The following is a 288,358-nucleotide window of genomic DNA, read 5'->3' as shown; positions in this document are numbered from 1 at the left end:
ATGAGCATAAACTTTAAATTGTTGGACCGATACTTTACGAGATATCGAACACTACAGCCATCTAACGAGAAAATAATGGATTTCTTTTTCCTCAAAATAATATATAAACGAATTTTGCTATTGATCCTCTTTGATTTGTGCTGCTTTTTCGCATTGATTCCGCACTTCATCTACAATATTTTTTGAAGCTGTTATTTTGGCGTCCAGGTAATTACATTCCGTGACCTGCTCGATGCTTGTGCCATATACGGCTTGCTTGCATCTTAACGGGCCTTTTGATACTTTGCATAGTTTTGCGTTAATTTCTCGAATGATTACAGTAAACCTTGAAGATCGTCTTCTGAATTCGCCATGCGCACTGTGCATCGTCCGCATTACACCATATTTTTAGCTCAGTGTTAGGGAATTGGTATTTAACAGGATTGGCCTTAAGCAGTCGCTGCCTCTTAGTAGCCATTATTGCCATTTAGTTTTTGAATATGATATCCGTCATACCCGCCGCGGCTACGAGTTATATGGCTCTTTCGATCAGTCCAACTTTTCACTACCTTTTTTAAATCGAAATGTGTTCCATTACCAAAAAATGCGACGCAAACATGGTCATTTGGCTTCAATTCTTGCACGAGTTGAATTTAAATAGGCGCGTAGGCCGAGATCGTTATGAAAAATTTTCCACGTAGGTGAATGACAAGGTAGGCAGGTCCTACCTACCTGGATGGCTGTCGCAACGACACACTTAGAGCTTTCGCATGTCCATTGTAATGCCACTGGAGCTTATCATCTCCCAGCCTCCTCATGGCTAAGCTTTCACACTCACATAAAATGTGTCTGACTGTTTCCTCTTCTTCTGTATTGAGACAGCTTCTACAGAAGTCGAAGTACAGGAGTCCTTCTAGCGTGGCTGCCTATTTAACAATGACCAGTTAATACCCCTATCATATTTCTTATAGCTCCTCTGTTAAATCTTAACAAGCTTTTTGATCGACCGCTGTTCCATTTTGGCCATGTCTGTCTGCTTTGTTCGTATGTTGTGAGGTTTTGCCAACCTTTTTGATGGTTTCCCTGTCTATAAGTAATTTACAAGTGGCTATAGGCATGGGTATCAGCGCCTTATCCGATTGGAGATCGAGCGTTGTACCGATTCGAACAAGTTCATCCTTAGTGCACCTTATCTGGGTGCCAGGCCACAGGAATATAGCAGGAAACTGCAAGGCCAATGACAAAGGCCAACAGGTTGAGGATGACGATCAATTCACATGAAGCCAAATATAAATTAGAGCAAAAGCCAAATTCGTCTAAAATATATCAGGCTATCGTTGATGACCCAGCTGGGCATTGTGCGCGTTAGCTTTGGTGATGCGTGCTCCAGCGGCGCCACGCTCGCGCTCATTTGGCCATGAAGATGTGCGAGTGGGAAGCAGCGTAAAGTTGGTATCAGCTCGCAGCGCGCAATGACGCTTCCCACTCACAAGCCAGCAGTGCAACCATATCCTTGAATTTGTTTTAAATTCACTTCAAAATGCACCCAGAAATTCTCTTCGCTGCCGCTACAGCGGATTTTTGCTCAATTTCACTTACGTTTGGCCTTCTTGTTTTCTTGCGCTTATTTGGTGTTTGCGTTTATGACTTGATTGAAGCATCCTTTTAGCGTCCAAAATGCTTTGAGTGTTTTTGAGTGTTTGCAAAAACGTTCGAAAATAAGTGAATACATATTTGAAGTTCCAGGGAAGATAATTTACTGGCTAAAAATAGTTAATACTCGTAGAGTATTGGTAGCACAACATAGCTAAAACTAAGATGGCAGCCCCACCGTGCGCAGAGGTAATAAAGAGTATGTAATGAACTAACTTACATACTCCCCCCAGCTGTTTACGTTAGGGCGTTAGAATGTGCACGTGGTAATGGGTAAGAGGTTTAGTCACCTCCACATATCTGCCTATTAGCTACGAGCATTAACTCAGCGCTAATGGACTGAGCAAAACAGGCACCGAAACGGTGACAATGGGAACACCTTCGTGATTCTCCTAAAATTTATTGAAAAGTTGGGATCAGATAAATATTCTGAAGCCTTGAAGGGCGCACAAAAGAGATTACAGGTTGCAGTGCTAAGCCCCTTCATAATGAGAAATAACCTATATACTCATATAGACATGAAACATGGATTGGGCGGTTATAAACTCGAATGGCGAACTACGTACAGAACTATGGGTTATTTAATAAGAGATGTTATTTTGATATTCAAAGAAAAATGCTATTTTTTAATATAAATGAACGGATGTTTCTTTCATTATAAAGAGGAAGGTATGCCGTTATGTAGTGGAAAATAACATCAGGCAAATGACCACCACGGCCACGCTTAAGGGGTTATACGCAGTTATGACTTTCAAAAAAATCGATTTTTTTATTGCATTTTTGTAATGTACATATATTCGAAAGTATACGCACGAAATTTGAAGTAGATCTAAGCAATACTTTCGGAGTTATACCTAAATATGTAGAGATGCCTCGGCACGTTTCAAGGTAGGTATTGAAACTTTAAACGTGTTTTTTTCAAAACGGCATTTTTCAAGTCGGTGTACACGATATCTCGAAAACGGCTTGTTTGATCGGTCAACCGTTTTAACTCAATCATTAAAGATACATTTTCTAGTAATTAAACGTTCCTTTTGTAAATCTGATACTTATTTTCCATTTTATAATCAATTTACGGCCAAATTTTAACGAAAAAATCGAAATCATTTCTTTTAAAAGCTGTCATTTTGTGAAAATTCACTATTTTGATTAGCCGAACGATTAATTACTAGATAATCTAATATATTAACAAAATTTGTTTGGTTTTTTGATTTCAGATAATCCAATCCTGAGTTACGATGTACACCGTAAATCGTCTTTTTTTAAAGGAGGTTCCAGAAATCGCCTGCAGCGCGCTCTATAATCAACATTTTCATAAATAAAAAATTTTGTTACGTTCTTGTAGGATGCTTTTATAACCGCCAAAAATTTTCAAATTAAATATTCTGAAGTTTCTTCAGGATAAATCCTTGACAACCCGTCTTTTATTTGCTTCATAACTGCGTATAACCCCTTAAAGGACAATATCCTTTTCATGAAAATTTCCATAGCCGAATTGCAAAGTCGATGCCCCATGTCCTGGATAGCCTCACGAATTCCATCTTTGAGGTCTTCAATCGACCCTGGGATGTTGGCGTAGACCTTCTCTTTCACGTGACCCCAAAGAAAAAAGTGAGAAGGTGTTAAATCACAAGACCTCGGCGGCCAACTGTGATCACCTCTTCGAGAGATAACACGGTCCGGAAACTTTTCCCGTAAAAGATCAATGGTTTCGTTGCTTGTGTAGCACGTGGCGCCGTCCTCTTGAAAACAAACGTTGTCCAGATCAATACCATCCAATTCCGGCCATAAAAAATTGTTAGTCATCTTAAATCTAATCTAAATAACACTTGTTATTGGAAAACCCATTATTTAGCAATTTTGATTTCGTTAAACGTAGAAATTTATTTCCTTGTAGAATTTCTTACGAAGTGATTCGGATATCCCCGGATGGTAGAACCAAAAACCGAATTGATCACATCTGCATTAGTCTTATGTGGCGCGGTAGTATTTTAGATGCGGGTAATAAATAAACAGGTGATTTAGTTAGAGATTTTCCGATACCAAAAAAGTGAAAAAAAAGTTTCGCTACCGATTTACGTATCAAAACACATATCAGAAGCTGAGTGTCGATATTAAATTTTGTTGGTATATAAAGTACAGTATCGATGTTTTACCCTTTTTAGTACCCACATTTGAACGATGCACGCAACTGAATATAAAACTAATAAAACAATTATAAAAATAAATAAAGAACAGAAAAATGCCACGAAAATTTCCAAATGATTTCTCCCAGAAATTTGGGAAAATTTACTGATGTAAATAACTCCTTAGCTAAGATGGGCTCTGAGGCCAACTTCTTTGGCCCAGAGCCCGTTTTGCCATTCCCTTCTGCGGCCATCACAGCCAGATTGTGAAGAGGAGGATGAGACGGCGGACCACTTCCTGTGCATCTGCTCCGCCTTCGCTCGAATCAGGCTTGAGGTCTTTGGCGCTGATTTGTTAAGAAGCGACCATCTTGGCTCCTTTGCTCCTTGGCACAAGATCTACTCAGATTTCTTCGGAGATCGGGTAGATTTAAAGAAAATTAAAAGGGAATCCAAGTGTAGTACAATGGACTTAATTAATGTCTCAGTGCTGCACTTGATTAAGGGGTTAAGGGTAGTCAGAGGCCCAAAACAATGATGATTTTGAATAATTTTTTTTGCTAGTCAATCGCTCTATTTTACAAAAATAAAAACATAACATACATACATCATGTTTCGACTTGACTTTAGCAAGCCTGTTTCTCCAGAAGTCCCTTGCGGTGATCATCACAAGTCCTTGGAAATTCATCTAAAATCAATCGGACAAGAGAAATTAGTTTTATTAATAGATAATCTTGTATCTGATCGAAGCTTTTTTTCAAAATTAACAATATGGTGGCCTCAGGAAATATTTTTCAGATTTTCGGGGAAAAAACCGACAATCAATTGTTACAAAAAAATCGAGATTACTTAAAAAAAATCCTTCAATCAGGCACGAGTTGTTTATGTTTTTCAAAAGCAGTATGAATTTTATTGAAATTTACCAAGCGGTTTCTAAGTTACAGTGATCACCAGTTCAAAAAACATAGTTTTGAGAAAAACGCATTTAAAGTTTTACTATCGATTGCCGGAGAGCCCGAGCGCCCTTTGTTAATTGGTGAATAACTCGAAAAGTAGGTATTCGTCGGATTCACTTCAAGTTTTCATACAATATTTTCAAGATATTATACTTTAAGAAAATGCAAAAAAACATTAAATTTTTATAATATTCTGATTATTCTTAACCCCTTAAAGTTTATATATTAAAATTAATATAATAATTTTATTTTTAATATTTTTTTATTTCTAATAAAATTACATAAATGCCAATGCTTTCTTTTGAAATTGTAGAAAAAGCCACCCTGGTGTAAATTTTTTATTGAAAGCAAATTTGTTCCGAATACTCAAACTATTTTCACAAAAGTCATTATTGGCTTAACAAATATTAAGAGAAAAGAAACCCTTCGCAACTCAATTACCCTGGTAATAAATAACACTGTGCGACAGTGAAATTATACTTTTATGGAGACCTAGCACAACTTGTAGGTATAGTAAAACTAAGAAAAATGGTATAGGAGAAGTTTCCAATACACCCCCAAAATCTCATTTTATGGCCATAAAACCGTTTTTCAGTAGGTTGATGTGAAGAATAACTCCTAACTTCGCCAATTTCCATCCGATTTCGAATTTGCTTTTTTAGTTCGAAAGAACAAAAACTAGCCTTTTTGACAGTGTGTTGACAATTTTTCTGAAATGACAACTGACGAGACTGTAGACGGAAGTATTTGGAATTTTTTCATTTTTTCTCTATTTTTTCAACTTTGACATAATTTTTACGATATTATCCGATATTGAGGATTTTTTTTTGGTACCCTACTGTTATAGTAAATTTAATTTTGCGTCAAATGAGCTATATTTTACTGTAATTGAATTAAAATTAATAGAGTTGTGTGAGTTTTAAGATTTTTTTTTTTTTTTACTTATTTGGTGTGTAGGTATAGCTTACGCTAAATGGGAATAAGGACGTGTTTTGATGCGTTATTATAGATACGTAATATTTTTTGGAGTGTATATGTATACATAAGAGTACACTGCACTGCATACAACAGAATTGGTTAGAACTTACCAAAATATCTGACATATTATAGCACTTTTTTTTCCAGTAGAAATATGGAAAAGCTCCCAAGTGTACCAAAGTTAACACTGTACATTGATTAACAAAAGAAGTTTGTTATTATAATTTAACCTTATTGAAACGTCAAAGTTTTATTCTTTGTTTTATTGAAATTCAAGAGATATAAATCAAAACGTTGCCAGGAAAGTCGAATTTCTCAATATTCTCCGATGATGTGGCATCATCAGCCTTATCATAAACCAGATGATTGTTATTTTTATAAAACTGACGTAAACGGTCATCATTATAAAACTCATAAAGTATGCTGATGTTGCAACTGTTAAGAACCCGGTAGTCTTGGACGATATGATTGACTCAACTGCAGGTCATGAACTGAAGGAAGTTCAACTCATTGCTGATGATGATCAAACTGATAACAATAAACCTGATGATGAAGAGTACTTTCTGTCTGGTTCTAAGTCTTCAGAACGACACATTGTAGCAAATTCAGACTTTCAGGATCTTTCTCGTGATTTACTTCTATCGGGAAGACAATCTGAAACGCTCGCTTCTCGATTTAAACAATGGAATTTAGTTGATGACGACTTCAGATGAATGATGATGATCGAATTTCATACAGAGAAGTATGCAAAACTGATGAAGAGAATGACAAGTGTACCGTACCATACTAAACTCCAAAGGGCCGTTTCCACTGCATTTTTAAGTTTGGAACCAGTTCCGTTGTGTACTGCACCGTACCGCACCGTACCATACCGTACAGTGCTGCACTGCACAATACTCCAATAAATATTATGTGTTTATAATGACACTTGTTATCATTTTCATGCTTCGAAACGCATACCAAATCTCGTAGTAAAACAAAAAAGAAAAAATCTTAAAACTCACACAACTCTATTAATTTTAATTCAATTACAGTAAAATATAGCTCATTTGACGCAAAATTAAATTTACTATAACAGTAGGGTACTAAAAAAAAACCTCAATATCGGATAATATCGTAAAAATTATGTCAAAGTTGAAAAAATAGAGAAAAAATGAAAAAAATCCAAATACTTCCGTCTACAGTCTCGTCAGTTGTCATTTCAGAAAAATTGTCAACACACTGTCAAAAAGGCTAGTTTTTGTTCTTTCGAACTAAAAAAGCAAATTCGAAATCGGATGGAAATTGGCGAAGTTAGGAGTTATTCTTCACATCACTACTGAAAAACGGTTTTATGGCCATAAAATGAGATTTTGGGGGTGTATTGGAAATTTCTCCTATACCATTTTTTTTAGTTTTTCTATAGCCACAAGTTGTGCTAGGTCTCCATAAAAGTATATTTAATTTTTTTTTTTTTGTCACACAGTGTAATCAACTTAATGATATAAAACCCGTGTACCAAAATCCATTTTCATTTTGGAATAAAATGGCATCAACCCTAACTGCAATAGCACAAAATACTCTGCTCAAAAAAAACTAACCTTTGAACCTAAACGCAAAATGGATGTCCAAAGAAATGTTACTCTTAATTCATAAAGGTGCTCTCTTCTTTAAAAGCAAAAATATTGAATTGTTCCAAGAGCTCAATGCACAAATACGACATAAAGTGCACGCAGCCAGAGCCTAATGGATGAAGGTCCAGTGTAAAGAAATTGAAAACCTACAAAAACTGCACGATGACTTTAACATTCACAACAAACTAATGGAATCACCTGGCGTTTACCAAAGGACCAGACCTCATACTTGCAGACATTTTAAAAGTAATAAATGATGGCAATCTTGGCCTACTTGTACAAATTTTTAATTATACATAATTAGACACGCGACAACACTGGCTAAAATTTATCACTGTCACATTGCTGCAGAAGCATCAGACCAAAAAATTTAGAGTATCGCTTAATCAGTTTAATGAATCATTCACTTCACACAACATTCTTAACGGCATTTTCATAAAAAGCATACATAGACGCGTATAGAACCTTGAGCAGAAAGTTCCCGGCATATATCCAGAAAATTCGAAATACAAGTTTATTCCTCAAAAGTGAGGAAGCGCCTTGGAGCTCCACTTAGCGGTTGTTTCGGGAACTTTTTGATCAATGTGGTTTATATAAAGTATTGGATATTTGGCCGAGCTCCTCCTCCTAAATGTGGTGTGGGTTTTGATGTTGTTCCACAAATACATACGAGGTGTGTTTAAAAAGTTTCGCGAATTTTGAATTTTCGCAGGTTACGTGTATTCGAATTTCGATTTTTTTGTGGCGATATGCTGGTACTCATGTCACTTACTCTTGCCGATGAGTTCGGCCATTTTGAATGTTCAGTTAATTGTTGACAGCTGCTTTGCTTGCACGTGTTTCGGCTCGTCTTCGATTTTTACCTATTCAAAAAGATGGATCAAAGAACCTGTATCAAATTTTCTGGGGGAAACGTAATTGAGTGCGCGGGTGCATTCCGAATGTTGACTGTGTCACACGAAGAAGCTACCAAAGCAATGTTTATCGGTGGTACAAAATGTTCTCAGAAGGCCGAGAAGATGTGAACGACGAAAAGCGTGCCGAGGCCCGAGCACTTCAACAACAGACGAAAAAATTGATGAAGTGAAGAAAATGGTATTGGCCAATCGTCGATTCACCGTTAGAGAAGCTGCTGAGGACCTAGACACATTGATTGGCGCGTACAATTCGAGTTTTTTCAATGGTTTGGGCATGAGACGGGTCGCCGCAAAACTCGTACCAAAACTGCTCAATTTCGACCAAAAGCAGCATCGCATGAACATTGCTTATGAGATGTTGTACTCTGCCCGCGACGATCCAAATTTGCTCCAGAGGATCATAACTGGTGACGAATCGTGGGTTTATTGTTATGACGTGGAAACCAAAGCTCAATCATCTCAATGGAAGCTGCCGCACGAACCAAGATCGAAAAAAGCGCGCCAAGTTCGGTCGAATGTGAAAGTTTTGCTTACCGTTTTCTTCGATTGCAGGGGCGCTGTGCATCATGAGTTCTTGCCACAGGGTAAAACGGTAAATTGGGAATATTACCTGCAAGCTATGCGAGAAGCAATCCGTCAGCAACGACCGGATTTGTGGAAGAACATCACGATAACGCCCCTGCTCACACATCGTTGCTTGTGCGTGAGTTTTTGGCCAAAACAACACACTGATGATGCCACAGCCATCGTATTCTCCAGATCTGACCACCTGTGACTTTTTATTGTTCCCGAAACTGAAGAGGTCCATGAAAGACTGACGCTACGCTACGATTGACGAGATGAAGTCGGCATCGAAGGTGGAGCTGAACAAGATAAAAAAATGATTTTTTGAAGTGCTTCGAAGATTGGGAAAAACGTCTGCACAAGTGCATAATATCTCATGGGTTCTTCGGTTTTCTGAGCGTCCTTAATTTTGCTGGTGGTCCGAAAGACTTTCCAGAATCCAGAAACACTTTTCGTAAATGAGGCTTATTTTGCTCATATGTCGATATTTTTATGTAGGAGTATAAAAAACTAAAATATATGTATGTATATGGAGCTGTCATATCACGTTTACGATGGGACGTTATTGGAATTTATAGTCAAATGGGGGTACACCCAGTGGGCTATATATGGGCATGCAAAAGGAGTGTTCAAAATAAAATGGATGACTTTAGGCGGACTTTATCTTCACAATTGTGCAAAATCTCCGTCTTTTCATAGACACTTACGGTTTTTTTCATTAATTTCTATTTATTTAATTGGCTATTACAGCCCTTATTAGGTTTTTGACAGCGTTTATACTCCCATTTGTATTGCGCGATCCAAATTAGCGCCGCAAATGTAATCTATGAGAATCTGTTACACGGCAAAAAACACTCAGAGGTTTGTCTTTGCTTGCAGAAGTTTGCTTTCAGTAAAAGGAATCTTATCATTCAGTGCTGCACGATGTTTACAGTTGGGTTCAAACCAGACCCACAGAATGGTAGTCACGTAAAAACTCTTACGTTGTGACGTCCATACTCAGTACGTCCACCAACTAGTAATATGGCCGTAAAGTTTTACTTAGGGATTACCAGACTGGCACTTCAACCATTTCATTTCACCTATAGCCATTCCGCGATTAGGTATTTGTAAATCAAAGATCATAATGTACTATAAGTGTTATCAATTCATCCTTCCCAATATTAGAAAGTGAAAAAAAGAAACAAAAACAAAAACAAAAAGTAATTGAGCGAAACCTGAGTAGAACATTCATAACAACCAACATTTAACATTAAAACAAAAAACTGGATGAAATGGGATTCAAAATTGCCCTTTGTGACCTGCTTTTAGCTTCAGTATATAAACCAGAAAGCTCGCCACTAGCCAGCTAAGCCAGCGCAAGTGCAACGTCAGCGCGCAGATGGCGAAATAAAAAGTGCAACAGCGAAAGCGAAGAGCTAATGAAAATGAGCTGATCACAAAGTAAAGGGCAAAAGTGCAAAAATAGCAAATTTACTAGCGTTGCATGCCACACTGCATGCGGCATGCGGCAAATTGTCAGCAACAAATTGTGCATTGTTTAAAGCTAAATAAGCTTATGGAAGTTCGTATTTCTTGTTGTTTTGTCGGTGTTGTGCCTGATGCTGGTAGTGCAGCAGCTCAACCCCAATGGGAAAAGGGATAGCGGGGCATAAGCATCCGCAAGAAACTTTGTTGAAATCGACACTGCAAATCACTGGCATGCTTGCCGCACAAAGCAAAAAAAAAACAGAAAAAAAACGACGGCCAAGGCGGTGGTGAAAGTAAAAATAAATTTCCAAGACAACTGCGCCTCATAAATGACGTCAACACTAAATTTGTGCACCGCCACTTGACTGCAGCAGAAACTCGCCTTCACCTTATACATGCCAGCCGTTCACTTTTTCAACTTTAAACTACTCCTTTCACCCGCCACCTGCCTTCGCGCATACGGCTACTTTCGTGCTTCCTTCATTGCCATTGCTTTGTAGCTAGGTTTGTTTTTGTTGTGTGTGTGTTTTTGTTCTTCTCGCTTCAGCAATTCGACACAGCACACAACATCGAAGGCTGCCTGTTCGATGATCTTGTGTTCTCGAAAGTGTGTGTATTGCATGCATTTAGGCGCTGAAGCTGGGCGATTGTTGGCAATTTACACCACCATTCATACTTCACACATAGCGCAAATCGTGAGATTGTGCTGCAAAATTTCAATTCCCTGTAAGTGCAAAAGCAAAAACAGAAGAAAACAAGACAACATCAGCAACACAAACTCAGATTCGAAATCAAAATGCAAATGAAAAATGAAAATGGGAAATGGAAATGTGAATGTGAATACAGCCAGAGTAAATGAAAAAACCGTATGAATAACTGAAGGCACAAAAAGAAAAAACAAAAAACAACAAAAACATTCTTATAACTGAAAGTTGATGGAGTGTTAAATGAAATTCTCTGGCTTTGTAGCTGCCAAGTTAGCGAGCAAGCCAGCGAGCGGATAAACAAATGACCGAAATACGACAGGCCAGAATTACCTGAAGGCGCTCAAGTGTAAGCAACACAAACGACACATACATATGTACGTAGGGGCATAAGAAAGGGTGGGAAACGGTGAGAATGACGCTATCGAACTGCCCTTCAATATCTAAGGTAGTGCGCCTTCCTGAAATGTTGACGTCGAAGTCAAAAGTGGCAGGCTGAGATTGAGAAAATTGTAGCTCGTGCTATTTTGCTGTAACCGGAGGGGTTTAGTGGTTACACAAATACTCACCTGTGCATGGATGTAAATTATTAATAATAAAAATAGGCAAATAAGACAAAAAGAAATAAAAACGGGAAAATTAAAAAAATATATATAAAAATGAAAATTGGAAAATAAAATAAATAGAAATAAACTTAGAAAATGATAAAAATAAAATAAGAACAGAAGAACAAACAAAATAAAAATGAAAATAGGAAAATAAGAAAAAAAATAAAAATAAATATAGAAAAAAAGATAAGAAAAGGAAAACGAACAAAATAAAAATGAAAATAGGAAAACAAACTAAATAAAAAGAAAATTAGGAAAATAAGATAAAAATAAAAGTAAATATAAAAGTAAATATTAGAAAGTGAAAAAAAGAAACAAAAACAAAAACAAAAATACAAAAATAAAACCCAATATAAATAGAAATGAGGAAATGAAAAACATGGAAATAAAAATAGGAAAATAAAACCAAATTGAAAAAAATACGAAAAAATAGAAATAAAAATGGGAAAGTTAAAAAAAATAAAATACGAAAATAAAACCAAATAGAAAAAACATGGAGAAATATAGAAATAAAAATATAAAAATAATCATAGGAATATGAAACAAAAAAGTAAGAATGCGAAAATCAAACCAAATAAAAATAAAACACGAAAAATAGAAATAAACATAGGAACAAAATAAGAATGGGAAAACGAACAAAATAAAAATGAAAATAGGAAAATAAAAATATATAAAAATAAAAAATAAAAATATGAAATATGAATAAAACCAAATGGAAATAAAAATAGGAAAATACTATAAAAAACTAAATGAAGATAAAAATAGGAAAATAAAACAATAAGAAATAAACATGGAAAAAAATAAAGGTGGGAAAATAAAAATAAGACAATAAAAAAAATTACTAAAAAATGAAAATGAGAAAACAAAAAAATAAAGCTACGAGGGCGGGTCAATAAATCCGTGACTTTTTGTATTTCTGACCTCTTTACTGAAAAAGAAATACTGCTCCTCTCAACAGACATCTGTCAGTTGACTCCTGTCAAAATTGGAACGTGCTAGGTCAGTTAGTTTGTGTTTTACAGCTACCTTTATCAGACTACCCAGTAATTCACAGTCGACCACAAACGCAATGGTGTAACAACTTCACAGGAAGGTTTGGCGTTGTTTAATCGCAATATGGAGGAGTTTTTGCGCCGTTTTGTAACCGTGGACGAAACATGAATTCATCACCACACACCAGAGACCAAACAACAGTCGAAACAGTGGGTTTCTAAGGGTGAATAGGCTTAATAAGCACACGAAATTCAGTTTTTTCCATTTTTTCCTCAACGTGCACTAAAGTACTCTAAGCTTCCTCTATTCTACATACTCGTATCTAATAGAGAAAAGTACTTTCATTATGGTTTTACCCTGGTCCTGTTTGGAAAGTGAGCAGGCATACCACCTTGATCAAAAAGCTCCAGGAATAACGGGCAGGATATCCTCTAAATCAAAAGATACGAGTTCTGGTTTTATTTTGTTCCGTTGCCACGTCTGTGATTAACATTCCTACCATTTAACCTTTATCGCCATGGCATGATATTTGCAAACTGAATTTCTCATGGGCTTGTGAGTGCGATGTGCAATTCAGACTTCAGGCAAGTGAGTGGAGAGCTCCGAATGAACACGTCGTTTTCAGCCAAAAAAGAAAGTGTTGCTCAAGGTTTTTATAGATTACAACATTATTGTGTTCCATGAATTTTTGCCAGAAGTTCAGTCAATAGGACCATTATTTGGGCGTGATGAGACGTTTATGGGCAGTCGATTTTGCACCACGTTAATGCACCGTCGCACAGTGAATCCATTATTTGTGAATTCGAGGCCAGAAGAAGTCTCCGATGGCCACACCGAAAATAGAGTTCCAGAAATGTTTCCAGAGCTGGATCAGTTGATGGGGAGTACTTTGAAGGCGATAATATCACGCAAAAATTGTTCAAGAGTGAATAAAAAATCAGGACTTCCAGCTTTTAGAATGGTCTGCACAGAGTCCTGATTTAAACCCGATTGGAAATTTGTGGGCTACTTTAAAAAATTGTCTAGCGTCTTACGAAATGACCCCGAAGAAGATCGATGAACTGTGGTGATGAGTCCAGAAGGAGTGGCCCAAACTGGTCGAAAGAATCAGTCAGTATAGCGAAAGATCAGTGGATAAAATAATAATATTAAGCTTTATGTATTGTAACAAGTTATCGCCGAACAAAAGTGAATAAACAAAATTTTTTTTAGTTTTTTATGTCTTTTGTTTCATACTATTGTGGGCAAAAAGTAAGGTGAATTTGGTTGTAAAATAAAAAATCTTTATTTATTCTTGTAAATCAATTTCATCCCCTTCAAAATAGTCCCCTCTCGATGAAATACACTTATGCTAACGATTTTTCCAATCCCTGAAACATGCCAAATAGTCCATTTCCGGTATAGCCATCAGCACCTTCTTCGATTCAGCTTTTATCTCCTCAATAGACTCGAAACGCGTTCCCCGGAGTGATCTCTAGAGTTTTGGGAATAGCCAGAAGTCACACGGAGCCAAATCAGGCGAATATCATCATGAACGACTTTGACGTGCTCTTTTCGGTCTGGCCTCGCCTTTAGTACGATATTCGCTTGATTGGTCGGTTGTTTCAGGGTCGTAAGCATAAATCCAAGTCTCATCTCCCGTAATGATGCATTTGAGCTTGTCCTGATAGTCTGAAAGCATTGTTTCACACACATCAACGCGACGACTTTTTTCCAAGAAATTGAGAGTTTTCGGTACCAAACGAGATTTGACTTTTCGTAGGCCCAAATGGTCTTTCAAAATGGTTTTCACAGATCCTTCTGATATTCCGATCATATCAGTAAGGTGTTTAACAGTCAACCGACGATTTTTGAGCACTAACTCCTTCACTTTATTGACTTGTTGGTCATCTGTTGTCGTCGATGGTCGTCCGGAGCGCTCCAAGTCATCAACACGTTCCCGACCCTCTTTGAAGTCTTTGTACCACCTATAAACATTTTTCTGGCACTTCTCTGCTCAATCAAATCAGACATTGTAAAAATCGAAAAATGCACTCTTGGTCGTTTGGTAAACACAAGCGTAAATATATTACTGATAATGACATTCACATGAAAGTTGGCCCAGATGTTATTAACAGTGCTGCCAACCCATGAAAAAAATAACTAGAGCGAAATTTTAATCCCGCGAAGTTTGACAAATAAATTCACCTTACTTTTTGCCCACAGTAATACATTTAAATATTTTGTAAACTTGAATTAATACGTTTTATTTCTTAAAAAATTAAGCATTAACCTGAAAAATGCGTGGATATGGCAAACATTTAATCAGTTCTGCTTGCCGCTGTATATGTTTCTGAAAAAAGTCATACGCTTAATGGACATTTGTATCTTAACATCGATATATTACTGTTGAATTGCCGATTGCTTTGAGTTTTTTTTACTTAAAAAAAATTATAATTTTTTGATTGAAATACAACATAAACTTTCATACAGAATTCTAATACCCAGAATATTAATTTTACATTATTTTATCTTCACAGAATTTTGAAAACACAAAATTATAACTCAAAGGAACTGAGAATTAGACTTCACTTGACATGTTTCCAGAACTTCGTACCCTAAAGCATATTGCAATGCAGACTTTAGAACCTCTTCCATATAATACCTTACTATTTAGCTATAATTCCGCCTTGTTTAACCGGAGTGTAGGCATTCGACCTTAACCCAAAACTTGCTTTGCGAATTTCGCTGCATTTTGTGAAACTCCTGATGCGCCACCTACAAAAGCTTTGTCATCGCTGCGAGTTGCCAGCGCGCATATTCTTTTATTTATTTATGAACTCGAATAATTCAACGAAAATTTCCAAACAGATTTTTAGCTCGAAACTCCCACAATACAGACGTGATGTAAGTACTACATGCAAAAACATGATTTTCGGAGCTTCATCAGTGTCTGCTTGCACATTTGTGTACATGAAAGTTTGTTGTTGTTGTTTTTTTTTTTTCTGTTTTTTGTTTTTAAGCAACATGTCAGCAGATTTGATGGAAGACATGCCAGTTTTGGTTGAGGGCGAAAATTTGTTGGATGCGATTTTTTTCGCTAACGTCTATTTCTCTTTCTCTCACTTAGAACAACAATGACAAAAAAGTTTGAAACTGAAAGTAGAACAGAATTCATGACTGGCTGATCGGCGATGGCCTTCTATGTCAAGCAGTTCGCAAATTGTGAGCTGAGCCAAGTCCTGGCTAAAAATGGCGGGCATGGGTGACTCTTTATGAACGTGCAAGGAATTCTAAAACGATTTAAAATGTCTACAGCTTGCAAAAACAAAAAAGGAGGAAATGAAAAAATAAATAAAAAGGATATTAATAAAAAAATAAATATTACAAAAATAAACGTAGAAAAAGTGGATGTAAAGGGAAGCAAAGATATGCGGATTGCAGATTGGATTGATTGCAGAGATTTTTCGCACATTTGTCTTATTCCACGGACTTATATGAGTTTTTGTTGTTTTCTGCTTGCAGTTTACTGTTGCTGCTGATGTTGTTGCTGTGAATTGCAGTGTTGACACAAGAGTGTGAGTCGCCGTAAATGGCACGCAGTCATTGGTGAGTACCAGGTTGTTAAAAGAAACAAAATATTTTATTCTATACCTTCAAAAGAAATCAATTTTAACTATTTTTAAAATACAAATTAAAATTAAAAAAAGATTAAAAATTAATAAGAAAAAATAAGAATCTCAGTTTTTTATTCCCGCGCACTTGTGCCCAAGGGTGTTATAATTTCGTTTACAAATGATTTTATGTAACCGCTGAAATGAATAGATAGATAGATATAAACATTTAGGCACCAAAATGCTGATGCAAAATGGTGAAATGAGTCATTTTATCCGGCCGCACACACTTACGCTTGATAACTGGAGCAGAAATTAATATATCTCAATGAAATTCGGTTCACATTACTTCTTGCCCACGAAGTTGGTATTGAAATTGGGTTAGATCAGTAAATAACCCCACCCATGTGGTCATATTTCTGTTAGTTTTTTATTCCTTGATAATGTACACTTTTCGGTGACGTTTTTAAGAATAACTAAAGAATTACTATCGACCTTAACAACCGCGCTGTTAGTTCTGCCTTCTCCAAACTGGATAAAGAGGCAAAGCGAATGGGACTGGTGGTGAACGACGTTACTGTTGACAGTTATAATTTTGAAGTTGTAAAGGACTTCGTATACTTAGGAACCAGCTTTAACACCGATAACAGTGCCAGCCTTGAAATCCAACGGAGAATCTTTCGTGGCAACAACTGCTTCTTTGGACTAAGTAGGCAAATGAGTAGTAAAGTCCTTTCTCGACTAACAAAACTAACACTCTACAAGACTCTCATCATACCCGTCGTAACGTATGGCGCAGAAGCGTAGACGATGACAACATCCGATGAAGCGACGCTTGGAGTGTTCGAGAGAAAGATTCTGCGTAAGATTTTTGGACCTTTGCACGTTGGCAACGGCGAATATCGCAGGCGATGGAACGATGAGCTGTATGAGCTTTACGGCGACATAGACATAGCGCAGCGAATAAAGATCCAGCGGCTATGTTGGCTGGGTCATGTCGTCCGAATGGATACAAACGCTCCGGCTCTGAAAGTATTTGATGCGGTACCAGCTGGTGGTAGTAGAGGAAGAGGAAGGCCTCCTTTGGGTTGGAAAGATCAGGTGGGGAAGGACTTGGCTTCACTTGTTGTGTCTAACTGGCACCGGTTAGCACGGGAAAGAAACGACTGGCGCGCTTTGTTGAACTCGGCCAAAATCGCGTAAGCGGTTATCGCGCTAATTAAGAAGAAGAAAGAATTACTATACAAAACTATTGCATTTATCTGCACGTATTATCGCTTCTAGTCGGAGCGTAGAGCGGAAATAAAGGCTCTTCGACGATTTCTATCTGTCGCTTTATGTCTAATTTCCTTCCAGGTCGCAGTGGAGGAACGCTCATTCGAGATTGCGCGCGTCTAAGATTATAGTGCGCGTCTTCTGCGCCGGCTTCCTTGTGGGCTCTATTGTCTTATTCCCTGCAGAGGGTATGTCTAATCCAGTTCCATTTTCATCTTTTAATTCACCCACCAGAAGGCTCTGGAGTCAAGTTATTACTAAAAATTAAGCGTGTCCAGGTTTCAGTTCTCCTATCAATCGCAATGGCAGTTAATGAATCGGAGAGCCAAACCATGTTTGTGTCCAATTGGGAGTAGAATACCTCACTAGGGTCTTCAATATGTCTATGGCCATTCTCATTATTTCTGGCAAGTGGAAATCAGGGAGGGTGGCCTCCATAGTGAAACCTGGGAAACCCACCATTCAAGGGGACTCTTATCGTCCGATAACTCTCCTTTCCCCCATAGTAAAGACTCTTGAAGCCCTTCTACTCACACTCTTTATGAAACTCTCGGCAGGCAATGGCAAACCTCCGAGTGTATTTCTGCCATGAAAAAGCTCCTCATAAAAATATCTGCCGTTCGGAGTCGGCTTGAAACTGGAGGTCCCTCCATTTGTGGGACAACATCAAATACGCACACCACAAATAGAAGGAGGAGCTCGGCCAAACACCCAAAAAGGGTGTACACGTCAATTATTTATATATACAATACATATATTATATAAACCGCGGTCTCAACCAAAACCGAGAGTGCGAGAGTGGCGTTGGACCTAAAACAGGCTTTAGACACAGTCAGCCATGCCACGCTGCTAGACGACATTCTTTTGGACCGCGAACTACATGAGTAGTCGTCATTCGTCGGTGTTAGTTCGAGACCAAATCTCAAAACAGAGGAAAATAAAGCAAGGTGTTCCACTGGGTGGTGTCCTTTCCCACTTGCTTTTTAACTTCTACCTCTGGAAACTCTCCCAGCCACCAGAAGAAGTCTCCCTGGTCTCCTACGCCGACGATTGCACGATAATGGCATTGGGCAATGGCATTGATGGCCTGTGCGCCAAGGTCAATGACTACCTCGCCTACCTTTCTTCCTTCTTCATTGCGAGGAATCTACAACTTTCCCCCATTAACTCCACGGCGACCCTCTTATCACCTGGACAAATGAGGTCAAACTGCCTCTCAAGTCGATGACTCACCAATTCTAACTGTAAACAACCCCAGACTATTGGGAGTTACCTTCTGTAGCTTGCTCTCCTTCTAAGCACACACAATTGCTATTGCCACCAAAGTTCAGAATCGCAACAAAGTCCTCAAATCGGTTGCCGGCAGCACTTGAGGCAAAGACAAAGAAATGTTACTATTGACTTTCAAGACGATAGGCCGACCGGTTCTAAGCTATACTGCGCCTGTCTGGTCGCTTGCAACCAGTTATTCGCAGTGGACGAAGCTACAGACCTGCCAAAACACTGCCATGAGGACTGCGACAAGATGTCTACTGATGTCCCCAATACAACATCTTCATGACGAGGCCCACATGCTACCTGTGAAGGAGCATAATAAAGTACTCAGCAAGCAGTTCCTGCTAGGGTGTTATCTCACCCATGTAATCACCTGCTTGAGCCTGAGCCACCTCCCAGGTATGTCAGGAGGTACTTCTTTCTGTACCTTCTGTTTAATGACAGGAGTATTTGCGGCAGTCGGTCGGACATGAGTGGGAACATCAATTTTGTCCAAAATTACAATTAATTCCAAATAGCACTGAAACTATTTTATTTCAATGCCTGCAAGACTCGTTTGGATAAAGCCTTCAAGCCTTCGAGGAAGCGACTTAAATGCAATCATGAGTATACTCCTATATGTACATGGAGGCGTATGATGAAATACAGTTTCAGAGTTAGTTTTTGACTAAAAGGGTTTTAATGTTACTTTATTAGGGATTATGACTTAAGTAACCCATCTCAACTCCGTACGATTGCGAGAAGCCTCATGACTAGTATGAAGGCGTCTAGTTGAAAACTTTTATAAGCAAAAGTGGAAAAAAAATAAGAATGAATGAGAGCGTGGAAAATGCAGTTAAATTACATAAAATAATGTACCCGTTTCTTCCTAGTACCCTGAATGGCATACCCTATGATCAAAAAGTACCGGGTATTAAGTATGTTTAATTTAAATGAACCGCGCACGTGGGAACAGGTCCTTATATTTGTCTTATGTTGGTAGGAATGTAAGTCAATAGAGCATATTATTTATCCATTTTGAAGCGCTTGAGCGGTACTGTACGTCGCAAACGGCCGGGATTGTGCTGGATTATTTGACCAAACACCAAGAAAATACCATCGTGCAAGCATCGTATTCACCTGATATGGCAACGAGCGACTTCTTTTTGTTTCCCAAGTTGAAGTTACCACTTCGTAGAAGGAGATTTCAGTCGATAGAGGAGATCAAAGAAAATGCGACGAAGGAGCTGAAGGCCATCCCTTCGTCGGCCTACCAGAGGTGCATGGAGGACTGGGTTAAACATTGGCACATGTGTGTTGCTTGAAGGAGATAAAATAAATTTGCCTGGAATTTAACGTGGTTTTGTTTTATTTAAACATTCCCGATACTTTCAGATCATAGGGTACTATACATATATATATATAATTGGCGCTTGCACCCTGTTTTGATGTTTGGCCGAGCCCCTCCTCTTAATTATGGCGTGCGTCTTGATGTTATTCCACAAATGGAGGGACCTACAGTTCTAAGCTAACTCCAGACGGCGTATATTTTTTATGAGGATATTTTTCATGGAAAAAATACACTCGGAGGTTTGCCATTGCCTGCCGAGGGGCGATAGCTATTAGAAAAAACGTTTTCTTCATTTTGGTGTTTCACGGAGATTCAAACTTACGCCTTCCGAATGGTAGTCACTAGGGCGGGTCGATTTAAAAATCGCTCATTGCTCTGTGAAAATCGTATTCTAGGGATCAAAATAAGAAACTTTCCCGAAGTAACCATACCTCTAAAACGAATTCTGATGTCCCCGAATTTGGGTCGAACGAAAAATCCCACTTTGACCCATTTAGAATGCTCCAATCGAGTCCAAATGTATGACCGACCCCCCCTAACTTTGGACGGCCGATTCACCCATGCCAGTGGCACCCCCCCTGGAACTCCCCTGGGGGGTTCCCCATACAATCATTTCAAAATATCACCATTTTTGGCATTTACATGAGAAAAGAAACTAAAAAGTTCGACCCAAATTGGGGGACATCAGAATTCGTTTTAGAGGTATGGTTCCAAAGTTTCTTATTTTGATCCCTAGAATATGATTTTCACAGAGCAATGGGCGATTTTTTTGCCTCCCCACAAATCGACACGGCCTAGTAGTCACGCACCAGCCTCATTAAATAGGTACGTAAAGATATAAGAAGGTAGGAAAAACACCCTTCGCAACAGTTTATCGAAATGAATGACCTCTGAGCGAAATTGCACTACATTTTGAATAATTCGCAGGCCCAAGTATTCCTTTGCTTACAAACCGGATCTCTATTGCTATTCTGCATATCTTCCACTTATGGGGCAATGTGGATTTCGTGAACTTTTGTGAGCTTTCATTTTAATATTCCTCCAGAATACGAGTAAGTAGTTTATTGCGCCGAGTGAAAGGTTTTTGTGTTTGAAACATCTACAAATTAAAAAGGAACTAATTAAAATTTTTCATTAAAATCACATGAATACAAACTACTCTGCAAATTCACCACTTTCGAGTCGGTCCGTAATTTATTTAAACTGCCAGCATAAAGCGTAATTTTGAAAAATTTCCATACTTAAGAATACATAATTGTGTGTATGTGTGTGTGCGTTCTTCTATTTGTTTGTTTGTTCTTACCAGTGGCATGCAGAGTGTTGATGACTTTAGACTGTTCATATAACTGGAATTCTATGCTTACGCTTATGCGCATGCAAACACGTTCAAACTTATGTGCTTATGCGCATGAAAGCATGCACACTCACACATACACATATGTTTACAAATAAAGATGAAACAAGATAAAATAAAAACAAAGGCAATGCGCATACAAACATACACAAAAACACTATAAGTGGCCTCTTGTTGAGCACTTCGTGAGTGAATGACGAACGCTGCCTACTCTGCTCGGCACAGCAGTAAATGTGAATGCGCAAGTGAATCAAAGTATATGTACGAGTATGTGTGCGTCCGCTTGTGTTTGCAGGCTTTGCAATAAGGCTTCCAGTGAAGAAGTTAGCAAATGGCAGTGAAGAGAATATGCAGTCCACTGTGCTTGTACTTATCAAAGTGTTTGCAAAAAGTGATAAATTGTCTACGCCCTCAAAGTGCAAAATACGTACTCGTTCATAAATATATAGCCATGCATGTGAGCACATGAAACTTATGAATACTGCGCACTAAGCAGATTACAATTGCCCGACACTTTATGATTATATTACCCACTCAATGCCTTCTGTTCGCAGAACACATAGAGTTAAAGTTATCGTTTTCGAAACCTCCGCAATATCAGTAAAGACTCGCATTGTGTACTCCTCTGCTTCTAGCCACACTTCGCTCTTTGCCACTAGCTTATGTAGAGCAGATTCCCAAGATTGTTCACCAAAGCTTTTGATTTAATGTAGTTGTCGACCATGCGCTCCAGACTTTTCAGCATGAGGGGTGCAAGTCTGACTGGCCTAAAGCTGTTTGCCAGCGCAACACCATATTTCCTGGTTTGGGAATGGAGTCCACTCTGACTTTCTTCAAAAGAATGGGGACGTAGCCAAATGCCAGAAAAGCCGGAAAAATTGCTATGAGAGCGCCTACTAGCTTGCCTTTCCAACACTTCAACATCTTCGGATACGCTTTATTCTGTCACTTCTTCTTAATTGGCGCGATAACCGCTTTCGCGATTTTGGTCATTTAAAGTCGTCAAAAGTGATGATGTGTGTATCAGCTTATTCTGATGGCTCTTCATATCGCTCTGTCCGCTTCCATATATTTGCCTCCATCAGGGAACTAACCTGCTTCTCGGAAAATAAATTTTCAAGAGTGATGTGACCAACAGCGTCGTAGTATAAAATGTCTATTTGTGCACTGCGAGCCTTTTATAGGATGTCGACGTAGTATTAACCTAACCATTAAGTCCTGTGGAAGTACATTGCATAGCTTAGCATACTCTTTTACTATATTGTCAATATCTCTGCAGAAGTCTCAAAAGAGCGATTTGATACTCGGACCAGTCCTCCAATTTTCGAGTTTTGAATGCCGTCGTCAGAAATTTCGTGACCCTTTTGCGAAATTTGGTAACTTCATCATTTCAACATGGGACCACCATTCCTTGCGTGCTTCTTCTTATTAAACATGCTTCTTCTAAGCAACCAATCAAAGTATATGTTACTTTGCCGGTCGCTTCTTAACTAATTTGAGATTTTTGATACGGACATTTGGTAATCTCGCTTAAGGAAGCATATCAAACTATTCCCAGTCCGCCTTTCTGTGATTCCGACATTTGGAACTTGACAAGAGCCAGTTCTTAGCCAAATTTCAATGAATCGGTGATCGGATAAAGTTTCTTCTTCGAATACCAGCCATCGGAATATAGTTCAAAAGCTGTTACTGTGGGAGTTCCAGATCATGACAACTCATATAAGTGTTTTGGCAGTTTGCGTCAAAACTCACTACTAGACCCAAATCATTAGGGTCGGCTTACCAGACGATGCTCATAATATTTCTTGAGGGAAAGGGGATATGTGGCAGATAAGCCGAGACTACAATGGGCCAGGCGCATTTGCCCATTAGTAAAGTACACATTTTTTTATCGAATCAACGCCTTGGCACCAGAACCCTCTAAGCAAAGTGCACTCAACCGAACACGGCACTTCAATGCATGGGCCAGGTCTTTCTGCGCCTTTAAATTGAAAAATGTTCCCTCTAGGAAATCCCTCCAATCCATTGAAGCACCCTCGGCATACCCATGGTTCCTTAACTGGGATTATTTGGGGGTTTGCACATACCTAGTGCATAGCAGTGCAGTATACGATTCGCTAATTTATTTGTGGAATAATAATTTCAGTCACACCTAGAAGAGATAAAACAATCGATTACGCATTTCTCCTTCTTGATTCTGACCCCGGAAATGATCCCATATCAGGTGTAGGTGAGGGCGGTATACGAATCTAGTTCTAAGGACTTCCAACTAGCCCATGTCAATGCCCACTAGCAAAAGTTTGTCTATGTTTGGTGTATGAATGCATACGACACGGCAACACCTTCTGACTTCTGGTACGTTTCAGAACCTGACTTAGTTCCTGAGAAGGTTCCGGTGATCCAGCAGTGGTTCTCACCCTCCTATAACTGCTCGCTGCCTCTTTTAGGACGAACGCGCCGTTTTCACTCTTTCTATAATTTTGACCAGTTACTCCTAGGGGACTTCCAGGTGCAGAGGTACGAGAATCAGGTTCCACCAGTAGAAAGGGGACTGCCTTTTATACCTAGAGTATTTAGAGGGTATTATTCTCCAAAATAGCAAATCTTGGTCGGTCCAAAAGCAAACCAAATAAAGCGTTAAAGGTGAAATTGGTTGGTGTTGGGTTTAGTCACCGATCGCCATCTTCTGTCTCATCTAACGATAGTCCTAGGAAATATACTATTTCGAAGGATAGGGTCTAACCGAGGTGGTGTTAGGTGAGTGAGTAGGAGTTTAAGTTAAGTAGAGTTTAAGTTTTAAGTTAAGCTGGTCTCACGAGGCGACTGAAGCTCTTCTTCTGCAATGAGTTGTAGTCAGACTCCGACGATGACCTTCGGGGGTCGTACATTTAGGAAGGTGGTAAGAGACTCCTGATCGATGTCGTTTAATATCTGTCTGTATGCTGTGCGATCCAGTAGTTGCAGTCGTTTTTGGTCCTGGATTTCGTCATTGCAGTCGAAAAAATGTCTTCCGACTCGCCTGGGAGATGGCAAAGTCTCTAGTAAGTGGCTGCAGGGGTTGTTTCCGTAGTATGCAGTTGGTCACGACTTGTACTTGCTCAATTGTGCCATCATTCGCCGACAGAGATTAGTTTATTAGCAATTCAACTAAGTTCTCACACCGCATAAGAGTGCTTGCCTTCGCAGGGGTTGTGTTATCTTAATATGCTACTGATATTTTGTCTTTATTTACCAACTCATCACTTCACTGTACTAAAATATAATGCATATGTGAGATCACTTTGCGCCTTTTTTCCATTTTCCCCTCGTCTATTCGCCGTTTGCAATTTTGTGCTTCGTGCCTGGGCCATTCAATTCAATGAGGCTAATGTCCGTTGCCTCCATGTTGAGTGTCATTAAGTTTAGTTGTCACTTAGCCTTTTTGTCATTGCTGGCTGTCATTGTGTAGTCACTTCTGCCGCTGTTGTTGTGATTGTTGTTTTTTCTATTCGTTTTTCCATCACACTTTATGTTGTTGCATCCTTTCGCAGTCGCACTTTAATGCTGCCATTATTCGTACTAGTCAGTGTGTCTTAAGCGACTGAAACTATACTAAGCAACAATGACAATCAATGGCAACAAAAACAAAAAACAAACTCCAGTAAAAACATTTTGACCAGCTAAAATAAACAGAGCATAAGAAAAACTGTGTGAAGGAAATACGTTGCAAAACATTGGCAAGTAAGTTTCGGTTTGTGCACGGTGTACACTTCACGCATACATATGCAGCTGTGTGTGTGAATTTCTGGTGCCTACAGCCAAGCAGGAGTAAAGGCAGAAATGGGCAACTTGAAAAAGAGGCACGGTAAGTGTGGCAGTCAGCATGGAAAACGACAACTAGACAAATACGTGCGAGGGTACGTACATAAACACACACACACACATGCACAGACGTGTATAAATAAGTACAGTTAGAACAGTGATGGCGGTATCAGCAATAAATGTAGACGACAAAACAATAATTGCAACACAGTAGGTAATGGCTTTGGTGATGGTGTTGGCGATGTCGCAAAAGCAACAGGAACCAACTTCACTCTGCGGAAACTCTTATCTTTACTTTATCGATCGTGTCAAGTCTAACTATACATTTCCGTCACTTTTTATGGGCGATAGCTGTGCCATGGCAGCTTTATTGGTCGACTGTTGGGATTTAGATTGATTGAAGAAATTAACAGTACTTGAGTGCTGCTGAAGTGAATAGCCGAAGGTGACGGTGTTGACGCAGGAAAATATAACTGGAAGAATATAAAAATAAACTGAATTAAGTTGAATTTAATTGTATCAATTTTTATTGTTATGGAATGAACTGAGTTAAATTCCAAAGATTTGATATGAAATGAAACGAAAATCTGGTATTAAATGATATGAAATGAAATGGAAGGAAACTATTGAAACGAAATGAATTCGTATAAGATGTGACGTGTAGATCGTATAAAGGGGGAAAAAACTCTAATTCCCGGCCCGTTCCACTTCCTAAGTCTCATAGCTTATTTCACCATACGAAAAGTAATTGGCTCTAATTTCATTCCGATGTTTTAGGTAGCGGCCCGTACTAGAGCTGGAACTCTTTGTAAGTCCTCTATGTTAAGTAACACCAAATGATATACTCAAAATGTGCCCAAGAGGGTTGAAGATCCCTACAAATTCTTTGTGAGCACAGCGTCACTCTGTACTGACTCCTAGAACAAAGTGTAACGCCAATTGCAGCAGGAGGCAAGTGTGAGGAAAAAATATGAAAATGACTTGCCACTCGATTGGAAGCATACAAGCCACGTGAGGGGCTTCCTGTTTTTTTTAAGTTGAGCAAAGTGAAAGGAAGGTGTACTCATACGGAGTTCTTAGCATACATTTTTCATTAAATGTAAAACTGATTGAAGGTCTCAAAACCAAATATATTTTAATTAATGGGCCATATGACAACCACTTTTTTAATGAGTTAGTGCGGTGGAAGTTACATCCCTAGCTGACTTCCGACGAAAGCGTGGTAACATTCGGTCCAGTTGAAGCGAAATTATTGCGTCTAAAGTGTCAGTATGTTTGTGTCATCGGTACAAAAATGAGTTTCGAACACAGAACTAATATAAATTTTGTTTTAAAATCGGTAAAACGATTAACGAAACATTTGAATTGATGAAAAAAGCTTATGACGATGATTGCCTATCTCCTGCCAGAGTTCATAGGTGGTTTACGCGCTTCAGAAATAGTTGTGAAGACATAAATGACAATGAACATACTGACTGCCCAAAATCAGTAATCACCGAAAACTCCATCGAAATTGTTCGTAAATTTATCAAAAATTAACCGAAATCTTCATTGAAATTCATGGAATCGGAGTTGATTACATCCAAAACATCGATTTATCACATTTTAACTGATCATTTGGGCTAACAAAAGATCTGTGCACGTTTCATTCTCCACAAGTTATCTGAGGGTCAAAAGTTGCTCAAAATTCAACATTCGAAAGACCTCATAAAGAGCCGAGAAAAGACGAGAACTTTCTTTACAACATTGTAACTGGTGATGAAACGTGGTGTTCCCAACACGAATCTGAAATTAAGTGTCAAAGTGCCGAGTGGAAGGCCCCAGACGAGCCACCACCCAAAAAATCGCGTTTGGAGAAGTCAAAAATCAAGTCGATGCTCAATTGCTTTTACGATTCCAAGGGAATTGTCCACAAGTACAATAGTTCATGCCAATGGGCCAATACGTCAAGTTTTAAAGCGTTTGTTGTATCGCATTCATCGAATTCGCACTGAATACCGCGAAGGAGGAAACTGGCGCTTATTGCACTCTTGTGACTGATTTTTTGACTAGAAATCGCGTTCTAACCATCAATCACTCACCGTATTCGCCTGATATGGCTCCCTGTGACTTTTGTTTATTCGGAAAATTACATTTGGCCATGAAAGGAAAACGTTTTGAATTTGTAGAGACCATCTAAAGGGCTGGTACCGACATTGTGAAGGATATTCCGGATTCCAGTCAGTATTTAAGATACTCTTTCGAAAAGCTTTGCAGAATATAATTATTTCAATGAGATTAAAAAATCAAACCTATATGGAATTTACAAGAATGATAAATTACAAGGGTGGAAGGAAAAGGAAAGAAAGAAAGAGGTCGCTCTAAGGCTATTCTATTCCTTTAATACTTTAATATTAATCCCGAAATATTGTACCTCAAGTAAGTATATTGCATCCCTTGATTTTCGTTTTAGTTATCAGTGACACATGAAACAGAAACAGTAATTATATCAATAAGGTAATCAATTATATATTCGCCGTTGCTGCTTACAACCTCTTTCAACCTCTCCACCAATCTGTTGATGCCGTTCCGACAAAAATCACCTGGTCTGGTGTCAAAGAAGTAACTGAGCCTCTTTGTTATCGTAGGTAATGCCTTTCATATGGTTTAACAGGGAGCGGAAAAGACGGTAATCGGTCGGTGCAAGGTCCGGAGAATACGGCGGAGGCTGAAAGACCTCCCACTCCAGCTCCTGGAGTGCGTCTTTGACGACTTGTGCAAAATGGGACCTGGCGTTGTCGAGAAGGAGTATGGTTTGGATATGTCGATCAAGTATTTTCAGTCGAATAGCCTCATTCACACGGCGTAGCTGGGCAATGTGCAGCCCCTTGTTGACCGCGGCATTCTTTTTCAGCATTTCCCAGTTCACCATGCCCTCCCAGTCCTACCAAATACATATCTTCTTTTGATGAAGATCCAGCTAGACTTGGCGTATCTCCTGGAGTCACGCACTCCTGTCTTTGCTTCATATTGATGTCTACGCACCATTTCTCATCTGCCGTGACGATTCGGTACAAGAGGCGCTGTTTATGACCGCGTGTTGCTCGATGGCGGAAGAGATGCTGACACGCAATTTGAAGTTAACTTTTTTGTTTTTTGTTGAGCTCGTGAGGCACCCAGGCTTCCAATTTTACAGTAAATCGCATTGAGTGAAGGTGATTGAGAATCGTTTTATGATCACAGTTCATTTTTTCCGCCAATTCCCTACTGGGTTGGCGACCGTTCTCCTTTAAAAGTGATTTGAGACGTTCTTCATCGAGTTAAGAAAACCTTCCGCTGCGGGACGTTTCATTGACTTTAAAGTCGATATTTTCGTGCTGTAGACTTGTCTATGACACCTTCTCCATACGCGTCACAAATATACCGGGCTGCTTTGGCAACTTTTTGACCTCGATGAGAAGCAAAGAAGCGCAGCTGACGAAAATGTAGATGTTTGCCTGCTGGGTATTCCATTCTAAGCTTGAAAAGTAATAAAAAATTATACAACTGAAAATAACAATTAACATAGTTTTGTAGAGCAGAAAAAGTTCTATCGAATGAACACTTACCCTTTGCCAAAGAGCAAACAAATCGTTCTAAAATAGAAGAAAATATAGAAACGCTATGAACTTTTCCCAAAACCAATACATTTCTCCCATCTTCTTCCAAGCATACGTTCGCAGGGATACAGAGCAATTTCTGCTCCTGTTAGCAGTGCTGACACCATTGCCCCCACATCATCACCTTACGCCATCACTTTTACCTCACCTGTATTAAGTTTAATCAGGACTTTGCATATCACACATAACCAGAGGAGTGGCGATGGTACACCTCCTTGTGGAGTTCGCCTATTGACATTCTTGGTTGTGCTAGTATTTCCCATATTAGCTTTGATCATCCGGGTTTCTAGCATAGAGATTACCCTTGAGTCTAGCAACGCCGGTTGGATAGTATCTGTGTTAATGTAATTAAATTACCTCCTGTTTTCAGGAATGCCGCCATGGTATATAGTCTGTTTCCTAGAGAACCCTTTATTGTTCGAGTTACCTCATGAAGAGCTGTATCGTGTGCATCTGGTGAAGTTTATATACCAGATTAGATTATATTAGATTTGTGGGGGGTTGGACAAGGCCAAGCACTCAGTCAGGAGACCATTGTACTACACCCGGATAGATTTCAGTAGAAAGAATAGAGATATAGGAAAGATAAAATGTGGGTGGTAAGATGGAAAAATTAGTTTAAAGTCACTCTTCTACCAATCTCTTGGGTTCATTGATGAATATCCTAACATCCTAATTCTGACTCTGGAATACGCCGGACAGCTACAGAGAAAATGGGCTGCAGTGTCGACATCCTCAAGACAGGATAGCCATATCGGGTTGTCGACGACCCCCATGGCAGCCATATGCTGACCACAGGCGTTGTGTCCTGTGATTACACCCACCACCACTCTCAGGTCCTTTTTGTTGAGTTTTGGGAGAATGGTCGCTATTTGCCTGTTTGGTTTTTTCACAAAGCACTTGGCTACTCTGCAAGAGTTCAACTCAGACCAACGACCTCTGTGGGTAGACCTCATAAAGTCCTCAATCCATAGTTGAATCGATGCGGAATTGGCACCTAGAAAGGGTTCAGGGCCCAGTGGCATACTTGCAGAGCCTTCATTAGCCAATTTATCAGCTAACTCATTACCTGTAATACCACAATTTTCAGGCACCCAAATAAGAGTAGCTTTGTTGTGTTTTGCAACACTGTTCAGTTTTGTCTAAATTAATTTGTAATTTTCTTAAAAAAAAAATGATTTTTCAAAGACGTGTTTTATTACTAACAACTTTTACTGAAATTCTTGTTATAAATACTTAAATATTTTCACTTGGAGAGAGTCTCGTAAAATTGGCTCACATTCCAATTGGCGGAACAACAGCATGTAATACCAGGTATACTCAAGTTATTTATATGCATTTATATGTTATTAAATACAATTATATGCAGAAACAGCTATGCTACGTCCTTCGTACAAAGCATAAAGTTTCACTCGCAAAAAGCAAATAATTGATGTACTAGCGCAAAATCCAAGTACAAGTTAATAGGAGTAAATAAATAATATGCAGTTGCGGATGTTCCTTGCAATTTATGTTGTCTCACACACATACACATGTATGTATGTACCTGCACGAATCAGAGCACGAAAACAAGCTCATAATTTTGTTCGCCCCAAGGTGTGCACACTGTTGGCTTGGCCAACCTACAGCCTCGCGAAGTTGACGCAAAGTGCCACAGCTCGACAATAAAACTGCCAAAATATTTGTATCCCAGTCCAACCCGGTCAACCGACTTGCTTACGAGGGTCATACATATACATATGCATGCACATTCGAGGGCGCTGGGTGGATGTTGGAGTCAACTGGTGTCTGGCGCAGTCGCTGGTTATTGTCGTGTTGCGCGAATTTGCATAACGTCAAGCGAAACGGAAGTAGGTGTTAAGTACGCTAAACGCTTCGCTGCAAAGCAACAGAAAGTAATGCCAATACATACACACATTTGTTGGCATGAACAATAACGAAATACATAACTACTATAGAAATCAGAGAATGAGAACGCTTGAGGAGCAGATAAATATTTTAACGCAATATTTTTTCAACAAAAAATGTGGGCTTTGGTAGTAGCAATCAAAAATGATACAATTTATTGGCGACAGGTATTCATTAAGTAAGGAATGATAAAATATAAAATACCCAGAGCTCAACTCTTCTGAATAGGGGGCCTTCCGCTTGTGCTTTCTAACAAGGGGAAATACCTAGGCCTAATCCACGAGAGTAAGCTAACGTGGAAGCCTTAGTCTCTCCTCTATGTTAGCAACAATAGTCATGCTTGGATGCAAAGACGCCATTGGTAAAAGATGGGGCCTCTCGACCAGAGCTGTATTTTTGATGTACTGTAGTACCATAATCACTGGAGAGGATGACATCGATTAGAGAGAGTGAGAGGTTAGAGAGTTCAAAGGTCTGCACTCATTGGATTCAGTAGGGCACTTCGAACTACTTTTACTGCAGCGCTAATGAAATGTTAAATGGGGTACCTGTGAACATCGCGAGCAAAACTGCCACTGCACGTACGGCAATCAGACTGAGGGGCTTGGGCTATTAGCTCAATCTTATATTATATATGGGCACTCAAGCATCCTCAGAAACTTTGAGTTCATCCCCTCGTCGACGGATCAGTGTGTGCCCTCGCTTAGTCCAAGCGGAAATTTCTTCACCCATATTACACCAAGGGAGGAGTGGTCCGGGGGCAACACTTGGGGACAGAGTCTAGTTAACCTGTTCCCAGATGGCTCGAGGCGGGACGGTAGGGTTGTAGGAGGAGTATTCTGCAAAGAGCTCCCCATCAGACTCAAATTGAGGTTACCGGATCACTGCAGTGTGTTCCAAGCAGAAGTGGCAGCAGTCAAGGAAGCATCTGAGTGGCTACTTACTTGTGTAATAACTGTTAAGAGGGTAAATATTTACTCCGATAGACAAGCGGTAATTAGGGCCCAGGGCTCTATTATGGAGCACTCGAAACTGGTCAGGGAATGGTTGATTTCACTTTCGATTGCATCCGAATTCTTTGACATGAGGCTAATCTGGGTATCTGGTCATAGTGACATTGTGGGAAATTGCGAAGCGGACGAGCTGGTCAGACAAGTGACCTGTAAGGTAGTGACCCCGCGTAAGGAGAGAATCGGGATCCTCTTGGCAACCTGCGCTCTACTCCGGGAAAGATGGACTGCGCATCAACTCAGCGAGCGCTGAGCAAATACACAAACTTGTAGGGCCGCGAAATCCTTCTGGCCACATGTGGATCGGATGCGTCCAAGGGATATTCTGAGGATGACAAAATCTCTGCTGTCAAATTTCGTGGGCGTGCTCACGGGGCACTATCCGCGGCTGTATATTTGCCGTGAAACTCTGAATTACTTCGAGTCCCCTTTGCGTGAGCTGCATGGAGGATGAGGTGGAATCATTTCAACATATGCTCCTTACCTGTCTTGCTCTAGCGGGACTAAGATGTAAGCATTTAGGTTCTCGCTTCTTCTAACGCCTGCTGATATAACAGGCCTTGATATAAAAAATCCGCTGAACTTCATCAGCAGCATAAAACGGATAACACAGCCGCAAGTTAGTCACCGTTCATAATCCACAAATAGTTACTATAACTTTTATTGTTTTTTATTATTTTTTTTTTTATTTTTACTAATAAATGTTAAAAAAATCTTCAGTCAAAGTCCGTGAACTTCTGTGGCCGAACATGGCCAAGTCTGGAGCTGAATCTGGCGTTCGAGTTTTCTCCACGCATGACTCTTTGTCCAAGGTAGGTTGGTATTGAAAATGACACACCCAAAAAAAAAATATCATAAATTTGATAACTAGGCGTGTATTTTGATACGGACTTCACTTAAATCCGGCAAAAATATTATTGACATCGGATAAAAATCGCGTCTCATTTTTTTAATTACGATGTAATTTCCGTCATTTGTCTCTTGTCGCAAGCTATAGTTTCTCATTATTTATGAGTTTGTTGATACCAAAAATTAAAAATCAGCCCAAATTTGAATTTTGCCAAAATGTGCACGGGCTTGTAAAATTTGGTCCGGGCCGAATTCAGCCTACCTTACTTGTTTGTGGGTGGTTTAGTTTTCAGGTGTATCGCAGGTTATTATTTAAAAATACGAGTGTCGTTTGAAAAATCCGTGTAAAGTCAGAGAGATAGTACTACTGGCGCGTATCGAGGTTATGTTTAGTTAGTAACATCTTTTGAAAGAACACACACCAAGTTTCAGATAGATCGGTGTATTTCTTTGTGTTTAGCAGGCGTTTGAGTCAAGGAAGTCGAGTGAATTTCAAAAAAGTCCTTTTCCATCACGACATATCTCAGCAGTTGTAGAATAAAAAAAAAAAAATGATAAGATGGTTCCAACTGTTTTCAGATCTAGAGACCTTTTCTTCAGACTTGGCTCCCTCGGTTCGCTCGAACGACGACCACGAACGAGGAGGTGATTGTAGATTCAAACTTTCACAAATCCTATTATTCGGAGGTGATCAACAAACTCGAATAGCGTTGGACGAAGTGCATTAGCCGAAAAGTAGACTGCGTCGAAAAATAAAAAAGGTTTACCCGCATTTTATTTTATTTTTGCACTGACTTTTCAAACGACCCTCCTACTATGCACATGCAGAGCCTCTGCGCTATGGCCATTTCACCCATAAAATTTACCGCGGCATCTGATTTCGGTTGGTGTCATATTCGCCAAATGGCAGGCGAGCAGGAAGTTGAGTGTGTCGCTGGGCGGGCAGCCAGTCAACCTGAAATAGGGTCTCGAATTCGGAAATGGGAGCAGCGACGAGATTACTGTGATTTTATTGTCAATGCACTGCAGTCGCAGGTAGCACACACAACTGCTCAGCCAACCAATCAGACAGCGAGTCGCAAAGTAGCCCATAATATTTGCATGCCACCAAATTCACTTTAACATTACACAAGAAAAATCGGGCACCAGGCTAACAAGGGAAAAATGCAAAAAAGAATATATTTATATATAGATAATTTTTTATTTTCTTTATAAAAATGAGGAATGAGCGGTACCAGCATTCATATTTTGCTAGCATTTAATTCGTTCGTTGCAAGCGCGGCCTGTGCAAAGTTTCGCTGCATAACTCAGTTGTCTCAAGCAATTCAACATTTTGGGCAACTGTTACAATTGAAAACAACAACAACAAACAATCAAGTGAACATTGCGCGCCGGTCACGTCAGTCAGACTTCAATTCAATGCATCTCAGCCAACTTAATGTTGCAGGCACATCCAACAGCAAACCCTAAAAAGCGCGCCAAACTCTCGAATCCGCCATGCAACCAAGTTTCGAGCTGCTCACTCCTTCCGCTATTTGTTCGTTGTCAGCATTTCCTATGCATATTTAAACGATTTTTCTGCACAACAAATATTGAGCCAGCAACTGCAATAAGCCAAACCGAGCGTAGCAACCAGATACCAGATACGGCATAGCACATTTATGTACCCGTACACCCGTATATAGTGGGGTGTAGGGAAGGGATCGGTAGATGGCGCGCTTCATGTTGTAATGAAAAGTCACTGTCAATTGTAAAGTTTTCACATTAATGAAATGCATTTGGCAAGTTTTTTTTTGATTTTTTTGTTGACTTTCAGTCAAGTAAAAATAGCGAAATAATGGAAAAAGTAAAACTGTAAAACAAAAGCAAAAACAAAATCTCAATTGCTTAACATTCAGCCAACTGTTGTAGGCAAACGTATCGAGAAGAGTTGGGGGCTGGAATTGTTTGAATGTCAGTTCGTCAGTGTTCGCTTGTTTTGCTGTTTCCGCTTCGGAATATGCAAAACACTGTAACTAACTATGTGAAAATTTGGTGATTTGTGAGTGACTTTTGCTTTGCTGTTTCATCATTTGGCAGTTTTCGCTTGGCATTGTTTGTCATGTTGTGGCAAATGGCAAAGTTTTTGTAGCCTGAAGTGTGCCAATTTGTTGGTGTTATGCAAAATGCTCACATGCTCACATTTCGTATGTGGCGCCACTATTAAGAGGTCTGCTTATGGGTTAATGCCCTTATGGCCCAACGGGGGTGTTTGTAAGCACACCGGATGGAGAAGTCTTTCTATGAATGGGGTGTCATAAATGTACTTGATATGCAGACTACTGTGGTGAGGAAATATTATATATAAATATATATAGTTTGTATGTACATATCCATATAAGGTTAAGTTAGAAAGGGAGTTTCAATAAGTCCACAGATTTTCTTTTGTAAATGAAACATAGCAAAATTTTGTCGAAATGTGAAAATGAAATATTTATTTAATCACTTTTTCATTGGCATAGTTATATGTATTTATGTATGCAACACAATATCCATCGTAACCGAATGCGGTTGTGCATGACTACCATTCGATAGTGCCCGAGACCGAGTTTCCATTGATGAAACACCAAAATAAAGAAAAAGTTGTTCCTAATAGCTGTCGTTCCTCGGCAGGTAATGGCAAACCTTCGAGTGTAGTTCTGCCATGAAAAAGCCCTTCATATAATACCACCTGCCATGCGGAGTCGGCATAAAACTGGCCTCTCCATTTGCGGTAGGTATCAGGGCGCACACCAGAAATAGGAGGAAGAGCTCGGCCAAACACCACACAAAGGTTTAACGGCCATTATATGCACATATATCTGTATACAGTGTAACCTCTGCTAACGGGCATCTCTATTAGCAGCACACTTCCATTGAGAGCACATTTTTTTCTATACCAAATCTTATGCATCGGAAGAAGTTACCCTCTTTTGAGTGGATCCCTCTCTTGAGAGAAGCTATAAGAAAAATGATAGGGGTATTAACTGGCCCCTGTTTAATAGGCAGCCACGCTTGAAGGTTAGGACTCCCGTACTTCGATTTCTGTAGAAGCTGTCTTAATACCGAAGAAGAGGAAACAGTCAGACACCTTTTATGTGGGTGTGAAGGCTTAGCTATGAGGAGGCTGCGCACTCTTGATACGGCATTTTTAACGAACATAACGCATCTAAAACTAACGAAGCTTTGCTCGTTTATTAACGCTACCGGAGGGTTTGAAAATACCCATAGGGAGAGGATAAGCTCCAGTGGCATCATAATGGACCTGCGAAAGCTCTAAGTGTGTCGTTGCGGCAGCCACCCTACCTACCTACCTACCTACCTAAGTAAATACAATTTTCACGCAATATCCAATAGCAAATAACTACAAAATATTGAATTTTTTTGCCTTTTTTACTTATCTTTCATAATCTTTGTATATTTTTCTTTTACTGGAAAATTTTCTGTTTTTGTGCGTGATACTCAAACACTGCCGGCATTTGGGGGCTTTTCATACCACCACCGTTGCGTTATTTGTTTGTTGCACTTATTTCGCTTTATTTCAATGCGGCTGTGGTGATGGCACTACGTACGTACTCTCAAATGCATACGCGTACAACAACGCGGGTACATCTGTAAGCACATATGAAGTGCGTGCGGTGTGATTCGTAAAGGCAGTAGCGCCGAAAGGTATGCAATAATTAATTTTTACGGTATGCGAAAATGTCCATATACACATATAAGTAGCTATCATCAAACAACAGAGCAGTTTTTAAATTTATATAAAGCCCATCGCATACATACGCATACAAACATATATACATTCACATAATAATTTATACGCAACTCTATTCCCAATAAACAAAAGTTATTAATAGCACAAAATTGGAAATTATTGTAGGTAGTAAAATAATGATTTGTTTCTGTTTAGTTCATCAGTAGAGTCAATGAAAACTTGTCTGAGTTCACTTCAGTTATGATTTGGGTTCACCCTGGGCGTTCCTGTTGTTATTTTACAGCCATGTTTGTGTGCTGTCAGATGTGATTATTGGGTTTTAATTATGAAGAATTGGATGAAGGATTAATACATAGATTGTGAAGATTTACTAACTGCCAAAATTGGGAGAGTTATGTGCTGTTTTGCATTTAGAATTTGTTGGTCATCCACAACTCCACTCATTGCTTAGTGTCAAACGCATCCAAGTGGCTTTCCACTGTGAGGTGAGTATTTCAGACTCATAGAGTAATTGGAATGCTTAACTGCCAAATGGCGACTGAAGCAAAGAACTGATTCTATGATTATTTGTTATAATTATTCTTTCCGAATTATGTCTAGATTAAGTGAAGCAAGATAAAATTAAAAAAACATTAACCGAAGGTGTGAAATTCGCCCATAAAATTAAAGCAAATTACGATCAAAATTTTATTTCTACGTTACCGAAACGGATTTATATCCGGATTTATAACGGATTTATATACGGCCAAGGACTGTCACTCCAGCAGCATTCCCCGTATGTAAGTATGGGGAATGTTTATGCTGCTACAACAACAACAACAACGATCAAAATTCACTTATTAACATTCACAATAAAGCGATTCCACGTCCATGTCAATTTTTCAAGCATTTCGGATATTATCGTCAATACTTCTAAAAATTGGTTCATTTGTAGGCCTGAATGTAATAAGAAGTAAACTAAAAAAAATTTGAAAAAAATGTATAATTTACAGATTTATTTCATGTTGAATATTTTTATATAAAGTTGCTTAAAGTGAAATATCGCGGCTTTTTTTTAATTTTTATATTTTTTTTGTGTGAAAATTTTTGATATTTTGAAGCGAAACTTCTGCGGTTCCTTTTAATAATTTTATGAGCGCTTCGATTTTTTAAATTTTTTAACTTTAAATATACTGTTATTTACACTATACATTTTCGTCAGCTAAAGTCCCAAAGTGTCCTGAGGCGCTTATTCACTTTTGTTCACGTAAAGGATAACAAATAAAGTGCAATGAAATATGAATGCCACATTTGAGTTTATCAAATCGAAATTAGTCCTAAAAAGGATGGGATAAATTTGCTCAAAGTGAGTCTATGAGATACTAGGGTGCCCACGCTAATAGTATCACTAAATTAATATATGGAAAATAAGCTTTTTCGCCATTTAAGGGGACAGATACCAGTAGAATTTCGAAAAAAAAAATTTTTTTTTATAAAATATTAATATAATCCTTTAAGGATATATATAAGTACTTTTTATATTATATATCGTCAACCGTGACGACTATTAGTCCGGGAGCCAGGGGTCGATTTTGGACTGCGTTTTTATACCGTTAAATCCTTGATTATACTTGTGATTTAGCTTTCATGAATAACGAATGTGAATGTCAGCTGGCGCACCCGCGGTAGGTGTGATTGTGGGAGGGTACGAAACGTGTCGAAAAAAAAATTTCTACCAACTCATTTTATACCGGCTGAAATTTTTTTCATGTATTGTTGGCATTTAATAAATAATTGGCGCGTACACTTCTGTTAGGTGTTTGGCCGAGCTCCTCCTCCTATTTGTGGTGTGCGTCTTGATGTTGTTCCACAAATGGAGGGTCCTACAGTTTCAAGCCGACTCCGAACGGCAGATATTTTTATGAGGAGCTTTTTCATGGCAGAAATACACTCGGAGGTTTGCCATTGCCTGCCGAGGGGCGACCGCTATTAGAAAAATGTTTTTATTAATTTTGCTTTCACCGAGATTCGAACCAACGACCTCTATGTGAATTCCGAATGGTAATCACGCACCAACCCATTCGGCTACGGCGGCCACCTACATTTATTGTTGACATTTAGTAGAATAAAAAAAATAGTCAGCTGCGCCGTAGAGGGGGGAAAATACGTCAGCTGAACGCAATGATACATTCTTGCTTCGGCTGACGGTCTTCCCACCGCTACCAACGCAGCTGACCATCATTATTATACTTTCATATGTGTCCAAAATTATGTAAAAAAATTTCCATCGGCATAAAATAGTTTCACTTTTTAATTTATTTTACAAGTTCGCCCATTCAGCTGACGTATTTCCCCCCCTCTACCGCGCAGCCGATATTGAATGAGTTGGAAGAAATTTTTTTTTTACACATTTCGCACCATCCCACGCACGTTCCCACCGCTACTGGACCAGCTGACGCTGGGGAGGTATAGTTACGTTGCCGACTTTAGACGCGTTTTTCTCAAAACTATATTTTTCGAATTCGGCGTACACGATAACTCGAAAAGTTATTGACCGATCTCTCTGAAATTTTGCACACATTTTTTTATGATATTACTTTCTATGTGAATTTACAAGTTTTTGAAAAATTTTCGAAAAAATAATTTTTTCGAAGCAAAAATAGTAGGAAAATTCGGCCTAAAACTTATTTTCTTAAGCAATTTATTCCGCGAATTTTTTTCCTTTTTTTTTATTCATATATTAGAAATTATGACATTAATAAACCAAAAAAAAATGTTTGGTTTTTTGTATTCAGGTCACTGACGCCGATGCTACAATGCCCGCCGATTGAGAAGCCCCGCTGCGACCTTCCTGGAAGAATTGAGTGCACATACGCCATTTTCAATGATTCAAAAAAAAAATTATATTATTTTATATAAATAAACTGTATGCCAATTTGGAAAAAAATATATTTATTTCTTCATTTTAAATAAATTTAATGAAAATCAGGGAAAATATGGCCGTTCACAGGTATCTGTCCCCATGAAAAAGATGGTGCGCATTCGTTATACCTGTACGAAGAAAATGCGTTCCAGCGACAGGGAAAAAATTATTAAAAATCAATGAGAATTTTGAGTCACAGCAAACGTACACTTTATTAGACTAAAATTTAATGAGCTATAAAACTTCGTATCCACATTTAGTTTTAATATTCTGATTGAAAATTTTTAAATTTAGATGAAAAGTTTGGTTGAAAAATTTGGGATTTTGATGAAAATATTTTAAATGTTTATAAATGTTGTACCAAGTTTTAGTCCCTAATGTGCATGATATTTGTTGTAGAGTGTTGTAGTGACCTGCATTTTTATAAAATATTTATGAAAATTAAAAGAAAATCAGTCAAAAGTGAGCCAAATACTGTGGTATGACTGATTTTTCGCGGAATTCTTCTTCTTGCTTGCCGCGATAACCGCTTAAGCGAATTTGGCCAGGTTCAATAAAGCATCATCAGTCAATTTAGTGCCGAGTCTCGCTAGTTAATCGGCTCTAGAGTTACCCTCAATGTCGCGATGGCCAGGAAACCATGTTACCTTTAGGTGAAATGACTCAGCCATCTCGTTTAGAGATTTGCGGCATTTCATGGCTACCTTGGAGGTTGTCGACTGTTTTGTGAGGGATTTTATCGCCGCTTGGCTATAAGTGAAAATGTAGATATAATTTCCGGATATCGCATCACACTGTATCAGTGTCGCGGCTTTTTTTATTGCCATCAGTTCAGCCTGAAAGACACTACAGTAGTCGGGGAGCCGAAAACTGAAGGAGATCCCTTGATTTTCGAAATATACACCACTGCCCACCCTGCCCTCGAGCTTTGAGCCATCTGTGTATACATGGATGGACTCGCCCTGTCTCACATCGTACCGTTCCCACTCTTCCCTTGAGGGTAGGAGGGTCGTAAACGATCAAGTATAGGCGGGAGTGCATAAAGCTTCAGTCCGGGAACCCCAAAGTGCCAGCCAGGATTTTACCGTGACCATAATCCGTGTTTGACCACCTATTTAGAGTGTTCAGCCGGAAGGAAGTTTAATGTCGCATATAGGTTCTTTCGATGGTGTGTTTGACATGGCACCGGTTACCAGAACCGATGCTAGTCTTTGAACCTTGTCAAGTTTAGTGAACATCCTGGGTGTGAACATCCTTCTGAAGGGCATCCCAACATATTTCAATTCCATAGTAGAGAATCGGCCTAACCATTGCTGTGTAGAGCCAATGTATCATTCTGGGTTCCATTCCCCATTTCTTCCCAATAAGCCTTCCGCAGGAGTACATTGCGGTCATAGCTTTGCGTGCTCGGTCTGCGACTGTGAGCCCCCAATTTAGCTTCCTATATGTTACTCTAAGTGGTTTCCCTCCCCAACTGCCAACAGTGACGTGGATGCTGGTACGCGAGTGCGCCGACTGTTTGTTTGATGATAGGAAGGACTTCGTTTTGTCTGTCCTCGTTCACCAACAGACCCATTCGCTTTGCTTTTTTATTCAGTTTGGAAACCGCAGAACTGACAGCGCGGTAGTTAAGGCATATAGCAACAATTTTGTTAGAGCGTTAACTAGAAGCGTCAACTAGGAAATTCACTTCCCTTCTCTGCCCCAACATTCGGAACTTTCGTGTAGAATTCACAAAAAAATCGTTGAGTTTCTGCGCCAAATGAATTTTCGCCAAACTCCTAGCACTTTGGCTTACTGGGTGTATCTGCGCGTAAATGTGTTAATGATTGTTGATGCGCTTTCCACCTGACCCTGCATCTTGCATCCTACATTAAAGGTTTTTTAGCTGCATATTTATACCAGAGCGTCGATAATTTAATAAGTGGGCGCACACACACACACATACATACGTAATATTTAGCACAAATGTGTAAATGTGTACAGTATGTGCGCATTTTAGTGGCATAAAATCGTGTGCATAAATAACAGGCAAGTTTGTGTGTGCTCTTATGCGCCTATCAGCGGCGGTGGCTGCGGCGATGGCGGCTCGTGCGCTCGCATGTTGTGTTATTTAATTGAAAACGTGACGCATGGCTGAAAAGCATTCTTTTGTTGTTGCTATTATTGCTATTACTTTTTTCTTCGCATTTTGTGTGTGTGTGTGCTTGCGTGTGCTCTTTTATCAGCCACCTTCAGTCCGCCGGTTTCGGCGCGCGCTATTGGGACCGCTTCGGGTGTTAACCAAAGCTTTTCCACTGCGCTTTTTTGTTTGTTTTTTTTGTGTTGTGCGCGCTTCACGGGAATTTGGCGAATTTATACAACAGCGAGGAGCAGCTGCAACTAAAAAAAGTTAATTAACAATTTTAATTAATTTTTTTTAATTATTCTTTTTTTTTTTGTTTATTTTTTCGTTTTTTGGAAATGTAAACAGGCGGCATACCTTCGCGCGCGTGGTCATGCATATTCATAAGTTGGTGAGTATGTTTGTTTTTTTTTTTTTTTTTTTTTTTTTTTTTTTTTTTTTTTTTTATGGAGGTGGCAAAAAGCATTGAAAGCCGAAAAGTGTGAGACTTGTCTTTCGACTCACCCACTAAAAACCCCACCCCAGCTCCGTTCCCCTCCCGCGGGACGACCGTTAGGTAATACTTCACGGGAGGGGGAGCGGCCTATTGCCTCTTCATGAAAATCTGTGCTGATGTTAAGCACTTCGCAGTTTGGTATTTACTTATCCTTAAGTAATAATTCTGGGAGGGAAGCGGCCTATTGCCTCTACTTGAAAATCTGCGCTGCTGTTCAGCGTGACGCAGTTGGTGATTCCTAATACTAATATTATTAGGTACTACTTCACGGGAGGGGGTGTGGCCTATTGCCTCTACGTAAGAATCTGCGCTGTTGTTCATTGTGACGCAGCTTGGTAATTACTATCCTTGCCATGTTACTGACAGCGAACCAATGTTCTTCTGAGTGAGTATGTATAGATGTGTGTGTGTGTGTGTGTGTGTGTATGTGACGCCCTGAATATAAGCAACTCTAATTTGTTTTAAATGCATTTTTGTGCTGATTTCGTTAGTTTTTTTGGCTTTTTTCTCCGTGCGATACGTTCCCAAACATTCTATAATCTATTTAATTGATATTTACTTTTGATAGAGGCATTCATACATACATGATTTTCGTGCATTGCACTCCTAACCGCTTCAACATTTTATTGGAACTAACAATTCGACAATTGGGGGGGATTAAACTAGTTTGGAGGTTTTGCTCCTTCGGTTGATTTGATTGTTTTTGTTTTTAGTTTTTCCATTTCATTATCGGTCGCCATTTCTATTGCAAGGCTCGCACATTTTGAATTTCGCCAAACTTTTTCAATTTCGTTCGACCATTTTAGTAAATTATCACTGTAATTTCCACTTGCCTAGTTTGTGGCGCTGCAACATGCTGAGCATACGTGCTTGCCGCGCCACCCTTTTTAGCTAATATGACCACTTCAAGCCGCGGAGCGGAGTTGGCAATTTAAGTGCGTGGAAAACGTAAAAGTAACGATTATAAGTTTCTGTGGCAAATTTCTAGGCCATTATTTGCAAAACTTTTGACGGCGTTGCGCCATTGCCTGCTGTGCCACTGCAACGTACATATCTGCAAACTACTGAAAAGGCATAATCACAGTTGGACACACATATACGCACACCAGCGCACACACACATTCATTTGCCATTTACCAGTCACTTGCACGCCTTCATAGCCGTTTGACCGCTCCGCTGCATGCGTCACACATATTTCTCATGTCTTGCGTCCGCCTTGCAGTAATATTTCGCATGCCATGGCGCGCTGCAATTATTCGCTATTTGTGCTTTATTATATTCCATATTCTTTTGCGTATTCTTTAGGTAATCATACTGCTGGCTGCCGTACCGGCTGCCAAGAAATGGGTCGGTCAGCCGCTGCCAGCTGGCGCTGAGTCTTCAGTTGAAGAAAAAATAAAAAAAAAACAGGCGAGAGTTTTACATAGGCAAGTGAATTTATATCCTCCGGGGTGTAGCGCGTGAACTCAAAACTGTGCCGCGAGGCCAACGCCGATGCCAACGCAAGCGCAGACGCAGACGACGTCCTTTCTATTCTACTTTAAATTATTTATTTGAATAAGTTTCTCGTTTATTGTTAAGCCTGCGTGTGCGCAAATGTCTTGGAATGCTAGTGCATGTGTGTGTATATTTGAGGCGCTGTGGGTGTATGCGTGCACGTGTATGTTGGCTGGTATTTGCACATGTTGTTCTTACAAATTATACGCCTGAAAGTATGTTACGCATACATGCAGCAGACAAGCAGCTTGAAGCTCGAGGAAAGCAAAGCAAGACGGAAGTAGGCGAGCACAAGCGTAGGCGTCGCCTTGGGAGACGGAGTGCTTTTTTATAGTTTTTTTTTTTTTTTTCTGCAATGGCTTACTGAGACAAATGCTACGTCGAGCTCTTGTACACATACACACGCACCCACCTACTTTGAGCGTCAAGGCGCTTGTGTACATGCATGCATGGGATCATTTGCAACTGCAACTACTTACATGCAAACTCGTGTGAATGTCTGTGTGTGTGTGTGTAAATAGCATTAAGCAATATGCATGCGAGCGCTGTTATTTATATTTGTATAATATTTAAACAAACACCGAAGATTATGAACCTAAAGCGGAGCATAAGCAGAGAAAGCAGGACAACCCTCTCACCCCGCTCTCAGCGCGCCAATATCACAAATGAGTCAGTGTTGTGCTTGGCATGCAAATGACAGGTTTCATAAATTTTCTCTCTCATATTTTTTTACAGTTATCGCCCGCCACTTATTTATTATTGTTTTCCCATATTTTTTCTTAACAAAAAAAAAAAAAGATTTAAATAATAACAAATGAAAATTGTGAAATCCATAAGGATATTCAGCCAACAAAGTGAAAACAATGTAGAAGCAGAAGTGTAGTGAATTATGAAGACATAGCACATAAATAAAGGGTGTCACCTTAAGTCCGCCTATTTGAATTTATTGCGATTTATTTATTTGTCTATTTTTTTTTGCTGTTTTGTGTGTACACAGAGGCGCAGCCATATAGACCTAGAGGCCATTCTGTGAATTCTGAGAAATTATGAAAATGCAACCATGTTGTTCTGTACTGAAGAAGGGTGACCCGGCGATCTGCACCAACTATCGGGGCATCAGTCTTCTAACCATCGCTTACAAGGTCCTGTCTAGCGTCCTATGTGGAAGACTTAAGCCGTTTGCCAACACACTGGTCGCGCCTTATCGGTGCGGCTTCAGACGTGGCAAGTCCACCATCGACCAGATTTTCATATTACGCTAAATCCTGGAAAAGACCCATGAAAAGCAAGTCGACACCCATCATCTCTTTGCCGACTATAAAGCTGCCTTCGATAGCCCGATAAGGGATTGCCTGTACGCCACCATGTCTGAGTTCGGTATACCAGCGAAGCTCATACGGCTTTGCAGAATGACGTTGAGCAACACAACCAGCTCCGTCAAGGTAGGAAATAACCTCTCCGAGCCATGCAATAGCGTTCGAGGTTTCAGACAAGGCGATCTACTGTCATGCAACCTCTTCAACTTCGTGATGGAAAGGGGTGCTCCGAAAAGCAGGTGTTCATCGTAATGGCACTATTTTCTACGCCTTGCATACGCCGATGACATTGACATTATCGGCCGCTGTAAGCCTGGAGATCAAACGGAGAATCACTCTTGCTAATAGGTGTTACTATGGGCTAAGTAAGCAATTGAGCAGTCGAGCCCTCTCTCGCATGACCAAACTGACACTTTACAAGACGCTCATCGTACCCGTGTTGCTTCATGGCGCAGGGGCATGGGTAGTGTCACAAAGTGATGCAGCCGCTCTTGGGGTGTTCGAGAGAAAAGTTCTTCATAAGATCTTCGGTCCTGTGCGCGTTGGCGAAGACTACCGTTCAAGAATGAACCACGAGCTGTATGAGTTCTACGCCGACATTGACGTAGTTCAACGCATCGCCATCCACCGCCTGCGTTGGCTAGGGCATGTCGTGCGTATGGATGAAGAAGCTCCAGCAAAGAAGGTGTTCGAGGGCGAAGTCCAAGGGAGCCGACGCAGAGGAAGTCCATTGCTCCGGTGGAAAGACCAGGTGAAGGAATCCCTATACTCGCTTGGTGTACAGAATTTGAGAAGGCGCGCGTGGAGCAGAGGCGCCTGGAGAGAGTTAGTAAGGTCGGCCGTAACTCGGTAATGGGTTGTTATGGCCACCAAAGTAAGTAAGTAACCATGTTGACTGCTGTGTAGTGCATTGACCACGAAGATCATTCGATTTGATGCCATTGGTCTCCTTTCTTTTGCAGTTTGTTCACCTAAGAAATAGTTTTCTTGATAAAAATTAAAAAAAAATAAATTTATTGATCTACTGTGCGTTCCAATTGCCTCCGAAATCGAAGCTCAAAATATCGCTTTCGAAAGTACTACGTGATTGACTGAAGCTCGCCATTGGGTTGGGTTTCAAGAAAGCCTATGGCCTCTGTAGTTAGTGCTTGGTGTTCCTCTACGTTGTCGAAAAACACACAAATGGAGAGGCCTACGGTTTTAAGCCCACTCTGAACGGCAAGTGGTTTTTATGAGTAAATTTTTCATGACAGAAATACAGTTGGAGGTGCACTTCCGAATGATAGTCACTCAGCTACCCATTCGGTTACCGCGATCGATACAATAAATAATAAATACAGTCCGGTTCATTTGATTGGAGGCACTACTTCTTATGAAAGAAAATGGTTACTGAAGGTGCTTCATTTATTGATTCACTTGAATTGAGGCGCTCAGTTAGCCGAAATTATTTGCGATTTCGTTTTCTAAGCATTCATTGTGTTTGCGCGGTGACTTCTTTATTCTAATAAAAAGTGAAAGCAGAAGGGTTAAACAGATCACAGATGGTCTTAAAATAGCCAAAATTGCCAAACCGTCTTAGGATTGCATAAAATTCCTGTCCTCCAACAGCAAAAATTAAAGAAATGGCAAATGTTGCAGTCAGAAAATTTAACGTTCGAAGGACAATTCTATAAACATCATATCTGAAGCGTTAACAATTATGAAAAAATCAGTTTTGTATAAATTTCGCTAAGAACTCCGCTTCGATTTTGCAAGAGACAACATGGCTTGGAGTTCTGTTACAAATAACGATTCCGGTGCATGGAAAAAGGTGGTATTTGGAGACAAAAAGAAGTTCTATTTGGAGCAAAATCCGCAGAGCTTTTTTAGAATAAGTAGATATTACGCGAATTGGTCTGTAGTTGCCTACAAGTTCTGGCTAACTGGGAATAGACACTTAACATAACTTTTTTTTAATTTTGTTTTTTTTCGTTTATTTCTATCTGCGAAAAACGGAATCTAAATATGACTAACGGAAGTCATAATTTAATATCTCGTCTCACTATTTTTAAACTCAAGGCATATGAATGGCCTCTGATTACTTATTTGCAGCAGTTCTTGAAAACAAATATTTTGATAAGGATACCTGTATATGAATGTTCCAAACACCAATTACAATACTGCCAGCAATTAATTAATTTTCAAATTGGTAGTAATGTGATGAAGCACGTAATTCTTATCTTATAGTAAGTCTGTGAATATCACGTACATACACACCAACAAACATATGCAGGTAGTCGCGTGCGTCAATAAATAGGCAGCGGTTTACTTCAGCTCTGATTACAAAAACTAAAAATTAAGAGTGAATCGCAATAAGTGTCGAAAAGACAAAAGAGAGAGAGTGTCAAAAGAGAGGAAATTTAAGTAAATATCAAGAATGATAGAAAGAAGATTGCGCCCATCAGAGCGTACGTAACGTCACGTTTGCAGAGTTGTGCAGTATTGCCAACCATTTGCTCTTCGCAATAAATTTAGTGCTTTTTTATACCGAAAATGCGACAATTTTTAAGTTTGGTGTTTGTTTCTTTTTGTTTTTAATTTAAGGCTACCGAGACTTAAGTTGAAAAAAAACTGTATTATTATACAAAAGAAGTTTAAAAAAGGCCACTCTGAGAAGATTTTGGTGCTAATGAAAATTAGTTGGTTTTTATAAAATTTGATATTTTGAAAGTGTGAATTTAATTTTTTGCTCCTTTTAAGGTTATGGAAGAATATTAAATGTTCTCTTCTTAAGATGGAACACTTTTTACACATTTTAAAAAGCCTTTGAATTTATTGAATGCGAATTGAAACCATAGAGGTGTAATCGTTTCTTCCGGTCATCAATCCTTAGTGAGACATAGAGCATCAAGAGGTGTATTCATAGTAAAAATAACCAACAAAATACCAGAAAATACTAAAGAAACCATACTGACATTTTTACAAACAGAGTACCTTATCTAGTTACATAACTTCAAATATAGCAAAAAAGTCGTTTCCTTAACAAAAGAATTTCGCTTAACAAAAAAAACTCATAAATTAAATTGTACATAAGCATAACACATTTATTTAAAACAAACGCATATTCTACAGACAATTTGTCACGCATACAAAGTTCTTACTTAACACAATAAAAATTTCGTGTTTTATTTTTTTTAAATGGGCATTTAGTGCGTTTTTATATCCAAAGCTAGGCAACTCTGCAGTAGCGAGAGAGAGATTTGACTGCCGAAAGCAGAAGAACACCAACAACACCGGCAATCGCGGGCAATGCCACCAGATGTTAAAAAAAAGTAAAGCTAAATAAAACTGAGTGAATTATTTAAATAATTATTAAAAAATGTATATTTTACAAAATTATAAACATGACATTTTAATTAGAACAACTAGAAAAATGTCATGAAGAAAGAACTAAAACTCCGAGACACAAAATAATAAAAATAACAAAAAAAAAATCATAAATCAAGTTACGAAAATGGTAATCTGGCCATACTGGAGCTAAAATCACGTAACTAGTTGTCAAATTCGCTGAGCGCAAAGTAACGGGACCACGATGGGCGCCATCTCATTATTCTTTGCATCATGAGTAAATATCATAGTTGTTGTTCATGTTGTTGTTGTAGCAGCATAAACATTATCCGCTCGGTAACGTAGGACTGTCGGTCGTGGGAACGCACTTACTGTTAGAAGTAAATGGGCCTCTTCGGAAATGCATCACGATCTGCGGTATGCGCACAATGGGCAACGATGCAGATTTGACATACATTTGTAGGTACTTAATCTTGCCATAAATGCTGTGACAAATTTTACAGTGCACACGGCGAGCACAAATTCGCAGAAAAGAGTTCCATTATTTTTGCTTTTGTTCGTATGTATTGTTAACTCATAAATTATACTCAGTTTCGTGGCAAATTACGCTTGTTAACAATGGAGTGGGGAGCTCAGGAAAATCTCATTGCAGTAATTGCATTACGAAAGTGTGGTAAAAGTGCAAGTGAGATTTACGAATTGCTAAAAAAACTTAATATTTTGAGAATGTTTGTTTACCGCACGATCACCATGTTTTTACCAAACGTCTGAAGTGACAGAGAGAAAGAGAAGTGGTCGTCTTCGCGTGGTTCGAACCAGTGCTCCCATAAAAGCCGTTCGCGGAAGAATTCGTAGAAATACCCTTAGAAAGCAGAAAATCATATCCACGGAAATGAATATACTGACCTTATCCATGTCAAGACTAATTAGAGATGATCTCCACAAACGTCTTCCATCGCTCAACTGGTCATCTTTTGACAACGCGCTTCAAGAGAATTAGTCTCCACAGATGCAAACAGCTTCTTCGGGGGCATGCGGTTAACGGCCATGAAACTATTCTTTTCACTGGAGGAGTGTCTTGTATAGGCGGTACTTCACTTCATTTCTGCGAAAAAGGGATTCAGATCGGGGCAAAAGTGTACCAGGGGGTCATCTTAGAAGGCGTTGAGAAGCAGTTGAGCAGCACTCTCTTCAATCGAGAACGTTGGATCTTTCAGCAATATTCCACTCCAGCCCATAAGGCAAAAACCACCCAGTAGTGAGTAAAAAACAATATTCATGGGTTCATAGCAGCAGAAGATTGGTCATCTGAAAGTCCAGATCTGAATCCAATTGACTACAGTTTGTGGTCATGTCCTGTAGAAGATCTCATAGAAATTTGGAGAGTCTCAAACAATCTTTGGTTCAAGGAGCAACGTCAATATCCGTGGAAACCGTGCGTGCTTCAAGAGCTGAATGGCCTAATCGTTTGAAAGCTTGTATAAAAGCAAATGGTGACCATTTCGAATGAAAATTTTAATTTTTTCTTTTTTTTGATATATTATATATTCATGAATACATAAAACTAACTCCATTAAAAAGTATTATAATTGAATAACTATAACGGACTTAACTTGTAACAGAACTTATGGCAAGACTAAGTATATTTACGGCAAAAAAAAAACACACCGCTGACAATTTTTTGCTGTTAAAGTGCATTTCCTGGCACTTGCAATGCGTAACGCAACTTTTTCAATGCCTTTAATAGTGTTGCTTTAATTGAATTTGCTTGTGATAGCTTGTGGCGGCGAATCCGTTAAGTGTGTGGGAGTTAGGCGAGCAGCAAACAATTTATAAAACTGCCTGTAGGCGGCCAAGGCCTGTCAGACTCCCTAATTGCCGCACTATATTTCAAACTGAAATCTATGCCGCAATAAAAGTAGCTAAATTGGCTCTTGAATTAACCCGTCTCAATACTCGGACAATCATTTTCATCGCTAGTCAAGCGGCCATATTTGCTTTGCCTTCACCTAATTCGGAATGTGTTCAACAGTGCAGATCCAAATTGGATAGATTCTGTGGAAATGGGCAGGTCACTAATGGAAGGAAGGTGCCAGGACACACAGGAATAGAATGAAATGAGAGAGTCGATGAGAGTCGAGATTGAGCTCGTCAGAAATTTTCCCATCACTCTCCTTTCTGGGAACGGAACTAAATGAGCAACAAGTTCTGGAAACGCAGTCGATATGGGAACATAAGTGAATGCTAGTGATACTTTGGAACGGCGACTCTCTGCTCGTTGTATATGTATAACTATTTTCCATAGTTCGTCGATGAAACATACGGTCTCGTTGTAGAACTCGACAAAAGGCTGGCCGGCTTGATAAAACGCGCGAAGATGTGCATTATGAATTATATAAAATTATATCTTTGACTCCAAATTCATGCCACTGGTAGCACAATGAACCCTAGAGGTCTAAGTGAGATATTTTTGGAGATAAGCCAGTACGACCTAACCTAACCGATAGGCGGTACAACTTATCAAATGTTGAATTTTCGCCTATAGTGCGCAGCAATGAATCTTATGGGTGAAATATTCTGAAACTGAGAGTTTATCATTTGGCATATAAAATTTTTTAGCAAAATACTTATCGTTGCTTTTTTTATTTTCGAGAAAAGGAATATTGTATCAGAGCTATTTGTTAACGTAATTTTTTGTGAGTTTGTTTGCTTCCAAAAATTAGTAGCCATCACAAATAAAATTTGATTGCAATATGGGCGGGCATAAAAAGTTCTTTCCGTACCGAATTTTGCACATACTTTCTTCTCTTCACTTTTTTATTATTTCTTGATTTTGCTATAAAATTTGGAGTAGTGATAGGTCTGCGCAATAGGAATATGACTATGACGAAGACTTCCAAAAGTACCACCTAAAAGTAAAGCACTTGCAGCAGTAATAGAATATATTTACTACAACAACTGAGAATGAAGTCTTTCCTCGAACTAGCAGTACATTGAGCTTCTTCAGAGGTGATCAAGCAATTATTTTATGCATTTTGCTGAATTTTAGCAAATACTAACATATTTATACACTACTACTACAGCTACTGATTGACGAATATACATATGTATGTGTGCATATTTATTGCAACGTTTTTTATCAACCTAAAATATTCAGTAAAAGCCAAAAGCTTCTGTAGTTAAATTATCGGCCGGAAATTCTCACAACTTTTTTCTATCGTGAAGTATTTGAGATATGGCCAAATAACTGCTTTGGATTAAAGAAAAAATGACGGCAAAAAGGTAGATCATAAAATCAGGAGAGTCCGATAACCGATGAAAAGAAGCAATATTTGAAATTAAAGATAATTCAAATTCCTAAAATCTGCTTATGCGTAATTTCTCATATTTTGTTTGCGGACAAGGGAGTTTAAAATGCCTAATCAAAGCTGGCGTCGCAGCAATGGTATGTCCAGCGACTAAAACCTCCCCCTCGTTTGGAACCGTCGCTCACCCTGCAACCGTTTTCGCACTACTTGAGAGTGGCCTTCCATCTTCCTCAATACAAAAGTCTATGCCTAAGTGTCTGCGTCCAAGTCTTTTTTCATCCCGATATTTTTTTTCGCGAAACCATTTATGATCTCCCACGTTTCTCCCCCGCTGCTTAGCATCTTGGCGATTACATTTTCAGTGGTTATGTGACCGACTGTATTCTACAGCGTTTGGCTTTCTTGTTCCCAGCGCAAGCATTGGAAAAATGTGTATTCAACGTCATCTACGGCGGCATGCCCGTACATGCAGGTGGGATGTTCGCTTTTCCTTACTTTGAACAGGTATTTCTGGAAATAGAAGAATTTGGGTTGTACAAAAATTGACTTCGCCGAAGGTTTGTAGCGACGTCTTTTATTAGCCCAGCCGTCCATCTGCCACATCGATTTGTGTGGTATCATTGGTAGGTTTTCCAAGTAACCAATTACTTAGGGCAATGCATTTAAATTACAGAACTACAAATAACGTTTTTACAAATTTTTCTCAAGCGCAGCAAGAACGCAGAGATGCCGAATTCATACGAGGTGCCTTCGTTAGAGCAGCAACAACCATTACGTGCGTATTGTTTTTGCAATTTGGTAGTTTGATTGTCACATCTTCAATAAGAATGTAAACAAACAAATAGCGCAACAACAAAAAAAAAGGTCACTTTGCTATGCGCACCAGCAAATTGGAAGAAACAAAAATCAAATCTGCTGCGAATTACAATAAGCTACCTGCTGTTAATCCTCTTAGACAAATACTGAGACAAAATTTTGCGCTCAGAGTGGCGGCTCTGCGAACGCTATGCACTACTGCAGACCGCGGTTAGGCTGAAATATTGTTTGGCGCACAACATGCAATTGCTGCTCCACCGAACTCGAGCGAATAAGTTCGCCGGCTCTCACAGCGAACAAAATTTGTTCGGCCAAACATGCACGTAAAATGTGGTGTTGCCATACACAACAATTATTGAAGATCCCATCTTAAGCCAAGCAGTGTAAATACCGTGAACTAGTGCGTCTGCAGTTTGAAGCCCAATAATGTTTCCATGAATGTGGAATTGCTTATGAAATTTCAACGATAATCTGTACAGTATGACACTTTTTGCATATTCGTTTATAAATATATCTCGTTATCCACTCTAACACTTTTTGTGACTATGTTAGTATAAATGCATATGACATACATTTAAACTCGAAAGCATCTTAGAGCAAAGCAAAGCCACTAAAGCAATAAACATTAATTACAGCAGTAAAAACAAAAACAGAGCATTACGAAAAAGAGCCGTGATCACATGTAATTAAGCGAGCACAAGAATGCTATTTATAACAAGCAAAAGAGTATAGAGAGCAGTTGATAAGCTCAGAGAAATTCATTGAAAAGAGCACAAACAATTTGAGAAAAGCAGCGATTGCGCTCAACAACAGGTGCTTGAGTCGTGCCGGCTGCATGTTAGAAGGATCTAAGTAAATTTGAATTGAAGAACATGTTTAGCCGGTTTCTAATCTCGTTCTATAATCTTATTTATTATTTTTTTACTATTTTTGTTTTTGTTTTTCTTTGTAATGTGTTGTCGGCATATTCTCTGCATTTGCTTTCAAGCCGTCTCTCTGCATGTTGTTCGTAAATAATTGACTGCGCTGGAACTGTTTCACAAATATTTGCCGGCAGCTAAACGAATCAGTCAGTCAGTCGTGTGCATAGTGTTGAAGTGAGTAGAGTTTATTATTTGTTTTTATCCGTATGTATGTATGTTTGTTTGTTTGATTGTGATTCGGCGAAAATAAAAAAAAATACAAAAATTAATATAGTGAAAGTCAAACGTCGCATCAAAGTAATGCTGCGAGCGTTTACATCCATAATTAATTAAACAAATCACTTCGGTTCGTGCATTGGCCTCTGGTTACCTGCATAATATCTAATAATTTCTCCACCAATTTTGGCTGCAATTTAATTTGTTGTTTAAAAACTGGTGAGCGCCGCAATCAACGGGTAATCGCTTTTTACCTGACACGTTCAATAAACTGAAATTTAGTAGTTAACGAAACAAGTCGTGAAACAGTCAAGAAAAGTATTTACAACTCATTTGCTTGTTAAGTGCAGCAATTTATAAACACACACACATATATATGCATATATAAATCGAAGTGAAGGTGTACAAATTTGTTGGAAAACCCAAAACAATTTAAACATTCCGCGAGAAATCTACATACAAGTGTAATGCACCTTAAAGTAAGTGAGCGTGTAAATTAGTTTTGCGTCAATGAGCAAAATTTTCATTGGAAAAATCAACTTCCATTCAGGTAATTATCTAGTTAAGAATTTATAAATTAAAAAAAAATATATATACTGTGTTGTTCATTGTGTTTGTTGGCGTACGTATAAGTTGCGTTGTGGCTTTACTTTCACGTGAATAAACAATAAATATTTCAACTGAAAATTAATATCTACTTATGTATACATATGTATCTGCCATATGTGTATGTAAATATGTATGTATGAGGTGTGGCGTATGCAAAAACTCATTGAGAGGGGTTTGTTGGCACTTTTTATAAGTTGAAATATTGAAAAAAAAAAAAATGTAGAAATAAATAGCACCAAACATTACAGGTTTCTCGCAACGGGAGTGCTCGAAAATGATAAGTGATAATGGATATGAATTTTGATAAAAATCAGTAAAGGCTAAATCGCTTTTCTCTATAGAGTAAAAACAAGTTAAATTTGGCAAAGAGCAAAGTATTGAAATATTGAATAGAGCGTTGAAAAAATGCAAAGGTGAAAAACATCAGATAATTGAGGTAGTCCATCTTCCTTGACCTAGAGCATGGTCTTGCTATGCCGGATGATAGACTATCTGGTTTGGCCTTCAGCTATGGTAAAAAACGAAATTGAACGAGTAGCCTTGTCAGCCACGCACACTGTGGCCTCGGCTGCGATTTCTGCCCGCTCATTTCACACACTCGTCCAAGCAGAGGTTGTTCAGACGGCGACGAATTAATGGCTGAGTTGTTTTTTTTTGGTACATATGTATGTATATCATCAACACAATCTCAGTTTTTTCGTAAGCAAACCGCTCTCATGGCTTCGGTTACTTCAGCCAGTCAGTTGATTCTTTCTAATTCGTTGAGTGCCGGTTAACGGCGAGGATGATAGATTACGAGACATGGTGCAAAGAAAAATTGTGAGAGGAACTTTGGCGCCATGTCACTTGGAAGATTCTGCAACCGAATTATGCACGATCATTTCACACATATTCACACACTCGTCCAAACAGTCGTTCAGATAGCAACGAAGTGTTGCCATTGGTTGATTTTTTTCGTATACCATTAACACAATCTCAGTTTTATCGTACACAAACCGCTTCTTGACCCAAGTGAGTCAGCCAATCAGCTGATTCTGTCAAATTTACTCATAGCCGAATAACGGTCTGCTACGTAGTACACCTTTAAAAATATTTTAACCATGGGTTAACTGTCTGATTTTGTCATACCTTCTGAATTCTTTTCACTATGGATGCTAATGTTGGCAGCGAAGATGGGCAACCTAATAGAATACAAGAGAAAGTAAAATCGAAAAGATACCAAATGAAGAAGTGGGGTTGGATTGAAGTGTTAAAGTCCCATACAGTGGCTTACAGCCGAAATGATGCAGCATTCACTGAAGTGTACAAGAGACCATATAACTACTACATAAATATGAGGGTTTCTGGAACAAAATAGTATTAAGTGACAAAATCAAGTTTAAACTTTCAAATCAGTTGGCAACATTTTTGTTTGAGGAAACGAAATGCAAGGCTACAACCACGCAATCTGAGCAGCACAGTCAAACACCGTGGAGGACACATAATGGTTTAGAGATGCTGGTCATCTGAAGGCACCGAAAATTAAGCCGATGGTTAAAACACTCAAAACCTGAAGATTTAGTGATAATGAGACACCTATTTTCACTACCACCAAAAAATTAAAGGTAGTGCCAAATGCCCAACCCTGGAATTGGGTAATTTGGAATTATATTGTTCCCGCATATTGTTCAAACCCCACCGTAATTGGCGGTTTTAGATAAAGAAACTCGGAAACATGATATTCAAAAGCAATCTGATCTCAAAAAGGCGCTGAAAGAGAAATGAAAAAAAAAACTATTCCGAGTATACGAAGAAGTTGGTGGGATCGGCTTCAAAGAGGCTCCAAGCCTTTATTGACAGCAGATGGTACCCTACAAAACATTAATTTACTACTTTAAAGTTCTTATTACTAAAATAAAAGTAGTTATCAGAAATATATTATTGAGCCACGGTGTACTTTCTTCTTCTTATTACTACTTTGAGGAGCATAGGGCCTCTAAAAGGCTTCTCCAACGTACGTGTTAGATCCCATCGTTTTTGCAGTCATACGTCCGAGGCTACTTGTATAGGTTACTATAATAAAGAGTTTTCCAAACAGAGGTGTTATTTTGATATTCAAAGAATTTTTTAATCTAAATGATCGGATGTTTATTTCATTATAAAGAGGAAAGTATGCCGTTAATAGTGGAAAATAACATCAGGGCAAATGACTACCATGACCACGCTTACAGGACAATATCCTTTTCATGAAATTTTCAATAACCGAATTGCAAAGTGGCTGCCCTATGCCCTCGATAGCCTCCCGAATTTCAACTTTGAGGTCTTGAATCGACCCTGGGCTGTTGGCGTAGACCTTCTCTTTCTCGTGGTCTCAAAGAAAAAAGTCACAAGGTGTTAAACACAAGATCTCGGTGGCCAATTGCGATCACCTCTTCGAGAGATAACTCGGTCCGGAAACTTTTCCCGTAAAAGATCAATGGTTTCGTTGCTTGTGTGGCACGTAGCGCCGTCTTGTTGAAAATAAACGTTGTCCAGATCAATACCATACAATTTCGGCCATAAAAATCGTTAATAATCTCTCGATAGCGCAATCCATTCACCTGTAACACCTGTTATTGGAAAACCCTTTAGTAATCGAAGTAAGTATTATAATTAGGTACGAGATTAATCTGCCGCTGATCACGGTGATAGGGGTTTCTAATAGGAACGTGACATACAGGCACAGGTATTTTGAAGTGGCTTTTTATTATTCAATCAGCAAACCATCACGGCAACTAATACGATTGAGTTGCATGAGCAAACGATAACATATTTCACGCGTTTTTTTATCAGCGCATGACTATCTCTGGCGACGGTTGCGCGAATAGATTTTTTGGCGGGTTTTTTGGAAAGCGTTAATATTTTACCAATGACGTACAGTCGGCTGATGCCTCCAATATTAACATAGCCCTGGTCATACCTAAAATTAGCGCGAGCTGTGCCATCACTATCACCGAGCAAAGCCAACGCGATTTCCATACTCTATGACATAGATGGAGCATTTTAATTAAAAGAAATTTCTTTAATATCTCGCAACACATAGCTCGTGGGTTTGTTTTTTTTTATTCCGACATGGAAACCTACTACATTTTTAATGAAATCACAATTTTATAGCCTCCACAAATGGAGGGACCAACAATTTAAATTTTTTTTTTTTATGAGTAGCTTTTTCAAGACAGAAACACACTCGCAGGTTTGCCATTGCCGGCCGAGGGGCGACCGCTGTTAGAAAAAACTTTTTTTCATATTGGTGCTTCACCGAGATTGGAACCCACGTTCTCTCTTGATTCCGAACGATAGTCTCGCGCCAACCCATTCGGCTACGGCGGCCACGGCCGGAAGAATATATGTAATATATTTATGTTATTTTTGGTGACCAGGGCAGGTGAATAATATGTATAAAGAAATAAATCGATACCTCCATAACATTTTTGGTCTTTCTCTAATGCGTGAGATAGCCGAAACGTATTGCGTATCATCAAAGATGTTGAATAGAGCATCGTATAGTGAGAATTTTTTAAAAATCCTATCAATTGAAATTTTATCCAAGGGACATGCAGGATTTTTAGTCCTCTTGACGAAGAGTTTTTCGTTGGCTTGGTGAAAATAAAATACGTCTGCGGCATTCGTTATACCGAAAATGGTGATTTTTCGTCTGCACTGTTCTTTTATCGCGGTAAAATTTGTAAATTATTACTCTGCCCGCAAGATTTTTAGGTCGGCTTATGCGATCAAAATTAGTCTCAAAGGAACACAGAATAAATTCCTTATAACAACGGAAACAACAAAATCTAACGGTTTGCTGTGGTGCTTTCAGTCATGAAAGGGTTGCCATTGTGTTCATGTTGGTTGATTGCTCTAACTAGCTTCTGTTGTTTAGTTTTTTTTTTTTTTGTTTTTTTTTTGTTTTTTTTTTTGTTTTGTTTTCTTACGCCATTTTCATATTTTCGAGAATTATGTAAGCATTTTAGTAAACGTAGCTAGATTTAGGTATTTGGTTATCAAATGACGAGTAACAAAATTATTTTTTACTCAGTGCCGTTAATCACTTTAAAAGTTATGGGCAAATATAAAGTGAGCCATTGCGAATTCGACATTAAATTTCTCATCTTGCCCTCGTCGGACCTGTAAGTAGGCTTATTAGATACTAGTCGCAAAGGCGGTCCTACGGCATCAAACTATTATGAGCAAAAAATTTGACTAAAAATTATTAAATAGTGACAGTCATTTTTAGTAAAATTCAATATGAAACTCCTAATAGGGAAGTGCGTCCATACCTGTCGCTTGCAATGCACCAGCCTCCTAGTAGAGATCAAAACAAACAAATTCCGTTGTATCCAACGTAGCATTTTGTTTTGGTAAAATGTTATGCAATTCCATTGCTTTTCTAAACATTACGCCTAAAAGTATGTAAAATTAAAAATATACCACTACTTGTACTTGGAAGCACTGGCCTAAGCATGTCGCTTGTGAGCTAAGCAGCTAAAAGCAAAGTTGCTAGAATATCGCTAAACTGTTATTGCTTTCGTATACAAAGTTTTTTCATCATGAGCAGCGGAATTCTTTAACGAGCAGAGAAATGGTGAGTGAAAAGCAATTAGTACAGGGTAAAATAAAAGGGGTATACTTTCAGACGGAATAGTTAAAAAAGTAATGGTTAACAGTTTGAGCGACATATATTGAAGAGCAGGACGCACGGCTTTTTTATCAGATTACTTAAATTTTTGTAATTAAAATATTTTGAATTAAATAAGCACTTTTGATATCTTTACGATGTCAGCTAACTCACGCAACTTCACTTTCGGTCATTCAAAACGATTTTGTGGAGTTTTTGACGTTTTCTGGTATTATCGCCTCATTTTGAGTCCATTGTGTTGTGCATCATCGGTGTCTCTACGACCAGGTTTAAAGTCAGCGAACCATTACACTTTTCATAACACTTTTCAAGCCATTGCCTCGCTTTAACCGTATTTTTCCCATCAAGAAGCAGTGTAAAATTAAAACATGAAATTCTTTTTGATCCATTGCTTGCATTTCCTAAATAATAAAAGTAGCGTAACTCTTAGCACATTACTCGATATAAATGGCACAATGAATAGAATATCATGCGATTTTTACAGCTGTCTTTTTAAGATTATTGCTACCTGAAAAAGGGGTGAATGCAATAAAACGAATGGTGACATCTATGTGTCCGGGACTTTTCAACCCATGTGTTACATTGCGCAGCTGGATAATGTTCTCACTTTAGCGCCTAATAATGGCAAACTTCTGTGTTCAAGGTGACTTCAATCATTGAATAAGTAATACTTACTTACTATTATTGCTTACTCAATATTTCAATCTTAGTATTATTGAGTTGTACAGTATAAACGATAGAGCTGGGTTATGTCCAACCCTAACTCATAGTGGTGCAAAGGGCATCAAAGTGGGCGTCCAACTAATGAAACCTATTTGATTGATAACTTTTTAAGTTTTGGAATGGATTTCTCAAATAGTCTTTCTCGAATTCTACACCTTAATTTCATTAATGTTAATATACATTTTTCTTTATTAGGATGCCTACATCCTCTACCCATCCACTCCTTGTCTACACCATGCACCGCTTATCCTTTATATAGAATTCTATGAACTTAAGGTCTTTTAATCGGCTTCCCAGCACAAACTTTTCATTAAACTTAATTAAACATCTGTAGAGTTTAGCAGATGAAAACACGACTCTTCCGTAGAACCTTTGCCATGCAATTTTTCTGGAAATATTTTTTGCACTGCCAGGGTCGACATTACCGAAGTATACTAGAGGGTGGTTAAGTTTCAAAGGCCGGTGTTGATTTTGATTAAAATACAACCTTTTTTTTAAATTTTGTCATTTCTCATCATTATGATGATATTGGTATGGCTCAATTACGTGTGGAATAAAATATTGGCCAAATGGCCGCCACAGCCTCGGCGGCAAACCTCCATCCGATGGCCAAAATTGTCGATCACGCTGAGGCATAATAGAGGTTCTATGCCGTTAATGTGCCGAATTATCTCTTCCTTTAGCTCTTGAATTGTTGCTGACTTATCGACGTACACATTTTCTTTCAAATAACCCCAAATGAAGAAGTCCAACGGTGTCAAATCACATGATCTTGGCGGCCAATTGACATCGCCGCGACGTGAGATTATTCGGTCATCAAATTTTTCGCGCAAAAGAGCCATTGTTTCGTTAGCGGTGTGACGAGTGGCACCGTCCTGTTTAAACCACATATCGTCCACATCCATATCTTCCAATTCGGGCCATAAACAGTTCGTTATCATCTCACGATAGTGAACACTATTCACAGTAACTGTCTGACCGGCCTCATTTTGGAAAAACTACTGCCCAATGATGCCGAACCAAACAGTCACTATTTGTGGGTGCATTGGTTTTTCGGCAATCACTCTTGGATTATCATTCGCCCAAATGCGGCAATTCTGCTTATTGACGAATCCACTGAGGTGAAAATGTGACTCATCACTGAAGATGATTTCCTTCGAAAATTGCCATTTCCTGCCACCATTATGAGATCAGGTCAAGAGGCTTTAGTTCTTGAGTCAGTTGCACCTTGTAAGCGTGTAAATGCAAGTCTTTATGCATAATGTTCATCAACGACAAGCGTGGACGAGTGTGAGAGGTGCAATTGTTGGGCACGACGACGAGTTGAGGTGGACGGCTCTTCAACACCGCTATCGCGAACAGCAGCAATATTTTCTGCAGTACGAGTTGTACGAGCATGCACTGGTGTTTCCACATCTCCTACAATTTTTCCGATTGTACGCACATTTGGACGATTAAATTGACCGAAAAAATCACGAAGTGCGCAATATGCATTATTATTTGAAGCCCGTTTTCATAATAAGCGTGAATAACTTTAACGAGTTGCTCGATTATGTACCTTTCCATGGTTAAAATTAAGTTAGTCTGAAATTGAAAAATGTCAAATGAAATGCCGAAAACAACTTGACGTTTAGGTGTGGTTTACATTTAACATCGGCCCTTAAAATTTAACCACCCTTTATAATATTACAATATTTTAAATTCATTCCTCTAATCTTATTGTCTGATGTGTACTAAAGTGGATAAATTGCATGCAAATCTTAATTAATTGTTGTCTTTATATAACAGACTTGTACATAGGGGTTTTCAAATAAATCCTCCAATCAAATACTCTACTCATCGATGCATTTTTGCGGTCATAGACGAGTCTTAAGTTGTCTTAAAAAAATCGGTAAATTTACAGATAGATTGATCATTTTACTGCTGGTACTATTCTAGTCAATGGCGCACTGATTAGATTTCTTCTATTCAATACCAGCATCTGAACTTGAAAGTTTTCATACTATGGTACATAGTTTGGCTTTCCCTACAGGGTATGTACACACATACAAATTCTTGAAAATGTACGAATGTAGGAATGCAGATAATGTAACTGATTTAAAATGATGTAATGGAATTTATTGAATATTTCATATTTTGATATCTGATATTAGCTATTAAACATTCTAATGCAAACCAAATATCTCAATGTATGTAATTACGGAAATATTTGCAATTGCTAGGCTTGGCATGGATAGTTATTTGGATTCTCTAGCATTAGAAAAAACTAAATATTACAAAAGTAAACATATTTCGATATTTAGTTCCAACCTTGAAATGCCACATGACTTTTCACATGCCACCTTCATACAATTATACCCATCATCCTGTTCAAAGGCGAATCCACCTATACCCAGTGCAATTTATGTAAATACGGCCACGGCCATTACATAGTATTTTGTCAACCCACTGGCCGTGTGGCGCAGTACCTCAGGTTGTTGATGAAAACATGAAAACCGGTTTGTTTTCATTTTTCGCTTCAGTGCAGAGAGCCAGCCAGTTTGGTATGATTGATTTCTCTGCTCTTACAGGTACTCGCAGCGAAGTTCAGCGGCTTTTGTTTCAGGTATGCATTAGTTTCTAATTTATGGTGATTTGATTTTTAAGCGCGACAAATTTATGTATAATGAGAAATCTGTTATAGCTAAGTGTATAATAAGAATAAATATATTTAAAGCAAATCAGCGCAATAATCATCTCACTTTCTAAAAAACTTGCAAACAGCTATAGAATATTATTTGTGTTATTTTTTTCTTGTAATAGTTAAGTACAGAGCCCTTCTTTCTAGTTAAAGCAATAGCTCTGATTCGGGTCTGCTGTGTATCAATCCAAGCACCAACTGCAGTTTGCAAAACAGAACAGCGCTTTTGTGGAATTTCATTGAATGAAAACAATTATTCTTTGCTTAAACTGCAGTATTTGTTCCACGAGTGTTTCCGTATCACGCACAGACTTATTTATATACACACGCACCTACATGTGCTTGTCCATCATTCAGTAGCTTTTGTTGCGGAACTCCCGCTTATTCATAAGATGATTTCATGGTGTTTTCCTGTTCTTCTTTTCCCTTATCTCTTAAATATTTTTCAGCACTTGGCAATTGCAAGCGCGCGTTTTTATGTATGTAATGAATGTATGTGGCGTAAGCTATCAAAATGAAGATTAAACTCGGTGCACAGCCTGTCACTGACTATTTTTACATTTCTATGAACTCTTTCATGCAACAATTTGCATATTTTGCACCTAAAGTCTGATAGGCTTTTAAATTTCATGTGCGCTCTCCATTGCTTTTCAAATGGCCCGCACGTGTAGACTGCACGTCTATATCAATTTTTAAATATACTGCCGGGTAATTGAATTCACAAAAAAAAATATTTATTGTTATTGCATTCCAAATGTGTACGTAAGAACAGAAAGGCGTTTAAAGTGAAGTATTCAAATCTTGACCTGAACCTGTTACACACAAAACCTGCTGATGAAACGCATATTTCGACCTCAATGCTGTTGAGCTGAACTGTTAAGCGGCTGGCGAAAGCAATTTGAAGATAATGACCTCGAAGCAATGGACGTAATTTCAATCAAGAACAACACAATCATTACAGCGCTGCTCTAATAAAGGGTTTTCCAATAAGAGGTGTTAGTCCCGTAAAAGATCAAACGTTTCGTTGCTTGTGTGGCACGTAGTGACGTATTGTTGAAAATAAACGTTGTCCAGATCAATACCATCCAATTCAGCCCATAAAAAAAAATGGTTGATCATCTCTCGATAGCGCAATCCATTCACCGTAACTGCTGCTCCAGCTTCATTTTCAAAAAAGTAAGGTCCAATGACTTCGCCGGACCATAAACCGCATCAAACAGTCACACGTTGAGGATGTATAGGCTTTTCATTAATAACTCTTGGATTTTCTGAGCCCCAGATCCGACAATTTTGCTTGTTGACGAAGCTACCGAGGTGGAAATGGGCCTCATCACTCAAGATGATTTTTCGTTGGAATTCCGGATCATTTTAATGCATTTCAACGACCCAATCAGCAAAGACACGAAGTTGTTGATGATCGGCCGGCTTGAGTTCTTGTGTGAACTGGACTTTATAAGCCTTAAAACCCAAATCTTTATGCAAAATACGGTGTAATGACGTTTTGGAAAACCCTTTATTTCAGCGCCCTTTTGTAGAGCGCCGTATTTTTTGCCACAAAATAGCCTTCACTTTCAGCGATGACCTCGTCATTCGAGCACAATTTCTTAACGGCGAGCTTCTTCTTAGGTCTGCGAAAAGTCAGTAGTCACTGGGAGCCAAATCTGGCGACTACGGTGGATGTGGGAGCAGTTCGAAGTTCAATTTATGTAGTTTTGCCATCGTTTTGATTGATTTGTGGTACGGTTCATCGAAAGGCAGCAATTTGCGGTCCAATTCACACCTAGATTCAGATAACCCTCCATCAATTCCATCGGAGTATCTAAAACTTGCCTCTGACAATAAGTGCCACGTCATCCGCGTAGGCAATCACCTTGCAGCCGCTCTTCTCCAGCTCCTCCAGCAGGTCGTTAAGTGATCAAAGTACACCACCTCCATATATATCTTATGTGAATTAAAAGTTTTTGATGTTTTTCGCATTATTTCGACTATTAAACTGTCATACGTAGCTATGAAAACAGTCTCATATGAGTTCATTAAAGTAGATGGCTATATGATCCTTATGAAACACATTTTCTTGGCCGAAAACATTCAAAACTTTTTACTTCAACTAATATTATCTACTCACTTTAAAGTATATTTTCACTTTTCTGAGTTTGCAAAAATGTTGCCTTTCATTTTTCGCGCCACAAAATGAAATTCTCTGATGAAGACAGCCACTATAACCTAGCCTAACTTCATTAGTAATTTTACTCTGAGTGGGTTTTCCACCTTAAGGTAATTGTCTCATTTGCATAGAATAAGGCGTCTATAGGTGATCCACCTCATTTCAGAAGCGGAACTAGTCGATACAAATTTTTCGACCAGTTGCATATTTACAGTTTCTATTGGAATGCATCGCCGGCTGAGTTAATTAATTCCTTATTGTGTAGCTGTCTCGGCTGGCGTAGCAGTAAAAATTAATATAAAAGATGAAAAAAAATAAAAATTGATGTACTGAGAAAACAGACTCAGCTGTATAAAAAATACAATAAAGATACCGCAACGAATTGATGGTTTAAGTGTAAAAAATAATAATAAAGTAAATGAAATGTGTACTGAAGATATTAACTACAATTCACTGACTATCCACTGATGTCGTAAAGTTAATAACCGGTGGGAAATAAAAATAAACAGTATTTATATGTAGACTTAACAGTATTTATACGAACATACGTTGTGCATATAAAGGGTGTTCCAGGTTAAGGTGTCTCTTTCAGCAATGTTTAATTTGGTTGTTGCAATAGCTTAAATATGGCTCCTAAATGTTTGGGGATAGTGGCTGGATTTACAGTCCCTTTTCGCCGGGTCGTTGCGGTAACGCAGAATCGACTGTTGGGGGAATAGTAGCTGCCACAGTTCGATGCGTCTCTTTTGTCAGCTGTTTACTAGAAGATTTGTAAATTGATAAAATGAGTTAAATTTCGCTCGATAATTTTACGAAAATAATTCAGATCCATTACAAAACTGGTGGATATACAGTCTGTGTCAGAAAAAGGGAAGCGCGATTATTAATGAAGTATAAAAATATATACTTAAAAGTTTCTTTCATGAAAGTATGTACAAAACTACGAGTCGCAATTACTCAATAAGCCGTGTAGTTTTCATCGTTGTCGAGTATAGCCTGGCATCTTCTTCATGAAGCCAGCTTTGAACCAGCTTTTCTGCGTAGCTCGTCGACAAACAGGATTAGATTTTGCGAACTCGACGCACGAGTTACTTTATATCATTGACTGGCCTTCCGGCACGATGTGTTTTCATAGTTCCCCACACATTTTCAATGCGGTTGGCGTGTGGGGACTGGGAAGGCCAGTCCAATACTGTGGCACCATTTTATTGTTTTGCTGTTTCTCACCGAGTTTTTCTGAGAGCAGCGGTTTTGATGACGTGGGACGGTAGGATATGTTCGCTTTCTTCAGTCGTCGTTCAATGGTTGAGCAAAAACTGATTGTACTTGGCGTAGTCACAAAGAAGGGTCCCGCTTAGAAACTTGAACGATCACTTTATCCTGCTCCTTTTGCCGTCATTCGCTTCAAGCCGCGCTCGGAAAAGTCATAAACATTTTTGTACACCTCATACCGCTGATTCTACATCACAACTAACTGTTTCGATTTTTTAATCACTTTTTCAGCCGCGGCGTAATTTCGGCCCTCTAGAATGCGTGCATAAAAATAGCGGCTTCTCACTAATTTTTGTTTGGTTGCGTTTACGGGAAAGTTTCGAACGACACTAATCTGAGCTCGCACTGGCATCGTAGATCTTGAGTGGGACTAATATGCAGCAAAAAAATATAAATACGTCAGAAAAGGCGTGATAAGACATTAAAAAAAAAAAATTCTCAAAAATTAATAGTATTTTATAGTCATTAGAAACTTACATTTTATATTCAATTCAATGGACCGTAAAACTGCATACTCAGAATAATTCTAAAATTATGATTAAACAGTTGAAAGTTTCCATGAAATTTTGAAAGGCTTTGTGCAACGTTTGAAACCTTATATTATATGGTTTTTGTTATAGTATGAACTGTATTTTCATTTATCATTTTATTAGTAGTGGTGTCTTTATAATTTTGCAACGGGGTGTATATGAAAAAAATAAATCGTGGAGGTGCGAATTATTTGTGGTTAGAGCACCTATTTGAGGTCGCAGACAAGCAAAGCGACGGCGAAGTGAGCCTGACGATGTCCGCCGGCGGCAAAAGCAGCTCTCAGTGAAAAATGTAAACAAATCTACTTTGCATACGTTGCTTCACTTGCAGAAATGCCTTGCATATTATATATTAATTAAAATGTAAATAATGAGAATAAATAATGAAAATAATAAATGATATTAAAAATAATATTTAAAGCTTTCATAATTTGAATTAATTGATAAATATGCGAATTTATCTTCTCGCTTTTGGGGCGAATTTCGTTGTCTCGGCGTTCTGTTTGACAGGGCGAAATGTTGCGGCGAATATCAACCGAGGCCATTGCTCCGCACGACGAAGTTCGCTCAGCGATTTTATTCTTGCTCAACTGTAAAAAGAAAAAAAACAGAAACAATTGAAGCTGTAAAAGATAAAATTCGGTGCGAAATTACTGCGACAGAGCTCCTATTGTATATACAGGGTGTGTATGGTATTTGAGAAAAACTTGAGAGTAAAAGGATTTGGGTTTTATTTTGAACAAAATTTAATGAAACTTCAGGAATTTTTTACTCAACTTTAACTTATTAAAGATCAATAGAAATATTCAATAAAATTACCTTTAGCTACAATAACATGTTCGATACGAGACCGGAAAGACTGCATCCTAAAATCAAATGCTCCTGATCATATTGACCGTAACGGTATTGATGGAAGCCTTCAGGGAAGAAATGGTGTTATGAGGATGCTCATTGGTTTCACACTTAACTGCGCCCCATACGTAGTCATTTAGGAGATTAAGGCTTGGGAAGTTAGGCGGCGGGAGTTAAGTTCGGTGTTATGTGGTCATGGAGCAGCGTCTTGCTGAAAGATGTATGAGCTATCATAGCGTACATCATCAATTCAGGGTTTCATTACTAACTCTACAACCTCGATATATGCAGCAGAATTCACTCGAAGTCTTTGAGCAAAAAAGTGTGAAGGCATGACATGTCCTTTGTTGCTCACAACACCTCAAATGCGCACAAACCCTAAACAGTGGATGGAAACTTCGTGTGCTTGACAACAGAAACATCTGCAGGGTTGAAACATAGCCTTTTGTCATGCTGCTCATTTCTGCGTTCGTCTTTTGGTCTTGGTCAACATCTTTACCGTCAACAATTTTTGTTGAGCAGCCGTTTTGATCGCATAAATCACAGTTCTCGAGTTTGCTCCAAAAAAAACTTTCTTCTGCGCAAACGTTGGATTTATGCTGGAGATATTTATGGACAGCTCGACGATTAAGACCCTTACAAATATTAGACTCCTTCGCAAGGGCTCTCATTGATTTTGAAGAGCCCTCGTCAATGATCGCTTGCAATATTTATATATAAAAATGAATTTTTGTCTGTATGCCATCGATGAACTCAAAAACTACTCGACCGATTATTATAAAAATTGGTATATATATGTATTTTTCCACGGATAAGGTTTATAGAATACGCTCATTGATGCCACTCGCCACCAGGTGGCGCTACAGAGTAGGAACTTCTGCCCCGTTCAACCGATTGTCATAGAAATTAGTATGACCATGTATTTTTACACAGAGGACACGAATATGACATGTTCTTAAATTTATTTTAGTTGTTGGCGTAGCAACGCGCGCCGGGTACAGCTTGTTGTTTAATAAATTCTGCAGATCGGACAGTGCCAGAACGTTGCCATTGTTTTTGCGTTTTATAACAGTTTCTGCATCGTTGAGTGACGATACCAATTAATGGCGTAGCTTATGAACGAAGGAACGGGCGCACTTAAGAAAATTTAGGATCTCTAAATCGGAGCGATTCGCACATATAACGACGATTACTGCATGTCTCTTCATTTCTTGAGTTAAGTTGTAGTCCGCCATGTCTTATCTGAAAAATGAGCAAAGCGAAAAATAATGGATTGGCTGAGATATATCCACATTTGTATATTCATGTCCGCAATTGCCTTATGCACCCTGTATATATGGCTAATTATTTATATAAGTGGTGAGATAGAACGGCAATTATTTTTTTGAAGTTTCGAAAATATCATAAATCATTCATAAAATTTATTCATTTTCTATTAAAATATGTTAAAAGCTTGAATTGAAGAAAAAACTTGATCTTGAAAGACCCTTAATACACATAAGTGGATAGGGTGCGCCATATTTCATGTCGGAATGAAATCATTGAATAACTTTAAAAAAAAAAACATCTGATTTGTATAAGTAAAGTATTTTTATTTGGTTTGGTTATTTACAATTTATTAAAACAATTTTTTTAATACAATATCAATAAGTGGCCATCTTTATCAGCAATCACAAACTGCGATCTTTTTTCTGAGTTTGTCACCCATCATCTTGTCAAGCATTTCGGGTTTTATAGCGTCCATTTTGGCACGAATGATTGCCTTAAGCGGGTCAATAGTCTGCGGCTTGTTGGCGTAAACCTTACTTTTCAGATAATCCCACAAAAAGAAGTCCGGGGGGCTTAAGTCAGGTGATTTGAAGGGGCAGTCGATGTCGCCTCTTTTTGACGTTAGATGTCCCGGAAATTTTCGTTGCAGAAATTCAATTGTTGCATTCGGAGTGTGGCATGGCGCGCCGTCTTGTTGAAACCAGTAACCGCCTAAGTCTTTCTCACGCATTTGCGGGCAGACATAATAAGCAAACATCCATCGATATCGGTTTCCATCGAGCGTTTCGTTTTCACGGTAAAATTATGGCCCGATGACGGTTTTGGCGCAAATGCCAGCCCAACCAGTTACTTTCCGGTCATGCAATAGCTTTTCAAGGATCTCGTGTGGATTCTCAGTTCCCCAAATGCGGCAATTTTGTGTATTTGCGTTGCCAGAGAAGTTAAAATGCAACCCGTCATTAAAATTTGCTTCCAAAAATTGGGTTCGGTGGCAACTATTCGAGCGACTGTTTGGCCGTATTCCAAGCGACGTGAATGGTCTGTCGGCAATATTCTTTGTGTCAATTGCACTTTATGTGGAAACAAATTTAAATCATCCTTTAAAATGCGCCGCATTGTGGTTTCACTGACGCTAAAATTCTGAGTGCGACGACGATACGACACTGTTGGCTCCTGGGCAACGCTCTCCTTCCCTGCTTTAACAAGTTCATTGGAACGTCTTGTTCGTTGATGAACGGCATGTTGACGATCTCCTACTGTCCCGTGCTCAAAAAAATTCGACCCCAAACGACGAATAGTAAGATATGAAGTTTCAAGGGAGATCGACCTTCTAAAATCATGTTTTTATATCACTACATATTATAAAACAAAGTCGCTTTTTCTGTCCCTATGTCCCCTTATACGCTTAAATCTTTAAACCTACGCAACGGATTTTGATGCGGTTTTTTTTTAAAGATAGATTGATTGAAGAGGAAGGTTTATATCTATATAATGTGAAGAAATATATAAAGGGGGCGTGGCAATCGGTCAAAATGTGGCAAAAAAACATAATTTTTTTGTTTTCACGGCCATAAATCATAAACGAATCAACCAATTAAAATGAAACTTTCTTGTAGTTTAACTTTGAAATATTTACTTTCGTCCTGCATCAAAAAAAATAATTGATTTATTTGTTATTTAACCAAAATTGTTTAAACAAAAGCAGCTCTTTTTCCAAAAAAAGCTGTTTGTGTGTGTGTTCGCTGTCAACCGAATGAAGCAACAGGCGTTAAGCGATAATCTCACCACACCTCATTAATGTTGAATTACATCGTATGGTGACGTATGTATGTATGTATTTACGAATCGCTCGCATTATTTCATTTCGGACATATGTACATATGTATCTATGCATGTACTGAATTCCATGTAATTATATGTACATACAATTTTACAGCGAAATAAAACGCTATTTTCAGGTTCTATATTAGTAAATCCCACATAATTAAAATACAGTTTTTGAATAGTTTTTATTGATTCGGAGCGCGTTTAGTTTGCTATCAATTCCATACAATAACATTTTTTGTCATTTACTTTTTACGACAACTAATAGCTTATTTTCGAAGCGATTTCAACAAATGGGTACAACATTAATCCTTATCCAATTAAATACCTTAAATACATTGTTGTTTTCATATAGATCTATGTATATGGCTCTTTACAGCATATAATTAAAAACAATATTTTTCAAGATATTACAACAGTAATTAGTAATTGAGATCTACCGGAAAAATTGCGTTAGCTGTTGCGTCATCCGGCATTGCCGCTACTCTTTTGGAAAGAGGCCGAACCACACACTCTACAATGAAGCACCCGCTGAAAATCGCCACCGATGATGAAAACAGCGTCTGTAGTGTTTCTAGACAGAGCAATACAGGAAAATTGATGCGTGACTGCTCATTAATAGTCTGGGACGAAGCTACCATGTCAAACAAGACGTCTGTGGAAGCACTGGATAGGACAATGCGCGATTTGCGCAACAAAAATGCACCTATGGGTGGATGTACAATTCTGTTCTCAGGAGATTTCCGTCAAATCCTACCAGTTGTGACTCGAGGAACACGTGCTGACGAAATAAATGCTTCGCTAAAAAGATCCCACCTTTAGTCGTATGTCAATAAATTAGAGCTTAAAACTAATATGAGGATTTCGTCATCTTCACGTGAGAACAGGCTATTTCCAGAGATGCTGCTAAAAGTTGGCAATGGAGAATTAACACAAAGTGAGGGAAGGATTAACCTAGAAAACCTTTGTGTTTTGATAGACAACATCTAAGAGTTAGTCAACAATGTCTATCCTGACATTGATAACATAAGTTATAAGACAATATCTTGGTTTAAAGAAAGAGCTATTCTGTCACCAACTAACGAACAAGTAGATAAAGTAAATAACTTGATTATTTCAAAGATTGATGCGCCGACGAAAATATACTACTCGGTCGATACTGTTCTCGATTTGGAAGAAACTGTTCAATTTCCTACAGAATTTCTAAATTCTTTGAAACCGTCTGGACTCCCTCCTCACAAAATGGAGCTGAAAATAGGTTGTCCTGTTATTTTATTAAGAAACCTAAGTCCACCTAAACTTTGCAATGGCACGCGTTTGATGGTAAAATCACTGAAAACTTTCATAATAGAGTGCACAATACTCACAGGATGTGGTACCGGAGAAGATGTATTGATTCCCCGAATCCCTCTGATACCATCGGATCTACCATTCCAATTTAAACGCTTACAATTTCCGGTAAAGACATCTTTTGCAATGACCATTAATAAATCTCAGGGTCAAACCTTCAACGTTGCAGGCTTAGATTTGAGTGTTGACTGTTTTTCACATGGCCAACTGTATGTCGCTCTTTCAAGAGTAACCTCTAGAGAAAACATGTTTGTATTGTCTAATGACAAGAAGGCTATGAACGTTGTATATAAAGACATTCTGTAATATAGTAATTGTTGTAAAAATAAAATAAATACATATGTAAAAATGCAAAAAGTTAATATGCAAAAATGTAGGGTATGAATTTAGATATCCCAAAGATAGCAGGAAATCTTCATGCTATAAAGAAAGGGGAATTGTTTTACTCCAAATTTAACGCGTGCGGGCCACGGGCAATAATGAATAAGCCAAAACTACTGGATCGATTTTAATCATTTTTTCAGTGAGTGACATAGGGTATATATTTTATACCCGTGCGAAGCTGGGCGGGTTGCTAGTTGTATATAAAATCAAGTTTTAAAAATACATTTTCCGAAAAATTACATCCGAAGATAGAAGAGCGTAAGTTTAAATGATCTGCATAAAAAGGTTTAAAAATGTATTAACGGAATCAAAATAATGAGAGCTTCGTAGGTATTTCCAAATCGGTCCAGCTCACAAAAATCGTACTATTTTTTCGAAGTATTTTGGCGTAAATCTTAGAATATTATAAGTTTTGTAGCTCAGGTGGGAAACAGCAACTCGTTTCATGAAGAATTCTCTTATCCATTTATTCCTATATAAATGTATGTATGCATAAAACTCCCTACCCATATCCGATTATACTTTTAGTGCAACTTGTATGTGTCGTGCTGGTGATTTAATTGCTAACTTAATACAAGCATAGCGGATATATTAAAAAAAACAGCTACGTAGTACAAATATGAGCTTAAAAAATGCAGTGTTATCAAACAACAGCAGAGACTAACGCCCACGCAGACGCGTAATCATACATCTCCACATCTCCATCTACACTTAATATAGCATAATTTTGTGCGCATATATGCCCTCGCATCTGTGGCTTAAGTAGCAGAGCCAAGCAGAGTAATAATATCCTTGTGAGCCATCCTACAAATACATATATCAAATTGCACGTCTCAGTTGAGCGTGTGCGTAGGTGTGTGTATGCTGAATGCACACCATGCAGTTGCTGCTGGTTAATGATGAAGTAGACATGACGGTGATGATGATGATCAAGACCAAAAAGAATGATGTTAATAAAGATGATTGTGATGTCAATGTTGTTTTTCTTTTTGCTATTGTTGTTGCAATGATAATGTTGACTGCTGGCTTTGGAAAAAACACACACACACACGCATATACTCAAAATGCACTCAAAAGCGCTAACGTCAAAACAAAAACATAGAAAAAGCAAGAGCCACAGGGGTAAGGGGCCACAGAATAGGGGCAACGGCGACGTGCGCAAAGTTGTAAGAAAAGCAAACATAACATGAATGCGCACTTAAGCTCGATTTACTCGCACACAAGCAAGACAAAAAAAAAATATATATATTATATATAAAACTGTATATATTTGGCATGCATGTGTGCGTTTATGCGCTTTAGGAAAATATCAAGATATTAAGTTGCAATGCGCTGCTCAAAGCAAGCCGCGGCAACCGCAGCAGGAGCAGCAGCAGCAAGAGCAACTGTCAGCTGCTTACACAGGCAGGCGGAGAGAGCTGAAAAAATTAATATTAATCGCTCAGATATCAGTATTCTTTAATCTGCTGCATTCTTGTTGTTGTTGCTGTTGCTGCTTTTGCAGTTTCGCCTCAACTGTTGCTGTTTGCGTTGTATGTTTTGATTTTAAATTAGTATTTATGAGCCATAGCAAACGGGGTTAAGCTTAAAAGTTCCACACAAAGCATAAATAAAAGCTTTTCATGCAATAACAGTTTGCGGCTAATCTTAAGCGATAGCTATCAGAGTTGATGGCTAGATGGATACCCAAACAATTCCATGCATACTTAGTAGGAAATGATCACAAATAGTTCGGTAAATAAAATATACATCCACGTTAAGCTCTTTGCTTAAATTTATGAGGGATTTGCCTTTTTGATTGTTTGTATATTTCCCCATAGCATACCTAACTATTTGTCTATTAGGTAGGTTGTGACGAAGATAATTAAATAAATTACCTGTATCTTTTTTTATTTGCATAAATTTAAAAATTTCTATTTGTTTTTGCCTTAAAAGTTTCATGAAACAGTTCTCTATAGAAGTTGTTGATCTTCCCGGGATCATGGGCGTGTCGTACAACTGATATTTGAAGAACATTAAGATGAGCAGAGAAACTCTGATTTTCCTCAGTTTTTAAAATAGAAAACAGGATCCGTGCCTCTCTTCAATGGGTCCACAAGCTACTCCGAGTGACTTGGAGTTTGCACGTGCAGTGAATTTTATAGCAAATTGCTAAAACAAAATTACTCCTAATCATGAGGGAATAATTTTTTTTTAATATTTTATTATTCATTTTACTATTATTGATTGGTTGTTTATGCACTGCGACCTGAAGAAGATCAATTGTGCAGCCATGTAGCCTACTCAAACAGTATTAGGCTGTTAATAAATCCTAAAACTGCTGGCCTAATTTCTACCAGGAGGTTTTGATTTATAGCCCCATTTCCCAGGAAATTTAGTCTGCATCGTGCGCCACTGCTTGGTAGTTGCATAGACGTGTTCTGCTGTTTCTTGTGCCTCTTTGCAGAGTCTACAGCAGTCGTTTTCTATCGCACCTATATTTTTCATGTGCTAATTAAGTTTACAGTGTCCTCTTAGTAGTTCAGTGTGAAGTTGTATGTTATTTCTGCTTAGGGTAAGGATTGCTTCTGCCTTTATCCGTTCTGGATCTATGTGTCTTTCCGATTGCCGCATGACCGAATGGGCTCTCCAGTAATCGATTAGGCTTCGTTATTCCTGCTCACGCAGAAAGGCATTTTTAAAGCTGTTATTTACCCCACAGAAAGATTCAGGACCTATGAAGGGAGTGTTTGCCCTCTTTTCGCTAAAGTGCCCGCAATTTCATTCTCTTCGTGCCCCTCATGTCACGGAACCCACATCAAGGTTGCAAAGTTTCTTGATGCTACGGTGTTGAGGACTTTAAAACATTCCCAGATCAACCTTGATGGGAATGAAAAGAATTTTAAGCGATTTTAGAGCTGCTTGGCTGTCAGAGAGAATGTTAATATTGGCACGGCGCGTGCTCTCCGTAGGCATTCTCTGGCACACAGCTCTAAGGCGTGGACCTACGCCTGGAAAATGGACATCGCCGTTTTTGAAATGTGGTCCGACAATTCCAGCCTCGGCACTATCGTCTTCCATTTTGAACCCATCAGTAAACCACACCTGTGCGCCCTGTTTTAAGGATATTTCATTGTTTCTCCACGCTGAGCGGTCACTAATGACCACTTTGAATTCCTTGGAGAATTCTTGTTTCCTTTCCATCTTGTCGTGGACTGTCAGGCCCAGAGAGTTCAGAATTGAGCCCAGAATTCTTACATGTCCTGTAAGATTGCCTTCTTTGAGATCGAGGGGAGGCATTTTAAAAGGTGAAGTAATGAGGCTATTTGCTCTATGCCATGACAAAGGGAAGTATAATTGTGTCAAATATAATGGACTTCGTCGTTTCGTTTTGCTTTGCTAATATATAATGCAAAAAAAAAAAAAAACAACAGCTGTTATACTTATTATGAAGCAATAACGAAAGGTGTTGTAAGATGTCTAATTTGCACCTTGCGTCGGCAATCTTGAGCTAATTAATAAATCCGCGATGCCTTCGTGGAAAAGCTACTTTTTATTTCAGAGCAAATTCTAAAAAAATTCTGAAATTTTTAACTGCAAAGTTAGCAGGCAATAATGTTTTTGTTGTACCACGCCCTCTAAGTTTACTCATGTCACGGAACTTCAATGGAACCAGGGCCAGATCGGAAGAAGTCGAAGTTACCTAGATATGCTTTTCCGATGTCTATCGAAAATTTGCATTGCTGAAATGAGCCCAAGATGGAACATTCTTCAGTTGGCAAACATATATCCATAATTACAAATCAATTTTATAACTCTGGTTCCCTTCAAATTTTATTTAATTAATTAAAAATAATTTTTTTTAATTTTAAAAACGCTAACTATATATAATAATTTTTCTGAGCAAATCGCCCAAGTACCGGGCAAATCATTTCCAAATCACGTTTTAGCGCGTGGTTCAACTAAAATCCAATTTCACTCTGTCATTTATTTCGCATTCATAAAATTGCGCATTTTAAATATAACAACTTCCTTTCGACAGACGCTTGGAGAGAAATCTTTTCATTGCAGTGGCATCAAGAACAACAAGACGAAAATCAAAAGAGCAAACGGGAAAAAGTGGGTGTCAAAAGTTTTCAATATTCAAACTGATGTACATATAAATAAAAAATAAAAAATAGAAACTAAACCAGTTACAATATTTATGAGTGCGACTGGGTCATAAGAATTTTGAGCTGAGCGCGTAAAAGCAATGCAATCAAGTGAGCGAGCAAGGAACGAGCAATGACTGGCAGTAACTACTACTAGTTGGGGCGCCCAGGGAGCAATTGATTAAATATTCATTACAAAGAGTCGCAAAATAAAATGCAGCACAGAAAATACAAAAAGCAAAAAATGAGTTTGAATGCAAAACACGAAGCAGGCACAAAGGAGAGCGGCAAAAGTGGATACAATGAAAATATAATCATTTGGTAGGGAAAATTTAAATTCGGCAACCAAAGGATAAGCAGCTGATATTCCTACAACTAAATACATGAACATATATGCATTTATGTTTAATAAGATCCAACAAAATTTAAGCGTAGCGAAATGAAACTTTCATTAAATAGCATTCATACAGGGCGCCCATAGACTCCGCAGCGCGTGCAACATGCCTGTGGCGCATATGAGTCGTTTAACCAACGAATAGTCAGCGTGCTCACTCACATTACGTGTGTATATGTGTATGTATGTGTGCATGCGAGAGTGTCTTTCCCATCCGCTGGGATGCATATGTGAACTTTACTTTTCATTCATATGAAATTACCTGCGCGAAGCTACCCAAACCACGCCTACCGCAGCCAACTCATCGAGGACACCAGCCCAGCCCTTGCGGAACGACTGTGGGAGCGCCTGTGGGCGCCAAAGTAAAGGTCATGCTGGATGCCATAGTTAAATTCCCACAATTTGCTCAGTGGCCGGGCAGTGGGGCATCGCATTTTGTGGCGCAGCTGCGAGTATTGCATCAACATTTGCCACACACATACATACACACGCTGGCCGCGTAGCGTTGGCTAACCTCGGTTGCAATGCGCTCGCTGGGCAACGAAAGTGGTTTGCAATTGTTCATTAAAAGTGTCCATGATTGCACCACCAGCTCACTGCACTCTGCGCACCCACCTGCACGATGGCTAAAGAGGAGCCACCACACACATGGAAAAGGGCAAAAAAACGGTATGGGCGCGGTATTGAAACATGGAAATGCGACAAAATTCGCAAAACGTTTGCCATTGCGCCCGGTCAAGTACTAATCAGCGCAACTTGCAGATGGATACTGAGGGATGTAGTATTAAAATTGGCACAACAACAAAAATATACGCAGAAACTAAAACAATGCATGGAATAACAATGCCGTGAGTGAAACTATGCTGGACGTACGCTATGCTCTACGCTCTTCAGAGGATGTGCGGAAGACGCACCACATACAAATTTCGGAATTGTTAATCGGCATTTCCATGCAAAATTTAAAGCGCACAGGCAACTTGTGGGTGGTGTGTGGGTCGTGGGGGCCTGCACGCACATATTACGACTTAAATTCTAACTTTCCGCCATGAATAAATCAACTCGACCACAACATTCTAATGGCAAAACAATCCATCGAGCTTAGACTTTGAACACTTGAGAGCAGTTGAGTAGATGTGCGAATTACGCAAATGAGTGAGTGAGTGAGTGAGTGAGTGAGTGAACGAGTGAGTGGAGTAAAGTGAAGCGCATGAATGAATTAACTAATGCATAATGCAGCAAGTGAATGAGTGAGCGGGTGAATTTTGTGGCAAACAGTAAGCAAATTCTTAACTGGCTGTCTAGCATTCAGCTGGAGCCGTGTAGTGGAATGAAATTGTGTAGTGTTGCACACAAATATCAGCCGCACGCTTGACTTCATTTGAATATACAAGTGGTGAGCTGCGTCAATAAGGAACAGAGTCAAAAGAAAGAGCCATGGCAACTTTGGTAGACATTTGTGTGCAGAGAACTCAAGGATGCGTGCAAAGTACAATAGAAAAAAATAATAATAGTATATAATCGCTCTAAGCATAACATCTGGGCTGAAAAGTCCCGGGCCTGACAAAGAAAACACGTTTTTTTTTATTGTTCAAAATTAGCTTTATTCATCAACGTAATTTCTCTCAAGAAGAACGCAATCATTCCAGCGCCGTTCTAACATTTCACTGATTTATCTTTTGCCTCAAAATAGGCCTCAGTTTCAACGATTACCTCTTCATTCGAGCGAGGTTTCTTAACGGCGAGAATTTTTTTAAGTCTGCGAGCAGTCAGTAGTCGCTGGGAGCCAAATATGGCGACTACGGTGGATGTGGGAGCGATTCGAAGTTCAATTCATGTAGTTTTGCCATCACTCAGAATCATCAACACGTTCTTGTTGTTTGTCAACAGTGAGCAAACGCGGCAACCCACTTTGAACAGAGCTTTCTCATGGAATATAAAGCCAACGTTCTTTTGATATCTTTATGATGTGCGCTAACTCAAGCAACTTCACTTTTCCGTCAGAACGATTTTGTGGTTTTTTTTATATTTTTTCTAGTGTTGCCACCTCATTTGGATATGGGGACGCGGGACAGTAGACCAACGAATGCGACACCGAAATAATTTATTTTCCTAATATTGCATCTCCATTCCGATAATGGTAAGTCATCGTCTGATGAAGTTTGTTGATCTTCTGGTAAAACCGGACACTGAGGCAGCATATTCATCATCATTCATAGCATCACAGCTCGTTATGAGCCTTAGCTTCCTTCACAATTATTCTCCATGCATCTCGTCCCATAGCCAAACAATAGTTGGTCACTCTATGCTTCTGAGATCGTCCTCAATGTCATCTAACCACCGTTCCCGTGGCCGTCTTCTTCGCTTTTCACAAAGCGTGCGCGCATATAGAACTTTGCGAGGTATTCTTTCATCTTGCATTCTGCAAACGTGCCCTAGCCATCGGATGCGCTGCGATTTGACAAACCGCACAACGTTATCGCCTTGCAGGAATTCCTTTATCTCGCTATCGTATCTGATGCGATATACCCCATGTTCTTCTCGTACTGGACCCAGTATTCTCCTCAGTATTCTTCCTTCTAAATTGTTTAATTGTATTCGCTTTCAATGTCCACGTTTCGCATCCGTACGTTGCTACTGCTTGAATCAGTGTTTTATATATGTATTTTGATTTTCATTTTCCTACTCAAGTGCTTGCTTTTTGCTTTTGCAAAATATGTTCTGTTTGCAGCCTGTACACGGTCTCGGAGCGCAATCGTTGTATCATCTGTTCTAATTAAAAAAGCAGTCTGAGGTACTTAATTTCATCCACGCTTTCAAATTGGTGATCGCCAACTCTAAGACATGACGCTTTTCTCAACGTGTTAAGCCTTGCGAGATACGTCGTTTTGTTTTCGTTGATCTCTAAACCGAAAAATTTTGCTTTTGATCGGAGTGCTTGAAATACTTCTCTGAGAACATTTATTTATATTTCTCGCGAAGATGACCAGGTCATCAGCAAAGCCACATATTTGCGAAACTTTGTTAAATATAGTGCCTGATTGATCAATCTCTTTAATTATGTGGACCAGATTGAAGACAAGCGCAGACAGCGCATCTCCTTGCTTTACTCCTGGTTCAACTCTGAATAAATCAGATGTTTTGCCTTGTAAAAGCACTTTCGAATAGGTCTCAGCGAGGGTTACACTTACCAGCCAAGCTAATTTTTTCGGTATGTCGGATATTTAGACTTTATAAAAAATGTATTTTCATTTTTCTTTACAAAAATTAGTATATAAAAAATCACGTGACCCAAAGTACGATGAAAAAAGTTGGTTCACGGTCTGTATCATTTCTCCTTGAAATGTTGAGGGATCTTTAAAAAGTAAAAAGTGCTTGTAAAACAAAGTTGTAGTTATAGTCTGACGAGCCGGATTTTTGAGTTACGAAAAGTTTTGCAATTTACGGCATTTAAAAAAAGAGTAGGCGTTTTACGTTATAAATGTCACACTTTAATTATGTTTATAAACTTTTTAATTGAAATAACCAATATCCGGCGCGACAAACTATAGAGAAACTCTTTTAAAAAAAACCGCATCAGAAAATATTAAAAACTGTGCGATAACTCGCATGCAGACCGTGCCGGAAAAAGTAGTTTAGAGAAAAACGAGTTTAACGGCCAGCTGCTTCAAGCGAAGGACAGCTACCTGTGCTCATCAAACTCTCGTCGGGGAATTTTTACAATCGACTTCCACAGAAGTACGCTGTAGTATGACTATAAGTCGGATATTCCTTAACATTAATATTCATACACATTTATTGTTTTGTTTTGGTTTTAAAATAATTTATTGTCCACTTATGCATTCACTTTGCTGTGCCGTTTAAATAATATCATATTTCTTTAAAAGGTTCATTACACTTGAAACTAAATGCAAACATAGCTAACGTAATTCTTTTATGTGCGGCGCGTGAATGCTAGAATCATATTACATAAGTAAACACCGAAAAATTATTATTGGTTTGCATTGACTAAAATTCTTATAAAAACGCTTGTACGTAGTATGTAAGAAATCAGAAATAAAACAATTGCTTTACAAGCTGGATGCCCAGCTTGAAGTAATAATAATAGAAATGAAAAAGAATTATTTATAAATTATTTCATTTACAACGCCTAAAACGATAAAGAATAATAATCTGCAAAAAAATCGATTTTTTGAAAATTCATCAAATATAGATTTAGCAATAATGAAACGCAAAAAGTTGTCTATGATTTTATGACATTTCCAAATAACCTCACTTTTGTGCAAGTGGATGAAAAAGCAGAATTGAAGTGCGCGTGATTCATTTTCAAAAAACCATAACAGAGTAAATCGTAAGCACTCTTTGACAAAAAAAAAAAGAAACAAAAATTTGTCTCGTCGGATAATAATTTTGTCCGCTTTTTAACTGTTTTCTGAAACTTTTTCATCATATTTCTTTTGATATCTCTTATCAATTGCTGTTTTTCAACGCTTTTTAATTCATGCAGTAAAAAGTGTTAAAAATGTTCCAGGGATACCTGGTGAAATTTGTGAAAAATAAGGTTTCCATTAGAGTTTGAGTTATACTGTGCATGTTTAAGTGAAATGTATAAATATTAAGTTTAAAAAAAGACAACTTTTAGGAAAAAATAATCAAAGTCAAGTAAGTGTACGGCGGCCGCCGTAACCGAACGGGTTGGTGCGTGACTACCATTTGGAATTCACAGAGAGAACGTAGGTTCGAATCTCAGTGACACACCAAAATTAATAAAAACATTTTTCTAATAGTGGTCGCCCCTCGGCAGGCAATGGCAAACCTCCGAGTGTATTTCTGCCATGAAAAAGCTCCACATAAAAATATCTGCCATTCGGAATCGACTTAAAACTGTAGGTCCCTCCATTTGTGGAACAACATCAAGACGCACACCACAAATAGGAGGAGGAGCTGGGCCAAACACCCAAAAAGGGTGTACGCGCCAATAAAATCTGTCTTTGGTAACTCCGTCAATTTTGCGGCTATCTACTTGAAGTTTCGACACAACATTCCTCAGGAATTATGCATTGAAGAAAACAAGAAATACATGCAAAAAAGGTTGAAAAACCTTCTGGGGTATCAGAGATTTTGTTTATGCTACATTCACAAAATGGATCGCTTTTCGCTTGAACAAAGTTTAGAGATATTAAAATTGAATTTTGAAACCCGAATAATCAGCCGCAGTTATGTATTGACTACCTAAAAGCTGTGATTGGACTGCATTAAGTTAACTATTTTTTGTGCAGAAAATCAGCTCACTTTTCACAACTCTTCTCGCCCCAACTGCTTTACTTTTCCTCAGTACTTTTTCTATTCACCTCGCCACTGCAGCCTTCACTGCCGCCGCCATATTCAATCGGACATGACATTGGGGATGCTATCCATTTAATATTTGCATCGATTTCGTTATCATTCTTCCACTTATTCAGCTCTATTCTTTGATTTTGAAGCATGCTACCCCCAATGGGGCTTGTCACAATGATTTTTAGTAATTCCGAATATGTGAATTGGAAACCGATTAAAATACTCGAGGAGCACGTTGTGCGATGAGTTCATGTTGTTGGCTCGTATGGCCTGTTGAGTAGTGATTCGCAAGCGTGCATCAAATCATCGTGCAGTTTTTGTTCGTCATGAATTTACTAACAAAAACGAGGAATTTGTTAAATTTAAATATTAAATGTTCGAACAGTTTTTATAATTTGTTTTTCCCCTTTTAAATTCTGATAATCCGCTAGATGTGAAAAAACCTACATATCCACTTAGTTGAAAGTAATTAGTTGCATTTTCATTTATTATGCGTGAAATTGTCGTGAATAAATGTTGAAATAAAATTAAAGAAACTGTTGATAAAAAAGTGTTAGTTACTGGACGCGGATTCGGATAGGAGATGAAATCATAAAAGAAACACAAAAAAAATTTTTTCTGCTTTTTTCAGGAAATTTATAATAAAAATCGCACCGGCAAAAAAAGTTGTTTATTTTACAGATCAACAAAATAAAAAATAATTACGCTTTCATCGAATTCTTTATTCACTTAATCTTTTGTTAGTTATCAGAGTATCGAAAGGCAAATTTCTTATCTACCAATTAAAAATATCTAGCTTCTGAAGCTAAGAAAACTTATAATCCTAAGTAAACTCTAAATGCATTTCAGTCTAACAGGAGACGCTGAAAACAATGCTGTGACTGCATTCCTAAGGATTATGGCAATGCGATCGAAGCTGGTACGTAGTTGTTAAAAAGTGGTCAGAGCAGTGCCGTCTATTTTTTGGCATCAAGTGAGAGGCATAGACTCATACCTGGAATATCTTTTGAACAAAGTATCATACATCGTTAGTTTTCCTTCAGGGAAGCAATAGAGAGATCCGCTCTCTTGGGAAGTTTGTCAAGAGCTTTCTACGCCGACGGCTCCAAAGCTGAAAATGGTACTGGAGCGAGCTGGTATTTGGACAGTAATTCCAGATGCTTTACAGCTTTAGATATGATGGCAATGTTCCTTCAATGGAAAGTCTTTGCAATACCTAAAATAGTAAACTGGATAATATGCTGTGGTGGCGCGGACTTAAAACCAGGGACTGTAGTGACAACCGAGCTACGCTAAAGGTCTTAGAAACCGCTCGCGCCTCTTCAAAAATTGTCCAGGAATATAAGTTGAAGCTGCATTTTTTTCCATAGGCGTTTTGGTAGCTCGCTACCCTCAAGTGGCGTTCTAAAAACCAGGCTAAGCCTGTTTATTTCAATCACCTCTCGCTATCATGCGGTATTACCTGTCGTAGAGGGAAGACGATTAACCGCCTCTGCTGAGTCTCAGTTTTTCTAGATACCTTATCTCTTTCATAGTCTCGGCCACTACGTCGCATAGCGCATTCCAATCTTCTTTCGAGGTGGCGAAGGAGGTGGTACTCCAAAGACTCTATGTATGTTTTCGTTTGCAGAACGAAAGCGCGAACAGATGGAGAAGGTGTGGTCAACATCTATAATGTTTTAATCACGGTAATCACAATAGGGAATGTCGTCGTGGTTGAACTTAAGCATGTTTTGAAGCAGCCACGATCACTGAAGAACTGGGTCAGGTAAAAGTCCACTTCTCCATGTGACCTCGTTAGCCAAAGTTTAATGTTGGGGTTGCATTTGTGCGAGGTGAAATGAGCTTGAGCAGGGTGGTAACAAAATTTCTTCTGAAATAGCTAAGAAGTAAACCACGACCTTTGGTAAGACCAATAATAGGGCACAATCTGTGGGACGACGTATGGGCATCAGAGGCTACATCGCTGATCTACTGTGTAAATCTTGTTTGAAGGATGAGAGGCATTTTCTCTGCCGCTGTCTTGATATCATTGATAAACAAAGCAAAAAACAATAGGCTCGGAACTCCTACCTTACGGAATCCCAGAGCAAGCAACGAGCGGAGAGACCTGAGATTGTCGACGACAACAATACAATACAACTAAGATGTGATCCAACTCACGAGGGCTAAGTAAAAGCCAATTCAGGTTAATTTTTTAATTAGTAGTGCAAGTGCAACCCAATCAAAAGCTTTAGAGCAGTCGGTTTAAGCGGTGTCAATGTGGTACCCTGGTTGCAAGGCAGCGATACAATCATCCGAAAATACAGCTAAGTTAGACACTTTCAAGCGGCACGGAAAGAAGCCATGCTGCTCCGGACGCATCATCCTCTGGGCAGCAAAACGTAGTTTATCCGTGATGATGTGCCCAAGCTTTGCCGTCGCGCAAAGCTTTGAAATATTCCTTTGGTGGCAAATATCATTTTTATTTCAGTCAATTTTATGGCATCACAAAGATTAGTTAAAGATTAACAACAGAGGATGTGCTAAAGAATCAACCGCAGAAAAATCATTAACATCAGTGTATGAGAAAGGTTGAAGTCGAATTATGCCACTGGAGGCATCTTCAGTGAACAATCCAAGCCTTCCAAATCAATAGATGATTGTATGTCGACGGAGACATTTTCTGTCATCACTGTCGGAGGCAGATGAAAAATTGGACTTTGTCAGCACAATGAACGAGCTTAAATGAACCCTCTTACCGTGGCGAGCTTCCTTATAACCTAATTTAGACATCAGTCATAAAAATGTAAAACTTGAAAGACCTCTCGCCGTAGAATAACAACTCGTGCTGAACCAACTCGATGAACTTAACCTTCCCCACCCCAGTGGCAACTGTTAAAAGCAAATTTAAACAAAAATTCCTAGTGTGACAGATCCACTTAGCATCGAAACAACAAAAGGATGGCACACGCTGCGATTACATAGCCCAAGAATAACACTTTTTGTTAAACAAATATGTAATTGCCGGAATAATCCCAAAACTTTGACGAAATACCACAGTCATTAGCGCAAATAATTCTCTACATGCATTTCAACAATGGGAAGCAGAAAGGACGCAAATTAAAGCAAACATTCGTGGACACTTGGCGCTCATGTTAATCAACCAGTGCACATATATTCATATATTCATGACACAGTACACTAGCACCGGCGATCCTTTCGACCACGCTTTTATGACTAGTTGCTTTCCCCCCATGGGCGCACTAATGACTAGCTTGCTTCCAAATCGAGCAAAAGGCATGGAAAGGAAGCGCGAAGGAAGAACAACTGTGTCATTTACATTTTGGCGCTCACAGCAATGAAATGATTTCATCCAAGCTTCCTGCTAAAGTAAACTTTCAGCGGCTCTGCTCAAAATGAACTAAACCCCAACATTCGCCGCGAAGTATGCAGCGTTTTTTGTGTGTTAGCCGACAAAGCGCAGCAAAATGACTCATTCGGCATTCAATGGAGGGCAAATGACTCGCTTGTGGCCGATTTCTGAGCAATGATTCCTTTCTGCGACCCTTCGTTGGGAACCGAGAAGTTAGCACTACCCAAAAACTGTTTGTTGGAACCATTTCGTGGAATAACTTTTAATTCGAAACATTTATGCATGAAGCAGTGATGTTGGGGGCGATAAAAGTGACGAGCCAGCAGTTGCAAGCAGTCATCCGCCGTCAACATGCCATGCGAGCAACTCTACTCAAACTCATGGAACTCATTTGTTGTTTTTTTTCTTTTATAGGAATCGCGCTCATTGGGCAGCCAAACATTTCGAGTTGACAAAAACCGTAAATTGCATTAATAAATGCATACAAAGACAAAAGCAAAAAGCGGAGGGAAAGTATTTCAACCAGCGGTTCAATGGCAATACGGGGTGAGCAGAAACAGAGTGCGCTGTGGGTGGCAGAGTAGCAAATTATGTGGCGGCCGCAAATGCCTGAATAATTACTCACTTTGTTCAATTTACAGTTCCATGTTACTAAAGTGGTCGTCAACATACACACACACACACATATATATATATATTTTTGAAGAGCGCTAAAGTGTATGGAATTTGCTAAAGGGCTTCAGCGCTTGGAGTAGCGAGGTGTCAGCGCCGACAGACGTAACGAAAATGTAATTTTGCTTCAAGTGTTTGAGGTCAGTTTAATGAATGCGCAGCGTAGTTGTGATGGACAAGTAGTAAAAGTGCAAATGTATGCAAAATAATGAGATGATTTTAAATGTTGATATGTGGTGATGCCAGCGGTGGTTAGCGCGTACAACCATACATAGGTATGTACATGGAGTAGTGGTAATTTTGCTATGCCGAGTTTGCCTTTGTAGCATCATGTGGTTGGCCGAAGATGGTTAACGCAAATTATACGTGTGGGTGTGTGTAAATTTATAAATTTTCTTGTAATTACATGAAGCAACACCAGCAACAAAAGCACATAGAAATATTAATAAGTAATAAGATGCTTATAACGGATTATCGTTAAGAGCACCCCAAGTGCTAATACACAGTTTGCCAAGAAAGTGTTTTTGGATTTTTTTCTGCATAAATGGTATTTTTTTATTTCCTTGGCAATAAATTGAATGCAAAAAAATTGAATGCATAAAACAAATTCTGGGTTTATTAAAATTTATAAAGTTTAATTTTTTTTATCTTTCACACTTACTCTGGGTTTTTCGTAATCTACAACTAATAAAAACGATGAGCTGTAGGGAATGAAAGGGACTCTAAGGGTCTTTCAAAACAGAACAACCTCTTTAAAGCAAAATTTGTAAGAATTTAGATTATTTTGGGTTTCACTATCTAAATTCATTATTTGTATAGGACTATTAAGGGGGAACACCACTGTGAAAAAAAGCTTTTTTTTTGCATTTTCTTAAAGTAGATTTATTCAAAAATATGACAAAGGACAATTTTTAACTTAAAATCTTGAAAACTGACGAAGTTATACCCAATACAAGAAGTGCAGGTAGTGAGTTACAACGACCAATGAAACCTTCAAACGCGTTTTTCTCAAAACGACTTTTCTGAACACGGGGCCTCGATTTCTCGAAAACTTATGAACCGATTTTAAATTCTTTTTTTTTTTAATTTTTGTGCATGTATTAGCTACAGTCGTTCATAGGCGTTTTTAAAAATTCCAAAAATTAATTTTTTTTTGCAAGCCTTGCGAAAACAAAACAAGGGAAAGACACAAACTCATTTTTCAAATCTGCACCATTTTCTCAAAAAAGAAAAAAAAACAATAAATAAAAATTCAAAAAAGGAACCGCCACGTACGACGATAGCCATTGATGTATAAATTAAGAATTTTTTTGGTTTTTTGATGATTGCTTTTCAGATGATTTTTCACCGCTGTATCATAGCCGCCAGGGTGCATCAGTTTTTAATGACGCCATTGCATTAACATTAATAACAATTGTAATTTTTAATATTTTTTAATAAAAATTTGTGTCAGTATAATTGAGTATATGTTGAATAAATTATAATCTGTCCGATCCTCAAATAATCATCCCTACTTATAAAAAACAATTCATGAAAATCGCTTAATTTTCACGCGTTCACAGTGGAGTTCCCCCTTAGCCCTTTACCGCATTTGGGCGCAGATATGGTATTGCAATTTTGGTTCAATTTTATTCCCCAATTAAGTATTTTAACATAATCCGAACTATTTTAATCCATCAAATATAGATTAAGCAATAATAAAAGGCAACACAAATTTTCTATGATTTCATGACATTCCGAAAGAACCTCACTTTTGTGCAAGTGGGTGAAAAAGTACAATTGCAGTGAGAGCGATTCATTTTCAAAAATCAATAACAGGGTGAAATGTTAATAAAGGGTTTTCCAGTAAGAGATGTTACTTTGATATTAAAAAATGCTATTTTTTAATATAAATTACCGCATTTTTTTTCATTATAAAGCGGAATGTATGCCGTTGATAGTGGAAAATAACATCAGGCAAATGACAACCACGACCACGCTTACAGGACAATATCCTTTTCATGAAATTTTCCATAATCGAATTGCAAAGTGGCTGCCCTATGTCCTCGATAGCCTCACGAATTCCATCTTTGAGCTCTTGAATCGCCACTGGGCTGTTGGCGTAGACCTTCTCTTTCACGTGGCCCCAAAGAAACAAGTCACAAGGTGTTAAATCACAAGATCTCGGTGGCCAATTGTGATCACCTCTTCGAGAGATAACAGGGTTCGGAAGGGTAGGTTAGGTTAGGTTTGCCTGGTTGGCAATAAGTCACGCATAGACCTTTTGGTCCCTAGCGATACCAGATGGAGACCGACCTCTATGAATATCGAAAGTAGACAACATGTAGGATGATGGCTGGGAGATCCGCTTTTGAGACGTGCTGCAGACCCTAAAACAATGGGGCTCCCAGGCATTTTAAACGCTTTTCTAGCCGGACAAACGCACAGAAGGTGTTCTATGGGTTCCTCAACATCCTCTCTACATTTCCTGCATTTGTCCGTGTTAGCAATCCCTATCTTGTACGCATGCGCAGTAAATAGATTATGACCTGTTAGCATACCTATAATAGTTCTGCAGTCCTTTCGCGAGAGCGTTTACATATATTAATTCTTGAGGTCTTTCTTGTACTTGTGTAGACTAGCTCCCCACAGCAAAAACTTCTGCTTGGAAAATGCTGCTGTGGGCTGGCAGCTTGATAGGCTGACTTATCCCTACTTTTGAGCAGGAAATACCCGCTTCCGTATAAAGTTTTAGAGCCGTCTGTATAGATGTGAAAAGTTCTACGACCATATAAATAGTTTGTGCAACCTGAGCTCCACTTTCCTATTGAGCTGTGACCGCAGGTTCTACAGGTGAATACCCCAGTAGCCACTAACCACCTCGCGGGCCGGAAACTTTTCCCGTAAAAGATCAATGGTTTCGTTGCTTGTGTGGCACGTAGTGATATCTTATTGAAAATAAACTTTGTCCAGATCAATACCATCCAATTTCGGTCATAAAAACTCGTTAATCATCTCTCGATAGCGCAATCCATTCACCAATAACACCTGTCATTGGAAAACCCTTTACTTTTTGACAAAATACAAAAAAATCCATGGAGTCGAAGTACCTAACTTCTTCACTATATTTCTTTTAATATTTCTCACTGATAACTAAATAAAGCTATTTCCACCGTGAAACAATTTTTGTGTTTTTTCAACGCTTATTAATTCATGCAGTAAAGGGTTAAGAATTATATGTGAAAAGTGACTTAATTTAAATGTCCATCATGAGCTCGTCTACAGGCTGCCCAACGCGATTTAAAATTTTCAATGTCTTGCTCACACATTAACGCATTGAGGTCATCAATGTCGATCTGAATGTCGTGTTTCAGTTCTGGAATTTTTACTAGCTTTATTCACATTGGCTTTACTTCTCAAAAAAATCCAGTCTGGTCTGCTAATCCTTTTTCTATCCATAAAGTTTGTTCACCAACTTTATTATTCAGCATAGTCTTCCACAATATCAAGACACTTTTTCCGAGGAGATTCCAATTTGTGAATTCCATCTCGGAAATAGGAATCTGGAGGGGCTGCAAAATACGCTTCCACAGCTTCCACTCGTTTGATGAAAAACGCTTTCCGCGCATAGGTTTGTTTAGGCCTGAAAACATATAAATGGCGCTAGGGAAGACTCCCACAAGTCGAACTCTAATTCATGGATTTTAGCCCTTATCAAAATGCTCTTGTGGCACGGTGCATTTTACTGATGGAAAAGAATTTTTTCGTTTGCACACTGGCTCTTTTTTCACGGATTCTTTCCAATAAGAATTTCAGATTTTTTTGTTTTACCAGTTTGCAAAGTAATTCACAAACAAAACTCCTTTCGCATCTCTTCTTGACCGATTTCTGGACACGAACTCGTTTCAGAGCCGAAGAACCAGGTTCACAACACCCTCTATGCCCTTGTTTTGTTTCACGATCATGGCGATAGACCCCAGTCTCATCCATACCGACGAATCGACGCACAAAATAGGCTATAGTGATTAAGCTGAATTGCTTACTTTTCGATTCTTACAGTAGACGCCAAGCCAACTTTATCGTCAAGCTTTGAGTCATCAGTAAAGAACTGTAAGCAGTCTTTTCGACCAGCTATATTATCGATCCACTCTAGGTGGAATTCTACTACTAAATAACCTATTAAAATATGATTCATCCAAGCAATAGTCCACAGGATTAGTTGGACCCACACCGAGTATTATGGCCGAGTGTCCAACATATAAATTGCGCCATTAATTAGTTGCGGCAAGCCGAGCAGCAGTGTTCGCGGCATTCTGTTTATCAAACAACTCTGGGCAAGGTACGTAATTAATATTTCTTCCCTCTGCGTGCAGATTGGGTAGTTTGGTCGAAATATCCTATGACGTGAAAGGAATTGAGTTAAGTGGTAGTTTGTTCTCTCATGGTTCCTTTTTCACCACGTCGTAAGGATGGGTATTAACTCAGGCGTCCATCTAGCCTTGAGTGATCTCTTCTACCAGTCTTGCCAGTGGACGACACCTTTCTTTTGCTGCAATATCAAATTTTTTATATAATAGGACTATCAATAAGTTCGTGCGGTTTTTTTTCGAAATTTGAAACTTTATTGACGTAAAATGGCTACAAATTTAATATTCAAAATATTGTCCATCGCTTACTACTACTTTTTCCCATCTTTCTGGCAATTCACGGATTCCCTTTGTGAAAAATTCTGTCGGTTTTGCCGCAATCCACGAATCGATCCATTTTTTGACTTCATCGTAATTACGGAAGTGCTGGTCAGCCAGGCCATGTTGCATCGATCGGAAGAGATAGTAATCGGATGGCGCAAGGTCTGGACTATACGGCGGGTGGGGTAGGACATCCCATTTGAGCGTTTCTAAGTATGTTTTGACCACTTGTGCAACATGTGGCCGAGCATTGTCATGTTGCAAAATAACTTTGTCGTGTCTATCGGCGTATTGCGGCCGTTTTTCTCGCAGTGCTCGGCTCAAACGCATCAATTGTCGTCGGTAGACATCCCCCGTAATCGTTTCATTCGGTTTCAGTAGCTCATAATACACAACACCCAGCTGGTCCCACCAGATACACAGCATAACCTTCAGGCCATGAATATTCTGCGCCGACGTCGATGTTGAAGCATGGCCAGGGTATCCATACGTTGCCCGACGTTTTGGATTGTCGTAATGGACCCACTTTTCATCGCCAGTCACAATTCGATGCAAAAAACCCTTTCTTTTGTGCCGTTGAAGCAGTTGTTCGCATGCCATAAAACGGCGTTCAACGTCTCTTGGCTTCAATTCATACGGCACCCAATGGCCTACCTTTCGGATCATTCCCATGGCTTTTAAACGTTTGGAAATGGTTGATTGATCAACTCCCAAAGTTTTTGCAACCTCTTCTTGCGTTTGAGCCGGATCTTGATCGAGCAATTCCTCCAATTCGGTATCCATGAACTTTGGCGGCGCACCCTCGCGTTCTTCGTCTTCCAAGCCAAAATCACCACTTTTAAAGCGTGCAAACCACTTCTGGCACGTTCGCTCAGATAGAGCATGCTCACCATAAACTTCCACCAAGATACGATGACTTTCGGCTGCTTTTTTCTTCATATTAAAATAATGAAGAAGAATTCCCCGCAAAAACACATTATTTGGCACGAAATTCGACATTTTCAAGTGTGGTAAAAATATTGTTGTTTACGCTTCAAATAAAAAACTTATACTGACGTTTGTGCCTTACGACAGTAGCTCTCCAATGAATGTTTGGAAATGTGGATCGATGGAATAATAATCAAGTTACGCCATCTGTTGTAAAACCGCACGAACTTATTGATAGTCCTATTAATTTTTTTTTTCGGACAACTAACAAGTACAACACTCAGTCAACATTAAGTCCGTCGTACGGCACTCGGGTTCCCTTTTTAATATTCTTTTAATCTACCCGATCTCCGAAGAAATGCGAGTAGATCCTGTGGTGCCAAGGAGCCAAGGTGGTCGCTTCTTAACACATCAGTGTCACAGCAATCAAGCCTAATTCGAGCGAAGACCGAGTAGACGCATAGAAAATGGTCTGCCTCTTCTCCATCTATTGGGCAGAGTGCTCTGAGATGCACCGAGCTAACTACTCTGCTATATAGGATTCTTTTTCTATTGTTAGGGCCACCGGAGTTTGGCATTATTGGTGGCAGACAGGACTACACACCCGATGCTTTCTTCACAGCATATTCTAGGTGTGTTTTAAAGTTTAAACTCCTATCAATAATCACCCCTAGGTGGTTAAAAGCGGCCTTTGAATTGTTATTTACAGTCGCGACATTTAAAAATAATTGGCGCGTGCACTTCTCTTGGGTGTTCGGTGGTGCTTCTCCTCGTATTTGTGGTGTGCGTGTTGATGTTGTTTCACAAAAGGTGGAGTCTCCAGTTTAAAGGCGACTCCGAATGTCAAATTGTTTTTATGAAGAGGTTTTTCATGGCAGAAATACACTCCGAGGTTTGCCATTGCCTGCCAAGGGGCGACCTTCTTCTTCTTCTTCTTCTTCTTAATTGGCGCGATAACCGCTTACGCGATTTTGGTCGAGTTTAACAAAGTGGACAAGTCGTTTCTTTCTCGTGCTAACCGACGCCAATTGGACACATCAAGTGAAGCCAAGTCCTTCTCCACCTGATCTTTCCAACGCAGACGAGGCCTTCCTCTTCTTCTGCTACCACCAGCTGGTATCGCATCGAAAACTTTCAAAGCCGGAGCGTTTGTATCCATTCGGACGACATGACCCAGCCAGCGTAGGTGCTGGATCTTTATTCGCTGCGCTATGTCTATGTCGTCGTAAAGTTCATGCAGCTCATCGTTCCATCGCCTGCGATATTCGCCGTTGCCAACGTACGAGGTCCAAAAATCTTGCGTTACGTTAGGACGGGCATGATGAGAGCCTTGTAGAGTATTAGTTTTGTTCGTCGAGGGAGAACTTTACTACTCATTTGCCTACTTAGTCCAAGGTAGCACTTGTTGGCAAGAGAGATTCTGCGTTGGATTTCAAGGCTGGCATTGTTATTGGTGTTAATGCTGGTTCCTAAGTATACCAGGTCTCTTTCAACCTCGAAATCATAACTGTCAATAGCGACGTGGGTGCCGATACGCGAGTGCACCAACTGTTTGTTTGATGACAGAAGGTACCTCGTTTTGTCCTCGTTCAACACCAGACCCATTCACATGCCTCTTTATCCAGTTTGGAGAAGGCAGAACTAACAGCGCGGTTGTTAAGGCCGATGATGTCGATATCATCGGTATACGCCAACAATTGTACGCTCTTATAAAATATTGTGCCTGAACGATTAAGTTCTGCGGCTCATACGATGCTCCCCAACATCAGGTTAAAGAAGTCACACGACAGCGAGTCAGCCTGTATGAAACCTCATTTGGTATCAAACGGCTCGCAGACGTCCTTCCCAATTCTGACGAAGCTGCTGGTGTTGAGCAACGTCATCTTGCATAGCCGTATTAGGTTTGTAGGGATACCAAATTCAGACATCGCGGCATACAAGTAACTCCTTTCCGTACTCTCGAATGCAGCTTTGAAGTCGACGAAAAGATGGTGTGTGTCGATTCTCCTTTCATGGGTCTTTTCCAAGATTTGGCGTATTGTGAATATTTGGTCTACCAAGGGGCGACCGCTATTAGAAAAATCCTCTTCCACAATTTTGCTGTTTCATGCACGGAGATTCGAACCTATGTACTCCCGAATGGTAGTCACGCACTAACTCATTCGGCTACGGCGGTCCCAACATTTACCTTCCTAAATTGTGTTGCCTTTCGGCTGCTTTTATCGCGTTCTGTCATTCCATATTTCTCGCACATTTTGTCACACGCATACATCCTTATGCACGATTAAAAAAAATCCAATTAAAGCTAACAATTCCCTTTCAAAGTGTCTTATTTAATTGTAGAATAAGTGTGCAATATTAATATCAATTTAATCCCAATGAAAAGCTCCTCCACACATTCCCTCGACGGCGCCTCCCTCCGCACGCACCCTGCGTCTTCCTCTTCATTGCACTAGTTGATAGCCGAGTGTGTGGTGGGCATAAATGCGGTCGTAAATAAATCCAGAATTGTTGTTGCATTGCCTTCGCCCGTAGTGGGCAACAGACTGGTGGTTTCATCATCATTATGTACGGCGTCCTTGGCTTGTTGCGCCGCCAAATTGAATTGTATGAGAATGATGAGGTAACTCGTGATACCGCCACTTACCTGCACAAAATTAACAGAAAACAACATTAACAGGCAATGAAACTTAATATAATAATTAATGGAGTTTTATTGAGCATCAACACGTACGCCGTAGAGCGTCTCCATGTCCAGCGTGAAGAAACCGCAAGCCGAGAAATCAACCGAGTGATTCAGTAATTTGAGTGATAAGTGGTTGACCTATTTTGCATAAGTAGGAGGTTGCAAGTGGAAAGCGAAATACATAAAAATATTAGTATCGATTGAGTGTTGAAAAGAAACTAAATTAAGTGAAGTGAGGAGTGCACTAAAGTGAGCAACTCTATTCACAAAACAGGCACTTACAATCTCGTAGAGCAAATTATTATCGGCCGCAACGCCGCACTTGTGCAGACAAATGCCAGTGCGCTTCGATTCGAGTGCCGTCTTCCAGCTGAGGTAAATCAAATAGATGCACTTTCCGGCGGTGTAACTCAAGTAGATTGTCGTAATGATGGCATTCTTGGCCGAACGAAATAGCGATGGAATGACCTGTTGCATAATGGATATGTATGTATGTGTGTATGAGTGTATGTTTCGTTGCAAATAAAATGGAAATATAAAAAGGCAATCAATTTAGTAGACATTCACTTTCTACGCATTTCTAAATTGCCGCAGACGTCCCAACACAGTTACCTGACGCTGCGTGGCGCAATACAGGAAATACAATTGCGCCGTGAAAATGAGGAACCCGTAGGCCATCAACACCAATATCGGATAGCTCCAGAGCTCGTTCAGCATTTTACCAATTTCGCAAATCTCGTCGTGCAGCTGACACAAATTGTTCAATTTCTCCTCCACCTTGTCGATTTCGTTGTTCAATTCAGTTTCGTAAATCATATTAAATGTAGGTGGCTGACTGCTGAGCTTTTGTTGATTTTTGGGCATTTCAATAGCTTCGCCGAATGAGTTTAAGGAGTGTGCCACTGAGTGGGCAAAATGTGAAAAAAAATTAAATTTAATCTCAGTATTTAGTTTTTTAATCAATTGAAAGTTAGTTTGTGATAATTCAACTTTTTTAATTAAATAAAAATTGTAAATTACAATATATCTTGAGTATCTCTAGTATTTGTATTTGACTTGAAGTTCTTGCATGCCTCAACAGCTGCTGGCTGGTATGGCGTGTGTTCGATACCAACCTTTTGCAAATGAAACAAACAAAAACAATATAATTGGTTTTTAACTAAAAATAAGAATAATCTCTGTAAATAAATCTTCACATCAGCCGAAAGCCTCTGCTGCTAGCGCTGCGGTTGCTTGAGTTTACTAATAATTTTATTATCATGTAAGCTTTTAAAAATAAAAATAAATAAATAAAATAAATCTTCACTAGAAACCCATCTGTCATTCTGGGATGCTGCTGATCATAAAATTCAACCATATATAAAGAGAAAACAAAATAAATAAAAAAAACTAATAATTTTTTGTTATACATTCTGTTACACGTAGATAAAAAGTCAGAGCGTCCAGTTTTCTTTTCTATGACATAGAGGACACCTTCATGCTTTTTGTAAAAAGTCAGCTATCTGTCAAATTTAGTCTTCAATTGAGTGGTTTTTCGAAATGAGTGCTGTTTAGGCCTCTCGCTTTGAGGCAAAAATGACCCAAATTAACGCAAACTGCTGCTGCGAAATATATGGGAAAGTCGAAGCAGTTCATCAGCAAGTGGATAAATCGCTCTAAAACGGTCGGTAACGTTGATGATTTTCCTGATCGCGGAAGTGCAAGCAAAGTCTCGAAAAAAGACAAAAAAAAAAGATTCTCGCGTTGTTCTCGAAAGATCCAACTTTGACACCGACAAGATTTCAGTAAAAGGCATTGAATTTTCAACACTTATAACGCCACATATTAACGCTTACAAAATCTAAATTTCCGAAAAAAGAGGGAAGCAGTCCCTTTTGAAAAAAAAAAAAAATTAAATTAAACTTTTATTCATAAAGATCACTAAGGAAGAAATAACTCCAAAAGCTAAATATGCTTTGACTAACTGGATAGATTTACCATCAGATCGCAAAGGGTTAAAGAGCCCTGCAACGCTTTTTCGAGTTATTGGCATGGAAGTCGCTTTCCAGTACAAAGAAGGATTTTCAAAAATAAATATTTGCAGACATTTTAATTGCAGCGTGCGCTATATCGATCTGGTCAATACTTAGAATTATTGAACAACTTTGACAGTTCTCATCAATTATACAATTAAATGCCGACCCTTTGCAATTTGAAAGCACTGCACTGGGTACTGAAATAGTGGCTAAAGGTTTTTCTGTAGCGGACACTTTTCGACCATTCCTCACCTTCAGGTGACTCATTGAAACGCAATTCGTCTTATCTCATCTACACTTGTGTTCAAAAAAGTTGTAGCACGATGAACTACCAAGATTTAACTATTTTTTGGACTTATTTTTTTCATATTTATATAAAAGTTTAGTGCATAACCAGAACCATATAATAGCTCCAAACTTTGCACTAAAATTATATAAAATTTTAACAAATTACAAAAAAATAAATAAAATATCCAATTGTTTACCTGGAATTTAAAAAAATGAATTCTGTGTATGCAGTTTTGTAGCCCAACAAAGAGCAAATTTAAAATTACTCAAAACTCTCGCTGATTTTGCCAATTTTTTTTTGCTGAGGGGTTAAACATTTTCTTCCACACAAAAGGCTTCCGAGTACGTGGAATTTCATGTAAGAAAACTCTTAACTCCTTATGGAAAAAATTGTTTAAAATCAAGGCTATTTTTGAGCGACTTCAATTACATTTTATATATCTATATATTTGGCGCTTATACCCTTTATTAGGTGTTTGGCAGAGCTCCCTCTTCGAAGAGCGATTCCATACAATTTTAAACCGCATCCGAAAGAGAAACTATTTTTTATGATGAGATTTTTCATGGCAGAAATATATGCGTTGGTTTGCTATTGTCTTTCATTTGTTATTTCATGCCCGGAGATTCGAGCCAGAGCACTTACGAATGGTGGTGGTGGTGGTAGCGGTGGAAGTGTTGTCTGAGTGACACAGCCCAGGTCCAAGTAGTACAATTGATGACAATTTGATACACCACTTGTAGAACCACTGTTTTTTATTATTCGAACCATTTTGATTTGACTATGAAATTGCCTATGTTGCCTATTTTCCTTTCTGCAATTCCTTTCAAGTTGACCATCGAGAATTCCTCCAACATTCTATGTTTCAGAGCCCTCAGACTTGGGCACTCACACAGATAGTGAAATACTGTTTGTTTAGATTATTCTTGATTGCAGCTTCTACATCTATTGTTGTACGATCACTCCATCTTATTGAAATGGTCTCCCAAAGGCCATTGGCCGGTTATTGTTGACGTATGTCTGAATATGTCTGCTCGTGGCTTTCTTAACAACTCGTCAATTCTGGATTTATTGAGAGTGGGCCACGTTTGTTTAGTTATTTTGCAGGTATCCGTGTTGGTCCATCTGTCAACGGCCTTCTTCTGAAATAGCGAAAGGATCTCCCTTTTGCGCCCGCCTTGGGAACAGCCTATTTCTACTGCTTCGAATTCATTATAGGTTGTCCCCTATTTTGCTCGTTCATAAATTTTCTCATTTACTTTAATACTCCTACGGCCAGATATCCAGATGCGAGTTATGTCTGTCCTGCGCGCTAAAACATTAAGTTCTTCTTTGCATTGTCTGACGATTTTTGAATTGGTTATATGTAACTTTGCAGCTAAGATGACTGCTTGACTATCCGAAAAAATACATACTTTCGATAGTTGCTGTGGTTGGTTACTAATTATCCTGCAGGCTTCTTTTATCCCGGGAACTTCTGCTTGAAAGATGCTATTCCAATTCCCAAGGCGAGAAGATTTGAAAGTTTCGGGTTTTTTCGGTTATACTCCAACGCCGAATGATAGTCATGCACCAACTGATTTGGCTACGGCGGCCGCTTAGACTTAGAATATAATGGCCTAAAATTTAGTGGGCTACAAAACAGCGCACCTTGAAATTTTCTAAAGATTCTAAATTTGTTTAATTTTTGAGAATTTTGGGCAAATCTCAGAGTTTTGAGTTATTTGCTTTTTGTAGTAGAATACGTTACATTTTTATGCAACATTAAAAAAAGTATTAAATACAAAAACAAAACAAAAAAAGTGAGACTTGGTATATCGGTTTGCTACTATTATTTTTGACACAGGTGTATGCTTACATCACAAACTTTTGAGAAATTCACAGCACAAGTGCTTACCCGGTGAAATTTTATTCTTTCCATAGCTAGGCCGTTTGATCGCCTCCATATGTGTGAGCTCCTTGTACAGGTACTCCAGTGACTGACCGAAATCCTCGTTTGTAATGGAAGTCTTTAAGTAGGTCGGGTCTGTCCCGTCATTTCTCATCTCATAAAATGCCACCATTTCATCCAGAGCGGTGTTGATCCTGAAGAAGCGTTGTCTCAACGCATTCAAAGTTATTGCGAACCAAATTTTGTCCAATGAGTTGTAGAAAGTTGGAAAGCCAGAGAAGAACCAGAGTATTGATATCCATTCGGTGTAATCAACCAGAGTGACGTAAGTGCTAACTAAAATAGTGAGCTCGCAGGCAACAGTGAGCCCAATCATTATGAGGATGCGTTTGGAGATCGCTGAATTGTCTACGGTTATATTCTCACGCAGCAGCTGTTCATCAACGGCGCGAATGCGTTCGTAGAGTTCACCAATTTTCGATTGATTGCGTATCGCCGACCATTGATCGGTCATCATCATTACCAGACCGATGTAGGTGAGAAAGATGCCAATTACGAAAGTCAGTGTGCCTGAGACGAGTGGTGTAGATGAATGAGTTGCAGATACCTATATCATAAATTGATCACTACTACTCACTCTGCGAAGCTTTCAATGCGTGATCCTCTTCTGAGAACGAGTATATCAATAAATTGTAGAAGATGTTAATCGCAAACATCGTAGCAATCACGACCGCAGTACCAATTTTGCTGCTGTGCAATGCGTGCTTGTGCCGGAATGCCTCCAAGTTATGCGGATAGAGGCCGAGCAGCTTGCACAACAAAAACAATTGGCCAAAATGTAGCAATATCGGTTTCACCGTCTGTTGTGCCATGTTTTCACAGGTTTTATTTTAAGTTTTTTTTTTTTAATTTATACCAACACTCTTTTCTATCGCATGCAAGTGCACGACTCTAATAAACTGTGCACTCGGCGAAGGCAGGACAGCAAATGCGGCCAACAAAGAGCAAAATGTAAAGGAGCACTGGGCAATGAGCGCTGCACGTGCCCCATCCACGAATGCCCAGAATGAGGTGGCACTTAATATTATTAAATGCATTTAATATGCGCATTGGAGATTGGGAACACGCGTGCGAACAGTCACTCAGCCAGCCAGTCAAGCGGCTTAAATGTTGGGGAAATAGCCCGACAGAATTGCGATTATCAGCGGAAATAATGAAGAATGGTTGTGGATATATAAAAAGATAATAAATTACAGGGAATGTAACAAATTTAACTGCGTATGCAATAAAAGCTAATCAATATTGACCTCAGCCCAATGAACGGCTCATATATGCAAATCATATAAATAATTACCTCATTAAATTAAAAAAAAAAAAGAAATAAAAAAATGTTTTTTAAACGTCACATAAATTTATTTAATGGTCAGCTAATTAAATAAATAAACTTCGTTTAAATGAGATGAAGTGATTTTCCTTGACCATTTCGTAGGATGAGGGAAACAACTCTAAATGTTTTTTGTTTTTTTGTTTTTTTACGGTCAAACTAGCAAAACCATTCTCATTTTCAGGCAAATGATTAAACCTCTAGCTAATTCTCAATTCTTTTGTAATGAAATAGGTGCCCACATGCCGGTACGACTTCACAATTTCCATGATTTTATCGATAACGATTGATCTAAAGGGTGGTTAAGTTTGAAGGGCCGTTGTTGATTTTGAATAAAATACATTTTTTTTAGGAAATTATTGTCATTTCTTTTCATTATGATAATATTGGTATGGCTCAATTACGTATGAAACAAAATATCGGCCAAATGGCCGCTGCGGCCTCGGCGGCACACCTCCATCCGATGGTCCAAATTTTCGATGACGCTGAGGCATACTTGAGGTTCTATGCCGTTAATGTGCCGAATTATCTCATCCTTTATCTCTTGCATTGTTGCTGGCTTATCGACGTACATCTTTTCTTTTAAATAACCCCAAAGAAGGAAGTCCAACGTTGTCGTTGACGTTTAGGTGTTAACATTCAACACCGACCCTTGAAATTTAACCATCCTTTATAAGCGCGTGCCTCAACTACGATGTCCATATTACCAAAACGCAAAAGTAGCAATCAGCGGTTTGCTATTGCATTTGATACTCTTTTGGGTTCATGGTAGGTAGGCAGGTTGGGTGGCAAGAGTACCACGGGTAGACTACAAGTAGCACTAGAGTGCCGTTTTGATACAAGAATGTGGGTCACTACCTGTGAAAAGGTACATAGCTTAAGGGAAGAAGAACCATCTACAGCCATCCAGTGCGGTTTATGTAGCGGAGGAGAGAAAAGTGCAGCCTAGATCCCTAGAACTGACCCAGGCTATCCGTAAAAGGTACCCTAAGGAACTTCAAGCGCCTAGCCGCCAGGCACTAGCCACCCGGAGATTTGCAAAGAAAGTATTCAACAGTCTCTTTCTCTGGCAGATCCACACAGCTCCCGCTATGGGAGTGGTACGGAAGTTCAAGTTTCTCCGCATAACTCCCGATCACTCAGTGACCGGTGAATACAGTTATGAGCATCTTGCTTCTGTCTTACTGAGGCCAAAGTGGTTTTGAGATAGCTCGCGATAAGATAAAACTGCAAATGTCTTGTGCTTCTTTAAGAAAGAAATTGTGCCGTTAATTAAAACCGATCTGGTGACCCCTACCTGGGAAGGTCATTGGCAATTTCGTTTCCCTCTATGTCCTTATGCCCTTGCAGGAGCTCACCAGAAAAGTGCTGCTACATGGCGACGATAGGTCCATGACAGCAGCTTGACTACTGGAAAAGATATTTATTTCTCGCTCCCAACAGCAATCTCTAAGCATTTTTCATGACTGCAGCATGGAAAAGACCTTTGCTTGAAGAACATCACTAGTTTTCGGCAGTTCAAAGGAGACTGAAAACCGAAAAAATTGATGATTGTCATAATTTTTTTTTTTAAATAGGGTTATTCAATAGGTGCGCTTCAACTTTTTTCCGATAGAGAGGGCGAACGACGCAATATTTTTTATTTTTTGCTTGTCATTTGTAAACTTCATTAGTGCACATTTCATCATGGAACGCTACACACTTGAGCAACGATTGCAAATTGTGCAAATTTTTTATGAAAATAATCGTGCAAATTTTTTATGAAAATTTATAAATTTTCCAAAAAATCATCTCAGTGATGAAGCTCACTTTTGTCTCAATGGCTTTGTCAACAAGCAAAGTATGCGTTACTGGGCAGAAAGCAATCCACACGTGATTCATGAGGCACCGTTGAATCCCGAAAAAATCACTGTTTGGTGCGGTTTACATGCCGGCGGCGTAATTGGCCCATATTTTTTCGTTGACGAGAACGATCGTCACGTTACTGTGAATGGAAATCGATACCGCGACATGATAAACGACTATTTTTGGCCGCAATTGAATGGTATGGACTTAGACGACATGTGGTTTCAACAGGACGGGGCCACAAGCCACACAGCACACGCTAAAATTGATTTGTTGAAGAGTAAGTTCGATGAGCGCATTATTTCCAGAAATGGACCGGTCGAATGGCCGCCGCGCTCGTGTGATTTGACGCCTCTAGACTATTTTCTTTGAGGTTATGTGAAGTCATTGGTCTACAGTAACAAGCCGGCGACGATTTGTGAGCTCAGAGCCAATATTGAACGCGAAATTGCTGGAATTTCGGCCGATTTATGCAAAAGAGTGGTCGAAAATTGGGTTGAACGATTGGACTTCGTAAAACGTGCACGCGGTGGTCATGCAAAAGAAATCGAATTTCATACTTAAATGTATATGTTCAAACTCGATAATAAAAAAAAAAATTAGTTAAAAAAGTCAAACCGTTTGTGTTTTATTAAAAAAAAAAGTTGAAGCGCTTTTACTGAAAAATGCTTTATATAACCCCTCAAAGAAAACCTAAAACATCTGCTTCCACGCACATTTGTTTTTGGGCGCCTACTCTACGCTTACTTCTCACTTTGGCCGCAGTGGCGTTGCATGTATCGAATTTTCTCGCTTCTTACCTATTTTTTTGAACACAAAACTGGCTTCACCGAGCACACAACTGTGAAAGAACCTTTTTGAGACGCAATGTCGGCTTTCAATAGTCGTATACTATGACCTGATGATGCCCACTAAAGGCATCCAGCGGTAAACATTCACAATTTTTTACCATACCGATACCACTGCCACATTTTCGGAATTCCGTTTCCGTAGTGGTTTGGTAAGCTTACAGTAGCTGGCCATTGAATTATGACCGATAATACAAATTACATATTTATGGCTGTATGTTTGACCCTTGGAAGCACGCAATCTTCAGAATATCGTTCTCCGGCTCTTCTGCGAACAAAATTTGCTGTTTTTGTGATCGCTTCCAATCGGCATTCATCACTGAAGATGATCTGTAAGAAGAAAAACACAACCACAAAGAAGTGTGAGTATTCACATCTTCTTACTACTGCTATTTGGTTGGTTGGTTGGTTAAAGTGGTGATTCTTCCAGAATCCAACTAGCGCTTCCGCGCCATTTTGTTGCCACATCCTCGTTACCAACTTGTTTAACGGTTATTTACAGCATAACTATATCCAGTCTGTGCGGTTAAGGAACCATATTAGGTTGTTAACGTCTAAGCCAAATAGTTGTTCGAGATTCTCGAACAGCGGTTGGCCCAGGGTTAACATTCTGTCCTTCCATTGGGCAGGGCATTCACAGAGGAAATGGAAGATGGTTTCCGTTTTCTCCGGTTGCTTGCAGCTGTGACAGTATGTATTGTGATTTGGCTGCTTGTTCTCCGATAGACCAGAAGCCAGTTAGGACTGCCGTTAGTCTCCAGGCGTCCCGTCGTTTCATTCTTATTAATGCCGACGATTGCTTGAGGTTGTAGGTGGGCCATAACGTTCTGCTAATTTTGCATTTCGTCTGGACTTTCCACCTACAGTCTGCGATTCGGAGGTATTTTAGGGAAATTGTGCTCTTGACTGCACCTAATGGTGTGAGTACCGATTCTGCAAGAGCGTTATTCATGGCAGATCCCCCATCTGCTTTTTCGTTACCTTCAATGTTCCGATGTCCCGGGACCCAGATTAAGGTAACTTTATGGTTTTCACTCAAGATGGTGAGGCTATTCCTACTTTGTTCCACCACTTTGGAGGTTGTTTTGGCCGAACCCAGTGCCTGGAATGCAGCTTGGCTATCCGAGAGAATAGCGATATTACCCTTAAAAGAGAAATCTGCGATTAGTAGCCTACAGGCTTCCCCAATTGCCAGTACTTCCGCCTGGAAGACACTGCTGGTATTAGGGAGACGCACAGATTTCTCAATTTTAAGTCTGTGAGAATATATACCAGCTCCAACACCGCAGCCCATTTTACTTCCATCCGTATAGACTGTAGTGTCGAAGTTGTTTAGAGAGAATCCCTTATTCCATTCTTCCTTAGTTGGAAAGAGAGTGGCAAAATTCCTATTGAAAGTTACCGTCGGGACGATGTAGTCAGTTCTCACCGAGATTAATTGAGCTTGTCGCAATAATAGACTAGCATGACCATACGTTTTTTCTCTCCAGCGGCCCGCTTCGTTTAACCTAAATGCACTCATGCTATTTAACAAAGGAAAAAAAATTTTTTTTAAATATACTTTTTTCCAATATTCCGCGTTGAAGTCTCTGTGAAGTTGTGCCCAAAGTTTCCGCCGGTTTCGCACACACGGTGTCATTTTTGGTTTTTTTGCTGGCCGTCGGCAAAAAAGTCCATTTTCATATAAGCGTTATCGTAAGGTTATTTCCGAAATATTTATTCCCGATTCGTGAACCTCTCTTAAAATCATCCGACTTGAAGCATTCTGTTCCAGAGAACTGTTTGGACGATTTTGCGATCCTGCCTGGTTGAGGTGATGCGTTCTCGGCGACAATTTTGGCGATTCTTTGAAGTTACCACTAAAACGTTGTTGGTATTTTTCAACTTTTTGGCAACATTTACCACAGACGCCTTGGATATTCCAACGGTTCTTGCTATGTCTGCATAGCTCAGGTTCTTGGCTATCAAAGGAACTGCAATTTGTTGCTTTTGTCCCGATGTCAAATCCGACTTTCGGCCCATTTTCTAAAAAAATGGGTTGAATTAAAAAAAAGGACAATCCACGTGACAAATTCAAAAGATATACTCTTCACACAAGATCGAATTACTTCGCACTGGCACTTGCACACTTAACTTTTCACTTATAAGCAAAAAAACTGATTCTTTTCTAATAGTCGCAGGCCAATTGACCGGAAATTCTTAAAAACATCTAAGAACAGATTAAAAACCCCTTAATATATATATATATTATATATAATTGGCGCGAACACCCTTTTTGGGTGTTTGGCCGAGCTCCTCCTCCTATTTGTGGTGTGCGTCTTGATGTTATTCCACAAATGGAGGGACCTACAGTTTCAAGCCGACTCCGCACGGCAAATATTTTTTATGAGGAGCTTTTTCATGGCAGAAATACACTCGGAGGTTTGCCATTGCCTGCCGAGGGGCGATCGGTATTAGAAAAATGTTTTTCTTCATTTTGGTGTTTCACGGAGATTCGAACCAACGTTCTATCTGTGAACTCCGAATGGTAATCACGCACCAACCCATTCTGCTACGGCGGCCGCCCTCCTGCCACCCCTTAATACCCTTTTTTTATTTGGAAAAACCCAAATTAGATTGAAAATTTTACCTGATATTTGAAGTTTTCAGAAAAAAGCCATCGGTCATAATTCAACGGCCAGGTACTGTATGTGGCCTACATCATTTTTTAGATTTACAACTCACAAATTCGCCCCAGGATACTAATATAATTCTTTTTTTTTAAGCAAATTGGCGCGAAATTAATCACCGGGCACAAAATCAATATCGGAAGATTTATAATTTTGTAAATGGCGTCGTTCTTCAATCATATTTGACACTTGTGAACTAGACAGCCGCAGCATACAAACAGACAAACAATGGAGCGTAAAAGTCACTCAAATGCGATCACTTAATATAAAAACAAAAAAGTTATTCGAAATTAATTATGATTACTTTTGCGCCACTTTGTATAACCAAGATAGCCATTGGCAGTCTGATCTAATGGATCAGATAAGCCCATTCGGCAAAACAAAAAAAAGCTAGTTTTTTATTAAGGTTATCCTTTACTTGAACAGGCATACTAGTCCTTTTTTTTGCTGGGCAGCGTAAGGAAGCAGTGGCAGATTATACTTTTGAAAGACCTCGGAGTCACATGTGGTCTACTATTGCTCGAAATAACACAATTTTGTTTACTTGAAAAATAACTGCGTGACAAACTTTCCTCGTCGCTGGACACAATTGACAGGCGACCGGCTCTGTGAAACTTTTTTTACTCCAAAATAAGAAAAGATATTTAAGCCGCTCGGATATAAATCTTTGCTATAAGAACTGACAGAAAACATCGCATACAAGACGGGCAGTATGGCCGTGAGAGTATCGGGTGTTTCTTTTTCTTTCTTCTTGTAAGAGAACTATCGATATCGATAACTAAGGTTTGACAGCTGAGAATGCAAAACTGAGTCAACATTTCTGTTAAGTAAGGTTTGGCAACGCATCATGAATCGTTTATAGCCAGAATAACGCTTCCAAATTATTTCTCCAAAAAAAAAAATCTGCTCGCGAAGCTCTTAATTTCTTACGAAATGAGAAAGCAGCTGCCGCTACGGTAAATGGTGAGCGCTATCGAGCCATGCTAACTGAGTTTTTTTTTTCACAAATTATTCAGCCAAACATCAACAATATTTGATTTGCCATGTTCAAGCCACCATTAATGCTATACGGCCAGATTTATAGGGAAAAGTAATCAAAAATTAGACTGCTGAAATGCACCATGTAACTCATAACCGCGGCGGACATATTGAAAAAATAAATGCCATGAAATTATCTACCAGATTATAATAAAAAAACAATCAATCCAACAATATTTCTGTTTTCTATCATCATTTTAAGCTCTCAAGCTCTTGGAAAATCACCTGATACATGTCACAATGTCAGAACTTAGCGTTTTTGAAAAAAGGTCTGAAAAAGTAAACGATGCGTAGTTAAATATAATATTGACAAAGAAACCCTGTTTCGTCCTTGAGCTTTGGTAGTCATTTACACTTATTTAATGCTCCAAATGGAAGGTGGCTAATTCAAGAGCCGATGTTGAATGTGAACCACACCTAAACGTCAACGACAACGTTGGACTTTTTTCTTTGGCGTTATTTGAAAGAAAAGTTGTACGTCGATAAGCCAGCAGCAATTCAAGAGCTAAAAGATGAGATAATTCGGCACATTAACGGCATAGAACCTCAATTATGCCTCAGCGTCATCGAAAATTTGGACCATCGGATGGAGGTGTGCCGCCGAGGCCGCAGCGGCCATTTGGCCGATATTTTGTTTCATACGTAATTGAGCCATACCAATATTATCATAATGAAGAAAAATGACAATAAATTCCTAAAAAAATTTTATTTTATTCAAAATCAACTCCGGGCCTTGAAACTTAACCACCCTTTAAATAAGGAACTATTTGCATTTGGTTGTCTTTGGAGGTGTGTCGCCGAGGCCGCAGCGGCCATTCGGCCAATATTTTATTCCATACGTAATTGAGCCATACCAATATTATCATAATGAAGAAACATGACAATAAATTCCTAAAAAAATTTTATTTTATTCAAAATCAACTCCGGGCCTTGAAACTTAACCACCCTTTACAAACATAAGTAGGACCCTTTCAAAATGCTACAACGTACACACACACACACACACACAAATATATCGTAGATGCATTCCTGTTCACCCCTCCTGCCATTCATTCATTATTTATCATTCATTACTTATCACATTAAAACTCTTTGCTGTGCTTCAAACTTTGCGCATTAACAGTTGAGCTGCTTCGAAGGATCCGAGTTGTTGCATTTATAATTTTCCCTTTGTCAATGAAATAATTAAATTCAATTCAATTCATGGCAATCTGCGAATTCAATGCATTCGACGAACTTTTACGAGTGCCGCATTATTAATGCTGCAACTCACTTTTAGCACCCGTTGCCTGATGCTATTTATTACTGATTGTATGCAAACGAGTCACTGTGACGCTTTTTGTGCGAGCAGCTCTGGAATGATCCGTTGCGTACCCTTGAATGTTGCCTATTATGTGGGTAAAACATATGCTCCTCCTTTGTGCATGTGTATGGATGCCTATCTGCACTTAGTTAATTAATATTTTCCTTTGACATGCATTGGAGGATGCAGAAATGCGCCACCCGCAGAGTGGAATAAGAATGCGAAATGAGTATTAGCAGGAGCTTGATGTCACCTTCCCTTCTGGAAGGCATCACTTGAACACAGGTAAATAGTTGTTGGGAGAAAGGCCTTACGAATTGCATTGCCTTCAAATTAATGAAAAATACTTTGCTTCAATGATTGCAAAGACCTGAAAGAATGGCTCACCAATGGCTTACGGAGAAGCGAATGTGTAGAGTGCGCAGAAATATTGAATACAAAAGAGGAAAATACAAATTGTTACGAAGTACTAGAGTTTAGCCTTTTTTAATTTCAGTTTTTCCAGTACTGCTTAACTGTGATGGAGAATTTCCAAGCATTTCCACTGCAATTCAGTTAACTGAAGCAACTCATTTTAGTTTGCTAATGGTTGGCAGATAGCTATCACAACTTTTTGTATATTTTTTTTTTTTATAAAAGAGATAATCCGAATGTAAAATATTTTTCGTTACTAGTATAGAATTTCATTTGAGAGATAAAGTCTTTTTTATTCATTTTAAAACCACCTTTGAAAAACGCAGGAACGTATGGACTGACCTGATAATATCCTACTAAAGCCAACGCGAGAAATCTACAAGGAACATTAAACTGAATTCTTTCTAGAAGGGCCGGGCAGTCGATTTTACCATTAATGAGATCAAAGATAAATGATACTGCCTGAAAAGTGCATCTGTCACTTAATGGAAAGAGACTAATCAAATAATCAAAGAAATTGAGTAAATGTAGCACACAAATTTTTTTAACCGTCTCCACTCGATTTATATGGACTGCATGATAAGGTCTCCAAGTAAAAGCAGCATAATGTGTGTGTTTTTTTTTTAACTCAAAGAAAAACACAATTTTTTTGATGTTGACGATAATAATCATTTTATTTGCTTCAAGTAGATTTGTTGACATCACTTTTTGAATATGATATCTCTCAAATAGCCGCCTTGAGCCTGTACTCCGTATTTTGCAGCATTTTCCATAGTTTTAGCTAACATTTCGGCTGGAATAGCGGATGTTGTTCTTGAGCTCTTCTATGGTCTTTGGCTTATTATTATAAACCTTTGATTTTAAATATCCCCACAAGAAGAAGTCAGGTGGCGTTAAATCGGGCGAACGCGGTGGCCAGTCAAAATCGCCATTTTTTGACATCAAACGACGAGGAAACAATTTCTTCAAAAAATCGATTGTGGTGCGAGCTGTGTGTGGTGGAGCGCCGTCTTGTTGGAACCAGAACTGCCTCATACGCTTTCGAGAAATAATCGGCATCACAAAAGTGGTTATCATATGGCGATAACGCTTGACCATCTTCATTTTCGAGGAAAAACGGCCCAATAATCGTTTTCGCACTAACGCAGCGCCAAACGGTGACATGTTCGTCGTAAAGAGGTACCTCTTGAATTTCGTGAGGATTTTCAGTGGCGTAAATGCGGCAATTTTGCTTGTTTACCGTCCCATTCAATAAGAAATGAGCCTCATCGGACATGATGATTTTGTTCTTCTTCTTTCAACTTCTTTTGTTGAATGTAAATTTCAACAATTTGGGAGCGCTTGCGTGGCGTGTGCTGTTCCATGGTAAAAATCTGCTTGGACTGACGCTTCCAACGCGCTATGTCATTAAGTGATCTGACGTCTCTGTCAAAAGATACGGGGTTGCCAGATGGGTCCGTCGAATATAGGCAACCCTGTATAGTATCTTAAGAGTATATGGGTCAGTGAAGTGCGCTGAGTGGCGTCTAACAAAAGCGAGCATAGCAAGTGAATTGGAAACAGCATAATTTTCAGTTTGGAAACCATTCTGGAAGCCTGCGTGGCAATCTTCAGAAAAAACGGATAAGTTAGGTAACGTAGAGCTTGCAACTACAAAATCATGCTGTCTAGGACTAATAAGGCGTTTAACGCTAAAATATAACTTGTTTTTGACAATGCATTCAAAAAGTTTAGACACCGCAGATAATTTTGAAATTGGCCTGTAATTTGCAATATCGCTTTTATTACCGCTGTTGATAATTGAAGTGACTGAAATCAGCTTCCAATCATTGATAAATATTCCTTCAGCCAAGGATTTGTTAAAAATTAGTTTAAGGGGTTGCACCAAAGAGCGACAATTTTGCTGAGGGTCTTGAATTAATATATTAATTTGTTCAAGTTAAAAAGTAGGAAAGATTTGGCATAAAATCTTTGAAGGGCTTAAGGAAAATTTACTCGCATAGTATCTAAATATTCCAGCTCACGAATAATCCTATTTGCGCCAAAACACTTTAGCGGTAGTCTTAAAATATCGGTCAGTCCATAAGTTCGTGCGTTTTTAAAGGTGGTTTTAAAATTAATAAAAAAGATGTTAAAAGTATTTATGAATCAATAATATATTTTCCTTCAATATTTACAGTGTCTTCCTAACGTGTAGGCAAATTTTTAAAGCCCTGCTCAAAAAATTGTTGGTCCTTGGAGCCAAAATACGCTTCGATATCCCTTTTTATAGCTTGTTTTGTGAAGTAATTCTTGTTACTCAAATAGGATTGAGTGGAAAAAGTGATAATCACAAGGTGCAGTATGCGGAGAGTATGGTGGATGCGGCATTAGCTCCCATCCGAGCTCGTTCAGCTTGCCTAATGTTTGCCTTGCGGTATGAGTTCTTGCGTTGTCGTGGTGAAACAAAACTTTGCGTCTATTCACTAAAGACGGTCGATTTTTATTAAGTGCCTCATTCAGATTTGATAGCTGATGGGAATAATAATCACCAGTTATCGTCTCGCTTGGTTCCAGAAGTTCATAATAAACAATACCGGCCGTACCCCACCAAATAGACAGGAGAATCTTCTTGGGGTGAAGGCCATCTCTAGGGGTCGGTTCTGGTGTTTCATCTTTATCTAACCATTGGCGTTTGCGAACAGGATTATTGAAAGTTACCCGTTTTTCATCACCAGTAACGATACGGTTCAAAAAACTTTCATTTTGAAGCTGTTGCAACAGCTGAGAACACACATTCACTCTCTGCTGAAAGTTGGCGACGGAAAGTCTATGCGGAACCCATTTTCCCCAGCTTTGAAACCTTTCCCAAATGAACCAGATGTCTGTGAACTGTGAACCTCTGAGCTATCATATCGACTGTCAAATTTGGCTCAGCTTCCACGAGTTCGAGCAAGGTGTCGGAGTTAAAGACTTCAGGACGACCAGCGCGCGGGGCATCCTCCACGTCGCAGTTACCACTTCGCAGCACGGTATCCTCTCCGTGAACAGTGTTTATTTCTGCAGCAGCACATATAAATAGTTCCGTTATATTCCACGAATAATTTTTTGTATGCAAAAATCGTACAAAAGTGAAATAATGGGTAGGTTAGGTAAGGTAGTGATGGTTGCCCCGAGAGTGGGCCCACTTGAACGAAAGAAGTTTGGTTCATCCTTTGTGATACCATTGCAAGATGGGAAAAAGAGGTGAAGGAAAAAAGGACGAAAGGGATGGGGAGGGTTGAGTGTTTGTGGACTACGAACGGTGGCTAGTCTGCGGTTGTGTTAACCTCTTTATGCTGCTGATGAAGCTCACCAGATCTTTGTTTTCAAGACCTGCTATATCAGCATTCGCAGAAAAGAAGTGAGAGCCAAGATGATTGAATCTTAGTCCCGCGAGAGCAGGGCAGCTGAGGAGCAGGTGCTGAGATGATTCCACCTCATCCTCCATACAGCTGACGCAAAAAGGACTCGAAGTAATTCTGAGTCTCAGGGCATGTATACCCCGCGGACAGTGCCCCGTGAGGATGCAGACGAAATTTGAGAGATGAGATTTTGTCAATCCCAGATTATTCCTCTAACACCTCCTATCCAAACTTGGCCAGAAGGTCTTCGCGACCTTACACGTTCGTGTACGTGCCCAGCGCTCGCTGAGTTGGTGAAATTATGGGTAGAATACGCACGAACTTATGGACTGACCTGATATATCACATTTTATGGTATGGCTGGGGAAAACTGCTATTATTTTTTATGTCGGGTGGAATACCTTAAGTAACTAGGAAATATATTTACCCATACACGTGAAGTATGAGTACAATCATGCACTTAAAGCATAAATGGATGCGTAATATAAAATATGTACATTCTTGTATTATAAAATCATTTGAAATACATAAAGCAAACCATTAAATTTTTCAAATGTGAGTTAATCTATTTTTACTTTAATATTTACAGTTTGCCAGAGCGGCGGAAGAGTGCAATTGAATCGGAGCAGTGAGCTGTGTACGGAAATGAGTAGATCGTTGAAAGCAAGCACATAGCTACCAACAACACTAAGACACATACAAAAGCAAAATGTATTTTCTCTAAGTGTGGGAGTTTTATTCCATTAGAAAAAGAGGAAATCTTAAAAAAACCGCTCAGAAATATAAAATATAAAAATTATAACAAAAAAAACTCGTAGCATTACAAATTGCATTACAGTAAATGAGAGGCTGTCGTTGACTCGCAACTCACAACTCGAAATTGTTCGTGTATGAAATTCAAGTAGCAGCTACAGGACAGGAGACCAGACGAGACGGGATACAAGACGGCTGCAGCGGATCTGCTAAGAGATTGGAACGTTTTCTGTGGTGCTGCTGGTGCTTGACAATTGAAACGCAGCCAGACGGGCAAAGTGTGTGTGGCTGTATCTGGGTGCGACACTCATAAAATAACAAAATAATATAGCTTGGAGTACGTGACGCGTGCACACGTAGATTGGCTGTAGCTGGTGACCGTGACGGCTGAAAGGCGGAGTGACACTTTTATATTTAGTTTGATCGCAACGACATGGCCTGCCTAAATTGTGAGGTATGTTTGGTTCTAATGCTTTCGCATGACGTGAAATTTAATATTTTTATGTAATAAACAGTTAACTATGGAGTAGATCGAATTTCTTATATGATATAATGAATTTATTTTTGAATATATTCGTTTTATTTAGAGTTACGACATTATTTTGATTTAACCCTAATTTGTGTTCGAGACGAAATGAGTTTATCTTACTGGTTTGCTCAAGTTTCATTAAAATGAGAGAACATTGAAATTAATGCCTTTATTTGTATTTCTATTAAATACATTATTAGGATTTATTGTTATTATTAATTTTGCTTTTAATCCGAATTATTCCATTGCTTGATTAGGAATCGGTTCACAAATCAGTTGTTGCAAATCGTGGAATATTGAGTTTGGAATAAATTAAAAAAAAAAAAGAAGAAATTAGCAGGATTCACAATCTTCAAGGTGAAGCGCTTTAGGTGCATAGCAGTGTAACTATTTAAAGGCTAGTGACTTTCAATGAGTATTAAAAATTTAGCAATTTAGTGCGTGCATAAAGGGTGAGTGGACTTTAGGTAAGCACTGACCGACAAATTCTCAATACGTCACTCTTCTATTAATTGATTGCATTGCATGGAAATATGTGGATGTCCGCACAGTTCCGATCATTAACAAAATAGACAGATTTATAATCATCATTTGGCGCTACAGCTCTGTGTGAGCTTTGACCTGCTGCACAAAATATTTCCATTTGACCCGATGCTTGGCTGATTCCTTATAGTTGTGCACCTTGAGTAATCTCATTTCGCTTCTAGTGCGTGAATCCATCTTGATATTAGTATCCTCTTGCATTCGTTGTAAATGTTTTAGCGTTAATTTTTTTCGTTGTGCCCTCGCGGGGTCCATACTCATGATATGGCCTAGTCATCTTAGCCTTTTAGCTTTGTTGAACAGCACAACATTTTCTTCTCTCCTAAGTTGGTCCAGTTCATGGTCCATCCAGTGCGCCATTGTTTTCTACTGCACCTAAGGTAAGGTTAACTCCTCTCGCATTAAGCCACGCCTAGACCTTTTGGTCCCTAGCGATGCAAGATGGAGATCGACGCTACGGAGACTGAAGATGATTTAGAGTAGACTGGAGCGGACTTAGAATACACATCACCTAGGATGTCAACGCTATTAGCAAAGCTAAGCATCGCAGGAGGATCTATTTTTGAGATTTCCTCCAGACCCTGAAACGTTGGGCCTCGCAGACATTTTGAGTGTATTTTTGATAATGTCGGACAAAGGCACAGAAGGTGGTCTAAAGTTTACTCTATATCTTCTCTGCTCTTTTCTTGTAATCCATATCTTGTAAGCACGTGCAGCCAACAGGTTATGGTTTATCAGCATACCTTTAATAAAGAGTGATTTTTTAAGAGCTATAGGAAATATTTTCAAAAAAACACACGTAGGTACAATTCAGAAAAATGCATGAAATTATTTTTATTTAAATCGATAGTACAGGCCATATAGTTTAATGTTTGAAGATGGTTTAATGCAAATGTTGACCGCGACTGCGCTTCAAATGGTCCATCCGCTTAGTCCAATTTTGGCACACTCTTTCCAATGTTTCGGCCGGTATCTCACATATAAATGCTTTAATGTTGTCTTCCAATGCGTTAATTGAAACAAGCTTGCCTGAATAGACATGAGCTTGAACATAGCCCCACAAAAAAGTAATCTAAAGGCGTTATATCGCACGATCTGGGTGGCCAATTGACAGGTCCCGAACGTGAAATAAAATGTTCATCGAACTCGCCTCTCAACAAGTCCATTGTTACGCGTGCTGTGTGGCATGTGGCACCGTTCTGCTGAAACCACATGTCATGGAAGTCAAGCTCTTGCATTTTGGGCAAAAAAAAGTTGGATATCATTTCACGGTACGTTACGATTCGCAGAATCTTTGAAGAAGTACGGTCCAATGATACCTCCAGCCCATAAACCGCACCAAACTGTGTCGCTACTATTTCGTTTCCTATGATCTCTATGTGTCCTGATACTCAATAGATGAACAGCCTTCTGTTCGCGGCTAGCCTTTCTATGGCCTCCCTGTTCCCTTGAACATTTTTGGTCTTAATACAATAGGAGGTTATTGTTTTTATTGCTGCTTGACTGTTCTCGTAAATATTAATTACTGGGGTGTTTTTTTTTGAGCATTTTCGGTTTTTGTGTAGGCTGCTCCGCGGCTTTCCCAACAGCAAAAACTGTTCGAGATTTGCATCATAACGTTTCTCTCAGATACTTGGAGTTTGTTTTTGTCGTTTTCACTCATTGTCCACGACTCCGATCCGTAGCAAAGGCGAAATTTGTGAAGTCTGTTCACCAGCTTTGATTTAAAAAGTTTGACAAGTTTGGCTGATTGGTGGAAATAGAGCATTCCAGCTTGTATTCTTTCGTCGATTGCGATGCTCATTGCTTTGTCGTAGGTTAGTTTAAACGTGAATAGTTAGTTTTAGCTTGGGAGTATGGAAATATTATATGTCAAAGTTTTTACTGCTTCAAATTCGTATATCCTCATTTTGATTGTGCCCGGTACCAACACACTTTTTTCTCGACCAACATATATTTTGATTTTTTCCTCGTTAATTCTCATTGCAATTTTGCCGGTCTGTTGGTCTATGAAGCTACAAATTAGATAGTCGAGCTATAGTTATATCGAAGAAAAAAATTAAGTAACCGCTGGCACTGCGATGTTGAAGAGCCTGGAACTATTTTTTATAATTTTATTGCGAATTTTGCTTGGCTCTTATGGTTCAATAACAATACGAATATGTTTAAGATTAAGACTACGAATATGAATATTAATTTTAATATGAATATCCATGTGAAGGCTAATATGAATAGGAAAATAAATAACAGTACAAGCAGGAGTGAGAAAGCGTGCGAGTACGACTATGAATGTGAAAACGAATGTGAATGGGGATCAGCATCATCATAGCAATTACAGCTCGGCGTGAATCAGTGCTTCCTTCACAATCACGCTCCTTACGATTCGGTTTATTACGTCGCTTCTCCTAGCATGAACATTGTCTGCCCATCTTCTTGGCGATCTTCCACGCTTTCTACTGCCCATAATAAGAGAGCTGAAGGTCTTTTTCGTAATCCTGCTGTCGTCCATTCTGAGTAGGTGTCCAAACCGTCATAGCCGCTGAGTTTTGCACAATGCTTTAACTTAATATCAGCTGTTAGATTTCATCATTGTATCCCATTCTGTTAGATCCATCAGCTTCCCTTACTGGTCCAAAAGGCCTTCTTAGAATTTGACGCTCAAAGCGGAAAAGGTAGCTTTTTATGGTTGATGGCAGTACCCATGCCTCGCAGCCATATGTTGCTACTGCTCTTATCGGCGTGTATGAATGTGAATCTTAACATGAGCACGAATAGAAATGCGAATAACAGTACGGCAACGAATTTGAGTGCAAGTCCGAATATGAATTTGAATATGAATTGGGAGGAGAGTAAGAGTACGAACACGAGCACGCATACGAAACTGAATACGAATATGATTATGCGTAAGAGCACGAATTCGAATACAATTGTAAATATGAATACGAATACGAAGACAAGTATGAGTATAAGTAAGAGAACGAGTGTGAATTCAAATATTAATACGGGCGCGCATACTTATAAAGGATGGTTAAGTTTCAAGGGCCGGTGATGGTTTTGAATAAAATACAATTTTTTAAGTAATTCTTGTCATTTCTCTTTATTATGATAATAATGGTATGGCTCAATTACGTATAAAACAAAATATCGGCCAAATGGCCGCCGCGGCCTCGGCGGCACATCTCCATCCGGTGGTCCAAATTTTCGATGACGCTGAGGCATAATTGCGGTTCTATGCCGTTAATGTGCCGAATTATCTCATCCTTTAGCTCTCGAATTGTTGCTGGCTTATCGATGTACACCTTTTCCTTCAAATAACCGCAAAGAAAGAAGTCTAACGGTGTCGTTGACGTTTAGGTGTGGTTCACACTCAACATCGAGCCTTGAAATTTAACCAGCCTTTATATGCATGGACAAATAGAATATATAGGAATTTAAGCTTAAACTTGATGATTTCCATTAGGTTTCTCTCCTATTGGCTTTTGAAAGCTGCTTTGTCATATTGTTACGTGTTTTGAGGCAAAAACAAAAGCGAGTTAAAAATATAGATAACCCAAATAATTGCGTCACTCCGAGACTTTGGCACAACATTACGTAAAAATCAATAAAGCAGTGTAACACTACGCTTCCTTGGTTCTGGATGAAATGGAGTGTAAGAAATGTTGCTGATTGTAATAACAACACCAAAAATACAAGCCATATTTATAACAGGTCAGGGCGCACGTACAATGCAACATCCACATCAACAGAAATAGAAACAGAAACAGTATCAGCAGCAGCAATAATGTAAACAACACTGATAACAGCTACCGAAAATACAAAATATACTCGGAGCAATAGCAAGAACAAGCTAAGCGCCTGCAACAACAAAAGCAATGGGCAATAGCAACAGCGCCACCCCGTTCACCAGCAAACACACCAAAAAGCTTTGGCAAATACTACAACCGAGCGAGCACAAACACACACGCACAGTTATTAATGACATCCCAAAACAAACAAGTAGCGTAGCAGCAGCAGCAGTAGCAAGAATTACGAAAACAACAATCACATCAACAACAGTCACGCTGAGGGCGAGAGTGCTTCGTCGACAATGATTTTGTTGACGTTGACGACAACATCGACATTCACCACATGAATACACACAATACATTGCCAAGTGTCGATGTCAAGTATTTGTAGACGCCGAGGCATTCGTTTACAGTAAGCCACACTCGCACACACACACACTTATGCATAAAAATATTTACCTACAATTTGGTATGGACGAAGTTGTTGCAATTTGCTTGCTGGAAAGGCGTTGGGTTAGGTTGGATGTGAGTGTAAATGTGTACACTTTGTTTGCGTATGTGTGCGTGTCAATGTATATTTTATGCTGGATTGCGAGCCGACTGATAAATTTGCTTCGAGTATTCTTAACCGTTTTCAGTGAATTTCACACACACACACATATATAAATATTGTAGTTGTGTATTGCATACATGCAGGCGCGAATCTCACTTGCCTGTTGTGACGCTCGTTATTGAAAACCCAATTCAATTATTTACATTATTCGAATATTTCAACCACACATTATTACGCACCAACAAACAAACTCAGACATACAAACCTGTGTATGGCACACAAACAAACTAGCACCCAAATGTATTGGCACGTGAACGATGAAGTGCCATTGCGTATGTGGATATGCAAATACGTACACAAAACATATGGTGTGCGACATGCCCAACAGTCGGGCAACAATGGCGAGATTTACTTTGTGGCCATGTTGAAGCCCACAAAGTTCACATCAAATTCATTAGAAGGCCACCGTTGTTGTTAATATGCAGCAGTGGCGTCTTGAGCGAATCAGTTAAGGGATGTAGTTGGCTGTGTTTTTAACCTAAATTCATTGTCCTCCAGCTATTTATCTACTTTCGAAATCTATTGAGTGCTTCTGGGCAAAAGTTGTGCATGTATTCATCACCTTACAAGCTCGAAGTTGTTGCAACAAATGCTGCCACAAGGCAAGTGTTAATTGAGATTTAGTGAATTATGAAGGGATATTTTGTATTGAAACTTTAGATGGGTGAAACGTTAATGAACTTTCGTAGATAGCTTTAAAGAGAGCTTTAAGTAGAAGAGTCCCTATGCTATTTATTTTACTACATTTATATATTTTAGTAATCTACAGTGCAAATCGCCTTACCGACTAGACAAAAATGTAAAAAAACAAAGAAACCAAATGTGGCAACTAAAGTATTAGCAATCAATAAATAGGTGTATATCTAATTTCAAGCAACTCAATTTAAATTTTTTCAAAATTTTTACAGAAATAGATGTAGATAAAGGGAAAGGGAGCAGTCTTGAATTGAATAATGAAGTATACTCTCGACAGTGCGCGAGCATCGGTGCATTACTCGTTAAATTTTTTTTTTTTTTTTCTTATAATTCCTTATGCTTTTCTTATTTCTTCTTATGGTTCTTATGTTTTTATTATGTATTTCTTATGTATTTTTTCTTATGTTTTCTTATTTTTCTAATGTTTACTTATTTTTCCAATGTTTTTTTATGTATTATCTTTATAATTTATTTACGTATGTTTTTATATGTTTTCTTATGTTTCCTTATGTTTTCTTATTTTCCCTATGTTTTTTTTTTAAGTTTCCTTACGTTTTCTTATGTTTTCTTATGTTTCCTTATGTTTTTTATGTATTTTTTTCTTATGTTTCTTATATTTTTCGAATGTATTTTTTCTTATTTTCCCAATAATTTTTTATGTATTATCTTTATAATTTTTTACGCATGTTTTTATATTTTTTCTTATGTTTCCTTATGTTTTTCTTAAATATTTTTTATATTTTTTCTTATGTTTTTTTATGTTTCCTTTAGTTTTTCTTATGTTTTCTTATGTTTCCTATGTTTTCTTATGTTTCTTTATGTTTTCTTATTTTCCCTATGTTTTTTTTAAGTTTCCTTACGTTTTCTTATGTTTCCTTATGTTTTTCTTATGTATTTTTTTATTTTTTTCTTATGTTTCTTATATTTTTCGAATGTATTTTTTCTTATTTTCCCAATGATTTTTTATGTATTATCTTTATAATTTTTTTACGCATGTTTTTATATTTTTTCTTATGTTTCCTTATGTTTTTCTTAAATATTTTTTCTTATGTTTTTTTATGTTTCCTTTAGTTTTTCTTATGTTTTCTTATGTTTCCTTATGTTTTTCTTATGAATTTTTTATATCTTTTCTTATGTTTCCTATGTTTTCTTATGTTTCTTTATGTTTTCTTATTTTCCCTATGCTTTTTTTAAGTTTCCTTACGTTTTCTTATGTTTTCTTATGTTTCCTAATGTTTTTCTTATGTATTTTTTTATTTTTTTCTTATGTTTCTTATATTTTTCGAATGTATTTTTTCTTATTTTCCCAATGATTTTTTATGTATTATCTTTATAATTTTTTTACGTATGTTTTTATATTTTTTCCTATGTTTCCCTATGTTTGCTTATGTATTTAAAATATAATATTTCCCTTTAATTTCTTTTAAACTTTCTTTTTGCATTTTTTTAAATTTATATTCTTTTTATAATAAATAAATAAATGCAATATTTTTGATATGATTTTAAAATATTTTATTATTGCATTTTTTATATTTAATAATAATTTAAATTTATTAAACTCTCCGCAAATTATTAGAACGAAGATTTCTTTTCGGAACATTCAAGCTTATCCGCTCAAGTAGATCTGGACAGTCGACGATGCCATTAGGCTAGATTAGGTTTGGCAGACGCATCGCACATAGGAACAGCGATACCACTTAGACCACGAAATGGGTCCGTTGTGAGCCGCAGGGCTTGGGCTACATTTTCCCTTCTATATTTACCCATCCTGAGCTTTGGACAAAGCGTAAAAGGTTGTTGATACCTAAAGTGTATAGATTATCTATATTCGTTAAGAAGTAGGATCTTAAATATCGGTTCCTGCTTCTGGCTAGAGCCGGGCATGTGCAAAAAAAAGTGTTGAATTGTTTCCAACTTCTCCTCATTTCTTCAGCTACGACAGAAATCATGCATGTAAACGTCTAGTCTCCTTGCATGATTTCCTATGAGACAATGCCCTGTGAGGGCTCCTGCTAAGGTCCTTAGGCCTATAACAAGAAGCTTACGAGTTGCGAGAGGCACCCCCATAAAATGACTTTTGTTTGGCATGCAGGTACCTTCTCTTGCAAGTTGGTCAGCTCTACAGTTTCCTGGTATATCTCTGTGGTCTGGAAACCATCATAAGATGGTACGACATTGTTTGGCCATCTCATTAAGAGATGTTATTTGGAATGCATCCAGGGCCCGTAGGGCAGTTTGGTTGTCTGATAGAAAGCAGATATCTGTTGATGATATTCTGTTTATCTTTAACCATTTTAAGGCTTCATGAATAGCGTTTATTTCCGCTTGAGAAACACTACAGTGATCCGATAGTTTAAAGGATTCACTGATAGAAAGCTCTTCGCAATATAAACCTGATCCTAGGCAGGTGTCCATTTTAGAACCGTCCGTGTGGACCTTAACGGGTGTGTTGGGTGATGGATCTTCTTTAAGTCATTCCAGTCTAGAAAGGATTTTCATTAAGAAATAAACGAAAGTGAAAGAACTGTCCCTCTCTTTTTAAGATTTTGTAAATTAATTAGCTTAAGCCGAGAATCAAAGGATGGAACAAGGCACTCAAATCGCTGGGGACGTATTGCCTGCTTAAGAAATAATTTTTGAACGCGCTCTATTCTATTATTTTACTTTATGATTGTGCGTGCGTGCAAAGTATAAGAAGCTCAAGGAAAACCTAATTTGTCGGAGATGAAGCTTAGTATAAGTTAGTTTCAATGTAGTACTTACAGCTAAATAGTGATCCGATGTATTTAAGATAAATCAATCGATGGTGCCAAAACTTGGTATATCAACTGTTTGAGCGTGGAGAATCTCTATGATTTGATATTTTTGAAAATTAAAAAAACAATCCAAAGTATGCTAGCAACTTAATATAATTCCTAGATGCACATTCGATTTTCGATTTTTAAAATTTTTTATGTTAGTACACATACCCGACATCTATGTTCACGGCTACATCTACAAGGTGGCGCAAAATTAAGTATCCTATCGGAAGATTTATAATTTTCGTAAATGGCGAATCATATTTTACTGTTGTAAGATAGACAGCAGCAGTATCTAAACAGGCAAGCAATAATTGGAGTAGAGGGGAGTAGAGGCAAAGCTCAAAATAAAGATTTCCAGCACGCAAAATCTTCTTTTGTTTAATAAAAAAGTTATTGAAATGGAAAAAAATGTATATGCACAAAAGTTGCATGCATTTAAATGAATTGGGTTTTCAGCCAAAAAAGGTTGATTTTAATTCAACCCTTTGCAACAAAAAGAGTAAGGTGCAGCGAAACCCTTGGGACTTAACTTTCCCCACGCATGTGTGCCTCGGATTTGAAATGTTTGAATTGATACCGTGAAAAAGCGGATCTATGTTATACATATTATAAAAACTAGGTACTATAAAAAATACCACGGCATTGTACTTATTGTTTCTTCTTCTTCCTGACTGGCACTATAACCACTTAAGCGATTTTGGCAGAGTGCCAGCTGGTGCCAGTTGGAAAGACCAAGTGAAGGCAATTCCTTCTCCACCTGATCTGTATGTTTACCACAAAAGTTAGTAACGTAGCGTAAAAACTAGCTTTCTCAAAAGTGGGTGTGCATTTCGTCCATTTCAAAAAGTAGATGTAGTAGTAGTAGATGAGCGTCTATATATCACTAATCAAAAGCCATAGTCTATTCAGTAGCTATGCGATATGTAAACGATTTTTCGAATCTCAAGCCAAAGGCGGTTAAGCGATTTATAGAAAACTTTGATTAGCAAAATGTTGCACAAGACCACTTGAAGTTTAATTTTGTGTAATTTCGGCCAACGTAGCCGAATGAATTCGGAAGAGAGTAGGTTCGACTCTCCGTGCATGAACATCAAATAATAGAAAACATTTTTCTAACAGCGGTCGCGCCTCGGCAGGCAATGGCAAATTTTCGAGCGTATTTCTGACACGAAAAAGCTCCTCATAAAAAACTGTCTGCCATTCGGAGCCGGCTTAGAAATGTAGGTCCCCCCATTTGTGAAACAAAATCAAAACGCACGCCGCAAATGGGAAGAAGAGCACATCCAAACACCCAAAAAGGGTGAAAGTGTCTATTGTGCTAACAAAGTAGACTTCCTAAACGGACACCATTTATTAAAACTGATAATAAGAACTCGAAGGCCCGAAAAGAAACTGGCAATAATTATGGCGAAAAATTCAATTGATCCAATCAAATTGTTTACCACCTTTGCTCAAATTTTGAAAATGAACACATCCATAATTAATTAGTAATTCATAGTGAGTAATAAATGCATAAATGCCCACTTTCTATAGGATTCGATTACTTCTGATTCGTTATAAAATTCTGAAAATTCACAACAAACGCCCACAATGGAATATCGAGCAACAATACAAAATATCAGTGCATAAGTAAATTGGGAGTGTACTGAAAAGCTTAGGCGTCTAAAATCATACAATAAATTGCCTGAAAATCAAATAATCAAAATTGGTGTATATGTAAATATGTATAGATGTACGGGTGTACAGTTGCACAAGTTTGCCGGAACATGCGTTAACTGGAAGCGTTGGTCTCACTTGATTGGGCCAGTCTTAATTGAAGCAAATGGAGGAAGATGAATGCAAATTAAAACAAAACTGAATTGCAGCATTCAAGTGCATTCGGGTGTAAATAATTTTCTAGATAACAATAGGCTTTGGTAGAGGCATATGTGCAGATACACGCACATCTCTATGAGAATTGAAATGCCACTTTGCTTGAATGCATGAACGTACATGCATGGCATTCTTGTATGAGTGGTCGAGCGCTTGTTGTTTTAAACACCCGGCAGTAAATTCTTGAATAGCTGCATAAAATAATTAATCTCTCTAGTGGAATAACCGGGGATTGGGAAGTTTATTTTAAAGGTAGATTTCAATGCATCTTTCGAGAAGAGATAAACCTTTTTGAGTTTTGGGTTAACTGTATGACGAAGGGTTTACAGATACTGCAGCCTATGAACTTTCCTGAGTGCGACGCTAACTAAGTTGCAGAGCCAAGTATTATGAACCGACAGGGGGACGCAAAATTGTTTATTATCGTAAGATGCATACATTTTGCATATGGCAGGGTGGGTTAGTCATATTTGACACTGGTAAAGTAGACAGCTGCTGTACACTAAGAGATGAAAGCAATGCAGCGCAGAAAGCTCAAAATAAAATTCCGATCACTCAAAATATATTCAAAAACTAAGTTGAACCCTACATATTCCACTCATTGCAATATATGTTAAAGGAATAGCATCCATATCTGCTTCAGGGATCCAAGCGGCACGCACGCACGGTTATGCATCAGTTCTACCCTATGATCAGAAAGTACCGGGAATGTTTAAATAAAACAAAACAGAGTTAAATTTCAGGTCAATTTATTTTATCTCCTTCAAATATGACCCGTCTGAAGCAACACACATGTGCCAACGTTGAACCCAGTCCTCCATGCACCCCTGGTAGGCCGACGAAGAGATGGCCTTCAGCTCCTTCGTCGCATTCTCTTTGATCTCCTCTAACGAGTGAAATCTCCTTCGACGAAGTGGTAACTTCAACTTGGGCAACAAAAAGAAGTTGCATGGGGCCATATCAGGTGAATGCGGTGCTTGCACGATGGTATTTACCTGGTGTTTGGTCAAATAATCCAGCACAAATTGGGCTCGGTGCGATGCTGCGTTATAATCATGCAAAGTCCAAGAATTTTTTGCCCACATTTCCGGCCGTTTGCGTCGTACAGCATCTCTCAAACGTTTCAAAATGGATCAATAATATTCTTTATTGACTCTCTGGCCCAATGGAAGGTACTCATGGTGCAGTACGCATTGGCAATCAAGGAAAACAGTCAACATCACCTTTCCGGTCCTTTCTGATCACAGGGTACTATTTGTGTGACACTTGCAAGACGCCTCGAAAGCAGATAGATCTAAACAAAATAAATCGAATATCCGGCAGAAGAGATTGGCAGACTAGAGTTGAATCAGATGATAGTGGCTACCATGTTTATAGCGACGTCTCAAAGATGGGCAATGAATGGCGCTGGATCGGGAGTTTGCTCGAAGCAATTATCCCTAAATTGCTTATTTAGACTCCCTCACTGGGTTTTGTTTTTGGAGGAGGAAAGCATTGAAAGCCCATGGCCATGAAGTGCCGTCAATGTGGGACTTTAACCCGAACTAAAACCCGCTTTTGTCCGAACGGTTGCTCCTCCCGGAACTTTGCCATTAAGTAATACGTCGAAAGGCCGTTATGGTGTATGTTAACTCAAATCAGGCAGTCTTTATTAGTACGAGAATCTCTCCGGGGCTCGTTTTACAATGAGTTTAGCATTTCTATTAGCTTGGAGATCAAGTTGACCCAAGTTCGCCTTTCGGACCCATTCTTCATCACGAAGCGTTTTCATTATACGCGCTGTAACACCACTTAGTGCTCGCCATTGTCCAGGTTTATCGCACATTTACATCGTAAAATCACCAAAAACCCTGCAAAGGTTTTCTCTTTCGGTGTCGAAACGCGGGCACTGTAATAGCACATGATTTGTACTCTCTGGTTCGTCAGGGCAGACCGAGCCAAAGGGGCTGTTTTCCAAGTTAAAACGGTGTAGATACTCTTTAAAACATCCGCGACCGCTCAGCAGTTGCGTCACGTACAAGTCAACTTCTCCGTGCTTCCTTTGATACCATTTCTCTATGTCTGATATCAGTTTTTACGTCCAACGACCATCTTTTGAAAGGTTCCAGCATTGCTGCTACTCTCTGATGGTTCGCTGTCTCTCTTCTTCTATATTATCACCGAACGGTATTTCCTGTGGTAGATTATACAGCCTCTGCAGCTCTTTGACCGAGAGATCTATGGGGATTTTCCTCGATATAAGCGACTTTTCCGCATTTGCCCATATCGACGCTGCGTACGTTATCACGGATGTGGTGACAGATAAAGCAGTCATTTTTCCTCCCGACGTCCTCCTATATTTGGCATAAGCCGTGAAAGGACACTGTGTACTAGCTACGCTTTTTTGCTGACCGCCTCACAATTATCCTTCAACGTTAGTCTTGAGTCGATGATGACTCGTAGATACTTCAAGCACGACTGAGACCTTTTGGAGTGCTCGCCACCGTTATCACTATCTCCTTGCGTGCCCTCCTTTTGCTTAGCAAGACTAGTTCCGTCTTCTGCGCTGCAAGTTCAAGTTTTGCTGCTATCTACCATTTTCGTATACGTGAAATTACGTCATTGCATATGGCCGTTTGTGGCTCGAGACGTTTACCTACTACCAGCAGCGCGATGTCATCAGCGTACCCAACAATTGTTGCTTCTGCGGGAAGGGCCATTTTAAGCACGCCGTCGTACAATGCATTCCATAGCGATAAGACTAATGGACTTACCCCCAGCAAATGATGGTCAAACTGCAATCAAGGTATTGGCCTCAGCGCGCATCAACTCAAGATGTGTTAAAGAATGCAGGAGGTTCCTCTCGCTTAGCCGAATGATGAGTGTGTAAGGAAAGTCTCCGAGCTTGACTTTCAGGGAGTGATAGAGAACATATGCAATCTCCTAAACGAACTGTGCATTGCGATTGACTTGAGTGTAATCGCGGAAGGTGGTCTCTGACTACTAACTGTAGAGTCTTCAAATCGCTCTGACCAAAACTGAACATTTAAAGGACAAAATGTCTACTTGGGTACAAGAGATAAACTACCAGCTTTCTCTCAGGTGTTGCAACGGTTCACTGCGCTATTGGGCCCTAACCAGTAGAATAGTTGTACCTCAGAATGACTTAGGCAGGAGTTGTGGAGATGAAGAAGAAATTAAATCGGTACAGCACCTCCTCTGTGATGTCCTGCACTTTAAAGAAGCTATGCCAAATATCTTGGCGAATGCTTTTTTGAAGACCTGGGAAATGTGCGAAATGTTTCACAGGAGGGTTTAGTTACCTCCTTAAAAATATCCAAGAAGCTTAAGCAACTTAGTCAGCGGATGGAAATCAAATGCAGATATCTCAATGGGCCTTAGGGCCGCCGAGTGTCTTGTCTGGGACAAGCAACCTGATTAATTTTGCGTCATCTTGTATAACCTTCATATCGCTCTTTCGTTATATGGCAGAAGATTTCGTGGAAAATCAATAATGTTTTAGCGAGTGCTCTTAAGGCTCGGACAGGATTTTCTCGGCGATGCCATAGGCAGCTGAACTGCTAAACAAGTGCATCAATGCACGTCTACAACTTAATTATGCCGCCTTCAATTCGAAAGAAGGTGGAAAGAGGAGACAGGAGTTGCACAAAGGTTTCTAAACCATCAAAGGTTTCTAAAACCATCGCAAGGCTGGAAAATCGTAGCAGTAGCCACAGCTAGCACAAAGTGGGTGCGTAATGTGCTAGAAAGTAATTCATAGAAGACTTTTTGCTTGGCTTTGGCTTTTAGCGCCGTTTTGTTGGTTTTTGCCATCGTCCTAAAGAGAGTCCGTGCAGGTCTGAATTCAGTCCGATTTGCTACAAGGTGATGTCCGCCGCCTTGTTTATACCCACCCCCTGTCAATTATGCTTTTATTTACTCTGCATTGTTTCTTCGTCCACTCTACTATTCGTTTATTCATTTAAACAGTCGAACGAGCAGTCAATCATTGTTTTTCAAAATGCAAGTAAATAAGTGTGCGTATGAGTTTTTAGTTTAAACTGCCCTTTTATTTACATTTTATTGTTGCTATGTACACGCACATACATACATACATTTACACACACGCGCATAGGTGTGCACGCCGACGTATTCAACAAAAACAAAGCAAACATTTAATGCGGCAATATGAACTGTTTGCCTTTGAAATTGCCACTGCATTTCCATGGATGGGTGTTGAAGGCAAAACATTTTGTTTTTTTATTAAATCAATTTGTTTTTATTAAATCAATTTATATGTGTGGAATATATTGACAGAAAAATTATTTTTTAATTCTGTGGCAAATCGCTATTACGTAATATCTGTATATACATAGAAAATAAAAATTATAAAGGGTCTTTCAGAAGATGCGCCAAAATTTATATTCTTTCAAGTTGCACTGTTTTTTTTTTTCACTATTTCAATAGGGCTCTTAACAATGTTATGTGAAAAATGGCATCATTGAAGTGTCTACTACGAGCGCGTCTACCGATAAAATTCGCCAAACAGTCGATTCATCAATGTCTAATTGTTGAGAGCGTCAAGATATCCATCTTCAAGTGTGTTCAGCCACACTTTATGCTATAGCTGCAATATTCTCAAGATAACGTCCAGTTTTTGGACTGCCAGTCGTCTTTATCTCCTCGATAAAACCAGTTTCTTGACATTTTTTTCCCAACCTCTGAACTGTCGACTCATTCGGACGATTATTTCCACCAAAAAAAATACAAATTTTCCGATATGTTGTGCTTAAGGGGGGAAACCAGTTAAGACTTATCAAAAAATCGACTTTTTTTTATTGCATAAATTGTTAGTATATCTACTCAAGAATATGTGGTAAAAATTTAAAAGCGAAATTCGCATTATTCCCGATTCTATGAGCACTTAAGTGACTGCCCTTCGGTTCCGCACCGTAGCGCGCGTTAGTTAGAACGACGTTTTTCTCGAAACTTCTTTTTTTCAACTTTTTTTCTAGCTCAAAAAGTTAAGGACCAATCGTTATAAATTTTTTTGGAGTATTCTTTATTCAATCCTTAGTCATATGAACCTAATTCTGGGATTATGTTATCATTAAAAATATTTTTTTTAAGCAAAATAGATGAAAAAATATGGTATGAAAAAATTACATTGTGTTCAAGCGCCTCAAAGATATGCAATTTTCCATATTATTTTATCACAATTAGGTTCATATTCTTAGGAAAGTTGTTGTTAATGAAAAAAACAATTGTTGTTGATTACGGAGAAAAATTGAAACTTCAGGAATGCCCACCAGCAAAATAATCGGATGGCGGTCGTCCATGAACAACACGCTCTAACGGCACTATTTCCGGCAGAAATGGATTGAAAGAGTTGTAAAGTGTGCTTAAAAATATGAGTAAAATACCCTCCTTCCTTGTTCAAAAAATTCACGAAGAACACCAAAATTTCGGCCTCCTAAACCGGTTTCCCCACTTAAAGATGGTTGGTTGGTTGGTTAGAGTGGTGATTCAGCCAGACTCCAACTAGCGCTTCCGCACCATTTTGTTGCCACATCCTTGTTACCAAATTGTTTAACAGTTATTTGCAGCAGGACTATATCCAGTCTGTGCGGTTTAGGAACCTCGAGACTCTCGAACAGCGGTTTGCCCAGGGTTAACATTCTGTCCCTCCATAGGGCAGGGCATTCACAGAGGAAATGGAAGATTGTTTCTTTTTTCTCCGGTTGTTTACAACTGTGACAGTATGTGTTGTGAGGGATGCCCATTTTGGCGGCTTGTTCTCCGATAGACCAGAAGCCAGTTATGACTGCCGTAAGTCTACAGGTGTCCCGTCGTTTCATGTTTATTAATGTCGACGATTGCTTGAGGTAGTAGGTGGGCCATAACGTTCTGCTGATTTTGCATTTCGTCTGGTCTCTCCATCTACAATCTGCAATTCGAAGGTATTTTAGGGAAATTGCGTTCTTGACCGCACCTAGTGGGGTGAATACTGGTACTGCAGGATCGCTATTCATGGCAGATCCCCCTCTTGCCAGTTCATCAGCTTTTTCGTTACCTTCTATGTTCCGGTGTCCCGGGACCCAAATTAAGATTACTCTATGGTTTTCACTCAAGTTGGTGAGGCTATTCCTACTTTGCTCCACCACTTTAGAGGTTGTTATAGTCGCGTCCAGCGCCTGGATTGCGGCTTGGCTATCCGAAAGAATAGCGATATTGCCCTTAAAAGAGAAATCTGCGATTAGTAACCTACAGGCTTCCCCAATTGCTAGTACTTCCGCTTGGAAGACGCTGCTGGTATTAGGGAGACGCACAGATTTTTCACTTCCAAGTCTATGAGAATATATACCAGCTCCAACACCACAGTCCATTTTACTGCCATCTGTATAGACTGTGGTATCGAAGTTGTTTAGAGAGAATCCCTTATTCCATTCTTTTTTAGATGGAAAGAGAGTGGCAAAATTCCTATTGAACGTTACCATCGGGACGAAGTAGTCAGTCCTCACCGAGGTTAACTGAGTTTGTCGCGATAATAGACTAGCGTGACCATAAGTTTTTCCTTTCCAGCGACCCGCTTCATTTAACCTAAATGCACTCATGGTTGCCGTCTTCTTTATATGTAGGTCTATTGGAATAACGTGTGTCAATGCATTGAGAGCCTCTCTAGGACATGATCTGATTGCACCGACCGTTATTGCACAGGCTGATCTTTGTATTCTGCCGAGTAATTTGGTATTGTACTCTCTCCCTAAAGCTTTCTACCAAGCTACCGAACCATACGATAAAATGGGTCGTATAACCGCCTTATACAGCCATAATGTATGCTTAGGTTGAAGACCCCATTTTCTTCCAAGCATACGCTTGCAGGCATATAAAGCAATTTCTGCTTTCCTTACCCGTTCTTCGACGTTTAACTTCCAGCTAAGTTTGGAGTCCAAAATGACCCCTAAGTACTTTGCGCTGGTTGATAAAGACAAAGTTTGTCCGTTGATATTTGGTAGGGTAAAAGTTGGTACCTTATATCTGGTGGTAAAAAGCATAAGTTCTGTTTTACGCGGGTTTAAACTTAGCCCACATCCTGTGGCCCAAGAGTTAAGCTCGCCTAACGCCCTTTGGATGATCCCACTGATCGTGGACACAGTCCTGACACCATTAGCACCACATCATCAGCGTACGCCACCACTTTTACCCCACCTCCGTCAAGTTTTATTAAGATTTTGCTATTCACACATAGCCAAAGAAGTGGAGATAATACTCCCCCTTGTGGAGTGCCCCCGTGGACCTTCTTGGTTATGTTGATATTACCCATATTAGCTTTGATGATCCTGGATTCTAGCATGGAGATGATCCAGTTACTGATGCAACTGTCCACCTCCAGGTCTATCAACGCCCGTTGGATGGCATCTGTGCTAACATTGTTAAAGGCGCCTTCGATATCCAAGAATGCCGCCATGGTATAATGTTTGCTCTCTAGAGAGCCCTCTATTGTTCCGATTACCTCGTGAAGCGCTGTCTCCGTAGATTTGCCTTTAAGGTATGCGTGTTGTGCAGTTGATATACCCGAGCTCTCCAAAGAGCTTCTGAGGTGCGTATCCAAAAGTCTTTCAAAAGTTTTTAACAGGAAAGACGAAAGACTGATTGGCCTGAAGTCCTTCGCTGATTCATGTCCTCTTCTACCTACTTTTGGTATGAAGACGACCTTGACTAGTTTCCAGCTATCTGGAATATGGCCTAAGTTTAAACACGCTTTAAAAATTTCCTCTAGCCATGGTAGGATACAGTCCAAGGTTTCCTGTAACATCTTTGGAATGATCCCATCTGGCCCCGGAGATTTAAAGGGTGAGAAAGATTTGATTGCCCATGCAACTTTTTCTTTGGTAATAATTTCATTTGCAAGATGCTGTGGATTATATTGGCTCCGCCTAATGTTTCCCCTCTCACTATCGTAAGCGCTGCATCCCGGAAAATGCGTGTTTAGCAGAAGCTCTAGCGATTCTTCTGCTGTAGCTGTCTAAGTTCCATCAGGTTTCTTGACCCAAGAAGCCATTGAGTGGTCTTTGGAAAGAACACGGCTGAGCCTAGCAGAATCCCTGGTGGATTCGATTGACGAACAAAATTCCCTCCAGCTCTCTTTTTTGGCGGCCCTGATTGCCTTCTTGTACTGTCTCCGACTTTCTCTGTACAATTCCCAATTTCCCGTCGAGTAGCTGAGGTTAAACGTTGATCTAGATTTTTCCCTTAGTTTTAAGAGCTCACTGCTCCACCAAGGAGGGTGAGTTTTTTTGCTAAATTTTATGGGGCAGGACGTTTTGTAGGCCCTACTAAATGCCTTTTCCAGTGTTATGACCCTACTCTCAAGGTTTTCCGTGAGAGTGATTTGAGGGATAGGAGTCTCTCCTATCCTCTTGTTTACTACATTTTTGAACCTCTTCCAGTTGGTTCTTAAAGGATTTCGATACGGTAGGGGTGGATCTACCATAAGATCCAAACCGTACAGAATCCAACTATGATCAGAAAAGGACCTTTTATTGGATACCCTCCAATTATCTACCCTTACTGAGCTATTTTCAGACAGTAGAGTAACATCAATCACTTCCTCCCATCCTCTGAAGTACTCCGTACTAGGAAAGGTGAAAGTGGGAGTGTTACCCCTGTTACATACCGATAAGTTAGTATTAATAATAAAATTATATAAAGACTCACCTCGGTCGTTTGTCTCGGAGCTTCCCCACAACGCATGCCTCGCGTTGGCATCGCATCCGAGCAGCAGGTTCTTGTTTCTGGCTTCACGCACAAGCCGACGAGCCTCCTCGGGTGGTGCTGGCCGATCATGTGCCATGTAGATGGAAGCCAATATGATGCCGACACCGTCAGCGGCTTCTACCTCCACAGCCGTCACATCCTGTGAACAATATGATGGGATTAAAAATATGTTCAAATGTTTCTTAGCTACAATACAAGATCTGGGGTTACCTTCTGTCCGTTTGTAGAAAAGGTTGTGGTTGTTCCCAGTAAACCCCTTCACCTCGGTGCTCCGCACCCAGGGTTCCTGGATTAAAGCGATGTCGACGTCCTCCTCCGCCAGGAGAACGGTTAGGTTGTCCGTTGCCGTCCGCGAGTGCTGCAGGTTTATTTGGACAACCTTGAGACCCATGCTGCTGGTCGCTTTACAATTTGACGGCGTCGCCAAGCTGCACTTCCGGGTGTTGCTCATTAGCGCCATCGTTTTTGGTGGATGCGGCGTCGTCAAGTTGCATGCCTGTGAGCAACTCGTTGGCGCCGTCAACCTCGTCCTGTTCATCCTCCGGATTTGCAGATCGGAATATCTTCAGTTGCGTTTTCCTGACGCCGAACCGAAGTTTATTGTCCACTTTTCCCAGTGGCTCGATGCTCTCCTCCGATATTTGGAGAAGGAAGGCCACACTGTTCTTTTGCGGAGCCTCCGCTTTGATGATGCTCCAATCATCCATCGGAACAGTGCGGTTGTGTACCTGCAGGTATGGAATAATCTGCTTAGCTTCGAATTCCATGTTTGGAATCCAGATGCGGGCCCTCGGCCGTCGAGGGATTTCGCTGGCCGGGATTAGTTTGAGCCTCAAACCTTCCCAGTCGCTCTGGATTTTGCCCACAACTGTTTGCAGGAAGTTAAGGGAGAGTTGATCGTCGCACTTGATCACCCTGTATCCGCGGACCACCTCCATTGAATCAAATCCTGGCACATGACCCTCCGGGTTTGCCATGACGTGATCGACGACAATGCGGGACAGCCGTGCCTCGATTTCGGACCACTTATCCGATGCAGGTTTACCGCGGTTAGTTAATTCGTCAACCAACGCTATTTGCAGGTGATCCCGTGCCACCTCATTAAATGAGCGTTTGGTTGGTTTTGGTATTGAAGCTGTGTGAACCGACACTTTGTGCTTCTTCGTTGGTTTGTCGCTTTCGTCCTGCGAACGATTGCGTTTCACGGCTTCTGCCTTCTGGGTGGCCTGGAACGCCAGGTACTCATCGACCACCTTTTGGCACCTTGCCTTATCGACCGCGTCCTTTGGATGAGCTTTCCCTTCGGCCTCATTTTTTTTTATTCTTCCGAGAAAAGTCAGAGACCTCTGGTAAAGCTTGTACCTGGACGGGCCTTTTTTAGCGTTTTGGCGCTTTTGCCCCTTGGCATCAGCGGATGTGGATGGTTGATTTAAGGTTGATGGCGTGCTGTGGCCCACAGCTTTGCCATCAACCGTCTCTTGGCTGGAGGCCAAGAGTTCGTCCTCTGAGGAAGTTCCCAACTTCCTCAGTTCGCTAGTGTCGGTCCGAGTTGTCCATTTGTCCGTCTGTTGTGTCAATGGGTGCGTCCGTATATCCGTTCGTTTTGGGATTGTGTCCGTCCGTTTGTCCGTCTTCTTTGTAGCGTTATCCGAAGTTTTTATTTGTTTTTGATCTTTGTTCATACTGTTTCGTACGGTCACCTGCCCTTCCAGAAGGCTGCACATGTCGCCATGTGCGGTGACCAATGAGGATTTAGGGGAAATAAACGGTCCGCCATGGCAGCGCCCCATACCATGGTAAGGCCACCGTTACAACCTGAGGCGGCCTGGTGTCAGGAGGGCTCCGTTAAAAGACAGCCTAGTTTTATCCCCCGGCTGCCAAACCCACCCAATAGGCACGGGTCGCGTTACACCTTGGGTTGAGGGAGTTTTTTTAACGAAGTTTACGTCTTCGACCTGTGTGGTTCGCGGGAGACCTACTCTCCTACCTTCCATATCTGGGAGGCGTTCCCCTATCCACCACCTGGGGACGCGCCCTATAGGGGTAACAGGTTCCCCCAAGGGAAAAGATGGACTATTCTCAAAAAAATTTTCTATTATATAATTTTAACGCGTTGCTCTAACGTGGAAAATTCCGCATCTGTCTACTTGCCAAATACCAAATTTGACACAAAAAAAGGCTAAGCGTCAATTTTGAAGGACCCTTTATATGTCTCTATTTATCTCTTATGCTGTTACATACAATCGGGTAGGTACTAAAATAAGTCATTAATAGTGCGTTTCAAGCGGCGCTCAATATTAACTCTGACGGCGTAATTTTTTTAAATATGATTTTTTAAGAGCTATAAGAAAGTTTTTCAAAAAACACACGTTAAATTCAGAGAAATGCATGCAATTTTTATTTAAATCGATAGTACAGTCCATATAATTTAATGTTTGAAGATGGTTTAATGCAAATGTTGACCGCGACAGCGCTTCAAATGGTCCGTCCGCTTAGTCTAATTTTCGCACACTCTTTCCAATGTTTCGGCCGGCATCTCACATATAAATGCTTTAATGTTGTCTTCCAATGCGTTAATTGAAACAAGCTTGCCTGAATAGACATGAGCTTTAACATAGCCCCACAAAAAAGTAATCTAAAGGCGTTATATCGCACGATCTGGGTGGCCAATTGACAGGTCCCGAACGTGAAATAAAATGTTCATCGAACTCGCCTCTCAACAAGTCCATTGTTACGCGTGCTGCGTGGCATGTGGCACCGTCTTGCTGAACACACACACTCCACATGTCCTGCAAGTCAAGCTCTTGCATTTTGGGCAAAAAAATGTTGGATGTCATTTCATGGTAGCGCTCACCATTCCCAGTTACGTTACGATTCGCAGCATCTTTGAAGAAGTACGGTCTATTGATACCTCCAGCCCATAAACCGCACCAAATTGTGACCTTTTCTGGATACATTGGTAGCTCTTGCAATTCTTCTGGCTGATCTTCACTCCAAAATCGACAATTCTGCTTATTTACGTATCCATTGATCCAAAAATGAGCTTCGTCGCTGAACACAATTTTTCGATAAAAAAGTGGATCTTCGGCCAACTTTCCAAGAGCCCATTCACCAAAAATTTTCGTTGCGGTAGGTCGTTCGGCTTCAATTCTTGCACCAGCTGTATTTTGAAACGCTTCACACCTAAATCCTTTCGCAAAAATTTCCACGTTGTTCAGTTGCAGAGGCCCAATTGCTGCGAACGGCCACGAATCGATAATTGATGGTCATCATTAACACTGGCCGATATAGCTGCGATATTTTCTTCAGTTCGCACACTACGTAAGCGTGTTGGTGGTCTGATGTCCAATAATGTAAATTTGGTTCTAAATTTAGTCACAATAGCTCGAATAGCCGCTTCAGTGGGTCGATTAAACTGACCATAAAATGGAAGAAGCGCGCGATAAACTTTCTTAACAGAGCACGCATTTTTATAATAAAATTCAATGAATTGCAAGCGTTGTTTGTTTGTAAGACGATTCCTGGTTAAATTATAGACCAAACTGAAGATGTTTGACAGTGAAACAAAACACGAAACGTGCGTCAGCTGTTTAAACCAACTATTTAAAAAGATAAGAGCTGAAAAATCACCCGTTATTTGAAATAAAGCTGCATAATTTCCAAGCTGTTGCTCTGGTGTAGGTCTCTTAATGCTGAAACAGCAAAATATTCTGCGCGCAGGACAGATGTCAGCGGCTAATTTTACTAACGCTGGACGGTCATGTGGCTAAACCGAAGCGAAGTCTCCGAAACAGCCACTACGTCATTCCTAAAAATATTTAAAAAATTATCCCTATCGAAAGCAAGAAAGCCCAGTTGTTCAACTTTTATGTCTTCTTGTATACTCGAAATGTAATTTATAGCAAGAATGCTCAAGGTTTGTAATGAACACTTTGATTTAATTGAGTAGCAGGTACCCGCGCATTCGTCTTTTTGTTGGCTGATCGAGTGCCTTGATTTCCTAAGTAAAAATTCGAGTAAGTTTTTTTATTGCAATTTATATAATTACAATAATTTTTTTTATTTTACTTTTTATTTTTTGGCCAGACATTTCAAGTGCTTTTAGTGATATTTTAAAATGCAATAATTTTAATGGCATTCATGCGGAGTGGCGCATGTGCGGTATCTTATCACAAACTAACTAGTTCTTATTTATCGCTGCCTGTCAAGTTGAAATGGCAACCGGCTCATTTATTAATAGCATCGAAATAATTAAATTTAATGGGTTTCTTTTGTTAACTTTTAGACTTTCTATTTGCAACAACTCAGATGCAATAAAGTCTTGGGATGGCAGCTGGGATGGGGCAAATGCTACGGAGTGTGGTTGGTTGGTAGGTTGAAGTGGTTATTCATCCAGCATCCAACTAGCGCTTCCACAACATTTTGTTGACACATTTTCATTACCAACTTGTTTAACGGCTGCTTACAGCATGGCTATATGCAGTCTGTGTGGTTTAAGAACCTTATTAGGTTATTGACGTCTAAGCCAGATAGTTGTTTGAGACTATCAAACAGTGGTTTGCAGAGGGTTGACTTTCTTTCCCTCCACAGGCATTCACAGAGGAAATGGAAAATCGTTTCTTTTTTCTCTGGTCGCTTACAACTGTGACAATGTGGGTTATAAGGGATGCCCATTTCTGCTGCAACAGACCAAAAGCCAGTTATGACTGCCGTAAGTCTCCAGGCATCCCCTCGCTTCATGTTTATCAATGTTGACGTTTATTTGAGGTTGTGGATGGGCAAAAATATTCTGCTGATTTTGCATTTCATCTGGTCTCTCCATCTACAATCCGCGATTCGGAGGTATTTTAGGGAAATTGTGCTCTTGACTGCACCTAATGGTGTGAATACCGGCTCTGCAAGAGCGTTATTCATGGCAGATCCCCCACTTGCCAATTCATCTGTTTTTTCGTTCCATTCAATGTTCCGAAGTCCCGGGACCCCTATTAATGTTACGTTATGGTTTACACTCAAGGTGAAAAGGCTGTTGATGCATTGTTCCCCCAGTTTAAAGGCTATTGTAGCCGCATCTAGTGCCGGTATTGGCTATCCGAAAGAATAGCGATATTGCACTTAAAAGAGAAATCTGCGATAAGTAACTTAAAATCATCCCCAATTGACAGTACTTTCGCCTGGGTGACACTGCATTCATTAGGAAGACGCAAAGTTTTTCAATTCTAAGTCTATGGAAGTATAAACCTACTCCAATAGCACAATCCATTTTAGAGCCATCTGCATAGACTGTAGTGTAAGAGTCGTTTAGTAAAAGTCCCTTACTCCATTCCTCCCTAGATAAAGAGAGAGTGGCGAAATTCCTGGTGAACGGTGCGGACGTCGTCGACAATGTAATCAGCCCTCTCCGAGGTGAACTGAGTTTGTCGTACTAATAGACTGGCATGTCCAAAAATTCTATCCTCCCATCGGCCTGTTGCATTTAATCCAAATTCACTCATTATTGCCATCTTTTTAATATAGAGATCTACCCGAGTAACGTGTGTCAGAAGAACTTCTCTAGGACATGATCTGATTGCACCGACCGTAATTGCACAGACTGATCTTTGTATTCTACCAAGTAATTTGATATTGTAAACTTACCCTAGAACTTTCCACCAAACTTCCGATCCATAGGATGGAATTGGTCGTAGTCGCCTTATACAACCATAAAGTATGCTTAGTTTGAAGACCCTATCCTCTTCCAAAAATACATTTACTGGCATATAAAGCAATTTCTACTTTCCTTACCCGTTCTTCAATGTGGAGTTTCCCGAAATAATTTCATCGGAAAATTTAAATAAATTTAAGGTCTTAAAATTTATTGTGGCCATTTATTCCTCCCTGGAATAAAATATTGGGTTAGACTTTCACTTATTCGCGATTCAATAAACAGTGTTCTCTTAAGTAAACAACAAAGAAAACAATAAGAAATTTCAGTGGAACTCTGCCATAAAAAACCTGGCAGTGTGTGAGCTGGCCCATACATGCGTAGCTCTGAAAAGAAAAATTTCGGTAATGTTTCAAATATCAGTCTTCAGTGACCGTTATAGTGCAAATGAGTGAGTGATATTTTTAATTTTATTGTTTCAGTGTTTTTTATTTTTTGTTACAGAAAAGGGTTGGCGTTAATTCGCATTAAGGGCAATTCGACCTCGGAGAATTTTGTGCGGTTAGAGTCACAGCAGTTCGGCTGCCGTGGCCGAATGGGTTGGTGCGTGACTACTATTCGGAATTCAGATGGAACGTAGGCTCGAATTTCGGTGAAACACCAAATGAAGAAAACGTTTTTTCTAATAGTAGTCGCTTCTTGGCAGGCAATGGTAAACCTCCGAGTGTATTTCTGAGATTAAAAAGCTCCTCATAAAAAATATCTGCCATTTGTGGAACAGCATCATGACCCACACCATAAATATGAGACCAAATAGTGTGCACGCGTCAATTATATATAAATATTTATATCATATATTGTATATAGAGTCACTTAATGTCCAACAATTTTGCCAATTTGAATTGCTATTTACTTTCAAATGCGCTTAATCTGATTCACAAATGGAGTTGAGCTTGCGTTCGTGTTCTTCCACCATTCAAATAATCCTTTAGTACATTTTTAAGCGAATCGGAAAGTTTTTTTTGCTCCACTAGGAGTTTGGAAAACATGCATTTATATATATCTTTTAGACTTATACACTGCGTCTAACGCCTTTCTACTTTATTGATCTCTTCCCAATAATAGAATTTGCCTAAGTCTACTTTAAAGATAATCTTTTTCCCGCTAAGTATTTCTTCAAACTGAGGAACAAATATGAGTTCAGAGGATGCCCGAAAGCCTGGTCTAGAGAAAAGGAGTGATGTGAAATGATTTGGAACCCTATTGCCATTAATTTTGCAGCCGCAACTGTTGAGGCATGGGCTGGTGCATTGTGGTGATGGAAAAAGTCTTTTGTTTTGTTTTGAAAATCCCTCGACTTTGACGATTCAAACGAATGACAAACACGAAGAAATTAACGGAACTGGCTAAAGCTTGGTGTGTGGTCTTCCAAGAAATGCTACTAACTAGACATAATCCCGATACGAGCCATTAGTTCCAGCTCTTTGAATTTGCACATACGTTCAAACGTCCCTCATATTCGTACAGTTAAGTTTATTTCAAAAGGAAACCACCGCAGTTGGGCCTGCCTCATGTCGACTTAAAAGTCCGTTTATTTACCAAGTATCGTCTGTTTAGCCGCCATTGACCTCGCAGGCTGCTGCTTGCATTAATTCATGTTGCATATCGCTGATTGCTGACGAAATCTTATCTCACGCATACTTTAACTCATCATAAGGTTGACTAGGTTTTCTGATATTGTCGGTTCTTCTGCTGGTGCGGCTAAATCACGTTTGCTAATCGCAAATTGTGGGTGTACAAAAAACATACGGGTTGTATCTTCCTTTTCATGGCATACTGGGCATGCGACTCACGTACTCTAAAGCGATGTACTGTGGGCAAAAAGTAAGGTGAATTTATTTGTCAAACTTCGCGGGATTAAAATTTCGCTCTAGTTATTTTTTTCATGTGTTGGCAGCACTGTTAATAACATCTGGGCCAACTTTCATGTGAACGACCAAGAGTGTATTTTTCGATTTTTACAATGTCTGATTTGATTGAGCAGAGAAGTGCCATCAAATTTTGTTTGCGGAATGAAATTTCGGCTGCGGAAACGTTTAGCATGCAGAAGGCATTTGGTGATTCGACCATGTCGCAGAAAAATGTTTATAAGTGGTACAAAGACATCAAAGAGGGTCGAGAACGTGTTGAGGACTTGGAGCGCTCCGGACGACCATCGACGACAACAGATGACCAACACGTCAATAAAGTGAAGGAGTTAGTGCTCAAAAATCGTCCGTTGACTGTTAAAGATCTTACTGATATCATCGGAATATCAGAAGGATCTGTGAAAACCATTTTGAAATACCATTTGGGCCTACGAAAAGTCAAATCTCGTTTGGTACCGAAAACTCTCAATTTCTTGGAAAAAAGTCGTCGCGTTGATGTGTGTGAAACAATGCTTTCAGACTATCAGGACAAGCTCAAATGCATCATTACGGGAGATGAGACTTGGATTTATGCTTACGACCCTGAAATAACCGACCAATCAAGAGAATATCGTACTAAAGGCGAGGCCAGACCGAAAAGAGCACGTCAAAGTCGTTCAAAAATAAAGGTCATGATGACAGTTTTTTTCGATTTTCGTGGTGTGGTGCACTATGAATTCCTTCCACCTGGCCAAACTGTTAATAAGGAATATTATTTGAGCGTTATGCGTCGTTTACGTGAAGCAATTCGTCTAAAAAGACCAGAGTTATGGGCCAACAACTATTGGTTTTTGCATCACGATAATGCACCGTCTCACACTGCACTCGTTCTTCGTGACCATTTCGCCAAAAATTCCACGCATATCGTTCCGAAACCAACGTATTCGCCTGATTTGGCTCCGTATGACTTCTGGCTATTCCCAAAACTCAAGAGACCACTCCGGGGAACGCGTTTCGAGTCGATTGAGAAGATAAAAGCTGAATCGAAGAAGGTGCTGATGGATACCGGAAATGGACTATTTGGCATGTTTCGGGGATTGGAAAAATCGTTGGCATAAGTGTATTTCATCGAGAGGGGACTATTTTGAAGGGGATGCAATTGATTTACAAGAATAAATAAAGATTTTTCATTTTACAACCAAATTCACCTTACTTTTGCCCACAGGTTCTTCTGGTAGCTACCATGAATTGTCAGGAATTATGTTAGCTGAGCGGTAAGCTGACTATAGAGAATATTCATTTGAGCTGATATTAATTTGAGTATGCACATGTTTTGTCAAGTGATTGAGGTGCATACTGCCAAATTTCGTGTTTGAAAGTACCGATACCAGTGAGTCCTGTCAGGGCACAGCCCTAGTAATGGCAATTTTTATGAAATCCAAGAGATATCTGCAAATTTATGGTGATAAAAAAGTTGTGCAAATAAATGATCCTTTTATCGCTTTTTATGATATCAACCACATTGGAGATAGTCGCATTATTTGGCTTATTGAAGCGTGCTGTGCACTTAGGTGCATTTTCCTGTATTCACATATCACTTGGGCTATAGTTAATTAAACTTTGCCTCAAGTAAATTTGCAGATTGCTCTGCTGCGAATGCGAGTTGCCATCCTTTCCCTGCACACATTCGATTAGAAGCATTTCTCTCTCTCATTCTCTGTCGACTCCTCTCCACAAATGCGTACTTATGTGCTTATGTGCAATGCATAGTAAAATTCCTACATAGAATCAGATATAGGTGCGTTTTGCCCATCAATTCCAGAAGTATGTTTACTGTCAACTCCTTCGGTTGCTTTGACCAAAGCCGGCGCTGGCTTGTTTCGCTCGCTCAGCAATTGCTTCAAATGAATGCTTTCAGCTTCCCGTGGCCACTACAATCACGGCGACCAACTGATGCAATCTAAATATGCATACATACGCATATGTCTATGCATTTGCACATTTGTCAACGTTTGGTGACAAAAATATGTACATACATACACACACACATGCATATACGAATAAACAACTTTTAAGCTGCTTGGTTGACTGCCTTGGTGAAAGGATGAACTCACGACTGAGGAAAGAACTTAACCTCAACAACACAATTTGTGCAAATATTTGCTTTTCGTAGTTTTTACTCAGCTTCCAGCTTCCAGCTCCAACTCCCAACTGGCAACTGCAACTGCATTTGCCACTTTTCCACTTTATGGCTTCTGAGCCGCCCAACGCGCTAACCAAGCAAGCAACCGGCAACCATCAAGGCGACCAGTCAGTCAATCAGCCCAGCTCCCATGTGTGTTTATCTCTGAATAGTATTATATAGATGTGTGTGTGTATATGTAAATTCTTGCATGCATATTTTTGTTACTGACAGACTACAAACATTGCTGCATTTGAGCGCTCTGCTTGTGTGTGTGCGTGTGTGCTTGTGACAAAGTTGGCGCTCTGTGTGGAAAATTTTTATTCATGCTTTGCGGAAGAACGCAATGAAAACAAACAGACTTGCAAACAAACCAGCCAGCAGAGATTGCTAAGTAAACGTTGTCTATGCGCCTGAATGTAGACATTTGCGAACGTGTATGCGAATGCGAATATGAGTGTATGCGTGTGTGCTAAGTTGGCAGGGGTGAAAGTGTAGTAAAAACTAAATGAAGCAACATTGACATAGAAGATACCAACTAAATGACTGCCTGCCGGTGCACTGTCACACTATCCCATTGCGCGGTTGAGTGTTGGGTGACTGGTGTGGCGTGGTGTGGTGTCGTGCGGTGTGGCCTATCTTGCTGCACGCTGACGTCAATGCCGACTTTAGTGCAAAAGTAACACACAACTCGGCTAATATCTGCAATCGCTGCAACCTCAACTGTCAGAGGTTAAGGACCGCGCATTTGTATGCGTATTGCCGTTTAAGTGCTCCGCTTATGACTGCGCCAACAGTATGCGTGAGTTCGGGTGTCCGTGTGCGTAAGCGAATAGGCTTGACAATGTTAGTGCGCCTATATATGAGGCTACGCTTGATTCGTTTGCAAATTTACTTTATGCCGAGACGAAATTAATGCAACAGCAACGGCGACCGCGTGGCCAAAGCGACTAAAAGCGGGACAAAAGTGAAAAATAGCAAAATTAGAAGCGCGTTGAGCAAATGCAAGTAGGTGTAACAGCGGTTGCAGGGCATTTACGGCCTGCCAATGAATGTGCGCTGGTGGAAAATGAATTGGTTTCCTTGGCGCCTTTGGCAAGTGTTGCATTCAATGCAGTCAAAAGCGGCGTGGCGGAATACAGGACACGGGACAAGGGTAAAAGGTGAAGGATGAAAGGTGAACGGTGAATGGCGAAAGGCGAATGGTGAATGGCGAATGGCGAAGGTTTTTTTTAGCTTTCAAACAGGCTAAAGGCCTTACCCACACACATGCGCATGTGTTTGTTGCATGATAATTGCGTCACTGCTGTTGGTGTACCGTTGTGATAGCAGCTGTGCGAGAGCGCGCAATAACAGCTGTCGCATGGAAATTAGAGGCGAATGAACGCTTCATTTATTTTCAGCAGCCGTTTGTTTTCAGTTTTCCACAGCAAATCATATGCAAATCTTCTAAATCAGAGTAATTTCAAACGGATCGCTAATGCTTGTTTCCGGGCAAGCCCACAGGTGCATGCACGTGCATGTATTTAGATACGTGTGTGTGCGTGTATGTGTGTGGTAATGTGGGGAGTGTGTGAGCATTTAAATGAAAACGATTTGACTGTTGAGCACTTTTTTAATTAACTTTTTGCAAATCTTTTAATAGGACTTTGAATTGGTGAGCAAATGCGGGACTAGTTCAACACATACACCCGCACATAAGTACGAAGGTTTAAAAGTAAATGCACGAATATACCCATACCCACATAAGCGTGTACATATGTATGTGTGGTTTTGGAAATAAGGCACTGAATGCCAGAGTGAGGATACGACTGGGAGCTGAATGTCTCTTTTAGGCAGGTAGCCGTGATTAGTTTGGGGTTTTTTGTTTAGTTAGCAGCACTTCCTGGTCCAATAGCACCAAACTAATTAAGCGCGCATAAGCCGATTTCGTTGTTTAGTTATAAATCCTCACATACACCAACTTGTTGTTGTGCCAGTGAGAGTGTTACTAGGAAGTAGGGCAGCCATGAAGCTATTAAATATATTTGAATTTTATAAGCAGAAGTACCCGAATGGGTTGGTGCGTGACGTAGGTTTGAACCATCGTGAAACCCCAAAATGAAGACCGGAACGACGCGGATTTATAATTGGCCAAGAACTGTCACTTCAGCGGCATTCCCCATATATGTATGGGGAATGTTTATGCTGTTACAACAACCAAAATGAAGAAAAAGTTTTTTTTTTCTAGTAGCAGTCGTCTCTCGGCATGCAATGGCAAACCTACGAGAGCATTTCTGCCACGAAAAAGTTCCACATAAAAAACCATTTGGCGTTCGGAGTTGGCTTAAAATTGTAGGGGCGTCCATTTGTGGAACAGCATCAAGGCGCACACCACAAATAGAAGAAGGAGCTAGGCCAAACACCAAACAGAGGTGAACGCACTCATTATTTTCAAAAGTTTCGATTTAAAAGTCGACTAAAAAAATTTAAATCATTTAAATCTATTTATAAATACTGGATGGTCCATGAAGCGTTTAAAATTCAGTTCAACTCGGCTTTGAATAAATACGCACGAATATTTCTCAGCCATTTTTTATTGTAAGGACTAAATATTGCTACTAAAATTAATATAAAATTTCATTCCATTGCAGTATAATTGGCTTTAAATTTCCCTGATTGATGTAATATTTATGCTTAGCAAAAAAAATGCTAAAATACAGGCAAATCGCTGGTTCAAGGGAAAAGTTAACTTCCTTGTAAATGTGCCAGAAAGTAAATTTCTTACAACCCACAGATATAATTTTTGCTGTCTAAGTGCAAACAGAAAAAAAATCGATAGTTCAATGAATAAATAGACCACCCTGTAAGGGCACGTTCGTAGTATTGCGCTGTACTCAAAGGGGTTCAAAGGTTTAAATGTCTTTTTCGCGGCACTTTCTAAGTCTCTTTACGCAGGCATAGGCACATAAACTACTTTTTTCCCACATACGTATTTAATTTATAACTTATTTAGAGTACCGTGAAACAAGATTTGTATACAGTTGCGTTTCAGAAGACACAGTTTTGTACGCATGACTTTATACTAAAAATAAAAAAATAATGAAAATCCTTAAAATATAACTCATACGCCCTGTAGCACGCGCGAACGGCAGTGGAAACAAAGGCAGCCGCTTTAGAACGGCAATAACAATAACAATAAGGTCGTTGCCCCAAACCAATAATTTTTAAGTTAAATATGGCAAAAACGTGTTTCGAAAGCCGCACACATCCGACAGTTATTCAACAGACACTGAAACGCATGCACACACTGACACGTAAACTACTTATATTTACATACAAATTCCAGCCGTTTGACGTCCGGTGGGAGTGATTGCGCATGTTGATGATAGCTAAACGTATTTATGTGCACCTTAGTATATTCATGAGCTGGCATATTTGCCACAGTGCGTGTGTGTGTGTTGGTTTATTTCGGGTATGAATGCATTAGTCAGCACGTGGCCTCGTTTATTTTTGTAAATTTTTTCTGCTTTCTTACACTCGTACGCGCACTCGCATTTTTACCGCCAAAACATACGAACAAATACTTTGCATTTTCTGAATTTTATGTGGCTGCAAAGCGCCACAATTTTAATAAAGAAAGGTGCACAACAATACAGACCATAAAAAGGAAGGTGAGCGAAAGGCAGATAACACAGTGCAACAGCCGTTGTGGGTGCGCAATGATTTCAAAGCACGAGATTCATAACGGAGCAAAAGTTGAAAAAAAATGTTTTTGTTTGAAAAGAAATTTCTTGAAATACTTATCTGCGCAAAATACCTACCTAGAATATAATTATAATAGTACAAATTTCTCAAGGAGTATTTTTGTAGAATATTTGAGCCCATTTTCTTCCTCAAAATAGCGTCGTTTTTACCATTTTTTGAAAAAGTTTAAGGGGAGAGCCTGCTTTAGAGGCTTCAAAAAATCGATTTTTTCGTGGATTTGGATTTTTTTGGGAAGGAAAGAAATATTCGATTGAAACGAAACTTTCAGGTTTTATTGTTATATATTTCAACAGTCTTCGCAAATTTTCTCATTAAAATATATGTCATGTTATGCCTGGTACAAGCATTTTGCCGAGGCGCCTCGAGTGTGCATGTGTCGTGCGGCGGGAAAGATGCAGGTCGCAACTTTCATCTGAAACCAAGAACCCAAAAAGTTTTTTATTTTGGTATAGTATAGCTTCTAGTTTAACAAAGAAAATTTAACAAAAAGTGAGAAGTTCAACAATTTTTCGCTAATTAAAAAAAAAAAATCATTCATAATCATAACTTTCTTAAGGTTTTTTAGGTTCAACTAGAAGAGAATTTAATTCCGAATACAATCAATGTAATCTCATTTCGATAGGACGTTTAACTTTTCCCCTATCTTTCCCTCCAATTAGGAAAAATCGCAAAAATAAAAAACCGAGAAATCGCACTTCGAGCGATCCGGCCGCTCGTATACCTGCTCGACGCTGGCTCACAATTTCTTCTGTAACTCCGAAAATATTTTGAATTTGCTTCTGAAATTTTGAGGACACATTCTTGAATAGTTTGGGAAAACATTTATGCAAAAATTTTTTGAAGCCTCTAAAGCAGGCTTCCCCGTTTAAACAACAAAGCATTGGGTACTTTTTTTTTTTTTTGGCTGCATGAGAACTATCGATATTGATAACTATGGTTTGACCGCTCCAGTAAAGTTTGGCAAGTCATAATGAATCGTTTAACACCAGAACAACGTTTCCAAACTGTGGAAATTTACTTAAAAAAAAAAAATAATAATAATAATCTGTTCGCGAAGCTCATAAAGCACTGGCGGCACTATCAGGCCTGATTTCTTTCGATTTAAGGAAGCAGCTATCGTTTCGGTGAATAGCAGACGTAATCGAGCAACGCTGACTAAATTTTTGTTTCCAAAAGCTAATCAGCTACACATCGAAAACATTTGATTCCAAAAAGGTGACGCAGATTGCCATCAGCGCTAATAATAATGTAATTTGTAATATTCAAGAAACCATTGACGCCAAACGAGCAGATTTATTGGAAAAAGTAGTGAAAAATTGAACTGATCGAATGGTCCATGTAACTGGTAGACACGGCGACCATATGCCGAATATCATATGAAATAATATTATAAAAAAAAATTAGTCTAATAATACAGAGTGGGCCATGTAAAATTTGCTTTTTGAATCGGCTATAAAAAAACTTAATCAATATTTTTTCAAACTTTTATTTTTATTTTGAAGATTGAATATTGTCATTTATGAATGAAAAATAATATCGTTCAAATGACTGCTACGACTGGCTTTACAGTAGGCCATTCGATCAGTCCAATTTTTAAGCACATTTTCGATTGTTTGGGCGTCTATTTCATGAATGGCAACTTCGATTTCGTGTTTTAAAGCATCAATCGTCTCTGAATGGTTCGCATAGCATTTGTCCTTAACGGCTCCCCACAAAAAGTAGTCCAACGGGTTTAAATCACAGCTCCGAGGCGGCCAATTGATATCGGAATTCAAAAACGGTAGCCAAAAGTTCGAGTGTAACTTTGGCAGTGCGACAAGTTGCACCGTCCTGTTGAAACCAAATGTCGTCCATGTCACCCTCTTCAATTTTTGGAAACAACTCGTTGAGCATGTCACGGTAACGCCTGCCATTTACTGCAACCGCGGCTCCTCGCTCATTTTCGAAAAAAAATGCCCCGATGATGCCGCTAGACCAAAAAACGCACCAAAGAGTGACTCGTTGTGGATGCATTTGCTTCTCTACAGTAATGTGTGAATTTTCTGAGCCCCAAATCCGACAATTTTGCTTATTGACGTAGCCACCGATGTGAAAATCAGAAAAGAAGAAGAAGACTCACCACTTTAGAAATAGGTTTTCAATATTTCCCAATTTTGTTCAAGCGTATAGCGTCCCATTTCGTAAATTTCAAACCTTTAAGTAAATTATGAACACATTTGATATGTCATTTGTGTTACCATTCTCAAAAAAATAGGTGGTTCAAAAAGCAAACGCTATATGTATTTTAGTTTCCTATTATCATTTTAAGTTCTCAAACTTTTAAAAAACACCCGATATATGCAGGATCGCTAGAGTGTTATAGTGCTCTAACAAATTACTCCCCGAAAAATTTTACTGGCGATCTTCTCAATCAAACTCTGCGCAAAAATAACCTAAAAGTTCGCAACAGCTAAAATAGCAAATAGTTTCCCAATTTCGCCAATTCCCCAGTTCTCCTTAAGATATGCATCAGTTTTAATTTTTTTTTCTTTCATAGGCATTTACCTTGCAAATGCTACCGCTCGGTACTTTTCTCCCAAATTGATTTCGCTCCACCCTCAATACAAAAAAAAAAACATAAAATTGTTGCATAGTGTAACCAGCATAGTTAACTAGTAGACACCTTTCCATGGTCAAAGTTTTAGGTTGGGAACTAAATAACATAAAAACCACACGGAGTTTTTCACACATAAATTACTCGCACTTCCCACACACACACTCATGCATACGCACGTTTATGCACGCACCCAGTTCACTCGTTCCCACATTCACTACCACTACTATTGGCTTTGAAACTGTGCCAACACATCATCGAGGCCTGCTTTTCGGCGCTATCAACTTCGTTTGCTTTGGCATTGGGCGCATTTGTGCTCCTCTCCACGCAAACGGCGGACTTGCTTTAACCAACTAAACCGCCAATCTATGCAATGATGACGTTAATGAATGGATGTTGCAGTAGATTTCTATATATTTTCAATTTTTTGGCAATGCATCCAAAGACACAGCCATAAAAACGGTGCTGCAAAATGGTTGGTGGTTGTGTAAAGGTGTAATATCTGGCAAATTTCAGCTTTCAAGTCTGATTTCATGCAATGCGTGTTGGCTACGCATACTTGCATAATGTATGCATGTGCATGGGTCTATCTACTCATATATTGAAATATAATTGCGCTAGGGTTGCGCTAAATTAAAGAGTAGATAAGTATTGGAATTTTTGAGCTAAACTGAATAAAAAATATTTTACTGAGACTCTCAAGTAGGCAGGTTGGTAGGTATAGTGGTTGTTGTTTGACACACCTAGGCTCACACGCCTGCCGTAGGCCCATTGTGATACCACCAGGGGACAGCCTCCTCACTCTACATTGTCCTCATTGCACCAACCTGTGGCTTTGATATATCTAACAAGACTTGTTACTTATATTGGCTACTTCTGTCAAGTTATTCAGGGAACTTTTTCCTAAAATATTGAACCTTCTTCTACCCAGAGCCATGCACCCGCATAGAAAGTGTTTTATAGTCTCTTCTTCTTCAATGTCGCTACAGCTTCTGCAATAGTCGTTCTAGGGCGCTCCCAGTCTACTGGCAGGCGTGCCAATCAGACAATGCCCTGTTAGGACCCCAAGAAGAGTTCTCATGTTTTTCCTGTTTAGTTTCAACAGTCGGTTTGTGCGGCCCATGTTCCATTCCGGCCACGTTATTCTACTAGTTGCACAGGTCAGGGACTGAGACCATAGCCTGTTGGCAGCTCTGATAGCATCTTACAAGTTGCTAAAGTTATAATTATGTTCCCTTTGACTGGTTGGGTCGGTAATATGGTACCCAATCTCTCCAGTTCATCTGCTTTGCAGCTGCCTTCTATGTCCCTCAAGTAAGTGGATACAAAATTCTTGCGCTGGAAAAGCCAAAGTATTGATTTCCAGCAGATGGCTTAAAACCGTGCTATTGTTAAGTCAAAGTCACTTTCTTGACTTACTCGCCCAACTTCGTGGCTTTTCTTTTGCCATTTCTTACAAGTATTACTATGAACTGCCTGCTTAATGAAACATTTATTTCACATGAATATAAGCAAAATTGGTTAAATCCACCCCAAATATGTTGAGGCGTTTCATAGTTCTCCAAATGCAGTCGCCAAGCTATCTCAGTAAGTAACCTTTCCGGTGCTGATGTGAGTTGAGGCGATCGTAATCGGTGAGACTACCTGTGAGCAATAATAAGTCGTGTCTATCAGACCGTTTTATGCTGCGCCTAAAGAACGTAATTCGCTTTCCCATTCATGTTTCGCTCTCTCTCTCTCTCTCTCAATCAAAATTCACTTCCCAATCACACTTCGAATTACGTAATTCGCCATACTAAATTTTGAGAGCGAATCACTTCATTTGCAAGTAATTCAGTCGCACTTACCTTTCGCTTTGTGAACAAATCGTTGTCTTCCCTAATTTTTCGCGGAAGTTAATCAATATTAACTGTCAAACCAAAACGGATGGGTAATCAAAAAAAAACAACAAACCTTAATTAAACGTAGTAATGCAACGAAAACTGATATTGTGGAGCAGTTCAAATTGTCTTCGGAGGAAAGGTTTCATGAAGAGTAGTGGCAGCTTCCAAGATGTGTGAAGAAACTTGTTGCCTCTGCGAATTTAACCTGGAAGAAAATAAGTTCGTTGTAAAGTTGATATGGACTTCCGGATAATTTTATTAAATATCTTTTTACAAATATTTTGGAATCGAACTCCATAGTTCTAGAATACGCGCACGCCGATGAACTTTATTTTGAAAAATAGTACTCGAATGAGCCAAAGACTTTCGTATAAATTGTGGACGGCTTAAGTTGGTAGTTGAAATGGTGGAAAAGCCAGAGTGGCACTTTCCAAGTAGCACCAAAGCGTCGTTTTGATACCACTTTGAGGCATCCAACGGGCAGATATCTACAGCCAACCAGAGCGGTTGATGTCATGGAGCAGATTGATGGGATTTAGGTTAGCGCACTGTCCCAGACTGTCAAAGAAAGGAGCACCCAGTAACCTCAATCTAACTGCCAAACCTGGGTATTTTCTGAAAAAAGTGCTCAACAGTCTCTTTCTCTGAAAGGTCCTCACAGCATTTGCAATGGGGATTAAATGGTGAACCAATGACCGGTAAACTCAACTACTAGTTTGGAAATTGAATCGCTTGGAGTGCCCAATGGGAAGTATAAAATAAAGTAAAATCTTAGTTTTAACTTATTTTTCCCCCATCACCGATATTCACAGCAAATAATAATAACAAAAGGCAAAGAACATGAAAAAGAAGAAAAGGTGTCAAAGTGATTTACGAATGCGTAGTGGCAACAAAGTAAATCGCGCGTTACTTACTGGCTTCCTTGTGCACTTTTTCCATATAAAACACAGTTCAAGTATCCAGTGTATGAAAAATAATGACTAACACGGTTAACAAAAAAAAAAAAACAACAAAAATTATCAAAAATCATTGCCACTTCAAATTTGCACTTTATTAAACTAATAATTAATGGGCTTTCAAATTGCATATCTAAAATCTTTTCAAAAATTCTGATAACAAATTGGAGATTTTGAAGGAAATTAGTACTTTTTTTTTAATTTTGCACAAAGTTTTAAAGTTTAACTTTTCATTTAAAAAAATAAAAAGAATGAATTATAAAATAAATAAATATTCAGAACTTTGCAACATTTCGCGCTACTTGTAATGCTAACACAGCCACATCTATAGCTACGATTTATTGCAAATCGCCCCTAATGCACCTACAAATAGGTGCAGATATTCACTCCAAACGCTCACAGTTCATTTTTCTTAATGGGAGTTCGAATCTACATTTAAAACTATGCGCATTTGCCTTCACAGCTTTTGGCACATTCAAGACCCGCCTTCCCGTCACAGACTGTTAAACGGGTTTTTCGCCAAACAAAAAACTTAACACCACACAAAATAAGGAAAATCAATACCGAAAACTCAGAGCATTCAAGCATCACTACATTCGTAAGAGTGTATGTATATATTTTAATATATACATATGTATGTATGTATGCATGTGCGTGAAGCAGAGTGATGCATGGAATTCCAATTCAAATTCAATGGGGGATTTTGAATTTTTATCCTTTGCAATTTGCGTTAATGTTGTGGAAAAGTAGTATCGTGGTTTCAGCAGTCAGCCGGTGACGGTAATTTTGTTTGCAAATTGCGCATACACACAAATAAACTGGGACCCATACACACACACACACACTCGTGCATTTTCCCGCATCTCTAACTTGCGCTAAGTAACGTTTAGACACAAACACACAGAAGCGTGGCCTGAAACACGTAATCGCTCACAAACGTGCATAATATGTACATACACACATTTATTCCGCTCACACAAACATACATACACATTTATTCAGTTCGCCAAGGGGGCCAAGCAAAAAAACCTCCACTCAGTCGGGTATTGCCATGTCACTAATGAGCTTTTTATGGCATCAGGTTCTTTTTGAATCAAAGTCTCGTCCAAAGCGATTTAAACCTATTGAAAATGCACAATGCAAACGTGCAAGGCGCGACTTAATGGCCCGCAGGTAGCAAATGTTGAAACGGGTTGCGAGATGCTGCCGTGCCGACTGTTTGCCTGCGACACCATCGAAAGTACAAATTAATGAAATTGCGAGTTTTTTGTGCGAAAGCGAAGGCGACTCAGTTTCCGCTTTGCATGTATGAGCAACGTTTATTTTTTATTTTTTCGCGCATAAGTTGCCAAGCAGTTGCAATGTGCTTAGGATGCAGTTCAGAGACATGCAACGCATAAAAGTTTACTGGCGAAAAAGATTGCCAGCTGGCACTATTCAATAGTTGCCAGCCGTGGCAGTCAAAAAAGTGTATTAAAGGGTACTAGCATTGAGATAGCACCTCATCTTGCCTAATTTTGCAGCAAAAAGACGAAAAAGATTGTGCTTAAGTACCGGGCTCCCTTCTGAGTTTCCATGTTAATATCGGCATACTAACGGCATCCCACAAAAAAGTTCACCGGCAACTAAGTCAGCATACCAACTTGATCAAAAAGTTTTCGAAACATATTCAGAAAATTCAAAATACAAGTTTGTTCCTCAAAAGTGATATTATCGCCTTTAAAATACTCTCCATCAGCTGCAATCCATTTATGCCAGCGTTTGATCCAGTTCTCGAAACATTTCTGGAACTATATTTTCGGTATAACCATCAGAGCCGTCTTTGATTTTCCATTACCTGCTATCAGCTGTTAAAACACGTTCCCGGTAGTGAGTTTTTGACTCGGTCAAACTGAAAATATCACAGATAGGCAAATCAGGTGAATTCGATGGCTGTTGGATGGTACTCGCTTCGTTCTAGGGCAAAAATTAGCGGCCTTGTGTGACACTGCGTTATCGTAGTCCAAACTTCACGAGTTGTTTTCCCATAAATCTTCTATTTTTTGGCGAATTGCTTCACTTAAACGTCTCATAACGCACAAATAATTGTCCTTATTAACAGTCTCATCTTGTCGCGATAATTCGTGGTGCACAATACCGTTGTAAACTACAGGGTTTGATTGAAAAGTAATGAGCCTTATTTTTTTAAGCAGTTTTATTTAATCTTTTGGCTAATACAACTAATATTCTTCAAAATAGGACCCTTGAGCATCTATACACCGCTGGTAGCAGTCCTTCCGCTGCAGGAAACATTTTTTAAACTCATCCGCCGGAATCACATTCAATTCGACTGTCACAGTTTTTTGGATCGCCTCGATGGCGCATTCAAGTTTTCCGGTCACGATTTCCCACGCATTGTAATAAGTTAAATTTAACTCTTCACTGATCTCACGTAGACTAGCACGACGGTCAACGTTCAAAAATTCACGAACCCGGTTCACATCTTCGTCTGTTTGCGTCGTCGAAGGCCTTCCTTGAACGACTTGTGCCACCATTTTACCTAGGCACTGAACAGAGATTGGTCCCCGTAAGCCTCCTTGAGTAGCCCAATCGTGTCGGTACTCGTTTTGTTTAGCATTACGCAAAATTTGATCGAGTAACGATGCAGTCAGCGAACTGGGACCGGTTTCTAGTGGAAGGGGAAGGTCCAACAATCATTTTCCCCCATCAGCTGATTCGGTTGATCGCTTGGCAGAGGCTCCGCGCGGGAAGACTCATTACTTTTCAGTCAAACCCTGTATTATGTAAAAGCCGTAAGCATCACTTTTTTACGGAAAGAGAAGTTTTTTTGGTCTTGGTTTATTCTCTCTCTCCACTCTCTCGCTTGATGTCTGAATTGCGGTTCGTACTCGTAATGATGCGTTTGATGAATGTTGGGTCGGATTCAGCCATGGAAATCATATTTTTGGCGATATAAATGCGGTGAGCAATGTTCCAGTCCTCTGTCAATTCTCGGCCACTACGCAGGCCGTTTAATATCCTCGACTGGCTCTCGATCTCTTCTGAAGCGTTCATGCCACTATTTTCCTTTTAGTCTCATTACCGAAACAGTTTGCCAACATTTCTATGGTTTTCGCACCATTTAATTCATTTTTAACACACAATTTCATACAAATCCATTTTTGGAACTTCTAAATTGGAAATAAATGTGGCAACCTAAGAAGCAAACAGAATTCTAAGCGTTACCTGACGGTTGTTCCGGGAACTTTTTGATCAAAGTGATGGAAATGGTCTTCATCCGAAGAGATAATTTTTTGAGCAAAATCATCGTCATTTTCCAACTGCTTCAAAGCCCATACAGCGAACCGAAAATGATCAAAGTTCTTCTTAAAAACTTAACATTTTTCGCAACACAGCACCCACTTCGGAAGTAGGTTTTGAATATAACGAAGCGCTCAAAAAAGTTCCTGTCATTATCAGCATAGTCTGGGCCATATTATATGGTAGATATAACAGCAATTCAAAGTTAAGGCCAGAATGAAATGAATTTGAGTTTCGATGGAATCGGTTGTGGAAGTGGAGTGGATGAAATGGTTCAGTGATTACAAATCGATATTTCTTTATTACATATCGATATATGAAAAAATTAGGCCTTCACTCTATTTCCGAATGTACCCAAAATACTGGAGAACGTGCAAATGAGTAAAATTGGATTGTGCGCATTCGATAATCTGGGAACGCTTGTATCCCATTTCAGTATCAAACGCTAAAAGTCTTGAAGACATTCAAAGAGCTAATTCCTGCTTTTGGTTGTCAACATAACAGAGCTGCACATCGACTCATCGACAAGGTTCCTGATTTTCACTTACTTTTCTAGTCTTTGCTATTTTCAAACAAAGGGAATATTTACTAAGTTCATGAGAGAAAATTCATGTAAATGCATTAATACAAATGCAGTAATTTTCTTGTTAAAACTACTACTAAATGGTACAATATGTTCTCTCTTTTGTTCATATACAGGGTGAACGATATGAAGTGTTACCTATTCAAAACACCATAACTTTTTTGTGTGAAATTAGTTTTTTATTTATTTCAAACACAAAAATGTCCAAAAATGATTACAATTTTAACATATATATGTGGTGGCGGCTTTGGCTGCGCACAGAAGTATGCTGTAAAATTTTTAACATTTCTCAGTATTGCTATTGCTGTAAACATAACATTTTTTGTTAGTCTAGCAACATTTCCTTTTCTGATTTTTCTGTTTAGGAGCTGTAGTTTTTGCGGCTTAAGCAATGCCCAGCAACTTAACCAATTTGCATGCAAATTACAATTAACCTCATTTTCGTGTGACTTTTACTCTTTTCATTTATTTTTTTCGATTTTGTTGGCATTTTACTTAGATTAACCTCAACTCAAATTAATCTCTATACATTATAAACCTTTATATAAATATTCTTCGACATTTTTTACACTCTCGATTTGCTTCCAGCTGGCCGCAACTATGAAATGGCGACTAGCGGTGATATATCGATGATCTCACCACCATCGTCTTCCATTTCGAACGGCCAGGATCCTTTCGGACAATTGCCGCCGCTGCCACCGCCACTGCGTTCAACACAAGTGCTTCAACCGCTAACGGTTTTTCCAGGTGTGATAAGTATTTGATGCATTAGTGAAATCACCTCACTCTCCCAATATCTGTCATCGTAACTGCCCTGCTCGTATATTTGGGCATGCAATCCACTTTTGTTTACTTGCGTAAACAGTTTTTCACTTTCAAAAATGTTTATTTTTATAGTAGTGTTTTGTTGCCAAAGTGTTTGTGCTTTTACCAATTTTTTATTAGAATGCAAATGTTTATATGCCCCTTTCCCAGCTCGACTTTTCAACTTTATTTTCTTTTGTTGCGCTTGTGCCATATTTTGCAGCAGTTTGTGTAATTTCGCTAATTATTTCAGTTGAGTTTAAGTATTTTTCTGATTCGCCTTTTTATCATTTGATTGCAATTGGTGTTGCTTTACGAATTGATGTGAACTCTTTATTGCATACATATCTGCCTATTATCACAATCATTGGTAAAACAGACGAGTTTTATACAAGTTACATACACAACAACAAATATTTTTACCTTTACATGCAGTCCTTTTTATTTTACTGAGAATGTGAGATCTCGTGGTTCACTTTAAAAATATACTATTGTAATTCAAATGAAATAAAAAGAAACCAAATAAAAACAAAATTTAATTGAAGAAAATAAAATAAAAATAATATAAAATTAAATTAAATTAGATTAAGCCAAATCAAATAAGATGAAACCAAATGAAGTAAATAAAATGAAATAAAATTAAAAAAATTAAAATGATATTAAATAGAATTAAAATAAATTAAATTAAATGAGATGAGACAATAAACAAAAAAGTAAAATAAAAAGTAATACAAAATTTAATTAAATTATACTAATATAGTAAAATAAAATAAATTAAAATGAAATAAAATAAAATTAAAAAAATTAAAATAAATGAAGTAGAATTCAACTAAATGAAATTCAAATAAATTTAAATTAAAATAACATTAATGAAAGTTAAAATAAACTTAATTAAATTAAAGAAAACAAAATAAAAATAAATGTATTAAAATTAATTAAATTAAATTAGTTAAAAAAAATACATACCAAAATGAAATAAACAAAACAAAAATTGTATTTACTTAAATTGAAAAAAAAAACCAAAATCAAATTAATTAAAAAATTAAAATTAAAATAAGATTTTTATTAAAATAAAAAAATAAATAAATTTTAATGAAACTAAGATCAAGGCAACAGAAGGAAATAAAATCAAATGAAAATGAAAGTAAAACCAAAACAAAAAATAAAATTAAATAAATAAAAAAAATTAAATTAAAGAAAGTAAAACAAAATGAAACAAAATTAAAAATAAATTAAAATTTAATTAATCAAATAAAAATAAAATATAAAATGAAAATAAAAGTAAAATACAATTAAACTAATTACAATGAAATAAATTAAGATAGTTAAAATAAAAATAAATTAAAAATAATTTAAATTATTGTATTTCAAAGAAAATAAAAAAATCAAATGAAGTAAAATAAAATAAAATAAAATTAAATTAAATTAAATTAAATTAAATTAAATAAAGCTTAACGAAACATATTAAAATAAAAATTAAGTTAAATTGAAGAAAACAAAAGGAAATTTAATCAAGTGAAACTGAAAATAAAAACAAAACAAAAAGTAAAATTATATAAAATAAAGAAATAAAAGAAAATACAACAAAATAAATAAAATTAACAATAAATAAAAATTTAACTAAACTAAGGAAAAAAATAATATAAAATAAAAATCAAATGAAAAATGAAAATAAAAGTAAAATAGAATTAAACTAAATACAACAAAATAAAACTAAATTAAATTATTTTAAAGAAAACAAAAAACAAATAAAATAAAATAAAATAAGATTTAAATTAATTAAATTAAACTACATAAAATCAATAAAATCACAGAAATAAAATAAAATAAAGTAGAAGTTAAGTGAAACTAAATAAAGTTAAATAAGATTAAAAAATGTATATAAAACGTAAGACAATTGTCATGAAATAAATAAGTAAACGAAATGTGTACTCTCCTTTAGATATCAGTCGCCTTAAACACGCACATGCGCAGTCATATCAACAATCATCAAGGAAACAAGAATATGTGCATCAACTCGATTTAAAATAAAATTACTGGAAATGTTCTTAAAATTTGCCTTATAGGTACTTTCCTCTTAGAGCTCTAATTTTTCCTTTACCCATGGCTATCAAAATTTCATACTAATAGGAACCGCTCGGCATATCTTAAATGTCTTACCTTTAAAAATCTAAATCTCTTATATTTTATGCCGTTTCAAAAACTACAATATATAAATCCATTTAAACTCTTAAAGCTGAATTACTAACAAACGAATGTCTAGCCGTCAACGGCGCAGCGAAAATTCCGTCATTAATACAATTTTTTGATTAATTATGCAATATAAATCAGGGTAGCGCAAAAGGATATGCAAAACGGTCTTTGTTTTTATTGAACGTAAGTAGTGGAATTTTCTAAAAGAATTTCTATCACTGCGTGTCCTCATTTGCCTTGGGTTAGTGCGATGAAATGACGAGACTTTGAAAGCAACTTAACCTGATTATAGATTCACCACCGCGGTTTCATTTATCGGGAATTTGGCACGGATTCCGTACACCGTACGTTATGAGAGCCATTAGCCCAGTTCAAATTAAATTTTTTTGTCAGTAAATACAACATTTTGGAACTAATCGTTCAAAATTCAAGTTTTTCAACAAACCAAACATACGCTTGCATATGGGGTGCCTCAATAAATTGTGTACGGGTGAATTTAGTCTTGGTCAATATTTGATGAACTCTCTTTCTGTACATGGTAAGAGCTGAACGAAGAAGGCAAGGCTTGCTTTTTCCAACTGCTAGACGCTGAATGAGGATTTTTCAATTGCCTAATGCATTTTAAAGGCTGTCGTCGCAGCAATGGTAGGTCCAGATATTAAAAAATCCCACTAGTTTGGAACCGTCGTCCACTCTGAAACCGATTTCGCATTACTTCAGAGCGACGTTCTAGCATTTCTCATACCTTGTGTGCCTGCGTCCAGGTCCCACTTTTGCATGCTGAACATTTTTTCCGCGAGACCTCTCATAGCTTTCCAATGTCTCCTCGCTGCTTAACATTTATGATTGCATTGTACCGCAAATACTGATAGTACCATATCTATCGGAATTTTTTAAAAGATTTGTTAATCGTATTTCTATGTCAATCTACACTAGCGGCTATATCGGCAAATTTTGTACATACACTTCTTGTATGAATATATAAATATATAATTTATAGATGCAATTTTAATAATAGTTACGATTTAGCAACTGCAAATTATCACCACTTCACTTTGATTCACTTGCTTAGACTCGATTGCACACAAATTTCGGATTTCATATTCAATTATTTCTTAAGCAAAATATGGATATGATCGCAACTTGATGGCAAGGAAATTAAGATTGAAGGTTAACGAAAAATTTCATATATGGAAATAAATCAGAAAACTTAACGAAAGCAAATTGCATATCTAAATTCCCTATCGTAAGCGCGAGAAAATAGGTTACAATAAAAATGCACACAGACTTTTTTCCTTGAGGTACGTAGACAGTACAATATACACTCCTATTCTGCCACAATTTCAGTACTCAACACTTGCAATGGCTTACCGTTACCCACATTTTTGCACGCACAAACACTACCACACTTATATCATACATGTACCACACAATTTTTGTTGAGTATACGCCCCAGCCGGCCAGCAGCAATTAGTAGCTTTTATGTATTATATCTGTTTTTCTGCACCATCAGCTACTACCATCAGGCCAGCTCATGTGTAGCGTATATTTCAAAGTGACATTTGTACAAAAACAATAACGTCGCCGATTTTGCACTTACCTTTTTCAAATCAATTTTCTTACAAATTTCATTGTGTCATCATCAGATTCAGTGGAGCAATTTTTGATGTTTGCTTATTTTTCTTAGTAAAAAGTTATTTTTGCCGCAACTATGTATATATATACATACATATGCGTATGTGTATGTGAGTATATTTGGGAATATATACACATAAATATGTATATGCGTGTTTTATTTATTTTCGTTTTGACTGTTTTTGACTTGAAATTTTTGGCTGCAGCTGTGCCATAAACGCTTGTTCTTATCCAAGCGCAGCCTTTTTGTATACAAGTATTTAGTTGTGGACTTTTTTTAGCAATTTTTATGATATTATTTTTCTTCATAAACGTTGGAACGAAATCGTTTGATGCTTATGCGTTTGCTGAAAAATATTAAAGTCGTACACATTTTTGTGGCCTTTTACTTATTAACTCTCTACATGTCCTTTCCAACATTTTACTATGTGTAGCACATGTCAAATACTTATAAACATACAATTATGCCAAAAAAAAAACCAAAAAAAAAAAACAAAAACAATAAGCAAAATCTGCAATGAAGCTACAAAAATATGCTAACCACAAATCAAATTACTCGTTCTCTATTTCTTTTCTGCGTTTTTTCTACGCGTTGTTAATACTAACAAAAATAAAAAAATACAAATATTTAATACAACACACAAAAAAATGTTAAAACTCAACCGCTAAATTTGTGAAAACTACAACATTTGCGACAAATATTTACGTTGTGAAAAAAAAAAAAAAAAATTAAAAATTTATATTTTTCTTTGTCGTGTCGCTTTACCGTTGATTTTTTTCGTAGAGTGAGTATAAATGCAGTTAATTTTTTATTTAATATATTCCTTTGTAATTTTCAGTTTTTTATCATTAACTTTTATCGCATTTAATGACTTTTTTTTGTGAATTCTTATGTTCGTATGTACGTATGAAAAAAATGCGCTACAAAATTTATGTGTATTTCGAACATTCGCATTCGTATAGTGACCAATTTGAGCGAAGACTCTTACGATTATGTTTTTGGTGGTCGACGTAAGACCCCGCCTGCTACAAGAACAACCACTACACTCAAGCTGACCTCGCCTCCCATACGCCTGCGACCAGAAGGTGAGTACATTGGCCACAATTCAAGTATACACATATATGTATATGCAATTACATATCGCTTGTTCACTGGAAGAATGTCATAACTCAAAAAATGCAGAAATCGATAAAAAACGGCTTTAAATTCATTCATCATATGCTTATACACTTATCCCTAAGTAAAATCGCGTACATATCGCACTTGTTACGTTAAAGCGTAACAACTCAAAATCTGAACATTTTCAGTAGAGACGAAAAACTGTTTCCGTAAATATTAATAATATATTACAAGGAAAAAAATTTGTGATTGCACGAAAATATCATTAAAAGCAATATAGCGGTTGTTTCATTCTTATTTGTTTAGTAGTTGCGCTAAAATAACAAATTTTTGAGTTGTTACTCTTTTCCTGAAAGTTTTTTATACACTTAGTGGTATATTTTAAACGAACCGTTTGGTTGTAAACAGGCACAATTCAAAATGTTACACTTCATGTGACACAAATTTGTTCAAACACTTGGAAACAACTAAAAATGTAACTCTTTAGTTGAAACAAAAGAAGTCATTCTGAAAACAAAGAGAGAGTCATAACGGTTTTTTAACGAAAGACTAGACAAACCACTGAACGATTTTTACAGTGGGTAGAGATGACCACTGTACATTGCTTTCTTGCAAAAAACTATTAAAATTTGGAAATTTTGAGTTGTTACGCTTTAACGTAACAAGTGCGATATATTTTTCGTATAAGATACTGTTAATTAATACCGCCATGCATTTTTGCACTGCATACAAAAAGAGCTGATAGTAATTACCGCATACTTCTGTAATTTTGACACTCTTGCATAAAATGCGCGATATGTAGACTAGCACTAGTAAGAGTATTCATTTACATGAAATACTGAGAGAAAGAAAAGTTCATTAAATATTGTTGCAAAATAATCGTATAATCGTGATCATAAATAAATGTAACATTTCTCTCAACTAATTATTGAAATGAGTACCCTTAATAGTATAGGTGCACACAAAGCCACACATTCATAAGCTTACAGCTTACTTCATTCATTCACTTTTGAAATAATTTTAAATCTCCCTACTCACTCTCGCTATGCATTCTATCGCATCTCTTTGTTGCTATCTGGTATCCAATACCCGTTACTTATGTGCGCCTTTCTCCTTTTCACAGACGCTCACCATCGAGGTGGCAACGTAAATAATGGTGGCCGTTTTTATCGTCATTCCTTTAGTTACGCGCCAAAACGCACCCGACACGGCAACAACAGCGAACGCAATGAAAATCGTGAATCACGACTGAGATGTCATGGCGAAGACGAAGCAACACTGCGCCAACTGCTGCTCGAGTATGTAGCCAATTCAATTTCTATCACTACTCCATTAGTCATATTCTCTCACTTTATTCATACGCTTACTTACATTTGCAATATTTACTTGATTCCACATAACTTATTTATGTATAACGGCATTATCAACAGCTTCTCACCTCATGTGCATTTTTCTCATGTCATAAATATGTATATGTAAATAGATAATCATTCCATATTTTATCCTTTTTGTTTTCACTGATTTACTTAAGTTCCATGTGTGATTAATAACTTAAAAAAAATAAATAAAAAAGTGCGAGCCAACGAGCATCCGAAAAGCAGGTAGCGTTTATTAAATCAATAGAAGAAGAGGGATGGAAAAAAGGAATGAAGCCTAACCCAAATACTCCCAATTTGTTTACTGATGGCTCGAAAATGTTAGACGGAATAGGGGCAGGGTCCTACTGCGCAGAGCTAGGCAGCAGGCAGCCATTTAAGCTTCCTGACCACTGCAGTGTCTTTCAAGCAGAACTCTTTGTTGTAGGTAAAGCTGCGGAAATAGCATTCGCAAAGACATCAAGCAGCTCCAAAATAAATACACGCGTTGACAGCCAAGCTGCGATAAAAGCAATAAACTCATATGAAATTTCATCTAAAAATATTCTAAGAAGCAGGGAAGCCATAAAGAGATTAGCGTCAGACAGACATAAGCGCATTGCAGGAAACGAAATTGTACAATAGATGAGATTGCCAAAAGCGCTGTTTATAGACAATTCCTACAAGAAAACGACATACTGAAACCTTGAAATCGCTGAGGACATGAAAATACGGATAGATAGGAGGTGGAATAATCCAGCCACTTGCAAAATCGCGAAAATCATGTGTACACAGAGTGCAGATAAATACGTCCGATTCGTACTCGTTCTGTCTAGAAAAGAAAGCAGGACTGTCGTAGGTGTGCTGACAGGCCACAAGCAGGCCACAGCGGCGCACGCATACAAAATAGCAATTACAAACAACGATAGCTGCAGATTTTGCAATGAACTAAATAGAAGAGAGGGAAACGCTAGCACACCTTCTATGTTCCTGCACTGCATTAACTAGAACCAGATTAAAATGCTTAGGACCTTTACACAATATGAGAAGTTAGAGTATCTCTCGGGGATAGAGCTCAAAAGTTTACTTAGATTCGCAAAAGACGCAGACGTATTACAAAATGTCTACTACAAAGAAACGTAAGGGTCTAGCTCCATCAGGTAACACTAAGAATTAATAGGTCTATGGTTTTCAGCCCGCCAGGTCAACCTAACTTAACCTATGCTGTCTGGGAATTTTAATACAAATGAAATACAGCTTACAGAAAATGTTACTTTACAGTGATAGCCTACGCAAATGTTAAGATGTTCCCCCTGTACTTTCAAGCGCAGCCATACAAATTACATTTAGTTAGATGTGTTAACATTTTGTATAATAAAAAAACCCTTTCGCTTAATTTTTAACATAAATATTATTTCTCTGTATTAGACGACAAAACTATAGGTCCCTCCGTTGTGGAACATCCTTAAGAGTATGCCACAAATAAAAGGAGGAGTTCGGCCAATCACCCAATAAAGGGTGTAAGCGGTGTGTAAAAATAAAAAACGCACGATCTTAGAGCGAAGTGACACCTGTACCATTGTAGCGAGAGCTCTGTCTGCATTCTTCTAACTGTTTTTACCTTATTTTCTTACCCTTCGCTATTAAGTAAATGATCTGATCAGCGATCTAAGCTATTTGCGATTTTTCTAAAAATCAGATGAATAAATATATACGGATACATTTTTCCGAAGCTCTACTTTTAAGGTAGAAAATACTACCCGAACTAACTTGGTCATAAATAATATTTCTATATGCGTCTCGATCACTGCGCCACTTGGCGGATCCTAACTAGCTCGTAAACCTTTCCAGGCTCACTCACGAAAACTTACTAACATTTCATTGAAAAGAGAATAGCAGTTTTGGAAGCTATAAGCTAGAAGCAAGCAAGCCAACAAACGTTTCCATTTATATAAATATTAAATTTAGACAAATGACTTATAGCCTGTTTACACCTGTCTTTTTGCACACTCGAATTTTCGCCCATACAAATCGCTTATATTATATATATAAGCCGATATAAAAAAGAGAGCAAAAACAGTTTAGATTGCGATCAATAGCACTTAAATATTTAATACGTAAATGTGAATTAAAATATCTTCACTCAAATAATTTAAAGTGGAAATTATTGTATTTGAGCAATCAACGCAGCCGGTTGAAATAAATTTTTCGTTGTGATTTATTTGCACGCAACCGAAATGCAAATGCATTTACTCAACTGCATTTCCCAAATAGCACAGACAAATTGCAAACACACACACACAGACACGCGTGTATGAATGCAAAGGTATTTGTGCTGATATCGACATACCAACATCTCCATGTGCGTATGCACGCATTTCTAGCGTTGCTATTCCAAATTATTTGGTTTGTAATTAATTTATGCGACCGACCTGGCTAACTCGATAGGCTCGAAATTCAAACAAATTTCGTTAAAACATACCAACAAAATGGCATTAAACAAATGCACCGTTATTTAGTTATTTATTGTGAAACCGAAATAAACAAATATGTTATTTAGATTTGTATTTGAGAAAAAAGGCTAGATTTACCTAACAAAAAAAACACACGTTAAATATCTAAATGGTGTCGCTTTATTGGCATTGCAGAGAGATTTGTGCAATATTTGCGCCTATGATTAAAATTTGATAACAATGTCGTGATTAGTCGTATTACATCGAAAAGGCTGGCATTAATACCCAATTGGCAGGTGGCATAAATTGGCTGTGGCGGTATTTATTTTTTTTCCTATAGCTAAGCAAATGTCGGTCAGGTGTATGAGAGGATTAAAGTGAGAAATATTTATTCAACAATTAGTGATTTAATATTTACTAATAGTTGAGCTTAAATGGCCAGGAAAAATTTTATTGAAAATTATAAATAGGCTTTTAACTCAGAGCTTTCAAGGGACATAGCTCACTCTGATAAATAAATAGAAAATAAAACCACGCATAGGTTTAAGTTTCGTCACCTTATGCCGTTCTCACAAAGCTTACGAAATGAATGATAGAGCCTGGTTTATGAGGTCTAAAAATTGCATCTCTTTGCGATTTTTTTTTAAGGAAAAAATTAATTTAGCACTGCAAAGTTCTTTCCATCTTTTAATGAACATTTAAAAAGTACAAAAAATTCTTGTACTGGTTAAAATAAGTTGAAAAAAATGCTTAACATAGAAATTAGTAGAGCGCTGCAACGCTGGAGTTTCCAACTGGCGTACAAGATACAGCTCGTAATTATTATCTAAAGCCAAAAATTCAAATGGATTTTTAATTATCATGATTTGTTATTCTCGATGAACTAAGAAAACTGAGAGAAATTCCAAAATTTCAACTTTTTGGAGGCTTTAAAGAAAAAAATGCCTTTCTATAAAAAAAAAATTCACTTCAACTTGGTATAAAAATCTTGAAAAAACTTTTTTGATCTGTTTTGTTAGTTCAAATAGACGAGAATTTAATACTGAAGGGAACAAGATATGATTCATTTCAAAAGGTTCATTAGTTTTTTTCATTCATGTACGCCAATTCAAAGAAATCATAAAAATGAAAAGTCGAGAAAAGAAGATAAAGTTTGTACTATAGCTGCCCGGTCACAGCGTAACTACCTAACGCTCGTCTACCTTTGGCTTTGTATCTCCGGAAATATTGAGAATTAGGTTCTATAACTTTGTGTGAATATTCTGAAATATATTAGGAATCGCTTAAAACGCAAAAAAAAAATTTGATTTTTTTAACCTTATAAACCAGGCTCCCCCCTTAATCTTTGTATGTTCTATTTATACAGTTTGTCAATTAATTGCTTGCAAAGTGATAAAAAGCTCACAAATTAACTTTTAATCTAATATTTAACCAATTAAAACTTCTTTTTGGAAATTTTTTTTCCTACATTACACTATTAAACCAAGTTTTTCTATTTCATAATCAAGGCACAATAGTTCCAAAATTCAAAAAATAAAAGTAAAAAAAGCATAAAAATCCAAAAGACATTAAATAATGTGCAGCCAACTAATCAGTTGTATTTTTCATTTAAGAGGACAGATACCTGTAAACGGCCATATTTTCCCTGATTTTCATTAAAATTATTTAAAATGAAGAATTCAATATATTTTTTTCAAAATTGGCATGCAGTTTATTTATACATTAAAATAATATAAACAATTTTTTTTTTATTTTAATCAATTAAAATGGCGGATGTACACTCAATTCCTCCCAGAAGGTCGCTGCGGGGCTTCTCAATCGGCGGGTATTGTAGCATCGGCGTCAGTGAGCTGAGCACAAAAAACCCAAAATTTTTTTGTTTATTAATGTCATAATTTTTATATGAATTAAAAAAAATGGGAGAAAAAATTCGCGAAATAAATTGCTCAAAAAATGAATTTTGGGGCAAATTTTCCTACTAATATATTTTTGCTTCGAAAAAACTATTTTTTCGAAAATGTTTCAAAAACTTGTAAATTCACACAGAAAGTAATCCATAAAAAAGATGTGTGCAAAATTTAAGGGAGATTGGTCAATAACTTTTTGAGTTATCGTGAACGCCAACTCGAAACATATACTATAGTTTTGAGAAAAACGCGTCTAAAGTCAGCAGTGCTCGAACGCAAAGAATAGAGTCGTCACGGTTGACGATCTATAATAAAAGAAATACTTAAATTTGCGTTCTAAAAATGTTTTGACATATTCTTAAAGGGGGAGCCTGCTTTAGAGGCTTCAAATAATCGATTTTTTCGAGGCGCCTCGAGTGTGCATGTGTCGTGCGGCGGGAAAGATGCAGGTCGCAATTTTCATCAGAAACCAAAAATCCACAAACAATTTTATTTGAGTATAGTATAGCTTCTAGTTAAACCAAGAAAATTAAACAAAAAGTGAGAAATTCAACAATTTTTCGCTAATCCGATCCGCGATCCGACCGCTCGTATACTTGTTCGACGCTTCGAAAATATTTTGAATTTGCTTCTGAAATTTTGAGGACACATTCTTGGATAGTTTGAGAAGACATTTATGCAAAAAAAAATCGATTTTTTGAAGCCTCTAAAGCAGGCTCCCCCCTTAAAGGACATTTTATTTCATATTAACATTTTTTTTTCGAAATTTTACAGGTATCTGTCCACTTAAATATCTGCATATGACTACAATAAGGAAAATACAGCCCTAAGAATACTCATATGTAGCATGGCCTCTGTTAGTAACAGACCACCGACTACGAGATATGAACGGAATAAGCTTATACAGAGCATAAACCTCTAATATCTCCTATCATTCCTCCTGAATGGTATTGATGAGAGTGTGCAGGGTGCACTGTATGTGCAGATGTTAAAAATAGTTCACCTGGTATCCACTTAGGCTGAATTAGGTGCCTAGAAAATATTTCTCCACTCTATCCCTACATGTTCCTATACCATACCGTTCTTTTACCGCATTCACTCAGGCAGCCAGCGATACTATCATATTTCCAGGCAGCTCAGGTCTTCGATGATGAGATTTGCCAAAAAAATGCTCACACTTTGCTTCGACGATAGTAAATAAAGCAAATACTAAAAATATAAAAAATATAAAATAATAAAAAAGAAAATAAAAAAATAATTCAAGTTTTATTCAAATATGTTTTTGTTACATTACTTTATTGTTCGCGATTTCTGTTCATAGCTCATATGTATATACATACCATATACCTTTGTTTCTGCTCTGCTCATTTTTATGGTAGTTATTGAAATGTGTATTACACTTATAAAACCCAAATCACCAATATTAACTGACGAGTCACGTATTCATATAATAAAAGTGCAATTATTATAATAATTCTTTTTTGTAACTTTTTTTTTTTTTGTATTTCTCTTCCTCTATTCATCGTGTTTTTTTCTCTCTTTAACAACTATTTAAATGTATGTATATCTCTCCCCTCCACTAACTTGTCAACGATTTGTTTGTTCGTTATCCCCTCATCTCGGCTCCACGATGCTTCACGGCTACAGCATTGTACACTAACTGAGCAGATTATGTTAATTTAAGTGCACCCTCAATATGTCAATTAAAATTATCATTGCCAGCATTAACATTAGCATTAACAATAATTATAATATAACCAAAAACAAAAGCAAGTAAAATAGCTAAGGGGGAGTAACAGGAAGTGAGAGTGCTACATCTGCGTGTACAACCGGCGTTGTACGACTTAGTGCGTATGTATTGATGCACTTGCAGTGTGACGACTTAAAGATTAATCTGTTCAGTTGAGATTGTCACAATTCTGCTGCGCGTATTGTTGTTGTTTTTGTTTTGGTCTGATTCGACGAAAAGCCACGCAGTAGTGTGCTCTGGCAACGCGCCGCCTAGGCTATACATCAATGTCCACCAATTGCGCGCATCAAAGACATTCACCAACAACCAGCCAAACGCAAACACAAAACTAAAAAACCAAGAAAACAGAAAAAACCAAATAAGTTAAATTCGAGTATATAAGAAAAAAACCACAAATTGAAACGCTTAAAGAAACGGAGATAAATTACGACAACTAAAAACAAGAAGAACTTCCAATCACAATTTTAATAGAAAATAAAAAAAATTCCATAAAAACGTAATGCAGAAAAGTTCATTAAAAATTAAAAAAAAAAATTGAAAATTTAACTAATTAAAGTAACAGCACGAATTCAATAATAGAATTTTAAAATAATTGGCGAAAGCAACGTTTTTGCAAAATAAATAAATCGAGATTTGAATTCTTGTTAACCATATAATAAGCACATACACATAGATCCTAATAGCGTTTTAACCTAATTCCGCATACCGTAATCCTAAGCGTACACGTAAGCCCTAGCGTAAATAGCAGCATTATTTATCGATATTACTCTCCTCGCAAGTGTCACCCTCCTGTCAAAGCAACAAAATGATGATGGAAACAATGCCACCCAGGTATAAATATTTCTAGATAATTGTTTATGTATGTATATGTATATGTATACGTACCATACGTATTTTTAATAGCAAAAATAATTACATCACCAAAGTATTTATTTAATTAAAAGTGTTGTGTTTACACCTGAGTGTAGAATTTTAATTTTTGTACAAATTTGTGTAAAAACAAGAAAAAGAAAATTTGCAAAAGTTGTTTTTACCGTCAATTCTGCTTATGTTACAATTTTGTTTCTACTTTTATGTATGTGAGTAACTTTGAATTATATTTTGCTTTCATGCGAGATGCTCAAGTAAATATCTGACGCTGGCGTTGCTCCCATTTGAAGCGTAGTGGCATTCGCTTGACTTAAGACAGTTATGAAAACACGCTTTTATTATTTTTTTTTTCTGATTTTACTCTGATATATATTATATAGATATACAGGATGAACGATATGAAGTGTTACCTATTCAAAACACCATAACCTTTTTATGTCAAATTAGTTTTTATTAATTTCAAAGACAAAATTGTTCAAAAAAGATTACAATTTTAAAATATATTCACATTAGCTAGATATATATGACACCTTTTGCCTTGACTATAGCCTTCAAACGGTCAAAAAATGAGTTGCACGAATGTGATCTTGAGGTATTTTGGGCCATTCTCGTATAATCGCTTTTTTCAGCGCAACCATACTGGCATATTTTTTAATCCTCACCTTGCTCTCCAAAATGGACCAGATGGAATAGTCCATCGGATTTGCGTCTGGCGAATTCGAAAGCCATTGTGTGGACGAAATGAAGTGTGGAACATGATTTTTTAACCATTCTTGGTTTACACGAGCTTTATGAGACGGTGCCGAGTCCTGTTGGCACGTCCATGGTCTACAATCGAAATGTTTGCGTATCCACGGCTCTAGAGCAGCTTCTAAAACATTTTCCCGATAATAAGTCGCATTGACTTTGACAGCAGGCTCGTTAGAAACGATTGGCATAAACCATTACCTGCGATGGGAAATTGCTTCGAGTGGCCATACGTAGGCTCCAATTCTCGTATGAGCGTTCGGTCAAGTAAACACGATCGTTTTGAGTGTTTATGAACTGCTCAATTGGGAATTTTTTTTCATCAGAAAACACAATGCTGGGAAATTCGCCCCGTTCGTGCAAGCGCAGCAACTTCTTTGCTCTTTCGCACCGATCTTTTTTTTGCTGGAGTGAAAGATCGTGTGCTTTTTGCAACTTGTAAGCCTTGACCTTGAGCTCATTTTTCAATATGCGTCGAATGCTGTCTTGCGATATTTTCAGTTCTTTGGCCATTTTTTCTCCACTTCGACGTGGATTTCGTTCAAGTTGAGCCTTCACTTTCCGAAACATTTCTGGCGTTGTTGCGGTGTTTTTTGGTCCACCTGGATAACGTTTTGCAATGCTACCAGTATCATTGAAACGTTTAATAGTGCGATACACAAACATTTTATTCACTTTGGTTGTGATTTTCCAGCCAAATATAACGCAATCACTCTATTACGTTTGAATTCCATCGCAGAAAAAAATATTCAACAAAACTGAGACGCAAATGCTTTTGTTGGCTTATAAACAATATATTGAACTGTCATTAGAACAATTTTGACGTTGATGTCTTGAGCTGTTTTACAGATACAAGTGTGAAGTTGGTAACACTTCATATCGTTCACCCTGTATGTACACCCTTTTTGGGTGTTTGTCCGAACCCCTCCTCCTATTTGTGGCGTCCTTTTTGATGTTGTTTCACAAATGGAGCGACCTACAGTTTCAAACCGACTCCGAACGGCAGAAGTTTTCTGTGAGGAGTTTTTTCATGGCAGAAATATACTGGAGGCTTGCCATTGCCATTCAAATCCATTTTTAGAACTTGAAAACTGGAAACAGACGCGTCAACCTACCAAAAAAAGGCAGAGCTCAAATCAGTTGACCCAGAGCGTCACCTGACGGGTGTTCCAAGAACTTTCTGATCAAGTTGGTATAACCAAGAATAACAAAATACAAGATTGGCCCAGTCTACGCTGTGACGTCAGCACAGAAGCAAATCTGTCTATTCGTTAGTTAGGAAGAGTAAGCGAAGGCAGTGAAAAAATTTGCATTTGGAGGCTTTCTTCTCATTTGTGCTTTCACAATTTAACACGCGGCATTTTGTTTTTATTACTTTGTTTAGTTTAAAAATCAAAATATTCACTGATTGCTTCAAAAACAAGTAATTTTGCACACAAAAAATTTGTTTTCTCTGTTAACGTCACTTGAATGCGAAATTCGCCTAGAAAGAAGTGACGGTTTGCGAAAGGCGCCACCTTTTTATTCTCTGTGCGAGAGTCACACGCGTTTTGAATCGTTTTTTTTCGCCTGCTACTTGAGCATCTCGCGTTCTCATAAATTTAATTTGTGTACAAATTTTCTCACAAAGGTCATTGAATTGATTTGGCATTTTTTGTATTTTGTGTAGCAAACATAAATATGTATATAAATTCCCGTTTAATTTTTGTTTTTTTTTTTTGTTTGTTTTTTGTTTTTGTACTTTTTACTTTAACAAACAAGCGATATCTCTCTTAAAATCACTTATTTCATTCTCCAATCACCACTTGAATTTTCGATGTCTTTGTATTGTTGTATTTTTGCCAAATATACATACCTTTTTACTACATACTACATCAACTATCTACTCTCTCACAAAAACAAACACAAAGTGGAATGGTTCTAACGCCACTCAATGAGTATGAATAAAAATTTATTAAAAACAATATTTTTTCTTCCTTCACTTGAAAATCCTACTTAAGTAGCCACTAGTATATATGTACATATTTTGCAACCACTAAAGCTTTTTCCTCACTTATCTACTTCTTCTTCCTCTTTTTTACCTTGGCTCATGAACTTTGATTTTTGTTTCTGGAAATAAAACAGTAATTCTAAGCCTTTTCTCAGCTCTCTAAAGCATTTATGTATAAGTATAAATTTTTTTGCATAATAGATGAATGATCCTGGCGCATAAGCAGTCATTGCACTGTATAGTTTCTTTTATTAAAAATATATAAATAATAAACTGCATTAAAACAATTTTATAAATTAAATAGAATAATTTGCAACATTTAAAGTCTTTAAATTTTTACTAATTTCTACACCTATAAATTTGTATGTACATATATGAACATATTAACAAAATCTCTATTTTCATCTCTATTCTGAATTTATTCGAATTCTCTCGCAGCAACAAGCATGTTTTGTTTTTGTGTTTCCTCTTTTGCATTAAAATAACCCTTGTTGTTATACAACTTTTACGCTAAAATTCCTGTTAATTGTGACGCTCAATTTCTCCTGGTTCAAGACTTTACTTAATCTTGTACAAAGTCGGCGGTTTATTCCCCTTAATTTAAACTCCTATCTCCTACTAAATATTGCACTAAGGGGACTTTAAAAGTTTAGAACTTTGAACGATCTGATTTGTTGTTATGATATATTGTCGGAAAAGTAAAAATAATTTTACTCACTACCAAGTGGGCCATAGTAGTTATGTCGACCGATTTCTATTTTACATCCAAAATGACGCGAGCTCGAAACATAAACTGAGTAAAAGCAAAAACAAAAAATCAAGATTCACTAATGCGAATAGAATCAGCCTGTTATTGGATAGAGAAATTTATTTTGGAAAAATTGTTTTTCGAGTGTTGAATCAATAATCCATTCCTGGTCCATCATGTTGCTAAAGAGTGTTTAGTTGCCAACCAGATGATAGACGTAATTGAATACTAAATACAAAAAATTATTCTCTGCATTCTCGCCTTTATGGCACTATGCGCCTAAAGCTGACGTAATAGCAACTACTAATAATAATGTCAATTCTGGCCACTGACGCACGAAGTACAATAAAAACAAACATTGCCCATTTGCATACATTTCAGCGAGCTTATCCAACATACGTATTTCATGGGACCGTACCTGGAGTCTTAATAACTGTGGTGTTAAATAATATGCCAAAGCTGAGGCTAATGCCAAATTAAGTCAGATAGTTTCCAATTAAAAACAGGCAATAAGTGAAGTATTAAATTCATCAGGCATTTTATTAGTTTTATTTTCCATAAAAATGCTTACTTAAAAATAAGAGAACTTAGCAAACAAGAATGCAAAATATTATTGTACTCAAATCCAAAGGTAAAAAAAAATTATCACATACTTTCAAATTAAAAATTATAAATTACTCTTTTAATCATACGAAATGTGAACTTCCGTTGTTGTTGTTTGATTGAACTAAACAAAATTTTCGACCAACTTCATCTGCTTTGCCATCCTTTCTCCTTCTTTACAATATTATATTTTGTAGAAGCTCAACGCAAGCAAACTTTGCACGGGACTCGTTATTGCTGCCTACTTTGTCGAAATCATGTTGAATAACGATTTTTTCCCCCTTTTTGAAGGACAGATGCGTTTGTCAACATTTTTATTGTTTGCTGCCTTGATAAAGAAGGCTCTGGCTTCCCACAAAGTTTTTGTTTGTTTAAGGGGTTACATTCGTACAGCAGCGCCAAAAATGCGCTGAAAGAGTAACTCTTTTTAGAAGAGATAACAATAGAAATAAATATAAAAACTTTTACACATCGTTTATTAGTACTCAAAATTTATAAAAAAAAATGTATTTTATTTTTTCTTTACAAAAATTAGTATATAAAAAATCACGTGACGAAAAGTGCAATGAAAAAAAGTTGCTCCACGGTCTGCATCATTTATCCTTAAAATGTTGATGGATCTATAAAAAGTAAAAAATACTTATAAAATAATATTGTATATATTAGTTATAGTCTGTCCAGCCGGATTTTTGAATTTCGAAAAATTTTGCAATTCACGGCATTAAAAACTAAATTATGCGTTTTACGTCATAAACGCCACTCTTTAATTATTTTTATAAAATTTTTTAATAAAAATATCAAAAATCCGGCTTGACGGACTATAGAGAAAACACTTTCGAATATTAAAAAACAAACCGCATCAACAAATATAAAAAACTGTATAAGTTATCATGCAGACCGTGCCGGCAGAAGTAGTTGCGAAAAAAACGAGTTTAAAGTTTGAGGTACAGAAACGCGTGGACCGCTCTTAACCTAGTTAAGGGGTAACATGGTTTCGTCGGGTAAAAAAAGGCCTATCTTCAGTATTTTTTTTTTTTCTATTTTAGGTTAGGTTAGGTTAGTATGGTTGCCCAGGGAGTGGGCACACTTGGACGAAGAAAGGTTCGTCCTTTGTGGTACCATTGTCAAGGAAGTGAGGAGAGGGGAAGGACCGATGAGGTGCAGGGAGAGGGCGGGGAGAGGTGGTGATGGGAAGGTTAGGAGCGTGCGGATTATGAACGATGACTATGTTTGCGTCAACCGCTTAATGCTGCTGATGAAACTCATCAGATTTTTAATGTCAGCGCCAGCTATATCAGCAGGCGTGGCAAAGAAGTAAAAGCCAAGATGCCTGAATCTTAGCCCCGCCAGGGCAGGGCAGCTAAGGAGAAGGTGCTGAGATGATTCCACCTCATCCTCCATACATCCAGCACAGAAAGGACTCGAGGTGATTCCAAGTCTCACAGCTTGCATTCCTCGCGCATTGTGTCCTGTGAGAGAACCCACTAGATTGGAGAGCTGATATTTTGTCAGCCTCAGAAGCTCACCCGAGCGCCTTCGGTTTTCTATGTTAAAAATTATTTATTTAATTCAAACTTTTTTCTGTCTTATTTACAGAATAATTTTTGAAATTTTCAAAAAAAAAAAATTAAAGCTCCTACATTGTGACGTCATTTCCGGTGACCCCTCGAAAAAAAGGTGCCTCCGCGTTATCAGCATAACTCCTGACAGGATCAATAGAAATGAAAAAACAAAAATAATTGTTTTAGTTAAGACCATAAACTCGTGCTTGAACGAAGGAAAGAAAAAAACGTAAAAATTGCAATTTTGGCAGACATTTTTCCAAAAACATGAAAATTTCGGTGAAATTTGCTTGATATTTTGACTTCTTTTTTTTTTAAATAGTTGTAATTGAAAAAAAAAACACAAATCCTTCGTTCAAGCACGAGTAAATTGTATCTCGAACACCTGTGTAAAATTTCATCAAGATCGGTTGAGTAGTTTTTGTGAACATTTGACAACCGACTTTGAAAACGCGGTTCCGAGAAAAACGCGTTTAAAGTTTTGAGTAACAATAAATGTGACTTGGAGCGCACACCTTCCAATACTGTATCTCCGAAACTATTATGGGGATAGACTTGACAATTTAGGATAATATTCTTGAGATGTTGTAGAAATTAATAAAAAAATTGATTTTTGAACCCACGAAGCTCATGTAACCCCTTAATGGGCTGTAGGAGATATAAAATTAGGAACTTCCGCATGGAAAAACAAAAATCGATCTTTTGAAAATTTTGGACGTATGTAACCCCTTAATAACTGCATCAGCTCCCCGTATGAAGAGGTTCTCGGTCAAAGCAGGAAATATTTAAGGGCGTAAATCGAAATGGGTTCATAATTGAAAAATGTTGTTAGACCGGTATGTCGTGCAAGGAGCGGTAGTATAGCGCGGTATGGGTGTATAAGTACACAGATATATACATTTTTTTGCGCTCTTGGCAATTAAGAATAGTTTAAAAACCGTTCCTCCCATACACCTTCTCTAGCAGTTGGCACTCTAATCGGAGATCACTATCGAAGTTTGTAAGGTCACTATTGTTTGGTAATAAAGCTGGCTTGGAAAACGATATTTTGTCGTGCCTCAGAATTACCTGTTAATTGTCTCAATAACCCAAAAACAAGTGGAAATACAGATAATTTGCTAACTGCTTTGTAAATGTTGGGCAGTCTTAGAAGTCACGCTCAATTTACTCACATATACAAGTGTATGTACTTATATCAGTATATATGTATGTATGTGTGTTCAGTTAGCATTTCGAAATTTCAACCTTCCACATTTTAATAATTAATAAAAGGCTTTCTAGCCTTACCTTACCAAGCTTGAGTACCCAATGAGGTTTCACATACACATAAGTAGATCTGAGTGTTCATTTCTCAATCGAGTTTTATATGGTTGCTGTTTGTGTAGCTAAAGGCTATGAAAAAAGAAATATAGATATACTTGCACACTTCAAAGCACCTTACAAATTTATTTAATAGCTATTAAAGAAATTTCAAAACCTACAAAGCTTAAAAGTTTACAAGCCTGAAAGTTAGTTACAGCATGGAAGCCCCACAATTTTGGCTATTAGCAAACTTAATACCTTAAACGGCTTATATAATATTTGAGTTGCATTCATCGCTGAAGTTCAATAAAAACAAAATGCGTCTAAATATACTCGTTTACTCGTATATATGTAAGAACACATGACATATTTTTTATTTAAAGTAATCTCTTTCATATGCTTTGTTTTTGCGCCTAATCACACATACTTATAACATAAGTGCATTAATTAAAGTAGTTTCACAAAGAATATAAGTACAAACACATACAAACATGCATAGGTTCATCTAAGCTGTTATGCGCCAATCAAACCTGTTGTTCATTTAGTGAGAAACATTTGTTGCTTTAATTTCTCCAAGTGCGTGTTTAAACACATTAACGGCGCTTCAGTGCAGCCGGTCAATTATTGAAAGGGCAATCTAGCAAAAACAAAAAAAAAAACAAAAGCGAAAAACAAAACAACAATATAACAATCAACAAAACCACTACAAAGAACAACTACAACAATCAGAACATAATAAAACTTACTTAGGGAAACACACCTACTCACATACACATACATACTCACCTATGCCACCATCAGGCTTAATGAATGCTCCAACAATTATAGTCATGCAGTGTTGAATAATGAAAAAACAAAAAAAAACACAGAAACAAAAAGTGTTTCACTGCTTCTGTTCATTAACATACCCATTAACAGCAATTTCAAACTCAGCAATATCATGAACCCACACGCCCTTATTTATTTACATCGAACTACGTAGAACATAGCGCATATGTGGATATGTAAAATGTACACACATACATGTGTACAAGTAGGTGTGTATGAGCCTACCTAGTTACATATCTAATCAAGACCCGCTCGCATGTTATTTTATCGCAATGTTATATTTATTTTAGTAATATGTAGATTGTGTGTGTTTGTTGTTGCATGGTGTATTTTTAGATTTATTCACTTAAATATTTTGCTAGTAATATACATACATACATGCATTTTATTGAATTAAAAAACTATACATATGTGTGTTATCTCAATTCTTCCATCCTCAGTCCCATTCTCATTATGCCATGTTTCTTGAACCATACCAGAAGTTACATACACACACAACTAAGAAAACATCTTCCACGACAAAGCCAATACATCATAGAGAAATTATATTCGTATTATATTACAAAAACAAACAAACATCAATTTATTTCCTACTAAATAAATACAAACGCAAATTTTGTGTTCCATGCATTCCCTCACAGACACTCTCCCATGATTGCATTCCACAAGAACTTTTTCTTCCATTTCCATCATCAATTTCGTGTTTATACCGCAACATTTGCTCAGCGTCTGTGCGCGCCCATCCTTTACATGGCCTATTCAAAATTTAATTAAATATATAAAAATTTTGGAAAAAATCAAAACTCAATATATGAGTTGAAACGTTTGCGAATTCTACATTCAACTAATTGGCATAAAATGGCCTTTCACCATGCAATGAAAAAAACAAAAAAATTAAATCAGTTACATATTTCAATATTTTCAAATATCAATTACTTGTTTGTTTACTTTGATTTTTGTTACCTACCATTGTTGCTTCGGTTGTGTATTTACTTACCCGCATTCGTGTTGCAATAGTTCCTATATTTATTAGTTTATTTTATTTTTTTACAATTTAAATGCTAAAAATACATTTTCTTTAATTAAAAAATAAAAATTTGTACAAAAATTAAATAAAACTTTAAAATACAGATATTGACATACCAATTATGCAAATATTTAATGTGAAAATATTATTTTTTTAAAGAAATTTTTTTCTTTCTACGTCCAATACGCGTAATTAACAAAAAAAAAAGAAAGAAACTATGAAAAACAAAAATAATATTAATGTGAAATTTAAATTAATGTTGGTGAATGTCATAAATGCCAATTGGTTGGACCGAACATAATCCTTGTAACCTCCACTTACCAACCCTCCAATAATTTTTGTTTTAGTCGTAGGAAAAAAATTTAATTTTTAGGCTAATGGTTTGTATGCAGTGACTTTTCCATAATTCAACTATGAAATATTACGTCTTCCCCATCAACCGCCGTAGTATGAAAAAATATTTTTGTGACGTCACTCGTCTGATTAACCCGTTCGCCTATTGTGTGTGATGATTGAATGAGTTAGATACTCATTTGTGTGCAATAAAGGCGCAACTGTAGCGAATGTGCATTTCCGTTTATTTTTTATATGCAGACATGCAATGTTTTGATCTACATATAAAGTACCGCTATTTCATATTTTTCGTCATTCCTCTGGTCAACTTGCCATTTATTTAAAAATGAGCCGGGCAAGTAAGTTGTCATATTTGATTAAAATAGGGCTTACATATAATCAAAATAAAATAATGATTTTAAATGTTTGTCTTTCCCACTAAAAAAAGTTTAATTATGCGTGCGTTTTTGCGAAGTCCTTTAAACAATTTAATTAACGACAAAATGAAAAACTGAGTATGCATCATTACTTTATAAAAAGTATCTTTTCACGTGATACGAAATTTTCATTAGATAACAAAAAAATTTTATTATAAAGGGTCTTTCAAGAGACGCACAAAGATTTTGTTTTAAAATAAAACATGAATTCCTTTCGGTAAATGAATTTTTATGCAAAATACGGCTCTCAACAATTATATTTTAAAAATGGCATCATTTAAATGTCCACCGTGAGCACGTGCACTGAGTTCAGCAATCTCGATCCGAATGTTGTGTATTTGTTCACCAACCTTTGAATTGTCGACTCGTTCGGAAGATTATTTCTAACAAAAAATCACAAATTTTGCTATTCGTTGTTCTGAAAGATCGAGCATTTTCATAATAACTTTTAATAATTTTAATGCGATGTTCTATTGTGTAAAATTGTACATCTGTCTACTTGACAAATGTCAAACATGACATAAAAAAAAGTCTCGCAATTATTCGCTACTGACATTTTGGCATCACTTTCGGAAGACCCTTTAGATGCCTTTTTTCAAGCATTTATAAAAACGCCAAATTATTCATCGACTTATCCAATTGGTATCATTTGTTGAGAATATTCGTGAAAAAAATATCCGCATCCGTTCGCTTAGACGATTCTAACGCCTTCATAAGTTACGATAAACGACTCGAAAAACAGTGTATCGATTCGGGCAACAATTTTAGTGTCATTATTTGGGGCTAGAATGAAATCAGTCTAAGATGAAAGTACCAGGGGAATAAAGTAAACCCACAAAGTTTTTGCATTCTCAGGTTAATTGTGAAAAAAGTGACAAAAAACGGTGAAAAAACTTAACTGAGTGAAATACCTAGTTTGGACATATTTAGTACAATTTTAGGGAATATTTTAACCCTCAGCACCCTATAGCACCCTCAAAATAGGGTCTATAAGATCATTTCTGCTAAATTTTCAAAACTCAAAAAAGTCATGTTTAAGCTCACTGAAGGGTTAAAATAATCTAGAAAATGATTTCTCGGATAATAACAAAAATGTCATAAACTAGGTAATGGCTTAGTCGTCGAATTACTCCTGCTTTGGTTCCATACCAAATATGTTATAAACGTTGATTTTTAAATAATGCGTAGACTTTACTGCTACCATGTTTCTATCGGCGTACTTTCTTTCTTACCAAACAAGTTTTCAGGTACTCCAAGTTTAGAGTTAATCAAACTTGAGTTGACTGGCTCATTTTAACAAGAATAGAACAGAATAAAATATGTACTTTCCGATTCCGGAATGTTTCTCTACATGCCCCTAATATAATCAGAACTGACGGATTGTTTGATAAGGTAATTAATGGAATAGCCACATGAAGTTCAATTATAGAATTAGATCCATACATTTCACTTGTCTTTTTACCGGGTGTGGCAATAATTTTAATATATTCGCGGCATTGATTGGATAAAATCAAGAGCACTGGAGCTGGTAGTAAATAGAAGAATTGGGAAGCGGGGAAATTTTGTCACTACGCACTACTCTCGCCACAAGCTGATGCACTGATAATCATCAGAAGTCAGCTGCACTTTACTCAATTTGCTTACAGCTCGCTGATTTCTATACTTTCGTGCAGCAACAATAGTGTAGGTGAAACTCTCTATAGTAGTAGTAGTAGCAATAGCAGCAGAGTTAATAACATAGCATTAGCGGACAATGAGCGAACGACTTGGCAGACTTGAAGATGATGATAGCAGACAGCAAATGATAAGCAGAATCAGCAGAATACACTCTGGATATTAGCGATTGTAACAGCAGATGACGCGAATTTCTTATTGACATTATCGTTGCTGTTCGCACAACTACAGCAATTCGTATTGCGACGAAATACGAGTACTTTGATTTCTGCTGAGAGCCAGGCGAAAGTAATTACAAGATCGGCTAGCTTCGGCTTGTTGTTTATGTAAAGCTAACAGTTTTGAATGGAGAAATTCATATTTTGCTCTTATGAGCTGCTTGTAGTCATAAAGGACATTGGTCACTACAGTGACACGCGCTCGTTGGGATTTTAGAGCCGCGATTTGCCTTAGAAGGTTCATTGACTCAATGCAGGTATGATGAAATCTCTTGCATTTGATTGTAAGACAGAATATTAACATTATGAGATAATTGTGAAGAATTTCGCCCGCTAGAAGACATTGCACTCGTGGAAGAATCACTTTGAACCCGATAAGGTGAGTGGAGTGGGATGTTCTGCGTGGAGCAATCCACTCTTTGCAAGCATATTTCGCCAGAACTCATTAGGAAGTCTAAAGGCCTCTTCTATACGTCACTTCTCTGTTCGCTACCTCTCTGCTCAGCTCACTTGACGAGAAATTTGCATGTGAAAGCAATAACAAAATTATCGAGCACAATTCACCGCTAGCGAGCAAGGCTATACCTCAAGGATGATAGTTTACTAGGTTTGGCCACATAACTATGGGGAAAATCAAAATTGTGAGGGGAATTTCGGCTGCCACGTAACGGGAGTCGGCAGACGAATTCTGCACGATCATTTCACATTTATTCACTCACTCGTCCAATCAGTCGTTGTTCAGACGGCAACGAAGCGAAATAAGTGACGGTTGTGTTATTTGGCTTCATACATCACTAACACGTTTCGTTTATTCCGCTTATTTCAAGTCTAAAACATAGTTACTGCTTTTACAGGCCACTTAGAGCTAATATTAGCTAAAATTACCACAGATAATTATTAATTAAAAAAAAACTGAGATTAGAAATTTATAAATACTTCATTCTTTGAAACCGAAAAGTCAAGCGGAATAGTTTTTTCGTAAATAAATCGATTTATAACTTCTGCTCCGTCAGCGTATCCGCTAATTCTGTCAAATTCGCTGAGTGTCGGCTAACGGTCTGATATTGGTCACACCATTAGAAATCAATTCACCACGGTTATGCCTCATAAAGCTGGTATAACTCACTATTTTACACATAAATGTAATTTTAAGCAGCTCTAGGCTTTATTGGCAGCGCTGCCAAGATATGTTTATTTATACCAGTTGCTTCATCTATTCGCCACTTGACGGGTCCTTAAATTTTCTGGCAAAACACCAACACAACTCATTACGTATTTCAACTGCACTTTAGCATTCGCTAGGTCAACTTTTTGACGACAAATACGTTGCATATATTATAATTTAAAGCGTATATTTTGAGACACGTAAGATTCACTACGTCATAAACTATGTCTTTTATTATATTAATGATGTTCGTTTAGCGTAGAGAAGGTTTATTATCTCGAGAACGCGAGAATCGTATACGTTTATTGGTCACACTTCTCAATCACTAGCACAATCTAAAAGGCCTTCAATTGTTATTCAACTTGTTGAAGATAATGAGAAAATGAAGTCTTCTGTATTTTGGGCAATCCCCGAATAAATAAGAAAGTAATGCTGAGCTAAATAAATTATTTCTTAGCTACCACAAATATTCATACATTGTTTCTGCCTCAAGAACTTTACAGGGAATTTCTATTCAAGCACGGCCTTTAAAGTATCCCTATTACATTTCCAAAGAGTACGGCGTGCTTGTGTGCTCATTATTTCTACTACTTTCCAAAGTAATTACCACCGAACATAAAATTTTCATACCCCAAACCGAAGAAAAATTCAATTTAAAGTTTTTTGATTGATTACCTCATCTACCTTCGTCACTTAAAGTTCTAAAAATTTATATTAAATTTGGTATGTGCGAGTGAGTGATATTTTCTCAGTCTCTTACACTTCAATACCCCACTGCTTTTATGGGCAATTATGTCGGAGCTACGAGTATTATAATGAAGCCAACTTATTTATAAACCGTTAAATCATATTACACTTTCTTAAAGAAATATGAAATTGCCAGCAGTTGTGTATAGCGCCACATAAGACGCATTTTTAAGTAATTGTCAGCTGCAAAATTGATCAACACCTAAAATTTATAGAACCCTGCGCCCGCCATTCCCTTCGCACAAGCAGTCCTCTCACGTACACAGGAAGGATTTGCAGGTCCCATTTACTTTAAGTGCCGCAACAAACACTTAGGCTGCCATGGAAATTAAGTATCCACATTAACGTCCATTTATATTCATCATTTCATAAATAAATTATTGCACGACTTGTTGCAATTAAATTTGCTACTGACCTCAACTTTAATCCGACCCACAACGAGCGACTTCACTTTATGTGTATACAAACTTACTTACTTACTTGCATAAGTGCCTATGTGTGTGAATGTGAATGTGAATGTGAATGGGAGTGTGTTGAGCTTCTAACACTCAACACTTAAACGAAATCCCTGCCACCGGCACATAATTGCATTGCATTGAATGCGTTGAAAGTTTTAATGCTACGACAAAGTGACATTAACTTGCACAAACTGCACTTTACGAAAACTCTCTACACTTGCATAGTTAATACAATAATTATAATAGCAACAAAGCCAGTCACAGCGGCAAGTAAGATGTGTATGTGTGTGTGTGAGAGTTTAAGGATATTATGCACAGTAACTTTTTTAGTGAGCTGCATAAAATTTAAAGACAATAAGTAACACACTTTTGTGGCTTCATATCCCTGCATACCACACAAACGCATGGCATAAACCTTCGTGCGCTCCGGAACACAGCGCTTTGTAGCGCTCATACAACTTTTGCCACAGATGATATGTAATTTGGTGAGAATATGGGAATACACCATTAATCTACCACAATTTCATTACAAGTACTAATAAAATGAAGTGCAATGGGATCTAGGATGCAACACTGCAACGTTTGACTCATCGTTCACGCTTTCACAAGCCGTCTTTGAGGTGGGTGCCTTCCATTGTTCGAACACCAACGCACAGTGCAGCATAGCCAAACAATATGCAGGCAAAAACTAAATTTCGAATGTTATTGCATTTTTTTAAATCCTATATTACATTTCCACATCTGTTGTGATTTTTCAGGACAAATTTGAAATCGGCCTCCTGCCATAGGGATTCACTTTACAACTCATAAAATGTGTTGCAAAATACTCTGTTGTCATTTAGAAAGCATCATGTGTGCTTCAGAAGATATTTCATAGACTGTTATATATTTTAAACTACCTTTAAAAATATTCTCAAATACATTCACTTTCTTTTGAAATATATACACTCCAAGTTCTCTGAAGTAGGTACATTGGCAACTTTTTGTATAAAAAGAATTTCGAAATACAATCGACTACTCTAAAGTGCATTTCACAGTGTCTAAAGTATTGCAAAACAAATCCACAATTGGTAACTAGTGCAGATAGGTACACACTGTAACTAGTCTGTCAGCAACTAGATCGTAACTAGTTGAAAGCGAAAAACTTTAAGTTTTACGCAAGTGCAAGTTATGTGGTTTTTCGCTGAATTCAGCACAACAAAAAAAGAAAAACAAATCCACAATTGGTAATTAGTGCAGATATGTGCCCGAGGTAACTAGTCTTAAAGCAACTAGTTGGTAACTAGTTGAAACCGAAAACTTTTAAGTTTTACGCAAGAGCAAGTTATGTTGTTTTTCGCTGCAAGGCACGCTGATTTTCGCTGAATTCAATAAAAACAAAATGAATCCAAAATTGGCAACTACTGCAGATATATGCACAAGGTAACTACTCTACCAGCAACTAGATCGTAACTAGTTGAATGCGAAAACCTTTAAGTTCTCCTAAAACTATGCAAGTCAAATGCTTTTTCGCTTAATTGAACAGAAACAAAAAAAATCCAAAATGTGCATTTGTAATTAGGTGACTTATTTTCATCAAATTCTTTTCTGAGCTACTTTCCCAACCGATTTTCTTTCCAAGTTCTTCTGAAATATTCACTAATACTCTTTAACTTTCCACAAAAGCGAAATATCTTGGTTTCAACCTTGATAAAACGCTCACTTGTAGCTCTGATCTCGAGAAAGTTACTGCAAAAGCCACAAGAGTATTCTTAGCCCACACTTAAGGACTGAACCCCAGAATGACCTACTGGACATTCACTACAGTTGCTAAGCCAGCAGTCGCTTACGCTTCCCTAGCAAAGTGGCCTAAAGCTAAGCAACAAAAGGCGGTAAATGAGCTCAACAAATTGTACCAACTCGACTGTTTCAGTATAGCTGGAGCAATGAAAGCAGACGCAATGAAAACATGCCCAACTGACGCATTAGGTGTGCTCTTATGCATGCCACAGCTTCCCACTTTAGTTGAAAAGGATCGTCGTTTGAGCGTTTTAAGATTAAAATGTGAAGGTTCATAGCGTTGAAACATTATCATCCAAACCTATTTTCTGCAGGAACTTTCAATTCTTATTTATGAACATACGGACAGGAGAAAGAATTCCATAAACTTCAAACCTTACCAAATAAGGTTTACTAATGGGTCGAAATTAGAAGTGGGTAGGACTGGAGCAGTACCAGCTGCTGGTAGCAAAGGAAGAGAAGGGCCTCCTCTGCGTTGAATAGATCAGGTGAAGAATGACTTGGCTTCAGTTGGTGCGTCCAACTGGCGCCGGTTAGCATGAGAAAGAAGCAAATGTTGCGCTTTTTTAAACTCAGCCAAAATCGCGTAAGCAGTTATAGCGCCAATCAAGAGAAGAAGAAGGACAGGTCCCAATTCAAAATATCGATTTTAACCCAAAAATATTCCGGACAGAAACACAAGCTATTGATATATGCTAGAGTAAATGTCTCCTTAGGAAAATGAGAGGAAGCCACATTTGCATGCTTTCAGATAGTCAGGCAGCCCTGAAAGCCCTTCTATCAACTGTAATCACCTCAATAACGGTAAATGACTGTGTGAACCATCTTAACACGTTAGAGAACTTCAACACAGTATTATTCAATTGGACTTGAGGCTTATAAGGGATTTCAAACGGCTGATCATCTAGCAATAAAATGGCATACATGCGTCTAATTGATCCTGAGCCTTTCTGCGGACTTACAAAAGACCACATTAACGAAATTTTAGAAAGAGCAAGGAAAATAAATTCCTTGAATTCTCAGGAAATTCTATTGGTCAACGAAAAGCGAAACAATTCCTACCGCCAGACAGAGACGTCCTACTTTCTCTCATCAGACTAGACTCAATACTTTTAACTACTTAATTTACATGCCTCTGTAGCCTAAGATATCCCTTAAACAAAATTGGTCTACTGAAAATTCAGAACATATTCCTTGTGAATGACCTGCACTAGACAGAAAAAGGCTACACCACCTGATTGATATTGCCGTACATCCATATAAATTGTGCAACAATAAGCCACATAATGTGTTAAAATTCTGTAAAAGCCTTAAAATATAGGAGTACCTCAGCAGGCTTTGCGCAATATATCTCTTTTGGTCGCAGTGCGCACTAGTCGAATAATAAAGTTTTGGGTGGAAAAAAGTATATTCTTTTTCAAAATTGCCGATTTGTTGCTGGCAAATGGCTGCATTTTTATGCATAAATATACGGCAGCTTTGGCTGGTGATGCTTCTTCTAAGTACGCCCTGCAGAAGCAACTTCTCGTCTTATGAGACGACTGATAAATCCAAGACATTTTTGTGTTTTTCAGAACGATAGCGCTGCTCACTCAGTCCATACGACCTGGTTTGGGATAGGGCAAATAAAGGTGACAACTTTACTAACTCCTTCTAATTCCATACCAACTTTGAACACGCAAACCAAATAATCGATAACATTTTTAAACTCCTATTGGAGCATAGGGCCGCAACCATGCCTCTTCGCCAACGGACACGGTTATGACCCATATATCCTAGTTCGTTCCACGTAAGACCAAAAGAGTTCATTTCAGCTTCTATCAAGCTGCACTCCGCTTGTTGGAACGGACGCAAACACAGGGCTTAGTAACATTGTCATCAAATTTCCCCATTCGAATTTCAGTCGACACGTCAAGCTGATTACCTTTTTCAAGCAGGTCCAACATCCAGTGCGGGCCGAAAAATTTGCAAAATGCGGCGCAGGCAGCGGTTGTCAAACGTTTGCAGGCGCCTCGTATTACTTTCTATGTGGCGCAACCAAATAGGAGGACAGATTTGACATTTGTGTTAAATATGCGCAATTTGGTATGAAGGCTGATCCTTCTTTAGCTGATCTTTCCAATACTGAGGAGGTATTCCTCTACCTCTGCTACCACCAGGTGGTAGCGCATCGAATACTGGAGTGTTTGTATCCATTCGGAAGACATGACCTAGCCAACGTAGCCGCTGGATCTTTATTCGCTGCGCTATGTCTATGCCGTTCTAAACCGCAACCACCTCATCGTTCCATCGTGTGTTATATTTGCCGTCGCCAACTTGCAAAGGTTCAAAACTCTTACGCAGAATCTTTCTCCTCAGTTGGATTTTAATGCTGACATTGTTATTGGCGTCTTTTACAACCTCGAAGTCATAACTGTCAACAGTGACGTTCGCGCCGATTCGCAAGTTCGCCGACAGTTCGTATGATGACAAGAGGTACTTCGTTTAGTCCTCGTTCACCACCAGACCCACTTGCTTTGCTTCTTTAACATGTTTGGAAAAGGCAGAACTAACAGCGCGGTTATTAAGAGCGATGATGTCAATATCTGCCAACTGCCACTGAAAGCCTTTATACTAATTTTCATTACTGAAAGCAGCGCATCCTTGACGAAGACACAACATTGGGGACGCTGTGCAGCTTTGTCGCACTCTGCTCAGCACCTCAAAAGGCTCAGAAAGCAATCCTTGGTGCAAGACGCAGCGGTTGGCGTCTCTGTAGCTCTCAATTACCAGCGCAATTAGCTTATCTAGGATACTTCTTCTTTGCACAGCAGACCAGATGCCTTCCCGATTGATGTTGTCGAGGCTTCGACAAACAAGTTTTTTACTAATAGCAGCCACCCATAATCCATAATCCACTCTTGTTCATATCCCATCCACTGTGCTCAGCTCATACGAGTGTATTACTCATACGCTCCCTGGTGCAACATATACAGGCTGTTGTGATATGGTGGCGAACGCGTTGCATGTCGGATATAATATTGCCATCTACCAACATATACATACAAACATACATACTTATGTGTGTGTGTGTATATTTTGTGAAGTGCATGCTTGTAAGGATATGAGTGTTGGAAATGAGCTGCCTTTGTTTTAATCTCACACAATATTATCATGAACCCATCTCAGCTCAAGACGTTAATGCGCTTCGCAGTCATTACAGCTGCAGCAGCAGCAACGCACCCACACACACGCGCACACCTACAAACATGCCAACTTGCATCCAAGTGTATATCGCATAAACAATGCAAGCCAAGATTTTTGATAAATGCTGCAGCACACGCACACCACGGGCCATCCGATCGGCTCATTTCAAGCAAAGGTCGTCGTATGCTGTCGTTGTTATTGTTACTGCACTAACACTCGTGGAAGCTACATAAATATGTGCGTGTGTAAATGTATTTACGATTATTTGCTAATGGCAAATACCATTTAATGAGTAAAACGTTGACGACGCTGGTGTACGATGATGGTGTGTATGAATGTATTTATACATATGTGTGTGTGTGTGCTCTCTCATAACTGCGACTATATGCAAAAATTAACAGATAAGTGCAGCTCATCTTACCTACATACATATACTTATGTATTAAGTTAAACAGCACCGGAAGCCCCCTATCATTTGCGTCCAAGCATCCGGGGCGCTTAAAAGAAAAGGTGTAGAATTAAATTGTAGGAATGGTGCGCTCGCAAATAGCAGTAAATTACGCCCAAGCATTCATTTATTTCCGCACCTAATGAATTGTCAAGCAGGGCAAAACGAATGACAAGTATTCCGCGCCTTCTCACATACACACATTCACCCACACATACACTCAAGTGTATAGATGCATTAAAAAGTATATATTAAGCGAAACATAATTTATAAGTCAGCAGTCAGCGATGGTTGCCAAAGCAGGGGGCCATCGTGGCGGCCAAGTGTGGTGTCAGCAGTAGCGGCAACAATAGCAGCGCACTCAGCAATTGTTGGCGACAAATGAATTGGAAACGAAAAGCAAAATGCAACGTGTTGTCAGTTCTTTTTCATTTCACGCTTTTGCGCCTTTCTTCGTTTAATCTGTTTGTATTTTTCTGCAACCCCTTCTATATCTTTAATATTTTTGCTGTCCATTTATTCGATTGCACGGGGTCACCTATTGCCAGGGGCAGCATATAAATTTAATGGCAAACTGTAGCATTTAAAGTGCATGGAAGGTGCGGCAAAACCATTCATGGTGCTTTTCTTTTAGATTTTTTAAGATTGCAGCTACAATGGCGAACAGAACTGGCTAAACGTTTGCCACATTCATGCATTTTTGTTTATTATGGAGTTGTTTTCCCAAAAAAAATCCTATCAAATTTTCAGGTTAAATGCTTGAAATATTTTGATTGACTAAAAGTGGTCGCTGATCTAGAGAAAAAGCACAATATTTGGAAATTTGCCATACAACTGGACTTAAAGTTCTTAAACGACGGAATATAAAGGATCCAAAAGTTACAGAAATGCGCCCCAATCTACTTGCGCTCAGAGATGCGTGAGCGATGGAGTGATTATTGACTCATCAAGTAGCGAAAACATCAAAAGAATCCGCATAAAATACTAAAAAGCCCTTCAGTGAGGGTACAGCGCTCTGTGTGCTGAAAAAATGGGTTGGAGACCGCCACCAAGCCACAAGAGCCAGTATTATCTGACGAAAAGGTGAAAGCGAGGTTGAGATTCTGCGAAAAGTATGTACAAACACTGGAGTGCTCAAGACTGAAAAAAAGTGCTATGATCTGTTGAGACCCATGTTAACAATTTTCAGTCGGATGGGAAACCGTATTACGGGCACCGACGGCATGAAAAGCTGCAAAAGTATCAAGTAAAACGTACGGTGAAACAAACGGTGAAACATGGCGGTGGTAGCCTTAAGAGGTGGGACTGTTTCACGTGGGCGCATATTGGTCCATTGGTACGATTATTCCGAATAATGAGAACAGAAGACAGCTTAAATAACATGCAAACCACTTTGCCGGATGTCGTTGATCTAAGCGCATATCTAACAGAAGAGGTTATATTCCAGCAAGACGGCGGCCCGAAACATGAAATTAGAAACATACGAAATTAGAACTTTCAACTTTTAGAATGGCACAGGGTACTAATTTAAGCCCGATTGAAATTTATGGGCTATTCAATAGCTAACATCTTACGAAATGACCCCAAAGAACATAGACGAACTAAGGTTGAGAACTCAGAAGGAATGCCGCGATCGTCCACACTCAACTATTGAAAAACTGGTCGAGCGCTTGCCAGAACGTAAAAGAAGCGTCATTAAAGCTAAAAGTCTGTGGATAAAATATTAATATTAAGGTATATGTAATAGCGATTGTTGCCGAGCAAAATTTAAACATTTTTTTTGGTAAAAAAAAAAAAAAAAAAAAATAATTGGCGCGTACACTTCTGTTAGGTGTTTGGCCGAGCTCCTCCTCCTATTTGTGGTGTGCGTCTTGATGTTGTTCCACAAATGGAGGGACCTACAGTTTCAAGCCGACTCCGAACGGCAGATATTTTTATGAGGAGCTTTTCCATGGCAGAAATACACTCGGAGGTTTGCCATTGCCTGCCGAGGGCCGACCGCTATTAGAAAAATGTTTTTTTTTATTAATTTTGCTTTCATCGAGAATCGAACCAACGATGGTAATCACGCACCAACCCATTCGGCTACGGTGGCCACCACAGTTTTTTTTTGTTAGTTTTATAATTTCCATTTTATATTAAAAAAGTTTTAAATTTTTAAAACTGATATTAAATGCTTGTAATATTTTTATTTCTTAGCATTTCATTTAGCATTTAATCTAAAAATTTGATAGCTTTATTTTAAAAAATAACTCTACAGCAATCAAAAATGCATAAATGTGGCAATAATATAGCCAGTTTTGGCTGATGTACGAATTACGAGCTATAAAAAATATTACAAATTCTAAATTCAACTTGCAGTAAAAACGAAAATATTGGATGTTCTATTTTTTTAAATTTGTAGTCCCATTTAATATTATTTTTTTTTTTCTGCATAACATTTTTAGGTACCTTTTAATATTTGTTACTCCTCGTTTATTCCTTAACTCAACCTTATGCTTTCGGGTACTATGCGTATGCAACTTTTTATCACTTTCCGCATCGTTGTCCCACTTTTCCGTTGGGTTTGCGCTTAAGATAGATGAGTTTCCAGGACATCCCGGGTCGGAAACTCTTCTAAACCCAGCTCCTTGACTTGCTCCGCCTGAACGATAATTTTGACTGTCTTCCATAAAAATGTCATCGCCTATGGAATATTCCATGTAATTTAATTCCAGTATGTATATGTATGTATATCACAAAGGAGTGGATGCATATCTCTCTAACCATTGTTTCTTCAAACGTCGGAGATGCTCAAAGTGAATCCAGAAATTTCAGCAAAAGTACTAGAAGGCCTGTTTGTGAAAATTTGGAATACGGAATCAATTCCAAAGGACTGTATGTAAGGTATCCTACTTAAAGTTCCAAAAAAATAGATTTAGCTTTATGTGATAACAGAAGGCGTATAATGTTTCTCTGTGTTACTTTAAAAGTGATCTGCAGAGCCCTTCTGGACATAATCAAAGATAAAACAAAACGTCGCCAACAAGCTAGCATTCGCACTCAAAAATCATGTATTGACCATATTGCTACTCTCCGTATTATCACCGAATAAATAAACGAATTAAAAGTATCTCTATAACTCGTTGTCATGACTGAAACACGGTAATATTGTATATGGAGTGCTCTACTATGGAAAGGATTGTCGAAGATGGTTAGCAAGAAGCAATACGAGTTTTCGTCCAATTTTGCATGACGGAATCTTTTCGGAGCCCATACGAACTGAAGCAGGTGTGCATCTTATCACCGCTTCTTTTCCCGGCTGTCATTGATGAAATTCTAACCACCTCAGTTGATAATGTAGAAAGAAGCGAATTGGTGTGGGCATCATATCTTAATGAAGCATCTTGTAGATTTATATTTGGCCGACGATATAGTACTGCTTTCCCAGCGCAGATCAGACATGCAAAGGAAAGTGAACGATCTTGTACGACACTCTAAAAGTGCTGTACTCTGAATCAATGTAAAGAACAATTCACGGCAGATGGGAAATGCAAAAATGATGTTTTCACTACGAAAAAGCATTTGCTGATTTCTGACAAGTGTGGCTGTGCAAACAAATCAGCGAGCAGACCAAATTCGAATCTTTAAGTATATAATGTTAAATCTGCCCTTCTCTATGCTTGAACAACATGGTGTCTACCAGCAAATAACGTTCGGAAGCAGCAAGTGTTTTGTTTGTAAAACGCAGCTTGAGGTATAATCTGCGCATTTGGTAGCCAGACAATTGGCTATCGAATGACGATGCTAACAAAAACCATTAGAGCACGAAATCAGAGAGCGCAAGTGGAGCTGCCTCGGCCATACACTACGTAAGGAAGACAAGGAAGGCAAGCACTAGACTGGAGCCTCCAGGTTCAGTGCATCTAAGGCAGATCTAGGGGCTCATGGCACCTTTGCATCGAAAATGAAACAAAAGCTGTGAAGAAAAACCTGACGACGCAGCAAGTAAAACCAAAAGCAGGGAACAGAACGGGGTGGAAAAATTTTGCTTTTAGTATTGTCAAAATGAGCGTCACAGGAGTTCAAATTGTCAATCACTCTGCTGTTTTTGAATAACCGCAAGGGTAGTGTTGGCTTTGAGTGCAAGAATCGATTGTTGCTTATTGGCAAAAACCTGCGAATTTACAAGATCCCACAAGGAAAATTCAAATCGAATGATGGTACATCCACTACATCTCCGCGAGACATAGCCATACCCTCACACCCACATCAGAAACGAAAATCTGAAGCTTCCCTCCAGATGCAACTTTCTCTGTCTTGGAGCCGTTCGTGATGCAATTTTTTAACAAATCTTCTTCAAGTAATTTAGCTCTTTCCAACGCAAATGATAAAACTTTATAAAGGATATGCGGGTGGTGTAATCAACTCTAGCGGTGGTGTAAAGGATCAGTGGATCGATCACTATTCGATTTGGCTACGCTAGAACTTTTCTTGTGGGGTCCTGTAAATTCGCAGGTATTTGTCAATAATTAACAATCGAGTCTTACACTCAAAGCGAGCACTGCCCACGCGGTTATGCAAAAGCAGCAGAGTGTTTCATAATTTAAACTCTCGTGACATTCATTTTGACAATACCGAGTTCCATACTAAATGCCATGCATGAGTCCGTCAAATGGAAAGAAATAACTTCGTTAACACCTCACGCAGAGCTGATTTTATTCAATTTCTAACCACCCTTATTGAAGGACTCTGGACATTTTTTTGTTTGTTTCAAAGTAACTGTTTTTCTCAATGATTTATGCGAATTGAATCTTAGAAATTCTGAAAAGCTCTCCATTTGCCCCATAAAAAGCAACAACAAATACAACAATGTGCTCTATATACATTCATAAATTGTAAATGCATACTAGATTGAAATCCTAAAAATATGCAATGTTAAAAGAATATTTTGCGCATTACAATGAAATGTATGGCATTTGCATTTAATCGCCCTACAACCAACTTTCTTACGCCTTTGACAATGCGTGTAAAATCGTTGAGTACGAGCGCATTGTCCAACACTCTCACACACATACATACATACGAGTACATAGAAAACATATAACAGCAGAGAGATAAACACGTTTTGTGCTACAAGTAGAATGAAAAAAGAAAAAAAACAAAAAAAAAACGAAACTTGTGAAATTAATATGTTGCCGCAGCCTACAGGTGGCTGATGCCACATAAACAACAATGACACAACTCACAACAAAAGTAACAAATGCCAAGCTGCAGAGATAAGATGGTGCAGGGCTAGTAGTTATATGTGGGTATGTGACATGAGCACTTTTTTTACCACACACATCCACGCACATGCATACGCTCCTGCGTGCAGTATAAATCGCCTGGCATAACGCCGCATATCTATGTACATATGTATGTGTGTACATATTGGAATGGAGATTGTATGATACTTACCTTTGTTGTTTCGTTCCGTATTTCACTTCCACTTCGCATGTGGCTATGCGGTAGTACAACATATTTTTACATACATACATAGGTTTTTGTGCGCCACTACGTTTCTCCTGAGCTGCTTGCAACTCTTTCGCTTGAATTCACGATGCTTGCGTGCGACTTGTTGTTGTGCAGGTTGCAACCATATTCACAATAGAATATTTTTGCGTATGTTGCAATTTTCCATACATACATACATAAATATACTCGTAGTACGCTGTAGTAAAAGTACGAACTAGCCCTTACCAGTAGATAGTTTTTTGCTCAATGTGAAGCAGTGCGAGTAGAGATTAGAAACCCTCTACGAGTATATCAAAAGCAGTGCAGTGGTAGTGGTAGTATTTATTAGAAAAGCCATTAAACTAAAATGGTTTGTACTGACTAAAACAACAATATTTTGAGGCGCATACTAAAATAATATTGAATTCGGTAGTAATTTAGAAAACACATTTTTTGGCAGAGAAAAATTAGGCATAACAGAATGCTAAATCTCGTTTAGTTTTCCAAGTTAACGCACCACTGAAGCATACCTTTCATAACTCGCACTAAAAACACTTGATACACTTGAACTAAAAGGGCTCATTGGAATCAGAAACTGAATAGCAAACAGTAGTAAGGGGCAATGAGTATCACCAAGCACAAGTTAGAGCGAGGACAGTATTTTTGATTTCAAAGAGAGTGTCGGTAAATTAAAAGGAGATGGGATTTATAAGGAGGGATGTAATCGGCAAGCAATGGCAAACCTCCGAGTGTATTTCTGCCATGAAAAAGCTCCTCATAAAAATATCTGTCATTCGATGTCAGCTTAGAACTGAAGGTGCCTCCATTTATGGAACAACATCAAGACGCACACCACAAATAGGAGGAAGAGCTCGGCCAAACACCCAAAAAGGGTGTACGCGTGAATTATATATTGTATATATAGGGTGGGCCATATAAAATTTGCTTTTTGCTATAAAAAAAAACTAATCAATATCTTTTCAAACTTTTTTTTTATTTTGAAGATTGAACATTGTCATTTATGAATGAAAAAAATAATATCGTTCAAATGACTGCCACGACTGGCGTTACAGTAGGCCATTCGATCAACCCAATTTTTAAGCACAGTTTCGATTGTTTGGGCTCCAATTTCATGAATGGCAACTTCGATTTCGTGTTTTAAAGCATCAATCGTCTCTGGATGGTTCGCATGGCATTTGTCCTTAACGGCTCCCCACAAAAAATAGTCCAACGGGCTGAAATCACAGCTCCGAGGCGGCCAATTGATATTGGAATTCAAAAACGGTAGCCAAGAGTTCGAGTGTAACTGTGGCAGTGTGACAAGTTGCATCGTCCTGTTGAAACCAAATGTCGTCCATGTCACCCTCTTCAATTTTTGGAAACAACTCGTTGAGCATGTCACGATAAAGATCGCCATTTACTGTAACCGCGGCTCCTCGCTCATTTTCGAAAAAGAATGGCCCGATGATGCCGCCAGACCAAAAACCGCACCAAACAGTGACTCCGTTGTGGATGCATTTGCTTCTCTACAGTAACGTGTGGATTTTCTGAGCCCCAAATCCAACAATTTTGCTTATTGACGTAGCCACCGATGTGAAAATCAGAAAATAAGAAGAAGACTCACCACTTTGGAAAAAGGTTTTCAATATTTCCCAATTTTGTTCAAGCGTATACCGTCCCATTAAGTAAATTATGAACACATTTGACATGTCATTTGCCAAAAAGGAAACGCTATGGCCCACCCTGTAATTGCGGATTTTTTTTTAGAAAATCAAAGACAATTTTTTCATGGAACTAAATAACTTTATTCTGTAATGTATTGTCCATTTTTATCAATGACCTTTTGCCATCTTTCAGGCAGCATCACAATTCCACGTTCATAAAATTTCTGGTTTTTATTAGCGAAAACCTGAATCAGGTACGATTTGACATCATCATCATTATTAAAATTTTTACCATTCAAGGAGTTTTGTAAAGATCTAAACAAAGAGTGATCAGATGGTGCAAGGTGGGGACTATATGGTGGATATGGCAAAACATCCCAACCAAGCCCCAATAATTTTTGCCGAGTGGCCAAAGATGTGTGTGACCTTGGCTTGTCATGATGGAATAGAATACTCTTTCGATTTATCGATTCGGGCCCCTTTTCTTCAACTGCATTATTTAATTTCGTTAGTAGCTCAATGTAGACATCAGAAAACGATCGTTCGGTTGGGTGGTAAGAGTTCAAAGTAGGCAATTCCTTTGTAATCTTACCAAACTAATAACAAAACCTTCTTTTGATGAATATCAGATTTTGATGCTGTTTGAGTTGGCCTGCTCCACGATCTTTTCCGCTTAATATTGTCGTAAACAACCCATTTTTCATCGCCAGTTATCAGTCGTTTTAAAAATGGATAATTTTCATTACGTTTCTTTAGCAAATCGCAGCTTTTAATGCGTTGCTTTAAATGCGTTTCTTTCAGTTCTTGAGGAACCCATGTAACGAGTTTCTGAGCATAGCCAAGCTGTTTCAAGTGATTTTCAATGCATGTACGAGTATGTGATACATGAAGCTTCTCCGCAATCTCACGTGTTGTACCGTGACGCTCCGAATCGGTTATTGCATTCATTAGAGCGTCATTAACTTCAACTGGACGACCAGAGCGTTTTTCACCTTTGAGTGAAAAATCACCAGAACGAAATTTGGTAAACCAATTTTGACACTGCCATTCTTTTAAGGCTTCGTCACGATAAACAGCACATAACTTTTTATGAGCTTGCGACGTGGTTTTCCCTTTGCGGAAATAAAAAAGCAAAATATGACGAAAATGTTTCTGTTGATTTTTCATTTTTCAACGAACGCCAAATGAAAACGACGCAACTTATCAAAAAACTGTTTTTACTGATTGACAGCTGAATTGCCAACTATGAAATAACAAAACGTGTTTTACATTTGTACTACGTCTGCTGTTCATACCATAACAGAAACTATATAACGCATAGTTTCAAACTGTGTACATTTCGTTAAAACTTTTTAACCAGAATTTTTCTGGTAATGCAGTTTTATAGTCTATTAGTTTTTAATGCAAGTTTGAAGTGACTATAAAATACCATTGGTTGTTTTTTTTTTGTTTTTTTTCGCGCGGTATCTCGGCTTTTCCTCCAATATAAAGTATGTGCTCAAATTGTTTACGTACTTATAAAAGAAAAATCATTAAATTTACATCAAAATTAAGTTTTGATCCGCCATGGCTCTGCTACTTCTCAGATTTCAATGAGGTTAATTTTTCACGAAAGTTTATTTAATTATCTAAATAAAAATATAAAATAATTAAAAATTCATTTGACTAAAGGGAAAGATATGGAAAATTTATATTTTCAGCCTTAACTTTTTAAAGCTCTAAACAACGAGATTTTGAAATGTCTTGAAAGCCGTTTTACTTTCACATCATGGGAAATTTATTTTAAGTACTTGTGTGTTAATTATCCAGGTTACTTTTTTCGGGTCGTGTAATGGCTGTACGGGTTAGGCTAAGGCCTTTATGCACTGCGACCAAATTGATTTATTGTGCGCCCCTAGTTACTTAATTAATTAGCATACCGAGGAATGGAACCAGCTCCTTAGGAGGTCTTCCTCCTCTAGTAGGTACGAGCTTAGGATTCTGCGTCTCCTGTGGCCTAATGCCTGGTAATTGGTTGGTAATTAAGTGTTCCATAGACTCTAATCTGAGGCCCTTTTTATCTAAGGTTAGAGCGGTTTTTGCTCTATTGGCATTGAAGTTCAAAAACTTTTTGGAGTGATAAAGGCCGCTTGTGCCGTTCTAGGGTTCCCTGATTTTTATTTGGATCCATTTTTGGTTCCCTGTTTTATATTATTTTTGTTAAAGCCGAAAAATGGGGTTGGTCCAATAAATAACCCTTCTGCCCCTTTTTTGGCATAAAAGTCTGCTGGGTCGTGTAATATAGTTATCGAAACATTTCTTTAAACCATTATAATAAAATCAATTTCAGTTCTCGCTGCGAATTCTTTCTTCTGTATTCCATCGTCTTAAAGCGGGTATCTCGAAATGGTTATTTGAATTTGCAAAAGAGCTAAGAGCCAGCCAGTCGTATCAGGTTCTATGATATTTGTTGGGATTATGGCCAGAAATTCACAACATTCAGTGGGATAGGCTTGTGAGAAAATCCATTACTTGGTGCAAATCTCACCTTTTTCCACTTTCAAAGTACGCATTCGGCCCTGGCAATATTTTCTATATACGAGTACAATCCAACCCTTTTTTTTCTTCGGTAACTTTGGCAATCCCTTTAATTCCAGATACTCGTTTGCATGAATGTACGAATGAATACGGCAAACATTAAAAGCAAAAACAAAATATTGCTGGCACACAATTTCCGTGCAATCGACTTGTCATATATTCACGCGTTTATTTACTTAAGCACTGATACACATACATACAGACGTACAAATGTAGCTACATGCTTACGTATGGACTAAAAGTTTTTATGTTTCACATCATCTTCATAAGCGCTTTACTTTGTGGGCCGCAATGCAAATGTTGTTATCACTTTCGACTCGCATTGTTCGCACGGCACGTCTGCAGGATAAGGCATGCAGGATGCAGGAAATGCTGCTGCATGGCTTTCATAAAACGTGCGTGCAAAAAAGTTAAATCTGTTGCTTTCAAAGCTGCTTTCTCCCAACGCTGTTGTAGTCCGTCGAATGCGGTGCGAGAAAGCTACCCGTACATTGTAGCCGATATGACACTCAGGTGAGATGCAGAGGTTTCGTTACACATTTGAAACAATGCAAATGAAGTCATAAACGGATATGCAATGAACAATAGAAAACCTAAATATAATGCGAGACATTTTTTCAGCAGACTTAAACTAAAGCACAACAAACGAATTTTTATTGAATAATTCCAAAATTAATTTTTTTATTAACTTTAATAAATGCAAAATAAACAAAAAACATAGTTCTTTGAAACGCTTTTAGAAAGAATTAAATTTTATAAAATTAATCCAGCTACGACTCACACGCATAGTGATATTTGTGCACTCAGCCCAACACAACTGGAGCGGACATTTCTGGTCTAACAAATATTTTCCTTATATCCTTAAACAACACAAATTCAAGCTTTACCTGATATTCTCTGATATATCTTCACGTGAGGGCATACATAAATAATCAGTATTATAACTAAAGCTGGATTGGCCTTTAAAAAAAGTAAATTCTTGTTACTTTTGGTACCAAATCTTAAATAAAATTTCTATAAATACATATCGCGACTATTGTCTGACCAGCTAGGAGCTCCATATTCTGCAAGCAAATCTCTTCTTCTTCCTCATTGGTGGTGTGCACCGGTCACAATGTGGATGATCGAAACTCACGCGAAAACTGGGACTTCTGTACAACTTCCATTGCAGAAGCTGTAGGGATCCTACAGAGAAAGAGACTATTCAACACTTTCTTTACAAATTTCTGGGTCTGGCGGCTTTTTTCTCGTACTACCCGGTGCTAGTTGGGCACACCAAGTGATGCCAAGTGCTTCTCTACCTGATCTTTTAAACGCAGAGGAGGGTTTCCCTTTCCTTTGCTACCACCAGCTGGTATCGCATCCAATACATTCAAAGCCTCTCCGGCTTGTAACCATTCGGACGGCATGACTTAGCCAGGCGAGCCGCAGAATCTTTGTTCGCTGCGCTATGTCTACGTCGTCGTGAACCTCATACAGCTTATTGTTCCATCGCCTATGATACCTGCCGTCGCCAACGTGCAAATCTTGCGCAGAATCTTTCTCTGAAGCACTTCAAAGGACGCCTCAACGGATGTGGTCATCATTCAAGCTTTTGCGCCATACGTTAGGTCGGGCCTGAAGAGAGCCTTATAGAATGGCAGTTTTGTTCGTTCAGAGAAGACTTTTATATTCTATTGCCTATTGAATCCAAAATAGCACCTGTAGGCAATAGAGACTTTGCGTTGGAGTTCAAGGCTGACATTATTATTAGTCTTAATACTGGTTCCTAAATCAATGAAGTCTTTTACAACTTCGAACTCATAACTGTCAACAGTGACGTGGGTGCCGATAATCGAGTGCACCAACTGTTTGTTTGATAACTCTGGGTGACTATGTCTCGTTCCCCACCAAACCCATTATCCTCGCTTCTTTATTCAACTTAAAAAATGCAAAGCGAGCAACGCGGTTGTTAAGGCCGATGCTGTCAATATCACCGGCGTACACCAGCAATTGTAGGCTCTTATAAAACATTGTGCGTGAGCGATTCAGTTCTGTGGCTCGCACCATCTTTTCCAACATCAGGTTAAAGAAGTCATACGTCAGCCACTCAACTTGTCTCAAACCTCGTTTGGTATCAAGCGGCTCGGAGAGGTCCTTCCCAATTCTGACGGCGCTGCTGGTATTGAGCAAAGTCATCTTGCATAGCCGTATTAGTTTCGGGGGGATACCAAATTCAGACATCGCGGCATACAGGAAACTCCTTTTCGTGCCGTCGCATAAAGCTTTAAAATCGACGAAAAGATGGTGTGTGTCAATTCTCCTTCCATGGGTGTTTTGCAAGACTTGGCATATTGTGAATATCTGGTCGATTTTAAACTTTCCAGGTTTAAAGCCACACTGATAAGGTCCAATCAGTTGGTTGACGGTGGGATTCAGTCTTTCACACAATTCGCTTGGTAGAACCTTATACGCGAGATTTCGCAGACTCATACCGCGGAAACTGGCACAGATTGCAAGACACTTCATATGGATTAGGCAGAGCAGACTTAAATTCCAATCGGCAGGCATGCTTTCATCCGACCATATTTTGCATCGGTGCTGATGCATGAACCTTACCAGCTCCTCGCCGCCATGTTTGAATAGCTCAGCCGGCAGTTTATCGGGCCCGCGGCTTTGTTGTTCTTTAGCCGCTCTATCGCTGTTCTCACGTCTTCAAGGGGTGGGATATCGGGACCTTTACTTTCTCTGTGACATGCACAGCTGCCACTATTTAACAGATTCGAGAAGTGTTGCCTCCACAAATTAAAGACGCTCTGGATGTCAGTCCCCAGATCGCCGTCCTTGTTCTTGCAGGAAAACGCCAAGAGGTCTTTAAACCTTTAGTAAGCCGCTGCACTTTCTGGTATAATTTTCAGGCGTTGTGTCTATTGGCCAGCATCTCAAGCTCTTCGCACTCACGTGTTTCGGCCTCTCATTTCTTCATTCTGATAATACGTCTCTCTTCCTTTCTCAGCTTCCGGTAGCGATCCGATATGGCTCGCGTTGCGCCCGACCTCAGCGTTGCTCTATAAGCAACATCTTTTATTTCTGCGGCAGCATGACATTCCTCGTTGTACCAACTGCTTTTTTTGGGCTCGCTGGAATCCGATATCTTCTTCGGCGGTACGTAGAGAACGAGAAATGCTGCTCCGCCGGATTGTAGAGAGATTGGAGAGAATACTGCCCTCTGAATTATTAAACTCTGCAAACCAAACTATAATAAATGTTATCACTTGACGTTTATCCCAGTTCATGAATTCTCATTGCTCAACTTATAATGCTTCAAATCTAAATCTTGTCTCAGTCAAAGAAACTCGTGATCTTGACGTTGTTTTTGACGCGTTTTTGATGTTCGTCATCCATAATAACTCTATTTTTCCGAAGACTGCTGCTCACATAATTCAGTTACTTAATCTCTTTACAATACAGGGTTGTCAATATTCGACGGACCCATCTGGCAACCCTGTATCTTTTGACAGAGACGTCAGATCGCTTAATGACATACCGCGTTGGAAGCGTCAGTCCAAGCAGATTTTTACCATGGAACAGTACACGCCACGCGAGCGCTCCCAAATTGTTGAAATTTACATTCAACAAAAGAAGTCAATTGTGAAAACTCAACGTGCGTATAAAAATTAAATAATGTGAAAAGTGCGCCTTCTAAGAGCACCCTTAAACGTTTGTACGAAAGGTTTTCGACTGTTGATGCTCTTTCTAATAAAAAGAGGCCAAATCAAAACCGATCAAGGCGATCGGATGAGAATATTGCTCTTGTACGGGCCAGTGTTGAGACGTCGCCAAGGATATCCCAAAATCGCCGTTCTCAGCAGTTGGGCATTGCTCAGACCACTTTACAACGAATTATCTGCATTGATTTGCATTTATTCCCGTATAAGATTCAATTGACGCAAAGATTGTTGCCTGCGGACAAGCCTCGTCGATTGGAATGGGCCCAAAGAGTCATCGAAATCCGTCGGGTCCTTCGAATATGGGCAACCCTGTATTTGAAATATGTTTCATGAAAAATTTGTTCATTAATTTCTTCTAAAAATATAGTTCATTGCATAGCAAACTCGTTTTAAATTAAAGCTATACATTTTTTTACAAAATTCACAAATATTTCACAAATTTCAAAAAGGTGTCCGCAAATTCTTGAAATTTGTATTCAGAAATTTTTGGATATGCAGTTCCATATTCCATTCAATTCTAGTACAATAAAGTTAGGTTTGCAGTTCCGCAAAACTCGCTGGTGTTTGAAATTCTTTCTTTAATATAGTTTTTTTTTTATGTTGCACACGACGTTACGATTTTCTGCCATATAAATCACGTGTTCGGAAACAAGTATAATTGAAATTCACGCAATTAGACTTAGAAAAAATCTCAGATCGCTAATGTTGGCTAACAATTAAAAGGCCCCAGGCACGCGTACCTCTATGTATGTCAAGGCATTCGTCTATATTCAACTCGTAATTGCCTTGTAAAAAGCGTAAAAGCAATCCTTCTCCAATCCTACTCCTCTCGCCCATCCATATGCCAGTCACGCGCTCCCTGCTGCAGTTAGCAGAAACCAGTTGCCAAGCTACAAACATACATTTACCTGGTATAGGTACACTCACATTCGTACTTACAGAATACCGCATTTCATATTTAAATACTTCACTTGAATTTTAAAAATAGTTCTTTTCTTCATTTGATTGTGATTTATTAATATTAAGAATGCCATGAGTTCTGTTCCTCTGCTGCGCTTTTCCCTTTGCTTTGGTTAGAATTTCCATTCAGTTTCTTAGCATTGGAGCGAATAAGCGGTGAACTTAGTTTTGTTGTTATGATTTGTGTTGCGCTATTTACAATACAGAAAAACACAAATACTTTACAAACATAAAGAATGCAAATACTCGCGCACTCATACAATCATCTATATTTGACATGCATTGCAGCTAACTGTACACTTTTCATGCAGCAACTCATAAATAAAGCATTTGTTGGTTCGCATTACTCCTTTGCATACTTCATTCAATTATACTTCATATATATCCAACTTTTTTCTCCTCCACGACTATGTAAATAATCTGTATGTTCATGAAAATGAGAAATAAAAAATTAAAAATTATATATTCGAGTACATTTGTAAATAAAATTGTAAATAAATTGCATTTTCGCATTTTTCGCTCATAATCAAATTTCTGGCATTCTTTACTAATCAACTCCATTCGTTCAACTATACTCAATATGTATTTTTCACTTTCTTGCCACGCCACCTGCTACTACTTCGCCTTGAAATGCGCAACATGAAATTACGTCGCTCCGCAATAACTCCAACAATGACTTGCCCGCACGCATACAAATACATATTGAAATGTGCGCGTGTTCGTGACAATCTGTGCACCGGGAATTCGTTGTTATTTTTGCACAACTTGCGCGTCCATATACGCACACATGCTAATATAATAATATCTTCACAAATACAATTGCAATGATGGATGTGCATGTGTGGTTGTGACAATTTGCTCAACTGTAACTGAAATTTTATGACATGACCAACTGCCACATTTACGACCAACCATCTGGATCGCCAATCAAATTAATAACATGCAATTGCGTTCATTGCGTTTGAATGACCGCCCGTCCGATTGTCGCCATGTCACATTGTCACTTGAATGCCGGCAGTTTGCAAAAGCAGGTATCAATAATGAGTTTAAATTTATCAGCCAAACTGGATGAGCTTCAAAGAGGCGATCGACACTTGGAGACGACAGTCGCCTTGTGTGAAATACGTACACAGCTACAAGAGCTGACCAAATCCGTGGAGAGTTGTCAAAGTGAGGTGTCTGAGGTAAGTGGTGGAAAAATACCAGCGCATGTATTTGTTGTTCTATGCATTTTTATATATAAATAAACTAAAATGTAGCTCTATTGGCAGCTAAAGTTGATATCCCACTTCAGTTGTCGTTTAGTCTTAATTAAAAAATGCAACTACATGCAAATGCTACTCGCACGCACTAAAAGTATTTATTTTAGCACTCAAGTTGTAAAATCTGCATTTTACAAATAACACTTTGCAACAAATTTCAAGCCAGTGTCCTAGGCAAGCTTCATTCAGGACACATTTTGTGGCGCGGCACAGGCTGTTTCATATTTAGGAATTATGTAATCTTACTAATTTTGGTGAGGAAAAGCATGCAAATATTTCGTATGAGGTGAAGATAAGGATAAAGATAAAGATGAAGATAAAGATGAAGATAAAGATAAAGATAAAGATAAAGATAAAGATAAAGATAAAGATAAAGATAAAGATAAAGATAAAGATAAAGATAAAGATAAAGATAAAGATAAAGATAAAGATAAAGATAAAGGATAAAGGATAAGGATAAAGATAAAGATAAAGATAAAGATAAAGATAAAGATAAAGATAAAGATAAAGATAAAGATAAAGATAAAGATAAAGATAAAGATAAAGGATAAGGATAAAGATAAAGATAAAGATAAAGATAAAGATAAAGATAAAGATAAAGATAAAGATAAAGATAAAGATAAAGATAAAGATAAAGATAAAGATAAAGATAAAGTAAAGATAAAGATAAAGGATAAAGATAAAGATAAAGATAAAGGATAAAGGATAAGGATAAAGATAAAGATAAAGATAAAGATAAAGATAAAGATAAAGATAAAGATAAAGATGAAGATAAAGATAAAGTAAAGATAAAGATAAAGGATAAAGGATAAAGATAAAGATAAAGATAAAACTAAAGATAAAGATAAAGATAAAGATAAAGATAAAGATAAAGATAAAGATAAAGATAAAGATAAAGATAAAGATAAAGATAAAGGATAAAGATAAAGATAAAGATAAAGATAAAGATAAAGATAAAGTAAGAGATGAAGTTAGAGATAAAAATGGGTAGGTATAAGAACAGGATAGATATAGAGACAAAGAGCGAGATAGAGAAAGGGGTAGATACATATAAAAAGAAGGCAAAGATAAATATAAAACTGGTAAAAAAATCTTGATTATTCTACATTTCCATTTTGCAAGGTCTACGGAATATGAAGATTAGAAAAACTTCAAAATTGTTTTAAAAAAAGAACATTTGCCTACTGTTTTAGTAAAGGGTGGTAAAATTTCAAGGGCCAGTGTTGATTTTGAATAAAACATAATTTGTTTAGGAAATTATTGTCATTTCTCTTTACTATGACAATATTGGTATAGTTCAATTACGAATAGGACAAAATATCGGTCAAATAGCCGCCCCGGCCTCGGTGGCACACCTCCATCCGATGGTCCAACATAATTGAGGTTCTATGCCGTTAATGTGCCGAATTATCTCATCCTTTAGCTCTTGAATTGTCGCTGACTTAGCGACGTACACCTTTTTTCAAATAATCCCAAAGAAAGAAGTCCAACGCTGTCAAATAACAAGATCTTGACGGCCAATTGACATCGCCGCGACGTGAGATTATTCGGCCATCAAATTTTTCGCGCAAAAGAGCCATTGTTTCGTTAGCGGTGTGACGAGTGGCACCGTCTTGTTGAAACCACATATCGTCCACATCCATATCTTCCAATTCGGGCCATAAAAATTTCATTATCATCTCACGATAGCGAAAACTATTCACAGTAACTGCCTGAGCGGTCTCATTTTGGAAAAAATACCGCCCAATGATGCCGCCGCCCCATAAACCGCACCAAACAGTCACACTTTTTGTGGGTGCACTGGCTTTTCGGCAATCACTCTTGGATTAACGTTAGCCCAAATACGGCAATTCTGCTTATTAACGAATCCACTGAGGTGAAAATGTGACTCATCACTGAAGATGATTTTCTTCACGAAGTGCGCGATATTCATTTTGATTTGAACGCCCGCTTTCATAATAAGCCTGAATAGCTTTAACGCATTACTTGATTGTGTATCTTTCCATGGTTCAAATTGAGTTAGTTTGAAATTGAAAAATGCCAAAGGAAATGCAGGAAAAAGCTTGACGTTTAGGTGTGGTTCACACTCAACATCGGCCCTTGAAATTTAACCACCCTTTATATGTCCGTACTACGGAAGCTTGTCCTTATCTTATTGTCGTTGCCTTATTGGAACCTTCAATGGAACTACTGCTATCGTCGATCTTACCTAAATATGTTAGTTTGTTACCTTTATGAGTTTTTAATAATATCCAATAAGCCTATGCCATGCCGTGTAGCCCCTGCATTTGTAAATATTTACGTCGAGAGAGTCGGTTGTATAGAATTACCATACAAAAATCTGCAAGCTTAATTTTATTATTAACAACATAGAATGAAAGCTGTGGTTACCCCAATGGTGGAAAAAATATAGGAAAAAAGTATTTCTAATCGCAGTCATCCCTCGACAGGCAGTGGCAAAACTCCGAGTGCGTTTCTATATTTGCAAAGATTCTTTATTAGGTTTGAAAGAGCTCCTCATAAAAAAAAAAACCAACTGCGGTTTAGAGATGGCATAAAACTGTAGTTCCCTCCATTTGTGGAGAAACATCAACAGGTGCACCACAAAGATGAAAAAGAGCGCTGACAAACACCCAATAAAAGGCTGTAAGCGCAAGTTTTTAAAAAAAAGGTTACTAAACTGTCTAAACTATAAAATTATGGTTTCAGTGGCAAGCGTTTTCTCAACTGACAGTTGATTTCTACTTACTAAATTTTTCATAGGGATTCGTATTGATATATCAGAGGCATTTGCTCGGATTAATTATTAATTACATCAAACTCTTCCTTATACATTTTAGGCATGTTTTGAGTAAACAATAGAGTGCTAATAAACTTAATATAAAAATATCGAAATTTCATTAATTACTACATTTACACCAAATATTTCAGGTGAAACGGGACATGGTTGCAATTAAACACGAACTGGACACCGTGCAACAAGTCAAAGAAGAAATCGAAGAGCTGCGCGAATACGTCGACAGACTGGAGGAGCACACACACAGACGGAAGCTAAGACTTTTAGAACAAGTTTGTAGCTTAAATTATTTGCCATGTTGTGTAATTAATACTTGAATTTCATTTATATTCATGTTCAACAAAATGACAAATCTCATTATGCGTGCGAAAATGCAAAATTCAAAATTCAGAATTTCACACAACAACTGCATTCGAGTAAAAATCAATTAGCAACTACACTCGCTTACATTTATGTAGGACCAAAGTTTTGCGCATAATGACATTTACCAATACAGACCGCTTCTTCATAATCTTAGTTCGTTTATTATTAGATAGACATTTTTTTTTTTTAATATTTATTTATTTTTTATATTTGTGTTATGAAATATATTTATTTCAATCTATTTAAATTCAAAAGTCTCATGTAAAAGCACAAATAAAGAATTATGTAATTTTTTAACTTGATTTGCATTTTTATTGTTTATAAATCTTTTACATATATTTTTGTTTCAGTTACTTAAAATACTTAGTTTAAAATTTGATTTGCCTTTTGCTTTATTTCGTGGAAACGTGAATGTACATAAAACAACGGTAGCTGGGTGATTGGGGGAAAGGGATTACTATTTAATAGCTAATTGAGACTTTTATCCGGTAAGATGAAATAGTCAAATTTTATTCAGTCTAAGTAAAATTCATTAAAAATACCTTTTTTGCTATCATAGTTAAAGTAAATCTGGCACCGAGAAATTCCAAAGAAAGAGAAACCCCACCCCGACTGCTCAATATAATTTCTTGGAAATCAACAAATTGGAGTTGCCTTTGAAAGAAAGTCTAGCCGGTTTACCGCTTAACATACCTCCGTGCTCAAGAACCAATGCTTACTTCATTAAGGCTCTTCAATGATTCAAATATAAAAAAAACAAGTCCAGTCGTCAGAAAAAACATTCAAACATTTAAAAACTTTTCATATAAAGAACCCTGTGTGTAAGATCGTTCCACGACGGGCAGATATAAAACTCGAGCCCTAGAAGAAAGTCGACCGTTATATTTCTGCCGCTGTTCTTACAATACGAAATAGTTCCCATACAACTTTAGAGAATATTACTGCAATGAAAGTGCTTGGCTAGATATACAAAAATCCGGTCCGTTACGACAAATTTTGTTATAATTTTGTTGTTACAGCAACTTATCAAAACCCTACCATTCTCAATATCATCTAACAATAGAGCCAAGAACAAGCCATTTCGACAGGACGGCAGCCAACCTTTGATAAGTTGGCTTATAAAGGCAACTAAAGACATATTGAGCCCCACTTGAAGGGATTCCACACGCAGGACATATGCATGTTTAGTATGTCGTGGTCGATTCTGAAAAAATAGGAGTTTGGTCGCCAGAAAATTGGATGTCTACTTGATCCACGTAACACTGGTCTCACGAGTCAGTCGAAGCTTTTCGTCATAAATATGTAGGTGACTACAGGTCTTCAATTACGCAAGTGAGCAACACTTAGTGAATATAGTAATTAACTACAGATGCATGCCCTTCAAAGTCTGTCAACATAGCTTCGGGTGCAGTGTATTCACAACACGATCGTCCTTGGGCCTATCTCTATCTCATGCTACTCATCTATGTATATGAGCAACAAAAATCTTTAAATAAAACTAGTCATCTTTAGAGACCCCGATAACCAAAAGGTGATGGAGTTTTCACTAATTCCATCATTGCTCGCAAATGCATCCATTTGGTATAGGTCCCAGGGTATGGTTAAGTACCAAGGAATTGTAAGGCGGAGAAATTAGCGAGAGCGGGCATTACTACTCACCTCCCTCTTGGTAATAAAAAGTCCTCCCAACCTATAAACTGTGTGCAGCAAGTAGCGTTGTCACTTCAGCCAACACGAGATGAGTCGATGGTCTGTCATGTAAAGCAACAAAAATAGTTTGGACATAATGGGATGTCTAAGTGCTCAAAGACACTACTCAATCCGTCAAGGAGGAAGAAGAGTCTGTCAGATATCTTCTCTGTCACTTTCCTCCGTGGCATGTCATTAGGTTTAGATACTTTAGCTCATCGTCCTTGAATGATGCTGAAGACCTTAGGGATATAAGTGTCAGCCAGATCAATGGATTTGCACTTAGAAAAAATGGTTTAACGAGGAGTGGCAAGTAAACTGCTACTCTGGCATCACAATGGATTGGCAACAGTCTAAGTGCATTGTTTTAAAGAACTACTGCCACTTCTACCTGCCCAACTGAAATTCCATGATTTCATTACATAGATGCATTGTAAGTGTGTGATGCTATTTTGTCCTGCTTAAATCGTGTTTTCTTTTAAACTTCGCATCTGTATAGAAAATTTGCTGTGCTTGTGTAGCGAAAAGGGAAAGGACAACAATGAATAAATTTAAATTTAGCTCTACGTTTTTACTTTGTGTTCTTAGTTCATAGAACTTAGTTCTCTCTGCTGTTGAAGTGGTGTCTTTATACTTTTGTATCCACTTCCTGATGAGCTGAATATTTCGCGCCACTAATAGGAATTTTCATTCCCTAGCGCCTGAATTCCGAAACCTCAACGACTATTGATCAGCATAAGCTTTCTGCCACTTCCTTTAGCAGCTTTGTTATGAATTGCCCACATACGGACGTTCTTTTGGCGCAGTTATACCAGCATCCCATCTCTGTGTAGATTCTTCACTAATTTTGGGTCTGGCTTCTAGATTGCGGTGGTTGAAAACGGTAGCACTTTCGCAGAGCCTAAAACAGTCAAACTTTTGTTTTTACCTACTTGAAAATATATCTACTCACTAGTATTTAAAATGCACTGGCTGAATTCTATAGCTGATTCAGCTGAAGGCCATTGTTGCTATGGCGTAGATCTCCTAGATGTATCTTACAATTTTAAACTCTAAGGCACTGTATAAAAAAGACAAAAAAAAAGTTGGTCATAGGCATTTGCCTACAATTTGGCAATCAGGCTATATGAACAGTATTCCAAAGTTACTACTGCAACAACAACAACAACCAGTATTCCACTGTTCTAACCACAGTCGGTTCTACGTAGCCTGTACCACCTGGATTTATAAAGGGTGGTTAAGTTTCAAGGGCCGGTAGTTATTTTAAATAAAATACAATTTTTTTAAGAAATTATTATCATTTCTCTTTATTATGATAATAATGGTACAACTCAATTACGCATGCAACAAAATATCGACCGCGGCCTCGGCAGCACACCTCTAAATACCACCAAATGCAAATAGTTTCTTATGTATTTATCCGCTCTTGGACTGCCGTTTCAGCCGCATTGCTCGCATATATTTGTATGCGAATGCTTATGCTGCTACAACAACAACAACCAGCATTCCACAAAACCGCTTAATTTTTTTCTGATTTGCATTGTATTTGTATCATTTGAAAAAAAAAAAATTAACCATACTCCATATTCTCGAACACAATCGGTTCAACCTACTTGGCATACAATTTTGAACAATATTTATTTATTTTTACTTTATTCGTAGTTAATTGAGTACAGCACTCAAATTCTTTTGTATATTCCTCTGCGCACATTTCCATAAATTATCTTAGAAAAGCCAAATTTACGTTGCCAATTTGTGTTTCTGCTCGTTCTCTTTTTCGCAGGGTCTTACCTTCTTCCTAACATACTCGATATTCTCGGCGGTGCTGGGCATGCTGCAGTTCGGCTACAATACCGGTGTGATAAATGCGCCCGAGCGGAATATCGAGAACTTCATGAAGGATGTGTACAAGGATCGCTATGGCGAGGACATTAGTGAGGAGTTCATACAGCAGCTGTACTCGGTGGCGGTGTCGATATTCGCCATTGGCGGCATGTTGGGCGGTTTCAGCGGCGGTTGGATGGCCAATCGCTTTGGCAGGTGAGCAAAGTGTTTAGTATTCATGCGGATGCGACGGAATGTAACTGATAAATTCGGCGTTTTTCGCCCCCATTTGAATGTTACAGAAAAGGCGGGTTATTATTAAATAATGTGCTTGGCATATCGGGTGCTTGTCTAATGGGTTTTACCAAAGTTAGTCATTCCTATGAAATGTTATTCCTCGGCCGATTTATTATTGGTGTTAATTGCGGTGAGTTGGCAATCAAAAAATAAGAAAAATTGTACTTATAAATTTAGCTGTGAATTGAGCAATTTATTCCCACTGTCACTGTGTTTTTTGTATGTGTACCGCAGGTCTTAATACATCGTTGGTGCCAATGTATATCTCCGAAATAGCGCCACTGAACTTACGCGGTGGATTAGGTACCGTAAATCAATTGGCTGTGACAATAGGTTTACTACTATCCCAAGTGCTGGGAATCGAACAAATTTTAGGAACTAATGAAGGCTGGCCAGTTTTACTTGGCCTAGCCATATGTCCAGCAATATTGCAATTAATATTACTGCCGGTGTGCCCGGAATCGCCCAGATATCTGCTCATCACGAAACAATGGGAAGAGGAAGCCAGAAGAGGTAAGCTGCTTTAGTAACATGGCAACGAAAACAAAAACAAATTAGACTGCAAAATGCATCCGAAAATTCATTAAAAAAAACTTTAAAAATTTTTAATTGCTTTCCCAAAATCTATGCATCACAGCGCTGCGACGTCTACGCGCCTCGAGTTCGGTGGAGGAAGATATCGAGGAGATGCGCGCTGAAGAGCGCGCTCAACAGTCCGAAAGCCACATGTCCACCATGGAACTAATCTGCTCGCCCACACTGCGGCCGCCATTGATAATCGGCATTGTGATGCAGCTGAGTCAACAGTTTAGCGGTATCAATGCGGTGCTTTACTACTCAACGTCGTTGTTCATGAGCTCCGGCTTAACGGATGAGAGCGCCAAATTCTCAACGATAGGCATTGGCGCAATAATGGTTTGAATTACAAAAATATTTGATTCTGAATGTAATTTTTCGTGACTAACAGATTTCTTTTTTTTGTGGTTTTCTGTTTTCTTTGGTTCAAATACCACGCAGGTGCTGATGACGCTCATCGCAATACCGCTGATGGATCGCACTGGTCGTCGAACACTCCAGCTATACGGTTTAGGTGGCATGTTCATATTCTCGATATTCATAACGATTTCATTTTTAATTAAGGCAAGTACACACATGAATGGAGCCAGCATTCGCAGCACAGAATGTTTGGCTCGACAGTATCAATGGGCAAGTATTACAGATAAATATTTTCAAAAATCTATTTGTCACTCGATACGAATTTATGGTTTGTATAGAACTTATTTTGAAACCTATGCTCGTTTTAAGTCTGTCTTAAAGTTATCCATTTAGTTACTTTTAAAAATAGTCAAATATCGAATTGTATAGAAAAATATCTCACAAAGGACTAATTAGTTGTATTTTACTGCATGCCAAGATATGAAAGGAATGTTTAGAACAAATTTTTCTGTTAACAAAATATAGTCAATTTATATACAGTGACTAATGTATGAGTATGTACATATATACATATATATATTTATAATACAGTTAGGCAGTTTCAAGTCAATTTATGCAGTAGAACCGAAATCCAAAATCCATAAAAGCATGTATGGCATAAAAACATATTTACTTAGTCATAAAAATCGTGAAAAAAAATAAAAAGGAATCATTTAAAAGCATGTGCACGCTTTGCGATTTTTAAGTTGAATAAAAATACAATAAAATTTTGCTTTTCCACATTTTCAAAATGAGCTTTAATATCTCCAGTAGTTTTGTAATGCTTCGTATTTAAAGGGTCATCCAAACACAAGTTTCTTTTCAATAATTAAATGAAGAAAAATTATTATTTTTTCGCTACATTTCACCGGCCGACAAAACAATTTTTTTTCTTTGCACCCTCGCTGACATGAGAGAAAAATTCCATTTTAAATTTTTTAACAGTACGTTGCGATTTTTTGAAGGATTTCAAAGCTTAGTTTATTAGTTTAAAAAACAGACTCCAAAAAATTGGTATAAGTCTTTACAATTGTTTGGTGTTGAAATGAAATATCAAAAGAAAGAAGAATGTGCAGGAGATTTAGAATTGTTTTCCATTTAAATTATTATTCATTATTATAATTATTCAAGTGAAAAATGTTTTTTGCAGTTTCGATCCTACAGCATTCTTGAAAACTCGCATAAATTCCACTCTTTATTGGGTGCTTGACCTCCTCCTTTTTGTGTTGTGCCCCTTGAATCGACCTGCAGTTTTATGGTGCCTCCAAAAGGCAAATGGTGTTTTTTTTTTTTGAGAAGCTTTTTCATGGCAAAGATTTACTCGCAGGCTTACCACTGCCTGCCGAGGGGTGACTGCTATTAGAAAACAAGTTTTTTATCATTTTGTGTTTCACGCTGTGGTGTGGAATTCGGATTATACCGAACTGTAGACCCAATCTTGGGATTTCCTTTCTATTTGTTCTAATGACCCGTACACAATTATTTAACGCTTTTACGCATAGTGCCCCATTGTTTGTTTGTTTGTATACTGCATCTATATATGTAGGTCACAACAGTCAAATATGAATGACCCAGCCGCTTGCAAAAAATAATAACATCTTCCGACAGGGTGATTAATTTTGCGCCCCCTTGTAGTTCGCTGAAAGAAAGCTAGAGGCACAAAGATGTGTGATGATTCAGCTAAAATAGTGATATTTACCATAAGTGTTTTTAGAATGAAGGGCATTTTAACAAAGGAAATTTTTAGCATTTTCCAAAAACATAAATTTTAAAACAAAAATATTTTCAAACTGGCCGCACATTCTCCTTTCTTTTGGTATCCACGCTAATTTTCCAAAATTTTATTCACAGTTTCTGGCTCTATTTCGCCAATAGGTCAGTCGGTATTCATATTGAGCAGCTAAATCGTTACAAAATTACCCGAGTAAATCGATCATTTAGAGTACAGCACCAAAAATCTAGTAACTTAAAGATGGCGAATGCACATCGCCAAGCTTAAAAATTTGAATTCTTCACAAAGCCGCTTAAATAAAAATACTTGAAATTCCGTGAAATATATTTTCTAATATTTTCCATAAAATTTGACATCTATGTGCATAATTAATGCTTCCTTAAGGAGGGAAGTCCATGTAGAAGCCCCAAAATCGGTAATTTTTTAAACATATTTTTAAAGGCGATAAAATAATTATATTATTTTGAAGCTTTAACAGAACTTTATTTAACATTTCGAGAGTACAAAAAGTTGTTTTTTTCATTTTTTTTTTTCAAAATGGCGGCTCAGGACCATTTCTTGTCGGCTGCCAACGGCGCGAGGTCCCAAACAGCTCTATTTATAACTCTTAATCTATCGATCTGAAAAAAAAAAAAAATTAAATTGGTTTTTTTTTTATAAGATATTAGCGGAAAAGATGAAACTATAAAATTAAAAAAACAAGTATAAAATTAATTATAAAATAAGCCTTTGCAAAAAATCAGAATTTAGGGCTATTTTATTGACATTTTTAACGCCCAAAAAGTAATTTATTAAGGCGAAATATCTGAAATTTTAGGTTTATCCTTCCGATAGTAATGTACCGAAAGGCCTCACCAAACTTCAAGCAAATCGGTTGATAACTTTTTGAGTTGCAACACGAGCAGTTTTTAAAAATACAGTTTGAGATAAATGAGTTTAAAGTTAGAGGTACAGGAGCGCGTGGACCGCTCTCTACATAGTTAATGGGCTATAGAAGCTATAATATTAGGAATTTCCGCATGAAAATTTCATTGTATATTCTTTAGGTACTATACTTTCGAAATATCGAAAAAAATCGATTTCTTGAAATTTTTACATGGACTTCCCCCCTTAAGCCATAAATTGAAAAGTGATAATGAAGCTGGGCGTTATTCGCTCTTTTGTGTAAAATTCTCTTTAGTCGGTTGTGTGACGTGTTGCCAGTGGCGCATCAATGTTTATAGATCTCATTGCACACTCTCCAAAACTATAGGCACACTCTCGCTTGCGTATGTACATATTAAACGGAAGACGCAAGGTTTGCGAGCCATAGCAACTTTTCTCATTCGCCGATGGGCGTAAATTCTATTAATACACTCACTGTTGCTGTAATACAGTAGTCATTTTGGAATTAAAAATTTCGGCGCTATCATTGTCGAATGAGTTTAGGACTTGAATAGAAACTTGTATTAAGACCACTTCGAATTTTTGCATATTTTTTAACGCTTTTGTTGTGTTTTCTTAATACCTGTGTACCTTTTTGCACTGTAGCTTTTCTAGCCAAATTAATTTGTGTTTGCATGCTTCGGTGTTTAACAGTTATTTACACTATATTTCGTTTCTAGGTTAAGTATTTGAATAAATGAGTTTACAAGAATCCCAAAGTGCCAAGTTTCGCGATTCTTTGGGCAAAATGGAATTGCACGAAATTCTACAATCGTTTTGAAGTTCGCAATTTCGCGTGAAAGTGCAAAAGTATTTATTTGATAACGCGCCAATCAAACTAAAGATAAAATAATTCAAAATATAATTAAATTAAATTAAATAATAATACTAAATGACATTTGAAAGCCCAGTAATTTTAGCCAAAGATGGTAGTCAGTAGCTTTTAACTCAACAACTAAGGAATTTGAGTATACCAATTCAATTATCGGCTGATTACCTGTAGGCACTCCGTCAATACACAAAATGGCTGTTGAGTGCTAAAGTTCTCGGCAGCACCTCTGCATACTTCTACATTTTCTTGCAGATGTTTTCACTAACTAACGAAAAAAAAGTTTTCATCAGAAAATAAAAAAACAATTTGTATTGAAGCAGTATCACGAGTCTAAAAACGAAACCCGTTTTTTATTGGGCTTCTATTTCTTTATTTATACCTTTTTATTTTTTTCTTTACATCTATTTAATAATTCTTTAACTTTTATCCTTTTAAAGGTTATGCTATGACGTGATCTCTTTCGAACTACTCAAAACCATATTTTCAGAAACCACTTAGAAACATAGACAACTTTTTTATCGCCAATATTTATCTATTAGCTAAAATCCAGTACTCTCCATCTGGCTGGAGCGCTGAACAGTTTGGCTAATTTATCATTCGAGGCAACAAAAGCACATTGTCCGTTGATTGCCACTCGAATGCCACATTAAATAAAAAATAAATAATTGGCGCATACACTTCTGTTAGGTGTTTGGCCGAGCTCCTCCTTCTATTTGTGGTGTGCGTCTTGATGTTGTTCCACAAATGGAGGGACCTACAGTTTCAAGCCGACTCCGAATGGTAGATATTTTTATGAGGAGCTTTCTCATGGCAGAAATACACTCGGAGGTTTTCCATTGCCTGCCGAGGGGCGACCGCTATTAGAGAAATGTTTTTATTAGTTTTGGTTTCACCGAAATTCGAACCAACGACCTCTCTGTGAATTCCGAATGGTAATCGCGCACCAACCCATTCGGCTACAATTTTAAAATATATTCACTTTAGCCCGATATTACCACCTTTTGCCTTGACTATAGCCTTCAAACGGTCAAAAAATGAGTTGCACGAATGTGATCTTGCGGTATTTTGGCCCATCCTCGTATAATCACTTTTTTCAGCGCATCCATACTGGCATATTTTTTAGTCCTCACCTTGCTCTCCAAAATGGACCAGATAGAATAGTCCATCGGATTTGCGTCTGGCGAATTCGAAAGCCATTGTGTGGACGAAATGAAGTGTGGAACATGATTTTTTAACCATTCTTGGTTTACACGAGCTTTATGAGACGGTGCCGAGTCCTGTTGGCACGTCCATGGTCTACAATCGAAATGTTTGCGTATCCACGGCTCTAGAGCAGCTTCTAAAACATTTTCCCGATAATAAGTCGCATTCACTTTGACACCAGGCTCGATAAAAACGATTGGAGAGCGTCCATCAGGAGCACTGCGCCCCAAACCATTACTTGCGATGGGAAATTGCTTCGAGTGGCCATACGTAGGCTCCAATTCTCGTATGAGCGTGCGGTCAAGTAAACACGATCGTTTTGAGTGTTTATGAACTGCTCAATTGGGAAATTTTTTTCATCAGAAAACGCAATGTTAGGAAATTCGCCACGTTCGTGCAAGTGCAACAACTCCTTTGCTCTTTCGCACCGAACTTTTTTTGCTGGGGGGAAAGATCGTGTGCTTTTTGGAAATTGTAAGCCTTGACCTTGAGCTCATTTTTCAATATGCGTCGAATGCTGCCTTGCAATATTTTCAGTTCTTTGGCCATTTTTCTTCCACTTCGACGTGGATTTCGTTCAAGTCGAGCCTTCACTTTCCGAACCATTTCTGGCGTTGTTGCGGTTTTTTTTTGGTCCACCTCCATAGCGTTTTGCAATGCTACCAGTATCATTGTAACGTTTTATAGTGCGATACACAAACATTTTATTCACTTTGAGGTGACTGAGCTCACGAACAATGGCTGGTTGTGATTTTCCTGCCAAATATAACGCAATCGCACTATTACGTTTGAATTCCATCACAGAAAAAAAACATTCAACAAAACTGAGACGCAAATGCTTTTGTTGGCTTATAAACAATATATTGAACTGTCATTAAAACAATTTTGACGTTGATGTCTTGAGCTGTTTTACAGATACAAGCAGTATCAATTATCATCAAATATTAATATTATTATTACCGTTACCGAACCAAATTGTACATTGAGTGATTTTAAAAAACTTATTTACACCAAATGCAGGCGACAACACTAATTTTTATTTATTAATTTAATAAAATTTATGAACTAATCAAAATTAATCAGCCAACTTCAGTTTTGAATAACTTTTTTACTAAATCAACGAAAATGATTTTGAATGATGGACATCTTTATTTTGACCTTTAGGCGCTCCATCGCTTGTCTCTTTACTGCAGTTTTCTTTCAAAAATTAGAAATTCTCCGATAGAGTTATTGACTTTGCGACACTAATATAAAAATTAAAATAATTCGAATAACAAATACGGGAAATAAGAACAGTTATCATAAACTGAAAACTAAACAAGCAGCAATTCATCTTAAAAACGGAATATTTACACATAGTTTGTGTGAGAAAATTTTAGCCGCCAGTGGCGCGTATTCTTCGTGTTTAAATAATTCTCATCAACTAATGCTGGAAATCATATGATATGCTATTTTGAACAAACACTTGCCTAAAAACTCATTTATTCAAATGTCTGTCCCCTGCAACATAAAATAATTCTCGACTTGGCAGGCTTTTTACCCTCTGCGAACAAGCACACTCACAAAATATGATCGTAATTTAATATTATAATTTCATTTTCTTCTTGATTTGGCTTTCAAATGCTTTGTTTCGTTTCACAGCTGAAACAGTTATGCAGGCTAGATAAGGGCAGTTGCTGCTCGCCGCAAAATATGCATGAATTGCTATGCCTGTACACACATCTGTGCATATGTGTATGTATGTGTGTGCAAGTGTGTATGTGTGTGCAAGTGTGCATGCAGTTACCAGCGAGCCAACTCTTCTTCTTTAGCATTTAACTGTTTTGGCTAAATTATTGGTTGAAGAAGAAAATCTTGCACTTAAATTCCAAGCGATTCGGCAAGCAGTGCAACACAAAACAAAAGACTTAAGACACGAACACTCGCAAAGTTAAATAGAAAACATTTTAAGTGCACCATTTTTAAAAGCAAAACACAAAAAATACCAAAAATTCTAACCAAACTTACACACTTATGAAAAAAAATAAAACAATAGAACAGCAATTACACAATCGCTAAACGCCGCCACCAAGCAGCAACACCGAAAACGCGTTTGTATATACATGAACACTTATGTATGTATGTATAGCCAAAAGTGCGATAGACAGTTATTTTGTAAATGTCAAAATTACACAGTGCAGTATAATTTTTCACAATCTCAATTAACATTTTTTTTCTATAAATATTTTGGAAATATGGCAACCTTGTTAAAAGTCAACACAGCTGAAGCTTTTCGAGCAGCCAGTAACACAACATTAAAATCATTTTTAGCATAAAGAAACTAATTAGCTATAAAAGTAGTCAATTAAAAAGTGAAAAATAATTTGAAAACTACCTCAACTGATGCTTAAATGGATTTGTAAAAATTTAAAATATGGCCTATGCCTGCCTTAAAAACAAAAACTGAAACTTTAGGGCTAGAAATGTAATGTAAAATAAAAGTTTGAACTTTACTTGGTAGCCTTAGGCCCTCACCGGTTGAAATGTAAAAATTATTTTGTACAAAACAAACCGATTTTGCGAAATCATATCTACAATTAAAATTGATTTTTTCTAGGCAACAGAAAAGTTTCTTCATAGGTACAAATGTCTTGCTACTAAATCAAACAGTTATACCGTTTCGATGCTGTAAGTCAGTAGCCAAAACATTCAACTTGGATTATTTTTATTTAATTATGAAACTTATTTGATGAACTTTATTTTCTCTTTGATTTGGTTTGTTGGGTACATTATTGAATTCCAAAACAAAAAAAAAAAAAAAAACGAAAAAAACGAATCAAAAATAAAAAGCCTACAAATCATCGAGAATTGGTAACTACACGTTTTGTATAGGAGTTTTTTGGTTATGTACAGGAAATGATCGATTGGATGTCGTATCTGTCTGTGGTGTCCACGCTTGGATTTGTCGTATTCTTCGCGGTTGGGCCCGGCTCCATACCATGGATGATCACCGCGGAATTGTTCTCGCAGGGACCACGACCCAGCGCGATGGCAATCGCTGTGCTAGTCAATTGGATGGCGAACTTTGTTGTCGGCATTGGTTTCCAAAGTATGAGGGTAAGTTGACTCATTGACAATTATTTATTTGTGTGTAATTATTCAAATTTTCAACGGCTCTGAAAACTCGTTTCCAACTCTTTCTCTCCCGTTGACAGACTGAATTGGAGAATTATACGTTTTTGCCATTTAGCGTTTTCTTAGCTATATTTTGGATATTCACCTATAAGAAGGTTCCTGAGACTAAGAATAAGACGTTCGAGGAGATTTGCGCGCTGTTCCGACACGGAAATGGAAGGTACAGACCAATTCATAAAATTTTTGTTTTTTTCTAAATTGAATATAAATATTGTATTTAAAAAATGGATTGAAAATTGCGTAATACGTACACTAATTCTCATCATCTCAATCGAAAAGAAAAAGAAAAACAAAAAAAAAGAAAACAAAAAAAATACTAACTCTATATTACAAATACTTATTTCTTGACGGTGCTTAAGAAAAACACTTAAGAATTATTGAAGTGTAAGAGGTTCTCATTTCATTAAGTAAATTAATTATTTGGAAAAGTACTTAAAACGCTGATCGGTATATTTAAAAAAAGTATGACAAGTAAGAGAATATTTGTTAGTGTAAATAATTTGTGCGCGCAAAAGAGTATGAAGGCTGTCCGAAATGTTATGTCCGTTGTTATGAAATGTTGTCCGACCAAAGACGAAAAGGTGGTGGCCCATCTTAAACTAAAGCTAAGTACCTAAGAACTAAGTGAAGCCAAATTCGTCTGTCTAGACAGATTCTGCGCTATTATTCCAATTTAATTACTAGCAGTACGTGGCTTCACTTAAAAAAGTTATTAATTCTAATTAAAAGGAAGCTCAGGATGCTAAACTTTTCTTCCCACAGAGCCCAACAGCCCATTGAATTTTGCTAACCTCAGTTTCCAACTTCGCTTTAACACCATAGTCTCGCAAAATCGGGACATTTGAGGTGAAAATGCTGAAATACCTGCTCCTTGCCTCCTTCGAAATAGTTATCTCAATAGAAACTTCAATTACGGCTTCGTAATAACCGCTTAAGCCCGGTTAAGCTGATAATTTATTTCCATCACCTCTAATTCACGTTTGGCCAAAAGCAGATTTGAGACATTAGTTGACTTGATATTCACTATGCAGACTTAAAAGAAAAAGTAGCTAAAGGCATCCACACACACATTAAGTTCGATTCATGATAGAAAATGTTTTTTTTTCTAATAGCGGTTGCCGCTCGACAGACAATGGCAAGCCTCCGAGTGTTATTCTGCCGTGAAAAACATTCTCATTAAAATCAATTTGCCGTTTAGACTTAACACTTAACCGAAAAAATGTCTGCATTATTACTTTATTATTGAGCCTACATGGTGGCTCCTAGAACACTCAGCCTCCTTAAGGATTTATCCGATGTTAGCGCACAGACATCTACTCTCATCGTCTACGACGAAGCACCACAGCAGCGGAGAAAGAACACCCCCTTGGGGACATTCTCGCTTGGCCCTGACTGTGATTTGTTCGTCACTGCCCCCACCAGCGGTTAACAGCCTCTCAGAGAGCATGGAATATATCCATTTTACAATGATTTGTTTAACTCCGTGTCGTTCGGTAGAAGAACATATCGAGCCGAAATTGGCATTATCAAAAGCCCCCTCAATGTCCACGAACACGCCCATTGTGTATTCGTCAGCTTCCAGCCGGGCTTCAATCTTGCTAACAAGATCGAGTAAGGCTGATTGACATGATTTTTCACTCTGGTAAGGGTGTTGATTTCTACTAAATGGACTTCTCGGCAATACCCCCATTCGTATATGTTTCTCCACCACTCGTTCCAGACTTTTCAACACGAACAATGTCTAACTGATTGGTCAACAGCTTTTTGCTAAGGAATAGTCGTCTTTTCCTGGTTTCGGAATAAATACTACTCTTACGCGTCGCCATTGGGATGGTATGTAACCAAATGCAAGACAGGTTGTGAAGATTCTTTTCAGGGCCTCAATCAGCCTGTCTCCTCCTTTTTTAACCATTGCTGGATATATTCTGCTAGGTCCAGGGGACTTAAAGTTCTCAAAGGAAGACAAAGAAAACCTTATCGATTCCTTTGTCACTATCCGACTAGCAATATACCAGCTGTACCTAGAGGTTCCACCGTTGCTACCGTTATTGTTCATGCCACTCTCAACTTCAGAGAGAGTTCTACTACACGGAAAATGGGTTTCGAGTAGAGCATTAAACGTTTCCGATTTGGAAATGGTGTATGAACCATTAGGTTTTCGAATGGAATCCAACCTTACTGAGTGGTGTAGATGAAAGACCTTACAAAGTCTCGCTGTTTCCCTCATTACTGCAAAAATTTCTATAGGATTCAAGTTTGGCTTTCCGTAGAGCTTAGAATGACAGCGGATGTTATTCAAAGATATCAAATGCTTTGCTGAGCAGCCGTTAGGTTTTTTTTGTGTTGTGACAATCTCTGCCTAAAATACTTACCTACTTACTTACACGCCACATGAGGCACTACAAAAGTATGTCGGTTTTGGCCGTATCCAAAATAGCGCGTCAGCTGTTTCTGTCCTGCACTCGCTGGCGCCAGCTATAAATCCGGAGCGCTGACAATCATACGGCACCTGATCCTTCCAACAAAGATGTGGCCTTCCTCTAACTCGCCTTCCTTTTTGGGGACTGTGTCGTAGACTCGCCTTGCTAGAGCGTCTTCGCTCATACAGTTGACGTTTCCGATTTGGAAATGGTGTATGAACCATTAGGTTTTCGAATGGAATCCAACCTTACTGAGTGGTGTAGATGAAAGACCTTACAAAGTCTCGCTGTTTCCCTCATTACTGCAGAAATTTCTATAGGATTCAAGTTTGGCTTTCCGTAGAGCTTAGAATGACAGCGGATGTTATTCAAAGATATCAAATGCTTTGCTGAGCAGCCGTTAGGTTTTTTTTGTGTTGTGACAATCTCTGCCTAAAATACTTACCTACTTACTTACACGCCACATGAGGCACTACAAAAGTATGTCGGTTTTGGCCGTATCCAAAATAGCGCGTCAGCTGTTTCTGTCCTGCACTCGCTGGCGCCAGCTATAAATCCGGAGCGCTGACAGGTTCTGCAGAGTGACCTTCTCCTTCCTCGTCTTCCATTTTGGAATACTGTGTCGTATATTCGCCTTGCTAGAGCGTCTTCGCTCATACAGTTGACATGGCCAGGGCAGGAAAGCCTGTGTATTTTTACACCCTTACCCCTATATACATAGCTCATAGCCAGTTCACCGCACACGATACTCGTCATCAATGCGGCAAGGACCAAAAATTTTACAGATAAGTTTTCTCACAAAGTCTCCCAAAACTTCCTCATCTGCTGTTGACATCGACCATGCTTCTGCATCATATAGCCAGACGGGAAGGATGAGAATTTTATAAAGTGTCAGTTTGGTCTTTCGAGAGAAAGCTCTACTTTTCAATTGCCTGCTGAGGCCAAAGTACCACCTGTTAGCAATAGTTATTATCCAGGCTCGCGTAATTTTTGTTGTTGATGCTGGTCCCAAGGTAGACAAAGTCTCTCACAACTTCAAATTTCTGGTTGTCAATACTGAGATATTGTGCAAGACGTGAAGACTCCTTGACTTGAAAGTACTTCCTTTTCTTTTGCCCTCATTCACGGCAAGATCCACCTTATCCAGCCGAGCATACAGCGCGGTGGTTACGCTCATAATGTCGGTGTCATCGGCATATGCTAGTGGCTTAATACTCTTATGGAGGATAATACCACTTTATCCCGGCAGCGTGAACGATTTTTTCCAGTAAGAGGTTGAAAAAGTGCCAGGATAGAGAATCACTTTGTCTTAAACCTCGTTTGGTATCGAATGGCTGGGAGAGGTTACTTCCAATTCTGACGGAGCTTACCGTGGCGTTCAATGGTATCTTACACAGCCATATTAGTTTTGCGGGGATACCAAACTCAGACATAGCGGCCTAAAGCTAGTTTGTACACGAGTATGCGCCATCAAATGCTCTTTAAAATCGACGGAGAAATGTTGCGTGTCGAGTTGTTTTTCATGCGTCTTTTCCAGGACTTAATGTGAAGATTTGGCCTATGGTGAACATATCAGGTCTGATAAAGTCCGATCAGTTTGTCGACGATGGGATTCATTCTCTCACAGACTGCAGGATCACCTTTCTTATATATTGGGCAAAGCACACACAGGTTTAAGTCGCTTGGCATACTCTCATCCGACTATATTCCGTAAAGGAGCATATTCTTCGCCTCCAGTTTTGAATAGCTCGGCAGGAAGCTCGTCGGCTGCAGCGGCTTTGTTGTACTTGAGTCGCTTAGTGGTTATTCACACTCTGTCAAGGTCGTATGGTAGTATTACGATTCCGTCAACAGTGACTGGCCATCGGAGTCTATTTCCTCATCCGATGGTCCGTCCCTCTTTAAGCAACTGGGAGAAGCGATTCCTGAACATGCCTTGGTCATCCATCACCAGATCTGTTACCTAGCATCTCACGCTCTTCGAACTCACGTCTACCACATCCGGTTTTGTGCGTTAGAAGAGACGCTTCTCTTTCCTCCTCAAATCCTTCTCTCTGCCTAAAGCCATAAGCATACTCTTTTTGTTCAACTTAAGGTAAAGCGAACTCTTGGTAGAATTCTTCCATCTTGATTTCTAACCATCGAAACTTATCGATAATAACTAAAAATCGACAAAAAGTCAATCGTACTGTATTTTACTAGCAGAGATACTCCATATTCGTACATAGTTCGAACTCTGCCCAGAAAGGTTTGGTTAGATGGGATGCTCTGAAGAAAAGTTAAGTTCACTCAGTGACCGCAAAAGGCCAACTATGGTGCCCAGGAGAGAAGAAGTTACTCGTAGGTTCTGCTTGTCAAATGTGTATTTGTTAGTCTGAATTAGGAGTGGAAGAGTCTAACAAACTTAACAGCTCTGCTCAAAGTGTCTATGCTAGTGAACAATAGAAGAAGGATAAACTAAAATGGACAGATTGTGAATGATTTTCGCCACCAATGTTTACCTTATGAGGGGTCTTAAAAAACTCTCAAATTTAGATAACCATTTGGTATTCTTGACGCGCTTCTGTGTATTCGGTTACGAAGTTCAAAATGCTTTGGAAAAAATCTTGTGGATACATAAAGGTTTATACTTCACTTATGTAGCCAAATCCTTAATCAAGCAGCAGCTTCAGCCAGCTACTTCAACACTCAAGTGAATCGTATAGGCCATAATTTGCAGAGTCAAGCCTTAACGCTTCCACACACTAACTCAAGTAGCGTCCCTAATACTCTTGCAAATAAAATAATAATATATAAAATTTTCCCCCTTTTGCGAACACAAATTATTTCACTTCTCCCTCACAACACATCGAATACGCCAATTATTTATTACTCAAATTATATTTTATTTTGTTTAGCCAACATCTGCACGATTTTTGAAATTCTTTTAAGTTACTTATTTATTTGCTATTGCTTTCCTTTAGTCTTCAGTTTAGATTTGTAAACTTTTCTTTCGAACTCAAATAATTTCGTATTGCATTGAGCTTGTCATGTTGCCATACAAACAAATGTTGAGATTTTTATTAATTTTTTTCTTCTAAATTTTATTAACAAATCGAAAACCCCCACAAAAAAAAACAATATTATTTTCGTTAACAACAAAAATGAAAAATAACGTACGTTACACACAGAAGGACATTCCGAGATAGTAGACTGTATGGGTAAGTTGCATGATAAACAACAACAAAATGAAAAAATACAAACTTCCGTTTTCAATTTCATGAATTTTATACTCCGAACAAAAAACAAAACTTTTAAATGTTAATGAAAAAGCGCTTTGAAAAATTTAAATGAAAGAAGAAAATAGTATGAAAAAAAAAAAACAAAAACAAAGCGAATGCGAATGTGAATGCAAAATAAACTGAGGATTGGTTGGCATATGATTTGTTTTTGTTTTTGTTTACTATTTAATTCTTCGAATTCTTAACTTGGCTATGCCCTTACAGTAGTTCCTTCACTGTTTATTGTAGTTTGTGTTTTTTCTTTCAATATTCTACTACAAAAAAAAATTAAACAAAATTTAAAAAAAACAAAAAGAATTTAAAAATAACAAAAATTAAAAAAAAAACGCTTTAGTGAGTTCAGTGATATTTAGATCTCGTTTTTCTTGTTCACGATATTAAATCTACATTTGTTACCTCTTTTTAAAGTTTTGGACGATTTTGAATGCTTAAAATGCCTGCTTTTCATGTCACTACTCTCAACTTAAGGTTTTCAAAGAAAAAAAAACTCAACTTGATGGTTAATATACTTATGTACATACATATTTACATTTTTCCGTCTAATTTCCAAATTCTCAATCATTGAATTCAAAATCTCATTGTAAGACAATTGACAAGAAGTAAAGTAGCAAAATTCTACCTATCCAAATGTTGTTTTGTCGTGCATTCTCAACTTCCACTTTTTCCCTCAATCGTATGCGAACATACGCGACACATCGTATTTCTCTCTATCTATACATGAAACACCCATACAATCATACTGAAAGTCTCGCTCATACGCCATATGTATCATATTATGAATAATTTCTATTCACTTACGTTTTATTATTTATTTATTTATTTATTTATTTATTAGATTTTGATTTCACCTCTTTTGAGTTGGTACACTAATTTGTTTTACATTCACGTACTTTCCCTTAGCGACCACGATTCCTCATACAGACAAAGCGATTCCACAGCCGACATTGAAATACAGCATCGCAATTCGGGAGAAGAGCGCTCGAAAGAGAAATGACGTTTGTAAATGCTACCCAAATAAATATCAAATCACTCAATTTATTTCACAAACAGTCAATACGACTGAAATATATAATTTTTTGTGTTTGTAATTAGTTTTTTATAACTCAATATCTACATAGTGTTTCCGTTTACTTTTGTACATAAAAATGTATTATTTGATGATTTGATTTTGTTCGAAATAAGCTTTTAGTTTGCTGTAAGTCTCGTTAATGATAACAAGTAAAGGTATTTTACGCATAACCAGTTTTGTTTTTATTCAAATTGGGATACTTGGCGGTCCAAAGGGTTCAATAACAAATTGCCAGTAGACGGTTCTGCACTTGAACTGCATCTCGTATATTAACTCTTAACGGCCGAAAGGGGACATAGCATCTACTTATGCGATAGAAAACGAAAGGCCCCAATACGTGGGCATGAAAAGAATTCAGTTTTCATTTCATTTATTTATCATGGCTGTAGTTTTCTTCAACAATTATTGCAACTTTGTGCATCCGTGGTTTGTTGATCATACACTGACAAGACATATTTACCGTAATATAACGTTTTAAGGCGTAAATATTGTGGAATATTCACAACAGATCTGTCGCATTGATATTCAGTGCAAATACATATAATATATTGGCGTCTTTCAACTTTCGAGTATTTCTATTATATTATAATAAGGTTTAGTTTACTTTAATTTTAAAAATTAATAAACATAATAAAAATTTCAGTAAATATACAAAGGCTAAGATTATGAAAATAACAGTAATGAAGACGCATACATTCTGCATAAAGATACGGAAGTACAAAGAAATGAGAAGCCCATGACTTATTTACAGTTTGTTAAAAAGTTAACTCCTCAACTAAGAGGAGATTTTCGAAGAACAGTTCAACCCCAGGGAAATGTAATATCCAGAAACTGAAAATCGACTTGTTGGGAAATTGCCTATTCCTCGGTTTGGAAGTAACAAAGACTGCCGAGTATGTTCCGATAGAAAGATTAAAGGCGGCCATACGCGAACAACCAAATATTGTTCACCAGGTCCCGCAAATCCATCACTACACATTGGCAATTGCTTCGAAAAATATCATACTTTTAAAAATTATAAAAATTAGTTTCATTTATAGATTTATAAATCAAGTGAATATATTGAATTCATATCTAAATAAATCAGTTTAAATGTTTAGTTGACGGCAGTTTTTTTTTGACATATTTTTTTGTAATAGTGTAGCATCAAAGTAATCGTAAAGTAAAAAGTAAAAAAAGATAGGCGGCTTGTCAACAGGATTTTGGCGCTTCAAGAAATCTGAAACGAAAAAGTTAAACTGGTTATTATTCTGTAGACCTGTCATTCTGGCAGGTGCGACAATGGGACAATTTTTTTGAAAAATAACAAAATGGCGGATTTTTGAAAAAAAGGTATGTTTTTCGGGTGGAAATCAGGGCTGAAAAGAAACGAAAGTAGTACCTGCCAGAATGACAAGCCTACAGAATAATAATTAGTTATGTCGAAAAAAAAATTGTTTTTGTATACTATTTGAAGACAATAATAACACACTATAAAATCAAAACGATCGCATTTTATTTTCTTAAAAAAAAATTCCTAAAAATATCTATAAATGAGTATTTGTGAGTATTTTGGTGGTTTTTGCGTTTTAAAAGTGCAGATTTTGATTTTTATTTGTGTTTGAACTTGTGTGTAAAATTGGTGATTTTCTTAAAAATTCTTATTGGTAATTAAAGCAAATGATTTTTAGCACTGAAGAAAAATCGCATATATTAGCATAGTTTGGGGATAAAGAAATCAATTATTTTTGCGTGAAATTCTAAACCTTATTTAAAATGTTTTCGATTATCCGATTTGGGTCAAATATGCACCGTTTAGTTGTAAAATTGCTTCACATTTGAAATGTAGCTTCATAATACCTCTCTCATAGAAGCCTCGGCCTTATTGGCGAAAAGCTCGCGTAATCGTTTTTAACCATCTTCTCTTGATGCCAAAATCTTATCACTCAAAACGTTTTGCAATGATAGAAAAAGCTGGTAATGGCTTAGTGTCAGGTCCGGACCATATGGTGGATGCATTAAAATTTCCCAACCAAGCTTCCGTAGTTTTTCGGCGAGTCACTACAGACGTGTGGGGCCATGCGTTGTCTTGATGGAACACAACACCTTCTCTGTCGGCCAATTCTGGCCGCTTCTAGTCCATGGCTAGCTTCACACGTAGTAGAGATGAGAATTCAGTGTTTGGCCATGCGGAAGCAATGCATGAACCACGATTGTTTTCGCACAATATTGCAGTATATGACCCATTTCTCATCCCCAGTCACTTTCGGCTTAAGAAATGGGTCGATTTCATACCGTTTGACTAAGGCTTCGCAGATAGAAATGCGATCCATCATGCTTTTTGGTGGTAATTGGTGTGACACCCAAACATCGAGCTTCTATTTGAAATCAGCTTTGCGCAAATGGTTTACAACTTTTTTATAATCGATCTTTAGCTCCTGGATGATGCTATGACTACTAGCATGCCGGTCAACTTCGATTATATCTGTGATTTTATTGACATTTTCTCAAGGCGGGTGCTTTCCTTGCGTACATAGTTCTTATAAAACCAATATGGAAAAAAATTTTAAATACGAAGCGCTCTTGATGGGCTATAGAAGATATATTCGCTCAAGAAGGTAGGGGCAATCCACAAAACCTTGAATAATATCAAGCACAAAAGATAAAAACAAAATGGATCACCGATACTGCAGAGATTACAAACTGATAAGTAGGCCAAAATAGTATGAAGTCATAAGATGATTAAACGGAAGGGAACGTAGAGCAATGTTAATGAAAATTTTATAGGGTGCGATCAATTCGAGTCATAGGAAGGATGCATATTCCACTTTAGAACAAACAATTGATGTGCAGAGTAATTTAAAGGTTTAAGGCTTGTAAATTTTGTACAGTTCCGCCTTGCGAACGCTAATATATCATAAGACTAAACTATCAAATGTGATAAAATAAGATATCTTTAAAGGGGCAGTAATATGTGTAAGCATTTCGCGAAAATAATATGTGTTAGCATTTCGAAATATTTAAAAATAGTTGTGCATAAATTTTAAGATCGTCAACATAAATTAACAATTTCGGCATATAAAAAACAGATTTTCATCTCATTCATAAACAAACCAAACACCAAGGACTCAAACTATGTATTATCTGGGGGACTCCAGACAAAACAACATAAGTTTGCAATATTGCTCTACGCTGTTCAAGCGTAAAGTGAATCACTTCGTTATGCGGGGACTTTCTATCAGGCTGTCAATGTGAAAATAACATTTGTCAAAAAATAAAACACTATATGGACCACCCTTTATATGTGGCGAATAACATTTTTTTGTATAACTTTCTTTAGAAAATAAGCGCATTTTTCCCAACCGAAGCGACAAACTAATTGCGTGCTGACCAACCTGGAAAGCTAAAACCCAAAACATAATACGACAAACTGCAAATTTCAGAGAATCAAAGTGATAAAGGTATAAGTGACACCAAGTTGCAAAATAAATTCTGCAGTTTGCGATTTATTTATTAGTAATTTATTCATTTCAAGGATGTGTCGCCATTTTGCAGCAATATGCACTAAGGGTTAAGTTAAATTTGTTCAAAATAAGCAAAATTAATTAATTAACGCTGAGTATAAAGGAAAAAAAAGCGAACATTATTTTTCTTCATTTTTTTTTTTTGTTTGTTTGTTTTTCCTTGTTCACTTCTCTCGGGAGCATAGGGCCTCCACAAGACTAAGTCTTGCGTTGGGTTCGTTAATCTATTTTGATTTCTGACAGGGTTGACAGGGTCTAGCCTGCCGCTTTTTCTTCGTATTTTGTTCAATATTTTATTTTAAATTTTTGTTACACAAAAGAGAATTTCGTCTCCCAATGCCTGCAGCTCACTTCGTTTAATTTCACAATTTTCATTTGCATTAAACACCAATTCAATACGAAACCGTCGGCCTTTGCCCGATCACATAGCGTATATGGATAACGGTTTATGAAAATGAAAAGAGACCTCTTAGAAATAACTGCGAGAGATGACCGAGAAAACATTTCACTAGGCAACACAGCGCACACACACACACATGTGTACATATGTAGAGAAATGTGTCACACATAAATTACACTAACATTTTCGTTTGACGACGCTCTTCGTTTCACATACAACTCAAATGTAGCTCAATGTCAGAGGTACACAAACAACACTTACGAGAAGGGATTATAAACACAGTCAAATAATTACACCAATTCATTTATAGTCTTTTTACAACAAACACAACAGAAAGTAGTAGATACAAATCCAAATCAAAAGCAAAGCAATTACAATAACAAAATTACAAAATTAAAAACAAAAAAAATTCCTATACACTTAAAACATAATCGTAGAGTGTGCGAATTTCAGGAGTATGCTAAACTGCACAAATAGCTTGGAGCCACAAAGTATGAATTCTGGCATCGAACATGCCGCATTGATGGTATCTGAGGAAAAGACCCAACATGACTCACGTAAGAATCAAAAAATCAATTTTCTAAATCTCCATTTGTTTTTTTCCGTATTGTTTGTTGTTTTGTGTTTGTGTACACATTAACCAACTAACAACCAAATAAAGAATCAAAGCTCCTAACCAAACACACACCCAACTATGATACTACTATATATCTATACTTATATACTTGCCTACCCACACACATACGTAAAAAAATATATACATATTCGTTATAATAAATTGAGTACCAATGTGATGTTGTGCCGAATGTATTTGTTTAACTGTAAACGTGTCACGTGTGCAATCAGATACTAACAACTTGATCGAGTAATTAAATTGTATTTGTAAAAAATTATTTATTAAAAGTATGAAGCCTAGACAAATTCATTACTAACAATTAGCAGCCACACTCATTAACTCACACAACTAAAATTAGCTATCAACCGATCGCTCTATATTTTACGCAAACATACATACATACTTATATGCATTAATCAGAAATAAGGATATCTATTAGACTGCTTTTCAATGCTTGTATGTAATGTTAGCAAATTTTAGTTATCGTCTATCGATATTTTGCATTTATTTATACAAATTTATATTTCTGTAGTTTCCTTTAATTTTTATTTACGTAAACGGTGTTATTTTTATTTTATTTTTGTAGAAGTAGTTAAAAGAAGTTTCTGTTTTAAAATAGAAATTCAGTGAGAAAATAAAGAAAAGAAAAATAACACGGGATTGAGAAAGTAAAACAGCAACGAACCAGCTTTATTTCTGGCCCATTGTCCGAATTAACAGCAGATTGATATTATTCAGCCTTACAGTGTCCGTATTAACTGACTTAACTGACTCGATAAAGCTTATGAGACCGCCATGTAACGCACGGGCTGAAAAGTCCCCGGCCTAACAAAGAGAAAAAGTTTTTCTTTTGTTCAAAGCTAGCTTTGTTCATCAAGATAATCTCCACCAAGAACAATGCAAGCATTCCAGCGCCGCTCTAACATTTCAATTCCAATTTTGTAGAACGATTTATCCTTTGCCTCGAATTTGGCCTCAGTTTCAGCGACGACCTCTGCATTCGAGCGAAATTTCTTACCGGCGAGCATTTTTTTAAGTTTGCGAGCAGTCAGTAGTAGCTGGGAGCCGAATCTGGCGAAAACGGTGTATGTTGGAGCAATTCGAAGTTCAATTCATGTAGGCTTGTCATTGCTCAGAATCATCAACTCGATCTTGTTGTTGATCAACAATGAGCAAACGCGGCACTTACTTCGAACAGAGCTTTCTCATAGGGAAATGCTCATGCGATATAAAGCCTACACGTTCTTTGATATCTTAACGGTGTCAGTTAACTCACGCAACTTCACTTTGCGATCATTCAAAACGATTTTGTGGGTTTTTTTATGTTTTCTGGATTTACCGCATTTGGACGTCCACTAAGTTGTGCATCTTTGGTGTCTCTACGACCACGTTTAAAGTCAATGTTCGTCATACATCGTCAGCCATCGTTTTGTTGTTGTTTCTGATGGAGCGGATTCCCCATAACACTGTTCAAGCCATTGCTTTGCTTGAACGGTATATTTTCCCATCAAGAAGCAGTGCAAAATTAAAACACGAAATTGGTTTCGATTTTTTTTTTTTTTTTTTTTTTTTTGAAAATAACAAAAGTGGCGTCACTCTTAGCACAATAACTCACGAACTATTGAATTGAATCTTATGAAATCTTAGCAGCTATTCCTTAACCCTTTTTAAGGCAGAGGCGATATATTTACCACCAACAAAAACTTTATTTATCTTTTTATGTAAGTTATCAAAGGAGTCCTAATTTGTTGCACTGGCAACTAAGGAGATCTGGTTTATTATTATAAAAAAAAAATGACGTTTGTGTGACATATTTTTTCTTGGCGCCACTAGCTGTCAAAAATTGCGGTAATTTTGAAAGAAAATTTGTTACTCCGTGAATCTTCATATTTTTTATTTGAAAAGAGGTCAGAAACTGTTTTTTTTTTATGTATATTATTTATGTTTGTTCTACAAGTTGTTTGCTATACCGTACAAGTTACTATCATATTTAGATGTGAGAAGACTTTTTACTTGGTGGGAAAAATATTCCCGCTGCCCGTGGCATGTTATGTCCATTTGTTGAACTAGTTCCTTCTTTTCTCAGATTTTCATGAAAAATAATGCGTTATTTGAATGAAAATGATATTGAGCAGATGTTGGACATGCCCGATGATGGCTCAGAAGACGGATTTGAGTCTGATGAGGCAGAAGAGTTCAACGTGAATACAATACAACGGCACTACAATAGCACTATGTTCACAATTAGATAACACGCAGCCAGAAGAGCCTTTGATAGTACAGTCATCATCACCCTTAGAACAAGAATTGACTGATGAATCTGAATGTGAAGATGAGTCATGGGGGAAGGTTTTCTGGACATCCAGGCCAGATCCCGATGCATTTGATAAGGTGACAATAAAACCTCGGTATTTATTGAATAGGAGAGCACGGCCAGTAGCGCATTTCAAAAAGTTTTTTAGTGATGAAGTTTTCGATTTGATTGTTACTCAGACAAACTTGTATGCGGAGCAGCAAAATATAAAAAAATTGGCAGCCTGTTGACACACAGGAAATTAGTGCTTTTTTAGGCATTCTCATTATAATGGGAATTCTATTCTTCCACATATCGATTTATATTGGTCATCGGATCCTGGATTTCGTGTGAATGAAATAGCTGAAGTTATGCCAGTAAAACGCTTCAAGAAAATTTTAGACACTTTGCATTTGAACGGCAGAAACAAAAGCCTAAAGTTGAAAAAATGTGAATTCAAGTGGATAACTAAACATGATGTAGCATTTACTGTGTGGCAAGATACTAAAGAGGTTTTATTGTTGACAACTGCGTTTCATCCTAAAGTGGAAGTTACAACTGTACAAAGAACGCAAAAAAATGGCGCCAGGGTAGCTGTAAGTTGTCCTATGGTTGTGAAAGAATACACCAAAAGAATGGGCGGTGTCGACCGTTTTGACCAAGTGAAGGGGACGTAAGCTGTCTGAAGGAGAAGTAAACGCTGGTGGTTGCGGATATTCTACTTCTTGGTGGACGCAAGCTTGACAAACTCTTTCATTTTATATTCCCTAACGTCGAGAGTAGAACAGCTTACCAACTTAGAATTTCGGGTGGCTGTTGCCAGAGGATTGATTAGTGGCTATAGCAGCAGAAAAAGAAGATCAAGCTTGCCTACATATATCTGCAAGAAATCACGCATAGCATGCCCAGAGGTATACCAAAAAACTGTAAATGCTGTACCTGAAGAACTGCGGTTTGTAAACGTAGGTGACCATATGCCAGCAGAGTTGGAGGCTTACCGACGCTGTAAATTGTGCAGCACAAAGATCAAAGATAAGCGTAGCAAAATAAAATGCAGCAAGTGTAATGTCCCTCTTTGCATCACGCCTTGTTTTGCACAATTTCATAGAAAATAATGTCTCAAATTCAGCTTGCATGTGGCTCTGTTGACGGGCAGTGGGAATATTTTTACCACCTATTTTTCCAAAACTTCCGAAATAATTAGTGCTTTTCTTTTAAGTTTATTTTTGTTATATAAATAAAAACATGCCAAAAATATAAGCGCAAGTTATTTTATTACTCTGAATCCTTCTGCCTTATAAAGGGTTAAGGTTAGTACTAACTGAAAAAGAGGTTAATGCTATAAAACTTCTGCCATCTATGTGCTCGGGCCGGGAGTTTTCAACCGATGTGTTAAGATAGTTTCGTTTCGTGTTTTTTTATTGTTTATGTCTTTTCTACATCAAAAATAAAACACATCTTGCACTCTTTTGATGGAGGATTAATGGAGACATCAATTATATTTTTCTACAAATATCAGTCTCTCGAATATATGTAATGGAGTGTTCTATTTTATTTTTAAACCAGTTTTTATAAATAAAAAGAAATGATTTGGATTGATGAAAATCTTTATTTTGACTTTTATGTCTCTCTCTATTGCTTGTCTGTTTGCATATTGCAGCTGTCTAGTTCACAGGTGTCAAATGTGATCGACGTACCACGTCATTTCCTAATATTATAAAACTTCCGATAGGATGATTAGTTTTGCGCCTCGAACTAATTTTTATTAAGCGAAACATTCCGCAAAGTATTTTCCTTTGACATCATTGCCACTTTTTGCTCTGTTTTAAGATAGTCTTGGAGAGTGATACTAGTATTTAGATACTGATCTGTGATCTTGTTTCTGCCCTATCACGCATAAAGAGAGTTAGTCGCCTCTGCCATTACTAACTCACTTTACTTTAGAGTTGTGAGTGGTTAATTAGGTGGCCAGCACCCACTTCGGATTCAGATATGTGCTTGAAAAATATTGCAATAATCTAGGAACTTGTACGACTGTTAAAGTCAGGGGTTCTGGACTTGAAGATCACGAGTTCTGAACAGAATATAGCAACTCTCACACCTCCCATTGTAGATGCGTTTTTTCTGAGATTTTACCTCCGTCCAAGCCACTTGTAGACTGTGGCTTTGGTCATGCAGAGAGATTTTGGTTATTCAATTTAAAGCTAAATTATTGGAGCACCCTCCTAAATATAAAAAGTCAACAATAAGTATCACTTGCTACCATTAACACAGGGAATACACCTCTCAGCCCTTAAAGTTTGATTCGTATTAATTTCGCGATAGCCGATAGCCTTGACTGCTGTTTTGCCTTCCTCAGTTTTGTAATATAATTATTTTTAATACTAATATTAATATTTCATAGCTGCAAATAAATATAGCAAAATTTATTGATTTTACGAACATAATTTTCTCACTGGCTTTCCTTTTTTGAAAACTTCAGTAGAACATAATTAATATGCAGTGCTTAGTCTTAAAAAACATTAGTATTTGTATATTTATATATTTTCTTTTCATTCAATTTGACAATATAAATTAATTTAAAATAAATAATTTGTATCCATTTTTCTAACGATTTGGAATTTTTGATTTGCGGTAAAATATTTAAATGCATGAAAACATAAAATGGCTGGTTTTTTATATTCAAAAACTGCAAAAATTCTCAAACTCCAAAAATGTCTGCGGGTAAACAAAAACAACGTTGATTGTTGTCTTAAATCTGGCCTAACTCATTTCCAATCAAATCAACACAAAAATCAAAATCCTCATTAATACACCAATCAAAAATAATCTAACCGCATCAAACAAAAAAAATATATCTCGGATCTCAATGAATCCTGTATGGGCTACATACATACGCACAAACAAATGTGGAAAATTTTAAATAAAAATGGAAATTACACAAAACCAAAACTTTTGCCACTCCAAACCGAACTCCAAAATTTGCAATGCATTTTTATGAAAAATTATAACTAAAAGTGTTTGGAACCACCTCGTTTTCATTAACGGTTGAAGGTATGGGTCCATATCCGCTAAGTGATAGCACAAATCTCCTGGGTCCGACGACGAGTCTGGCTGGCAGTTCGACGTGTTACACCAACTACGGCACGAACATTCACACGCCAATGCCGGTGCGTAAGTGTCACTACGAGTACGCGTACGATCGCGATAGTTTTCGGCGGCATTCGGCGCATGGCAGGATGTCAGGTAGCGTTTAGTTGCAGTTGCAGTACCTTCACGTACACCACAAAAACAAAAACTCACTGCAAAGCCAAGAATAAGAAATGTAACACCAGCAGCAAAGAACTCATGCACACAAATAAGCACTTACGCCTACACCAACACACACACATATACATATACATACAGTACCCCGCCAATAGAATCGAAACAGTGTCAAAAAGTCGAACTCATATTTTTATTATTGTACAGGTTGTTAAATTCCATAGCTTTTAAGTTTCGCCCCCAGACTATTTCTTGGATTTTTTTTCGAAATAGCAAAAAAAAAAATAAAAAAGTATCATCCTCGGCAATTGAAGATAAAATTTATTAGCATTTATTTGAAAACAAGTTTAAAAACTTTACTTGCATAGTTTTTTCTTTTTATAATCGGCGATTGCAGTTCGAAAAAAACTTAGCTCGTTAGCTCAACGAGGGCAGGTCACTTCAACTCAGTAACTCTCTTTCTTAAGGCAATTGAAATTCGAGCTCAAAAAAGTGCGTCTGTTAACAGAAGTCAAACTTTCAAGGCAGACAAAGAAAGAGGGAGAGACCCGAGAGAGAATGTGTGTGTGAGAGAGAGAGAGAGAAATAATATATATCTAAATAAATTCACAACATTTCCAGTGAATACAAATAGACAAAATTTACAAAAAACGGAGAAGGGTCGGCCGGTGTAGGTAAACGCCGGACACAAACCATGGCAACAACGCGCACTACTCTGAGGGCTTATCACCCGCACAATCGCAGCGATTTCAGGACCGCAGCAGCGGCACAAATTACCACAAGGCAATACCAATAAATTCGACGCCGGAATGGATTGTACTTTATAGTACGCACAAGCACTAGCCAGGAAACGGAAATAAGCGCCAAAAAGTAGGCACCAAAAAAAAACGCAAAAAAATTGGGACCAAAAAACGTCCCAAACAGTAGGCACCAAACAAATATAACGCCAAGAAGTAGGCACCAAAATATATTTCCTACAAGTTTGCACCAACAAACAAGCGCCAAAAAGTAGGCAGTGTTATTAGTCACTAGAAATTAGCAACCACAAGGAACAACTCAGGAAAAAGTAGCCTAAAGTATATCTAAGATATATATATAAGGTATAGCTCTCTCTCTCCTTTTCCACTACCTTATATCTTTTTTCTCTCTCGTGGAACGAAAATGTCGAAAACGTTGCAAGGCTTTGAAATTTTCAAATTTGAAGTTTCACTTCAAAAATATATTCCGTGATGTTGGTCCAGATAGCAATTGCATATATGTACTTCAAACTCATCCTTCTCGCTTGACGCCTCCCTCCTCTTATATTTCGTTTAATTCAGAATATGAAGCATTTTATCACCTTCACAACTACTTATGTATACATATAACACATGGGTCTGCATTTACGTCCTCATGCTCAGATGGCGGTACGAAGCCACTCGCAGTGGCGTGAAATTTCATGCCACTCCCTTCATTGCACGTAGTATAGTTCGAGCTCAAGAATGATAGATGTAAAAGGCATGCTCTTTAGCTATGGTGAAAAAGAAAGTTGTAAAGGAAACTTCGGCTGCCACGTCACTTGGGAGATTCGGCAGACGAATTCTGTACTATCATTTCACATGCATTCACACACTCGCCCAATCAGTACAGACGGCAACGAAGCATCATTGGTTGATTTTTTTCGTATATCACCAACGCAACCTCAGTTTTTTTAAACACATCCCAAGTGACGTCAGCCCATCAGCTGATTCTGTCAAATTTGCTCAGAGCTGAATAACGGTATGATAAAGAGGCCGCTTTTAAAAATCTGTTCACCATTTTTCGAGCTAATCTTTGCTTAAATAAAACAGGTTAAGCATATTGAGAAACTACTTCAGTAAAGACTGAGATATGGGATGATATCTTGTGGCGAAAGGGTTAAGTTTTAGAGCAGACTTAAAAAGTTACCTAGGTGGGTTGGAATAGCTACCACTGCAAACTACAGCGCAATATATTTTTTTGAAATTTATTATTCCGTGCTGAATACTTCTGGCATCAGTAATTCCACTTAGTTATCCGACATCTGGATAAGGTCAGTCAGAAAACGCAGCCTCAAATACGGCGTAATAAAGTGCAAGATATGTACCTTAGGCGCTTGTTGCTCTAAGCAATGATGCTCCTAGATTTTGGACCCTAAAAAAGGAAATTTATTTGCGCACTCGTTTGGTTTCTGAGCCAGATATTCTAAGAAAGCTTCAGCTTATCGAGTCAACATTTTGAAATATTCAGCGCAAAATTAAGGCTCGAATTTCTTCAAGCAGTCAAGGCCTTTTATTTTAAAAATAAAACAAAGGAAGCTCATAAATATTTTTGGTTTTTCGAAATCAGTTTTTATATATCTAAGTAAAGGTTGCGAAAAAACTATGCGGCTGAAAAAAATGTGAATTATTTAATTATCAAACTTTTTTTTCAACTCCGTGCGATCTCAGTAAGTGCACACTTACCATTGCTCGGCCCACATTCGGCTTCAAGAATTCGTTAGATTTAGCGGAAGAGTTAGTTCGTTTACGTAGTCACGACATCAAACGATCACCTCCCCGAACTTCACCTACATATCAGACATATTTGAGTCCATAAATTGCATGCAATATTGCTAGCATGAAATTAGAATCTTGCATGATATTTCTTCTTTTTTGTTTTAGGCTAGAAACAATGCTACTTGCAAGTGCTTTACAAAGGAGGACATAACTCAGTTAACGCTTTTTTGAAAGTTACGGAGTCAAATTTCCTTCAAACAAGTATTGAAATTCGAAGGAAGTTTTTCTCTCTGCTACACAAACACTCTTTCACCTCCACTATTTTTGTGCTTTGGATTTATCATATTTTGATTGAGTTTTTTTGTATTTTGTGTATTAAACGCATGCATCGTGTAGCTGCATCAGAACGCTGTTTAGAAGGCGGCCGAAATACACTCCAGGGCCGGAGCGGTGCCTCTGCGCCCCATCACCATCGTCAGCAAATACCTGTTTGCCCGAGCAGCGGGCCTTGACTGAGGAACGCCTCACCTCCTGAAACTGCCAGTGTACATTCAACGAATGCTGAACAACACCAATACCAACACTTACAACAGCATCAGCATCAGCAACAGCAACAGCCACAACAACAGTCGAAACATTCACGCCAACAGCAGCAACAGCAACAGCAACAGACACAGCAGCATCATCACGTACATTGTAGCTATGATAAGGATATTGTATGTGACGACACGCAAGCGCACCTGCAACAATTGCAACAGCAACAACAACAGCATGGCGATCAATCACATATGCACCAGCCGACTCACTGTCACAGCCACATTGCTTACGCGGAACCGCTTCAACAGTCCTCCTCTACACCGACGCCACATCGCCACCAGCAGCAACGCAAGCACAGCCACAGTCATAGTCCACACCATAGCCGCCATACGTCGCCGCACAGCCATCACTCGCATAGCCAGCACTCGTCACCGCATCAATCGCATCATCATATGCATGAATCCGATTCACTTACGCGCTCCTCACTCACGCATCCACCACGTCCCTCGGCCAACACACAATCCTCATCCTCCCATCAACATCATCATCACAATCATCGGCGTCGACGATCACGCCACAGTCATCAGCAATACAACGCGGGTGAAAATAGGAACGCAGTAGATGCAGGCGGTAGCGCAAACTCAAGCTTACATGGCGCACACGGTCACAGCCAACAGGGAGAGCAACGCTCCGCGTCGCGACATCACGGCCACACTCACAGCAGTAGCTGCACAAAGCGGCATCGATCGGCTACCGATATTTCGAGCACGTCCCTCAATACTTGCCATGACCCAGCCTGCGTGGATCGTGAAGTGCAGGATATTCTGGTGCGCAAGACTTGTTGCAACTCATCTCGTACCGAATTGGCACAATATTTCGCGGAGGATCTTTATGGCTCAACACGCCGCCCATCGTCGTGTTGCACTTCTTCGGATTATTGCTATCAAACAGACTCAACTAGTTTGTATGGTTCACGTTCATCGCTTAGTCGTAACAATTCCATTAAGTCTGCATCGGTAGCGTTGCGTAAGCGCCGATTACACCAGCGACAGCCTAGCTACACCTCAATATCTTTGCGCGGCTTAAGTACTGGTCGTATCAGCAGCCACCCCGGCTCGCTCACTTCTGTTTTTGATCGTGCCAAGCAAATGGGTATCGATGTCGCTGATTTGGAAAAACGTGGCAGTGGTGGAAAAATTGTGGTTTCGCCCTCGAAAGTGACCATTGAAAGGCAGACTTCAAAGGACGCATTGAGTAACGATCTGCCGGGATATGCGTGTTCTCCTTCACCGATTCGCTGGAGCTTCTTAGCAGATGGTAAATCGCCCACTGAGCTCGATCGATCTGGCGAAGGGGATAGCAAGGATCCATGGGCTTCCGCTGATGAGCAAACGCGTGAGCCAAAACAACCCAAATGCGAACATCGTAGCGATCATCGTTCTTACACTATGCAACACACTAGTCGAAAGTACTCACATGACGATCGCCCAAGCACGTCAGCAGCAGCGGCACGAAAATGTCGCGAGAGCCCTTTTAACTGTGATTTTGAGGAGTCTTCAACGACGGTGCTTTTCCATCAGGAGGCCGACTCCTTTAACAATTGTTGCAACAATTACATCCAATGTAACACCTACCTCGATCAGGATCTGCAAATCACCAGTGAGGACATACACCAATACCTCTCCAAAGGCAACCAGCAATCCAGTGATGTGCTAAACAACTCGAAAAACTATCCATTCCAGCCGAGCAATGCTTTGGAGTTTCAATATAAAAACAACTTCGCCAATAACAATACCGGTGCCGCCTCATCAGAAGGTGGCGACAGTGTACGCGGGTTCGAAGTGTGTTTCCGACGTAATTCCAGCAAGGAGACAAACCTAAATCAGAACTCCGGTGCTGGTGGCACCGGTGTTGCGAGTCAAGATGCAGAACGGCCCGAATGTGCAGCCTCCTCATACAGCAGCACACCGCTTTCGCCCACCAACATCAACCTCTCTTCCAGCACCAACAACATTAATATCGTTTTCGGAAACTACACTGAACGCAACGCCAATGAAGTAAAATTTATCAATACGACACGCGGCGGTGATGGAGTCGCGGTCTCAACTGAAGCTCATCATAGCGGTTACTTACCATACACCTACCCAAGCTACGACTACACAAACATGTCGGCGAACTCACTTTTCGACAAGCCATTGGGCATTGGCGAACTACCTAAAGACTTCACACGCACTGCTGGCAGTGCTGCAGAAGTGGAGGATGGAGCAATCGGAGGTTGCATTGGCACTTCATGCGGCTCGCCAACTGTCACTGCCACAAGCGAAGAGCAACACTCCTCTTTACTACAATCACCCGTGCTCACAGGTGTCTCATTCGAGTCGTTTGATGCTGCATCCGATCATAATTTGATCTCCTGCCGTGGAAGCTGTCAATTTTCGCCAACACCCCTCTCACCATTATCGCCCGCTTCACCAGCGTCCTCAGTATGTCTGTCGGCCTCCATAAATCCTGCAGCGGCGTCATATGTAAACACACACCACCCACACTTCCACTATCAGCCGCATGAAGACGATCGCCAGCACTCACCCAACCGTGCACGCCGCCATTATCACCATCACGCTCAATATCATCACCATCATTTCACCGAAAGCTTTAAAATCAGTAATGCACTAAAAAAGGTGCGCAAGCGTGCACGCAAATACACCGATTTCCTACGCAAAAAGTGAACAAGCGATCGAACGATTCGGCCATCGGTGTCACCGAAGTGATGATGATCACGAACGAACGGCCATCGATCGGATCGTTTGATAGAAGTGAACAGCAAACGCAATTTTTTATGTGTATACGTCTCTTTTGTGTAGATTCTCCATACTTCGGCAGAAGATACGTGGTGGTGGCACTCAACCGACGCGCCTTTAGTTTGGACGAAGCTGGCAATTGAAGCAGCGAAAAACAGCGCAAGAATGACGAAGCTTTTCACAGTGTTTGGCAATGGATGGTGTACTTGTGTGTGTATATAGGATATTTAGTGAAAAGTGCGAGAGAGGAGATAACGACTAGAAGCGCGTCCAGCGGCCAAATCCTAAACACAACTACAACAGCAGATATACATATGCACGAGTGTATTAGTAAGAGACAAGCTATTCATTCATCCAACGCATGTATTTACATAATTACGTATAAGTAGTATTTAGTAACATAACCTCAAATTGAAGCAATGCATTTGAGGTGCACAATCAAACCTAAAGGTACTCGATAGTTGAGTCGAGACTAGCGAGCCATGCGCGTTTAATGGAACGTTAATACACACATGCATACATGCGTATGTGTGTATGTATTGTAATAAGAAAAGACAAAACATAGAAAACACATTCAATCTTGAAAAGCAATAAAGAGCCAAAAGCTATAGGTACTAGCGAGTAATGAGAACAGAAGATGAGTTAAAGTATGTCGCATGCCGAATCTTCTGGTGAAAAAAAATAGTCGTATTAGGAGAATGTTAAATCGTTATATTGAAATGTACTAAATATTGAAGCATAAGCGGGCGTAAATTATTTACTTTGTTCACTGCCAAAATAAAAAATACATTCATACATATATTTAGAAACAAATGTGCGAATGCAAGCAAAAGCAAAGTGTGGGGAAATTTCGATGAGAAATGCAGAAGTGCGGCTACACCACGACTTAATGTCAAATTCAGAATGCACACGAATTCAGAGGTGACATTAGAAGTGCTGTGTGGGTTGGGGGCGTGCCTTGTCACGCGCTACCACTGAGAACAAAGGAATAAAATTCATGCTTACACACACACACACGCGCACATGTATTCTTAGTGATAGCACACAGCAACAGACACTCACAGGCATCTAATCACAAAAAGCAGAACCTACGACTGTTTTGAAAACTAATTTAAAAAAGTAACAAAACCAAAAACAAAAAAAGAACAATCGAAAATATAAATAAGTAAAAGTAAATGCGAAATTGTGACACAACGACTATTTTAATTAATGATAAATAATATACATTACATAAGACAAGCAAATGAATACAAAAGAGTAACGTAAATAAATTTGTATTAGGAAATGAGAGGAAAAAAACAACAAAAACAAACACAAAAATATATATACATACATATAAATAATTAATTGAAGAAGAGCGTACTTTCCAATTATATCAAAAACAAAAACAAAAAAACAAAAACTAGACAAAAACAATTTAAATTATATAGCAAAAAGCGCAGAAGGGCAGTTAAGAAAAGAGAAAAAATAAAAAATAAATAAAAACCAAAAACCAGTTGACACACAAAAACAAAGAATTAAACAACAAAAGCAAGATTCACTGCAGTATTCGTAAAATATGTTAAAGTGCACATTGATTTTAAACTGAACTAAAAAATTAAGTACTAGAATCCACCACTCCAAGACCAATTAAAGCAAACACACACACACACACACTCATTCGGAAATACTTAGCCCACAAAGCTTTGCAGAATTCTGCAGCCCAGCTAATCACAAGAAACGTACCACTTTGTATGTCACTGTGGACTAGTGCCTAAGAAGATCCATAAATAATATTTTCTATGTATACTTTTTTGCGCATATCTCATTTGTCAGCTCCACAATCCCATGCAAATGCATTCTCCATGAAAAATAGTAGTAAATCCAACTAATTCATAAAGAAAATTGTAGTTTAAGCTTCGGAACAAACAAGAGCAAACACCCCTACAAACACACACATACACGCGCGCAATACAGAGAACACAGCTAGGCATAAGTTCAATTGAAGCGAAAGCGTAGGCAGGCAACTGAATGGAGAGCAACAAATACATAGTAGTGATGTATAGTAACAAAAAAATGTAAGGCGCATAATGAAAGTCAGCAGCGAACCGATTTGAAAGCTTTGACAGTTAATCCTCACGAAGTAGTGTCAAACGGTTGATTCTATTTTTAAAATCAACTCTATTCTGACTAAAGTTGTACGCTATAATTTTCAATAAGCCTATAGGTGATTATTACACACACACATACATTTGTAAAATATAAAAATAAAGTATGAATAGTTATTAGAAAGCAAATCCCGCAAAGTGTGGAGCAAACGGGTAAAACACATGCAAGGACATTTAGTGAAGTTGCTCAACTGTTACGGTGATAATTACCCCAAACCTGCTATTTGTGGTTATTAGCATACATGCATACCATACATACATACACAGAAATTATTTACGTTCCTGCATACATCATTCAGCCCATCATTCTTAGTTTTGAAATATCGATTTTATGAAAACCCCAAAAAAAACATCTTGCCGCATTTTGGTTGTTATGGTTATTTGCGATTTAATCTGAATTTAGGCAACTAATTATGAATTTGGCACTTTTATAGTATGCAACGCTGTAGTCCTGCAGCTTGGTTTCCGTGAAGTGCACAGCCACACCAATTAAAACTAAAATAAACCAAATCCTCAACCAAAATTACCCCTGCAAGAGAATATTTCTAGCTGCATAGAACTGGTGGAAAGCCTTCGATGCGGACTAACAGGTCACACTCCGATCATATCGTCACTCTCCGCATAATCCTAGAACAAATCAATGAGTGCCAGTCGGATATTCATGCTTGTTTTATCGATTTTAGCACAGCATTTGACAGCATCGATCGAAATCTAAATCGAAAAATTTATTTGGATTTCATTGCGTTCTAGAGACATACCGGTCATACGCAATAAACGACTCTTGGGCGTTGCGCCCAAAATCTGTTGTAAAACAAGGATATCTCATTTATCTCTCGCCATTGTAATTTCTTGTAGTCCTCGACGTTGTGTTGAATAAAGCGCTAACAAGTAAACGTGGCGTGCCCTGGAACTTCTATGAAGACTTAGAAGAGTTGGCGTACGCAGACGACACAGCGCTTTTGTCCGTCAAAGGGTCAGATCGGCAAACAAATGTGGACCAGTTCAGCACTGCAGTTGCAAGCGAAGTTGGCCTTAAAATAAATGTTAGCAAGACAGAATTCATTTCAAATTGTACGCAAAACGAGGCCCCCGGTTTACTGTGTATTGAAAAGAGATCAGTCATATGACGGAATTTTGCTACAGCGGGAGTAAAATTACACCAGCATGTGGAGGGATTGAAGACATCACACACCGTAAGCTCGTGAAGCGTTTTCCCAGTTGTACAACATTTGGATTTCACATTCCATATCAGTCAAAACTAAGCAAGAAATATTGAATTCCCACGTGAAAGCTGTGTTGCTATGGCTAAGGCTGAAAACATTCGTTAACGCCTGCTTGCGAAAAATTTTGAAAATCTGGCAGCCTCGTGTTAATTGAAATCAGGACTTGCTTAATTCGACCAACGAACTCCCTATCGAGCTCACCATCAAACGCAGACGATTTGAGTGGATTGGCCACATTTTGCGCACAGATGCCGGCGAGGTATGGAGGCGAGATACACTATGGTGAAATCCACAAGGTCTTAGAAACCGTGGAACACCAAAAGTCACCTATCGACGCATGGTGGATATGAACTTATCAAACTCAAATACAACCTGGAATTCTTTAAAACAACTTGCCCACAATCGAAATGACTTCCACACTTTTGTTCTGGTCCTGCACTCCAAACGGAGTCAAAGGAAGTTATGTACTTATATAAGTAGATATTTATATTCCACTCAGCTAGTCACAAAATGCTACCAGAAGACATTGAGATCTTTTTAAGAGCATCAACACTGGATGGATAGTAATTGAAGTTGCAGAGTAGCCGACAAACACAAGTGATTTTACGAAGCAAACGTAGAATAATAAAACAATGAGTGGATGATAAACTTTCCACGGTCCCAGAATCCTGGCTGCAATATGACAATTATATATAGCGAGGCATTGGTGTTACTTTTCAACGCGCATTACTCACGATTTCCCTATGACTTACCAATTTGTTAGGAACGCAGACTCATATCCGTCTAATTTGGCTCCCAGGACACAGGAGTATAACTGGGAACGAAGAAGCGCACGCATTAGCAAGATAGGCTGCGACCTCATTACTAACAGAACCCGTGCCCTTATTTGCTAGGGGATAACACACCGTAAAGGAGAAGCTTAAGAGCGAAGAGCTAAGGGTGAGGGAGGTTGGCTGGCACCAAATTATGGGGCTGCGTCAGGCGAAGCCTTTTCTGGGGCGGATACAATCAAAAGCGGTTTGGGAAACGCATGACCGTCTCTAAGAATAAACTAAGAATGCTCACGGTCATTGTCACAGCCCATTGCAGATTGCGCAGTCATCTGCAAAAAATCGGGTTATGGTTCACTGACTCTTGTCGTTTCTGTGGCCAATACCCGGAGACATCAAATTTACCTTCTACTTGAATACAGCGCTTTAGCCCGGAGAAGGTTGAGATATCTCGGCAAATTGTAGATAGAAGAAGGGCATATACGCACAGTCCAACCCAGCTCTGTCTTAAGTTTAATAAGGGAACTGGCGTGCTAAACTCGTCCAAAATCGCGTGAGTGGTTATCGCCCCAATCGAGAAGAAGAATCCTTCTCAACTAAAATATAACTTTGACATCGCGAATGGCAATCTTTTAAGCCACTGAAAACATATTTATTTAATTTTTCATCGCTTGCAAATCTTCCTCTCTGTAATTCCTTTCCTAAATCAGCCCAGGCGTAGAAAGTCAATGCAATTTAGGGCCCAAGTTTAGAGTGTGTGATCAATGTCTGTGCTATCTCAATATCGCGTAGCTCTTAAGGCGTTCCTTCTAGGTGCGAACGGGCGTATTATCTTCCAGAATTATCTCTCACTTCTGTGCCGCAGCTTCAGTAAATTAGCGCAGTGCCCGTCATTTATTGTAATGCTTTTAGACAAGAAATCAACAAGAAAATGCTCTCTTTATCCCAGAAGGTGCTAGCCAGAATCTTCGAGTATGACTTTTCCACTTTAGATTTCTTTTGGTGGCCTTTCTACTTTCTTATGAGGTTACGGGTAGTCAGAGGCCCGAAAAAATGATGATTTCGAAAAAATTTTTTCAAAGTTAACAATATGGCGGCTTCAGGAAATATTTTTCAGATTTTCGGAAAAAAACCGAGAATTAATTGTTAAAATAAATCGAAATTTAAAAAAAATCCTTCGATCAGGCACGAGTTTTTTATGTTTTAAAAAAGCAGTATAAATTTTATTGAAATGTACCAAGCGGGTTTAAGCTACAGTGATCACAAGTTCAAAAAACATAGTTTAGATAAAAACGCATTTAAAGTTTTGCTATCCGCTACGGAGCGCCCGAGCGCCTTTTGTTAATTGTTGAATAACTCAAAAAGTATTTGTCGGATTCACTTCAAATTTTCACACAGTATTTTTATGATATTATACTTTAAGAAAATGCAAAAAAAAAACAATTTTTTGATAATTCTGGCTACCCCTAATCCCTTACGTAGTTATTGCATCGACTCTTGCCTGCGCTCCAAATCATACTGGCATATCACCAGGCGTATTTGACGGCCACAAAGCGGTTCTAAATTTTGTCCAAATCACACTGGTTGCAGTATTAGACTCACTTATATAAAAAGTAGTCGGACACAACTCTAAATTTGTTGCTATAAGTGGAGGGTCAAAGCTTTTATGAGAAACTTTTTTGGTTTTTATGAGAAGCTTTTGCATGACAGCAGTAAAGTCGGAGATGTTTGTCAATGCCTGCCAAGAAGCGGCTGCTACTGGAAAAAGCATATTTCCACTCCACTTACTTTTTTCTTTCATTTTGATGTTTAATGCACTTCTGATGCCATTGAGACAAGTAGCGTCCCAAGTAGCGAAATCCCATAAAGTGCGCGAGGTTTCATTTAGAAAATTTTACACAGAATCGGGGAATATCCACCAACAAAAACAGTGCGTGTACGAGCAAGTGAACGTGAATTTGAGTAGATTTTATGCCTGAAGATCTGCTTAGCCTATGCCGTTGCATCAGCATCAACCGCTTTCCAATAGCAGCGCCTCCTACCGAGAATCACCTCAATAAATTATCAGCTTCGTTTCGATTCGAATTCAAAAATCCAATTCAAAACTTTTTCTTTTCTACCCGTAATAGTTTATGCTCGATTATTGCTACTTCTGTTTATATGTATGTAATTATGTATGAAATTAATATTTTTAAGAGATTGCAAAAATATTCTAAATAACGATAATGTGTATGTATATTTATAATAAGTAAATGTGTAGAGATGTTAGTCAACTTCAGTTGTAAATCGATAGGAATTTGAAATGATGCAATTTTTTAATACCAATTCAGCAAATCAACTGCAGATAGATAACGGTAAACGCAAGAAAACAAAACACACAAAACAAAAAAAAAAAATAAAAAACAAAAAAAGCAAATGTTAGTGGAAATAAAAACCACAAATGTTACAAAATATGCATGCGAAAAAAGGTAAAATTAAGCGATTAAATAAAAAATTAAAGGAAAAACTTAATTTACAAAATTAAAAAATTAATAATTACTACTAATTTACAAAATTAAGTATTAAATTTAATTAATTATTTATAGCAAACAATTTTTCAGCCAAACAAAAGAGAATAATTTTTTTAAATGCATAATTATTTTTAAGCTGATTTTCTAAGAATGAAAATAAATAAAACACATAAATATGTACATATGTATTTATGTACTCCCAATCCGCGTGGCATGTAACAACACAAGCACACACACACATACACACATGCACTCTTGTAAACGCAATTACATTCCAAAGACACTTTTATGCGCTTTAAGGCAAATACACAGCACATTTCGCGCTCATCTTACGGCAGTTTTACGCTACAAAGTTCCTATAATTTTAAATGAATACTGCAAATGATTTCTCTTCATTCATTTTCAAATAAGTAATGCAACAAATATGCCATGCTACGGTAATACTCAAACTTGTCACGCATGCGAACACTCTCACTCACACACTCACTCTCCCACACACACACATGCCACGTCACACAACTAAAGGCACTTCCCGCAATTGAATTAAGGATTTCGCGTTTGCAATCGGTGTGCATTTTTTAAGTAAATTTTTGTATAAATACGACTACTGTCTTCCATTAAAAAGAAAGAGAGAAAGAAGGAAAAAATCAACAAAAAACAGATTAAGCAAATTTTTCTTTGACCAAGCAATTCGTTGTTGTATGTTTCTCACTTTTGCATTTCTTTGTATACACGCACGGATGTGCGTATTTTACTTAAGTTGAAAATAAAACGAAAATAACAAAAACAAACAACAAATAATAGTAATCGTAAGCAGAATTTGCCCCAAATAGAAAGCATGAAAACACAAATGCAAGAAATAAAGATTAAAGATTAAAAATTAAAAATTAAAAAGGAAAAATGAAAACAGAAAAACAAAAAAATTCAAATCGAATGTACCTTGTGCGAAATATACTGTATGTAAATATGGAGTTAAAAAATTAAATAAATTTATAAATAGTGGCAACAATAATCGTAGCTATTAACAATTAATAAAATTAATAGGCAAAAAATTGTAATAAAACGAAAAATAGAGGAATAAAAAATATTAAAAAAAATATTAAATTGCAACAACATTAGCGCCATAGTTAACCAGAAAAAAGAAGCAACAATAACACAATGAAAATAAACAAAAACAAAAACAAAAATAACAAAAAAAACATAGTGAAATGACATTAACGTATGTAATTAGCCTAAAATGAAATAAATACAAACTAAAAACAAAACAAAAAGCAGAAAACAGAAAACCGATTATCAAAAGCAAGCAAAGGCCGAACTTAAGCAGAGAAACATAACTCTAATCGTATATATAATGGTTTAAGTCATTTCGTATATAGTTAAAATTTTCAATGCACTGCCAAAAAAGGTTTTTAAAGTGAAAATAGCGACAACAATGTTATGTTCTTTTTGTACATATTGAAACAACAAAACAAACAAAAAAAAAATATTACATGAAATGAAAAACAAGACAAAATTAAAATTAAAAACAAAAAAATTAAAATACCTACTAATCACTATCACAGTGAAAATAGCGCGTAACGGTATAATTTTATTGCACTTGGAAAAGTTAAAAAATATACATAATGATATACTTACATAATTATCTACTAATAAAAGACGAAGCGTAAGTAATGTTAGACTTTTTTTCTAATTTCCGCCAATATTTCGAAATATTTGATTTGAGTAAATTTAGAATACGAAATATGATACTTCAAGCATTTGTACTTTTTTATGTAGAACTCAAAATTCTTTTAGGGTTATATACTTACTCATACATATAAATATTTGTGGTTTACTCATTATTTTTATTATGTTTTCTGTTGGAGTAAAGAATTTGCGGAGAGCATGGCTTAGCCAATAGGCTCGCTTTATTTCAATTCTACGCGCAAAGGCATTATAAAACTTCCAAAGCTCAGTATTTCAACGCTTGCGGTATTCGCTAGCGCGCAGAGAATACAACAAAAGCGGACTCATTTGATGTTGTAATGCATCAAATCGAACATAGAGAAGGCAGGCTGCTGTGACAGATGTTGTTGTATGTAACGTATGTTTGTTTTTGTTAGTATGCGCCAACAATTGTAAGCTCTCACAGCACATGTACTAGTATGCTGAGATGGCACCTGAGCGCGCGAATAGTTTTGCAGTTCGTTTTTTCATTAGATTACAGAAGATAGAGAATCACTCGAGGCGCTATGCGATGCCTCCCAATTCTGGCAAAAACTAATGGTCTCTCTTCACCGTGTATGCGGAATTTTTAAATTACTCTTCTTACTTTCGGAAGTAGCTTTAAAACTGGCAAATCAATGGTACCTTTCCATCGTCTTTTTACAGGTTTTTTCCAAAACTTGCAGTATTGTGAATAACTGATTGGAGGTGAAGTTGCAGGATCTAAAGCCACACTGGTAAAGGGTAATCAGTGCATTGACGGCCCTACTTAAACTTTAACATAGAATACTTAATAGGCATGGGCTCTATCGCAATATTTAGAATCCTGATTAGGCGTTGGATTGGGTAGATTGAGACCTGCTAGTAATTGTTGTTAGTACTTTGTATGGTCGGATAATGGAACATCCCGACTTTGTTGTCTGCAACAGGTGATACTCAATGTCGTATATTTAATTCACTGCAGAAATACTCAGAATGTATCCAGATGGCTTCACTAAAGCTATCTCATCCTTTCTGCTGTAGATCAAGACCGTTTTTTTACGGTTGAAAATGCGGCTATATCACGCCTGTCGCTGGTCATAGTGGGTGTACTTCTGGTAGCAACCATGACCTATAAGGAATTGTGTTAGCTGGAAGTTATGCTTCAATACAATAGCTTCGACTTAACCATCCTCCGATGTTTAGGATTAGCGTATAGGCGAACTTTCCTTTTGTCGAGTTTTTCCAACATTCTTGCTATTTTAGTAAGGATGCAGCCTTCTCTTTATCTATGATCCCTGATATGTTAGTGTGGCACTACTCCTTTCGCATGTACACTATCGCTCGTTCTTTCGTCAATTTATCGATGGGTTCATGCCTGGAGTCACCATTGCAGCTTCGTACGAAGTGGCTTTGTAAGCGATTATCACCCCCAGAGCACAAAGTCTGTGCAAGGTCACTTAGGGTCTTCTATATATTTTACCTCCAAGGACTTTGCCCATACTGGAGCTGCATATTGAGCAAGGTTTCACATGGATCGATTGCTATATATCACATTCCTGCTCTACCCAAAAACTATATAGCAAAACTCTTTCTGGAGCGTAGTCAATTTATCACTGGAGTACATTTAGCGTAGTGCTCATTACTGGGCGACAGAAATCAACCCAGCGCTCTCTTGTCCTTGCCACCGTAGCCGAGTGAGTTTGTGCGTGACTACCATTTCGGTAGCATGAAATATCAAATGAAAGAAACAGTTTTTCTACTATTCTGATCAGCCACCAGCCGACAATGGCAAACCTCTGCTGTAGTTTTGACAGAAACGAGCTTCTCATAACAACCAGCTACAGTTCGGAGGTGGCATAAAAGTGATCGAGAATATCGAGCCGCACACCTAGAAAAGAGAAAAATGTAGGAGAAATTTGACAAATTCCATGTATACTTGCTAGTAAAAGTACATTCACTCTAAGGGTCAATGGTTACACTGCTAAAATGAGTTTGATTCGATCAAACGGAAAAAAATCACAGTGAGTCATATCAAATGAATTCGATGGCTGTTGGAGGGCTCGTTTCGTTTTTGGTCAAAAATTCACGGATAATTATTGAACTGTGCGATGGTGGGTTATCATGGCTCAAAATCCATGAGTTGTTTTCCCTTAAATTCTTTCTTTTTTGCCGAATTGCTTGGCGCAGACAACTCTTAACGCCAAAATAATAGTTCATATTAACTTTCAGACCTTCTGGCAAACATTCATGGTGTGCAATACCCTTGTAATCCCTAAAAACCGTGAGCATCGTTCTCTTTTTTTACAGAAAAGGTTCATTCGGAGCTATCATTCACTCGCCTACTCATAAATCCAAGTCTCGCCTCCAGAAATCATGTCTTTGGCGATATCAAGGGGGTCCTTTTTTTGTATGAAATTCATATCCTTACTTTGAGGCAACACAGCGCAAACTTAAATCATTACTTACAATCCCCTGAACGGAACCATAAGTAAATTTCTAGTCCTATGCCAGCTCTCTGATGGCTAATTTGCGTTTATTGATCAACTTTTCTTTCACTTTATTAATGTTGTCATCTCTTTTCGATGCCGACGGCCTGCCACTACGTTAGGCATCCTCGATGGACTCACGATCGCTTTTGAAGCATTCATGCCACTCGAAAGCGCCTTCCGACTGTTTTCTTTTGAGTATCATAACCGGGACTGTTTCCCAACATATCTAAAGTATTTACCCCCATTAAATCCGTTTTAACGCAAATACAAACTCGTTGTTGCAAATTCAAATCCATTTTTAGAACTGTAAAAAAACGAAAACACGTGCAAATGTAGATTTACTCTAAACGGCGTAACTTTTACAAATTATCAGCATTGGCGCAGCATTTTTTAGAAATACTGATCACAGATGTGGTCAACAAACAAAAAGAAAACAGAACTCAAATCAGTTGAGTTGTAAAACGTCACCTGACGGTTGTTCTGCGAACTTTTACTGCCAGATGGGACATATAAGGGTGGTTAAGCTTCAAGGGCCGGAGTTGATTTTTAATAAAATACAATTTTTTTAGGAAATTATTGTCATTTCTCTTTATTGTGGTTTATTTCTTATTATTTGGCGGCCAATTGACATCGCCGCGACGTGAGATTATTCGGTCATCAAATTTTTCGCGCAAATGAGTCATTGTTTCGTTAGCTGTGTGACAAGTGGCACCGTCTTGTTTAAACCACATATCGTCCACATCCATATCTTCCAATTCGGGCCATAAAAAGTTCGATATCATCTCACGATAGCGAACACTATTCACAGTAACTGCCTGACCGACCTCATTTTAGAAAAAATACGGCCCAATCATGCCGCCGGCCCATAAACCGGTCCATAAACCGCACCAAACAGTCACTATTTGTGGGTGCATTGGTTTTTCGGTAATCACTCTTGGATTATCATTCGCCCAAATGCGGCAATTCTGCTTATTGACGTATCCACTGAGGTGAAAATGTGACTCATCACTGAAGATGATTTTCTTCGAAAATTGGTCATTCACTGTTGCCATTTTCTGCCACCATTCTGACCATTGACGACGCTTGAAATGGTCAAGAGGCTTTAGTTCTTGAGTCAATTGCACCTTGTAAGCGTGTAAATGCAAGTCTTTATGCATAATGTTCATCAACGACAAGCGTGGACGAGCGTGAGAGGTGCAATTGTTGGGCACGACGACGAGTTGAGGTGGACGGCTCTTCAACACCGCTATCGCGAACAGCAGCAATATTTTCTGCAGTACGAGCTGTACGAGCATGCACTGGTGTTTCCACATCTCCTACAGACCCGGTTAGCTCAAACTTTTGCACAATTTTTCCGATTGTACGCACATTTGGACGATTAAATTGACGGAAAAAATCACGAAGTGCGCAATATGCATTTTGATTTGAACGCGCGTTTTCATAATAAGCCTGTATAGCTTTAACGCGTTGCTCGATTGTGTATCTTTCCATGGTTCAAATTGAGTTAGTCTGGGATTGAAAAATGTCAAATGAAATGCAGAAAAAGCTTGACGTTTAGGTGTGGTTTACATTCAACATCGGCCCTTGAAATTTAACCACACTTTATTTTGTGGGTAAAATGTCACACATAATAATCTATTTATTTTCTATAACATTTTCACACTCGCAGCCACATTTTCATGGAATTTTACGTTTTAGGTATATTTTGATCTAATAATAAGCCCATTAGAAAATTCTATCCCCATCAGACGGGCAGTTGTAGCAGCACTTAATGATTCACAGACATAACCAGGAGCATAGCAGATTCCAAGATCTCGCATTGATATTTATAAATATTTCATTTTATGCGGAAATTTTATTTAGTTATTTCTTTATATACATTTTTTTTTTTTTAGTCATTTGAGTTGACGCTGTTACATTTAGCAGCTTGCATTTTTTTCGGTTTATTTGGAACTCATTTCCACTACCCTTTTTTCTATAAAATAGTATATAATAAATAGTTAATTGAAGCAGAAATTTAAATTAGAAAATTACGTAAGTAGGAACATGAAATCAAAACCAAATGTTAACACAGACAAGTAAAATTTTAAAATAATTGCATTGGAATATTTCAATAAAAAAATATTCGAAACAATTGAAAATCGACTCCTACAGCATCGACTGGTTGAAGTTTTCATTGTGGCACAGCTAAGCTGCAAAAGTGATTTTTTTCCATGAAGCTTTCAAAAAGGGCTTGGACATTTGCATTTATGAAACATTTAACGAACACTTCAATTACGGAATTCCAATTCATTTTCCACGCAAATTCATCTATTCAACTACCAGATTTCTATTTACTTTCCAGCCCGCAGCCACTTGCGTGCATAGCTGGGCGACTGTGAACACCTGACTAGGCTATGCTGTGTGTTATTCTAAATGTACATAACAAAAAAACAAAAACAAAAATAAAGAACAAAAACAAACACGAAATCATTATTTTACGATTAAGACATTCGAGTTGGTTGAATTGAAAGACATATATATACATACATATACTCGTATGTACATATATACATATTAATAAAAAAACATTGCAGACACAACAATTTTTAATGTTCATCAAAACATAAACGTACTCGTATTTAAGTTTAAGTATTTCAAATGAACACAAAATTATTTAACTAATAAAAGTAATAAAAAATACCTTATAGAAATATGAAAAAATATAAAGAGAAAATTAAAAATACAAGCAACCAAAGTTCATGCACCGTTCACAGAGTTGCATGAAGAGGAAAACTGCAGAAAATAGTTGAACAAATAAATGAAAAAAAAACAGATTAACGTCAAAAAATAACGAATTGTAAAACTCGCGACGATGTGGTCAATACAATACAAAAAAGATAAATAAATTAACTTAGGACAAGAAAAATCATGCCTGCAAATCCACACGCATGCATCCCAATGGTTCTCGAAAGGCCCCAAAATTTCCATTTCCTGTGATTTCGCACTTCCAACTCACCACAGTTTTTGTACGTAATTCATTTGCAGATATTCAATGAATTAATACTTTTAATTTTTTTTATTTTCTACAATTTTTTGCAAACAAAAAATATGTAACTCTTTCGAACCAGCGCCTTCATTTATATCAGCTGAACGTGCAATAAGAACATTAGCAAAACAACAACATAATAATTAAATGCATATACCCAAATCCAAATAACGATTTAAAGCAAAAACAAAAAAAAAATATTATTAACAAATAATATTAAAAAATGTAATTGAAATGCGGGAAAAAACCAGTTAATACAGTGACTTTAATAAAATCATAAACAATTAATTATATAAATTTAATTTATTTATTTTTAGGCATAACAAATAATATTAATTAGTAACGAAATGAAAACAAAAACAAAAACAAAAAAAACATTATTATGAATACATATAAATAAAATTACAATATATGAAAATAAATTATATAAAAATTGCTCAATTTAGCAAGAACTTTAAACGAGTAAAGAAATGAAAGAAGATAAATAAAATAAATAAAAATACGTTAAGAACAATTTCATTAAAGTTTTTTATTGTTTTGGTTGGTAAACGGAAGTGACAAATTTTGATGAATTTCATATTAGATATAGAAGTGCATATTAATTCTTCTTTTTTTTGTCGGGACAACTAGCAAGTACAGCACTCGGGCATTAATTTAGTCCATTGTACTACATTCCCTTCTAATTTTCTTCAAATCTACCCGATCACCGAAGAAACCTGAGTAGATCTTGTGGTGCCAAGGAGCCAAGATGGTCGCTTCTTAACACATCAGTGCCAAAGACCTCAAACCTGACTCGAGCGAAGGCGGGCCAAACGCACAGGAAGTGGTCCGCCGTCTCATTCTCATCTTAATACTTAGTCTTGCCATAAATTCGACATTGCCTGTCGAAGACCTCACAGAAATTTGCAGAGTTTCAAACGCTTTTCGTTCGAGCAGCGACATCAATATCGATGGAAACAGTGCGTGCTGCAATAGCTGAATGGCCTTATCGTTTGAAGGCTTGTGTAACGGCAAATGGTGACCATTTCGAATGAAAATTTTAATTTTTTTTGAAGTGAAACTTCTTAGGCGTCGATGAACGAGCCAGAATTGAGAGTAAAATTTCAAGGCCATGCAACGTTTTGGGCATTTTCGTTCCGCGAGAGAGAAAAAAGATATAACGTAGAGGAAAAGGAGAGAGAGAGAGCTATACCTTATATATATCTTAGAAACACTTCAGACTATTTTTCCTGAGTTTTTCCTTGTGGTTGCTAATTTCTAGTGACTAATAACACTGCCTACTTTTTGGCGCTTGTTTGTTGGTGCAAACTTGTAGGAAATATATTTTGGTGCCTAATTCTTGGCGTTATATTTGTTTGGTGCCTACTGTTTGGGATGTTTTTTGGTCCCAATTTTTTGGCGTTTTTTTTTTGTCTTGTGCTTACTTTTTGCCGCTTATTTCCGTTTCCTGGCTAAGGTTATGCGTACTATAAAGTGCTATCCATTCCGACGTCGGGTTTATTGGTATTGCCTTGTGGTAATTTGTGCCGTTGCTACGGTCCAGGAATCGCTGCGTTTATGCGGGTGATAAACGCTCGGAGTAGTGCGCGTTGTTGCCACGATTTGTGTCCGGCGTTTACCTACACCGGTCGACCCTTCTCCGTTTTTCGTAAATTTTGTCCATTTCTTTTCTCTGCAAATGTTGTGAATCTATTTAGATATATATTCTTTCTCTCTCTCTCTCTCATTCTTCCTCGGGTCGCTCCCCCTTTCTTCGTTTGCCTTGAAAGTTTCACTTCTGTTATGTGTACTACGCTACACGCACTTTCCTTTTTTTTAATTTACACGACAGTAAAAAAAGTATTATAATTTCATATCTATAACGGATCTAACTTGTAACAGAACTTATGGCAGGACTAAGTACATAATTTTACAGAAATATGTAAAAAAACAATAACATTAGAAAGATTCGTGCACCATTTGGCCCTTTGTAAAGTTTATAAATTATCAAATAATAAGCGCCTTCGATTTATCACTTCGCTGCTCGCTACGTTTGGGATCTGCTCGCTTGACGAACAATTTGCATCTAAAAGCAAAAACAAAGTTATCGAGTAGTACCGCTAGCGAGTATGATTATAGACCTCTTCTATTCGCCATTTCCCCGCTCGCTATCTTTATGCTCGATTAACTTAACGAGAAATTTGCATGCGAATGCAACAACATAGTTATCGAGCAATATTCGCCGCTAGCGAGTATGGCTATGCTATAGCTCATTAGGTGCACTGCTTTACCAACACATTTAATTTAAGGCAGCTCTCTTCTCGCGTTGTCGACATAAGTTCATTTGTACCAGTTGTTTCATGTATTCGCCACTTGTTAACGCCACTTTTTTTTGTTTTTTGCTTTTGCTACCTAAATTGAGGAAAACTTACCTGTATTGACAACATCGCAGGTCTCACTCACCAAAGTATTGAGGAATACATGTTTTACTCCAATACAATAATACTAGAGTTTGAGCTGCTTAAAATCTAATCTCAGAAAAACAAAGCGGAATTGCATCCAACTCAGTTGCAGTTAAAGAAATAATGCTTTTAAATATAAATATTGATGTATGTATGTAAGAGTAGAGAGTTTAGATGATTTGCTGAATATTTTCCACATAGAACAGTAATAAAAAATTGGTGTTTGATGTAATTATAATTTTGGTAGAGATATTAGTGCTTTTTTTCGTTTTTTTTTTTTGTGAAATATTTTTCTTATTTTAGTAACTGAGTCAAAATTAAATACAAAAAATGTATTCATCTCAAAGAACAACTCAGCTGTTTTACTTTCTCTCTAAAAATAAATACAATGCAAGTATTAAATAAGGAAAGAATCCTCATAAGTAACTGTTCTGATTTTCATTTTCTTTATTCTCTATCGTTTTTATTTCTGTCTCTCACAATATTATTTTCAAGCAGCAATGCAGGTTTTTACCTTTGTTGCTTTTCTGTGTGCAATTCCATTGGATTGTTCGTTGAAAGCAAACTATTGCAGTTCTCTGTAATGCAGCACTATGTTAAATGAGCAAATCACTTAAAACCAGATCTGCAAGAGAATATTAAAAAATGTAAAGAATGGCGTGGAAACCAACAACTTAAAATAACCAACTTGAGTTGATATAATCGCTGTGAATTAAGGGCTAGGGGTAGTCAGAATTTTCATTTTTTTTATTGCATTTTCTTAAAGTATAATGTAAATATTGTGTGAAAATTTGAAGTGAATCCGACAAATATTTTCAAGTTATTCAAGAATTAACGAAGGGCGCTACGGAGCCTTCGCAAAGCTTGAAATGGGTTTTTCTCAAAACTATGTTTTTTGAACTGGAGATCACTTATCATCAAGCAAATTTATACTGGATTTGAAAACCATGCCTGATCGGAAAATTTGTTTTTTTCAAAAATTTCGATTTTTTTTAATTTAATTGTCGTTTTTTTTCTCGAAAATCTGAAAAATATTTCTTGAGGTCGCCATATCGTTAATTTTGAAAAGAAAAGATTCGATCAGCACAAGATTATCTGTTAATAAAACAAATTTCTCTTGTCCAATTGATTTTAGATGAATCTCCAAGGTCTTGAGATGATCACCACAAGGGACTTGTGGCGAAATGCGTTCCACATAAACAGTTTTAATAAACTGTTTTAATAAACAATAATTAATTTTTTTTTTTTTGAAATTTTTCTAAGGTCAAGTCGAAACATGATGTATTAATGCCATGTTATTTTTGTAAAATAAAGCAATTCACTAGCAAAAAAAAATATTGAAACTCCTCATTTTTTCTAGGCCTGTGACCACCACTAACCTCTTAAAAGATGTAGCTGTATGTGATCAGATTAATAATTTTGTAAAGTAAAAAAAAAGATATACTGCAGTGTATGGACTGCTGGAAATTACTTACAAAATTCCAACCAAACATCAAACTGTTGGATACCCAAATCAAACCAAGGCGCATCCATGCAAGGTGATACCTGCAGGATTGCTGTTTTGTTTTCTTCTTGCGATTTATCAAAGTAATCTTCTCTGTTGTTGTTTCGCTTGTTTGTTTACACTCTGATTGAAATTTTTACTCTGAAACCTTCCAAATAGCAAAAACAAAATACGTGCAAATATAAAATGGCATGTAAATTTTGTTATTGTACCACTGTCACCACCTTGTATGGATTCGCTTTGAACAGTTATGCCCAGATCATACACGCTCGTTTTGTTTTTGTAAAACTCGTAGGTCTCACTCACTCACCAATGCTCACTGCTAATACTAAGAAATGATCTTACAAAGGCAGGAATAGGCGCGTGTAGGAAAATACAATTTTATACTCACCAAAAATTTCTATTGGATTACAAAAACTATTTCTGGCACTCCTAACTATTGACACTACCTGCTTCTATTGTGGTGCCTTTGTGTTACGAGTTGACTGCAGTTGTTGTTTAGATGGAGCAGGTAGTAAACCTCAGTACATTCTACTGTTTGTTTTGTACATTCAAATATAACAACAAAAGAAAGTAGCGGAGTTGTAAAGTAGTTTTCCACATTTACCTATTTTTATCCTGACGTCCTAATGTTTAAGGCGAAAAAGGGAAATAAATAAGCTGGTCTAATGGCACTACTTTGAATAGATTTGACTCGGCTCTTAATCAGTTAACTTGCTTTCAAAGAACAATAACAAAGAACATGAAAACACACACATATACACATAAATACCCAAATTTTTTATCTGTAAGAGACCTGACCGCCAAAAAGACGTTTTTGGGCATCACTGGCCTTGAATAAAACGGAACGTCCCACTTCTGGATGAACAAATAAAATGAAACAAAATGGAACGAATACAAGTAAATAGAAAATACGAGGGCGGTTCAATAAGTGCCCGTGTTTGATGACAGAGTGCCTTCCTGAGGGAAGTTGGTGTTGGCGTCATGTGCTGCCATCTATCAAACGACAGCGAAACAAATTTCAGACTGCTTGATAGGTTATTTTGGATCAAGGCGAATATATTAAAGGTGGTGTTGGGAAATCAGCTATTTTGTTTTTCTTTTTTCGCTGTGTCCATGTAGATGTCAGCACAAAATAAAACAGGGCGAACTAATTTTTGTTTTCTACTTCGCCAATACCTTGTCATGTCAATCAAACGTACAAAACATTGTTGTAGTTCTAATGCCACCACCTTCAATAAGTGCGCGAAGTAACAAGGCCATAGTCTGTCAGTCGCATCGGCCGAAAAGGTCATGGCGACGATTATTTGGGATGCGAATGGCGTTTCCCCCGATCTGGCTCTCTTTGACTTTTTCTTGTTCCTTAACATAAAAATATAGCAGGGTAAAAAAATTTAGTTCAAACGAGGAAGTCATCGCCGAGATAGAGGCGTATTTTTCAAAATTCGACAAATCCTATATTTTGTAGGGGTTAAGTAATGGATTTCAAACGTAATAGTATGATTGCTTTGCAGGTGCTCATCACTCTGCAACGTCACGTGAAATGGTTCAAAAAGTGTAGAAGCGACTTAAACGAAATCCCCGACGAAGAGCCAATCAAATGGCGAAAGAACTGAAAATATCTGACCATCCGGCCTATACTAAAAAATGTCAAGCCTTGCAAGATCCAAAAGGAGCATGTTCTCACACCAAAGCAGCAACAAGTCACACTTGAGAGAGTGAAGACAGCATCCGTCACAAGTAATGGTTTGGGCTACTGCAATCGTTTTCATCGAGCCTGGCTTTAAAATAACTGCGAAATATTGTCGGGAAAATATTCTGGAGGTTGTTTTGAAGTCATGGGCAGCAAAACATTTCGGTGGCAGACGATCGACGTTTCAACAGGATTCGGCACCGTCTTACGTGTTTGGCCGAGCTCCTCCTCCTATTTGTGGTGTGCGTCTTGATGTTGTTCCACAAATGGAGGGACCTACAGTTTCAAGCCGACTCCGAACGGCAGATATTTTTATGAGGCAGAAATACACTCGGAGGTTTGCCATTGCCTGTCGAGGGGCGACCGCTATTAGAATTTTGGTGTTTTCACCGAGATTCGAACACAATTACGTTCTGGATATTGTAGCAGGTTAAACTCCTACTTATCCAGAATTGACCCCGACATAGCAAACATATGTTCTGCATGTGAAGGCACCCCGCACGACGCAACCACCTTTTTACATGCCCCTTAAAACCCACTCATTGAACGCCCCTCTCCCTCTGAACCCAACCTGTCTAAACAGCATGTTTCCTGGGCCTACCTTTAGATGAGCTAGGCGAAGACGGCCGGTGATATACACCACACTGATAGGACTTGCTTTACTGCTACAACAACAACAACGACACACTTTCCGTTAGACACTTGTGAGAGTCTTGGGATGGGTTCACATCCTTTCTGCAGAAGCTGCTTGGAGGATGAGTTGGAATCATCTCAACACCTTCCTTGTGAGCTTTCAGATTTTGATACCCCTAAATATCCCACACCAGATGAATTTCATCAGCAACTTGAAGCGGTTAAAATCATACAAACGTAGTCAGCCACTGTTGGTCGTCACCGTCTAATCCAAAGCCCCTTCTTCCATTTTGGTTTTTTCCTTCTGACCACGGGTAGATCGGAGGCGCTCGAGGCAACTTCTAAGTCTGATAAAGCCGCATCTCTCGAATTTGTTAGGTATCTTTAGCAGTAAGTTTCCGTTAGGTGTCCTTGCGGGGAGACTTGGGATTGCTTCACATCCTTTCGGCAGAAGCTGTCTGGAGGATGAGTTGGAATCATCTCAACAGACATGAGATTGATGGTGACGATTCAGACATCTGGGCTTCCACTTTTTTGATACACCTGCGGATCTTGCTGGTCTAAATATCACACACCAGATGAATTTCCTCAGTAGCTTGAAGCGGATAAAATCATACAAACGTAGTCAGCCACTGTTGGTCGTCACCTTCATTATCATCTAATCCCCTTCTTTTATTTTCCACCTGTTTGCTTCTTTTGCTTCAGTTTTCCTTTTCCTTCTGTTTTCCTTTTCCTTCTGGTTTCCTTTTCCTTCTGTTTCCCCGAATCGGCTGCCAAATTGTTTTACGTGTATACTTAACGTAAATAAATGTGTAAAAGTTTACGTCGAATAGTGTCGTCAAAGAAAGTATTTATAACCGTTTTAATTTCCTTGCCATTAGCGTGGTCTTACCCCTTAAAGTACCGCTACTTCACAATTTTTGTTATTCTCGTCGTCATTTGTGAATTTTGGCCTCTGGTAACGCTCCAGCATGCTTGTCCAGCAGGCTTATATGTGTGCGTGTCGGGTGCTTGACGCTAATATCTAAAATTTTTGATTTTCATCATTCAAAAGCCGACAACAAGTATGTGTGACACGAAGCAAGCACGAGTGTCACCCGACACGCACACATATAAACCTGCTGGACAAGCATGCTGGAGCGTCACCAGAGGCCATATGAGCCGTGCAAGAAAGTTGTGATACTAAAAATTAAGTTTAAGTGTTGTAAAGATTTTAACTTAATAATTTTAATTATTAAGAAAAGTTTTTGTTTGTTAAACGAAAATTATCTTTTGCGTGAGTTTTTATAAAAAGTGCCAATTGTGCTAGTCCCTGAAGATTATGAAGATCATTTGGCTCACGAGACCAAACATTTGCGCAAGTGTTTTAGTCATGAACCTGGAACCTGGAAAAGATTTTAAATTTTTAAAAGCTGCGAAAAAAAACTTAATTTTTTAACTAAGTATTTTTCTGCTCGTAAAGGTGATTTAAACTCTTAAAAGAGGAGCACATAACGGCCTTTGGAGCTTCTGCGCATGTCCCACATATGTCAAAACATACGTACGCGTTCACCGCCAGACCCGCTGCAGCCTGTGCTAGCACTCTCCAGCTTTTAGTGGCGCAGTGTGTGTTGACGTTGCCAAAATATATACAAACAAAGTGGGAAAATATTTGCTTCCGTATTCCGTGCGACAAAAACGGCGGTAAACGAAAATTGCATAAAACATTTCATAGATATGAAAGGGTAAACAAACCAGTGATTTCTGCACAAATAATACTCTTCGAAAGTAATTGCCTGAGTGTACAACAGAAAACATCTCCAGAATGCTCTTCACATCCATCAGACGTAGATTGCGGCGCATGCAATTTCCGTGTTATGTTGTGCTCATAGTGTTGCTTGTGCTGGCTGGCGTCGTGTTCACATCTCTTTATTTTTGCTCTAGTGCTTTAAGGGAAAAAAGAATTAAGAAAATTGTAAGTGAAAATGCCTCGCACGGAGTTTTTGATTCAAAAATGCTATGTACATAGTACATTCTCTGTTCCGTAGTGTATGATGTACAAAAACGGGATGTATAACGGTTCACTGTGTGAGGAACTTTGCAAGAAATCGTCGCCTTTTGTGAACATCAAATGCGGCGCAATCTCTCCATTTCGATTCACTGCCCAGAAGAATGGAAATATCATCGAGTTCAGGGTGAGACTTAACTTTAACGCAAACTTTAGAAGACAATTCGTGACATAGAAATGCTGCATTCATCACTTTTAATTTAGCGAGCCAAAGAAATGGATAACGACCTGGCATGGAGAAGCAAATCAGGCAAACTGAATTACCCGAAACTTGAGGACTTTCATCATATTATCAAAATGCACCTTTTGGTTAACTACAATGTAACGCTGGAAGAGAACACGGCAAGTATTTAGTAAATAATAAATGAAGCGTTTAAAGTTATCTTTATTAATTTGTGCAACCGTCAAGTGGTTTGGTGAACCATTGCACTATCCGAGGCGCTAGTTATTCCCACACAGTGATTAGTAGTGCAGCCCGTTTGATTGATAATAGCGCCAAAGAAATACATATTTAGGCCAGCATCCAATTAGAGCATGAAATGGTGTTTGAAACTCTCCCTCTTTGTTATATCAGGTTTGTTCATATAAAAATTATTCAGTAATTCAACTTCTTAGAGTTCGCTCTCGAAGAGAAAAATAACAAAAACAGTATACGACCGCAAAAATAGTAAGCATTTGCATTAAATTGTTGGCGGGAAAAATCTCAAAAATTGAAAATTTGTTCAGGGGAGCCTGCTTTAGAGGCTTCAAAAAATCGATTTTTTCGTGGATTTTTTTGGGAAGGAAAGAAATGTTCGATTGAAACGTAACTCTCACGTTTTATAGTTATATATTTCAACAGCCTTCTCAAATTATTTCATTAAAATATATGTCATATTATGCCTGATACAAGCATTTTGCCGAGGCGTCTCGAGTGTGCATGTGTCGTGCGGCGGGAAAGATGCAGGTCGCAATTTTCATCTGAAACCAAAAACCCAAAAAGTTTTTTATTTTGGTATAGTATAGCTTCTAGTTATACCAAGAAAATTAAACAAAAAGTGAGAAATTCAACAATTTTTCTATAATCATAAAAAATTTCATTTTTTTGAAAAAACAAATTGATTGTTTAAAAAGTGGGTTAATCATAACTTTCTTAAGGTTCAACTAGAAGAGAATTTAATTCCGAATACAATCAATGTTATCTCGTTTCGATAGGACGTTTAACTTTTCCCCTATCTTTCCCTCCAATTAGGAAAAATCGCAAAAAAAAAAAAAAAAAAATTGCACTTGGAGCGATCCGGCGGCCGCTCGTATACCTGCTCGACGCTGGCTCACAATTTCTTCTGTAACTCCGAAAATATTTTGAATTTGCTTCTGAAATTTTGAGGACACATTCTTGGATAGTTTGGGAAGACATTTAAACAAAAAAAAAATCGATTTTTTAAAGCCTCGAAAACAGGTACCACCTTTTGAAATAAAAAATAATAAATACTGGGTCCGCTACTAGAAGTGTAACCAATTAAAAAGGCCATTAGTTTCGAAAATTACTTTTATTCAATTCAAAGTAAAAAATGTGCGAAAATAATACAAACTTAAGAAACAGTTTACTTGTGCTCGATATGACCACCTTTTAACTTGACTATGGGTTTGAGACGGTCCAGAATCGAATCGAAAGCTGCCCGAATGAGACTTGCAGGTATTTTTGCTCTCTCGCGGACAATGGCTTTTTTGAACGACTCGGGACTGGTGAATCTTTTAGTTCGGGTCTTGCTCTCCAAAATGGCTCAAAGAGAATAATCCATCGGATTCACGTCTGGTGAGTTTCAGAGCCATTGTGTTGACGTTATGAAGTTCGGAACGTTGTTTGTTAGCCATTCGTGGTTCCCTCGAGCTTTGTGAGATGGTGCCGAGTCCTATTGAAACGTCCATGGTCTGCCACCGAAATGTTTACCTGCCCATGATTTCAAAGCAACCTCCAGAATACTTTCCCGATAATATATCGCATTTATCTTAACGCCAGGCTCAATGAAATCGATTGGAAAGCGCCCATCTTCGGTAACAGCGACTCAAACCATTACCATCTCCTGTTGGCCAATAGATGACTCAAATTCTCGTATGAACAGTCGCTCGAATAAACCCTGTCGTTTTGGGAGTATACGAATTGCTCAATTTGAAAAATTTTCTCGTCAGGAAACACAATGTTCGGAAATTGACCGCTTTCGGCCAAGCGCAGCAACTCCTTCGCTGTTTCAAATCTGACTGTACTCCTATTTAGAAAACCTTCAATGCAAAAGTCGTCCACATTGACCAATGGATTCCCGCGTTAGTCAGTTCTACGTTACTGGAAACGCATATTTATATTACTACGTTTTGCTTTCCACTCCTTAAATTTTTCTGAACCTATTCCATCTTAAAACTCTTGCCAATTCATTGGCTTATCATCATTAAATATCAGAAGATCCCTTTTGACATCTTCTTTACTTCTCGACATCCTTTCGGGTAAAAGTTAGTGCTCGTTCCTTCGGGGATTAATTGATTTAATGTTTCATATAGAAAAACCTTCGCAGTTTCGATACTTTTCGCATAGGCCTATATGAAACGCTTTACAGTGCTAGTTCTCCAATTAATCGAGCTTTGTGCGAGTCCATTTTAGACCTTTTTTGGTACGAGTATATTTTGGCCATTGTATGAAAACGTCCACGGTACCCTTTTGGTACCCTAAACTAGTACACTGGATGATTTTGGTCTGAAGGTCATCTAATGCTATGTTGATGGACTCAAAAGTGCAAGACTTTTAGTTGACTTTAACCAAGAGTGATTGTGAAGCAGACTATTCCACTTTTACCCGCCCAGGTTTGGTGGTTTCAGAAATCTAACCCTATTTTGATAGTACATTACTCTATGTAAGATTCTAGAGTTTATTATTATTTTTTTCATTGTAACTGGTTAGTATTACGAGGAGGGCTAAATAAGTACTTGTGTTTTTCAAATTTTTTTTTTTCTTTTTCACCACAGTTCCCTTTTAGAAAACTACACTTCTCCCAACGCTATGGCCATTTTTTGAATTGTCGAACTCTAGAAAATGCGCCTCTGACTCGGCGATGACTTCCTCGTTTGAATAAAGTCGATATGTACTGATTTTGTTTCCTTTAATTTTATGCGCCATCTTAATAATATATGTTTTTGACTTAAAGTTTTATCAGATGGTGCACCGAATAAGCAAAAACCATATGTAATCGACGTTTCTAAAGAATATAAGAAAAAATATCTCTACTATCTGCAGTCTGAAAGCAACTTTACACGTTAACTAATCATTTTTCTTACAATTTTTCATGACAGCTAAGTTTTTTAATTAAGGAAGAAATCGATAGGAATAATAAGGATCAAATGCTGAATTTCTATCAGCTTTTCAAGGACCATAACTATTTGATGAGTAAATTGTTCGAAGATGAAGAACTATTTCCCACAATACTGGGCACATGCGGTCCTTATTATGCTGTGGAGTATTTGAAGACAACAGAAATGCGCAACTTTTTCACACGATATTTGTAAGTATCACTCGAGTAGGTACATATCTACATACACATTTAGATTTTTTAACACTTTTCTATAGAAAGAAGAGTAAGTACACCCGTGTAGAAAAACTCTTGGGGCAATACCGGCAAAGTTGTTTTGCATTCCGATGTATCCCAAAGCCTTCAATCTGTATAAATAGGTGACATAACAAGGTGGATTTTTCCTCCATCAATTTTTGAGTGAACATTTATGCTCCTAGGGATGCCTCTATAAAATATCAACATGGTATTTGCGGAGTTAACGTGGACAAAATAGACAGAGGACTTTCACAAGAATCGTTAATTAGGCACTGGATGAAAACTGACAATGAATGGACGTCAACTAGCAACACTCAGTCTGATTTAAAAACGGAAGTTTAGGAGAGACAGCGGTGTACAAACGGCGGTAAGTCGGTGGCTTCCCCAACGAAGAAATGTCTGCTGTCAGCCCCTTGTGAAGTGGAGTTAGTCAGCTCAGGCTCAGTTAATAGGCTCAGGCTCAGGCTAATGGTAATGGTTGTACGGGTTAGGCTAAGGCCTTTATGCACTGCGACCAGATTGATATATTGTGCACCCCTAATTACTTAATTATAATTATTTATGTAGTATACCGAGGAGTCGAACCAGCTCCTTAGTAGGGAGCAATTGTAGGTCTTCCTCGTCTAGTAGGTACGAGCCCAGAATTCGGTGTCTCCTGTGGCCTAATGCCTGATTGTTGGTTGGGAATTAAGTGTTCCATAGACTCCTCTTCATCACAGCAGAACCTGCATAATAATGTACTAGATACTCCTATTATGTTAACGTGCTTATTACAGGAAAAGTGACCTGTAAGTGCTCCACGGAGTAATCTGGGGCCCTTTTTATTTAGGGTTAGAGCAGATTTTGCTCTGTTGGCATTGAAGTTGACAAACTTTTTGGAGTGATTAAGGCCGCTTGTGCCGTTTCAGTGTGCGATGATTTTTATTTGGATCCATTTTTTGATTTCCTGTTTTATATTATTTTTGTTAAATCCGAAAAATGGGATTGGGCCAATAAAAAGCCCTTCTGCCCCTTTTTTGGCATAAAAGTCTGTCTTCTCGTTTCCTTCGAGTTCCTCATGTCCTGGTACCCAAATCGATGAGACCTGATTATGAGTGGCCAGGCTCAGGGTAATTTCAGAATGTCCAAAGGCAAACCAACTACCTACAAAGTTGTATGTTTAACAAGTGGGCCAAACATTTTTTATACATCCTGTAGTATTACACCCAGAACTCATAAAGCTTAACTTATCAACCATTCCAATTCAATCGAATCAGTACATTCTTCTTTCTTGGTCAAGTCCATCCGATGCTTTTCTTGTAATAGCAGTTGTCCTCGCCGATGTCGTTTAACGGTGGGCTCAAGAAACAAGCTGTTTCGACGGTATGTTACCAGAGAAGTCTGTTATACTCGTCTAACGCGACAGATGAAGTATTGCCTCTCCTTTTCAGCGCATACAAGTCCAATTGCTACTAAGGTCCAAAACCGCGTCAAGGTCTTCAGATCGCTTGCCAGCATGCGGCAAATTACTCGGGCGGAAGGCAAAGAAATGTTGCTGGCGACATTTAAAGCAATTGGCCAGCCGGTTCGAAATCATGCTGTGCCTGCCTGGTTGCCTGGTAGTGGACAAAGCTCCAGACATGCTGATGCCCCCCGTGTAACACCTTCATAATGAGACACCAATGCTCCCAGCAAAGGAGCCCAACAGAATCGCTTGCTGAGCATTCAATTTTTTCAAGGGTGCTATCGAAAGTATCATCCTTGCAGACATTCGCTAGAAGCCTGAGTCTTCTCCCAGGCACGTCAGGAGACATCTCTTCAACTGCACTGATGAGATCCCGGATAAAACCTAATTAAAACTACTGGACCGGATAGTATACAGACAAATATTAAACGACATTCATCGGGAGACTCTTACCTCCTTCCTAAACTTCCGCCCTGTGAATGCCGTTATCGGAATCCAACCACCACCTATTGCAGAGAGACCTATTGGAGAGCTTCACCTGCCTCGTTTTAGTAGGTTAAACTTCTTATTCAGAATCGACCCGGACAAACCCGATATATGTCCAGCATGTAAAGGCACACCGCACGACACTAGCCACCTATTCGCATGCCCTATGAAATTACTCACCTACACCCGTCTACCTCTGGAACCAACCTGTCAAAACAGCAGATTTTCTGGGTCTACCGTTGGATGAGTTAGAGGAAGTCGACCGGGTACTACATCTCACTGGCAAACCTGCTAAGTAAGCTACAACAACAACAGATGAAGTTCTTCATTTTCGATGGGTGATTGATGTTCCGCTAAGTCGGTCGCTCCAGACAGCTGATTTACATTTCCGGAGCAACCCCGAGTCTACCACTTCTGCATCATCCTTCAAAAATGCATAAGGATTATTTCATGATACAGGCTGATAGATTACACGATTTGGTCATCCGAACATGTGAGAGTAACTTTGGCTGGTACGTCGACCGATATTTGACAGAGAGAGAGAGAGAAAGACGAATGATATGAAAACAAAATGTGTCAAGTGGGGTTAGTTAATTACTATCAGTCTTCCAATCAGTCGGTGTTCAGACGACACATAAGCAATGGATGCATTGATTTTTCATCACAAAGAAAAAAGCGTCGTGTCTAGTTATAAATAAATCAAAATTACTCATTGGTTAAAAGGAAGACCCTCAAAACACGATGCGAGTCAAATTTTTGTTTAACTTTGCTACAGACTATGCCCACCTTTTATATTATGTTACAAGGCATGGGTATGGACGCCGCACTCAATAATTACAGAAATATTGGGACTGCGCTACTTTTCTGACGGCCTATTGCTGATACTCGACAATATTAGCTGCCGAAATATTGCAGAAATTATTTCGTGCCGAACGTGTTGTTTGAAAATATGAAAACCTGGACCAATAACTTCGTTCTATGTGAACTTAATTTCGCGCTAAAAACTCCAAAATTGTATTTATTAAATAGAAACCTACTTCTCCTCTGCCACTTCTACTCCGCAGTGAATACTTTTATACTGGATTTGATTAGCTTGATGATGAGCTGATTGTCAACATTTTACTGAGTTAACTTGACACTGTTCTGCTGTTGGCAATTATGAGACATAACGTGATGATATCTGATAAAAATTAACACTGCCGCAATTATCACAGCTCGACTGCACCCCATAACTCTCTATCTCCATGAGTTTGTTTGATGCCAGAAATTAACAGTCAGCCCAAATTAAATTTTACTGAAATGTGCCGGGTATATAAAACTCGGAACGGACCGAATTTAGCTCTGCCTTACTTTTTGTATTTCTTTTAAGGGGTTATATACAGTTAGAAGGCCGACAAAAGCTAATTTTCCAGAATTTTTTCTGAGAAAACTTTTAAATTTATTGACCTACAAATTTATACACATATTATGTCATCTTTTAACTGTATTTTAAGACTTAATATTAGTAAAAATATTTATGTGGAAAGGAGCCACAGTTGATCTCCGAGATTTCCTCTCAAAAAAGACGTTTTGCGGTGACCGCTATATCTCTGAACTGGATCCTCTGAAATTAAAAAACCAAACAGATTTCGTTAAAGTAATGTTGAATCTAGTAATTAGTCGAAGTAATAAGCACAATAAATTTGTTTGCCAAAATGGTGGTTTCTCAACAAAAAAAAAATGATTTTTGACCAAAATTCTACCTTAAAAAATTTTCGATTAATTACTAAAGAATATATTTAGAAGCTCGTCTTAAAATTTGAGACGAATCGGTTTAGCCGTTTTCGAGTAATGTTGGTCACCGACTTCGAAAACCCCATTTTGATAAAAACGCGTTTAAAGTTTTAAAAGCACTTTCAAGCGCTCTGAAACGCCTTTTCAAATTTGCGTGTAACTCCGAAAATATTCACCGGAACGATATTAGATTTTCTGTGTGAATTCTTAAAGGCGGCCGCCGTAGCCGAATGGGTTGGTGCGTGATTACCATTCGGAATTCACAGAGAGGTCGTTGGTTCGAATCTCGGTGAAAGCAAAATTAATAAAAACATTTTTCTAATAGCGGTCGCCCCTCGATAGGCAATGGCAAACCTCCGAGTGTATTTCTGCCATGAAAAAGCTCCTCATAAAAATATTTGCCGTTCGGAGTGGGCTAAAAACTGTAGATCCCTCCATTTGTGGAACAACATCAACACGCACACCACAAATAGGAGGAGGAGCTCGGCCAAACACCTAACAGAAGTGTACGCGCCAATTATTTATTTTTTTATTTATTCTTAAATATATGTACATTAAGAAAATAAAGTTTAAAAAAATCGTTTTTTTGAAAATTCTAACTGTATATAACCCCTTAAGTTTTCGAGAGTTAGAAACAATAAAATAACTATGAACTTTAAACCCTCAAAAACCATGGCAGCCACCCGTTTAGTGACATTCATAGATGTGAACTTATTTTTGTGAAATTTAAAAACTGTATTATTATTGTACTTATTATCCGGCACTACTTATTTTCATTGCAGCTTGGGCGATGCGCCGCAACAAATGCTCTTCAAGCGGCTCTTAGATTATATAGCGCGTTTGGACATGGTTCGGCCGGATCCTTTAAAAATCTGTAAAGTTAATTTACACCAATTTGGTTTAACTTCAAATTTAAGGTGAAGTGTTTAAGGGGTTATGGGTAGTCAGAGGCCCGAAAAAATGATGATTTTCAATAAGCCTGATCGAAGCTTTTTTTTTTGAAAATTAAGAATGTGGCGGCCTTAGGAATAATTTTTCAGATTTTCGAGAAAAGAGCGACAGTTAATTGTTAAAAAAAAAATCGGAATTAAAAAAAAAAGATCGGAATTTACAAAAAAATCGGAATTAAAAAAAAAAAAACCTTGGATCAGGCACGTGTTTTTTCAAAAGCAGTATATATTTTATTCAAATCTACCAAGCGGTTTTTAAGTTACAGTGATCACCAGTTCAAAAAACATAGTTTTGAGAAACACGCATTTAAAGTTTTGCTATCCGCTACGGAGCGCCCGAGCGCCTTTTGTTAATTGTTGAATAACTCGAAAAGTATTTGTCGGATTCACACAATAGGAGTATTTCACACGAATTCACACTTTCACACAATATTTTTAAGATATTATACATACTTTAAGAAAATGCAAACAAATCAATTTTTTTTGAAAACTCTGACTACCCCTAACCCTTAAAATATTTTTTTTTGTAAATTTGTAAATTTTTTTTGTAAAATTTTGTAAATTTAAAAAACCTCTGTTTTTTTAATAGATTTAAAGCCTTAAATGCGGATTATATACAACTGGAGAGTCAAGTGAATAGACGCCTGGCGAGCGGTAAAAGTTGCTGGCGCGATAGCGATTGTGACTGGCATCAATGCCGCGGCAGTTGCGACAAACAGAAGCACATCTGCAACGGCGCACAAACGAATGATAATTTGGAGGTTTTGTGTGATTTTGTTAGGGCCAATCTGCAACATTTCACAGAACTGAAAATGCGGCCAACGACGCATGTTTTGCGACTCTATGAAGATAGGTGCTTGCATTCAATGTCAAAGGATCGCAATAAATGGTAAAATGGGATGCGGTGATCCAAAGTGGCATAGTCTTTACATTTTTATAAAAACCAATCGGTGGCATACACATATACATACGTACGTACAAATTATATATTGCAAAAGTTTTATAAAGCTCCAAAATCGCCAATGTTACTTTATTTACATAAAAATAAAAAATTTACATGGAAATTAAATGATTGTAGAAAAAATAAAGCGAGCGTCATATTTCTATCATTTTTATTATTTCTGGCTTTACATTCACAATAAATCTTTTTGTTTTTCGTTTGCTTGTTTTTTTATTTTTATTTTTATTTTGTGTTTTTTGTTTGTTTTGAAATAACAGTAATTTTTGTCTTATAATTTATTTTTATTATTATTATATTGTTATTGTTGTTACTAATATTATCATCATTTAAGTTAATGCTATTATTTTTCTTATTAATTTTATTATATTTTTATTTTGCAATATTTAAAAGGTTTTTGCTTTTATTTTATTATTTATAATTTACTCTTTACATTTAAATTAGAAATTACTTTTCCTTCCTTAACAATGTCAGTGACTGCGATTAGTTGATTAAATCGTGTTTTAAATACTTTAAAAAGTAAATTTCCCACGAATTTTCTATGATCTACAGTAGCAAAATAATGAAATGCAGCCGGTATGAAGTTATGTCCAACAACCAATGCCCGAATATTGTAGTATTTCTTTTGGTGTAAGAATGAGACTAAAGTGTTTACGGGAAAAAGCACACGTAGGTTGTTGTCTAATGAGCGGGCGGGTATACTGCGGATACTAACATACAGGCAATCTATTCAATACGGAAGGCAACTGGTGCAGTAAATGTCAAAATGTAAACGAAAAAAAAAGAAAAAAATCTTCGGAAAATCAAATATCTACAAACAGCTCACAAATTGTATACGGACTTTCACATGTTTGAGGCAACCGTTTTAGTTACGGTTACTTACATTGTTTTCATCATTAGATACTTTTTCATATTTTTGTTTGTTTTTAGAATTTTGATTACATAATTTCATCAATGTCATTGCTTCCGCAAAAAGCAGTTTGGCGCAATTTCAATGTACGTTACAATAGTAAGTAGTTACATATAAGCATCTTATTTCATTTCGTTTCATTTAAATTATAAAATAGTAGAAAATCTAAGTAGAAATTTACAAAAATGTGCAATTTTTTCAAAGTTTGTAGTTAAACTTTTTTTGAGTTGCAGAAATTTCTTCGTATCATATGAAAATATTTGTATGTATATAATTATGTGTTCTGCGCGAAATTTCGAGTTCCCTCTGTACCGGATATGCGTTCCAGTTAAAGTCAACAATAGAGTTTGCATTCATATGTAGTTTCGATTTCTGCACTATTTATCAGAAAATGTTCAATTAATTCTTTTCATTTCACATTTTGTTTAACTTAATCATTACAGACTTTATTACAGCATTACAAAAGATCTTAATGTTATTAATGAACGTGGCTTATTGATGTGGAGCATAATTTAAAAAAAAGTCTATAGACGTCTGCCTATTTCGAACAAAATTTAACTTAAAATGATATTGCATATTATAATTTCACTTTACTTCATAATTAATGTGTGTGTGTGTATAGGTGTGCTTGAATACGTTTCCATTTGTAAAAGTAAATCTATAGTATATTGTCGTGAATGGGGTGCGAACGCGCAAAGAATTGGTACTCCAAGTGTATTATGGTGAATCAAGATTTGCAGTTTGTCTAACAGCGCGATAGGTGGCGTGCAAGCACCTTGTTATGAATGTATTTTATATCTATGTATATGTGTGCATGGGTGTGTATGTGTGTGTGTTTGTCGCTTAAGTCTACGATCCACGTGTCGCGGCCAACGTAATCGTATGTAGTTGCACTGCATCTACGCTTGTGTGTGAGTGTGACAGTATCTCATTTATCCTTATGTTTCTGTGGGAGAGACTGGCGGTGTGCTCGAAGTGGTCGTATTATACTTCGAATGCCGTAATTGCATTAAATAGTGTCGTTGTGTCGGTTTGTGTAGTGCCAATTGAGTGAGCGCATCGTCAATTGAAAACCACTGACGTTTACGTCCAATGCTACGCGAATCTTCCCACTCTTCCAGCTCATTGGTGACAGTCATTACAAACACTTCGGTGCGATGCATATGTTCACGATTCTTCAAGAAAAATATATATACACACACATTTTTAAAACTATTTCATAGTACTCAACTGAACTTGCCATATACTCACCTCAAACACACCCAAGCAGCGGCCAAGCTTACCAATAACGCCGGCCTCTTCAAGCACCTCACGCACAGCCGTTACCGAAGGTTCTTCTTCGGGTTCAACACCGCCGCCTGGCACGATCCACAATTCCGGGCGACGCGAAGAGGTTACCAGCAGAACCTACAAACAGATCGAAATAAATAAGCCATGAGTATAAATGCGCTACATGCGAGCTGTTTGTAATTCGATTGTATCACCTCTGCTTCTGCATCAGAACGCACACAAATGCAAGCGGCACGACGGCGAAAGCCATCCTTATCGTAAATTCGTGTAGAATTAGGCTTCTCCTTGACCATCTGAAATTTAGAATTTTGGTAGTAATTAACAAAAATTTATGTGCAGCTTTTAGTTCAAAAAGAACTTTACTTTATTTGTGTGTGTGTCACTTGTCACGGATTTTAATGATAACTTTTGAAATTACATAATTCGCTTATCACACACTGGCATTGTTGTTGTACGCAAAACATATTTATATTGCATTCGGCAGCTCAAAATTTATGGCGCTAGTACATTTTAAAGACTTGGGGAATTTTTTGATAACACTGAGCAAAAATATGGTCAATCAGTATTTAATTCATTCTATATTTCATGCGGGCATAGCTACATACACACATACATTGCATGTATGTAGATGTATTTCATGCGCAAACACTTCTTGCCAAATATAAACAAGAAAATATTTACCTGCCGTAAAATGTACTAATAGCCTTTCGAGCCTGTGCCTTACAGCGCTCACATTAATTTGTACGAAAATCTGCTAATTTAACAATTTGTAAACAACCAAACAACCGGCTTCCGAAGATCAGCAAGTCATGCCCTCGAGTACCTTCGCGTGTAAATATATAAATTTTGCTTCCACGGCGATAAGAGCTGACCTCTGCTTTTGTGTGTTTAATTAATTAATTTTGTATTGACGCTGCAATAAAACGCACGTGACTTACAGCCCGTTGAAAAACTGTAGCACCTCAATACATCCACCAGTTTTGATTACTTTTTCTTTGTGTTTTTGAATGTTAGTCATTTTTTTATAAAAGTCTACCTAAGTCGGTTTAACAAAAGCAAAATTAATCCAAATTCCAAACTTTATACAAATAAAAGTAAATAATTGAGGCGCACACTTCTGTTAGGTGTTTGGCCGAACTTCTCCACCTATTTGCGTCGTGCGTCTTGTTGTTGTTCCACAAATGAAGGGATCTACAGTTTTAAGCCAACTCCGCACGCCAAATGGTTTTTATGAGGAACTTTTTCATGGCACGACAATACACTCGAGGGTTTGCCATTACCTGCCGAGGGGCCACCGCTATTAGAAAAAACTTTGTTTATTATTTGATGTTCATGCATGGAAATGCAGTGCGTAGGTGCGCGGTATTCACGCACCAAACCATTCGGCTATGATGGTCATCGCTGCATCATTAGAATTGCGTGACACATTTTCCTATGCAGCCTATTGGGAAAAAAGTGCTCTGAGCTGCTATCGTTATGGAGCAAGATATCCTCTGTGTGGCTTCGGCAGCCAATATAACCCAACTTTTTTTTATTAATATTAGTATTTTTTTCTCTTTTTTTCTTGCGCGTATTTGTGTGTGTTTGGCTTCCTATTTGTGGCGTGCGTCTTGATGTTGTTCCTCAAATCTTTTGGGCTTTTTAAATTTTGTTACAATAAAGTGCAAGTTTGACGTTGCTAAAAGATCCAGTTGGTTTTTATAACTTTTTAAGCTCACTTTCTCTGCACTTACTTCAAATAAAAACTTATTTTGCAGACATAATACTAAACATAACACCATCAACTAAAAAAAATCGATTGTGATGAAAGTTTTTGGAATTTTTCCAATTTTTGTGTAAAATTTTAAATTTGGAATTAAGTGTTTTTTTTTTTTTTTTTGGAAGACTTGCACTCAAATTAACAAAAGAAAACTAGTCAAAACGGCTCTAAATGTGGCGGTGCTATCGTTTTGTCGCAGACTGTACCGCCATCCGCTATATTATTTGTGCATATATACATGCATATGCACGGAGTATTTAATAATTTTCGCTTTCTGATATGCTGATATTTATAAAATTTTTTTTCACAGTGGCACTGTATTGTTGTTGGATTCCTGTTGCTGGAAAAATTATTTGCATACCTTTAACTAAATTGTATCCTGTATTCGGCTAAAAAAATTAAATCCGCAAACTCGTAGTTGTAGAAGCTGTCCAAAAACGCGTGGCAGTACTGAGAAAATTCGCAGGTACCAAACTTGAAGATAGTTGTGAAAAAGAATGTTCCAAAATAGTTATTTATTATGCTTAAAAGCGAATATCTTGCCACAGAGTGAATGTATTAGTATTCGCCAAGTAATCGCAACTGCAAGAAATAAAGGAAAGTGGTCATTAACGAATGCGAGCACGCAAAAATATTAAATACAAAATATAAACAAAGTAAGCAAATTGTGGAAACAGTTGATAGCGCCCCCAATGGGTGGGCGTTGCACTCGTCATGCTCGTTTTTTACTGATTGATACTTACGTAGGTCGACCGCTTGGTTGGTCGATAGGTGGTATGCCGTACTCAGTTGACGGTAAGCTGAGTGCAATTAGAAGAGGCACAGGAAGTATTAAAAAACGACGTACGAAAGTTTTAAATAATGCAAAAAGTGGCAAAGTGGTATTTAGCTTTGCAATATGAGCATTTTTGTGTATTTTTTGCTGTTTTGCATGTATGCCTTTTGCAGGCAGGTTGTCTTTGCTAAACTGCTGCTATTGTAGGTGTTGTTCTTGTTGTTATTTGTAAGTCGACGTCGTCGCCGTTGTCGTCGTCGTCACAGCTCTGCTGTCGGCTGTCTACTTGGCGAGTGATATTTTCCTTCACGGGTGTAGTTGCTTATGTTATTATTGTTGCCTTTCCTTTGTCTGCGTCGTTAAGCAAAAATTTTGCTTCCAGACGTTGCTTATCTACTTATTCTTGGACACCTGCTTCCCATCTTTCTCACTGGCATACGATTGCGGGTGCTGCGTCGCTAACGGCGGCTGCACTCTTATTCGTACTATTAGTTAATCTTTCAAATTTTCTGCTCGTTGACGACGCAGAAAATTAATTTTCTACTTTAATCACAATTTCTTCCGACAAATAATTTTCACACGGCAATTGCAAAGAGTACATATAGAAATTCCACTAAATTTGACAACCTTAGACAACCCATTTAGCTTGGAAGCATTGGAATCTGTCAAAATGACTTTACCGGTTCGTTGCTTGGACAAATGTCACAAAAATCCACTGAAATTGCCACAGTAATTATTGAGGAATTCTTCACTGTCATCTGAAGCAACTTTAAACGTACGTCTACACGGGCAATGAACCATCGCATACCATTAATATAAATATGTCTACTACATCAAATAAGTGTAAACTGTTAAAAATGAAGTTTTTCAACATTACTATTAAATTATTAACAATATTACCAAAATCATTTTACAAAAATATTAAAAAAAAATTGAACACGGTTTTCATTATTTTTAACTTCTTGCGAAAATAAAAGCCATACAAATTTAATCTAATAGTAATTTTAAAATACATAAAAAAGGATTGCATTCTTTTTAACTTCTTGGTGAAATAAAAGCCATTAATTTTTTATATTTGTGGTTCAAATTATTTTACAATTAAATAAAGTTTGAAATATTGCCTAGCTACACTTTTGTTCCATTGTGAACCTCGCTGGTGCTGATGTCGATCGGATAATTCCAGGTTTTATAGAATTCAGGTATGCCAGACTGAAGAGTCATTAATTATGACTTACCATAATTGTAGATGAGATGTGTGAGAAAACGAAGAACATAGTACGAGACCACGCCGTGAAACACCAAAATGAAGAGAACGTTTTTTCGCCCCTCGACAAACCTCCGAGAGTATTTCTGCCACGAAAAAGTTTCTTATAAAAAATATCTGCCGTTCGGAGTCGGCTCAAAACTGTAGGTCGCTACATTTATGGGAAAATATCAAGTGCGAGTTTTATTAAGCCGTTGCCGGTATGCGCGCAGATACCCCAAAGTAGGTGTGTCACCCCCCGACTTGACCGTTAGCCTCCATTTTCAATACTAAACTACCTTGGGCAAAGTGTACCAAGTTTTATTAAAACATATTAACATTTTTTCGAGTTGTTGGACACGAACGAAGGGAGGAACAGGCATGGCTAAATTGACTCCTCTCATAGTTTTGAGAATTTTGGTAAATATGCAACCGTTATGTGCATTAGTGCGCCTGGGCAAGGATATTCGATTACAAGGTTCGGTTATTCAAAACACAACTGTGAGAGTACCTTTGGCTGGCACGTCGTCGGGGACTTAACAGCAAACTTTTGGTCGCTCATTTCACAGACTCGTCCAATCAGTCGCTGTTCAAAAGGCAACGCAGTAAAATAAGAGGAGACTGTGTTGATTTTTTCATATATCCCCAACACAATCTCAGTGCTTTCGTAAACAAACCGCTGTCACAACCACCAATCATGATGGACTGGGCAGCAGTTTTTCCCCCATAAACATTGGGGACTCGGTAGCAGAATTCTGCCGTTTTTTTCACACGTATTCACACACTCAGTCGTCCAATCAGTCGTTATTCAGACAGCAACAAAGTAAAATGGGAAAGAGTTGTGTTAATTTTCTCGTATATCACCAACACAATCTCAGCTTTTTCGCCAAGAACCGCTTTCACGACCCATGTGGCGTCAGCTAATCGTCTGATTCTTGCAAATCTGCTGAGTGCCGGTTAACGGTCAAATCTTGACCACACCTCTAAGAATCGTTTCACTATGATACCCTCGGTTACGGCAGCCAATCAGCTGGTTCTTTCAAATTCGCTGAGAGCGCAGCTATGAAAATGTGAGCAGAACTATATAAGCAGCGATGCAACGATATAGGCAAGTTTTTGTGTTCTCTCAAACCTACATTAGAGCTAAATATTATACAAGTACGGGAAGGTGCAGAATGTGCACGAAAACAAGTAATTAATACAATAGAAGTCGATAATTGCATATCATACATGTGGAAGTGAAAGAAGATAAGTTAAACATATAATCTTCAATTCCTTAAAATTTAAATACATATCTGAAAAAGTAAGCCAGCAGTTCAAAATCTTATGTTCTTGTCCAAGTTTTTAAAATCCTTCTTCTTGTATGCTCCTCTCTCCGTCTTAAGAGGTTTCTTACAAATTTATTATTGTATAAAAAATAAAAAAAAATAGGAAAATTACGTTTTCTCCTTGTGATCACTCCGGATGAAAAAAGTCAAACCATTTATATTCAGTATTAATGTATAGTAAATTCCATAATCTTATAATACGTCCACATTTAAGTAGATGATCTACTTTTTCATGCTTAGTTCCCAATCCATAAATAAAAACCGAGATTTCCTATACAAAATTTCTCTCAGAAACTCTGAGATTATAAAAAAAAAAGAAGTGTCTGTAAAGTCGGTTTACTGACGATAGTTTAACGTGACAACGTCATAAGAAAATATTGATGGAATGGTTGCAATTTTCAAAACAAAATTTTAATTTTATTTGTTTGATTAATATTTTGTATGGATATAGAGGAGGAGGTAAATGGAATTGCAATGGAATTGGTCAAGTTACAGTTACACAAACGTGAAAAATGACGAAACATTTATCAAATTCATGAAAGATATCTTCAATTTCGATTGTGCATCAGACGTTAATAAGTCAACAACACTAAGAGGCACCATCATCGATTTGCCTTTTTCAAGACACATTACACTCGAAACACTCCCTTTCATTTCCTACTTTTTCTATCACCGTCCTATTCTCAACAGAGAAATGGTTCATTATCATGCACACAGGAAGAAGGCATATGCAAATACAAATATGTGAATTTATATACATATAGTATGCGCATATACATGCATATTTATGTATGCTCACTCAAGTAGGACAGAGCCAGATGTCGAACGTTGCCGAACGCGGGGGCCGATTGTGCTCTTTGTCGTTCGCTCCGCGCTCTCGCGTGCAGTTCAAGCACATTAGCTTGCGTACGGAATAGATTCGTATATTTGATATGTCCATATGATTTGTATGCATCTTTACATATAGATTTATTCTTTTTGAAAATTGCGCGAAATTGTATACATATGTATATGCATGTTTATATACATATTATATATTAGTATACAACATATCTTATAAGGTATGTGGTAAATATTACCATACATTTTTTCCTTCATATATAATAAAAAAAATTAATAATAATAACATTAAAACAACAGGTATTATTAACAAACTTGGTTTTATTTTAAATTCTTCAAGTAAATCAAATTAATAATAATCAAAAAGATGGCATATGCAAATACAAATACGTGAATTTATATATGTACATATGCGCATATACATACATATATACGCTCACTTAAGTAGGAGAGAGCAAGATGTCGAACGTTGCCGTTCGTTTGCTTTGTTTGCTTTGTCGTTCGTTCCGCGCTTTCGCTTGCAGTTCATTCAAGGTAAAGACAATGAGCAAGGTAACGGCAAATGATAACCTTACATTTTGACATACAACCTTGTGTTTTCTGTGTAATGGATCATTATTTTTACGCGTGTAAAGGAAAATGTCCAAGTAAAAACTAAATAAAATGAATGGCGGCAAAGAAAACAGGTTTGTAGTCATAATTCTAATAAAAGGTTTGTTAAGTATTATTAATTATGCATTCATATAAAAGAAAAAAAAACGTATTTCCATAAACGCTTTGTCCACCTATTACTTATTATTAAATGTAATATAGAAATTCGCATGTGTATTGCGGCCATAATTTTTTTAAACGTCAGTAAACGTCGTTTACAGATTTCCTCCAACTGTTTATTATTAGCAGCCAATTGCGCAATTAAATTAGCTAATTCTTCTCCTTCTAAAATAGCTGTTGTTAATAATAATTACATAAACAAAAAACACCGAAATATTCCACCAAAATAATTTCTATGAAGTAAAACCTTTCACAACAGTATTGTTTATATTTCAGTTTATTTTATTTGTTTATATAAATAGTACATAGTAAGACTAAGGTCTTTCAAAAGCTGATTGTCAATTTTACAGGTAATCTGCCATATGGGAACGGGCAGATTATTTTGGGGATTTATTTGTAATTAATGCATATGCGAACGTACTTTTAGGAAAAATATCCTAAATTTATTTATATGTAATGTGGAATTTGGTGGCAAGCCTTGCCCAACGGGACCACTTATTTCGAAGCTGAAATGTTGCCTACATTTAGGCACAACCTTAAACCAGAGAATTCGGATGAAATGTGACAATTTCCTAAATAGAGATTTTTTGGCGAATTGTGATATGTTTGCTATGGCAAATGCGAGTAGCTGTACATATACGAGTACACCAGAGTGCAAAAAAAAGATGGTAGCTAATATCATAAATTGAAAAAATGCAATAGGTAGCATAATTAAAACTCCCAGGTATGGGATTCTCCAAATAATACACAAAAAATGCACGAAATAATAAAGCCATTAGTACGAAATTTACACTACAAGACTACGGGTTTTTCACGTGTTAATGTGTGTATGCTTCATGTTGGTTTTGACAACGCATGCGAACTATTGAGCATTTTCAGCGAATTGCAATATTTTTGCTGTGGCAGGTGCGCGCAACTAACACACATCAACATATGTACATACATATGTATTTATTTGGCTTACGAAAATATATGTATAATTTTTTTACAGACTTAGTATAGCGAAACTAAACGACTTCTTCAGAAGGATCTCGCGTGCATGTACTTGCTCAGCACGCGCTAAGTTGAGGCGAAGTCTACCTTACCAGGAGCAGATCACAGGTTTCCATTCCTCGCAATACGCGGGGAAACCACTTCGCGGGAGCTAGGTCCTCCAGCCAGTAGTTTCTCTCAATCCTCTTCTGAATATGTACTTAAATGAGCCTGAAAATAGGCGGATGCGGTCGAAAGGCAAGCCATGCATTTCGCGACTAGTGTTTTGTCCGTCAGAGTAAATGTTTACTTCTATGGCAGTAGATACACAAGTAAGAAAACGATAAACTGAACGAGGTAGCCGTTTTGGAGGGTACTCCAGTGTTCCGGTAGGGTTTTGTTCGAGCATTGTAGGAAGCTTTTCACGAAGAGATTCCCCACCAATCCTTCCGTCTAACTTCAGCCATCAGTGAGCATATTTACTATGTCCTGCCTTCAACTGCTGCACCCCCTCGCACTTCCCTCGAGGGAATATGAATGGAAAAGGGGTCGCTCAGCCCCAGCGAAGATGTGCAATAATCAGACCACGGGGATGTGTAGAGCGGCCGTATTTTAAATCTGGCTTGTACCACGAGCTTCTCATTTTGACTGTAGCACGTGCAGCGAAAATGCTGCCTGCGACGTACGTGGGTACCACATACAGCATAGGGGTCAGTGCCAAAGTGGGAGTAGCCCGAAGTCCCCACTGGTCCCAATGAGGGCAGACCTTTGGACTCTCCCCAGATACTTTACCGACGTGTGCTCTTCAGCGATATCGACCTGAATTAACTTTATAATAGTGCGGGCTCTAGAACGTAACTCTAGGCGAGAGGCTAGATAATCTTGACAATACCGCTCTTGCAACCTTGTGCAATCAATTGTGTCATCCTAATCATCTTCTTAATATTAGGCGTCCGCCTTAGTTTTCTTTCATATACATATTAGTCCCAGTTACTTCACCCGATCGGACAGCATCAGCGGGGCGCCACCAATTGAATGAAGCTGAGCTTAGGATATTTTCTACCTCCTCGGTGCAACAAAAGGCTGCAGTCCGATTTTAGGTAACCCTTTATTAAACTTTACAATAACTATTTCTCCACAAATCCCTCAGAAAATTGTGTTTTGATGCCGAAAGTTGAAGCCCGCGATTTTCATAACATTTGGTTCCAAAAAGGCGTTACTTGCCACACAGCCCGTGAAACAATGGATTTACTGCGTCGTCGTTTCGGTAAGCAATTCATCTCTCGTCTCGGACCAGTGGATTGGCCACCAAGATCGTGTGATCCACCCATTTGGACTTTTATTTGTGTGGTTATGCAAAGTCTTAGTGCTTTGCGGATAAACCAATTTCTATTGAGGCATTGGAAGTCAATATTATCAAAGGTATATCGAACGAAGCCCTCCAGCGAGTCATTCAAAATTGGGTTTTACAGATGGCCGAATTACGGCGCAGTTGCGGCCAAAGTTTAAAAGGGATTATCTTTAAAAAATAAATGTAATGAATGGTTCTACATAACCATAATTGTTTTTTTATTGCAATTTAAAATCCGATACCTCCAAATTTATCGCTGGTATATTAAAATTCGCAAAATTTAAAATAAAATAAAATAATGAAAATAATTCGTTGAATTTGAGGCTGCCTTGTGATTAATAATGAGAAAGCAATGCTAATATTTTTTTTTTTCGTATTATCGATACTCCATTAAAATTGGCCCAATTAACCAGCCACCTTTCCCACTGCCCACATATTTTTGCTGGCATTTGTAGCCCGGCGGAAAGCAAACCACATTCCCAGGCCGTAAATCGAATGCGATAAAGCGAAAAAAGATTAAAACAAAATCAATACAAATCTTTTTTCTTTAGCTCATAAATGACCAACAGTAGTGTCAATATTTCCGGCCAACCAAATAAATAACAAATAACTTAGACTTGCAGCAAAGTGACAAATATTGTTGCTGTTGTTGTTTTGTTGTTGTATTAAAAATATCAAAGTGTAAGAAAAAGCAGCCATTTGCGCCAAAGATTGCTGCTGCTGTTGGCGATGCTGTTGGAGCGGCGGCTAATGTGCATTTTGTTGTTGCTATGGTTGTGGCAATAAAGTGCACTATAAAGTCTTATTGGTAAATATCATTTGTGCACATACTCGTACACACACGTGCATAAGCACACTCACATACGAGCACTCCATTCCACAAGTGCCGTGATTTCGCTTACATAATTAAGTAATTCAAATAATTTACTGTAGATGCATTGGACGGCGGCGTTACATACAGTTGTTACATATACATACATACATACACACACACATGCATGCATGCACGCATACATATATACACACACATATATACATACATATATTCATATAGAGCCATGATTTTGTCTTACAATGGACAGCAGCGTTGGTGACCACATTCTGGGCTCGCAGCGGCAGAGACTCTTGCATATGTATTCATGTATGTGTGTGTGTGTGTGTGCTGCAGTTGGCGGTGTCCACACTCAGCATTTGACACCTTGCGCGCGCATTCACTTCAAATCTAAATTTACTGATATCAATAAAGAAAATAGCAACGACAACTACAACATCAACATCGGCGACGCGTGCAGCTGAGAACGCAGTTGCCACGTTGCACGATATTACCGCAGTTCCATACATACATATGCAACAGTAACAACAACAGCATCGTAGCCAGCGATTTAGCGATCTAGCGCGCCAGCGAGTAACGAACGACCTCAAAGGTAATGAACATAAATTACACCATTGCGCGCCGCGAGTTGCAAGTTGCAAGTGTTGGCTGCATTGCGCTGTGCAGCAAGGAATGGCCCGTACACACGATAAGCAAGCCTCCCACCCGCCACAACTGTGCAGACGACAGACAATGGGCAGCCGGCGATGGACGGACGGGCGGACAGACGCACGGATACGGTATGCGTACTTAATACCTCGTTCGATCTACAATTGAGACCATGTCCGCAATAATAACAACAACAGAGTGCCAGTGAGTATTGTTGTTGCAAGTGCATGTTGCACGTTGCGCCTAACTCGATACTTGGCCATCTACTTGGGAAAAATTTGAATATTGAACACTTGATATCGCTAAAAGTGTCTTGGTCATGTTTGCCACAGATTAGATTTGGATGGCAGTCAACAAAATGCGGCATATGGCATGCGGTAACACACCGGACACTGTGCCGTGCCGCGTATGCAATGAGTGTGCGTATGTGTGCAGTGCTTCGGTATGTGGCAAGTGCTCCTTTCGATTGTCAGTTGCATTGTTGTTGCTTTTGTGCTTTTCTGCATAACACTGCTCATGTGGGAGGACAATTGAACAATTTCGATAGCCACATTTCTGTTTTTTATTGTTGCTATGCAGGTGTGCTTGTGTGTGTGTGTGAAGTTTAGTCTTTGCTGTCGCTGGTTGATACTTGTTTTTGCTGCTTGTGCAACAACATTATGTGCTTTGTGTGTGTGTGTGTTCGCATACTGCAACATTCACGTGTGCACGAGTGTGTTCCACATTCATGGGAAAAACTTGCAACGCGTGCGAAGTTCATTTCATTTGCCTCAAATGGTTGCAGAGCAAAGTTTGCAGCTTAACAGCGATCGAGCTGGAATATTTCGTGCATGCAACGCATTGACGCCGGTGGTGATGTGTCCGGTATGGCATTGCTTTATGTTGGCGTTGTTGACACGTTTATTGACATTTCAACACTTGTTTGACGATAGCACAGCTCGATATGGGCATTTGATTCATGAATGTGGCTGCAGTTTGATTTCCATATCTCTATCGAATTTGGTGTTGCGCTTGAAGGCGTTTGCTCGATATTTTTGGATCAGTATTGCTTCTTGCTTTCCAGGCAGACTAAGTTTAAAGGCGCAATTTCGCAGAATAAAACTCTGTTTAAAAGCTTACGACGTTAAAGAAATACTGAAAAATGGGCCCTTAGAACTCAATTAAAAAATTCATATCCAGTCAACTTGCGCTTTAATGCTTGCATAAGTTTTGCGTTTCGTTAAGAGAGGGCGTCGCTACCAGCTTAAAATGTCTTTTGTTATGTTGGTGCACTCTTCATATACAGGTAGATACCTATGAAATGAGACATTTTTTTTTAAATTTCAAACGTTTATTAACAAAAAATGGTTAGAAATTCAATCTTCAAAGTAATAGCCATCTCTAGCGACACATTTTTCCCATCTCTCAGGCAATTTGTGGATGCCGCGCCAAAAAAATTGGCCGTCTTTGGTCGCAAACCAATCATCGAGCCATTTTTTGGCTTCTTCGTGAGAATTGAAGCGCTGCTCGGAAAGTGCGTGGCCCATCGCTGCAAACAAATGATAATCGGAAGGCGCCAAGTCTGGTAAGTAAGCCGCATGCACCAGCGGTTCCTAATAGTACGTCTCCACCAATTCCTGAGTCGCTCTTGTTCGATTTGGCGATGCATTGTCATCAAGAAAATCATCCAGAAAAATTACTTTGTGACGCCGATCGGCATATTCTGCGCGTTTTCAGTGTATAACGAGCGCTGTTCAAATCGGCCAATTGTCGTTGGTAGCGTGCACCGTCAACTGTTTCACCTGGTTTTAATAGCTCGTACCAAATCATACCACGCTGATCCCAGAAAACACACAGCATTGCCTTGCGGCCGAAGCGATTTGGTTTGGCCGTTGTTTTTGGCTTGTGGCCGGGCGGACCATACGATCGTTTACGCTTGGGATTGGAGAATTACACCCATTTTTCATCACCCGCAACGATTCGATGCAAAAAAAAACTTTCTTTTGAACCGGGAGAGCAGCATTTCACTAGTGGTTTTTCGGTTCTCTTGCTGCCTTTCAGTCAGTTCATGCGGCACCCATCTTCCGACCTTTAAAATCATGCCCATGTCTTTCAAACGTTTGGAAATGGTTTTTGGGTCACTCCCAACTGCTCTGCCATCATTTCTTGCGTTTGACCATCATCTTCATCCAACAATGCTTGCAATTCGGCGTTCTCAAACTTTTCCGGTGGTCGGCCACGGTCCTCGGTCTCCATGCTAAAATCACCACTTTCAAACCACCTGAAGCACTGTGCTCTACTTGCCCACCATAAGCTTCTATAAGAATTTGATGAGCTTAAGAAGCGTTTTTATTCAATTGATAACAGAAAATCAACGGTGGCCGCAAATCGCAGTTTGAAGGCACGAAATTCGACATTTTTAAGAGCGACAAAAAAACATTGTTGCTTGAAACGTAACAAACAATGAACTGAATATTGTTAACAGATAACAGACGAAAAAAACAAGATATTTGGGAAGGTTTAAAAATACTCCTAGCGACATCTATGGACTAATAGCTGAAAGTCTCATTTCATAGGTATATACATATTAAAAGCAAAGGAAATTTATGAACGAATGTAAAAAGTGTATAAGAACTTTTCGCCATTAATTAGTACAGTAGAAAGATGGTTTGCTGAACTTAAACGTGGTCGCCTTGAAGATGATCCATGTCAAGGACGTCCAAAAACGCCAGCAACACCAGAAACCATAGAAAAGTCAGGAAATCGTATTGGAAAATCGTGGATTGACTGAAAGAGATTTAGTAGAAGCCCTAGGTATCTCATTGGGCAGTGTAAGCAATATTTCGACTCAAGTACTGGATTTCAGAAAGCTGTGTGCGCAATGGGT

At 38.0% G+C, this 288,358-nt stretch overlaps 5 protein-coding genes and 1 long non-coding RNA gene across 9 annotated transcripts; 3 read left to right on the top strand and 3 right to left on the bottom strand.

Moving 5' to 3' along the window:
- Positions 1-53,024: 53,024 nt before the first annotated feature.
- On the top strand, positions 53,025-206,362 carry LOC128862430 (uncharacterized). 3 transcript variants are annotated; one of them, XM_054101039.1, is made up of 7 exons: positions 53,025-53,803; positions 111,395-112,012; positions 154,535-154,693; positions 159,542-159,664; positions 160,822-160,996; positions 202,690-202,855; positions 205,865-206,362. In XM_054101039.1, exons 3-7 carry the CDS (start codon positions 154,552-154,554, stop codon positions 206,045-206,047), a joined length of 789 nt encoding a protein of 262 aa, XP_053957014.1. In that variant the 5' UTR covers positions 53,025-53,803; positions 111,395-112,012; positions 154,535-154,551; the 3' UTR covers positions 206,048-206,362. The 3 variants fall into 3 exon arrangements, 2 of the variants coding, with proteins under 2 accessions (XP_053957014.1, XP_053957015.1); XM_054101040.1 differs by lacking the exons at positions 202,690-202,855; positions 205,865-206,362 and adding an exon at positions 167,061-167,967 and having other exon boundaries at positions 53,145-53,803; XR_008454481.1 differs by lacking the exons at positions 154,535-154,693; positions 160,822-160,996; positions 202,690-202,855; positions 205,865-206,362 and having other exon boundaries at positions 53,166-53,803; positions 159,542-159,630.
- Positions 93,356-98,891, bottom strand: LOC128862429 (gustatory receptor for bitter taste 66a). Its single transcript, XM_054101037.1, has 6 exons — positions 98,559-98,891; positions 97,928-98,491; positions 94,342-94,631; positions 94,012-94,197; positions 93,778-93,867; positions 93,356-93,690 (listed from the first exon to the last, which is right to left on the bottom strand). The coding sequence occupies exons 1-6, from the start codon at positions 98,791-98,793 to the stop codon at positions 93,496-93,498; spliced, it is 1,560 nt and encodes a 519-aa protein (XP_053957012.1). The 5' UTR covers positions 98,794-98,891; the 3' UTR covers positions 93,356-93,495.
- Positions 160,907-248,000, top strand: LOC128862431 (glucose transporter type 1-like). Its single transcript, XM_054101041.1, is given in 10 exon segments — positions 160,907-160,996; positions 209,566-209,822; positions 209,909-210,033; positions 210,138-210,416; positions 210,541-210,818; positions 210,921-211,043; positions 218,462-218,665; positions 218,764-218,903; positions 229,870-229,973; positions 238,481-248,000. Coding segments are annotated over 10 exon segments (4,422 nt in total). The 5' UTR covers positions 160,907-160,951; the 3' UTR covers positions 241,348-248,000.
- An 8,299-nt stretch (positions 248,001-256,299) lies between these two features.
- Positions 256,300-259,582, bottom strand: LOC128862432 (uncharacterized). Its single transcript, XR_008454482.1, has 3 exons — positions 259,442-259,582; positions 259,189-259,365; positions 256,300-258,338 (listed from the first exon to the last, which is right to left on the bottom strand). It is a non-coding gene; the product is annotated as an uncharacterized LOC128862432 (long non-coding RNA).
- Positions 259,583-262,608: 3,026 nt separating this feature from the next.
- Positions 262,609-272,974, top strand: LOC128862426 (divergent protein kinase domain 1C). Of its 2 annotated transcripts, XM_054101034.1 has the most exons (7): positions 262,609-262,819; positions 263,006-263,497; positions 263,571-263,717; positions 263,795-263,932; positions 266,909-267,117; positions 271,648-271,782; positions 272,405-272,974. In XM_054101034.1, exons 2-7 carry the CDS (start codon positions 263,348-263,350, stop codon positions 272,706-272,708), a joined length of 1,083 nt encoding a protein of 360 aa, XP_053957009.1. In that variant the 5' UTR covers positions 262,609-262,819; positions 263,006-263,347; the 3' UTR covers positions 272,709-272,974. The 2 variants fall into 2 exon arrangements, with proteins under 2 accessions (XP_053957009.1, XP_053957010.1); XM_054101035.1 differs by having other exon boundaries at positions 262,609-263,497.
- Positions 272,975-274,102: 1,128 nt separating this feature from the next.
- Positions 274,103-278,162, bottom strand: LOC128862428 (diphosphoinositol polyphosphate phosphohydrolase 1). Its single transcript, XM_054101036.1, has 5 exons — positions 277,476-278,162; positions 277,094-277,314; positions 275,168-275,266; positions 274,935-275,090; positions 274,103-274,858 (listed from the first exon to the last, which is right to left on the bottom strand). The coding sequence occupies exons 3-5, from the start codon at positions 275,264-275,266 to the stop codon at positions 274,622-274,624; spliced, it is 492 nt and encodes a 163-aa protein (XP_053957011.1). The 5' UTR covers positions 277,094-277,314; positions 277,476-278,162; the 3' UTR covers positions 274,103-274,621.
- Positions 278,163-288,358: the final 10,196 nt, after the last annotated feature.

Source organism: Anastrepha ludens, chromosome 4, assembly GCF_028408465.1.
Source record: "Anastrepha ludens isolate Willacy chromosome 4, idAnaLude1.1, whole genome shotgun sequence".
NCBI classification, from domain to species: Eukaryota; Metazoa; Arthropoda; class Insecta; order Diptera; family Tephritidae; genus Anastrepha; species Anastrepha ludens.
Note: the sequence above shows the minus strand (reverse complement) of the source record. Positions and strands in the feature narration are given on the sequence as shown.

Bases quoted from the DNA above. Each gene is read 5' to 3' on its own strand.
- LOC128862429 (XM_054101037.1), bottom strand. From the start codon at position 98,793: ATGGCACAACAGACGGTGAAACCGATATTGCTACATTTTGGCCAATTG. The intron at 98,492-98,558 runs GTGAGTAGTAGT...CACTCGTCTCAG, and splicing joins CGCATTGAAAGCTTCGCAGA to GCACACTGACTTTCGTAATT. The intron at 93,868-94,011 runs GTAAGTGCCTGT...TATGCAAAATAG, and splicing joins ATAATTTGCTCTACGAGATT to GTCAACCACTTATCACTCAA.
- LOC128862430 (XM_054101039.1), top strand. From the start codon at position 154,552: ATGGCGACTAGCGGTGATATATCGATGATCTCACCACCATCGTCTTCC. The intron at 154,694-159,541 runs GTGTGATAAGTA...GCATTCGTATAG, and splicing joins ACCGCTAACGGTTTTTCCAG to TGACCAATTTGAGCGAAGAC. The intron at 202,856-205,864 runs GTAAGTGGTGGA...CAAATATTTCAG, and splicing joins GTCAAAGTGAGGTGTCTGAG to GTGAAACGGGACATGGTTGC.
- LOC128862426 (XM_054101034.1), top strand. From the start codon at position 263,348: ATGCTCTTCACATCCATCAGACGTAGATTGCGGCGCATGCAATTTCCG. The intron at 263,933-266,908 runs GCAAGTATTTAG...TTTTCATGACAG, and splicing joins TAACGCTGGAAGAGAACACG to CTAAGTTTTTTAATTAAGGA. The intron at 271,783-272,404 runs GTGAAGTGTTTA...TTTTTTTAATAG, and splicing joins GGTTTAACTTCAAATTTAAG to ATTTAAAGCCTTAAATGCGG.
- LOC128862428 (XM_054101036.1), bottom strand. From the start codon at position 275,266: ATGGTCAAGGAGAAGCCTAATTCTACACGAATTTACGATAAGGATGGC. The intron at 275,091-275,167 runs GTGATACAATCG...ATCTGTTTGTAG, and splicing joins GTTCTGATGCAGAAGCAGAG to GTTCTGCTGGTAACCTCTTC. The intron at 274,859-274,934 runs GTGAGTATATGG...TTTTTCTTGAAG, and splicing joins GCTGCTTGGGTGTGTTTGAG to AATCGTGAACATATGCATCG.